Here is a 267,853-nt window from a genome sequence, read left to right on the forward strand (position 1 = left end):
GCAGGTGGCTTCTTAACCACTGTGCCACCAGGAAAGTCCAAGATAATTAATTTTCTTCTTTAAACATATGTCTTTCCTGGGGACTTCCTTGGTGGTCCAGTGGTTAAGACTGTGTGCTTCCAATGCAGGGGGTGCAGTTTCAATCCCCAGTCAGGGAACTAAGGTACCACATGCCGTATGGCAAAAAAAAAAGTATATATATATATATATATATATATATATATATATATATGTCTGTTCTATTTTAGAAATCCTTTCCAAACAATTGCATTTACTCCACAACCACGTTCAAACCATCATTTAGATAATTAATCTGTTTTGCTCATTTTGCATCACTGTCTCTCTTTTTTAAAAAAATAAATTTATTTATTTATTTGGCTGCGATATGCGGGATCTTTCATTGCAGCGTGCAGGTGCGTGGGCTTCTGTAGTTGCAGCACACAGGCTCTGGAGTGTGTGGGCTCAGTAGTTGTGGTGCGTGGGCTTAGTTGCCCCACAGCATGTGGGATCTTAGCTCCCTGACCAGGGATCAAACCTGTGTCCCTTGCATGGGAAGGCAGATTCTTAACCACTGGACCACCAGGGAAGCCCCTACATCACTGCCTCTTATGGGTTTATCTTCCCTCATCTTGAGTCCTTGAATCTTATCAGTTTGTCATTGACTGGAACTAAAAGCTTGGGTTTGGAAAGTAATCTCTGTCCTTTCACTTACTTGCTGTGTGACCAGGCAAATTTCTTAACCTCTCTGTGCCTTAGTTACCTCATTTAATAGAGGGAATAATAATAGAATCCACCTCCCAGAGTTGTGAAGAGACAATGGAATAAGGCGATGAATGAATGGGTGAAGAATTGAAGGATGTGGGTTTCCTCCCTCCAATCTCTCAAGAAGTTCTCACCACTAATCCTTTCACTTCCTGTGCACACACTCTTTTTCTTTCTCTGTGGTCTGCTTCTCCCTCTCTGTTGACACTCTTCCCTTAGCCTGGAAAGTGGTTCAAGTCTCTCTCATGTTAAAAAACTTTTGGGACTTCCCTGGTGGTCCAGTGGCTAAGACTCCACGCTCCCAATGCAGGGGGCTCTGGGTTCGATCCCTGGTCAGGGAACTAAGATCCCACATGCTGCAACTAAGAGTTCGCATGCCACAACTAAGACCCGGCACAGCCAAATAAATACATAAATAAAAATATTTTTAAAAATATATTTAAAAAAATAAAAAACTTTTGCCATTGCTCTGTGTCCCTCTCTTATCCCTTGACTCTTTTCTTTCATGTCTAATCTTCTAGAAACAGTGAAACAAGCCATGTCTACACCCCCTCACTTACTACCAACCCGCTGGCATATGTCTTCCTACCAGCCCCTCCACTCAACGTGCCCTCAGTAAAGGTCACTGGTGAACACCATGCCTTCAGTTTCGTGCAGCAACATGGCAGGGTGGAGGCACAGTTTGACCCTGAGGAGTGCTGTCCAGTAGGGGTATTGACAAACTGGGGGACAAATGTTTGGCTTGCAGTAGATAGCTCATAAATGTGTCCCCTGAATGGCTGTGTGATGTGAATGAGCATGAGATGGGGGCTGGGGAGGCTTCCTGGAGGAGGAGGCACCTCAGCTGAGTCTGCATGGGGTGGAATGGAAAAGCATTCCAAGCAAAGGGAAGAACATGGGGAAAGTCCAGGAGATGTGAGGCTGTAGAGAGTTCTGGAAGCCCCAAGTGGAGGTACATGTGGGCCTGTGCAGTATGTGGGGGGATCAGGGAGGGACTCTCAGCTGCACCTGCCCAGCCCTGCTCTGTTCCTGTAGGCCAAGCCCCTGTTGACTTCTCCCCTGTAGCTGTTCCCTCAACTTCCACACACTGTGCCTCAGTTTCCTTCTACTTCTCTGGCTGTCTCACTTAGACTCCCCTTAAGGTCTCCCTCCTCCCCAACTCTAGGTTGGGGTTCCCTGCCTCTGGATTTTTCCTCCTGTCCTAGGTGCGCTCACCAACCCCCTTCCAGCTTCACACCCCACCTCCAGCTATGCTCTGGGTACCTTCTCAAGTGGCCCCAGAACCATCTGTCCAGAATCCCCTCCTCACCTTTCCTTCCACATCTCTCCTTCCCTGGGACATCCTCCCATCCCTCATTTTCCCCCAGCAAACAGTTTCTCCACCCATTTCTCCTGGCCCAACCGCCAGGCAGGGCATCATCTGAGCCTCCTCCTTCTCCCACTTCCCCCACAACCAGTCCTGAGGCTGTTTCCCACTTGGGCCTCCTGCTCCTTCCCCCTCCCCTTGTCTCATCCCATCAACCCCACCTTGACTTAGCCCCCATGCCAGTGTTTCCAAACTGGGTTCCCAAGCACTCCCTCTGTGATTCTGTGTAAAAAGGTTCATGAGTCCCAAAAGGTTTGCAGGTTTCACAATCCCTCCCTGTTAGGATGGAAGTTCTTCCTCATGTCTAACTTAAGTCACTCCCCCAAACTGCTCCAAGATACTGATTTGGAGACAAAGGGGGTTGTGAGAACTGAGTCTTGAGAATGGACCACAGCTGCTGGAGCAGGACAATCCCCTTCCCCTACCCCAGGCCACAGGCTGGAGATCCTCTGTCTGCTCCTGGGTTGTTTGACCTGTGAGACATGGCAGGCTGTTCCCTGTTCATCCCTGGCCTGTGCCTGTGCTCGGACCTTTTCTTCTTTGGGTCTTCCTGGGAGCTGGCTCTGAGCTGTTGTGATTTTCCCCCAGCCCTAAAACGTAGGTTTACTATTCTCATTACCCAGATGAGAAAGGGAGGCATCTGGGTGCTGCTTCATGCCCAGGTGAATAGCAGAGCTTCAGTGTGCCCCACAGTGGTCCTGCTTGGACTCCCCCAGCAAGTGGCAGCAGGACATGGGCCCAGCACCTGTGGGTTTAGTTGAGGTTTCCAGCTAGCTTAAGCAGAGACAGAGCACAGAGAGGAAGCTGGGAAGTCTCAGGATGAGGCCTGACACCAAGTCTCCAGACAGTGGTACAGAGGCCTTGCTCACATGGGGGTCTGGGGACCTCCTCCCTGTGACCACTCTGTCCAGGCTCTGGAGGAGGGACTCATCTGACCAGCGTAGGTCAGGTATCCACTCATGGCCCAATGGTCGAACAATTTTATTATTTCTTCATTATTTTAAAAGTTGAGATATAATTCACATACCATAAAATTCACCCTTTTAGGAGCACAATTCAGTGATTTTAGTATATTTACAAGGCTGTGCAATCATCACCACTATCTAATTCCAGAAGGTTCTCATCATCCCCAAAAGGAACCCCACACCCATTAGCAGTCACTACCCATTCCCCCTCCCTCCAGCCCCAGGAGCCACTAATCTACTTCTTGTCTTTATGGATTTGCCTGTTTTGGACTTTTTTTTTTTTTTGGTACGCGGGGCCTCTCACTGTTGTGGCCTCTCCCGTTGCGGAGCACAGTCTCCGGACGCGCAGGCTCAGCGGCCATGGCTCACGGGCCCAGCAGCTCCGCGGCATGTGGGATCTTCCCGGACCGGGGCACGAACCCGTGTCACCTGCATCGGCAGGCGGACTCTCAACCACTGCGCCACCAGTGAAGCCCCTGTTTTGGACATTTTTAAATAAAGGGAATCATATAATATGTGGTCCTTTTTGTCTAGCTTCTAGCATGTTTTCAGGGTTCATCCATGTTGTTCGGCTTGGATTCTTCCCACCACCTGCGTTAGTTTCGTAGTTAAATCCTGCGCACACAGAGAAACAAAATCTCCCTTGGCAGAGTCACAGCACAGAGTACATTGCGCCGTGAACAGAAAGAGCGGGCAAACTGCGGCCGGAGCGGGAGGACGTGGGCTTCCTGGCTCGCAGAGCGCAGCCTATGCCCAGCGGCCGGCGGGAGGCCGGGAGGCTGAGCTTCACCGCCCAGGTGAGGCCCAACTTGGGCGTCACCACCGTGACAGCGAGAGCTAGCCGCCACTCCTCGCCGGCGCCCTGGTAACTCCACGAGAGGAGGCGATGCGCATTTATTGAGTGCCTACTGTGTGCCAGGCGTTCTGGAAACCGCGGTGGCGGAGAGGGACAGAGGCGCTTGGAGTGGATGAGCGCGCGTAACGGGCGCTCGGAGGTCCCGGCTGGTGTTTTCAGCGTTGTGACTGCTCTGGCGCTGAGTGAGGTCTGGGAGGGGCGCACGCAGCGGGGAGGGGGAAGAGCGCAGACCTAGGCCGGCGCTCCCTGGGGAGCAGAGCCCGAGGCCCGGCCCACTGCTTGTGCGAAGGGAGGAGCTCCAGGCGCCCCGCCCATCTAGCCCCGCCCCACCGGCCCCCAAGCTGCAGAGCGAAGGGCGGAGCCTTGGGGCGACCCGCCCCGGCGCTCGCCCCTCGCCGCGCCCAACAGGGCCGAGCAGGAGGCGGGGCCTAAGGGAGCCCCGCCCCGCGCCGCACCGGGAGGAGGAGGAGCCGGCGGCCGGCCCCCACTGCAGCGCCAGCGTGCGAGCGGACGGCTGGGGACTCAGAACCGGGCCGGAGTGCCGAGCGAGCGTCGCGCAGGCAGACAGGCCGCGGCCGCGCCGCCGCCAGCTCCCCCTCCCGCGCCCAGCCATGCCGTGCGCGGGCCCAGCCTGAGCCGAGGCCTCCGAGGCCGGGCGGGCTCGGGGCCTCGACACCGGGCCGGGGCCATGCTTGCACTGCCCTGACGATGCCGCCCCCCGCGCCCGCCCGCCTGGCGCTCGCCTTGGCCCTGGGCCTGTGGCTCGGGGCGCTGGCGGGGGTCCCCGGGCGCGGCTGCGGACCGTGCGCGCCCCCCTGCCTCTGCGGCCCGGCGCCCGGCGCCGCCTGCCGCGTCAACTGCTCCGGCCGCGGACTGCGGACGCTCGGGCCCGCGCTGCGCATCCCCGCGGACGCCACAGCGCTGTGAGTAACCCGCCGCCCGCAACGCGGGCCGGGCGGTTGCCATGGCGCCCGGCGGGCGCAAGGACTGGCGGCTGCCGGGGCCCGGCGGGGCGCGGGGCGCCTGCACCCTTCGGGGAGAGGCCGGCCGGGCAGGCCGCCGGCCTGGCGGGCCTCACAGGGCGTGGGCGCGTCCCCGGCCTCTAGAAGGGGAAACGGAGTTAGGGCCAGGCCTCTCCCAGGGCGAGGATCCAGCGCAGTGAGGTCGGCCCGACTAAATAAGGAAAACCTGGGACCGGGGCCGGCTCTCAGCCCGCCTGGCCTCAGCCAGAGGGAAATAGGAAAATACCGCATTCTGTGCAGGCAGAGACATCGCACAACCCGGTGGGGCTCCGCTAACGCCAGCTGACTGGGGGCCTGTAGCATCGTGCGGAGGCGGGGCGGGAAGGTCTCTGAAAAACACTTAAACTCTAATTAGAGCCTAATAGGATGCGGCTTGGCCTGGGGGCATACCCAGCACTTGGGAGCCCAGGAGTAGGAAGCTAGGAGGTGGAGAGCTCTATCTGGGATGACAGGGAAGGCTCTCCGGAGGGGGTGGACAAGAATTTGATGGATGTGTAAGAATTGGCCTGTTACTTGAGGGGCAGGAAGGTGGGTTTGGGGGAAGGGAGGAGAGAACCATGTGTGCAAAGGACTGGAGGCTGGACTTGGTCGAACGTGGGTGTAGGGGTACACCTCCAGTGTGGCAGCTGTGGGGGGAAGGGGTAGTGTGAGGGAGTGGGAGCAGGATGGGTGGTGGGCTGGTGTCATGAAGGGCCTCATTTGTGCAGTTTAGCGTTCTGATGTTATCCTGGGAACAGTAGTGGGGTAGCATGGCCATGAAGGGGTTTAAAACGCTGAAAAGCAATTGTCAGGTTTGCATTTTGGCAGAAATAATAACAGGTAGTCTTTATGGAGAGCTTGCCTCCAGCCTGGGCCTGTGCCAAGCTCTGGTTGTGAATTGTCCCACATAACCCTCATCCTAACCCTCTGAGGTGAGGTACAGTGAAGATGCCCATTTTACAGATGAGAAAACAGCCCAGAGGTGATGGTGATGTGATTTGTCCAAGCACAAGTAGCAAGTAACAGCCAGTACATGGCAAGGCAGGGTTTGACTGTGAGGAGCTGAGGGTTGGATTGAAAGGGATTCAGGGGACTGAGATTTTCAGATGGTTGTCCCCAGAGATGGGGACAGGCTCAGGGCCTGCTTATCCACATCCCTCCGGCCCCGTTTGGGTACTTGCAGACACCTAAGCCAGGACTCCATCACTCCCTGGCTGCATGCTGGAATCCCTTGGTGGGGGTTTAACATCCCCAGGCTTATTAAACCTGGGATTTGGTTTTGTAATGTTCCCTGGGTGACTCCAGTGTGTGGCCACCTTTTATGAGGAGGACCCTCATGGTCAGTGTTCAGACGAGTTTGGATGTTGGCGGGTGGGGCAGGGGTGGGTGCTTCTCCTGGATGGGTCCTCCTTGGGGCTTTGCTGGGGGTTGGGGCTGGGGGCTGGGGGCAACCGGGTTCTCCAGGGGCAGCGGCTGGGAGCCATGGGGCCACGCTGTCATCTTGCTCCCTGCCAGCTTAAGTGTTTGCCATCACGGTTGTCTCTGTGGAGGTGGGCTTCTGGCCTGCAGCCAGTGCCCACACAGTCGTTTTGGATCCACGCCACTCCTTGTTTCTCAACGCTGTGAGTAAGGTTACATACGTCTCTCGTGGGCTGAGAGCTGCTGGGGGGTCAGGCCCCAGCTCCTGCTGGTTATTCCCGCTTCCTCATCACCTGGCGGCGTTTTGGTCTCCAGGAGCTGTCCAGGAAATAAACCGTACTGGTAGCTTGGCCAGGGGCCCGCAGCAGGGTGCAGGCTCCCAGGCATAGCAACGGAGCCTGAGCCTATTGCCTTGCATGTGTCCCCTTAGGCTCTGGTCTTGGGTTTTGGAGGTCCAGGGAGCTGGTGGCCTGGCCTGAGCCAGCAGGATTCCCAGGGTTGCTGACCCTGCAGCATGTGATGATGGGACTCTGGGAGGAGGGGGATGGGGAATAGAGGAGACTTCATGTTCTTGTTGACACTCTGAAGCTGCCTCTGGGAGATTTCCAGAGGACTGGGTGCAAAATGGTAAACTGGGCCCTTGGGTGCAAATGTTAAGGCCCCCTCACCCCGGTCCCTCAGGCCACCATCTGTGCTCTGTGGGCTGCCCCAGCCATTCTGCCTGTCCACCCTGCAAACCCCCTCCTCAGGGAGCAGGAGATGGGTGAGGCTTCTCTTCTCCAAGGGAGCAGGGCTGAGCTCAGAGATGCCAGGGAGCTTCCCGAGTGAGGGCGTGCGTGTCCAGGGGCCCCAGTACCCCTGCCTCCTGGGTGTCACCAGAAGCCTCCTCTAGCGGGCTCAGGCCTGGCGTCTCTGTCATCAGTGTCTCGCAGCCACCCCTCCATTTGAGACTCCTTGGCCAGCCTGAGGTGCGGCAGGACAGCTGTGTCCAGACTTGGGTGGGAGGACAGGGGCTGGCTGGTGGGGGATTCGGGGCCCCTGGGCCTCAGCATGCAGGATAGCCCAGGATTCTGAGACCACAGCCTTTCTTGGGTTAAGTGATGCTGCTGGGAGATGACAGCCTGAAAAAGATGACGTTACTCAGTAAAATGTTATTGCTCTCCTATTTTTAAAGCTTTTATCCTGGAGAGTTTGAACATACACAAAAGTGGGAGGAATAGTGTGATGAACCTCATGGACCCACTGCCCTGTGGCCTGGCCTACCCCTCCACACCTCCACCCCACCCCAACCCATTTTGGAAGCAAATTCCAGCCATCCTACTTTTGATCTGTAAGCATTTTGGAATGTATGGTGACACCTCGATCACACCTAAAACAGTGCATAATACCCTGATGACTTTGCATGTCCAGTGTGTTCAAATTTGTGGTTGTCTCAGTTTTTTTAGTAGATTGAATTAGGACCCAAATAAGGTCCATGGAGTGGCAGTGCAGTTAGTTGATGTCCTTTAAATCTCTGTGGATGTGTAGGCTTTCCTTCCATCTGTTTCCTCTTGTGCGATTTATTGAAGAAACCGGCTCCGACGGCACCTGGCTTTTGGATTGTGTCTCTGGGTGTCCCTGTGCCCTTGGTGTTCTTCCTGTACATTGATGGTCGGGTCCAGAGCTGTGTTGTATGGTGAGCCACATTTCAAGTGCTCGAGCCAGAGCCAGCGGGCTACCATGTTGGACGGGACGGCATAGAGAGTTCTAGATGTGACAGCACTGCTCCAGGTGCTGTCAGTCATTTTCAGGTGTGGTTGCTTTTGGCTGACAGCTTTTCAGGTGATGTGAGCTGCTAATTTTGGCCAGGGGCCCAAAGTGGGCCTCGTACTGTCTTGTGAATGTTTGGGTCTAGGACTAGGCTCAGAGCAGGGACTCAATAGGCACTTGGTTCGCTGATTAAAATATTGGGGCCTTAGGGTCTTCCATTGGCTGGGGGCACTCAGGGCCTCGCCTTTCCTCACCTGTGCCCCTAAATAATAGGGGAGTCTCTGGGAGACTCAGCCCCCGGGGCCTGCACAGGACATGGGTGTGAGGGAAGATGGACATCGGGGAGTAGACCCCTGGGCTTGGCGTGGGCCTGGTGTGTGTGTAACGTGTTAGATTGCAGGTGTCATGCATGTGGCTGCCTTGAGGGCTGGCGGGGCAGCGGAGGGGCCTGTCTCTGGGCCCTCACCAGAGGGAGGGCCTGGCTGCTGTGTGCCTGGCCCTGTGCCAGGGGTCTTCAAGGCCCACGTCTCTGAGGCTTTTATGACAGCAGAGCTAGTGTTAAACCAAAAGACAGATGATAAGGAGGAGGCCGTTTTGGAGGGGCTCCCTGGAAGGATCCCCAGTGTAGGTGACAGTGAAGCCAAGACTCAGTGCTCACGCAGGAGTCATGCAGGGGCTGGGAGAGAGCGTCCCAGATAGAGGGGACAGCCTGGTAGAGTCTCAGAGGTGCCAGGTGATGGAGGGGCGGGAGGTGGGGCCTCTATCGAGAGAGCAGGGGGGCAGCATTGAGGGACCCAGGAGAGAAGCGTCATGATTGGCATCTTCTAGAAAGGACACTAGCTGGGGCGTGGAGACAGTGGGTTTCAGGAGGCCCTGGGTGTCCTGCGTACCCAGCTGGTCTCACCCTCACATTACCTGAGCTGCATATGATAGCTGGCACTTGGAAATGCAGACTAAGTGCACATGTAACATTAGTTTTGTGGTAAGACACAGACTGCAGATTTGTCTGAACTGTGGACAAGAGGGCACACACTGCCTTCTGTATAAGATCCCCTGGAAGGTCAGGCAGGTGAATGGGAAGGCTTCAGCTTCATCTGTGACACCTGGGGACATGAAGGGACCAACACCAGAGCATTCCCAGTGCCAGTAACCCTCAGGAGCCAGGCAGTAGCTGGGAGCAGTGAGGACAGCCACCATCCAGGAGGGTGAACACACCTGCAAAACGACTGCAGGGTGGGGAAAACATATGCAAACCATCTATCTGATGAAGGACTTGTAGCTAGAATACATAAAAATCTTTATGACTCAATGCTAAAAAATGGGCAAAGGATCTGAACAGATCAATCTCCAAAGGAGATACACAAATGACCAATAAGCACATGAAGAGATGCTCAGTGTCTAGCTTTCAGGGAAACACAAATCAAAATTACAGTGAGATACCACTTCATACCCACTGGGATGGCTGTCACCAAAAGACAGACAATAAGGAGTGTTGGTGAGAACGTGGGGAAATTGGAATCCTCGTGCACGGCTGGTGGGGATGTAGGACGGGGCAGCATTTTGGAAAACAGTATGGCAGCTCCTCAGAAGATTAAGCTAAGCATAGAGTTAGCATAGGGCCCAGCCATTCTCCTCTCAGGTGTATGTACACCCAAGAGACACGAAACCTACGTCCACACAAAAACTTGTACACAAGTGCCTGTAGCAGCATTATTCATAGTACCTGTAAGGTGGAAACAACTCAAGTGTCTATCAAGAGATGAATAGATACACAGAATGTGGTCTGTTCATGAAATATTATTCAGCCATGAAAAAGAATGAAGTACTGATACATGCTACAGGGTGGATGAGCCTTGAAAACATGTTCAGTGAAGGAAGCCAGACACAAAAAGCCACATGTTGCATGATTGCACTGATAAGAAATGTCCAGAACAGGCCAATCCATGTAGGCACAAGCAGACTAGTGTCTACAGCTGGGATGGGGGATGGGGGTGGGGGATGGGGGTGGTCAAGCATTGTGGGGTTTCTGTTTTGGGGGATGAAAATGTTCTGGAATTAGATGGTGGTGGTGGTTGCACAACCTTGAGAATATACTAAAAACCACTGAATTGTAAACTTTAGAAGGGTGAGCTTTATAGTATGTGAATTATAAAACAAATCTCTGAAGAAAATATCCCAGGGGTGCACCCCACTTCCGCAACCGCCTTGTCTTCTCCACGGTTGCCATGAGTAGGGACTCTCTGCTGAGCCCTTTTCTTGTGATGTGTTGCCCCAATGCAGTTGGGTTAGAACCACACTTGGTTCCATTTTACAGACCAGGAAACTGAGGCTCCCAGAGGTTGAGTCACTTCCTAGGGTCACGTGGCTGGTAGGTTGTGGCAGAGAGGTGATTTCATCAGCACGCTCTGGGACATATCCCTGGAACTGCATTCGGGGGCCTGGGGTACAGCACCAGTGACCTGCTTCGTCAGCAGACAGAGGTGGCGGTGGGGGCATCCCTGAGTGGGGCTGGGTTATGTTTGAATGGGACCAGGTGGGCTCTGGACTCAGGCCCCAGCTGCTTGCCTGGCCCTGCCCTCCCCAGCCCTTCCCACCAGCTCCCTCCTTGAAATTCCCTTGGCTGTCCCTGCTCTGGTCCTCCCCACTGACTTTCTATTTGGTTCCAGGAGGGAGGCAAGGAACACAGGAGTAGGGGACTTAGGCTCTGGGTCAGACCTGGTTCACATCCCAGCTCCTCCGCTTCCTGTATGACCTTAGCTGAGTCACTCGGCCTCTCTGAGTTTCAGTTGCCTCACCTGAAAAATGGGTACCATGAGTGGATTAACCTTATGTGGTTGTGGGGCGTCAGAGGTGAGGGTGTATGGTGCACCCACGGGACTCAGTTAATGGTGGCCACGATAATCATAACTGTTGCCAGAGTGGCCCCCCAGTCCCTTCTCTGTGTTCTCAGAGCCCATTACCTTATACCCAAGCATTGGCAGGAGTTGGGCCCCTAGGACCTGCCCTGCCACAGAGCAGACAAAAAGCCTGAGGAGAGGTGCCCCTGAGCTGGTGCACATGTGCCCGTGACTGTGTTGCTCAGACCAAATGCTGCAGCAGATGGGAAACGCACAGATTAGCCTTGGGCAGGCAGGCTCCTACACACCCCTTGGCACCCAGTCCAGGAGGCCCCATGTTCAGAAGCCTTCCTGCCTCCTCTGGTCTGGCCTCAGAGGTGACTTCAATGCAAAGCCAGGTGGCTGTTGGGATGTGTCATGCCTCGCATGTTTCTCTTGTGTTTTTATCTGTTTTATGCATTTGTGTGTTCGATGCCTTCATGTGTGGATGTGTAACATGGTGAAGTTATGAGGCATAAACCGCACTGTGAGCTCTCGTGTACACCTTGTTCTGTGCCCTGAGCTGATGAGGCACCGTTGGAATCTGCGCACACTCGAGCTGCTCAGTGCTCCCCGTGGCTGCCCCGCTCACTGCAGCCCTCGTGTTTTCCCTTGAGGAGCTGACTGGTGCGGGCGCTTTCGGGTCAGGTGTGCCCAGCGTGCGCAGACTCGGTCTCCCTTTCCCAGATCTCTGCAGGCCTGTCCTGTGGCTTCCGCCTCGGAGGTTAGGTTCGGGCTCCTCTCTGGCTGCTCTGCTGTCTTGTGACAGCTGGCCGGGTGGCGGTGCCGCCACCTTTGCCCCCCACCCGGGGGGCCTGTGCCGTGTAGGTGGGTTTGTGGGGACCCTGGCTCCCGAGGGGGACCCCGGCTGGGGTTTGGTTTCAAGTGAGGAAGCCATTTTGGATGAGACACACATTTTCCTTTCCGGAACACTCTGCGGTGGCCAGCGCCACAACGGGAACCCAGCCGGGCCCGCCGAGTGCTGGAATGAAAACACCCTGCTCCGGCCGCGCTGTCTGGGGTGGCGGCCGCCGCCTGGGATGGGTGCGCTGGGGCTCACCCTCCGTGCTGGCCGGCCAGGCCGCGTGCCTGCAGTCTCGCTGTCGGGCAATCGCAGCTGGAAAATGCGGCTCACGTCCTTTCTTCCCGGAACACCTCGTTCTTTATGGCTTGGCAGCTGTCTCTGCTGAAGGGCCCAGTGGTACCCAGCCGCCCATGCCAGGGAGGGGGCTACGTTTGGGGACCACAGTGGGCAGGGCTCTTTCTCCCTCTGAGGTGCCCATGGGCCCAGGCCTGGCAAAGTGTGTCCCCAGTTCTAGCAGGCCTGGAGTCCACTCTTGGATCCTATGGGGCTGCCCTGGAAAGGGCTCTGTCCTGAGGCAGGGCAGAAGCCAGCCTTGCCTTTTGGCTGAGGCGAGGAATGAGGGCCAGTGCTCTGGGCAAGGCTGAAAGCACCCGGGGCCTCCAGATCCTGCACCTCTAAACTGAGCCCTGTAGCCCAGTGGCCGTGCCCAGCGGCCGACTGGGTGACGGGATTGCTGGCCACGCTGGATGATGCTTCTGCCCCTGGAATTCTGGAGGCCATGTGCTGGCTCCCAGGCCAGGATGGGGAGAGCCCCGGCTACCTTTGTCCCTCACTGTTCGGACTCTTGGGAGCGACCACAGGGTGAGGAGGGCAGCCTCCTGGAGCCTCAGCGTTTCCATCTGTAGAAGGGGTCGGCACAGCCCCTGCCCTGGCTGGCTGTGACGGGCCAGAGTGCAGAGGGACATCCCAGCTGAAGGCAGCACCTGGGCGCCAGTGTCCATGGGTACTGGTCCTTTTCCTCCCCTTGCCCTGAAGAGTGGCCCCAAATCCCCAGCTGCAGGTGGAGGGGCAAGCTGGGCCCTCTCCTGGGAGGGTCCCCTCTTAGCCCTTCGCCACCCCCTGCCCCCAGTCTTATTAATGCCCTGATGGTGGCTGCCTCTTTGTAGGCTGATCTGGGAAGGCCCCTCTTCGGGACTCCCTTCCTTGTCCTGGCCTGTAGTTCCAGGGGTTTCCTGGGCAGGGGATGTCACCACACCAGACGCCTGTGTCTCATCCTGGTGATGGTTCAGTCGTGGGATGGCCACGCCCGGTGAGGGAGCCCATAACATGCTCAGGGAAACACAGGCTACCTCCTATTCCGACGCCCTGGGACAAGGCGCCAGGGGGCTCTCGCAGGCCTTTCCCTGTCTTTGAGGTCCAGACCCCCCTTCTGGGCCCTAGTTTGGCGCCAGATGGGGGTGGGTGGCTCGGGCTGGCCCCTCCATGCCCCTTGCGCCAAGAGCCTGCCCCCTGCCCACCCCTGCAGCTCACCCTCTCCGCATGTTTTTCTTCAGATCGGCTCTCTCTCCAAAACTTGAATTCATTAATTTAAACATCATCATTTCCGCCCCTGGAAGCCAGCCTCTCTCACCATAAATAGAAGGGAATGAAGACAGAGTGAGGTTACTAGACTCAAACTGACCCACCCCGTCCCACTGCCAAAAGGAGCCGTTACCGCGGCATCGAGTGGGGGCACTGGGAGCCGAGCATGTGGGTGGGGTCTGGACCAGCCTGTGGGGTCCCAGCGCACCGGGACCAGCCTGTGGCCTCTCATCCCTTCTGCCTCAACCTGGCTCCTGAGGGGATATGTTGGGGGTCCCCCGTGGCTGGGCTGAGGGAAGCCTGTTTCCCTGGAGCCCTGGGGCCTCCATGGAGAGGACAGGGCAGCTGAAGCTGCATTTCTGGAAGCCCAGCGAGAGCGGGAAGCAGGAGCCCTAGGCCTCGGATGGGGAGTGGGGGGCCTTCTCCTGCCACAGCTCTGTCCTGTCCTGCCAGAGGGAGGAGGCAGCTGCTGGCTCGGGCAGAGTGGTTACGTAACATCTGCAGGCGGCCTCTCCGGAGCCCATTCCCCCCCAAGCCCTGTTTCCAGCGTGGCGGCCAGCGCCGGGTGGGGTGCTGGGCTGGGGCCTGGTGCTCGCCTCCACTGCTGACCACATGCGTCTGGAATGTGCAGATGTTTCCTTGGGGGCTCCGGCTGGCCCCCAGACCCCGCCTGGCATCTGGACTGGGGAGCAGGCACCCTGGCCACTCCCCCGCCTTGACAGAGAAGGAGACTGAGGCTGCTTGGGGCTGCAGGGCAGGGTCCTGGCTTATCTGCAGCCTCCGTTTCCTCAGCTCTAGGAGGCACTGCACTTGGAGCCACCCAGGGCTCAAAAGCGACCTCTCCTTGGCCTCCACCTCACACACCTCTTCCCACTCGGCTTTATCTAACACCCCCCTCCCCATCTCTCCCTGTTGGGCCCTGAGACACCCTTCCCTGCCCCTCTGCGAGAACTAGGATGTGAGCAGGGGCTGAGCCCTGTGTGGGGAGGTCAGGGGGAGCCACCATTGTCCACAGGATGGGGGCCCCTCAGCACCTTCCGCTGGACACCTCCAGCTTGGTGGTGGAAGCAGGGGTTCTCCCCCACCCCCAGCTCCTGCTCGGAATAGGAAAGATCGGAGCCAGAAGGACACACTCCCCCGGGAGGCTGGATGTCTGATTTGGAAGGCAGGGGGAGTTGGGGCAGCCCAGTGCTGGGGGCAAACTGGGCTCTCCAGTGACAGCTGGGCACTGTGGGAAGAGGAGAAGGAAGGCCCAGGTGTGGGGGTAGAACAGGGGTCTTCACTCCTCCCCCAACACACTTACCTGTTTCGGGTCAGGAGGGGGAACAGGAGGGGACGAGCCAGGTATGAGAAAGCCCCCATCTCCATCCAGTGCTGTGGGCTAGCCTCGTCCCTGGTGCCCAGGGAGGTGACACGTGTCTTGTGCTGTTGTGGGTGTGTGCCTGTCCCCAGGTGGTGTGTGTGGTCCCCAGGTCACCCCTCCCCCTGAGCTGGCCTGACCCCTCCAGACTTGGGGTCCCTGGAAGTTGCTGGCTTGGGCCTTGGAGGGGTCTGGGAGGGTCCACATGGCCAGAGGGTGGACCCTGCTTGGCCTAGGACCTCTTGGGTGCTGGCTCTCTTCCCAGTGGGGGCTGGCTGCTGTGGTGCTTAGCCAGCCTCTGCTGCTTCTGCCAGCTCTGCTCGGCTCCTTGCGCTCCTTTAGGTGGCTCCCTGGGCTTGCTGTGTTCCCCACCGCCCCGCTTTGTAAGAGAGAACCTGAGTGGGGGGCAGGGCGTCAGTGACTATGATGATGTCACGGGGGGGTGCAGTGGAAACCTGAGGGGCTGGGGGTGGGATGGGGCTGGCCCACAGCAGCCTTGGCATTCCCCCAGAACAGTGACGGCAAAAGCAGATGGAGGGACTTCCCTGGTGGCGCAGAGGTTAAGAATCTGCCTGCCAATGCAGGGGATTGGTCCGGGAAGCCCTGGTCCGGGAAGATCCCACATGCTGCAGAGCAACTAAGCCCGTGTGCCACAACTATTGAGCCTGCGCTCTAGAGCCCGTGAGCCACAACTACTGAAGGCCGCGTGCCTAGAGCCCGTGCTCCGCAACAGGAGAAGCCACCGCAGTGAGATGCCCGTGCACCGAAACAAGGAGTAACCCCCGCTCGCTGCAACTAGAGAAAGCCTGTGCACAGCAATGAAGACCCAACGCAGACAAAAATAAATAAATTAAAAAAAAATAAATTTATAAAAAAAAAAGAATCCACCTGCTCATGCAGGGGACACGGGTTTGATCCCTGGTCCGGGAAGATCCCACATGCTGTGGAGCAACTAAGCCCGTGCGCCACAACTACTGAGCCTGCACTCTAGAGCCCGCGAGCCACCACTACTGAGCTCATCTGCCACAACTACTGAAGCCTGCGCGCCTAGAGCCTGTGCTCTGCAATAAGAGAAGCCACCACGATGGGAAGCCTGCGCGCTGCAACAAAGAGTAGCCCCGCTCACCGCAACTAGAGAAAGCCCATGCGCAGCAACGAAGACCCAACGCAGCCAAAGATAAATTTATTTTTATAAAAAAGCAGATGGAGATGTGGAAAAGTGGCTGTTCAGGGCCTTGAGGCCGGGTGAGGACTCCACCAGTGTCTGCCTCCAGAGGCCCTCCTCCAGTGTCCTCTCTGCACCCCCACCACACTGTTACCCGTGGCACGCCCCTTACGGATGCTCCGAGGCAGCCCTGGCCTGTGGTGATGCACCTGGCTTTTGTCCTGGTTCTGCCTTCAGGCCGCAGGAGCTTTGCCGGGCAGGGTCTTTCTCTGCACTGTGGGCCCTGACCAGGCCCAGGTGAGTCCTGGGGAGAAGGGGCTCCCTGGAGCTGGGAGCATGGGGAGCACGTGGCCAGCACTCATGACGGGGTGAGGCTGTCTTCGTCAGTCAGGGGGAAAGCCTCCCGGGGGCAGTTGGGCCAGGCCAAGCTGGATAGAAGACTTAGCTGGGCCCAGGATGGCCAAGAGCCATGGGCCAGTAAGGCCAGGGATGATGGTGTCCTGCCAGGGTGGGCGTTGGCTGGGACACTGAGGTAGACCCAGCTCCCTTCTCCTGCCCTGGTTTTTCTGGCACCGCAGATGGCTCCCCGCAGCTGCCGCTAATGATGGATTTTCCAGAAAATGGGATGTGGAAAAACATTGTAGGGATTTTCCTTCTTTCCTCTTCTGCTTGAGGCCCTGGCTGGGGAGCTGTCCCTGGTGCCCCTGGTGGGTGTCTCATGCTTGCACTCACCCTTGTGTCCCACTGTCCCCCAGTCCCCGTCTCTGGATCATCTGACTGCCTAGGGCTTTTGCTTCTGGGCCCCTGCAGCTCTACTCAGAGGCACGGATTCCACAGCTGTCCTCCCTTTAGCCTCAGAGGAGCCCCTGCTTGAGTCTCACTGAAGTTTCTCATGGCACAGCCGTCCCCACTTGGTGCGTTGTACTTGACATTGGGTGGAGCCTGTCTGCCTTTCCCTGGTCTCCTGGCCTGCCTCACCCCACCGCGGGGATGGTGTGGATGCCCCAGCAGCCCACCTCTGGGCACACATGCTCATGTGCAGTGGTAGAGGGCCTTGCCCTGTACTGGGAGACACCATGTGTGTGTCTCTTTTTTTTTTTTTTAAAGCAGATGAGACTGTCCCAAATTGTTTATTAGGTAGGAGTTTTACAAGCATTGCTTCCGTTAGCAGTAACAGCAGTGCTGGAGAGCGTTATGCCTTCTCCAGGCTGCACGGCGAGAGCCTCACCATGCTTTGGTGATCCGCTGGGTGTCAGGATTTCTTCTTGTAGCTTTATGGAACGGATCAGTGAGGATAAACTCAAAGAATTTGTATGTGGAATCTTCGCCAACCATTAAGAATCCAGGGCTCTGTGGCCGTGCATTGGCATCGTGCTCACTCCTCAGCAACAGACTAAAGGCTTTGAGCGAACTTCACTGGCTTAACACAGTGATGCGCAGGCGCCATGGGCTCCCTTAGGCCTGGGCGGCTGCAGCTGCCATGCCACACGCAAATCCTGTGTCTCCTATATCCTGCTGGGCCTGGTCTCCCAGTCTGTGCGCTGGATCGGCCGGCCGGGGTTGGGCGGGGCTGCTGTGGAGGGCACGGAGCACCCCGGAGGAAGGCCGACTGCTGCCTCCCCCACTGCTCTTGGCTTGCTTGTGAGCGCCCAGCTTGGCTTACCCAGTGGCACCGCCAGATGGAAGGGGGAAGCTAGGCTCCGTTGTGAGGGGCAGAGGTGACCCTGCCAGAGGGTCCTGTCACTATGTCCCCTGGCCCCCAAGGGCCTCTCTGCTTCTGGAGTTCCTGGGACCCATGCTCTGGGCATGGGCTCCCTGTCACGCAGCCTTTGGGGGAAGGGACCTGCGTGCGCGCGCACACACCCGCCAGTATCCAGATGGGAAACCCAGCTGCTCAGTGAGGTTGTCTGGGACCCCTGGCTCGGGTGAGTCGGGTGGGGCTCCAGCCTTGAGCCCACTGTCAGTGGACCGTGCCGCTTCTTGGAGTGGAGGAGGCCTTGCCTTGACCTCCCCGGTTGGTGTGGCTGCTGGCCCCCCTTGCCCAGCCCCTCGCCGTCTGCTCCCCTCTGAAGCCCCCGCTCTAGGTCCTGCTGGGCATCCTGTCTGTCGCCTCCTGCACCGACTTTCTCCTGCTTGAAGAGCAGAATGAAAGTGTGGGAAATGGAGGGGCCTGCCTGCTCTCAGGAGTGGGGTTATTACCGTGCATCCCTCCAGTGCTTTCTTTAGAGTCTGAACAGTCACGGGGAGCGGGGGGACTGCATCTTGCAGCTGCATTTCTCCTGCCTCTGTGGCTAAGCGGGTGTGTGAGCCACACCTGCTGACCAGCTCCTGTCACATCTCATGGGTGAGGGGAAAGACGTCTGTGCCTCGGGGCGTGCATGTGGCTGTGCTGGTGCCCAAAGCAGTTGAACTCTCAGGGCATGCGGCGTTACTGGGTGGCACCCACACGGCCGTTTTGCGCTTGTTGCCGGGATAGAGCCTTTGCCAAATCAGGTGTCCCCCCAGCCTGCACAGTCACGCCACTGGTCAGAGCAGCGATGGGGCTGCAGGTCCTCTGGGCTGAAGCCTCTGTCCCCATGTGGTCCCAGCAGGAGCTGCAGCCCCAGCTCTGACCCTGTGGGACCCCTGTCCAGTCTCAGAGGTCCCGCTGCTGGGAGGACCCTGCCCCTTGCAGCTATGTAGCTCTTTTGACTGTGCCCGAGGTTCTACTCACAACCCTTCTTGAGGAAGCCCCCGATTCAGGGGAGAACTTTGGTCTTGCCCACCTTTGCCCACCTACTGCCTGTACCCTCCTGCCTGAGGCCTTATGATTTGGAGGCTGCCTGTGGCCTGCTGCCTCCCCAGGCAGGCTGCAGCCAGCATCAGCTGAGCATGTCATGTCCACATGCCGTCCACTCAGTGCCAAGTCTCCCGATGGCTGCCCCCTATGCAGAGGGAGAGACCAGGCTCCCAGGGGTTAGCTGAGTGCGTCCACAGTCCCCCTTTCCTCACTCCCTTGGTGGGGGCCAGAGGGGGACAGGAGCCCCTTTGGGCCTGGCTTCCCTCATATCACCTGCAGGCAGGTGGTACCTCTCCAGAAGTCCCCCAGGTGGCCACCTGGCTGTGTTGGAAGCCAGGATCACGTGAGCAGCCCGACTGAGAACTGGGCCCCAGCCCTTGGCCCCCAGCCAGTATTTGGGTATAGGTGGCCATGAGGCCCCATGTGGATAGCAGGTCCCCAGGAAGGAGCAGTGGTCAGGGGCTGGGGTGGGGGCCGTTTCCTGAGCCTCATTCCAGAAGTGGTCCTGGACATTGTGAGCCAGGCAGAGGTATCATACCAGGCCTCCCAGCACCACCCCTGGGCATGGTCTTGGGGTCTGGGCTGGCACTCAGGCCCCTGGCTTCCAGGAGGGCCTTGTCTTCACACCAGCCAGTTCTTATTCAGTTCTTGTTGTATGTGGGGCAGCTGGAGAGAGCAAAACCCGTTCCAGAGGGTGGCTGATGGAGCTGGGCTTCAGGACACCCCTCAGGCTGCCACGGGAGCTCGGATTAGAGGGACTGAAGTCTGGGCGGGTGCCCAGGGATGGGGGTCTGGACCAAGCTGTGGCTCGGGTAGGGTGGGGGAGTCTGAATGTTTTAGGAGCTGGGTTGACAGGACCTGGAGACAGATAGGCCTGAAGGAGGCATTGACAGGCCAGGGAAGGGCAGGCCTGGTGAGAGGCATTCTGGGGACATCAGAGGGCCAGAGTGACACCTGGAAGGGCAGAGGCTCCAAGGGTGGGAGGCCCAGGCCTCGTCAGTTTGGAGACTATGGCGGGAGGTATAGACCTGTGGGAGCACAGGGAGGCCTGGGGGGAGTGGCGACTGGAGGTGTCCACTGAGTCAGGCTGGTCCAGGGTCCCTGCCCAGGAGGTAGACGGGCCGGGTGACTGGCCTCCACCTCTATGCCGGGCGGGGAGGTGGAATTGTTGGCTAGAGAGTGTATCCTCGGAAAGACTCGAGAGGGGCTGGGGTCATGTAGTCATTGGAGTGTAGTCACTGGTGTGTCACTACCACGTCACCTGAACTGGGGGTGATGGTAGACAAAAAGTGCTGTTGTTCTGTTTTCATGGTGTTTCTCCAGTTATGAGACCGGGTGTTTTTCTGTGTATCTGTGACATTTGTATATCTTTCGTTAATCTTGCCTGTTTTCATATTTGGCCTTTTTCTCCCCCCTGGAGTAGCTTGCTTTCTTTATGGTTTGTTAACAGCATATGTGGAAAGGGGATTATGGGCCTTTAATCCATCATCTAAATTGCTAGTGCTTTTCCCAGCTTGTAGTTTGTTTTCTGATTTTATGATATTTTGTGTGTAAGTTGCATGTTTTTGTGCAGTTGGATCTTTCGGCTTTTGATGTTTTATTTCTGCTCATAGTTTCATGCTTTGAGAACCCGTGACTCTTCTCCCGTGTCTTGCACCACGTTCGGTTCTCTGATATGGTTCTGTTGACCTTGAGGGCCTGGGATTATGGAGATCCAGCTCTAACTCTGGTGCCCAGACCCCAGAGACTTAGCACGGGCTGTCAGTACTGCTCTGCTATGGGGTCGTCCACCAGAGCCCCCTTCCCGTTTGTGTGGTCTGTGCCACATTCCCCCCACCCTCCAGCTGGTAGCAGCTGGGCCCCTGGCCCTGGAAACCCCTGGGCTTCCTTGTGTGTTCTGAACCCTGTGTGGAGGGGTGAAGCCTGCCCTACATGGTGCAGTCCTGCTGGGCGAGGGGGCAGGGGGTGGGAGGGGAAGGGGCAGGGCATGGATGGAGTGCTGAGGGGCCAGCTCTCTCCTGCCTCGGGCTCTCCAGATGAGAGTTCATTCAGGTCTTCCACCTCTGGCCCTGGGAAGAGGGAACTCAGAAGGTGGGAGGCTGCAGCTGGAGAGCATCTGAGGTGGGCCCGGGTGGACTCTGTGCCATGCCTTGGGCCCCAGCACTGACCTGCAGCTGCTTTGCTCTCTAGAGATGTCTCCCACAACCTGCTCCGAGCACTGGACGTCAGGCTCCTGGCGAACCTCTCGGCGCTGACGGAGCTGTGAGTGTCCCCTCCAGGGCCGCTGCGGGATTCCACGCAGTGGGCAGGTGGCGGCTGCCTGTCATTGTTGCGGTTGAGGGGGCTCGCGTCAGACCATGTCGAATCTCTCCTTTCTTCTAGGGACATAAGCAACAACAAGATTTCTACATTAGAAGAAGGAATATTTGCTAATTTATTTAATTTAAGTGAAATGTAAGTTTTGTTGGTTTTGGTGGCTGTTGGCAGCTGGGCCCGTGGCCCCCACACCTGCCCTCTGAGCCTGCCCCGCCCCCTGCAGAAACCTGAGCGGGAACCCGCTGGAGTGTGACTGTGGTCTGGCCTGGCTGCCGCGCTGGGCAGAGGAGCAGCAGGTCCGTGTGGTGCGGCCTGAGGCGGCCACGTGCGCTGGGCCCGGCCCTCTGGCCGGCCGGCCCCTCCTCAGCGGCCCCCTGTTGGACAGCAGCTGTGGTGAGTGCAGGTGGGCGGGACACACTTGGTCCCTCCCTGCCGGGCAGCTTGGCCAAGCAGCTGGCGGGAACCCTGCCGGTTTTCAGGGGTCTCCAGCCTATGGTGGCAGATGGGGATTGGGGAACAGCTGCACGAGAGAAATAATTACAGGGGCTAGGACAGACTGACTGGGGGAGGGGTCGCAGAGGCCCTCTGGACCAGGGGACCACGTGGGTGTGAGGCGGGGAGACCAGTCTGGGGGTGGGGGTGAGCGCCACGCAGCTGTTGGAGGGTCAGAGATGATGTGATCTGGGGTGTAGAATGGGGTGGGGTGCACCCTCAGGACCAGCCTGCCTGCCCCTTCCAGGTGAGGAGTACGTCGCCTGTGTCCCTGACGACAGCTCGGGCGCCGTGGCGCTGGTGGCTTTCTCAGCTGCCCATGAGGGCCCGCTGGCCCCCGAGGCCTGCAGTGCCTTCTGCTTCGCGGCTGGCCGGGGCCTCGCGGCCCTCTCAGAGCAGGGCAGGTGCCTGTGCGGGTTGGCCCGGCCTCCCAATGCCTCTTCGGCCTGCCTACCCTCCTGCTCCAGCCCCCCACTGCCCCCCGCCCCCACCTGCCGGGGGCCCACCCTCCTCCAGAACATCTTCCCTGCCTCCCCAGGGGCTGCCCTGGTGGGGCCCCAAGGACCTCTGGCCTCTGGCCAGCCCGCAGCCTTCCACGTCACTGCCTCACTGCCAGTCAGCTCCACGCGCTGGGACTTCGGCGACGGCTCCCCTGAGGTGGACATTGCTGGCCCGGATGCCACTCACCACTATGTGCTGCCTGGGCGCTATCCCGTGACGGCCGTGCTGGCCCTGGGGGTCGGCTCTGCTCGGCTCTGGGCAGAGGTGTGGGTGGAGGCGGCTCCTGTAGCCCTGGAGCTCATGTGTCTGGCCTCTGTGCATAGCGACGAGACCCTGAAGCTTGGCGTCCGAAACCGTGGCGGCTCTGGCCTCGAGGCCACCTACAGCATTGTGGCCCTGGGCGAGGAGCCAGCCCGAGGTGGGGCCGCCCCGCCCCGCCCCTGGGCCTGAGTCGGGGTGGGTGGGGCAGCCCTGGTTGGGCACACATCGATGCCCCGTCTCTCTGTTCTCTGACCCCCCAGTGGTGCATCCGCTCTGCCCCTCGGACACTGAGATCTTCCCTGGTAATGGGCGCTGCTACCGCCTGGTGGTGGAGAAGGCGGCCTGGCTGCAGGCACAGGAGCAGTGCCGGGCCTGGGCCGGGGCCGCCCTGGCTATGGTGGACAGTCCTGCCGTCCAGCACTTCCTGGTCTCCCGCGTCACCAGGTGCCTGCCCAAATGCCGCTGGTCCTCGGAGAGGCTGGGAGTTCGGGGGAGGTCCCCAGAATGCTGGGGTGGGGATGGATCATGAGCACATTGGGGTGTCTGGAGGTGCTGTGTCCAGCCAGCCAGCCTGGCTCTGGGGATAAGGAGCCATGTTGTGCCCACGTGTGGCCATTCCTATCAGCTCTCTCGGCTCAGATGTGGACACGGGGGTGCCCACTGTGGGAGGTGCACCCCTGGCCCTGTATCCTGCCCCCACTGTCCCATTCTGGGCCCCTCCTGGCAGGGACCGGGGAGGTTCTGGTGTGACCACGGAGGCTGCACTTCCTCCTGCTGCTCCCCCCTGGGTGGTCACTGCTGCCAAGCGCTGCCCATGCACGAGGAGCCTCTTGGACGCTCTGGCTGCCCAGGCCTGTGGGGGCATATGCTCTGTAGTGGTCACCATAGGTGGCCCCGCCTGGTCTCTACTCAGCCCTTAGCACCTGCAATGGCTAGGGGGCGGGATGGGGTGGAGGCTGGCCCCCGTCCTCTCCCAGGGTCCCTGTGTGGGAAGGGACTGATTGGACTGTGGGTCACCCTGGACTTCCCGAGGGGAAATCGAGGCCTATAGCAGTCAAAGCCCTTGCCCAAGGTCACGTGGTTCCCAGGTAGTAATGCAGCCCCAGCACCCAGCTCTGATCACAGCACCTCAGCCACCCCTGCTGCCTGTCCCTCTGTCTGACCCTGTCCCAATATTTGTCCCTGTCCTTGTATCTACAAGCCCTGCCTCCAGGAGGGTCTCTCTGCCCTGGCAGAGCTGTGGGAAGTAGCCTGTTTGGGGGCTGATATGTGGGTGTCTTTGTCCCCAAATGCCACACCTGGATCCTCACCTCTGGGCACACACAGGTCTACATGGCCCTGGGCCAGAGTGAGGTGGAGCTCCATGAGGGTCTCAGCTGGGCCCCTGGCCCCATGGGATGGGTGATTGGGTGGGCACTGGTGTGGGCCTTGCTTGCCAAGTCATGTATGAGCCTCAGTTTCCCCATTTGGAAAGTGAGGACAGGCAGAGCCTGCCTGACAGGCTGCTCTGAGGAGGGTGCCCCCAGAGAGAGGGCAGAGGGAGGGGTGCTTGTCTCTGGGGAGCCCCTGAGCACCTGCTCTTCCCTCTGTCTGCCTGCAGGAGCCTGGACGTGTGGATCGGCTTCTCGGCTGTGGAGGGGGTAGAGGTGGGCCCAGCGCCGCAGGGTGAGGCCTTCAGCCTGGAGAGCTGCCAGAACTGGCTGCCTGGGGAGCCGCACCCTGCCACAGCTGAGCGCTGCGTGCGGCTCGGGCCTGCTGGGCAGTGCAACACAGACCTGTGCTCGGCACCGCACAGTTACGTCTGTGAGCTGCGGCCCGGAGGTGCGCTGGGGCCCCTGGGAGGCTGGGGAGCACCTGCTGCCCTGGCCCAGGACACCCCTCCTCCAAAGCATACAGGGTCCCTTGGCCACCCTGGGAGCTCCTCCCATCCTGGCCAGGACAGCTGCCCCTAGCACCCCAGTTCATTCCTTAGCTGTTCAGTGTTTGTTAGGTGTTTGCTGAGTGTCTACTGTCCCGGACTGAGCCCACACTGGACAAAACAGGTGGAGGGAGCCAGGGGCTACTGCCAGGTGGCTCAGTCCCAGGTCTGATCCCACCCTGGGCCCCCAACACACTCCTCCTCGGCCTGGGAACAGCACCTCATTGCACACTTGCACCACAGGCCCTGTGTGGGACGCAGAGAACTTCCTCGTGGGAGCACCCAGTGGGGACCTGCAGGGGCCCCTGAGCCCCCTGGTGCAGCAGGAGGCCCTCACAGCCCCCCGGGAGCCCGTTGAGGTAGGCTGGCCTTCCAGGTTTCTTGCCCTGGCTATTGCAGTTCCCTTTAAAAAACAAGAAGCCTTTTTCTGGGCCTTATTAACATTCTGTGTCTAGTAGAGTCAGTGCAGAGGGGAGTAGCACCCAGGCCTGGCATCGGGAGAGCTCTGAACGCTCCTGAGCCTTTTCTCTTGGTGCTTGGGGATTTTTTAGAAATGAAGGTACAATTCCTGTTGCTCACAGATGGTTTTGACCTAATTTTTTTCTCCTGAGTGACATTGTCTCCCACTGTGTGAAATGAGGCCAGTGGGGGCCTCTTGAAGGCCCATCTGATGGCTCCTCCCCTCTGACCTGGTGGGTGTTTGGGCATTGGGGTGGGGCTGGCTGAGGGCCGGGGTCGGTGGAGCTGAGTGGCCCCCCTGCCCGGGCAGGTGATGGTGTTTCCTGGCTTGAGCCCGAGCCGTGAAGCCTTCCTCACTGCTGCCGAGTTCGGGACCCCGGAGCTCGGCGGGCCTGCCCAGCTGCGGCTGCAGGTGTATCGAGCCATGCGAGGAACAGGTGGGACTCCATCCTGGCAGTGGGACCTGGGAGGCTCGAGCAGCCTCTCTGCACTGTGGTGTCTGCTGGTCCCTTGCCCACTGGACTGGTCTCCAGCCTCAAGGTGGACAGTGGGGTCCACAGAGATGCCAACTCATGCTGGGGATCCCAAGGATGGGTTTGGTGGGGAACTTGCTGGGGCTGGGGACTCACCGGGGTCAGTCAGCTGGCCTGGTGTGGGGAGGGTTAGAGGAGTGATGGCGGGGGCTGGGTACACTGCCTGGTGAGACCTCATGTCATAGTAGGGCGTCCTTATGATCTTTTAGCAAATTGGGGTACCTGACACCCCTCCTTTCCTTGCAGGGGCCCCAGGAAACAGCAGCGAGCCCCAGAGTAGGTCCCTGGAAAACAGGACTGAGCCCATCCCTACATGCACACCAGAAGGACACCCGTGCCCCAGATCCAACATCTGCCTGCCTCTGGACACCCCCTGCCACCTTCGGGCCTGTGCCAACGGATCCACATCAGGGCTGGGGCTCCCTGGGGTCTCCTATGCATTGTGGAAAGAGTTCCTCTTCTCTGTGCCTGCGGGCGCCCCCGCCCAGTACTCGGTGTGTATCACTGGCCTAGGTGCCTTCTGCCTCCCCATCAAACACAAACAAAATGCAGATTGTTCTGCACAGCCCTCCAGGTCCCCTAACCCACCCGCCTCCCGCCTCGGCAATGCTCTCCTCCTCTGCCAACCGTGAGAAGCTCCTGCCCCAGGGCCTTTGCACTTGCCTTTTAAGGAGGACTCTTCTCTTCTCTGGGCAAGGCTGGCCAGTGTCCAGAAGTCCCTCCCCTGTCTGGGGAAGCCCCACCCCTGCCTGCATCCTCTCTGCCCTGTGTGTTTCGTCTGTCCCCATCTTGAGTGCCTTGGAGGTCCCTGTGAAGCCTGGTGGTGTGTGAGTGAATGAGGAGTGTTGAGACCCCTGTAGGGGGTGACTCTGGGTTACCCCAGGGGGGTTCTGCAGCCCGCTGGAGCCCCTGGCCCAATGCTGCCTACAGGCCCCTGACCCACTGTGAGGACCTGACACAGGCCCAACCCCCTCTCCTGTATTCCTACCCCCTCTCCTGTAGGTCACCTTCCACGACCAGGACAGCCCCCTGCTCCCTGGTGACCTCATCAGCTTGCAGCACGATGCCGGACCGGGTGCCCTCCTGCGTTGCCCCCCAGCACTCGGCATCCCTGGCTCCGAGGCCCCGTACTTCTCCACCAACGTCTCAGCCTGGCTGGCCCACCTGCCTGCCAAGCTGGAGGCGGCCCCGGCTGGCCCTGCCTGTGCCCTGCGGCTGCTTGTTGCCACAGAGCGGCTCACCCCTCTGCTGGGCCTGAGCCCCAACCCAGGGCTGCGGCGGCCGGGGCGCTATGAGGTCAGGGCCACAGTGGGCAACAGCGTGTCCAGGCACAACCTGTCCTGCAGCTTCAACGTGTTCTCCCCGGTGGCAGGGCTTCGGGCCATCTACCCGGCCCCCTACGACGGCCGCCTCTACATGCCCACCAACGGCTCGGCCTTGGTGCTCCAGGTGGACTCCGGCACCAACGCCACGGCCACTGCACGCTGGCCTGGGGGCAACGTCAGTGCGCCCTTCGAGGCTGCCTGCCCTGCCACTGTGGCTGCCCTGGTGCCTGGCTGTGCCCACGAGGCCAATAGCACCCTGTTCTCAGTGCTGGCACTGCCCGGGCTCAGCGAGGGCGAGCACGATGTGGAGGTTGTGGTGGAGAACGGTGCTGGCCGGGCCAACCTCAGCCTGCGGGTGAAGGCTGAGGAGCCCATCCGAGGTCTCCGCGCCACGCCCAGCCCTGAGGCCCGAGTGCTGCAGGGTGTCCTGGTGGTGAGTGTGGGCCCCGCCCCCCGCCCCTCCCTGAGACAAGGTGCCTATGCAGAGGGTGGCCTCTCCCCAGCGAGGAGAGCGCTTGGCTGCCAGGGACAGTGGGTTCAGTGTCGGTTTCTGGGCAGGTCCTGTTCAGTGGCTCCTCAGATGGTTCGTTAATTCCTAAGTTACTGGGGAAGTCACCTGTGAAACAGTTGCTCTGAAAATGCTTCTTTTTGCTCTCACATTTCCTGCACGAATTGTCGAACTCTCCACCCACCTCTGACCTTGCTGATCCTGGGTGTGTTTTTGGGGCCCTGCTGTGTTCCCACCTGGCTAAAGTGAGCGCTTTTTGAGGTTGGGATCTGATGCCACCCGGCCACTGTTGGTGCCACTCCGGGAGTGGCTGTCCTGTCCCTGTCCTGGGAGTACCCACCTCACATAAGGCAGCCACCAGTTCTGCAGCCTTAGCACAGGAGCTGTTGGGTGGTTGTGTCCCCTTCCCCGGCTTCCCTGTTCACACCTGTTCTATCAGGTGACTCAGGTAAACATTCAGAACCATGAGGCCCATTGAGACTCACGTGCCTTCCCAAACGGCACTGTGCTGTCCAGCTATGGGGGCCTGAGCAGGAGCCCTGGGATGGGGGTGCACAGACTGAGGTGGGTTGGCCCAACCCAACGGGTGTTGGGTTTATTTTACAGATAAAGAAACTGAGGTACAGAGAGGTCAGGATGTAACCAAGCCCAGGCTCAGCCCCGCACTATGTGGCCTCCTTAGCCTAGAGGGAAGCCCCATAGGGAGCTATGTCCAGGCGGATAGACGTGGGTTGAGGGCACAGTTGGTCCCCCAAAGACCCTGGGCTGGGGCAGGACCATGGCCAGCTGACGCTGTGCCCTTCCGCAGAGGTACAGCCCCGTGGTGGAGGCTGGCTCGGATGTGGTCTTCCGCTGGACCATTGATGACAAGCAGTCCCTGACCTTCCACAATGTGGTCTTCAACGTCATCTACCAGAGCGCCGCCGTCTTCAAGCTCTCGGTGGGCGGGGGGCGTGGGCACAGGGTGGAGAGTAGGGTGGGGGTGGGTGGGGCGGGGGCTGGGCTGTCTGCTGCTCACCTGTGCCTTCTGCTCTGCTTTGCTCCCGAGGACCCCGTGGCAGCTGTGGGTGAGTGCGGGGAGGGGCTCTGTCCACGCTGCCCTGTGGCCGGCTGGTGGCCTGCTCACTGCCGCCTGTCCCCACAGCTGACGGCCTCCAACCACGTGAGCAACGTCACCGTGAACTACAACGTCACCGTCGAGCGGATGCACAGGATGCGGGGCCTGCGGGTGTCTGCGGTGCCGCCCGTGCTGCCCCCCAATGCCACGCTGGCGCTGGCGGCTGATGTGCTGGTGGACTCGGCCATGGAGGTGGCCTTTCTGTGAGTGTGCTGGGCCCTGGGTGGGGCCCCAGCCTCCACCTCCTCATCTGTCAGGACGTGCTGGGTACATAGGACATTGGGAGCGGCTGGGGGGCTGCAGCAGGGCGGGTGGTACCCTGAAAGGAGGTGCAAGGAAAGGGGCTACAGCCGGGCCCTCCCTCCCCCTCCCTCCCCCTCCCTCCCCCTCCCTCCCCCTCCCTCCCTCCCTCCCTCCTACCCCTCCCTCCTAGCCTGCTCACTTGCCTGCTCGCTGCCCTGGCAGGTGGACCTTCGGGGATGGGGAGCAGGTGATCGGCCAGTTCAAGCCTCCATACAACGAGTCCTTCCAGGTCCCAGACCCCACAGTGGCCCAGGTGCTGGTGGAGCACAACATCACACATACCTACACTGTCCCAGGTAAGGGGCAGGCCTGCTGCCCTGCCAGCCTCCAGCTTGGGTGAGCCCTGCCCCGGGGACAGCCCCTCCCTGGGGGACAGCCCCCCTTGGTCCTGCCTCCCGGGATCCAGCCTGGGCTGTTGGCGCAGGGCCCTCACTGGGGTGAAGAAGGGATGTCCAGGGTTGAGGGGTGGACTAGGCCTCTGAGACCCATGATTCAAGTCTGCCGGCCAGAAACCGGACCCTTCTATCCCCTCCTGACTCCTTCCCTGAGCCTTTTTTGGGGGAGAAGGGAAGGTTCCTTTTAGTCAGTTTTGAAATTCCAGAAGCCTCACACACAGAAATGCAGAGTAAACAGTGGTGCCCCTATGATCCCAGCCCTGTTCCTGTGATCTCAGCCCTGCACCTATGCCTGCCCTGTCACCCCAAGGGCAGTTGTACCTGGAGATGGTTGCTCTTCATCTTTCTGCCTCAGCCCTGCGACTTGCCCTGTGCTGAGAGCACCCGGGCCTGGGTCCAAGGGCGTTCTCTGTTCATGTTATAACTGGGGCCCTGCTTTGCGCCTCACCCCCACCCTAGGCCCCTGCCCACAGCACGGGGTTAGGAGGGGTTCTGCTGAGTAGGTGGTGGCGGCGGCCCCGGCCCCGTCCCCGTCCCCGTCCCCATTCTGGGCCTGTCTGCCAGGTGAATACAACCTGACCCTGCTCGTGTCCAGTACCTTCGAGAACCTGACGCAGCAGGTGCCTGTGAGTGTGCGCGCCACCCTGCCTGCCGTGGCCGTGGCTGCGGGCAGCCGGGTCCTGGTGGCTGGCTGGCCTGTCACCTTCTTCCCGCACCCGCTTCCCTCGCCTGGGGGTGTCCTGTACACGTGGGATTTCGGGGATGGCTCCCCAGATGTAATACAGCCCCAGCCAGAGGTCAACCACACGTTCGCCTCGAGGGGCGCATACCACATCCGACTGGAGGTCAACAACACGGTGAGTAGTACAGTGGCGAGCATCAGCGTCCGTGTCTTCGAGGAGCTCCGTGGCCTGACCGTGAGCCTGAGCCCGGCCGTGGAGCAGGGTGCACCCGTGGTGGTCAGCGCCACCCTGGATTCGGGCGACAACGTCACATGGACTTTCGACATGGGGGACGGCACAGTGCTCATGGGCCCTGAGGCCACAGTAGAGCACGTGTACCTGCGGGCGCAGAACTGCACAGTGACCGTGGGCGCGTCCAGCCCCACTGGAAACCTGGCCCGGAGCCTGCCCATACAGGTCTTCGTCCTGGAGGTGCTGTGGATCGACCCTACAGCCTGCATCCCCACCCAGCCCCACGCCCAGCTCACAGCCCACGTCACTGGGAACCCTACCAACTACATCTTCGACTGGACCTTCGGGGATGGCTCGTCCAACACAACCGTCCGGGGGGACCCGACAGTGATGCACAATTTCACACGTAGCGGTACATTCCCCCTGGCGCTGGTCCTGTCGAGCCACGTGAATAAGGCGCATTACTTCAGCAGCATCTGCGTGGAGCCCGAGGTGGGCAACATCACCATGTGGCCCGAGAGGCAGTTCGTGCGGGTCGGGGACGCAGCCCGGCTAGTTGCCTGTGCCTGGCCCCCATTCCCCTACCGCTACACCTGGGACTTTGGCACTGAGGATGCCGCTGCCCGCGTCGGGGGCCCCGAGGGCACATTCACCTACTGGGACTCAGGTTCCTACCTGGTGACCGTCACCGTGTCCAACAACATCTCAGCTGCCAATGACTCGGCACTCGTGGAGGTGCAGGAGCCCGTGGATCTCACAGGCATCAGGGTCAATGGCTCCCATGTGCTGGAGCTGCAGCAGCCCTACCTGTTCTCTGCTGTGGGACGTGGGCACCCCGCCACCTACCTGTGGGAGCTGGGGGATGGCGGGCGGCTCCAGGGCCCTGCGGTCACCCACGCCTACAGCAGCACGGGCTGCTTCCCCGTCAGGGTGTCTGGCTGGAACGAGGTGAGCCGTGGGGAGGCCCAGCTGAATGTCACCGTGCAGCGGCGTGTGCGGGGGCTCAGTGTCAACGCCAGCCGCACGGTGGTACCCCTGAACGGCAGCGTGAGCTTCAGCACCTCCCTGGAGGCGGGCAGTGACGTGCATTACTCCTGGGTCCTCTGTGACCGCTGCACGCCCATCCCTGGGGGCCCCACCATCTCCTACACCTTCCGGTCTGTTGGCACCTTCAACATCATTGTCACGGCTGAGAATGAGGTGGGCGCCGCCCAGGACAACATCTTCATCTATGTCCTGCAGCACATCGAGGGGCTGCAGGTGGCGGGCGGTGGCAGTAGCTGCTGCTTCCCCACCAACCGCACGCTGCAGCTGCAGGCCGCAGTCAGGGATGGTACCAACATCTCCTACAGCTGGACCGCTCAGCGGGACAGTGGCCTGGCCCTGGCTGGCAGCGGCAAAACCTTCTCACTCACCGTGCTCGAGGCTGGCACCTACCACGTCCAGCTGCGGGCCACCAACATGCTGGGCAGCGCCTCGGCCAATCGCACCGTGAACTTCGTGGAGCCTGTGGGGTGGCTGGCCGCCACTGCCTCCCCAAACCCGGTGGCTGTCAATGCAAGTGTCGCCCTCCGCGCTGAGCTGGCTGGTGGCAGTGGCGTCACTTACACCTGGTCCCTGGAGGAAGGGCTGGGCTGGGAGACCCCAGAGCCATCCACCACCCACACCTTTCCCAGCCCCGGCCTGTACCTAGTCACAGTCATGGCCAAGAACCAACTGGGCTCAGCCAACGCCAGCATTGAGGTGGCTGTGCAGGTGCCTGTCAGTGGCCTCAGCATCAGGGCTGGTGAACTGGACTGCAGCTTTGTGGTGGCCAGTTCCACCGTGCCTTTCTGGGGGCAGCTGGCCTCGGGCACCAACGTGAGCTGGTGCTGGGCCGTGCCAGGTGGCAGCAGGCATGGCCAACACATCGCCGTGGTCCTCCCCGACGCCGGCACCTTTTCCATTCAGCTCAATGCCTCCAACGCAGTCAGCTGGGTCGTGGCCACACACAACCTCACGGTGGAGGAGCCCATCGTGGGCCTGGTGCTATGGGCCAGCAGGAAGGTGGTGGAGCCCGGGCAGCTGGTTCACTTTCAGATCCTGCTGGCTGCAGGCTCGGCCGTCAGCTTCCACCTACAGGTCAGTGGGGCTGGCCTCGAGGTGCTCCCCGGGCCCCACTTTTCCCGCAGCTTCCCCCGGCTCGGGGACTACACGGTGAGCATCCAGGCCGAGAACCACGTAAGCCGGGTGCAGGCGCAGGTGCGTGTCTCAGTGCTGGAGGCCGTGGGTGGGCTCCAGGTGCCCGACTGCTGCGAGCCGGCCATCGCCACGGGCGCCGAGAGGAACTTCACGGCCCGGGTGCAGCGGGGTTCCCGTGTTGCCTACGCGTGGTACTTCTCGCTGCAGAAGGTTCAGGGAGACTCACTGGTCATCCTGTCGGGTCGCGACGTCACCTATACTCCCGTGGCCGCAGGGCTGCTGGAGATCCACGTGCGAGCCTTCAATGAGCTGGGCGGCGTAAACCACACGCTCATGATTGATGTCCAGGACGTCATTCAGCACGTGGCGCTGCGCAGCGGCCGCTGCTTCACCAACCGCTCGGCCCGCTTCGAGGCTGCCACGAGCCCCAGCCCCCGGCGTGTGGCCTATCACTGGGACTTTGGGGACGGGGCCCTGGCAGAGGACACGGAGGTTCCCTGGGTGGCTCACTCCTACCTGCAGCCTGGGGACTACCGTGTGGAGGTGAACGCCTCCAACCTGGTGAGCTTCTTTGTGGCGCAGACCACGGTCACCGTCCACGTGCTGGCCTGCAGGGAGCCCGAGGTGGATGTGGCCCTGCCCCCACAGGTACTTATGCGGCGCTCCCAGCGCAACTACCTGGAGGCCCACATCGACCTGCGTGACTGCGTCACGTACCAGACTGAGTACCGCTGGGAGGTGTACCGTGCCACCAGCTGCCAGCGGCCTGGGCGCATGGCCCAGGTGACCCTGCCCAGTGTGGATGTGAGCCGGCCCCAGCTGGTGGTGCCACGGATGGTGCTGCCTGTGGGCCACTACTGCTTTGTGTTCGTGGTGTCGTTTGGGGACACACCGCTGGCACGGAGCATCCAGGCCAATGTGACAGTGGCCCCTGAGCGCCTGGTGCCCATTGTCGAGGGTGGCTCCTACCGTGTGTGGTCGGACTCTCAGGACCTGGTGCTGGATGGGAGCAAGTCCTATGACCCCAACCTGGAGGACGGTGACCAGACGCCACTCAGCTTCCACTGGGCCTGCGTGGCCTCGACGCAGGTCAGTCACATGGCGGGGCAATTGTTCTCCTAATCCCCCTTAGGTCGTTTGTGTGGATGAGGCTGGCAGGCTCTTGGGTCTGCTTGATATGTCTGAGTGCCTGGTGGGCTCGATCCCAGCAGGGGGAGGGGTCTTCCCAGCCGTCCCCGGGCCAGGATCTAATTGGAGGCAGGCCTAGGATCTCAACCCGTGCGCACCCCCTCCCTGGCCCCGTTACGGTCTGCAGAGTGAGACTGGCGGGTGTGCGCTGAACTTCGGGCCCCGTGGGAGCAGCGTGGTCACCATCCCCCGGGAGCGTCTGCAAGCCGGTGTGGAGTATACCTTCAACCTGACCGTATGGAAGGCAGGCCGCAAGGAGGAGGTCACCAACCAGACGGTGGGTGCTGCCCTGGCCCAGCCCTGGGTGGAGCTACTGGCCTCCAGGGTGGGGGGGACTGCCAGAGAGGCTGAGTGCACAGGGCCCCTGCCTGCACATAGTACCGAGTACCCTTTTTTTTTTTTTAATTATCTTTGGCTGCGTTGGGTCTTTGTTGCCGCGTGTGGGCTTTCTCTAGTTGCGGTGAGTGGGAGCTACTCTTTGTTGGGGTGCGCAGGCTTCTCATTGTGGTGGCTTCTCTTGTTGTGGAGCACGGGCTCTAGACATGTGGACTTCAGTAGTTGTGGCACACGGGCTCAGTAGTTGTGGCTCACGGGCTCTAGAGCACAGGCTCAATAGTTGTGGCACATGGGCTTAGCTGCTCCGCGGCATGTGGGATCTTCCCGGGCCAGGGCCCGAACCCGTGACCCCTGCATTGGCAGGCAGATTCTTAACCACTGTGCCACCAGGGAAGTCCCCGAGCATCCATTTTTCAGGTTTTTTTGGTTTTTTGGTTTTTTGTTTTAGTACTTCTAGAAGCTATTGGTTTTAAGTCATTATTACCCTTGATGTTAATTCTACTTAACAAGATGCTCCTCTGGCATTGCTTTCTTCCAAAAAGGCCATAGCTGTGCACAAAGCTTAGAGGCACAGCACAGGCCCTAGTGGGTTGTGAGAAATTCACTGTCCGCGCAGCACTGAAGGCCATCAGCGAGGAGACACGTCCCTTCCCCAGAGCATGGTGTCCCCTCCCTGAATGAGGAGGGCCTGTTCTTGCCTGTGTGTGGAGCACGCTCTCTCTCCCTCCCTAAGCTGCCAGGCGGTCAGGACCACGTATGCTTGGCCCCATGGCACCACTCCTGCTGCTGTAACAGGAGTGGGTGCATCAGGCCCTGCTGGTGCCTGGGATGGGGTGTCCATCCCCCGTGCCAGGTTTCTGCCTGGAGTGGCTGTTTGGGGCTGTCTGATGTGGGCCCTGCCCCCAGTGCAGAGAGCAGTGGGAGGCTCAGACGGGGCTGCGCTGAGCTGAGCTATGCTTGTCCCCACGCGGACACTAGTCCATCTGTACCTTCACGCCTCTGTTTATCCGTTTGTAGCTGAGCACCTGTTGAGTGCCTGCTGTGTGCCAGGCCCAAGACCGGCCCGGGGTGCTGCAGAAAATAAGCCCATCATGGTCTGCACTTCATTAAATTTCCTCCTCCCCCTATCCTCCTCCCCTGTCCCTCGCCAATCCTAGGAGTCACAAAACGATACAAACATCCTGGGTGAGGGCTGAGCTCATGGCCCCACAGAACCTGGGCTTCGGGCTGACTTAGGAGTTGGCTGGGTCTGAGAGGAGCTTCTGCAGGTGGGAGAATGGCAGGGGCAGGGGCCCTGCTCTTCCATGGGTTTCGCTACCACCCACCACACAGGGCAGACTCAAGGGTCTGGGCCTCAGGAGCAGAGCCGCAATCCGGAGGCTCCTGGCCAGGGTGGGCATGCCTCTCTCTAATCCTGCCCGGCCTCCAGGTGCTGATCCGGAGTGGCCGGGTACCCATCGTGTCCTTGGAGTGTGTGTCCTGCAAGGCGCAGGCGGTGTACGCGGTGAGCCGCAGCTCCTACGTGTACCTGGAGGGCCGCTGTGACAACTGTGGCGGGGGCTCCGAGCACGGGGTGAGCAGGGGGCCCCGGGTGGGGACCAAAGTTGGTGGGCCTGGGGGAGACCCGCCCCTGAGCACCTGTGATCTGGGTGCCCTCTCAGCGCTGGGCCGCGCGCAGCTTTAGCAATGAGACACTGGTGCTGGATGAGACAACCACGTCCACGGGCAGTGCGGGCATGCGGCTGGTGGTGCGGCGCGGTGTGCTACGGGACGGCGAGGGCTACACATTCACGCTCACGGTGCTGGGCCGCTTGGGCCAGGAGCAGGGCTGCGCCTCCATCCATCTTGCCCCGAACCGCCCTCCACTGGGGGGCTCCTGCCGCCTCTTCCCGCTCGAGGCCGTGCGCGCCCTCACCACCAAGGTGCACTTCGAGTGTGTGGGTGAGTACGGCCCACAGGCCCTGGTGATGGGGGGCACATTGGGACCCCGCTGATGCCCTGGGGTCCCACAGGCTGGCAGGACGAGGAGGACGCGGGTGCTCCACTGGTGTATGCCCTGCTGCTACGGCGCTGTCACCAGGGCCACTGCGAGGAGTTCTGTGTCTACAAGGGCAGCCTCTCCACCTATGGGGCTGTGCTGCCACCTGGCTTTGCGCCCCACTTTGTGGTGGGCCTGGCTGTGGTTGTGCAGGACCAGCTGGGTGCCGCCGTGGTCGCCCTCAACAGGTGAGCCTGTGCCCGTGGAACAGGGCCTGGCTGGGGGTGGGAGGGGGACCCGCCACCTGTTCATCCACAGCCTCTGCCCACAGGTCTCTGGCCATCACCCTGCCAGAGCCCCCCGGAGAGTCCCCCGACGGCCCCCCAGATCTCACGCCCTGGCTGTACAGCCTCACAGAGAGCACGCTGCCTGGGCTGCTGCGCCAGGCCGACCCCCAGCACGTCATCGAGTACTCGCTGGCCCTCGTCGCTGTGCTCAATGAGGTCAGTGCAGCTGAGGAGCCCCTCCTGCACTGGCCTCTGTGCTGGGGGTGGCCCAGACCCCCTCTCCTTACCAGGGCCTCGGCACCACTCCTGCTCCCAGCAGCACCCACTTGCGGGGCCCTCCCCAGTGCCAGGCTGCCTCCTCCTCTCCTCGTGCCCATAGCCCCCACGTGGGGTCCTGGGGAATACCCCTTTTGCCCTTGACACAGGGCTCGAGTCGCCGCTGGTGTTAGGCAGCAGCCGAGATGCCTGCCCTTGGTCAGCCTGCACTGTAGGTGGGACTGCCTATCTCCTGCTGACGGCTCCCCTGTGCCTGCAGTACGAGCAGGCCCTGGCCATGGTGGCAGAGCCAGACCCCAGGCGGCAGCTGCGCGCCCAGATACGCAAGAACGTCACTGAGACCCTGGTCTCCCTGCGGGTCAACACCGTGGACGACATCCAGCAGGTTGCAGCCGCCCTAGCCCAGTGCACGGTAGGACGAGACACAGGTCCTGCGGCAGCCCTGGGCCCCCAACCCTGACGACCTGAGAGCTCCTTTCCTAGCCAAGTCTGTGTGGCCACGTGCCCGTTCTCAGCTGTCCCAGCATGAGCCACGGGTGCCCCCCAGGGTGACCCTGCAGGGGTCCAGGGCACAAGGCCCAGGTGTGGGGAGGGGCGAGGCTGTTTTGTACTCTCGCCTGTGAGCCTGTGGTTACACCTGACTCCGCCACCCTCGCCTAGGACTCAGCAGCCAGGCTGGGCTGGGCTCTGTCTTGACGGCGGGGCGGGGGGACTGTGCTCAGGGTGGCAGGGGATTGCTGCCGAGGCCTTGTGGAGGAGAAGGGAGGGGAAGGTTTTCTGGGTGGGGGTTGTCCTGTCTGCGACATGGCTTACTTGGCTGTGTGTGTGGCCGGGGTGGCCATTGGGGCCACATTACCTTGAACTCTGCCTGTGTGTGGGGAAGAGCCACTGAAGGGCTCCTGGCAGAGATGCCCATGGGTGTAGCCGTGTTTGGCATGGATTTTCCAGCTACAACATGAAAGGTGGTTTGGAACAGCTCCACGGAGGTGGGGAGGCCGCTGTCACAGAGGCTGCTCCAGGATCACAGCGAGCATGGCGGAGCCAAGCTGGGCTGAGGGGCAGAAATGGGGGGAGCTGCTGCTGAGTGGCCCCTACCTGGCCTGGGTCAGCCGGGCTGGAGTGGGGCTGGACATGGTGATGGGCTCCTTGCAGGTGTCCAGCTGGGAATTCGTGTGCCGCTCGTGCCTGAAGAAGACACTGCACAAGCTAGAGAGCATGATGCGCATCCTGCAGGCTGAGACCGCTGCGGGCACTGGGACGCCCACTGCCATTGCCGACAGCATCCTCAACATCACAGGTGTGGGTTCCTGCTGCTCCCCGGACCTTCCCCCACCTTTCCCCCACCTCTACCCCCCTTCCAATCTCTGCCCCCCACCGGACCTCTCCCCCCAACCTCTCCCCCAACCTCTCTGTCACCTCTCCCCCCACCAGACCTCTCCCCAAACCGGACCTCTCCCCCCAACCTTTCCCCATGATCCCTCTCCCCACTTCTCTGCCTAATCTCTCCTATCCGTAGGTGACCTCATCCACCTGGCCAGCTCGGACGTGCAGGGCCCACAGCCCTCGGAGCTGGGGGCAGAGCCGCCGTCACTACTGGTGGCGTCCAGGGCCTACCAGCTCTCATCGGCCCTCATGGGTATCCTCATGCGCTCCCGTGTGCTCAACGAGGAGCCCCTGACCCTGGCGGGTGAAGAGATCGTGGCACAGGGCAAGCGCTCGGATCCACTGAGTCTGCTGTGCCAGGGCGACGCCTCGGGCCCCGGCTGCCACTTCTCCATCCCCACAGCCTTCAGCGGGGCCCTGTCCAACCTCAGTGATGTGGTGCAACTCATCCTCCTCGTCGACTCCAACCCCTTCCCCTTTGGCTACATCAGCAACTACACTGTCTCCACCAAGGTGGCGTCCATGGCTTTCCAGACACAGGCCGGCACCCAGATCCCCATTGGGCAGCTGGCCTCAGAGCGCGCCATCACCGTGAAGGTGCCCAACAACTCAGACCAGGCTGCCCTGGGTCACCGCATCCCTGCTGGCTCCGCCATCGTCCAGCCCCAGGCCTCAGTCAGTGTCGTGGTCACCCCCGAGAACAGCAACCCTGAGGCCGGGCTTCACCTGCAGCTTACTTTCATGGTGCTGAACGGTGCGTGGCATAGCGGGGCCCTCGGTGGGCGGCCTCCTCTTCCTTCCTGTGGCCCAGCCTGTGTGGGGCAGTGGGGTGGCCAGGTGAACAGGTGTTTCTCGCGGGCACCCCCACCTCATGGCCTTCGGTAAAGTCTGTCTCCTGCTTCATGGAGCCCTGGGGGCCTGGCTGGAGGACAGCGGGGTGGCTGGGGAGGGCTTCTGGGGTTGTCCCCTGGGGTGTGTGAGCTGCCCGAGCAGGGGTCTGAGCCTGCACATGCCACCCACAGAGCACTACCTGCCGGAGGAGCCTGAGCCCTACCTGGCTGCCTACCTGCACGCTATGCCCTGGCCCAACGAGCACAACTGCTCCGCCAGCAGGAGGATCAGCCTGGAGGTCCTGGCAGGCGACGACCACAGGCCTTACACCTTTTTCATCGCCCCGGGGTGAGCACGTCCTGCCCTGGACCTGGGAGCAGTGGGACTTGTTGGCGGGGTGGGGCTGGTCTCTGAGGGTAGGTGGACATGGTCGGATCCGTACGTGCCAGGGCCCAGGGGCTCCCCGTGGGGTTTGGGGAGCGGGCCAGGCCAGGTCTGGCCATGACACCCCCAATTCTCCCAGGACCAGAGATCTGGGCGCGAGCTACTACCTGAACCTGACCAGCCACTTCCGATGGTCAGCACTGGAGGTGTCCGTGGGTCTGTACACGTCCCTCTGCCAGTACTTCAGCGAGAAGGAGATGGCATGGCGGACGGAGGGCCTCATGCCCCTAGAGGAGACCTCGCCCAGCCAGGCTGTCTGCCTCACCCGCCACCTCACCGCCTTCGGTGCCAGTCTCTTTGTGCCTCCCAGCCACGTCCACTTCATCTTCCCCGTGAGTGGTGCTGCATCCTTGGACTTCTGGGGAGCCCCAGCTCCACCCTGAGCAGGCGAGGGCTGGGCTGCGCCCCTGGGGCCTGATGTCTCTGTCTCCCTAGGAGCCAGCCTCAAGCGTGAACTACATCGTCCTGCTGACGTGCACTGTGTGCCTGGTGACCTACGCGGTCACGGCTGTGATCCTGCGTAAGCTGGACCAGCTGGACGTCAGCCGGGTCCGCGTCATCCCGTTCTGCGGGAAGGGGGGTCGCTTCAAGTATGAGATCCTGGTCAAGACCGGCTGGGGCCGGGGCTCAGGTGAGGGGGGCTGCCTTCCTGATGGGGACTCTTGTAATAGAGGGGTGGCTTCCAGCAGGGGTTTGGGTCACCATGGCTGTGCCAAGCAGCAGCTCGTTCATCTGCACCTGTGGGCATGCAGTGGGCTCGTAGTCCCTGTGGGCAGCCGCTGACGTGTGCAGCCGGGTGGAACAGCCTGACGATTGGTGTGGGAAATGATTATTAAATGGTAATAAATCGTCCTGGTGAAAAGATTGTTTTCAAGACATCAAAAGCTCTTGAATTTTGGTTAAAAATGTGGGAAGAAACTTGATGATGTGGAGTTAGTACAGTGTAACCTAAAGCGTTAGACGCTGAGAACTAAAGTGCCTTATTTCTTTGTGGGAAACTTACCAAGAGTAGTTTGAGCAGCACTTGCCTTCTCATCTGTAATTGCCACCCGAGGGGGCATCTTTGTGCCTCGGCCAGCGGACACTTTGCTGCCGACCTCTTGTCGTGCTCTCCTCACTGTGAAGTACCTCTGAGAGTTCTTTCCACGTGAAGTTTTTGCCGGCATCCATTGCTATGTGACGTCTTCATCCTTTTTGTCTCAACTATTGCTCTCACTCATGTTGGTGAGTTTGCTGTCAGCGACGGCCTCTCCAGAGCCCCTGGGGCAGCGGCAGCGACAGTGGCCCCGTGGTCGGCTGTTTCTTCAGTTGTGTGTTTGCCTTTGATGCAAATTTCGCTTCCTTGGTACCATTTTTCATTTCTATGCTGTGCTTTCATCTTTGTCACCTGGTTCTCTCTTTTGTCTTTTTAATTTTTTTTGGCTGCGTTGGGTCTTCGTTGCTGCTTGCGCAGGCTTTCTCTAGCTGAGGTGAGTGGGGGTCTACTCTTCATTGCGGTGCGTGGGCTTCTTTCTCACTGTGGTGGCTTCTCTTGTGGAGCATGGGCTCTAGGTGTGCAGGCTTCAGTAGTTGCAGCACGCGGGCTCAGTAGTTGTGGCTTGCAGGCTCTAGAGCGCAGGCTCAGTAGTTGTGGCACACGGGCTTAGTTGCTCCATGGTATGTGGGATCTTCCCGGTCCAGGGCTCAGACCCGTGTCCTCTGCATTGGCAGGCGGATTCTTAACCACTGCGCCACCAAGGAAGTCCCTCTCTTTTATTTATTTATTTTATTTATTTTTATTTATTTATTTTGTTTGCTTGTTTGTTTCATGGTACGCGGGCCTCTCACTGTTGTGGCCTCTCCCGTTGCGGAGCACAGGCTCTGGACGCGCAGGCTTAGCGGCTATGGCTCACGGGCCCAGCCGCTCCGCGGCATGTGGGATCTTCCCGGACCGGGGCACAAACCCGTGTCCCCTGCATCGGCAGGCGGACTCTCAACCACTGCGCCACCAGGGAAGCCCCTTATTTTTAAATTTTTTTTTGGTCCTCTGTGTTGATGAACCACTTTTATAAAACGTCGTGTAGGTTTATCACTGGGGACATGGGGCAACACTGCTGTGCACTTGGTGGTCCGTGTGGGGACTGAGAGGTGTATGGTGACTGGTCACCAGCAGCCTCTGGGAGAGGTGATGTCACCCATCAGGACATGCATCTCTTGTGTAGCGGACTGAAGGCTGGCAGCCACCTTCACGTTCCATGCTGTTACTCGCAGTTAAGGCACCACCACAACTGGCATTTGAATTGTGTCACTGGGGGCCATTCATTTAATGGTTTGAGGTGACTGAGATCCATTTGTATCAGAGCCGCAGGGTGGGGGCTGCCTGTGCCTGTCGAAGGAAGGTTGTCAGGGCAGACTCGCCCGGGGTCAATGTCTGGTGGGCGGCAAGCCCAGAGTCCTGCCCCCTGTTCTTCCATCCTTCAGGGACCACAGCTCATGTGGGCATCATGCTGTACGGGGCGGACAGCCGCAGCGGCCACCGGCACCTGGATGGGGACGGAGCCTTCCACCGCAACAGCCTGGACATCTTCCAGATCGCCACCCCACACAGCCTGGGCAGCGTGTGGAAGATCCGCGTGTGGCATGACAACAAAGGTCTGGGGGCCCCGCTGCTGCCGCCCCCACCCCCCTGCTGCCCCACCCAGCCCTGACCACCCTGCCCCTCCCCTCCGCAGGGCTGAGCCCTGCCTGGTTCCTGCAGCACATCATCGTCAGGGACCTGCAGAATGCCCGCAGCACCTTCTTCCTGGTCAACGATTGGCTGTCAGTGGAGACGGAGGCCAACGGGGGCCTGGTGGAGAAGGAGGTGCTGGCGGCAAGTAAGGCCCTGCCCCGGTGGCGGCGGGGCCATGGGGTGGGGGTGGGGGGCTGGGGCGCCTGGCCCTGGGATCTCCTGAAGCCCTCCTGTCCGCGCCCAGGTGATGTGGCCCTGCAGCGGTTCCAGCGCCTCCTGGTGGCCGAACTGCAGCGCGGCTTCTTTGACAAACATGTCTGGCTCTCCATGTGGGACCGGCCACCTCGGAGCCGCTTTACACGTGTCCAGCGAGCCACGTGCTGCGTCCTCCTCATCTGCCTCTTCCTGGGTGCCAATGCCGTGTGGTACGGTGCTGTGGGAGATGCTACCTACAGGTGGGTGCTGTGGGGGTCGGCACGCCCTCTCTCTGCCCAACCCCCAACCCCTCCTGCCCCACCCCCCAAGCCGGCCCGTCTCTCCTCTCCTGCCACAGTGTGAGGCCCGCGTCCAGTCTGATCCCACTGAGCATCGACACCATCGCCGTCGGCCTGGTGTCCAGCCTGGTTGTCTACCCCGTCTACCTGGCCATCCTGTTCCTCTTCCGGATGTCCCGGAGCAAGGTGGGCGGGGCTCCTGGAGCATGGGCACGGCTGCCCCTGCCAAGGGCTGTGCTGTTCAGTGTGGCAGCCAGAGAGGGGTCAGGAGCCAGGGGAGAGATGCAGGGTGTCAGAATCAGGAGTGAACAGGGGTCACTGCTGACACCACTGAAGCAAACAGGACTGGCTGGGGAACTGGCTGATGCCCATGTCTCATAAGAAAGGGTCATACGCCATGACAAGTGGCATTTCCCCCAGGAACCCAGAATGGACATCATTAGCTGTATGTGGCTGTGTTTTTTTGGGGGGGCAGGGTTTTTTTTTTTGTTTTTTTTAAATTTTTGGCCATGCCATGGGGCATGCAGGATCTTAGTTCCCCGAATAGGGATCGAACCCACGCCCTCTGCAGTGGAAGCAAGGAGTCCTAACCAGTAGACTGCCAGGGAATTTCCCGTATGTGGCTGTTTTTATATATATGTGTGTGTGTGTGTATATATTTTTTTTATATATATATATATATTTTTTATTTTATTATTATTATTTTTTTTGGCTGCGTTGGGTCTTCATTGCTGCGTGCAGGCTTTCTCTAGTTGCGGCGAGTGGGGGCTACTCTTCGTTTTGGTCCACGGGCTTCTCATTGCAGTGGCTTCTCTTGTTGCGGAGCATGGGCTCTAGGCACACAAGCTTCAGTAGTTGTGGCACGCGGGCTTAGTAGTTGTGGCTCACGGGCTCTAGAGCACAGGCTCAGTAGTTGTGGCACACGGGCTTAGTTGCTCTGCGGCATGTGGGATCTTCCCGGACCAGGGATCGAACCTGTGTCCCCTGCATTGGCAGGCAGATTCTTAACCACTGTGCCACCAGGGAAGTCCCTGGCTGTTTATATTTAAGTTGATTAAAATTAGATAAAATTAAAACTTCAGCTTCTCCATTACACCAGCCACACTTCAGGTGTTCTGTATTGGCATGTGGCAAGTAGTTCCTGTGATGGACAGTGTAGGTGTAGAATGTGTGCATCTAGAACATTCTCCAGGAGAGCACTGCTCTAGACTCTGCCTGCCAGGAGCGAGCATGCCTCCCCACAGCAGGGGCCCAAGCTGCCTCCCACTGACCGCCTGCCTCTCCTGCAGGTGGCCGGGGGCCCGAGCCCCACACCAGCAGGGCCGCAGGCGCTGGACATGGACAGCTGCCTGGACTCATCTGTGCTGGACAGCTCCGTACTTGCCTTCCCAGGACTCGGCGCTGAGGTGCGGGCTCCCCAGGGCCTGCCCGGATGGGGTCGTGTTCTGGGCAGCCTGGAATCAGGTTTCCTCTGTGCTTCTCAACAGGCCTTTGCTGGACAAATGAAACATGACTTATTTGTGGAGGATTCTAAAAGGTGGGGGTCTCTAGAGGAAACGTGAGCCATTTCTCCTATAGGTCAGCTGCGCCTCGCATGTGCCGCGTCACGTGTCCTCGTCCGTGTGTTGTGGGGCTGTCCCGGGAATGTTTGCTCAGCAGCACCTCATGTCCATGTGTGACGGGACTTGGGTTGGGTATGTGTGCAGACGCGTCCTCCGGGCTCCCCTTGCTGACCTGTCGCCTGCAGCCTGGTGTGCTGGCCATCCAGCGAAGGCACCCTCAGTTGGCCAGACTTGCTGAGTGACCCGTCCGTCATGGGCAGCACCCTGCAGCGGCTGGCCCGGGGCCGGACGGGCCGCACGCCGGGCCCAGAGGATGACAGTCTCTCCCTGGTCAGCCCCTCCTCACCTGCCAAATACTTCTCAGCTTCAGGTGGGTGAGCAGGGGTGGGGAGGGTGGTGTCCCCCAGCTCCCCCCAGGAGGAGGGAAGGCTCCAGGGCTGACACATTTTGCTCCCTCCAGATGAAGACCTGATCCAGCAGATCCTGGCTGAAGGGGCTGGCAGCCTGGCCCCCACCCAGGACACTCAAGGAGAAACAGACCTGCTCGCTGGCCTGTGAGTGCCCAGCTCCTGGGGGTGGGGGGCAGCAGGGAGCCCAGCCAAGTAACCCTGCTCCCTGTCTGGGCCTGCACTCGTGCTGTCCAGCCAGTGTGGAGCTGGGGCGAAGTTGTTAGGCCTCAGAGTCCCTCATCTGTTGAAAGACCTCGTGGGGTCACCAGGGCCCAGCCAGTGTTCCCTTTAGGGTGGCAGGAGGGAGGGATGTTTGAGTAACAAAAGGCCACCAGTGTGAGGATGGCAGAACCTGCCATGATGCGGGGTCGTTGCAGCCTTTTAAATAGCTAATTTTTTTCCTTTCGACACTATTTCAATTTCATGGTTTTTCTTTTCTTTTTTTTTGGCCGCACGGTAGGGTTTAGTTCTCTGACCAGGGATTGAACCTGGGCCCTGGCAGTGAAAGTGCCGAGTCCTAACCACTGGACCGCCAGGGGAATTCCCTTCAGTTTTATGTTTTTAAGAATGTCTCAACTTCTTGGCTGGTTTCCAATTTAATAACAAAGATTCACATAGAATTACCTCATACCTCTTTTCTCATCTGTACCTATTTTAATATCCGTATTTCCATTCCTTCTAACTATTCTAATTTTCAAGCAACCAAAAATTACTGAGATATACGAACTTTCCCAGAACACAGAGTAAAAGGTAAAGCGTCTCAATTTGTTTAACGAAGACAGATAACAATGCCATGATAGAATTTTAATGAAGGAATTGCCAATCAATTTGGAAACCTATGCTATGAGGAAGCCCTGGTAGTAATTAGCAGCTGACCACCCCACCATCTCCAGCCCAGAGCCCTCCCTGACACCCAGGTCCAGACATCCACCTGCCAGTAAGCAACTTCTCCACATGAGTGTCCAGGGCAGCACAGACTCGCACAGCAACACGAGATGTCTCAGGAAAGGGCAGGTGCACTCTTGGACTGACCAAGACAAAACTCTTGGATTCATTCTTGACTCCTCTCTTTTCAAGTACTTCCTCACACGAGCCTTTAACAGATTCTGTCTGCTACTTTCCAGATTCGGAATCTGACCTTCTCTCCACCTGCCCTTGCACCTGCCATCCAAACATCATCCTCTGCCTGGACCATTCCAGGGCTGACTCAGCAGAGTCCTGTTCCTTCCTTACAGCTCACCTTCCTTCTCCCTGCAGCAGACCCTGCCACTGCCCTCCTGGGGTGGGGAGGGGGGCACATTGGTATGGGCTGTTGGTGGGAGGCCTCAGCTCTTCGCCATCTGGACCTCAGCACTAGGCTGCTTGAGCATCCTCACAACATGGCGACCAAAGTGAGTGGTCCAGGAGAACAAGGTGGAAGCCATAGTGTCCTTTGTGGCCCAGCCCCTTATTCACACACAGTCATTTCCACAGTATCCTTTTGGTTAGGAGGAAAGCATCACTGGGGCCATCCCGCAGGTGACCTGCTGCAACTGGGCACAGTCCTCACAATGCTCCCCCAACCACACCTGATCTGGCCCCACCCCCTCCCTGTCCCTCTCTTGCCACCTCCGTCACCCACTTCCTTTGGCTGTGGCTTCCGTTGCTCTTCTGTCCTCATCTTTTATATTTGCTGCTCCCTCTGCCTGGAGGGTTCTTCCCAAGACAGGAGCCTCACCTTCTACTTCCTTCAGGTCTCCTCTCAGATACATCCTGATCAGAGCCTTCCTTCCTGCCCCGTGTAAATAATGTAAAAGGCACGGGAATGTGGGCACGTGCTCGTGCAGGGCAGAAACAGGCCTCTGTCTCCGTGTCCTCCCCTGCTTCGCTTATGCTTTCTGTCTGCTTCCCCCACCAGCACGTGCACATGACATGCACATGGACTGTGCTCGTCTCTCAGTGCGTAGAGCAGGGCCTGGCATCTAGTTAGGGGACGTCATGCTGGTTGTGACCGAAGGAATCAGTGAACCCAATCAGACATAGCCTTTGCTCTCCTGCAGCTTAGAGTCAAATGTCAAACTCTATGTATTCTAGCTGAACCACTGATCCCGATACGACTTGTTTCTATCTGCATGTAAAATGTAAACACATAGAGAAAAAGGACTAGAAATAACTATTAACACTACTGTTCCTTGCATGATGGAAATCTATTTTCTACAAATAGTTTATGCTACTTTTATAATCAGAAAAATCCATTTCAAGAGAAAAGTGTGTCCTGTATATTCATGTCTGTTCTCTCTGTACTGTCCCACCTCCAGAAGCCATAATGCCTTTTATTCCCTGGGAGACGCACAAAACCAGAAAGGTTTGCCGCCACTCAGCGGCAGGCGTGTCTGGAGGCCCATTCTCTTCAGGGCACAGCGGTGCAGACCCGCTGCTAAGTGTGTGCACTTTGTCCCCAGTTCATGGCTGTCACCATCTTGCTTCCCTCTTTCTTTCTCCCCCTTCTCTCCTCTCTGCTCTGGCTCCTGTAGCTGCCCTCTCTCTGTAGCAGCTCTGGAGCCCGGAAGGTCAGGTCTGGTGGCACCGGGAGAGACAGGCAGCTCGGCATGTGAAAGACACATGTACGTTTCCTTGTCCAGAAGCCGGTCTTGGGTTTCGCGTGCAGGGAGGCCTGGTTTGCTGGCACAGAGATCAGGCTGGCGGACCAGGCTGGAGGCCGGATGGTGGCACTGTGGGGGGCGATGGCTGCTGGAGCGGTGGCAGGACGGAGGGGCAACAGGTCACAGTGATGTGAGGCGAGGACCGTGTCCCGGAGGAGGTGACCCGGCCCCTCCCCAGAGTGACCAGTGGTGTTCTGGCCTTCAGCACCATTTCCACCTGGCTTGGGGCAGTGTCCTCTCTCTCCATGGACCAGGGGAAGGGAATGCACGGGCCCAGAGAGGTGGGCTGGCCGCGCCTTGGGTGGCGTGTGGGCCGACAGGTGAGTGCTGGCTGCTCCCCTCTGCCTGTGCCTCAGGTGCAGTGCCCCTGGTGAGAGGAATCAGACGCTGATGCTGCCAGGGGAGAGGGGGCTGCCCAGCCCAAGCCTGACGTGGGAGCAGCCCCAGCCGGCAGAGCTGTCCAGGACAGGTGCGCTCCCGAATCCCCAGGTTGGCCCTCCCCACCCCTTCCTCTGCGCTGCTGGTGACCTGTCTGTGTCTGCCTCCCCAGGGCTGGTGGAGGGTCTGCGGAAACGACTGCTGCCGGCCTGGTGTGCGCCCCTGGCCCACGGGCTCAGCCTGCTCCTGGTGGCCGTGGCCGTGGGGGTGTCAGGGTGGGTCGGCGCTGGCTTCCCCCCCAGCGTGTCTGTCATGTGGCTCCTCTCAAGCAGCTCCAGCTTCCTGGCTTCGTTCCTCTGCTGGGAGCCACTCAAGGTAAGTGGGATGCAGGGGGACCAGGCTGCCAGCCTCTGGCACCCATGGGCCCCTCTGATGCTAGCCCTGGTCCAGGTCCTGCTGGAAGCTCTGTATTTCTCACTGGTGGCCAAGCGGCTGCACCCTGATGAGGATGATACGCTGGTGGAAAGCCCGGCCGTGACGCCCGTGAGCGAGCGTGTGCCCCGCGTGCGGCCGCCCCATGGCTTTGCGCTCTTCCTGGCAAAGGAGGAAGCCCGAAAGGTCAAGCGGCTGCACAGGATGCTGAGGGTGAGCTCAGGCCACGCAGCCAGCGCCTGCCCTCCCTCTCTGGCCTCCTGGCCAGGGCAGCATCTTCCAGGAGGTCCTGCCTTTCTCAAAAGTCTCACCTGCACCCTCTTTCTGACCACCAAAGGCCCTATAGCAGGTGGTGTAGGGCTCTGCAGCCCCCGCCCCAACTCCCTCCCATCACCTCCTGGCCCATCCTCCTGCCCAACTCAAATGCCTGCTCCTTCCTGGCCTCACTGGGCCCTGGTGCGGCTCCTTGGCCTTCACGGACCACGTCTGCCCCCAGGCCTGGCTCTTAGCACAAGGCCCCCTGGCTGTGGGCACTTTGCTGCCCAGCGTCCGGAAGCCCTGCTCTGTCATGGGTGGGGTGGGGGCAGGCAGGATTCGGCTGACTCCGGGTCATCCCTGCCCCCCAGGGCCTTCTGGTATACATGTTCTTCCTGCTGGTGACGCTGCTGGCCAACTATGGGGACACCTCGTGCCACGACCATGCCTACCGCCTGCAGAGCGCCATCAAGCAGGAGCTGGACAGCCAGGCCTTCCTGGCCATCACCCGGTATGGACACCCCGATATGCAGGCACAGGTCTATCTTTTTGGCCAGGGTGGTGCTGATGCTGACCAGGGTCCACCTTGATCCCGCCCTTGGTCCAACCCAGCCCCTAGGGGATATTGGGTACAAGTACCTCAATACATTTTTGGTTGTCAGAACTGGAGTGGGTGTTGCTGACAATGGGTAGAGACCACAGATACTGCTCAACACCCTGGCTGAGGAACCAGGTTGTGCCTCGTCCCCTGGGGTAGCACTGGCCGCCTCCCCCTGGCTGGGCCGGGGCTGCAGTAGCAATGCTGTCTGGGCCTCTGACCTCTGGTGGGCACCGGAAGCTGAAGGATGGAGCATGTGACTCTGTCTGGTGTGGTCAGGTCTGATGAGTTCTGGCCGTGGATGTCCCACGTGCTGCTCCCCTACATCCACGGGAACCCGTCCAGACCAGAGCTGGGGCCCCCACGACTGCGGCAGGTGCGGCTACAGGAAGGTGAGCTGGGGTGGGGCACCCTGCCACTTACCCATCCTTTTTTCCAAAGAGAAGCCTTTGGCCAGGGTCTGGTTCCAACTCCCTTAGCTGGGTGACCTCCCTGCCTCAGTTTCTCGATGTGCAGGTGAGACAGTGACATCTATCTTCTGGGTTGCTGGGAGGGTTCGGTGAGATCCCATAGAGCTCAGCCTAGGAGGCTGGTGAACAGTCAATGCTCCTGGTTTGGCCGGGCTCATTCCCCAGCCCTCTGCTTTCAGCGCTCTGCCCGGACCCGCCTGGCTCAGGGGCCCCTACGTGCTTAGCAGCCTCAGGGGGCTTCAGCACCAGCGACTACGGCATTGGCTGGGGGAGTGCTGCCCACAACGGCTCTGAGATGTGGGCCTACTCGGCGCCAGACCTGCTGGGGTGAGCACGGAGGGCAGGTCAGGGTGCCCAGGGGGCAGGGGGAGTTCCCCAGAGGAGCCCCTCGTTCCAGCCCACTCCCACATTCTGCATGGCGCCGGCTCAGACACTGTCCTCCTCCCTGGCAGCGTCTGGTACTGGGGCTCCTGCGCCGTGTATGACAGCGGGGGCTACGTGCAGGAGCTGGGGCCCAGCCTGGAAGAGAGCCGCGCGCAGCTGGGCTTCCTGCAGCTGCACAACTGGATCGACAACAGGTGGGCGCCCTGCCCTCAGCCCCTCCCGAACCCCGCCCACTGTGCACGTCGGTCACATCTGCGGGCTGGCTCACTCCTGCGCCCAGCTTCGCTGCTTCTTATCATCCCCTGAAGGAGCCCAGCGAGCCCTCCTGCAGCCCCGCGGCCTCCCCAGTACACGCCTCACCCTCCCAACACCTGCCCCCAAGCCTCTTCTGCGAGCGCATCGTCTTCTCCTGGCGCGTCCCCTTCCTTCCCACCCCGTCTGACTCCGGGCCCTCCGCGCAGGAGCCGTGCAGTGTTCGTGGAGCTCACGCACTACAGCCCGGCGGTGGGGCTGCACGCCGCCGTCACGCTGCGCCTGGAGTTCCCGGCGGCCGGACACGCCGTAGCGGCGCTCAGCGTCCGCCCGTTCGCGCTGCGGCGCCTTAGCGCCGGCCTCTCGCTGCCGCTGCTCACCTCGGTAGGCCCCGCCCCAGCCCCGCCCCGGCCCCGGATGGCCCCGCCCCTGTCCTGACCCCTCCCCTGCCCCGCCCTCACAGGTGAGCCTGCTGCTGTTCGCTGTGTACTTCTCTGCGGCTGAGGTGCGCGCCTGGCGCAGGGAGGGGCGTGCGCGCGCCACGCGGCCTGGGACCTGGGCCCGGTGGCTGCTGGTGGCGCTGACAGCGGCCGCAGCACTGGTGCGCCTGGCCCAGCTGGGCGCCGCTGACCGCCAGTGGACCCGCTTCCTGCGCGGCCGCCCGCGCCGCTTTACCAGCTTCGAGCAGGTGGCACAGCTGAGCGCCGTGGCCCGCGGCCTGACCGCCTCGCTGCTCTTCTTGCTTTTGGTCAAGGTGAGTGTTGGGCCGGTGTGCCGGGGCGAGCCGGCATTGGCGGGGTCGGTCGGCTGATGCCCTCTGTCCACAGGCTGCCCAGCAGCTGCGCTTTGTGCGCCAGTGGTCGGTTTTCGGCAAGACGCTGTGCCGGGCCCTGCCAGAGCTCATGGGGGCGGCCTTAGGTCTGGTGGTGCTCGCCGTGGCCTACGCGCAACTGGCTGTCCTGGTAGGTGCCAGTGGGGCCATCGGAGAGGGTGGCTTAGCCCAGGCCGCGCCTCACTCATGCCACCTTCCCCACAGTTGGTCTCCTCCTGCGTGGACTCACTTCGGAGCGCTGCCCGGGCCCTCCTGGTGCTGTGTCCCGAGGCTGGGGGTCCTGCCCTGTGCCCTGCGGAGTCCTGGCGCCTGTCCCCTGTGCTATGCACGGGGCTCTGGGCCCTGCGGCTGTGGGGTGCCCTGAGGCTGGGGGCAGTCCTCCTGCGGTGGCGGTACCATGCTCTGCGTGGGGAGCTGTACCGCCCAGCTTGGGAGCCGCAGGACTACGAGATGGTGGAACTGTTCTTGCGCCGGCTGCGCCTCTGGATGGGCTTCAGCAAAGTCAAGGAGGTGGGTACGGCCCAGTGGGGGGGAGAGGGACGCACCCTGGGCCCAGCTGAGCCCAGGGCGCAGCCGGACTGACCGAGCCCCTGTGCCGCCCCCAGTTCCGCCACAAAGTCCGCTTTGAAGGGATGGAGCCCCTGCCCTCCCGCTCATCCAGGGGCTCCAAGTCTTCTCCGGATGTGCCCCCACCCAGCGGAGGCTCCGACGCCTCCCGCCCCTCCACCTCCTCCAGCCAGCTGGATGGGCTGAGCGTGGGCTTGGGCCGGCCAGGGCCCCGAGGGGAGCCCGAACCTGAGCCCTCCCGTCTCCAAGCTGTGTTTGAGGCCCTACTCACCCAGTTTGACCGACTCAACCAGGCCACGGAGGATGTCTACCAGCTGGAGCAGCGGCTGCAGAGCCTGCATGGCCGCAGGAGCAGCGGGCCCACAGCCTCACCTCCCCCTAGCCCCTCCCCAGGCCTGAGGCCAGTCCTGCCCAGCCGCCTTGTCCGGGTCAGTGGAGGCGTTGGCTTGGCTATAGGCCCCAGCAGGGCATCCCTGCGGGCCAAGAACAAGATCCACCCCAGCAGCACTTAGTCCCAGGGGATCTGGGCTCATGCCTCTTCTCTGGGGTGGGCCTGTGGCTTCACTCTGGCCCCTCAGAGCCAGAGCAGACACCGCTCAGTATTATTACCTTCTGCCACCCTCGAGGTTTCAGGCCAGGCAGAACAGCTGCACGCAGGTCCCCCAGAGAGCAGGCAGCACTTGTGTCTCTCTGTGGGCTTCAGCACTTTAAAGAGGCCGCGTGGCCAGCTAGGACCCAGGGTCCCCTCCCCAGTTCCCTGTGGGAGGACACAACAGTATTGGACTGAGTGCCCGGCCTCTGAGATGCTAATTTATTTCCCAAGTCCTCAGGTACAGCGGGCTGTGCCCGGCCCCACCTCCTGGGCAGACATCATCTCCCCCTTGCTAAGGATCCAGGCTATGGGGGATGGAACCTGCACTTCCTGTCATCCTCCCCCCCTAAATTATTACCTCCTCTGTCCCCCTGCTGAGTGCATTCACCTCCAGCTGCCGCTTCCCCGGCTGCCGCTGTGTGTCTATTGTCTGTCAGTAATTTATGTGGGGTTAAAATGTATATATTTTTGTACGTCGCTTTTATTTTTCAATAGGGCCAAGGGGCCTGGTGGCTGAAACAGCCTGTGCCCACTGTCACCCACCTTAAGGGGGAGCTGGGACTGCAGAGCTGGCCTCCCTCCCCAGACACCTGCCCACACGGCTAGGGAAGCAACAGCCATTTCTTGGCTCCAAGTCTGGCCTTGGGCAGGTGCTGGGCAGAGAGAACGGTTGGAGGGGTGCAACCACCCCGGGCCCTTCTTGTCACCACCATGGCCTTATTCTCCTCCCCTGCCCAGGCCTGCTGGTGGGTCTGGGTGAGGGGCAGCACCAGTGCATGGCACGGGGCCCTAGGGTGGGTAGGGGGAAAGATCTCTCCCCGGGGGCTGGCTCCCGGGCCAGGGGAGGTGAGCATGACAGTGCACATGTGAGGCTTTCCTGAGGGCAAGGCCCCAACAGCAGCCTGACAGGCCCCCTCCCCACTCCAGTGGGCATGGCCAAAGCTACAGCCTTGATCCCACCCCACCCAACAGACGAAGTCAAATAAATAAGTTGACTGACCGTTCCAGTGTCTGTGTCCACTCCGGTGTCTGTGTCCAAGCACACAGGCCTGGGCCACACCAGCACTTTATTTGCACAAATAAATACCACCCAGTGTGCCTCATGGGGGCAGGGAGAGTCTGGCAGCACGGCTGCTCAGGTGACAGCTGGGGGAGCCCAGGCACGTGCTCAGCATCTCAGAGAAACCCCAACAGGACCAGGCACCAGCCCCCGTGCAGCCTCACACAAACTCAGTGAAGTCATCCACAGAGGAGACGAGGCGCTTCCGCTGGCCTGTCTCGTAGGTGGGCGTGGACTCAGCTGGGGCCTGCGTGGGGGCCTTGGCGTGGCCAGGAGGGTGAGTCTGCATCAGGGGCAGGCTGGCGTTTGAGTAGTGGGCTTCCTCACGGATCTGAGGGAGAGGGAGCTTCGGCAGCAAGTCCAGAAGGGGCGACCCATGCTCCCCAGGCTGGATACCAGCACCCCCAGTCAGCCATCACGTCTCTGAGGGAGCGCCCCCACCCCCAATGCCCAGCATGCCCACGGCCCAACCTCCCTACCCGGTGGCGGAGCCGCTTGATGTGGCGGAGCCTGGCAATCCACTTGGAGGGATAGGTGTCGGTGGGGTTGGAGCGGCTGTGGTGCACCTGCGAGGCCATCTGGGGCGGGGAGGGCAGAACAGTGAGCCCTGCACAGGTGGCACCTGTGGGCCTGTCCCACCCACCTCCCGGGGGCCACCTCTGCTCACATTTGCGTGCAGGGCCATCTGACGGGCCACGAAGGGCAGGTTTCGGTCGGACACGATCTTGGCCACGCTGGTGTCCACGAGGCCCTCCATGTCTGGGGAGACACAGCACTCATGTGGGGCTCAGAGCCCCGGGTGCCTCCCCACCTGGCCCTGCGCCTCACCTTTCCTGCACTGCAGCGACACCAGGTTGCACTCATAATCCAGGGGGGTGATGATCACGTGGACAAAGTTGAACTGGCCCTGCCCGGACAAGAGCAGGGGTCACCCCAGCACCAAGGGCCACTTTCTGCCACCCCACACTTAGCCCAGGAGGGCAGCTGGCTTGTTGGTTAGATGCTCGCTAACTCAGCACATGTAGCCACCACCTGCACACCCACACTTACTCCTCACCTGGCCTGGGGGCCACCACCCTGTCACCCCTCTACTGCCTCACGTACAGCCTGCATAAGCCAGACGGTCACACAGCTCCCAATCCCTCCACACTGCCCAGGGCTTCTGTGCTGCCCAGCAGACACCTGCCTCACTGTTGGCTGAGAGCAGCATGTGGAGCTCTGCAAGTTCCTGGGCCGCCCAGGATGGCACACGGAGCATCCACACCTCAGGCCCCTCCGAGGTTTCCGTGTGTGTGCGTGTGTGTGTGTGCGTGTGTGTCGTCATCCTCCCCCCCCCCCCCACCGCCAACAGCTCTACAATGCAGGAGGCCCACTTCGGCCTCCCCAGACACTCCTGCCTCTACCAGAGTCTCTGCCCCAAACCCCAGGGGGTCTGTGTTCAGTGACTTCCTCCAAGGCTGCTCAATGTACTCAGAATAAATCCCAACGCCCCTGAGCACTGGCACCTCAGACCCTGGGCTGTGCCAGGCACCTGCCCACTCGGCCTTGCAGCTCATCCACACATGGCCACCCCGTGACAAGCCACCTGCACTGAGCCCGCCTCCTCCCCACGGGACCTCGAGCCCCAGCGACTTCCTCTAGGAAAGCGGGTGATACCAGGCCCAGCCCAACCGCTGAGCGACGACATGAGGGACGGACTGGGGGACAGGGCTCAGGGTTGTTACAAGCAAACGCTGTGTACCCACCACCTGCCATGCACCCGCCAAGCACAGTCGCACAAAACCCACAGCAGTGCACGGCTCCAAGAGGAAACGGGTGTCCTCATCACAGAAGAGGACACGGCCCAGGTGGGGGCCCGCCACCTCAGGGGGTTACACAAGCGGGTCGTGATGTCACCAACGCTGACCTAGCGAAGCTCGCTATCTCTGCTCAACACAGAACAGGGGGCACTTCCCCAAAGAGATCCGGCTTCCAGCCTGGGGGCCTGGGGCCCAGATCCACGCCCACCTGCCCTTTGGGCCCCTTGCTCACTTTGATGGTGCCGAGCTTGAAGTCCTCGCCAGAGTCGTTGTAGACAATGGACACAAAGTCGTTGCCCAGGTGGCGCTTCTTGTCACAGCGGTGCTTGTCCACGTCCTTGGTGGGCATCAGGGTGGCGATGTGGAAGACGGCTGCAGGGCGGAGCGGAGCTGAGCGGGGTGGCGCCAACCCAGGCAGGGTGCCAGTGAGGGCTCCTCAGGCTGAGGCTGGGGGCCAGGACAGGTGGCAGTGGGTGCAGCCCTCAGTGCCCCTGAGAGGAGGGCTAGGTTTCTCCGGAGGCTCCTGAAGGCCCGCAGGAGCCGGGAGGAGCGGGCGGGGGAGGGCACACACCTTGCATGATGTCGTCATGCCAGCAGTAGGTGAACTGGCCGTCCTCGCCGCACACGTCCAGGCCGCCCAGGTACACCTTGTCCGGCTGGCAGTCCTTGAGCTCGATGAGCTTGCCCAGCCCCGTCAGGAACTCTGTGTACCTGTAGGAGCCATGCTCATTGGACAGGATGGCGAGCTCACTGTTGCTCTGCAGGGAGACAAGCGGGGCACGGTGGCACCTGCTCCTAGGCCACCTCCCAGCCACATGCTGCCCCTCCCTGGCTCTCAGGACCCCAAGGGCTTGTTGCTGCTGGGAACCCAGAGGAGGGGTGACTGGTGTGGCTGGGCAGACAGCCCCACTTCTGCCATCAACCCGACGTGGCGAGGAAGCTTCATTCAGGGTGAGGCAGCTTCATTCCCGTCGTTGCCCAGGTGTGTCACCCCGCTCCCCCACTCTCTCGTAACTAGCCTGTCACTAAACTGGGCCAGCTCAGCTTCAGAACACACTCAGAGCCCTCGGCACCCCTCTGTCCCTGCTCCCCCAACCTGCCTCTCACTCCACCCACTGCCGCACCTCTGCCAGTTCTCAGCCTCAGCCGGAGGGTGCTTTTGAGACTCAGGTCGAGTCAACTTGAACCCTTCGCTTGGAACCACCTGAGGCCCTCCCATCTCACTGGGTGCCGAGTTCCCACCACAGCCCCACTACTTCCCGCCCCAACCGCCCCCACCCCGCCCGGCACCCCTCCCCTCTGCGCTGGCCCAGGAGCGCACTATGCCGCCCCCACCTGCATGTGCGCTCGCCTCCCTCACTTCTTCCACGTCTGCACTCCATGTCACCTCCCTCGGATCAGCGACATGAAAAGCGTGCCGCTCACACCTGCGCAGGCTCCCTGGACGCGCCACCTCCTCCTCCTCCTCAGTCCTCGCCACTCCGTGCACCACGTGCTCACACACTACCTGTCACTCTCACTCCTGGATCCCTGGCACGGAGCTCAATGGGCACCCGACACTCCAGCGGCCCTGCAGTGACCAAGCTCTGCGGAGGACAAGGGCCCAGACCCCCCCACCCCGGTGGGGTGGACGCCCAGCTCTGCCCAGCATGCAGGCTGGCCCCTGCCAGCCTGGCAGCCTCACCTGGCCTTCTCCCACGTACAGGACGGCGATCTTGTGTGTGTCATACGATGGGATCTGGTCAAGGAGCTGCACTGACCGCTCAAAAGACTGTAGCCACAGAGCCCTGCCTGAGCCCAGGGCAGAGGCTGTCCCCTACCACCAGCCCTGCCCAGCAAGCCCCAGCCCAATGCCTGTCCAGGAGAGGCCTCTCCTCACGCAGGCAGGTTACTGCAGGCTGCCATGGGGACCTGAGGCCATAGCCCTCCACAAGCCTGGGCTATAGCCCCCACTGCCCAGCCCTGGGGCACCATCCCACTGTGCACCCCCAGCCAGGCTCCAAGGGGACCCTGAGGGGAGAGAGGGCCCGCCTACCTCATTGGGTAAAAGGATTGGCTTGTTGGACTCATCACCGAAGAAAGGTGAGTGGTAGAGCTGCAGGAACACAAAGCTGCAGGGGAAGAGAGATGATAGGGGCTGGGCTTGGAGCTACAAGCCCAGGTCCAGGGTCTCAGCCAATACGGTCATAGCCCATGTGGAGAGCAGCAGGGCCCGAGCCTCATCACCCAAGGAGCTACCCTCTCCTGTGGCTCCGACCACCCACGGGGCAGAGGATGTGCAGACCTGTACCCCAGCCTGCTCTGTCCTGGGCCCCTCAGGCACCACGTCCCCACAGGGAACATCTGGGCACTCCCACCAGGAGGGCGAGGCTCACCTAGGGTTGATACCTGGCACCTTCTCGGTATTGGAGGTCCCAGCTCTGCTCTTGAAGGCGTCCCTCTCCACCCTCTTGCCCCTGCGTGACGGGGCTGAATCAGAGATAGTGTAGCCTCGAGGCCGCAGCCCACTGGGGGAGCGGGGACAGCTGGAAGGCAAGGGACCCTCAGGCTGGGTGGGACCCTGGCCCTGGCTCTCTTCGCCTGGGGCTGACCAGGCAGCACCTTCCCTGTCCAGGATCCCTGACTGTGACCGGGCCTTGGCCTCAGGGCTCAGCCGGCTGACATCAGCCTTGTCCCCAGGGTCCCCAAGGATGTCCTGCAGGGTCTGTAGTTCAGGTGATGAGCTTGACTTGCTCAGGGGCTGCGAGGGCTGGAAGGCGAGCTCCACAGAGGGCCGGGAGCCCTCAGAGGAGATGGCCCGCTCGATGGGGATCCCCCCAGCAGCCAACTCCTCGGTGTGGAATGACTTCTCCTCCTGGCTGGAGGTCGAAGATGACTGTAAAGAGTATATCCAAAGAAAATCTTCATCAAGAGGCACCACTGAGGGGACTTCCCTAGTGGCACAGTGGCTAAGAATCCTCCTGCTAATGCAGGGGACACAGGTTCGAGCCCTGGTCTGGGAAGATCCCACATGCCGCGAAGCAACTAAGCCCGTGCGCCACAGCTACTGAGCCTGTGCTCTAGAGCCCGCGAGCCACAACTACTGAAGCCCACGCGCCTAGAGCCTGTGCTCCACAGCAAGAGAAGCTACCACATCGAGAAGCCCGCACACCTCAACTAAGAGTAGCCCCCACTCACTGCAACTAGAGAAAAACCCATGCACAGCAACGAAGACCCAACACAGCCAAAAATAAATTAAAAAAAAAAAAAAGACAACAATGAAAATTCAATATACTAAAAAAAAGAGGCACCACTGACCCCACCTGGAGGCAACAAGGCCCCACCCATCCTCCAGCCCAGGGCCATGGAGCTGCCCAGCACCGAACTGATGGTCCCCCCATCCCTTGAAAGCACCTCCCTGTGCCCCACGCTCAGCAGAGGAGACAAGAACCTCACAGACGAAAGGATACCAGCAATGAGAAGCTATATCCCTGGGTAGACCACTGGAAAACCCCACACTGTCTTACAGCAGGGACTTGGTAGAAGATCTAGCCGTTTTTTTAGATAAGAAAAGGCAAGGGGATGGGGTGGGCGGAACAGTGGAAAAACTTTCTAGAGTTCAGAGCAAATCAGTGATGTGCCACAAAGCTTAAGGTGGAGGTCCCGCACCTGCCCCCACCCCCGACTCAGCCCCTGCCTCAGCCCCCGCCTCCCACCCGACCCCGCCCCCCCTCAGTAGCTGGGCTTGAGGTCTAGAAGCCTGCCTGGCCATGGAGGTCCAGATGGCAGCACCAACAGGGACCCTCGGGCCGGCTCTGGTCCCCAGCTGCACTCACCCTGCTGAAAGCTTCAGCGTGCCGATAGCGCCCGTCTGTGCCTAGGGTTGCCTCAAAGTCTTCCAGTTCGGGGGGCTCCACTGGCAAACTAGCCTCGCCTGGACTTCCCTCCTCCAGAACTACCGCAGAGTCTGGAAAGACACACACGGTGCTGCTGGGTGCCAGCCCGGCCGCCAGGAGCTCACGTGGCCTCAGGGGTACCAGCTTTTCCCCCACGAGAGGGCACAGTGGCCTCCCAGCAGGGCCACCCCCTCCCATCGAGCCAGCTGGAGGAGGGTACTCTTGAGCACCCTGGGTATGAGCCCTGACACAGGGTGTCTCCTACATGGGCTCCCAGGGGTCAGGATGAAAGGACATCTGGCTCCTCTAGTCCCCACCCATCCACCCCAGTATCCACAGAAGCCAACTCTGCTCCTTCAGCAAGGCAGGTGGGCAAGGGCAGGCCGGACTCCCACGAGGAAGCCCGCCCCCCGCCCCCTGCCTGAGACGGGGCCTCGGCTCAGGAGGAGGGCATGCCTACACCAGCCCTCAGGAACTGGGGAGAAGCCAGAGCTCCTCCCTGCTTGGCCCCGGTCGAAAGACTGCAGCGGGAAAGTCCCTGTGTGGGAACACAGGCTCGGGAGCCATTCTGGAGAGTGGAGGCTCGCCTTCCGAGTCCAGGCCGACTCCGAGCCGGGTGCACTTAGGAGAGAGCATGACGCCCCCAAGCCGTGTTTCCTGTGCCAGCGCCAGGGCAAGGGGGGTGAGAAGAAGCAACCGAGTTAGCGCCGCCCGCACGCAGCCCCGCACACGCGCAGTCCATTAGCTGCCCATAAGAGCCCCTCTGCCACTGCACGCTCCTACCTGGCTCCTGCCCATGCAGTAGGGCCCGGGTGGCTGGAGCCCCGAGCAGGCCACACCCTCCCCGCCGGGGCCTGGGAGTCACGGGCCAGAAGCCGGTCTGCAAGGCCCTCGGCCAGCCTACTGTGAAAGGTAGACACGTCCCAATTTGTGGGTTCACAAAGCCAGTCAGAGCACCAGAGGCCAGGGCAGGGGCAGCTCGGCCGAGGCCAGGAGCCAGGCTCGCACCCCAAGAGCTATCCTCCGTCGGCCTCTGGGGTTCAGTTGCCCAAGGTCACCTCCTCAGGCCTGAAGGGGCTAGGAGGGCCTGTCTGGCTCAGGAACAGAGCTCAGCCATGAAAGCGCGAGACAGTGGGGGTTCCCGCTGGCAAAGCAAATGCATTCGGCACCAATGTCCTCATGCGAGTCAGGGCCCTGCACCCAGAGGGCGACGAGAGGCTGAGGTGCCATCATGGAGGGGTGAGCGGATGAGGGACGATGAGTCAGCATCTAGGGGGCAGAGTGGTGCTCTGCAGCAAACACCGCTTTCCTTAAAGAGACGCATGAATACCTGCCCAGGAAATGCTCCTATGCAGCTTTCCTTGGCAACTGGACTGGTACAGGGAGGAGAAAGAGGCCACTGCAAGGGAAACCGTGAGCGGCCAGTCAGCAGAAGGAGAGACTACGCACAGGTCGAGCAGAGAACACAGGCACCACTAGTCCTGCACAGACCCAGAGCCTGGAGAGAGAGAGGGGAGGGCCAGCGATCGGCTGGAGGGGCGGGTGTGGCACACACGGGTCCCAGCTCTCCAAGCTGCTTGAGCGGACATCTGGCGGGAGTGCATCCCCTCCTTCTCATGAGTAGAGGTCCTCAGCCTCTAAGTGTCATCTGGCCACAGGGAAGGCCGGGGGTTGAAGGACAGCATGGGCCCAGCTGGGCAGGGCCATGAGAGCGCAGGCAGGCGCAGGCAGGCTCAGGTGTGCTCGGCGCATCCAAACCCAAACCCAAACCCAAACCCAAGCAGAAGTGTGGCAGCCTCCTGGAACCCTTGGCACCAGGCACCCCGAGGAGGGTGCAGAACCAAGGCCTCGCTTGGCCCTGCCCGTGTCCACCCCATGAGTAGGGCCAGCTGAGCAGGGCCTTGAGCCCACCGATTCATGGTACCGCGCCTCCAAAGAAGGTCGCCCCTGCAGGAGCAGTCCCCGCTCTCTGGAGATGGGCATCCCCCCACGGCCAGCCTTCTCCCAATGCCTGAGGCTGGCAGCACCAAGGCTCAGGACCCCACCCCAGGCGCATCTGCCATCAGACAGGGCACACCACGTGGGCGAGAGGCCGGCACTCACCTGTGTTAGAGCGTGGGGGTGGGGGGGGCTTGGCTGAGCCGGCCGCCGGCACCGACAGCGACTTGTACAGGGCCGTGTCGCGACGCTCCTTGAAGCGCTCAGCGGCCATTAGGGCATTGGACAGCTCCTGCAGGGGCGTGTTGTTGATGTCCGAGGAGAAGGGACTGAGTGGGTTCTCCAGGCTCATCAGCCAGCTGGTGTTTCCTGCAGAGGGGCAGCCAGCACCCCACAGGGCTCAGGGCTCGGGCCCAGCGCATCCGAACAGCCATCCCCTCCCGGACCTCCCCAGGCAGCCCCAGCCACGCTGGCCTTTAGGGAACATGCCTCGTGCTCCACCAGGGAGTAATGGTGGGGGGACCAGGCAAGGCACGCCCCTGGCCTTGCCCTGACGCTCCCACCCCCAGTCCCCCTGCCCCAGCCCTGAGGTCAGGGCAGCCACCAGTGGTCACTAGCCTCAGTGACAAGCACGAGGGGCCCTTAGCTCACAGCACCTGCTGCCCCAGGGCAGTTCCCACACTCAGGACAGGCTCAGCCAGGCTCAGGGCCAGAGGGGGAACAGCCAAGGCAACTCAGCGCAGCAGACTCCTCCCCAAAGGGGGGTTCTGGGTGGGGCTCAGAGAGGCTTCTAGGCTCTGTCCACTCTCCCCTCCAGGCCCAGAGGACCACGCTTGGACTTGACCTTCCTCACTGAGCAGCCTCACATCCCAGCATCTCATCTGACCTCAGTCCACCTCCTCCCAGCCCACCTGGTTTCCTGCCTCCCCCACAGCCATTCCCTCACAGGAACCGGGAGGACTGGGCTAACACACACGAGGAGCCTCTCCCTGCCCCGACCCCCATGGCCCCACGGCCCAGCACGCAAGGCCTCCATGGGGCCAGCACCCCATCCCTCTCCTCACCACTCGGTCACCACTGGCCCCACACTGCACCTGAGATTCCTCCCAGGCTCTGAGCCTTGGCTGAAATGGCCCTGTCGTGGACTGAGTTGTGTCCCCCCAAATTCACGTGTTGGAGCCCTAACCTCTGGGACCTCAGAAAACGACTGCGTTTGGAAACAGGCTCTTTAAAGCGGTGATTAAAGTAAAATAAGACCGCACAGATGGACCCTAATCCATTCTGACTGGTGTCCTTAAAACAAGATTAAGACACAGAGGGACAACCGCATGAGGATGCAGTGAGGAGACGGCCGTCTAAAAGCCAAGGAGAGAGGCCATAGGAGAAACAAGCCTTGCCGACAACCTAACCTTGCACTTCCAGGTTCCAGGGCTGGGAGGAAATAAATTCTGTTATTTAAGCTGTCCAGTCTGTGGTGCTTTGTTATGGCAGCCTGAGCAGACCAGGACAGACCCTCTCCTCACTTAGCCATGGGACCTCCCCTCACTGTTCCTCTCTGGGGACTCGGCTCAAAAGTCACCTCCAAATTGCTCCCGTGGCCCAGTCTGCCTGCCACTGGCTCCTGTGTGTCCAGAGTCTTTATGTAACTGTCCCACACTATGGGCTGACAGCGGCCCAGGACAGCTGAGCGCAGGTCCACCCCTGGGGTACCTGTGGGTCTCCGGACCAAGATCTCCGCCCAGCCCTGGGTCAGCAGGGGGACGTAAGCCGCTAGGTTTGTCTTCTCCTTCTGTGCCGGTAGCTGGGTGCTAGCTGAGGCTTTCTCGGGCTTGCTGGCTGGAGCAGTCTGTGAGCCCGGGGAAGCGGGGCTGCCAGGAAAGTGGGAGGCTGGAGCATCCAAGGCACCGACTCGAAGGCCATGGCCCCCTGAGGAGGAGAGCAGGAGGGCTGGTGACCACCACTACCCAGTGGAAAAGCCACTGGCAAGACCTGGCTGCTCCACCTGGGGCCTGGGCTGGCCAAACCCTGAGCTAGTGCCCAGAGGCAGCTCGGCCATCCCCAGGCATGGCCCTCTTCCAGTGTCAGTGTCGGCCCTGGCGGACCCAGGGCAGCAGGAAGGGCCCCCATCACCTGTCCCATAGTCAGACCATGGCTCATTTCAGCTACAGCAGAGTAAAAAGCTCAAGGGGTGAGCTGGGCTGAGGGCCAGGACTGCTGAGGGCTCATAAGAAACACTGACCACGAGAACAGGCCCCCAGCGGCAAGTAGGCCTCGTGCCACAGCTGCACAGAAGGTCATGTCCCCCCACGCCCCAACCCCGTGACAAGGGCTCACAGACAGCACTCTAGTTATTCAGAAATTGGAGCAGGCCTAAATAAAGCCAGCCACCTTGATCCTCAGTTCCCAGGACCTTCCTGAGCACAGGGACTCGCAGAGGCACCCAGGAGGGAGGCAGGGTGGGCAGAGGCTCACCAGACATGGAGCGGACCCGGTCCCGGGCTCCACGGCACACCTGTTGCCCAGCCTGGGACTCCAACTTGGCTGGTGCCTCCTTTGTCTGTCTCACGTGCACACTGGGGTCAGAGCTGAGGACAGAAGGGTCACCACAGAGCGTAACCAAGGTATTCCAGGGGCTCCAGGCCAGCATGACACTGTCTCATGCAGGCCTGGGCTCAGGACAGCCACCATCAAGGCCAGGCAGGCAGGGGCAGAAAGGTGGTCACCTCAACTCTGGGCCCCCCTGCAGCTCTCCTGAGTCCAGGCCCAGCAGAGACCGGGTCCCAGTCCCCACGCTCGTTGTCACGGTGACAAGCTTGTTCCCAACCAGCCAGGTTTTGGTCCTGCCACCTGCCAGGAGGAACTCTCCCACGGGGGACCTGAAAGCATAGGAGTGTTGGTCAATACCTCACCCGCAGGAAGGAGTCCCATGTGCCTCTCCTGCTGCCCCTTTGACCAAGTGCAGTCATAGAAGAAAAGCTAGGCCCTGCCCTCCGGCCCTGCCCCAGTCCTGGAGCCCGACTTGCACCTCTTGGGGACCGCCGTGAAGTTGGAGAACACGTATCTGGCCATCATGTCCAGACACGTCTCTGTGAGCTCCAGGTGGAGAGTTTTCAAGTTGTCGTCAGCCTGGGCCATTGAGTTCTCATCTGCAGACCCCAAGCTGGCACTCGTGAGAGATGTCTGGATCCTGCTGGAGGGAGGAGTCACGGCGAGGTCAGGGTGCCAGGTGGGGGCCGAGCCATCTACCACCGGGGCCAAAGCTCAAGGCATGCAGGTGCTGAGAGGGCTGCACTCAGAAAGACCCGCCAGGGCGTGTGGCCAGTCGAGCCACAGCTTGGCAAACCGAGTGGACACATCATCCCAGGGGGTGGGCAGACAGGGGCTCATGGGAGAGACCCAGGCCCGCTCATCGGAGCAGAGGCTTAGGAGATGGGGAGAGACAGGCTGTCCCCTCACCGAAGCGCAGAAGAGTCAGGTGATGGCTTTGTGGCAGAACAGTGTAGTCATGCAGAGACACAGAGACCACAGGACACACAGACAAAGATTGCATTCTGCCCACAGGGCCACCTCCCATGGAGGACAGGAAGGGTCTGGGCTTTGTGTGAGGCTCTTCACCCACACACTTGGGCCGCCCCGGCCCTGCCCCAGTGACCAGGAGGAGGGGCTTGTGCAGGTTTCACTCTGATACAAATTTCATACTCCCTTTGCCGAGTTTTGCTCATGATAAAGAATTTGTTGGAAAAGAGCTGAAAGGAGAGCCTCACTGACCACTCCCCAACCCCAGCTCCCCACCAAGTCAAACCCCACTTGGTGGAAGCCAGCCTGAGGCTGGAGCCCCAGTCAGGCGTCAGCAAGCGGGTAGGTCTCCGAGCTGTGGGACACTGAGGCCTGAAGGAGCTTCCAGGTGAGGAGACAGTGCAGCCTGGCCTGTCGGCACGAAGCAATAACCCTCCCCCCGCCAGAGCCCACACCTGCACCCGGACACAGCAGGGAGAAGTGATGAGACTGCACCCCTGGAGAGGCCAGGCCTCCCCTGCCCGGCCTCTCGCAGGCTGGCCCCCAGCCCACTGACCTACACAAAAGCCCCCATTCCCTCTCAGCTACAACAGAAAACAGACCTTTTCTAGAAAAAAAGCTCAAGAAGAAAGTCCACTAAAGAGAATATGAAAGAAAAGCCGAACCCTGGAGAGTGTGTCCCCACCTGACCTGCATGGGCACTGCTTTCATTTGCAAAGGCCCCTGACCACCAGGGACAGGCCTGTGGGCGCTGCCACTGGACACCCTCTATCTCACGGTGGTCACCCTGCTTTAGGCTCCCAGGCCGGCCTCTGAGTATGCTGTGCAGCCAGCCCGCACCCATACGAGCCTTGGTGACAGAATGCAACCTTTCCACCCCTCTCCACCAGGCTCCCCGGGCCCAAGGGCAGGGCTTGGCAGGACGGGCCCCTGCGGCCTGAGGGCTGCCACTTGGGCTCTCCTCCAGCTCTGGCCAGGGAGGGCGTGGGCAGGAGATGAGGTCATGCAAGCAGCCCCATGCACCGCCACCCGGGTGCTCCCGCCTGGCAGTGCCACTTCACGGGCCAAGCTCCAGGGTCTGAGCCCCCCACCCAACAAAGCCCACTACCTGCGGACCACATGTTCAGACACACTGATGCTGCGGCACCGGAAGGCATCGGCTGCAGAGCTCTCCTTGAATTCTTTCACGGGTGGAGAGTTATTCAAGCCTTGTTTTGGGGGTCTGGCTATCCTCAAACTACCGGGTGAGGAAGGAAGGCCCAAGCCCCAGAGAGCCCAGCTCCCGGGAGGGGAAAACAAGCCATTGGAGGGATGAGGAGGAAAGGTCACAGGCCACAGGGTCAGGATGGAGAGCCCACGGGTGAGATGAACAAAAAACCATGCCAGAGGTCAGTTAGCAGGGGGAAGAAACAGAAAACAAAAATGCATGAAAATACATCTTGTAAACATGACAGAAAAAGTAAGGTTTCACGCATGATACCAAAACAAAGAACATTAGTGCAAACTAAATGTGTGTGGACCGCATCGCACGGCAGATTCCAGGCTGTGCTGACCAGGCGTCCCGCCCACCCGCTCGGGACCAGGTGCTGAGGCCCCGAAGGTCATAGCTCAAAAAGAGGTCAGTTCTTAGCTCAAGGCCCCGGCCCCAGCCACCAGGACCTTGAGAGAACAGCTTCTGACTTAGGTCACACTGACGTGGTCATTCTGGAAAATGCCGTATTCCCACCTAGGGAGAGCCAAAAAAGCTTGGACAGGAAGGTGGGGGACAGGAAGGGGGGCAGCCGTTCAAATGAAATGCAAACGAAACCACAAGGCCTAGCACGGCTCTTCTCAGATTTGGCGAAAGCGGCTGTGATGAAGAAGAGCATGTCCCCCATTAGCAATGGGCTGGGCAAGAGCTCGGGGGACAAGCCACCCTGGCCCGAGGCTGGGCAACTGTGGACCCTGGATCCTCCCATCCAGGCCAGGTGTTTGGCTTCTCAGGAGTCAGCTGCCCTGATGCAACCCTGGGCTTGTTCAGCGGAGTCAGTCCCAAAACCTGACACCCTAGAACTAGCACCTCAATCTCCAACTCAGCAAATCTGTACTCGCCTGTCACCCAGGCAGGATTGGCCACGACCCAGCACGCAGGCTCCACAACACCGCAGGCCACAGCAACCGGCTTGCTGAGGAGCAGCGCTGGCCTCTCCAGCCACGTGTGGGGCGTTCGCAGCCTTCTCAGGCCCCGCCCTGCTTCACAACCCCAGGGCACCTTGGAGCCCAGCACGGTCTGCGCAGGGCATGCCCTCAGTCCCAGCCCGTACGCACCATGCTGGCCACAGGCCACAGCTTGCGGGCCTGCCCTGCCCCACTGACACCAGGTCCGCCCACACAGGCCCCGCACCTCTTGGGCCTCTCGTTGAGACTGGTGCTCCGTGCTCTAAAGCTGTCCTTTTCGGGGGTGTCATCAAAAGACAGGAGAACGTTGGAGCGCAGACCCTGGCAGAGTGGAGCAGACCTGAGCCGCAGGCCAGAAGGTACTGGCCCTCCAGGCACCCACAGGCTTCTTCCCTCCACACCTGCCAGCCCAGGTACACTGTGAGCCTGGGAAGAGCTACAGGCCCAGGACAAGGGTGGCAGAATTGTGTCCCAGTGGCGCCCCACCTCTCTCTCCCCTGCCCATCACCCTGATCCAGCCATGGTGAGCCAGCGGCAAAGCAGGTCCCGAACCTAACAAGGGACGCGGCCTCCGCTGGCTTACCTTAGTGATATAAGGAACAAAATCTTTCCGGAAGGGCAGGCGGCACCTAATGAACCACATGGCTATGACGTGATGGGCCAGGCACACAATGTACTGATTGAACCTGCGACAAGAAGAAAAGAGAAGTGCTGGAGGTCCAGCGTGGCACCCGAGGGAAATGAGCCAGGAGCTGGGGGTGCAGATCAGAGGTGCTATGGCCACAGGGAGCCTGTGTGGCTTTCTACTCCGAGAGGCCTGGCCTCCAGCAAGCAGAGGCCTCCAGCTGGCCTGGGCCACAACCAGGAGGGGTAGGGTCTCACAGGGATACACGGCAGCACTTACTTGGAGGGGTTGGTATACGGCAGGGAGATGGCAAACACACTGGCGTACTGCTCTGCTGCAAAGTTCCTGTAGAGCTGAGGTAGCCTGGCCAGAGCTGCAACACCAAGAGACAGCCAGTGAGGGAGCCCAGACGGGCCTGGCAAAGACGGGCCCACGGCCACAGCAGGGCAGGGGTTGCTAGAGTCTTGTGCTCTGTGTCTAAAAAGCCAGTGCAGCTACTCCGACCCAAGAAGGCGGCAAAGCAGTGAAGGTCACAACCCACCCAAACAGGACCTTCCCCTGCCCCTGGGCCTCGGCTCTCTACTCCAAGGGCTGGCAAACTATGGTCCCCAGGCTCAATCCAGCCAGTGGCCTCACTTTATGACCTGTGAGCTAAGAATGATTTCTACCTTTTCAAAAAGTTGTAAGCAAAAAGAACAGGCAGCCAAGGCATATCACACGTGGCCCTTTACAGAAACAAAGCCCTGCCCTGCTCCTGTTGTCCACATGACTGAGGGCCTGCTGAGGGCCAGACATGCATGAGGTACTGGGAAGGGGCGAGTGGGGCACCCCGAGCTCCTGGACGTCACAACCTGAGGGGTGAGTAGAGCCCCTCCAAGTTGTAGTGTGTGCTGAGGGGGGACAGAGAGGAGGCTCTAAGAGCCAGGCCGAGTAGGGACCAAGGTCAGGCAACAGAAGGCTCTGTGCCATTTAAACTGACACTGAAGGGAGGAAAGAAGCCAGCCACTCGAAGGCCAAGAAGGAAAGCGTTCAAAGCACAGGGGCAGAAGGTACAAAGGCCCTGAGGCAGCAAAGGGTGGCCCACGGAGCACAGCGTGCAGGCAGCCAAGGTGAGGTCTGAGAAGGCAGCACAAGTTACTTCAGGCAAGGCACAGCCCCAAACTCAAGGTCCACCTCACTCACACACACCCAGATACACATGTGCGAAGCCACAGATGCTTACTCGACAGGAACTCGAGGAGTGGAATGGCCATGCTGGCCGTGGCTGAGATGTGCGTGAGCTTCACGACCAGGACAGGCAGCGCCTTGATGATGATGTCAGGCATCTCCACGCTGCAGATGGCCAGGGCCACCACGCACTGGCTGGCGCAGCGGTAGATGAGGCCTTGCTCCAGGCAGTACACCATCTCCCGCTGTGGGACAACACGGATGCCTCAGACCAGGCCCACCACAGGCTGGCCCTCTGTGCCCCGTCCCTGCCCATAGAGAGCCGTTCTGGTGAGCCAGGGCCTGGTCTCCCCTCTCCCACTCCAGAATGTTCTATAGAGGAGAAAACGAAGACTCAGAAAGGCCAAGTGCCTTATCCCAGGTCTCAGGTGCCTAAGCGGCAGAGCCACCAGCAGCTGACCCCACCTGAGCCAAGGGGACAGCAAAGCTGGTCTGGTCAAGGTCTTCCTGACACCTCCCCACACCCCCACAATGGTGGGGTCCCACGTCCCCAGCCCACCCTGGAGCCAGGACATGCTAGGCTCATCACCCCCTTGGTTCTGGAATCCCCAACTGATTGGCCTTTCAGCAAGGGGAGGATCTGCCTAACACAGCATGGCCGCCGGGCCCACACCAACCCTGGACAGAGTCCCCCATGAAGATGGCTCAGCTGTGCCCAGCAGGAGACAAGTGCCATCTCAGGCCACAGCCTCGGGCAAACCACCTGGTAGCTTAAGGCCCTGTGGATGATTGTGATTTCCTGCAGCCAGCCCCACCCCTCAGAAACACTTTGGGCCTTGAGGGCGCTCGGGGAACCCCAGTGAGAGCCAGGCCAGGCCACACAGGAGGAGCTGGAGCTCACACTCACCCCAGGAGTTGGGGTGGGCAGTGAGGTGGGGGATGGCAAGTCGAGTGTGAGTTTCCAAGCACTTTGATCAAGAGCATGGGCTCACCACCCAAACAGGACTGAGTCTGAGTTTAGGCCTCTCGCCTTGCTGTGGCCTTGAGTGGGCTACCTGAGCTCCCTAAGACTTCTGTTCCCTGATTGATGAGGGCAGAGTGACAAAAGTATCAGGAATTTAAAGAGAAAGTAAAGGTGATGGCTCATTGCAGGCCTCCCACCCAGCAGTGCAGAATTAAGAAAACAGGCATTACTGCGTGTGCTTGTTGCACCTGATGACAGAGTTGGAGGTAGGCGGAGGGGGGGCCCTCTGCCCGGCTGCTATGCCTCTCAAAACAGGCTCGGCGCCACCAAGCGTCTCAGCACCTATCCTAACACTGTAGCAAGGACAAGCCAGGCAAAGCTCCTTAGAAAGAAAATGGCACTGCATATGTGTGGAGGGGGGATATTCAAGCATTTCATTAAGCCCACTCCTCCCTGAGACAACTCAGGAGCACCAGTGAGTTCAAACGTCCGCGGTTCCAGGCTGGGCCAGCTGGCAGGGGTGCACTGGCCACATAGGGAAGCAGAGCCAGATGCCCTCGCCCTGGCCCAATAGCCACCCGTTAGGAGGAAAACGCTGGGCCCCTTTGGCTGAAGCAAGCATCCTGGGGACCAGGCTTTCAAAGCTCAACCAACCCGCTCCCATCTGGTACCTGTCTGGTTTTGTCCAAGTAGTTATGATAAGAAATTAACGCTGTCAGCACGGGAACCACAGCGAGATGCAGGTCGGTTCTGGAGAACCCTTCTGGGGTGCTTCGGAGCCGCTCGAGGGTCTTGGGACCTGAAAGCTAACAGCCAAGGGCCAGATGTGAAGCCCTGCCCGGCAGCTGGGTCAAGCTGGGTGGCCAGGGGGCACGGGGTGGCCCCTGAGAATGTAGGCCCAGTAGGAGAAGGGGTCAAAGCCCGAGGACCTTCCTACTTCCTGTTCTAGCCAGCAGTCTGCCTTCTCAGAGAAGTGCGAGGCTGCCCACTGATCCGCCAGGGAGACAGACCCCGGGGAGGAGGAGAGGGGAAGGATTTAAGACCCTGCTCAGTCCTGCACACTCGAGCCCTTCACTGAGGCCCCCAATCCTCTGCCCGAGAGTTGGGATGGGAGGACAGGCTCCCAGAGGCACCATCTGCACTCCAGCCGGGGTCCGAGCCTCTGAGGGAAACAAGTTTGCCTCCCAGGCCTCAGTCTTTCAGAGCTGAGGAACTATGCTGTGGCCCCACCCACCACATAGGCCGCGGACCCGCTGTGCACGACGCAGGAAAGGCCCGAAGCGGAAGGCGCACCATGGAGCAGAGGGCGGCAGATAGCTGGTCAACACTACACGGGGAGGTGAAGATGAGGACCTTGTAGCGCAGAGACTCGGGCAGCTTGCTGAGCACCAGCTTCAGCACCTTCCAGTCAGTCTCCTGCAGGAACAGGGAAGACGGGGTCTCAGGGTTGGAAGCTTGATCTGGACAGCAGCGAGGCCTCAGACCTGCTCTCCTGTTCTCCACACAAGCCTGGGCCCTCAGTCCCTGCAGCTCGGGGAGCAGACGCTACTCAGAAAAAAGTCAGCCCTGGACAGCGGCCACTGCCTCCAAACGCCAGGCAGGGCAGGAGGCCCAGTGCAGTACCACCCCTCTCCTCTCAGCAGGACCTGGAACTTCTGCACGCCGGCTCCATCTTCCCCACCTTCCCAATGGTGATCTGAGGACGGCCTACCAAGGGCACTGGACCCAAGGGGCTCTGACGATGCCCGCCCAGAGCACAATGAAAATGGATCTGGAAAGAAGCTACTGTACTAGCTTAAAGAGAAGCAAGTATTCCTCAACGATCCATGAGCCCACATACCTGCCACAGGACCAAAGATGACCCAGAACCACAGCATCGAGGACAGGGTTGTGGCCTGCACGGACCTTCCCTGGTGAGCCCTCCCAATCTCCACTGGGGTGACCACTGCCCATAAACTACACCAATGGCCAGGAGTCCTAAAAGCCTTTCCCCAGATCCCAACTGTGACACGGAGACCTTGAGACTCTCACAGGAAATCTCCGACAAACCCCTTTAATGGCAAACCCCGGTACCCCCGGGGAACCTGCTACCGCCTCTCCATCCAGCTCTGCTTCCCCACCCGTGGCCCCCAGGAGCGCCCCCCAGCCTATTCCGGGCTGCCCAGCCCCACCTGCGGCAGACTGCTGACCAACCCTCCTCCCTCGTTGCCCCATTGGGGAACAGGCCCAAGCTCCTCCACCTCCCGCCACAGGGAATTTATCTCCCCTACTTCCAGGCTTTGCTTACTCCTGCCGCCGGAATCTTTCCCCTCTTTCAAGACTGCACTCACCTGCCCCTCCCCATGCCCCCAACCAGATGTGACGGCACCCCCCGCTTCAGTCCCGCACAGCCTGTTGGTGCCTCCTCCCAAGGCACACCCCATCCTACAATCCAGTTATTTGTCAATACACCTCACTCTTGTACCAAAACCACCTCCTGGAGGAAGGAACGTCTCCTCGGCTCCGCACCCAGTTTCTGGTGATGCACCACACACAGCAGGCACTCAACACATGGCTACGGAACAGCTGTGAGGCCTCGAGGCAGACAACCAAGAAACAGGCAGCGAACCTCCCAAGGTTGCCAATGCGGGAGAAGAACGGTGGCCCCCGGGCAGCACCAGTCACTGCTTGGTCTGACCTAATGCAGCCAGAGGGTCTGACCAACTCACCTGCTTCAAACACTGCAGCAGGACACGGAAGAGCAGGGAGTAGGGCAGCGAGCCGAGTCGCACGGCGGGGCCTGCAGGTGCCGGGCCAGGGGGCCCAGTGGGAGGTGACAGGGGCCCACCAGCCTTCTTCTCAGAGCCCCTCTCCGGCTCCCTGTGGAAGCAAGTGGGAGAAGCACTGAAGCCAGAGCTCCCGCTCCACAAGGCTAAGGACGGATGCAGGCCCCAAGCCCCAACCCAGGGCTGTGCTCAGGATGCCTCTGGGACCTTCCCTCAGACACAGGACCACCCCAGGGCGGAGGGCAGCGAGCTCCCCACCCCCCACCCGCCCCAGGACCCAGGACCATACATGTAGTCACAGACGCAGTAGGGGCTGAACCTCACAAGCCCGTCCTTGCTGGGCAGGCCCAGGCGGTGCAGCGAGTCAGCCCGCAGCTGCAGGAGGAAGTCGAAAGCCTGCGGAGAGCAGGAGGCATGGTCCAACAGAGAGAAAGCCGCCACCTGGCCACGCAGACCAGCGCAGCTCTCGGGAAAGGCTGCCGCGCTAACAGCAACCACGCCCTGACTTCATCGCAGACGGTGGTGCTGGCGGAGAGGCGTGGGCACTCACGGCCTCCTCCCTCAGAGCCCATGGAGGCTGTGACATTCCCACAAAAGCTGGGCGACATGGCAGCCTCTCACACCCGGGGCAACAGCGGGAGTGGACATATTGCACCTGCCCAGGCATCATCGCACGGCCCCGGTATACACAGCAGAGCTCTGCTCAGGACACTGTCGCTTCCCCCAGCTATTGGTGGGTCATTTAACTGGGGTCCCCAAATGACAGGGGGCTGCCCCATTGGGCAGACGCTCTGAAAGGGACCGGGGCTTCCATCCCAGCGCCCTCTGCTCATCCTGGTGCCAGCTCCCATGGGGGAGCTCATACCAGTATGCCCTGCCCTGCACCCCCGCTGCCAGTCACTAACAGACTCCGCGGCACCAGGGGTCTGGGGCTCCAGAGCAATTCCCTTTCTCTGCCCCCATCTCAGGCTGCCATGTGACTGAGAGGCATGCAGACCACAGGCAAAGGAAAAAGCAGCAGGTCCTGGGGAGGACGCAGCCACAGCTGGTGCTAAGGAGGGAACAGTCTGCTGAAGACCCCTCCCAGGCCCCCCGCCACCTCTCCAGTCTGCAGCCACTGCATTCACCAGGCCGGATGCAGCTGCTGGGTGCCCCAGGGAACATACCTGCAGCCGGATGCTGCTAGCAATGGGCAGGGTGTAGGTGTGCTTGTAGTGGAGCTGGATATGGCTGACAAGCGTTTCATACACACGTGTGGCGTGGCTGGCAGGCAGGGCGTACAGCTTGGTCTGCAGAGAGAGCGTGCTGGTCACTGCAAGGGCAGGAGGCCAAACTGCAGCCAGGGAGTCAGCACCTTGATGCCCAGGGGGAGAAGCCAGGCAAGCACTTTGGAGGTAACTGGCCACACCCACCATTCTTTAAAATGTACAAACACTTCAAGCCACCAACTCCGCTTCAGGGCTTCATCCCACGGGTATGCCCACATGCGCCCACCCTTGGTGAGGGCAAAAAACCAGAAACAGCCACGTATCTGTGTTATCAACAGGGAATTGGTTAATGAATCAGAGAAACCTGCCCAATGGCACACAACACAGCAACGCATGACAAGATCCACGTGCACCAACAGAGCACCTTCTCAACGCCACGAGGCAAAGCGGGAGAAACCAGGGGCAGAGCAAGGCGGGAGGTGTGCTTCGTGAGGGGTTATAAAGGGGATAATTCCCCTAGCTGCTGGGGCTGTTATTAACCCCACGGTGAGCCCGTCTCCCCCACCTCTGCAAGGTCAAGTGCACCTCCCTGACAAGCCAGGCTACGGGAGGCCAGGTGTGAGAGTTCGCAGTGCTGCCAGCAACCTGGTTCTGGGGGCAGGGGTTATGGGGTGGTGCTGGGGCAGGAGGGACCCAAGGGACCCAGCTACAGCCAAGGGTCCCCTTTGTGGTACTCTGAGCCTTGGAGGAGAGCAGTGCTTCAAAAACGTATCACTGATGTTCTTTTATTTACTTATTTATTTTGAATTTTATTTTACTTATTTTTTTATTGATATTCTTTTTAAAGAAAAAAATGATTAACAGAGTGGTGTCTCTTTGGTTCAAAAACAATATAGGGACTTCCCTGGTGGTCCAGTGGTAAATGCAGGGCACGTGGGTTCAATCCCTGCTCGGGAAACTAAGATCCCACATGCTGTGGGGCAGCTAAGCCCATGGGCCACAACAACTGAGCTTGTGCGCCTCAACCAGAGAGCCTGTGTGCCGCAAACTACAGAGCCCACGCACTCTGGAACCCACGCGCCGCAACTAGAGAGAAGCATGCGCGCTGCAACGAAGAGCTGACGCAGCCCCCCAAAATAAAATAATTTTAAAAAAACAACATAAAAGCATTATCCCTGCCTTCCACAAAAAAACAAAACACACACACAAGGGAGAGGGGAGGGAGTTGGACACCACGCTTGACAAAGCACAAGCATCTCAGGAAGGACACCCATGGACTTGGGCAGCCACTGCTCTGCTTGCCCATTTTGGTGGGAAGAAAGGAGGGAACCGAACTTTTTGCTATGTTTATGCTGTTCGCGTGTTTTAACTAGACATATATATTACTTTTTAATTACAAAAAATGAAAACAGGCTGGCCCAGGACTTTGCTCAAGTAGGAAACAGCTCAATTCTGCGGCCCCGGGTCACCAGGGCTCGATTTCCAAGTGAGGGCAACAGACCATCTCTTTTTCATTCTCCGTATAGGCTTCTGGGTTCATCCAGGCCACAGGGCTCCCCACAACCCCTCAAGTCAGGGCACAGGGAGCACGAGGCTGCTATGGACAAGACACCAAGGAGGTGCCGTCCACTTTTTATCAAATTTTAAACTTCCACACCAGATAATAAAAGTCCATCACGTATAAACATGACGGAAACTGATCTACCATCAACATTTTATGAAGTAGTTTATGAACCAGTTGATTCAAATATTACATTTTACACAATACTGATACTGGCAGGTGACCTTAAGTATAGATAACACCACAATGCTTTGCAAGTCAGTGATCGAGGGCGGTAGCCAGCGGAAGAGCCTGATCGCTGCCCTGCTGGGGACGTAAAGGGACAAGTCCACAGCTCCATCAAGCCTCAAGAGCCAGGCGGTGCCCGCGAGCGTGTGAGGACAGCCACCACGCAGGAGAGCGAGCACGACGTGGCGAGAATGATTGGGAACAGAGAATGTGTGCAAATTGTCTGACTGATGAAGGACTTGTATCCAGGGTATGGAAAGAACCCTTACAACTCGAGAAAGACAAATAACCCAGTTTAAAAATGGGTAAAGAGGGCTTCCCTGGTGGCGCAGTGGTTGAGAGTCTGCCTGCCGATGCAGGGGACACGGGTTCGTGCCCGATCTGGGAAGATACCACATGCCGCGGAGCGGCTGGGCCCGTGAGCCATGGCCGCTGAGCCTGCGCATCCGGAGCCTGTGCTCCGCAACGGGAGAGGCCACAACAGTGAGAGGCCCGCGTACCGCAAAAAAAAAAAAAAAAAAAAAAAAAAAATGGGCAAAGGATCTGAACAGACATTTCTCCAAAGAGGATACACAACCCGTCAGCACGTGGAAAGATGCTCAACGTCATTAGGAAAACGCGAATCAAAACCACAGTAAGATTTCATTTCATACCCATTAGGATGGTGATAATCCAAAAAACAGAAAATAAGAAGGAGTGTGAGTGAGGATGTGGAGAGAATGGAAGCCTCATCCACTGATGCTGGGAATGTAAAATGGAGCAGGCCCTGTGGAAAACAGCCTGGCTGTTCCTCAAACCATTAAGCAGAGTTACCGGCTGACTCAGCAATTCCACTCCTAGGTGGATCCCCTAGAGAAATGAAACACATGTCCACATAGAAACTTGTGAGTGTTCACTGTAGCACGATTCACAACAGCCAAAAAGTGGAAGTGACCCAAGTGTCCATCAACTGATGGATAAGCAAAACATAGTCTATCCGTACAATAAACTATTACTCATCCATATAAAGAAATGAAGTACCGACACACACTACAACATGGCTGAACCTTGAAGACATTATGTTCAATGAAAGATGCCAGACACAGGAGGTCACATATTGTGTGATTCCATGTCTATGAAATGCCCAAAATAAGCAAATTCACAGAGACAGAAAATGAATTAGTGATTGCCAAGGGCTGGAGGTGCTGAGGGGAGAATAAGGAGTGACCGCTAATGGGTATGGAGCTGCTTTGGGGTAAATGTCTCTAATGATGGCTGCACAACTCCATGAATACAACAAAAACCACTGAATCATACACTCTAAACGGATGAATTGTATGATATGTAAGTTACATCTCAAAAAAGCTATTAAAAAAAGACCAAACCACCATGGGGACAGAACGGACACCAGCCCTTCCAACCTCATTGGCTGTGGGGAGACCTGAGGGGGTGGTTCTGGCACTGGCTTGGGAGTGTTTCCCACAGACTGGCTCTGGCTGGGCCTTGTCCACGCTTCCCTGACCTGGTCAGGGCTCTGACCTGGTCCCCCCACTGTAACGAGGAGTTGGGATCACACTCGAACTGCCCTCTGAGACCCCAGGGAGTGCCCAGGTCTCCTCGGGGATGGGTCCCTAAAGAGCAGCACTCCAATGAAATGCAGAGGCCCACCTGAAGGATGACCAGGAGTCCCAGGACTGCAGTCTTCACATCCTCCAAGGAGGCCGAGTACACCACCACATCCCTTTCCTCCAGCTCAGGGGGTGGAGACAGGGAGCGGGCAATCACCTACAGAGAGAAGATCTCTATTTAAATTCCCAACTCTGGGCTCCCTGAGGCAGCAACCATCAGATCTGATATTTTCTACCAAAAAATACTTTCTCCTTTATTTCTCAAGAGGAAAGATGCACTCCCCTCATCCAAGGCATGGTTCAGAAACTGCAATGCATTTTGAAATTAAAAGGATGCTGGCTGTGCAGAAGGACAATGTGCCCAAACCCCACCCCCAGCCAGTCTCCCCCGAAGCCACAGAGCCATGTCCCAGGACCCCTGGGCAGCACGGCAGCAGGACAGCGCCAAGCAGCAGCAGGCCCGGCCAGACCTCCCAACACCGCCCCATCTCTGTTAGGAGGGAACCCCATCTCGGAGAGACCCAGGCAGTCTCCCTGCAGAGAACGGAGACAGCAGGTCCAAAGAACATTGCTGTCCGCTGGGCTTTGCCACAGAGAGGGGTCCCAATGGCAGCCCAGGCGCCCCAAGCCCCAGGCTCAAGCGGCTCTCACTTTCTCAATGATGTCCAGCAGGCTATTAAAGTGGTGGGTGTGGCAGCCTTCAGCCAGATCTACCAGCAACTGGGTGGCCAGCTTTCGGACTTGGTGGTCTTTATCCTCCGGGACGTGGGAGAGCTGTGAGATGACCACTGAGTTGATCAGCTCCTCCTGCACCAAGCACAAGAGAAGCCAGGTGAGCCACTGGCCACGGCCAAAACTCACCTAACACGTCGTTAAAGACTTGGGACAACAGCAGCGGGGTGTGCGAGCGCCTGAGAGGCCCAGGCCTCTTCCAGGGCACTCTGTGCGTCCCCTCGGCTCAGGAGAATGACGACGACTACACGTTGGCCCAGCCGGGGCATGGCCCACAGGCTCAGACTCAGACGTGATGCAGCAGTGAATGTCCCCGCTCCCTCTCTGTCATTCAACATCACAATTAAGAAGGATCCCATGTGGAGGGCTCTCTGCGTGTGTGCCCTGGGGATAGAGAGACCTCGTCCCCGACATCACAGAGCCCACTGTAACGGGGCAGCAGGACGAGCGCTTTCACAGAAGCAGGTACAAAGCGCTACAGGAGCAGAGAGCAGGACGAGAGCGACCCCAACACGAGGGACTCAAGAACCCAGAGGGCTTCCTAAAAGAGGCAGCACTGAGCTGGACTCTGAAAAAGAATGAATTCCAAGGGACAGAGATGCAGGGAAAGGGAAGGCTGAGAGGGTAGGAGGGGTGGGCAGGTCCTAGGGATACCAGGCATTCCAGTGAGGCCTCGGTGAGGAAGGTGCTGGGAAACGAGGGGAGATGTAGAGCCTGAGCACACCTCCCGGAGAAGAGAGCCCAGTGGGCAGGGGCCGCTGCTGATTCTGAAAGAAGGACAGGCCCTGGCTGCAAACCTAGTGAAGGATGGACTGGAGGGGAAGAAATGCAGTAGAGAGGTTGGTAGGGGCTGCCACCACCCTGGCATCTGGTGATCAGCTCAGAGCCCGGAGAATGAGTGTGATTATAAAAATAAAAAGAAAATGTCCCCACGCAAGACTGTTTTCCTGAGGGCAGGGACTATGCCATCCTGGCCGCTCAGCCACAGGCCTGGCAGAAGGCACCAAGGAAGGGAGGGAGGGAGGGAGGGATGAACGAGGAAACAAAGCCTGCCACAGAGAGGCGCTGGCAGACCCCAGGTCCCAGGCCAACCCCAGGAGGCGTGTAGTGCCCTGAAAGGGCCACGCGCTGCCTCTTGGGTGAGCATCACCCCGCATGGCTTGTGGAGGCCACCCTCGCACCTGCTGCCCCAGGGCTCCCACGCCAGCACAGATACACACCTCATAGAACTGCCTGTTGATGAGCAGCACGAAGGACAGGACGTCCAGCACCTTGATACGCACAGCGCTGCGCAATTCGTTCCTGGGGGTAGGAGCACACCTGCTGGGGCCGGGCGGGTGCACCAGCCACCGGCCTCACCCTCCCCCAGCCCGAGTAGCCCAACCTCCAATGGCTTCCCTGGGGACCCAGCCCCCAGACCCACCCGCCTCTGTGTCAGGCAAGACTGACTCCAGATCCTCCCCGCGTGGGGCCCAGCTCGGCAACATCCAGACCAAGAATGGGGTAAAGGGGCAGAGAACCTGGCCCTCAGAGATAGCCTCTTTCTAGATGACCACTCCACAGGAGGGAGTAAGCACAGAGGCCTCAGAGGACTCTGTCCTCTGGAAGACAAACCCTTTCCTGCTCAGTGAGAACTGTCACTTTCAAGAATCGGAGAGGAAAGTGCTAACTCTCAGTGTCCTGCCTGCAGTGCAGACACAGGGTCAGGTGGGCCTCCAGAGGCTGCCTACCTGAAAAATCTCTCCATCAGTAACTGCAGGTTGTGAATCCAGCCATCCTTTGCTGGATGGATTGACTGAGCCCTGTAGGTTATTAAGTTTAAGAGGGAGGACTCCTGTCAAAGGAAGAAAGACCTGGAGTGAATGAGCCGCTCTGCCCTTCCAGAGGTTTTTTGATAAATACGGCCCCATGCTGCTGGCCCAAGAGACCAGCCACTCCGAGGCCCAGGTAGGGAGCCCACACGATAAAGGCCGTGCTGGCAGCAGTGAAGATTCATTTAAAACCCACATAACGGACTTCCCTGGTGGCAGTGGTTAAGAATCCGCTTGCCAATGCAGGGGACATGGGTTCAAGCCCTGGTCCAGGAAGATCCCACATGCCGTGGAGCAACTAAACCCGTGTGCCACAACTACTGACCCTGTGCTCTAGAGCCTGCACACCACAACTACTGAGCCCACTTGCTGCAACTACTGAAGCCCACCTAGAGCCCATGCTCTGCAACAAGAGAAGCCACCGCAGTGAGAAGCCTGCGCGCCACGACGAAGAGCAGCCCCCGCTTGCCAAAACTAGAGTAAGCCTGCGTGCAGCAACGAAGACCCAACACAGCCAAAATAAAGAAATAAAAAATAAAACCCACATAAAAGCCTTGTATTAGGCTGAGCCCTTCTGGCACCAGGACTGCCTGCCTTTCGGAGAGCAGACATGCTGAGCATGAAGCCAACTGGTCCCTCCCTCCGCACAGGTGGGAGGAAACGGATGCTTAGGCTGTGATGTGCTCTCACAGACCCACACGCATTCAGCCTCCTGACGGCACGGCAGACTTCTCTGCTGGAGCACAAATCCCAGGGGAGCAGAAGCCTGCCAAGGTTTTTACTTCAAACTCACAGAAAACTTGCCTCCAGACCCACACAGCCAGACCTCTGGGAGCTGAGCAGCCCCTCCTCTCCCCCAGCAGCCTGACCTAAACCACCCTCTTGCCCAAGCACCAAAGGCCCACTGTGCTGGAGAGAGAGGTGGTCTTACAGGCCTCTGGTCTGCACATCTCTCAACGAGCTCAAAGTATCTCTCCTGCGAGCCGTGGAACTCATTTTGATCACACAGCTCTTCCACCGTGGTCAGCAGGTCGTGGACGATAGCTTTGAGTTCTGGGCTATCCAGGCTCTGCAACACGAAGGCATGGTTACACAAGAGGGATCTCAGCTCCCTTCAAGGACTCGGCATTGGAGTCCTCAGCTCAAATGAGCTGAATCCAGACACCCTCTCAGGTCCTCCCACTGGACAGGGGGCACGAGTGCTATTCCTGCCCATTGGGGAACGGTGGGGCCCAAGGGGTTCTGGCTGTGCCCACATGGCGGGCCTCCACTACCAGTGTGTTCACGCCTCCCTCAGGCTCTCGCATCTTCTGGAGGCCCCAGGGGTGTGGCCTCCCAGACCATCACTCCAAGATGAAGCACTGCCTGACCAGCTGGTCGTGACAATGATCTGGCCCAGCAGCCACCCCTGAGGGACAAGAACCCAGGCCCTGCTGAGTTCCGGTCCTTCCTCCCACGGGCCTGGCCGTCCGCCTAAAGCCTGCCCCAGTGCCCCAGCCCCGAGCCCATGCTATATGGGGCCTCATCTCATCTGCAGCCCCTGCACCATCACGTTCTCCTTCCTGCCACAGTCAAAGCCCTCCTCCAAAGTTCCACCAACTGCGGGCAGCATTCGAGACACTTTGGGAACTGTCTTCAGGGTCCACTTGCAGGCCATGGAGGCCACCTGGCGTGTTACTCTGTTGATCTTGATCAACACTACCCTCCACCCCCCTTGCTCACCTATTACATAGTCCTGCTCCAACTGATAGAGGGGATTTGGGAAAAACAGCCGTCTTCAGTGGACGGTGAGTTGCCACCCAAGAGCCATCAGAGAACACGGCCCAGCAAGCTCTGAGGGAGGGCCCTGGAGGGGCGGGAAGCGGCCCCCATGGGTCCACGCCCCCCAGGAAGGGGCCCTCTGGCCAACAGGTTGGCCGTCTCGGTTCTCCCTGTGCCCACCTCACCTGGAGCTGCTGAAGCAGGCGTTCAACAATGTTCAGCAGGATGTCCCATGTCACGGCCTGGAGCTCCCTCCGGTACTTCTTGATGAGTCTGGTTATGGAGAGCACGATCTCATAGGACACCACCTCGTTCGGACAGGTCATGGCCTGGAACACGGCCCGGGGGGCATGCAGTGTCAGCCCCTTTGCGCTCACGCGCAGGAAGCCCCAGCACGTCGCCCTTGGAACCTAGCATGAGATGCCTCGCTCCCACGCACATCTCGTGGGCCACAAAAGTAGTATCTCAGGAACCCAGAAGTGTGTTTTCTATACTGGCTCCAAAGGGCCTGACGTAGCCAGACCATTCATTTCAAATTCTGGGCCCCTGGCTTCCTGGCCTAGAAGAACCTGAAAGCTACCCTGATGCAAGCAACGCGCAAAGAACATGCCCTCCACTGCCCAGGAGACAGGCTGTGGCCAGAAGGACCCCATTAGGGGCAGCTGGGACATGACACAGCTCATCTGCTTGTCAGGTAAGATGAGGATGGTATGATTGCCCCAGCTCACCAGGGTGCCATGACAGCTACATGAAAACATGCAAAGTGCTCCGAACTCCACCAGGCACGGTGGAAACACAAGCTATTATCTCTGGCCTCATTCTAGACCAAGAGCAAGTTTGCCACTTGACCAAGGAAACTGTCGAAAGCAAGTATGTCACTATCCCCAGGGGGAATCCTGAGCAGTCCTGATGCTAATTTGTAGAAAATGAAATTCACAAAATACAATATTTGCTTGAGGATAAAACCTTCAAAGGCCCTACATTGCAACCCTACTTGCAAAGCAAGTGACTGCACACGTTCCCCCCGTGCCCACCCCCCACCTCCTGCCCCTGCAGCAGACTCCCCGTCTGACAGGCCTGTCCCCACTGGGTGGGGCTGAGGTGAGCTTTCCTGCCCTCGCCAGCTCACTGCGGTACAGAAGCCAAGTTACCTCATAAAATGACGGCAACACAGATGTTGGGGAGTTCTTGAGAGAGTAGAGCCGGTGGGCTCCCCAGAGAGCCATGCCAACAAAGAACACAGCTCCCCTCAGCAGTGGGGCATCTTCCATGTAGGCTCTGAAAGCGTTCCCCGGGAAGACAGGATATAAGCAGGGCCCAGCCCAGCTTCTACCCAGGCTCCTGGCAGCCTCCCCGGAGGTCCCTACACTTATGAGGCAGAAGCAAAGCTGGGGAAGTAGGCTGGGCAGGGGACTCGGGGGCCAGCAGCAACCGTGTGATTCATTCACGCATTCGCTCAACAGCCCTCAGCATCATGGTGCTGACAGCCTAGGAGACACAGGTGTGAACCAAAGGATCACGTAAATAAACACCAAGGTTCCAACTCAGATTACAGCTAAGAAGGAAAGCCATGGGATACGAGAGCAGACCTGCTCAGGGTGATCAGGGAATCTAACCGCAACACTACAATGTCAAGGACACTCAGGGAAACTCAACCCAGGTGGAAGGACATTTCAGCAAGATGAAAGTTATGTGCAAAGGTCCTGGGTGGGTGGCAGAAGGGCAACAAGGCGGGAACGAGAAGCTCACAGGCTGAGCAGGGCTGGACCATCCAGGCCTTGCCATTTGGTTTTTATCCTGAGAGCACTAGGAGCCATTGTGGCTTCAAGCAAAAAGTGACACAGTCAGATCTGTGCTGGAAAAACTACGTGTGGCTGCTGTGTGGAGGAATGGACTTCAGGAGGCCAAGAGTGAGTGCAGGAGAGCAGTGAGGAGGTGAGAGCTGAGGGGGGGGGGGTCCCGGGAGTGGACAGACGACCATCTCAGGGGCAGAAGCAACACCACCTGAGACGGTCTGGCTGTGGGAGGTGAGGCAGGGCCTCGTGACAAGTGGGTGGTGAGGCAGCCCCACTGGAGGAGGTCCGCCTGTGGGAGGGAGGTCGAGAGCTCGGTTTTGCATGTTCTGACTTTACTGGCAGGAGGAGGGGAGGACAGGTGACCTGTAGCATAAGACGTGAGCCCTAGATCAGGACTCGCTTCTGGAGCAGCCACCCCACCAGAACAGGAAGCTCTGCATCAGCCTGTGCCGAGGCATAGAGCCCACACAGGGAGCCTCCTTGAGGAGGCCCTGCGGCCGCCAAGCCTCCCTCACCCATGCCGGCTGGGCCACCCGCACTCGCCTGTCCTCCATGATGCGGCACATATGGTAGATGGCACTGTGGCCCAGGTGGGTGCCCAGGAGATTGCGCATCAGCTGGGAAGCAAGACGCACCGTCGTTAGACTGGCAAACACAAACACAAGCCCAGGGCCTTGCACAGCCACCACTCTGAAGCCCTCCACGTCCAGCTGTTCTCCACCATCTCCTCCCGAACAGGGGCAGCTGAGTTCTCAAAATGTCACCAAAACCCTGACCTCAGCTCAGCCACTGGGAAAATGCCACTGGCTTCCCCTCAACAGGCCATTGTCTGGCTGCTCTGAGAATAAGATGGCCATTCATTGAGGACAAGATGGCCCTTGTCCTGTCCATAAGCCTGGCTTATCACTTCATCCGGGCAAGAACTCTGCAAGATGAGAGTTTAGACCCCTACCTTCCAGCAAGGCTCACAGAGCTCCTTGACATTGATGGTGCGGCAGAGGGTGACGATGAACAGGGGGAGGCTCTCAGCCGGCAGGCAGTTGTAGCAGACCACGGCATCCAGCACCTGCAGAGAGACCTGGTGGGGCGGAGAAAGAGTCAGGCCAGCCCTGCCTCCTGCTCACAGGGAAGTGACACCCCCAGCTTCCTCCACTGACCATCCTTTGGTCAGCAATGACTGCCCCTCCCCTCTGTCAAAGCAGCCTTCCTGGGAACCACAGAGTGAGCAAGCATCTGGGAGGCACTTTTATATCCCAGTCACGGTGGGTTATCCCATCATGAACTATGACCCCACAACGGATGTCATCCAACGCCCTTACTTACAGGAGAGAGTCCTGAGGCTCAGAGAGGTCAAGCAGCTTTCCCGAGGCCACACAGCCAGTGAGGGGCAGCACAGGGCTTGACCCCAGGGCCTGGGGTCTCAGTTGCTACACCACCCGGCCTGCCCAGAAGGACGGTGAAAGGGACTGTCCCTGGACAGGGGCAGCTACTGACCTCTATGTCCACGGAGGACACGGTCTGGACGCACAGCAGGCAGATCATGCTGTGGGAGGAAACACAAAGTCAGCTGAGAGGACACTTCCCAGAGGCTGGGTGGCTCCATTTTACTTCCCGGTTCCTCTACCAAGTCAGTTAAAAAAGTGGCTCATCCTCCCTCAGGGCTCCCCTCACCCAACCACTGCTCAGCGCTGAGTGTACAGCACCAAGACCAAGCCTCTGCCCGCAGGGTTTCACAGAGTGTTTTGAACAAATGACAAGTAACAATAAACAAAACGTCAGGTAATATCACACATCTGCTACAAACATTATGTGGAAGGTGGCTTTGGCCACTTCCAACATCTCCATTTATTTGATGGTTTTAACAGCTTTATTCACCCTACAGAGCTGAACTGCAGAAACAAGACAGCAGCACTGTGATCAGTGCATGTTACTGATCACATGTTTTTCTTACTGGACCATGGATGCAATGTATTCATCGAGGTAACAGCTGTTGAATTTGACCAAATTCACAAGCACCAGAAGGAATTCTGAGGACAGGCCGATGTCCATCCACTGCAGGACAAACTCAGCTAGGGGAGAAAAAGAGGAGAGCAATGTCCTTCCTACTCACCTCCTCCCCAGGAAAATGAGTCCCCATCCCATTCACTGCTGGAAACAGCATCACTGGTCCCCATGGAATGAAAGGCAGGCCAGCACAGGACCGATGGAGGCTCAGCTGGAGCCCGAGCAGGTCAGCATGTCATGGACTCTGGAATTCACCAGCTCCCAGGACGCATGAAGGGGTCTGAGCTGAGGCAGGGGTAGCGTTTGTGCATTTGATGCTCAGAGCCCTGACCCTGATGCTGGGGGTGCAAACACGGGGCGAGTGTCTAGGAGGCCCCCATCTCCACAGAGAATCTCTCAAAGGAGACACAAGCAACGCTTGGTTGCTAGACACATAAACTTGGACAGAAAAGCTAACCACATCCTCACTGTCAGCACCTGTCCTGCAGGTGGACCAACAGCTGAGGCCCGTTTCTGACAGAACAGCAAGGCCCAAGTCAGATTTACTTCTTCCTTTACCTTCCTCTTCTCCCCACAGCAGTGACATGAAACCTCAAGACTCATGGAAACCTCACACCATAAGGATAACAGGGAGGATGGCCACCAAAGGGAAGCGCTAGGAGGCCAGACCCGGCATGAAAAGGACAAGGAGAAAGACGCGGCGAGGTGGCCCCAGCCCCCCAAAAACCTCAGGGCACTCTGGATAAGACCCAGCCTGAGGCCTGGGTCAGCAGCATGCTCTCCCAACAGCAAAACGCAGACCACCTCCTGCCTGCCTAAAAGGCACATCTAGGCCCCACTCCCCAGGGACTCAGAGCCAGCCTGTCTGGAGTAAAGCCCAGACTCTCCATTTTTAACAAGCTCCTGGGGAGATTCGGGGGGCTGATCCTGGTTGCACACAGATAAGCAGACCAGTGTGTTGCAGCGCCCTCTGCAGGCCACGCCTGTGAACTGCAGCACTCCCTCTGGGCCCGACAGGCCTTCCTGCATCCCAGATTAAATTTGATCACCAAGGCCAGAGAAACCTCACACCCAACGTGGCACACACCCAGCTCTTCCTCCAAGTAGGTGATGTGTCTCCCATTGTCCGTGAGGGCCTTGAAAACTTCCAGTCTCTCGTGGAGGTCTTCGTTAGAGGGGTAATCCTTGATGACCTTAAAGAAGAGGGCCCTGAGAACGCCCAAGCGGTCTCCCTGAAGACAAAACCATCGGGTCAGCAGTCCCGCCAAGATCCCCCTGGGTTTCCCAAGCAGCTATGAGAAGTCCAAGAAGTGCTGTGGGCTCCAAGACTCCCAACCCTGGGGCCCTTTCTCCCTCCCCAAGGAAGCGGCTGTGAGGGACTAACTGGGTAGGGGATCAGGCGCACTGGTCATCGTTCGACCAGTGTGTGTGTGGAGCACCTACTATGCGCCCAGGTCTGGGCACACAGCAGGAGCCAATGCACCCACCCTCGAGGGATGCTCATGGAATGATGATAGCCATCTAATGAAGCTGAGAGTGGGGACTTCTCTGAGCAGCGGGTTGTGAAGGCGTAGAGGAAATAGGCCAAGAGGAGAGGAAGCCTTCCAAGCAGGAATGGTGAGAGGTGGCCTGGGTGTTCCAGCATGGCAGGGGCACGGTGAGCAAGGGGCAGGAGCCCACGGTGAGGGGCAGGAGGTCAGTGACAGCAAGAAAACAACAGCTCACTCGTGTGAGGAGCCATTCTCATCATTTTGGGTGAACTGCCTCATTTACTCCCCAGAACGTCCCAGAAAAAAGGGAATGACAAGCATCCCCACTTTAGAGGAGAGGAAGTGGAGGCTCAGGGGGCTCCAGTGACTTGCCCAGGGTCACGCAGATACTAGAGGTGACACCAGCACGCCCACTCGGGCAGTCCGGCTGCAGGGCCCCTGGGAACCAGCGAACCTGTGCCTGGTGCTCTCGTCAAAGACGAGGGTCCAAGTGTGGCCCGCGGGAGCGGTCAGCACGTGGCCCGCCCCAGCTCCCCCCAGGCACAGAGCGGCCACCTCTTACCTGCCCCTGCACGATGGCCTTCAGCAGAGCCAGCACCGCGTGCCGGGCCTCTGGCGGCCGCTCTGGCTGCAGCAAGTCCGAGACGGCCTTCCAGAGTGCTTCCACTGCATGCTGCCCAGCAAAGAAGGGACAGGGATTGGTGTGCTGGCCCCTCAACTTGAGGGACAGTTCCATGGGCAAAGGACAGAGCAGAACAACGTGGTCTTTTGACTTAGAACTCACTCTTCTAAGGCCCTCATGTACCTGTCACAGCCCACAGCGACCACAAGCCTGACAAGGGGAACAGCTCCAAGCTACTTCGAACCCTCACAGGTCCCTTTAACCCTCACCAGGCCATAGTCTGAGGGGAGGGAGGAAAGCAGTAAGGCCAGGGAGGCCGTCCTGGCTGCCCCCAGAGATCAGCAGGGAGTCTCTGAGAGCTTGCTCAGGCTCCATGGGAAAAGCCACTGGAAGAGTCTCAGAACCAGAAGTACCACAGTGGTCCCCGGGCCTGCAGCTTGACCCAGGAATCCCATGCTCTGGATCTCCCCTGTGTAAACAAACCAGCTTCGGGCCACTCAGTACCCCACCCCAACCCCCACTCTGCTGCCTGGCTTGGCTTGCTAAGAACTCTGTCCAGGCTTCTGGAATCTGCCTCCTAAGTCCACCCAGCCCACGAGGGAGCTGCTGGGTGCTTTCCCCTCAGCTCCCACAATCAGTCTCTCTTGTGTCAGCTTCCCTTTTCCACGTTAACCATCCCTGACTCCCTCCAGCCAGAGTTTCCAGACCACTTACCCTTTCCCAGGCTCACTCCTCTTAAGAGGGGAACTAAAATGTCTTTTCAATGTTGTCTGACCAACATTATTCGGGCATACACTGGAATACACTGGAAGTTTTACTTCCTTTGTCCCATTCACAATACTCCTATTGATGCAACCTAAGCCACAAGAGCACACAGACACTGAGTCCGTGGACTACTCCAGCCTCTTAGGCCTATCTGTCTATTCACTTGACGGCAGCTCTGACACGGCTCCCCTTTCCGTACTTATTGTACACAGACAACTTTAAGAACATAGATGCCTATCCTCACATTTATCCCTGGTCATGTGCAGCCTGCACGTTTCAGATGACCTGCAAAGGACATAGTGATTCCTCCCAAATGAGCAAATCTGAACCCGCCAGGTATGAGACCCATGTCTCCTCCTGTGTCACTCACACAAAAGTGGGTTGAGGCGAGAGCAGAGCCCTTCAGGAACTCTAACGGCAGGAAGCTTCCCACTCTGTCCACAGGACATCAGGAGAGAGCCTGGAAGTATCTGCTCAAAATAAATACTCCTACGTCTGTGAGGCTGCTTAATACCACCCAAACATCTCTCCCAGAAAGACAGAGACTGGTGTGCCTGGGCTTGTTCTCTGTGAAACCACATGCTCTCCTGACGTTCCCCTATTTTTCCTTCCTGCGAATCTGTAATGTGAGAGGACAAGTGAGCATGCGTTTCTGTAAGCACCACAAAACCGCTTCTGGATCCGCTAAAAGAGCCTAATCCCCTTGCTCCCCACCTCCACATGTGACTGGCCTCTCAGGGTTATGCTCAGGACATTTCCAGAAGCTTCCTCATCGCTAAGATGAAGACTAAATTTCCCTCAAATGGTGCATATCAGTTCATTAGTGAAGTCAGCTGTCAACCCCGCTCCTAAAAAGAGCCAAATCAGGCTTTAATGCAGCTCACATGAATCTCTCCAGGCACCCAACCAAGACACACCTACCTCTTCAAATTTCTTCGTTTTGGCAACCTCACAGATCTGCCCTATCACCCGGATGCGATTGTTGAGGCCACATTCAACACTCAGCTCCTGGAGAGATGAAAGAAGGCCAGTGTTCAGACACCAGGTCTCCTTACCTGCCAATCACAGAGCACTCTAGGAACTGCCCTGCCTTTCCCATGCTGGAGACCCACAGCAGAACTTTCTGAAACCAAGAATCACCAGAGCTGACTAGTCCACCTTAGGGGAGTAAGAACAGACAATTTTTTTTTCTTCCATAGCTGCACTTTATTAAAATAAAATTCACATATGATAAAATTCACCACTGTAACGGCTTTAAACTGTATAATCCAGTTTTTACCACATTCACAGTGCTTGCAACCAGGTCCACTAATTCCAGAACGTTTTCATCACCTCAAAAAGAAGCTTCACTCCCCATTCCCTCCTCCCCCCAAGCCCTGGCAAAGGCTAATCTACTTTGTCTCTATGGATTTGCTTCTTCTGGGCATTTCATATATATGGAATCATACATTATGTGGGCTTTTGTGATTGGTTTCTTTCACTTAGTATAATGTTTTCAAGGTTCATCCATGCTGTTGCACGTTATCAGTGCTTCACTCCTCTTTTTGGCAAATACTACTCCATTGTATGAAGGCATCACATTTTGTTTAAACCTTCACCAGTTGATGAGCATTTTGGTTGTTTCTGAACGGGAAACTTTACAAGTGCAAACATTCAACATTATTTATGGGTAAAGCACTGAGTAGGCACGTCTGTGAGATTCCAACACAGACAAAAAAGCGAAGCCTTACTTCTCCCAGAAACTCACACATTACCAGTTACCCCTGGCCATAACCCTAATCACCTGTGGAGACCATGGCCTTTAGGTCGTCTAGTAAAACAAGTTTTCTTGCATCAACATCTGAATACTAACTCAAGTGTGCTGGACCAAGTCACCAAGATCCTGACTTCCTGAATTTCCAGAGAAAAGACACATATGTCACCATGGTACTGGGGACAGCAGCCCCACAGACGGTCACCAGCAGCCCATCTCCCACAGAACCTGGTGACAGACCAAACTCAGCCTTCCCTGCACCTCCCACTAAGCTAGCAGAGAAGACCCAGGCAGCTCACTCACTCTCAGGATTTCCGCCGTGATGATAAACTCCGTCTGTTTGCCCTCTGCAGACCTGGGATTTGGCCTTGGAGTTCCCAGTCCCAATAGAATCTTGAACTTCTCCTTCAAGCCTGAATCTTTGCTTGCTGTCTTGGCCATGCTGGGCAGGGACGCATCAGAGGACTCCTCTGTGCCGACAATCAGGCAGAGATCTCAGGGACGGCTCCACCCACCTGCCCCGCCGCGGACCGCCCGCGAACCCTAGGTCTCCGGTGGGCACGACCTTTCTTCCCTCCCACAGCCCCCGAGAAAACTCCACCACAGGCTGGCGCGGTCCCGGCCAGAAATAAACCTGGAAAACGCCAGGCCGTCCGCCCGCCTCAGTGCATGGAGTGAGGGAGGGGAACTGGGGCCAGCGGGCGGCCGCCGCGGGGTCCAGGGAGCCCTGACGTTTGCCATCTCTCTTCTCCCCGTGTGGAGGAGGACTGTCGGGGGACACAGGGAGCAGGAACCCCTCGCACCCGCCATGACTTAAAACCAAGGAATGCTTGGAGCTCCAGAATCAGGCTGCGGTGGGCGCGCCCGAGAGCCGGGCCTGACACTGCGGGGTCCGCCCCCACGGCCTCAGTGCCGAGCAGGCCTGGAGAGGCAGCCTCCTCCGCTGCCCCGTCGGAGTCGGCGGTCAGGACACCTCGAGCCACTCACCACTCCCCGCGCCCGCAGCGAGCGGGGTAGTCCCAGCGCCGAGAACCGAGCACACCCCCGGCCACAAGCCGCCGCCGGAAGCGCGACCTGCACTTCCGGCAGCGGGAGGGCGCCGAGGGCCGCTCTCTGGAGGAAAGGCTGGGCGAGTGCTCGTCACGTGACGGGGTCCCGGGGGCCGCCGGGACGTGTAGTCCGCAGGAATCCGGCATGAATGCGGTGGGCGTGAGGATGGTGACCCGCAGCCGGAGCCGGGGACCCGGGGCCGGTCAGCCAGGAAGTAGGGAGAAGCCCGCGCCGCTCCGGAGAGAAGAGGAGGCTGCAGGTAGCGCCGCGCCCGCGCGGGGTCACAGGAAGAGAGGCGGGGTGGGGGCCTGCAAGAGACTGGGGGCTGGGGCCCTGAGTTCCCGCCCTAAGCTCTTTCCCAGGAGACATGGGCTGGGTTCAGGCGTTCCCACCTCCCCCACCTTCGTCCTGTTGAAGAAAGTTCTCCCGGTCCCACTAGCATGCCCTAGGGTACTCCACTTGTGCCAGGCTGATTGCGAGGCAAACAGGCCCTGTCCTCATAGTTGCTTCCAGCTCAGAGGCCCGGTGCCAAGGACTGTCCCAGCCAGAAGTTTTCTCCCCCTGCTAGAGGGTGCCTCTGAGAGAAAATTGGAAACGGCGTGGCTTTCCTTACGTTTACGTCGTTATTAAGGACCTAATTTGAGATTCAGCGGTGGGCGAGAACGACAGGGCCCCCTGCCACTTGTCCTGCCTGGACGTCTGCAGGATTGTCCAGAGGAGGATTCCCACAGACACCCAAAGACCCCAGGGATAGTCCAGACAAAATGACACACTGGGCAGAAGCATGGCTGGGGGGAACAGGCACGCGATAATGCCAGCCAGGTAGGCAGGAGCTCTGATGCCAGGACAGAGTTTGGAGTTTTAAACAGAAAGTGACACAACTCAATTCAGATTTTTTTTTTTAGCAGATATTAATTTTTAATTTTTATTTATTTATTTATTTATATTTGGCTGTGTTGTGTCTTCGTTTCTGTGTGAGGGCTTTCTCCAGTTGCGGCAAGTGGGGGCCACTCCATCGCGGTGCGCGGGCCTCTCACTATTGTGGCTACTCTTGTTGCATAGCACAGGCTCCAGACACGCAGGCTCAGTAGTTGTGGCTCACGGGCCCAGTTGCTCCGTGGCATGTGGGATCTTCCCAGACCAGGGCTCGAACCCATGTCCCCTGCATCGGCAGGCAGATTCTCAACCACTGCGCCACCAGGGAAGGCCCTCAATTCAGATTTTAGAAAGTTCTCTCTGACAGTGTCGAGACTAGATTGGGGGCACCATGGTGGAGGCTGTTACTTAGAGTCGTCATGTGCTAAAGTGGATTTGGTCAGAGGGCCAACGGCATGAGGAAGGCTGACCTGGCCCGGAGCACATGCTGCAGAGGCCAGAGCACCCGCAGTTGTAGTAGGTGATGGGTGGTTGTTGAATAAATGATATAGGATGAGATAGCAGGTAGGGCAGCACCCACACCTTTTCCTTACCTGTAGCCCTCACTGAAGGGACCAAGTGGTACTTTTTGCAGAAGGTAGGAAAAGCTACAGCCCTGTGAAGCGTCAGCGGAAGGCTCAAAGACTGAATGTGGCCTACGAGGCCTCAGAAGGTGAGAAAGGAGAGGGGGTTGAGCATCTCCAGTCACCAGCCTGGGAGCCTCAGGACTGGCGGCAGCAGCTGGAGAACATCCGGACCATGAGGAGTGGAAAGGACGCGCCCGTGGACCAGCTGGGGGCTGAACACTGCTATGACCTCAGCGCACCCCCGAAGGTAGGCGGGCACCCATCTGCTGGTGACCCCCTTCTGAACAAGACACTTGCTTCCTCTCAGGCCTTTAGCAGGGGACAGCTGGCACATCATGGGTGTTCAGTAACGTTTGCTGAGAGAGAGAGGGAGTTCCTTACACTTCACCGGCCCAGAGCCTGGTCCTAAGACTAACCTGATTCCAATCCCAGCTCTGCTACCCGGTGACGGGCCTCAGTTTGCTTGTCTGTAAAGTGGGCAGCAGCATCCTTTGCAAAGCAATAACGATAACAAGAGCAACCAAGGGCTGTTGAGCACTGACGTCATGCCGGGTGCAATTCTGAATGCAGTAATAATTCTTTAAGCCTCACAGTGATCTTGCAAAGCAGGTGCTGCTGTTTTCCACATAAGTGGAAAATACATCACACACACACCCTTGGCCTGGGCGGATAGGAGGCAGATACCCCATGCACTGCCTGGGGTGACACGTGCAGATGAGTAAAGGGCTTGGCTGGGCTGAGCACCCAGGACCCACCCCCACCCTGGTGTCTGTCACTGTGCAAGCAGGTGCGGAGGTACCAGGTGTTGCTGTCACTGATGCTCTCCAGCCAGACCAAGGACCAGGTGACAGCAGGCGCCATGCAGCGGCTGCGGGCCCGGGGCCTGACGGTGGACAGCATCCTGCAGATGGATGACAGCACACTGGGCACGCTCATCTATCCTGTGGGCTTCTGGAGGGTGAGCCCAGCCCGTGGCAAGTGGGGCTGCGGGTGCCACTGGCCTGCGAAAGATGTCAGACTGAGTGGGCTGTGGGGTGTGGGAGGCCGGGGCGGGCATCCCTGGCCATGGGGGCCTGGCTATGAGTTCCCACTGGAGCACCGCCCCGCCCCTGCCGCTCTGACCAGCCCACAGGGGGCCTGGCCATGGGGCCTCAAGTCCAGGCACTGGAGCTCCTTGGCCTTTCCTGTTTGCAGCCCACCCCTTCCTTCCTCCACCTCCCTTCCCAGACGCCTGGCCCTTCTCTTCCTCACTAAGGCTGCCCACCCATCTATCCCTTTGTTTACTCCAAGCCTCCCTGGAGTACACAACCCCTCCCCTCTAGAGCCCCAACAGGCCACAGAGTACAGGGTGGTGGGTGGGCGGGTCTGTTGAAGGCAGCCGGGTGAGTGGAGCTACTTCCCCTTGGCACTGGCGTGGGCTGCAGTTCATCAGATGGGTTTTAAATAGCCCTGTCCACTCAGGCACAGGATGGGAACCGCCCGGCTGGCCTGGCGGCTGGTGGGGGAGCCCCAGGCTCCAGCCTTCCTTCCTGAAGGCCCAGGTGCTGTTGAGCCCAGCTTCTGGCTTAGCTGGTCCTGCTTAGCCTGCCTGGTCTCTGGTAGGGAATGATGGGGCAGGGAGACTCAAGCCTGACCCCACGCACGTGTTATTGGCCCCAGGCAAGTGGGAGGCAGGCCTGCATTGGGCCTTCCTTGGGCTCTCCTGCCCTTGGCTTGTTCCCACCTCCTGGGGGGACAGAGGCAGGCAGGTGCCTCTGAGTGTGTCCTGGACAGCTGGCGGGTAGCTCTGGGCACCTGTGGGTTTCCTCTGGGCCTCGTCTTCCCAGGTCGTGCTATACTCCTGACCTCCAGCGCTGACCCCCGCAATCTTTCAGAACAAGGTGAAGTACATCAAGCAGACCAGTGCTATCCTGCAGCAGCGCTATGATGGGGACATCCCAGCCTCCTTGGCAGAGCTGGTGGCACTGCCAGGCGTCGGGCCCAAGATGGCGCATTTGGCCATGGCAGTGGCCTGGGGCACTGTGTCAGGCATTGGTGAGTGGCATGCGCCCACAAGGCAGGAGTGGCCGGCTCCAGGCTTGCTGGCTGCCATTGAGGTTCCCCCATCCTTGTGACCAGTAACCCCAGCTCAGGTCTCCTCATTCACAACTCAGCCCGAAGGGTCAGAAAGGTGTTCCCAGCCCAGAGCTAGGCCCACCCCACCCAGAGATGGGTACTAGCAGGAGGAGTTCCTGTTTGCTGAGGAGCTCCTATAGCATGCTGGCCTCTGGGAGAGGCCCTAGATGGACTCGGGTCTGTGCTGCATGAGGAAGAGAGACACTGGGGTAGAAACACTGATGGGGGCATGCAGGGCACCTTTGGAGTTGGCCTGGTCTGGGGCATTTGGGAGGACTTCCTGAGGAGGTGATAATTCAGCCAAGAGCTGAAGGGTGAGGTGGGCTGGCCAGGCCAAGAGGAGGAAGTGCATTTCGGGCAGAAGGAACAGCATCTGCAAAGCCGTGAGCTGGGGAAGAGGGCCAGAGCACAAGGCTCTGGAATGAGCGTGGGCAGAGGGGGCAGGTGCAGTGCAGACATGGGGACCCGGGGTGAGGAGGAAGCGGCTGGGGGGGCCTTTCCTGGAATCCCTGTCCTGGGTCCTTGTGTTGCATTCTGGCATTGGAGGAGCTCTGAGTGGAGACAGACCCCTGGGTCGGGGTGGGACTGCTTCCTCAGATCTTTGCCCAGCGAGTGGGGGCTTCTGAGGCTGCACAGCACAGGCCCAACCAGCCCGGAAACCAGGGCTTGACCCATGACCTGCTTGTGTGTTCCCACCGTGGTGCTTCTCAGGGACTCATGCAGAGGAGCCAGGAGAGGTGGTGGGGATCCCCCCAGGGCTTCCGAGGCTTGTGAAGCCTGCCCCCTGGGGTAGGGACCCCTTCCCTGCAGTGCCCGCCAGAGGAGGAGGGCTCTGCCTACCTGATGAGGTTGGAGTCCAGAAGCCCTGAAAAGTGGGAGCCAGGCCAGGCGGGGCCCGGGCAGAGCCTCCCTCACTGGGCTCCTGCGGCTGCCGGCCTCTCAGCAGATACTTGAGCTTATCTGGGCGGCTGTCCTCGGCTGCCCGTGTCTAGGAGTGGTCTGGCAGGTCTGTGGGGGAAGGGCCCCCACCTGCAGCTGGTTGCAGCAGTCAGGAGTGTGGGAATGCTGCCCTATCTGGTTGTCTGTGGGCCAGGCCACCTGCAGGGAGATCCTAGGGAGGGTGGGCCCCACTTCCCAGGGGGTTTCCTGAGAGAAGAAGCCCCCTCGAGTAGAGAGCCAGAGCCATGGGATACAGCAGCCGATCCCAGCTCTGCCCTCCCAGCTGGGTGACTCTGGGCAATGCACTTGGCTTCTCTGAGCTGGGCCACAAAGCAGGGGAAGTAGTTGCTCCCATTAGAGGCACAGGTGTGCAGAGCCCTGCTGGACAGGCCCACAAGTGTGGTGTGGCCCTGGGCTGGGCTTCTGGGTAACTTAAGGGCATGGTCACCTATGTGTTACAGAGAAAGAAACTGAGGCTTGGTGGTGACCCAGGGGTGTGGCTTCTCCATCTGCATACTCTCCCTGTGCCCCTGTTATCGCTGTTTGGGGCAGGCCCGAGCCTTTTTCTAGGCAGCCAGCAGCAGGGGAAGTGGGCCAGTGCAGGAACTCGCTTTCTCTTCGGCAGACACATAGGAGGAGGAGGCAGGGGCTGCATCTGGCTAGGGGAGGGGGCCTTGGTGAGCAGGTGCCCAGGCCAAGCCCCAGGGTGGCCGGCCACGGGGAGCCGGGGCTGCGGTCGGGTGCACAACAGCTGCAGCTGGCCTGGCCGCACTCCCCTCTCTGTCCCTGATGGTGCAGTGGCAGGTGCTGGCTCTGCAGGCAGTGAGTTCATGCCAGCCCACTAGGTCAAGCTGCTGCCACCCAGCCTAGCACCCATGGCCGGTGCCTGGGCCAGGAGGCACTGCTGCCTGCACCCCAGGAAAAAGGCCCAAGTCCTCTGGATCTGACTCCAGCCCCTGCCTAGCAGCAGGGATGGCCCATGTGACTCTCTCTCAGGCCTGCGCAGTTCTGGGTCCTCCTCAGAAGCCGGCGGGGGTTGGGGAGGTGTGTAGGGGGATTCAGGCTTCAGACTCAGCCCCCCACCAACCCGCACTGGGAGCCGTGGCAAGGATGGGGCAGTCTGGCCCGGTGAGCCTGCCCCGTGTTCACCCTGCCCCGTCTCCAAGCAGCAGTGGACACACACGTGCACAGAATCGTAAACCGACTCAGATGGACCGGGAAGGCAACCAAGTCCCCGGAGGAGACCCGTAGGGCACTGGAAGAGTGGCTGCCCAGGTGTGCAGGGTTGGGGTGGGGCAGGGCGGGCTCCCCTCCCTCCCACCCTCCCTCCACACTCATGGCTCCCACCCCCACAGGGAGCTGTGGAGCGAGATCAATGGACTGCTGGTGGGCTTTGGCCAGCAGACTTGCCTGCCCCTCCACCCGCGCTGCCAGGCCTGCCTCAACCAGGCCCTGTGCCCAGCTGCACACGGACTCTGAGGGCCTGGGGCCTCTGCCCGGCACCACTCTGGCCTCTTTGTGCCTTTGCTGGAGAGCCATAGCCTGTTTATAATAAAGTTTGGGGGCTGTTTGTAGTTAGGGTCTGGCTGATTTCTACCCCGGGGGGTGGGAGGCGGCATGCTGGAAAGCACATGCATGAGCTGTGTTTGCACCCGTGCTCACGTGTCTGGAACAGGGCTGCCTGGGAGGCCAGGATGGGGACGTGACCATCTGGACTGAGTGCTGGGGGGCAGGGGTGGCGGGGGGGTCGTGGGAGCCAGTTGCAGCCAGCTGTCTGGAAGCCCGCTGGGGACGTTGGAAGCCCAGGCTGCCTCCCGCAGCAGCTGGCTGGGGACCTGGAAACACACGCCCCTTCCTGAACTTGTGCACCCTGAGAGCCCCAGCCTCTGCCACGAGGGCCCCACCCTCAGTGTTTACAGAGCCACCTGGTCTCTGAGGGACACCAGCAGGCCCAGGGAGGGCACCACAGGGCACAGGGCCTGACCTGCGTGTACCTGCTGGGGGGCCAGGGGCCCAGAAGGCTTCACAGGGAGGTGCTGGTGAGAGGGCAGGGTTCCGAAGCACAGGGGTCCCAAGTGCGCTGGAGAGATAAGCAAGAGGGAGCCGGAGCTGAGAGGGGCTAGCGGATGGATTTGGGGAGGGGAGGCTTAGGAATGGGACTGTTTCCAGCAGCTGAGACTTGGGGAGCTGCAGGCTGCCACCTCCCTGCCCAGACCATGACCCCCTCCAACCCCCAAAATGAAGGCTCAGGAAGGACAGAGACAGCCAGGGTCCAAGGAAGGCCTGTTTATTCTGAAGGCGCGCATGTGCTATGGCTTATGGGGCAGACAGCGATGTCGGTCGGTCAGGTTCTGGGCAGGGGAAAGGCAGAGTCGGTGGGGTTTCCTCTGGGGGAGGCTCCTAGCAGGGGCCAAGCCCGGAGCCTGGGGTCCTTCCTGGGGACAGGCTCTCACACAGTCACACCCCAAAGGCCTGGGGGCTGCCGTGCAGGGACAAGGGGCCTGTCCAGAGTCTGCCCTCCTCAGGGGCACAGGGCCTCCATCCTCAGGCCCCTCAAAGAGCCCAGGCCCTGTACCCCAGACCGCCCCCCCCAGGGAGGGCAGGGACAGGGCAGAGGGGCAGCTCTCACAGCCACATCTGGCATCCCCAGCACCCCCCAAAGCCTGAATGAACACAGCCTGCAAGCCCCCCAACTCTGTCCCTGGCACTCCTGCTTGGGATGGCTGCTGCTGAGGGGGTGGGGAGAAAATGGTTTGCAGAGAAAGGTTTGTTTTATTGCAATTATTTAGAGAGCACGTCCTGAGGGGGGTGGGGGCAGGGCTCTGGTATTAAGTGGAAACATGTGTGGAGCTAGAGCTCTTTCTGGAAAAAAAGCAAAAACACAAATTCCTTTAAGTCAGCAGGCCCAAGCAGAGCAGCAAGGGCCGGGCCCCGCGGGTCACCACTGCCTCTCCCCCTCTCCCCCTCTCCCCCATCTTCCTCCTCTCCCTCTCCCCACATCCCATCACTGTCTCTCTGGGTATCTCACATCTCAGGGGCTCTCTCTCCCCATCTTGCTGCCACACTCCCCTAGCACCCAGTGGGTGGGGGGCAGGATGGGGTCTCACTGGGGCACAGGTTGGTTCTTGGGTGGTGGTGGGACCACCACGGCTTGGGGGGTAAGGATGTCCCCTCCAGTCCACTGAGGGGAGCTCTGGGCGGGCCCGAGGGGCAAGGCCCAAGGTCCATGCAGGAGGAGCCCGGCAGGAAACAGGCAGGGAGGGCTCAGAAGTTGCTGAAGATCTCTCGCTTCCGGTTCCAGTCCATCTGCGGTGCCCGCTTGTTGACCCTGGTGGCTCTCACCTTCTCCTTGGCCTCGGCTGCAGTGGGGCTCAGGTGGAGGCCACTCTCCTGAAAAGGGTCGCGCTTCCAGGTGCTGCCATCCTAGGGGCAGACATGGTGGATGGGTGGCCAGAGTGAGCCCTGGACCCAGGCCCCCAGACAGGTGGCCTTTCCCAGGGAGTTCACACCAGAGGCCACCTGGTGGCAGGCCCAGGAGGGCTTCCTAGAGGCGGTGGCCTCACAGCTCAGGCTGACAGCTCCACAGATGCCCGCCCCCAAGGCCTCAGGCCCCCCAGTGTGTGAACAGCAGTACAGGTGGATAGGCACCCGCTACCTCAGTGTCCTTGTCTAAGCCAGGCAGGTCACTTCGGGACGAGCACACGGAGCCACCATTGAGCTGGGAAACCAAGGGTAAGGCTTGGCTTTAGGGACCCCACCCAGGAGCCGCTGTGCACACACAGGCTTACATGCACACATGCAGACACGCGTGCACACGCCAGAGCTGCCTTTATTCCTCTATTTGGCAGTGGCCACTGAGCCTCTACTACACCCTGGAGGTGCCCGAGTGCCCTATGGCGCTGGGGTGTGGCTGACCCAAGACAGATCCAAGGGGCATCATGGCTGGGAGTGACAGGGCCAAGCTCGATCTCACAACCATGCTACACAAGGACAGAAATCTCGGAGGGGCTCTGTCAGGTCTGGGGACCCCCAAAGGTGCCCCTGTGGTCTCCTGGGCTCACCCTGTCCACTCCCACCCTCTCACCTGGGCCGAGCTGGTCCCGTTGGTGACTGGTGATGGCAATGGACCTGTGGGGACAGTGTGTCACTGGCCACTCAGCCCCCAATGCTTTACCCCAGCACTGGGCCCCAGGGCAGCCGCCCACCTTCCACATGCTCCTCGGTGGGTGTGACCCGCAGCCGCTTGAAGTGCTCATCTGTTTCGGGGTCCACCACAAGCAGCCGGGCCTCGTCCTCCCGTGCCTTGATGCTGGCAACCACCTCCGCGTGGCGCAGCCCCTCCACATTCTGCCCGTTCACCTGCCGCCGCCAGCATGGGATCAGTGCTGCCTGAGGGCAGGTCCCCACCAGCCCCCCAAGCCACTTGGCCAGGTGTGGCATCAAATATTCATCAACACTGTCACCAGCCACGGCAGCAAGAGGAGCACCAGCTCAGGTTCCCAGCATCTCCCTCCTCCCAGTGAGGACCCGGGGCCCAGACACAAACACACACACACACACACACACACACACACGTGGAAGGGCACAGGCATAGACAAACATACAGACACACACAGGGGACACGGGCCCAGTCACAAACAGGAAGGACACAGGAGCAGACATATACACGCAGGGCGGGTACCTCTATGAGTCGGTCCTGGGCACGGAGGCCAGAGTGGGCAGCAGGAGAGCCTGGGTCCACAGAGCGGATATACTGTCCAGGGCGGGACTTGTCACTGTGCAGGTTAAACCCGTAGCCCTGGGGGCCTTTTTGCAGGTGGCAGAGCCTCGGGCGCAGCTCCCTTAGGGGCCCATTGACATCCTGCAGGCACAGGGATGCAGGGTGAGGCTCCAGCTCTGACCTCCCACCCTAGAGGCGCTGATCCCACCCCTGAGGCCTCCAGTCCCGTCCCCAGTGAGCAAAGGCAGGAGTGGAGGTGGTGGGAGGGAGCCCCAGCCCCACACTCAGCATCATGCCCCCACCTGACAGCATCCCCAGGTCTCAGAGACCAACACGGGGTTGGCGGGGGGCTGGGGGGGTGATGCTTAGGCTGCCTGTGATGATCCAGCTTCCAGATCCTGAACAAAGCCTTAGGACCTGTGATAGGGTCAGGGGCCTTACAGGGGTGTTGGGAGAATCAATGGGCTCAAGGCTAGGGCTGAGCACAGACCAGGGGCCTAGGAGAGACAAGTGCGATGAGCTGCCACTCGTCACAGTGTCCAGGAAGGCTGTGGGCCCCGCCTGTCCTCTACCCAACCCCCATCCAGAGTGTGGGGCTGGCAGGGTAGGGCCGTAGGACCGGCTGTTTTGTTTATGCTCCCAAAGGTCTCCCTAGGGCTGATGGCAGTGCGGCTGTGTTTGCTTTCACATTCCAGATCAAGCTGGAGCCGCCCCCGCCCCCACAGGGCCCAGAGGCTTGGGAGGCACCGGCTGGAGCCTGGGCAGGAGCCCCAGTGAGGGAGCAGAGTGAGGGGCCGAGGATGGGGCCTGCCTCCCATCTTCCCTGCCCTCCATGGAAGGCTCATGGTGCCCTGAGGGTTCCCCCACCAACACCCCAGGGCTCTGCCTCCGTTTACCTCTGGCATCCTGCAGTAGGTTCTGGGCTGGGGGTGCAGGAGGGCCGTGCAGGCAGAGGCCAGACCCCAGGGTCCCCACCCAGCCGGGGCCTGAGGTAGTGACCACAGCGCTGAGTGGCCAGCGGCCACCGGTGCTCAGTTGAACATGGCGGTGGCCGGAGGGAGCGGGCGGCCAGCAGCTCAGGTTTCCTGGGCGCTTGGGGCTCAAGTGCGCGTGCAGATGAGACTGTGCAGGGTGGGGGTGCTCACTAGGGCCTTTTCCTGTCCCTCTACCTCCCTGTGTGTGGCCAGTGACCCTGGGCCAGGCTGGGGGCTGTACTGAGGGAGGGCCAGCCTCCAGGCCTTCGAGCTCACCCCCAAACCCCAAATCGGACTGTGGCCACCCAGCTGTGGGACCAAGCGTGTCTCTCCTCACAGGGTGGTGCCTTACCTCAGTCTCTAGGCCCTCCCACCCCTGGGGAACACCTTCTTCCGGTCCAGCCTGTGCCCCTTCTCCATGACCCCTTCCCTGACCCCCCAAAGCCTGCCCCCTTGGAACCCCCCCTGCAGGCCACCATCTGCCCCATAACCCCAGGAATTCCAGGGACTGGGCTGCTGCTCCTCAGTCCCCCAGGGGCTCAGCCAGGCATCCTGGGCTGAACTTGGGGCTGTGAGACCCCTGGGTGCTCCAGGAGCTCACTTATAGACTCAGCCCCTCTCCAGACACACCTGGAAGTACAGGTGTGCAGCTCTGACGTGCCTCTCAGGTTCAGGCTGTCAGAGCACAGGTCCCAAGGCTGGCCGGGGCCATGCGTGGCCGTGGAAGTGTGACATGAGCACACCTGGTGGTGGAATTGGGACCGGGTGGCAGCGGGGCATCACATGGTCACAGAGACCAGACATCCAAACGTACGCTCGCAAACAGGCTTCATGGACCCGTGCGGTGACCCATTGTGTGAAAGGACGGCCCTCAACACCAGGCCCTGTGGCCTCTTCCCACACCCTCCACAATGGTTCCAGGAAGTGGTCTCTCAAGGCCCCCAGGTGGGAAGCAGGACTGTCGGGGGGGACAGCTGGGGCCATGAAGCCAGGCTGAATGCAATCACTTCTGGTTCGAGACCGTACTGGCCATCTCCCTGCCTCAACCCAGCACGGCTGCCTCTCACTGCACAGCCAAGAGGTTTCTCCTAACATCTGACCTAAGTCCCTCTCCTTACGATCAGGGTCCAAGGAGCGCCAAACTTGGCACTAGACCCCTCAGGTTGAGGGGCTGCAATGGGGGACGGTGGGGAGACAAGGCTGGCAGCAAGGCGACCCAGGGGGAAGGCCCGCGGGGAGGCCCAGCACCATAGTAGGTCAGGAGCGGGTGCAGGCTGGGCCTGGCCGCATTGCTCACATTCCTCGCTCCTGCCCTGGCTCAGAGCACTTCCTGTTGCCTCCCAGCTAGGCCCTCAGGCTTCCACAGGCTTCCAAGCCCCGATTCCCTACCAGGCAGCCACAGAGCTGGACAAGCCCTAGTCTCCTGGACATGCCTCTAACCAGACAAAGAGGCTGGCATGGGGGTACCCCTGGAGCCAGGCTGTACCACCCCCCAGATGGTGACTCACCAGCCCTGGCAGAAAAAGGCCCCCATTGTTGCTCAGGGTCCAGCCTGCTCACACCAGGGTCACCAGGGTCCCCAGCGTCCCCTCTCCCAATCCTGGGGGACAGAGACTAAGCTGGCTGCCGGTTTCCTCATTGCCCACCCTGCCCCCACCCCACCTGACCTGCACAAGCCTCCGGGATGGGCTCCGTGGAAGGGCTCCTGGGGCCGGGGAGGGTGGTGTGGCACTCCCAGAGCGGGCCATAGGAGGCGGGACAGAAGCGGCAAGCGGCGAGCGTCCAGCTGGAGTGGCCTGAGCTCTCCAGCCAGCCCAGGCTGCCACCCCATTTATCCACCTCCCACTGTGGCCCAGGCTCCCCAGGGACGGGTGGGGACATAGGGCTGAGTCACTTTGAGGAGCAGGGTGGTGGCTGAGCCCCCCTCCCCTTCTCAGGCTCCAGCCGGGTGTCCCCCACCGGCCAGGTTTCCGTCCCAAGAAAGGAAGGAAGGAAACTGCTGGGAGGCCCTGCCCTGCTCCCAGGACCCAGGGCTGGGGAGACAAGGAGGCAAAGGAGGGGACCCTGACCTGAGAACATAAGACAGTCCTGCTGCAGCTCACGGGGGGATGGGGAGCAGGAACCAGGGAGCCCCAAAAGCCCTCTTGTAGGCACCACGTCCTGTACCAGGCGGTCACCCTCTGCAGGACTCTCACCTCACTTACTCTCAGCCCCCAAAGGCCTCCAGAACTGGAGGTGGAGGCATGGGCTGGCTGTGAGGGGGAGGAGGGCCTGGGGTCTATCACACCCCTGCAGCCCTGGCACCGCTGGCTGCCCCGTCGCTGTTCGGGGCGGTCCCCCATCATCACTGTCACGATCAGCTGCACTGCAGCTGCGGCCACCCCAGCCCAGTCTGAACGGGGCTGAGTCACCACTGACAGCCCTGACAGCTCCCGGAAGGGAGGGGCCAGCCACATCAGTGTCCTCCCCTGCCCACCCCCTCCTCCCTGCCCAGGACAGGAGGACACTGAGGCTGAGAGAGCCAGAAGGGCCCTTGGGGCCTGGACTCCCACCTCAGCCCTTCCCCCCACAGGGCATGGAGGGTGGGCCCCTTAATCCCTCACCGTGAAGCAAACAACACACATCTCTCCCCAGTTCTCCTGACCCACTGCTGTTGAGGCCCTATCAGGGCATAGCCCTGTATATAAGCATCGTTCACGCAGGCTCCCTCACAGCCTGTGATGGGCGGAAGCTAAGCCTGGTTTGTGGAGGTCAGCGGAGGTCCAGCTCTTCCTTCCCATGCTCTGAGCTCAGCCGATTAAATACCAGGTCTCTGGCTGGGAGGGAAAAGAGAGACCGTGCCCTCAGGGACTCCCCTGACCTTATGGGGTCCCTGTCCCCCTGCCAGCCCCAACCACGGAGGGACCTGCCAGATGGGCCCCACTCTTTTCCTCTAAAATTACACCAGCAGCAGGCTTCCCTGGTGGCACAGTGGTTAAGAATCCTCCTGCCAATGCAGGGGACACAGGTTCGAGCCCTGGTCTGGGAAGATCCCACATGCCACGGAGCAACTAAGCCCGTGCGCCACAACTACTGAGCCTGCGCTCTAAAGCCAGAGAGCCACAACTACTGAGCCCATGCGCCACAACTACTGAGCCTGCACTCTAGAGCCCGCGAGCCACAACTACTGAAGCCCGCACACCTAGAGCCCGTGCTCCGCAACAAGAGAAGCCACCCCAATGAGAAGTCCGCACACTGAAACAAAGAGCAGCCCCCACCCGCCACAACTAGAGAAAGCCCATGCGCAGCAATGAAGACCCAACACAGCCAAAAATAAAATAAGTTGAATAAAAATAAATTTAAAAAAAATACACCAGCGGAAGACCCCTCCTAGGGCTTCCTGCAGCCCCCAGAGCCTGAAATAGTGGAGGGAGAAGGTCCCACCCAAGGACAAGGTGCCTCCCCACCCTCCAGATAAGGCCTGAGGGCAGAGTTTTCCACAGGAAGGTGAACTCAGCCGTTTGTGTCTAAATCAATGGACAAACGCCTAGGGGGAGGGGTGCTTCCTCCTGGGGGTGAGATGCCCTGGGAAGGAGGGAGACTCCAGCTCTCAGTCTGGGGGGGTGGTCAGCCAGTGCACCATCCCAGGGCTCCCCTGAAATCACAAATCTGACCCTAACACCCCCTACTCTGGCCTTCAGTGGTCCTGGGGCAAAGTCCAGACTCCAGGACTTGGCACTGTGGCCCTAACCATCATCCCCAGCCTGCCCTAGAGCCACAAAGAACAAAAAAGTGGGGCAGGGGTTCATGCTCATGCCTGTGCCCAGGCTGCCTCCCCACCGGGAATGCCATCCCCTCCAGGAGAAACACAAGGCCCCACAGGATCCAGGTCACAGGCATGGCCAGCTCGCCTGGGAGACATCCGGGACAGGGACAGGGCAGGTGTCAGGGTCCCCTGCACACCCAGAAATGTCAGATCTCACACCTCCACCAGCCCCAGGCCAGTGGTTCTCAAAGTGGGCTCTGGGGAGCCCCTCGGCTTGAATCTTCCTTTAAGGGATTTTTCTCTTTAAAAAAAAAATGAAGAAGGTAGTAGGGGCACAAAAGACAGAAGGTAGTAAGGGCATGGGGCTTCCAGGAGGGCAGGACAAGCAGGCTCTTCCTCCTGGCATCCAGGTGCTGCCCCAATAGGGCCACTGCCCAGCCCCTGCTACCTAGAAAGAGACAGAACTAGACTCCCCACCACCACCACCTCCCCCTTCCCCAGCTCTTCCCCAGTTAGCTTTTCCTGTCTGGAGGGGGCAGCAGGGAGAAGGGGGAGGTGCCCCAACCCCTGCAGACCCCAGAGCTGAGGACCCAGCTTAGAGAGTCTCCTCAGCTGCCACCATGGAGGAGGGTCAGTCCCTCTGAGGCCTTCAGAGCACAAGCAGGTTCCTCAGACAGACGGACAGACAGACACCCAACACAGGCACAGAGCTGAGCACGCTCAGTCCCGGAACATCCCAGCAGCCCCTCCCCAGGTTCCTCAGCCCCTAGGCCAGGGAGGGGGTGGCTTGTCAGAATGACCCTTCCTAGGACAAGTGGCTCTGAGGAGCATCCTGGGGAAGAGGGCCAGAGACAGGGGCTGTGGACCAGGGCCAGGTTGCCCTGACACTACCTGATTTAGAGCACAGGCTGAGGGCAGAAAGAGTGGCTCCAGGTAGCCAAGAGGGTTTTCACCAGGGGCAGAGAAGGGGCCCAGAAGGGCAGCAGAGACGGAGACAGATACTTCTGGAGGTGACCAGAGGCAGAGACTGCTGTCAGGAGGACAAGAAAGTGGTTCTGGGAGAGCCCAGGTGGTCCCTGTGGGCAGAGCCCACCATACCTTCTGGGCGACCTCAGAGCTGAGGCTGCCCCCTCGTGCCCAGTCCGGCTTTGGCTCCCAGGGGTCGTGGGCAGGCGGCAGCCCTCGCTGGGCCATCTCCTCGGTGCAGGTCAGTTGCCGCCGGCGGAGCTCTTCGTCCGTCTCCTTGTCCACCACCAGCAGCCGAGTCTGCCCCTCCACGGCCTTGATCCTCTGCACCACCTGGGACAGGTGGGTGGTGGGAGGTCATGGCCAGCACTCCAGGCAGCAGGCAGCACATGGGCAGCGGCACCACCCAGGGCTGGCCCAGGGCTGTGGGCAGGCTGCGAGCCTACCAGGGGCAGGGGTGGGCGGCTGGATCGAGAGGCCCGCTGGCTCCGCCCCCCACCCCCACTCCAGCAGCTCCCTCCCTCTTCTCCTGGGGCTCCGGACACAAGTGCCCAGGCTGCAAAGGGCTGTGGGGGCCTCACAGGGCCTCACCTCGGCCCAGGAAGTGACAAAGACGGTGCTCGGCTGAGCTTCGGGTTTTCAGTATGCGTGTGTGCATGTGTGCGGCCTGCACCCTGCAGCCTTCTGTTTCAGGGTGTCTCTAGGTCTGGGTTTGAAGGAGAGAACTGTCTCCCTGGGTCCCAGTTTCAGTGTGTTTGTGCCTTTTTCTGTCTTTTCCAGTGGTGGAACATAGTGGTCTAAACCCCTGCCTCTAGGCCTTCCATTCTCTTCCAGATCACGACAATGGACCTATTCCTACTGGACCTGCGGAGAGAACACCTGGGTTCCTGTGGCAAGGCACCTCCTCAGGTACCTACCCACAACCCGGAAAGCAGGATTCAGACACAGCAGGGAGAGGTGGGGAGGGGCAGGTCCACCTGTGGGACAGGTGTGGTTACACAGGTGTCTGTGAAGTATCTAGAGCATGTGCATGGTGACGGCGCATACATGCTAGTGTGTGCCCGCAGGAGGGGCAGTGCCCACTGGGCATTGGGGAAGGAAAGGCAATACCCCACCCCTACCCCAAGGCCTGGGAAAGGACAGACAGGGCCCCCACCAGCTGCTCAGTAGATGTTGTCAAAAGATAGGAGGGTCTGAACCAGGCCCATCTTTGCCCCAGCTCTCCTCTGTACCTGTCTTTCCCCATGAGCCACAGAGTCACAAGAGGACTCCAGGACCCTCATGCTTCCTGACTGTGGGACCCAGACGAGTCACCCAGTATCCCCAAGCATCAGTTTCCTCATCTGTAAAATGGGAGCCGTAACTGTACCTTCTCCCTCTCGAGACAGTGGGGAGGTCTCAAGTGGTCCTGTGTGAAGTTCTTAAAGAACAGCACCCCAGGAGGCCTGGGATAAGCATTGCTCTAGGGGCAAGGGTGGCAGCAACTGTTAAACAGAGGCCAGGCGCCAGCTCTACCAGGCCCTCCCTATGGCCTGTCAATCCAAGCTCTCTGGCCTTGACCCCCACCCTCCAGCAAACAGCCTATCCAGCTGACACTCTGGGTAAAAGACAGAAGGACGGCAGACAGATGGACAGACAAAATCTCCAAGGGTAGAAGTGAGAGTTCAGCTCCCAGCCCAGCCAATTTACTAATCTCTAGGCCCAGGCCTGGCCACACAGACAGGTGTTGGGGGGACACAGAGGAGCCTGAGTAGAAGGGGTGGAGGAAGACTGGACCCAAGCCAGGTGACTCCCTGGTCAGTGGGAGACGGACACCCCCCAGGGGTCAGAACCTGCAGAGAACCTCCCTCTGGCCTTTATCTTCAGCTGCAAGGGGCAGGGGGCTGCAATCAGTGACCCCTGCCAGGCCATCCAGCAGCCTCTTTGGAGAAGAATGTGCTGCCACAGCGGTGACTCCCACCAGGACCCAGACACCATCAGCCAGGACACACACTAGTACACTGGCTGCAGACACACTGACGACTACACATAGCCAACAGACACAGAGGCCGGGACACATATATACACAGCCACACACAGGAGGGTACACACACACACACACACACACACACACACATCCCCCAGTTCACAGACGTCCAGGCATGCAGATCTGTATGCACACACATATATCTAGGGGTGCAGACCTGTATACTCATGTGCATACAGTCCAGCACACACACTCACTCAACTGACGCAGGCACACACAGGTGTGCCCTCCCTGTGACATCCCCTGCAGGTACACACACGAGGGACCCCAAGAGGGACCTGTACATTCACAGACATACCCAGTTGTGTACACACGCACATGTGTACACGCTGATAGAAAAGCACCCGGATCCCCAGGCACAGTGAGACCCCCGAGGGGCCAACTCCTCCACACATTGCGCTGAGGCCGGAACAAGACTTAAGAGCGAGGGCTGAGACACGGAGGAGCCGCAATGCGGGCCCCTCCCTGCCAGGATTCCACCCCCCACCGCCTCGCTCCGTGCAGGACCGACCCGGGCTGGAGGAGGCTAGGAAGGAGGCCGGTTGCCTCTGCCTCAGCGGCCACGTCCCCCACCTCTCCACGGGAGCCCACCGCAGGCCCTTGTGCGACCCCCCTCCTGGCCCGGAGAAGGGAACTGAGGCCTGGGCGCAGGCAGCCCCGAGCTCGGTGGTTATTGGCGCCCTCCGCGCGCGCGGGGCACGGACGCGCTCCGGGGATGGGGGCGGTGGGGGGTGGCGGAGCGGTGGGCCGGGGGTGGAGCACAGGCACCCACCTGGTGGTGCGTCTCACCCTCCACGTTGACGCCGTTGACCTCGACCAGCCGATCTCCGGCGCGCAGCGCGGCCGCCTCCGCCGGGGAACCGGGCTCCACGCGCCGAATGAACTGCCCGCGGCGGCCCTTCTCGCCGTGCAGGTGGAAGCCGTAGCCGTGTTCGCCGCGCACCAGGCGGCACAGACGCGGCCGTAAAGGCTCCGGTGCGGCCATGGTGCCGGCAGCCCACCGGCCGGCCAAGGGCTGGCCACGGTGCTCACGCCCGCCGCCAGCAGGCAGGGGCGCGGGCGGCCGGCTCGCGGGGAGGGGGGGCGGCGCGGAGGCGGCGGCGGCGCTGGAGACCCGGTGGTGGCCTCGGCGGCTCCCGCTCGGCTCCCGTCGCCTCCGGCTCCGGCTCGGGCTCAGGCTGCGGCACCGCCCCCGCGCCCGCCCCTTCCCCGCCCCCTCCGCCCTGCCGCCCCCGCCCCGGGTCCAAGCCACCCTGGTCATTTCCTTTGCCTCCGCGCTCCGCCAGCCCAGGGAGGCCCCGGGGGAGGCGTCAGGGGACCCCCGAATCACCAGGACCCCTCTGTCTCGCCCCCATTCTGGGCAGCCTTCTTGGCGCCAGCGCCTTTGCCTCCTATGCCAGTAACATTTATTGAGCACCTACTGTATGAGCAGCAGGGGTATCAAGGCAGGCCCCTGAGGCGGGAAGGGGGTGGAGAAAGGATCCTTAGACTGAGGAACCCCTATACAGGGGCCCGAGGGTAAGAACAATGGCCATGGCTCTGCCCACCCTCCTCGGGAACCCCCCTACCCCTCCCCCCTCTCCCCTCCCATGCACCGTTCCTGTATCAGAATCCCTCCTGCAACCCAGAGCTTCCCTGACCCAGCACAGAGTCCCAGGATGGTCCAGGAGGCAAAAAGAGGGATTTGAAACTGAGAAGGCAGCAGCCCCTTCCTATATCCTGTAGGCCAGTGACTGAGTGACTTCCTGGCCCTGCCCAGGAGTGATTGTGCCTATCTGTGCTACGTTGGACCATTAAGCATTCCCCACCACCATCCCCTCCCTTTGCCAGGACCCCTCACTCCTGTCCCTGCCCATCCCAGGCCTGGTGGGTGACTGCAAAGGGTGAGGGAATGACATGCACTTGTCTGGCTGGAAGGAAGGGGTCTTTGCTACCCTCCTCCTGACCTAGGATGAAATGTGCTGACGGCTTGGGCCTCTGAGCACTAGCCAGTCAGCATTCACGGGAGCTGCTCCCTTGAGCAGGCCCCTCCTGCACCCCAGCTCTTCCTCCCCTCCCCTCCCTCCACCTCCACCAGCATGAATGCCCCCTTCTCCCAACCGATGGACAGTCATTTATTCTTTGTGTACCTCTCTGAGTACATTTTACCTGGAACAAACCTAGGGGTCTCAGGCCATTTTACAGATCAGGAAACAGGTCTGGAGAGGGAAGAGACGCATGCAAGTTTCCCCAGTTCCCCTTGGGCCCAGGGTGGTGAGATCCCAAGTCCACCCTCTTCAGCTTTCTCAGTCACACATACAGGAAGACAGCTGAGCTGCAGGCTCACCCTCAACCTGCCCCTCCCCAGCCCTGCTCAGCACCCTGCACATACCTGGCCCCCAGGGGTCAGGCACAGCCAGCCCAGACAGTTCCCCATGAGGGGAAAAGCAGGCTGTGCTCAGGCCCAGTCCCTGCTGCTCCTTCTTCCCTTGCCAGTGCCTGCAGCCTGGGCTCATAGCCCCGGCCCAAGGACAGGGCCTGCCTCTAGGCAGCCTCCTGGGCCACAGCCTCTTGGGTGTCCACACCCCAGCTGCTGTCCCTAAAAGCCACTTAGGCTGAAGCGACAAGGCTGCTCCCCCATCCCCTGGATGATGCTGCCATAGGCTGCTGCCTGGCTAGCCACCTCCATCTGTCTGTCTGTCTCTCCAGAGGCTGCCTGTCTGGCCTGTGACTGGCCTCCCTGAACCCAACCTGGTACTGCTGTCCCCAGAGGCAGTGAGGGTGGGTATGGACAGTGGGGTCCACCATATGCCACCCCAGGTGGGGTTTAGGGGTCACCCTATAGCAACCAGGACCACCCAGGACCTGCCATGCTATAGCTTTGAGGCCATACCAGAGACGAGGGAGGTGGCTGGAGCGGAGACCCCCCAGACCAAGGGGAAGGGAAAGTAGGGACCCCTGATCCCTTGGGTCAGGAGGCTTGGAGACCTCTTCCCCTTCTGTAGAACAGACACTCCCAGATCAGCCTTCTGCAGCCCAGGACTCAGCCTGTGAGTGAAGATGGATGGGAACAGAACACCACTGGAGGGTGGGGTAACCAAGAGATGTGGTCACAGCCAGGGGCCAGGAACACTGCGCCCCAGAATAACAAAGGAGGCCCCAAAGCAAAAGAGAAGCCAAGGAGGTACCAAGAAAGGTTAGCAGAGTAACAAAGCCAACATCAGAGTAACAAAGGGGACAGGTAGCAAAGGAAGTGGATAAAAGCAACAGAATAAAGGCAGCAGGGAACCACTCCGAAGGGAGAGCAGGAGTGAGTGAGAGGGAACAGGGTGAGTACGGAGCGCCTGGGGTGACAGAGGTGAAGCAAGGTGACCCAGCAGCTCTCTGGCCAAACTCTCCCAGGCCTCTTCCTTCAGCCGCACTGTGCGGAGGTGCGAGAAGAGAGAGGCCAGGCAGCAAAGGGAAGAGAGAAGCCTGGGCAGCGGCCCGGAAGTGTGCACTGAAAGGTGTTTGGGCTGGAAGCTGTTTGGGTCGCTGGGGAGGGGCTGGGGGAGGTGAGCACGAGGCCAGCAGCAGGCGGGAAGGCAGGCAGGTTGCAGGTGAGCAGAGGTCTGGGTGACCCCCACCCCCTCACGCTCCTGTGGTCACCCCACTCCTGCCATCCTGGTCCGCTGGGATGCGACAGAGGGAGAGGAAGTATGTCAGATCTTCCAGTCCTTCTCTCCCCTAGGTCCACCTGGTGTAGGATTGTCCTGTGCTCCTGTTTGGGGGGAGGGGGTTTCCTCTGACCTTTGAACCTACCTCCCTGCGGAGATGGGGCAGAGCCTGGGTCTGGGCAGAGACTCTTTTGGTGTGGCCATGAGCAGAGGCCTTGTCACCCGAAGAAGGGCCGGAGCCCCCTCCCTAATAGGCATTAAGGGCCTCGCGCGATGACCAGGCGTCGCTTACGACCCTTTCCTTTAGACTTCGCCAGGCCTCTCTTCAGAGCCCCATATTGGAGCAGGCGGGACCAGCACAACGGGAAGAGAGATGAGAACAAGAGACCCAGAGATGAGAGGGAGAGAGAATTGGAGAGGCTTCGAGGATCGAAGAGTGCGGAAGTGCATAAGGCCCGTGGTCAAGGACTCCCAGGTGGACTGCCCCGCCCACCCTGGGATGGCCCCGCCTATCTCCTCCCATCGCCAGAGGAGCGGAGTGCGACTGTAGCCGGGAGAGCGGCCGCGCAGCGCCTCCTGCCGGCGATGAGTGGGATTACATCGTCCGGGGAGCTGCCCTAGGTTCCACCTCTCCTGTCTCTGACTGGTCCAGCCCTGCCGAGTGGGGGATTGGAGTGACACCTGCGCCCTAGGGCTGCTTGCACTGCAGGAGCATAGGAGCGCCATGGGGGTGGTAGCAGAGAAGCTGGGCCTCTGCTGAGCTCCTAACAGGCTCTGCTTTCTCGTCTTGAATCTGGCACCAACCTCTCTGGACTGGGGTATCTTCAGGCACCATGAAATCTAGCCCCTCACCGAGTGTTCCAGCACTTGTGACCAAACATTTGCAGGCCACTTGGTGCCAGGCCCTGGCGAGCACTGGGGAAACATCACTGAGACCCAGGGAAACAGATTTGTGTACCTTGGCAAGGGGAAGCCCAGGGCTGGGGCAGCCTCCAGGAGGGGCATTTAACATTTAACCTGGCCTGGGGCCCTGGAGTCCTCAGGCAGGGTGAACCACAGGGCTGTTCTGGAATCTGCCTAGAGTTCCTGCAGGCTGTGTGGGGAAGGGGAGGGAGGAATGAGACTGTGGAACAGGGCCCGGCCTCAGAGCATGGATTTCATTGCATGGGTGGTGGGAGCCCTTGAGGTGTTGTGGACTGGGGGTGACAAGGTCAGGACACCCATGTTTTGAAAGTCCAAGTTCAGTGAGGAGCAGGGGCGAGAGCACTGGTGGAGTTGGGGGAGAGGAGGTTGACCTCAGTGGTCTGTGACTTCCCCCAGCGCAGATCCTAGAAGAAAAAAATACTGAGTGGAATCGGAGTAAATAAATTCTGGAGTCCGTAAGAATTGGAAGGGTGGAGTAAAACAGAGTACCCATATTAGCAGACCATGTGGAAGAAAGATGCACCCAGGAGATGAGAGGAAATTGCCAGTGGGAAGAGGCCTCCAGAGGGTGCTTCCAGAGGCCAAGGAGGTTAGTGTGGAAGCTGGCTCCATGTGGGCACCCCAAAACCAAGAGCTAGACAGACATGAGGCCACCCCTCCCCTGTCCTTGCTGGGTGCCCCAAGGGCAGCCTTGCCACATGGCCAAGGGAGGACTAGAAGGGCAGACAGCATCAGGGCACAGTGACCAGGCACTTCGAGGTCCAGGACAGTTGTGGGAGTCTGAGACCACACTGAAGAGGGTTGAAGGGGGAGCAGAAGGGTGGAGTGAGGGGGGCACTGGAAGGGGACCCAGGTGGAGGGAGGTCCTTGCTATTCAAGATGGCAGAGCACATTTATATGGGGGGACTGGAGACAATAACTGGCAATGCAGAAGAGGATAAGAAGTGGAGGGGTTCCTGAGGAGGAAAGGGGGTCTCAGGTGGAGGGACCCTTCCTCCCTAGGGAGAGATCACGGCCATAGCGATGAAGAAGGGGGCCAGGTGTTTCCCACTTTGTCTCTGGAAGCCCTTGGCTGAGGGGAGGGAGGGGTTCCAAGGAGATCCGGGTTTGAAATGAATTCTGGGAGATGGGGAAAAGACTGGATGGGCTGCCAGGTCTTAAGGTCCCACCCCCTTGGGGAGGACATTCTCCCCATGGTGGCCAGGGGGCATAGTGAGGGGACCTCCTGTGGGCCTCCTAGGAGGCTGGAGTAGGGGCTCCAGCTCAGCGCGGAGGGTGTGAGCTACTGCTCTCCTCCTCCTGCACACCTTGGTAAGTGGCAGCAGGACCCAGGGTCTGACTGCCCTCCCCCACCGTGGGATACCCCTCCCCTCCTGGGGGACCCTGGGACCTGGTCTAATGACCTCACACCCTAACAGGAGGAGCAGCACTGGCAGAGAAGGGAGAAGGGGACCCAGCCCCCAGCAGAGTCTGCCTCCGTCCCCCATTCTGCCCCGCAAGGACACACAGATCTCGGCTGTTGGGGGGAGCTTGCCCGGGCCAGCTGGAGGGCTCCTGACATTTGCCAGGGCGTGGGCGCGGCTGTTTGCGCCCCGAAGCTAGATGCAAAGTACACATCGCGGAGGAAAAGGGTCAAACACCGGGGCGCGGCAACTAGGCAGGTTTTATTGACCAGATGGCCGGCCTGCTGGCTCCGCCTGCGTCAGGCGTGGGGGCGCGGGCAGGGGCTGCGATCAAGACGGCTCTGGGGAGAGGCGGGGGCTGGCGAAGGCGGTTCCCTGCGCAGACCATGACTGAGCAGGAGACACTCCGAAGGCTCTGGAAAGAACAGAGAGGACCGTGGGAAGAGGGTTGTGCGACCTCCACTACCGCTCCCCTGCCTCCCCAGGCTGGAAGAGTAGGGACTGCCCCAGGAAAGCCTTCCTCTACTGGGAGTCGGGGATGGAAAGGTTGTAGGGTGCCCTGTGGGCAGGCAGACGTTTGCTCCGGTCTCAGATCTCCCGAGACACCCTCGTCCACTGCTGTCCCCGTCCCCTTCCTCTCCCCGCGTACCTGGCCTGCTCTTCAGAGGTCCAGGAGTAGGATCCCAGCCGCAGCTCCGGTTGGGGCGCGGACTTTGGGGCGCGCAGGCTGCGAGGCGCACTCACCGGGAGCCCTGCGCGGGAGCTTCTGCGTCGCACCTCCCACAGTTTCTGAACTCCGGAGGGAAGCAACAGAGCATCGCGGGCGGCGGGCCCCCCAGAGACGGTGCTTCTGGCAGATGGCCCCTGGGGGGACACGCCCAGGCCGAAGCCGTCCCAGGCAAGGGGCCCGGCAGCCGGTAGCAGTGCGCGGCGCCACACGTAGGGCGAGCGGCGCAGCCCCATTAGCAGGCCCGCGGCGCGGCCCACCGTGTGGTAACGGGGACTCGACACGTGCTTGTACCAGGCGGCGGCGGGCAGCGGCACCAGCAACAGCAGCAACAGCAATGCGATCAGCCAGCGGCTCGCAGTGGGCCCCCGCCCGGGGCTCCGCACCCCCGTGCCCCGCGCCAGGGTGCTCACGTTGACCGCTGCCCGGAGGGCGGACCAGAAACTGGCTCAGTCGTGTCTGGGCGCGCAGTGTCGGGAAGCTGGAGTGCGGGAGGCTACAGGCTAGGACTTGGTGCGGGTGGGTCCAGCTATAACTGCTCGGTGGCCCCGCCCCTGCTCGCCCCCGCGGTACCTGAGGGGCTCCCCAAGGGTAGGGGGAGGGATGAAGTGAGAGGAGGAGCCCAGGCTGCGAGGCAGGGACGTGTGTTACTGAAGCACCCTCGCTGAGTGGGCCTCTATGTAGAATTCATCTTGACGCTCTGCTTGGGGCTCCCCTGCTCCCCTCTTTTAGCCCCCCTCTGCCTCTTCCCCCTAAAGAGAGGAACTTCCAGGCATAGGGATGGGGGGACAGGATGTTCCCTGAGCCAGAGCTCTTGCAGGTGGGGCACAAGCAGAGCAAAGACAGGGAGGCCGGCAGAGCCCTACTGGGGTAAAGCAGGAGAGCTGATTGATTGGTGGGGGCCCTCTGCACCACTCAAGACCCCTCTGTGTATGTTCCCCCTGGAGGGTTGTTCCCTGTCCTCGCCTAACACAGCTATCAAATCTGTTCCCACACCCATTCCTCTCCTCCCTAACCCCTAGCTTCTCCCCAACAACCCACTTCCCAGCTGCAGCTGGATGGATGCTTGCAACTGCAAGTTTGGCCGCATCAAACCCTCTCTGAAACAGTGGTTAGGTTAGGCTCCCAGAATAAAGAGTCAGCCCCTCATACTGCCTGGGAAGGATAAGCTCTGCAGTCTTCCAGCCTCCTCTTTGGTTATGATCCCCCCCAAAACCACTTTCTCTGGCCAGGGCAGTGTCAATTCACTTGCCATACCCAACAACCCATGAGTTTGCCCACCTCTGTGCTTCTGTGCCTGGGACATCCCATCCTTTTCAATCTGGCAAACTCCTACTCATCCTTCAGGATCCTGCTTAGATAGCCCTTCTCTGAATAGTCTCCCAGAGTATCCCTCTGTGCCTGCCTGGGCTTAATAGCCCCCTTCCAGAGGACAGGGCCTGACCCATTCTTGCCTGAGTCCTAAACCAGGGAGGATGCAGCCCTCAAAATAATCACACCTCACCCCACCCCCCAGCAACCGCACCACTCACGGGGCACCTTCTAGATCCCAGACACCAAGGATCCTGAAATATCTTATTTTGATCTCCAAACAATGCCACAACGTGGGACAATTATTGATTCCATCTACCAATGAAGAAACTAAGGCATGGGGAAAATTGACTTGTTCCAGGTCACCTGTTGGGTAAGCACTAGGGGGAGTGGGGCCCAACCTAGACCCCCAGCTTGAGAGTTCCAGTTTGGGGACCCCAGCTGCAGTGCTCAATGGAAACCTCCCATCCCCCTCCGCCTGTCTCTTCAGCAAAAAGGAGGGGTGATCCCGGGGGCATGGGGGAACACAGTCTGAGTCTGTCCTTCCTCTCAGACCTGCATGTTGGAAGAGGAACAGAGGGGCTGAGGGGTGCCGAGGACGGTGCCTGCTTCTGAGGCATGAGGGGCAGAGAGATTCTGGTAATCCCCTGGGGAGCTCTAGAAGCAGCAGCAGCAGCAGCTCTCCCCACAAAGGCCCTGCAGAGCTGCTGAGAAATGTGTCCTGGAGCCCAGTGACCCAGGCTTGATGGTGGTGGGTGTGGGGGGAGGGGTAAGTGCCTCAACCTCTTCTGCCTCAGTTTCCTCATTTGTAAACTGGGGATAATCCCGGTCAGCTTGCTGTGAGTATTAAAAATACAGGCTGGGACTTCCCTAGTGGTGCAGTGATTAAGAATCTGCCTGACAATGCAGGGGACAAGGGTTCGATCTCTGGTCCGGGAAGATCCCACATGCCTCAGAGCAACTGAGCCCGTGCCCCACAACTACTGAGCCTGTGCTCTACAGCCTGTGAGTCACAACTACTGAGCCCATGAGCCACAACTGAAGCCTGGGCGCCTAGAGCCCATGCTCTGCAATGAGAGAAACCACCGCAATGAGAAGCCCACGCACCACAACCCCCCACTCGCCAACTAGAGAAAGCCTGCACTCAGCAACAAAGATCCAATGCAGCCAAAAATAAAAATATAATAAAATAATTTTTTAAAAAAAAGAAAAGAAATTCAGGCTGGGGGACTTCCCTGGTGGTCCAGTGGGTAAGACTCCACGCTCCCAATGCAGGGAGCCTAGGTTCAGTCCCTGATCAGGGAACTAGATCCCACATGCATGCCACAACTAAGAAGTCCGCATGTGAAACTAAGACCTGGCGCAGCCTAAATAAATAAATAAATATTAAAAAAAAAAAAATCCAGGCTGGGCCTTGACATCTTGACACTGTGCCTGGCACACAGTAGGCGCTCTATAAATGGCGTGGCTACCATCTAATTGCTGTTGCTGTTCTAGCGGCTGCCTAGTCCCCTAAATTGTCAGAGAAATCCCTTTGATGGAGGGGTGACAGCACTGGGACCAGGCAGGGAGGGGGTACAGAGGAAGCCACCTGCACACCTGGAAGGGCCTGGAGGACCGAAGGGACCAGTGGGCCGAGTGGAAAGCTGCCCCCTCCCACCTCTGCCTCACTCTTCTGGGGCCCCTGAGAGCTGCCTGGAGTGCTTGGTGGGCGGGCAGTATGGCACAAGCGGGCTGCCAGGGTCCCCTGGTGCTGCTGTCCCCTCCCTAATAAGGGGATGCAGAGGACTGCAGCCTGGGCAGACAGGGAGCTTCTGCAGGGAGAACGTCATCGATGTGAAATCTGATCAATCATGGCCTATGCTGTAATGGACGTTTCTGCGCAGTTGGAAAATTTAAGAGAACTACAATTAGCAGCATGGTAAATCTGAAAACGCAACGTTGAGCAAAGAAAAAAATGCTCTGCACGATGATACGTTTGGTGTCTGAAGTTTAAATCCCGGCAATCCCTCCCGCTTGTTTATGACTGCGAACCAGAGGGAGTGAAAATGTCAGGGTGCAGGTGAAGGATGAAGGCCACATTAGGACAGAGCAGGGCGGCTGCCTGTCAGCTGGAGGTGTGTGGAAGGCAGGCAGGGAGGGAGCCCAGGGCTGGGTAAGGGAGAAAAGCACAGAACAACTTGATGGTCCCTGGTGGCTCCTAGTTTGGGGTGCTCAGGAAGAGGGGCTCTGTGCTTTACCTAGCCCTGACCCCAGGGGCCCAGGGACAAATGTCTCTGCCAGCCCTCCCCCACCCAGGACTCTGGAGCCAAAGTCTATTGCCAGAGGAGGTAGTGGCCCTAATGGTCCATGAGAGCTGCCTTGTCTTTCTGGGGCTCACCACTCCTTTCACCCACACACAGCCCCTTCCAGAAGCTGACTGACCATGGCTTCTGACTATTTGCACACCACCTCCCCTGACACTGGACCAAGCCCTCCAGAGACTGGGACCATGTCTGCCTCATACTCATGGCCCCCATCCCAGGCACAGAGCCTGGCTGCCAACAGGAACCCCATCCTAATGACACAGTAAATGTGGAAATCTCTCCGTTTTGTCATTTTAAAAATTATTATGTTTTATAATATCAAGGTCATATACGTTATAAGTCAAATGCTAGTATAAGGGACAAAATAAAGCTGTCTCTGTTCCACCATTTCACATCCTCATCCTGCCCTCCAGGGGCAACTACTTCCAACTCTTTCAGCTATTTTTCCTAGTATTTGCCTCCATATTTTGAAATCATAAACTTAACCGCTACTCTAAAAATGGGTGGTCTTTTTAAGGAGGTATAAGATACTTTGAGTAAAGTATGCACATCTTAACAATTGCATTTGTTACATATGCCTACACTTGTGTGCCCACAGCCCAGATCAAGGTAGAAAAGATTTCAGCTCCCTAGGGGTCTCCTTTACGCCACTTCCTAGCCAGAAGCCCCAGAATAACTCATCTATCACCTTGGATCGGAATTTTCTCAACCTCAGCATGGTTGGCATTTGTAAGGCTGTTCTGGCATGGTAGGATGTTGAGCAGCATCCCTGGCCTTTATTCATTTGTGTAGGCAGCAAAATAGCCCCTCCCCAAAGACATCTATGCCCTAATCCCTGGAACCTGTGAATATTTACTTTACATGGTAAAGGGGAATTAAAGTTGCAGATAAAATTGAGGATGCTAATCCACTGAATTTAATATAAGCAAAGCACCCTGAATTATCCAGGTGAGCCCAATGTAATCTCAAGGGTTCTTTAGCGTGGAGGAGGGAGGAAGAGTCAGAGAAGGAATGGTGACAATGGAAACAGAGGGTGAAGTGATGTGCTTTGCAGAAGGAGGAAGGGCCACGAGCCATGGGATGCAGGCTCCCCCTAGAAGCTGGAAAAGCCAAGGAAATGGATTCTCCTCTAGAGCCTCCAGGAGGAATGCAGCCCACCTGCACCTTGATTTTATCCCAGTGAGACCCATTTTGAATTCCTGAATTCCAGAACTGTAATATAATGAATTTGGGTTGTTTTAAGCCAGTGTTTGTGGTAATTTTTTTACAGCAACAATAGGAAACTAATGCATCAGTAGATGTCAGTAACAATCCCACCCCACTGTGACAACCAAAAATGTCTCCAGACATTTCCACGTCTCCTTGAGGCCAAAATCACTTCCAATTGAGAAACATAACTGAGATTATAAACTGCTGCTTTAAATTTACCTTTTTTTTTAGGCATCAAATGGCTTCCTCCTAATTTATTAAATTTATTTATTTATTTTTGGCTACGTTGTGTCTTCATTGCTGTGCGCGGGCTTTTCTGTAGTTGCAGAGAGCAGGGGCTACTCTTCATTGTGGTGTGCAGGCTTCTCATTGCGGTGGCTTCTCTTTGTTGTGGAGCACGGGCTCTAGGCGCATGCGCTCAGTAGTTGTGGCTCACGGGCTGTAGAGCACAGCCTCAGTAGTTGTGGCACAGGGGCTCCACAGCATGTGGTATCTTCCCGGACCAGGGCTCGAACCTGTGTCCCCTGCATTAGCAGGCGGATTCTTAACCACTGCGCCACCAGGGAAGTCCCATGGCTTCCTCCTAATTTAGATGAAGCTTTGGCTCTCTCCCACCCCAGTCACCTCACTTCTCTTCTCTCCATCCTCCCAATATGATTTTATCATAATTTTTGGTTGACACTGGTCAGCATTTATATTATTCTGACCATGTAAATATTACTCTCTGCTGAGCCAAGTAGTGTACTATAATTACATTTTTTTCTTGTTGATAGCTGTCTTATTATTTTTCTTTCCTTGTTTTTCTATATTCTTAGTTTGTTATTTCCCCCCAAATGCTCCAAGGAGCTCCAAGCTCCTTGCAATAAATTTTCCTGATTCTCAAGCACACAAGGAGATCACCCATCATCAGTTCCTTATTTACTCTGGAAATCTCCCTCTGGGAGCCCTTGGCCTCCTGCTCCAATCTGGACATCCACTCTCTAAGCCTCTGCACAGGCATCATTTGAATGGGGACATGGGAGCTAAATACTTTGTCCTTTTTATGTTGATGGCTTTATGCGTTGATGGAAAGTTATTCTAGGTGTATAATTTGTGGATGGAAATCATATTCCTTCAGAAATTAGAGAGAATTTCTAGCTTCCAGTGTCCCAGGATTGTAAGTCTGATTCTCAATCCATCATACAGGTTTTTCTCCCTCCTTACCCCCTCCCTCCTGAAGCTCTCAGGCCCTTTGCTTTATCTGTAGTACTCTGGTATTCCATGATGATGTCCCTCACTGAGGGTCTTTTTTACTTGATTGGGTCCTTTAAACGTGGAGACTCATGTCCTTCAGCTCTGGCATATCTTGCCTTATTGGCTCTTTGATAATTTGCGCCTCTCCATTTTCTCTGTTCTCTCTGAAATTCCTATTAGTTAGATACTACACTGTCTGGATTCAGACTTCTATCTTCTTATTTTCTCTGTTTTCTATCTAGTTGTCTGGGTCGGCTTGCTGAGAGACTTCCTCAACTTTATCTTCCCACTTTGTTCTTGAACTTTTAGTTGTTGTTAGTTTTGTTTTGTTGGACGTGCCATGTGGCATGTGAGGTCTTAGTTCCCCGACGAGGGATCAAACCCATGCCCCCTGCATGGGGAGTGCAGGGTCTTAACCCCTGGACCGCCAGGGAAGTCCCTGTTGTTATGTTTTTAATTTTTAATTTCTAAGGGCTCTTTCTTGTTCTCTGCTTTGTGGTTGTTATGGTTGTTCAAGGCATCCTAGTCTCATTTCATGGAAGGAATATCTTTCTTGTGAATACCATATATATATATAAATAATATATATGTATATAAATAATATATATATATATATATATATATCCTTGGAGGGAGGAACATCTCTTGAATCTTTCTCCTCCTTTTTTTTTTTTTTTTTTTGGCCGTAGGCGGGCCTCTCACTGTTGTGGCCTCTCCCCTTGCAGAGCACAGGCTCCGGACGCGCAGGCTCAGCGGCCATGGCTCACGGGCCCAGCCGCTCCGCGGCATGTGGGATCTTCCTAGACCAGGGCACGAACCCGTGTCACCTGCATCGGCAGGCGGACTCTCAACCACTGCACCACCAGGGAAGCCCTCTTTCTCCTCCTTTTAATCTCCACTGCCACTATCCAAGTTCAGGTCTTTCCCTCCTTTTCTGGGATTGCTTCTGTGGCGCATATATATATATATATATATATGTTTATGATCTGTCTAAAATTTCCTTCTGATCTCTGGGTCTGCTTGTTTTCATCCCTGTATCACACACTGCAGGCTTTCATCATGAGTCTGGAGATCATTTGTTGCCTGTGCACAGTTGTGAGTGAGACCCTGCAACACTGGTTGGCTGCTCCTTTTTTGGGGGGCATGGCTTGCTGAGTGTGGGCTTCACTGTAGGGCAGCTGGACAGCAGCACAGCTTTTCTTTCTTTTTTTTTTGACTTAAAACATTAGGTGTTTATTTTTCTCAAGTAACAAGTCTTGAAGATATTAAAACATTTTCCCTTCAGCGTTATCACATATCTTCTAAGGGATAATGAATGAGTAAACGATTTCTCACAATCATTGTATAACGTAGGTTTCTTCCATATATGCATTACTTAGAGGCTTTCTCACATTCTTCACAACCAGTTCTTTTCACTTAGCATTTAGTTGTATGTCTTAAAGATTGAGAGTTCACTGAAAGCTACTTTACATGGATATCATTAAAAGGGGTTTTACTGAGCATGAGTTCTCTCATGACACCAAAGGGGTAAGGATTTACTGAAACCTTGCCTGCAGACATTGCATTTATAGGGTTTTTCTCCAGTATGTATTCTTTTGTGTGCAATGAGATTACACTTTACACTAAAGGATTTTCCACATTGATTACACTCATAGAGTTTCTCTTCCATGTGAGTTCTCATGTGTATTGTAAGGGACACATGCCTGCTAAAAGCTTTTCCATGCTCACTGCACTTAAAAGGTTTCTTGTCCCTGGTATGGATTTTCATATGCCTCCTATGAGATAAGAGACCACGGAATGTTTTCCCACATTCCTTACATTCATGTTTCATTTTTATGTGAATTTTCTTGTGTAAAACGAGGGAAGATTTCACTCTGAAGGCTTTTCCACATCGATTACATGTAAAGGGTTTTTCTCCAGTGTGAATTCTCACATGTTCTTTAAGGCATGAACTATCCCTGAAGGTTTTCCCACAGTCATTGTACTTACAGGGTTTCTCTCCAGTATGAATTTTCTTGTGCCTGATAAAGTTGGAGCTCAGCCTAAAAGCTTTCCCACATTGATCACACTTGTAAGTTTCTCTCCAGTATGTATCCGCAGGTGTATCTTAAGAGATGACTTACTACTTAGGGCTTTACCACAATGGCTACATTCAATGGATTTCTCTCCAGTGTGGATTGCCTTATGTCTTTTAAAATATGGGAGGATACTGAAGGTTTTCCCACAATCACTGCACGTATAGGGTTTCTCTCCAGTATGTGTTATCTGGTTATGGTAAGCCTACAGCTTCTACTGAAGGTTTTGCTGCATTGATTACATTTGTAGGCTTTTTCTCTTGAATGAGTCCCTGAATGTTGTCTGAGAAGTGAGCTATCTCGGAAGGTTTTTCCACAGTCATGGCATTCATAGTGCTTCTCTCCAGTATGAATTCTCTTGTGATGTGTAAGGCAAGAGCTTGAGCTATAGTCTTTCCCACACTGATCACACTTAAATGGTTTTTCTCCAGTGTAGGTTCTCATGTGCAACTTAATGGATGAATGGCTCTGTAATACTTTACCACACTGATTACACTCAAAAGGTTTCTCTCTAATGTGAGTTTTTTCATCCTTCTTAAGGTGTGAGATTGAATTTAAGACTTTCCCCCAGTCACTGCATTCATAGGATGTCTCTTCTGTATGTTGTCTCTTAAGCCCAGCTAAGTTAGAACTCCTGAGGAAGGCATTTTCATCTTTTTTACATTCATAAGATTTTTCCCGAGGAAGAATTCCCTCAGGTGGCTTAAGATGTGAAGAATCTCTAAGGACTTTTGCAGAGTCAAGGTATCGATGGAGTTTCTTGCTAGGGTAAATTTTACTGTGAGTAATGCTAGATGTCACACTCAAGGCTTCAACAATTTCACTGCATTGAATGGGATTGCCTCCAAGAGTTTGTTCCTTCTTGCCATTGAGTGTATACTTCTCCAAAATACCTTGTTTTTGCTGTGGTTGTTTGGCTTTAAGGAGAATCAGCTCATCTGAACAGGTATCTTGATGAATTCTTCTCTCTACTGTCTCCATTTCATCTTCCTGCTCCATCTGGGTGATGAGAGGAGGTTTGCTGAGTTGATGTCTCAGTGAAGCCAAGTTTCTATAGTTCTCCAGCATCACATCTCTGTCCCCTGCAGTGGAAGGGCATAGTCTTTTTTTTTTTAGTTAATTAATTTAATTTGTTTATTTTTGTCTGCTTTGGGTCTTCGTTGCTGTGCACGGGCTTTCTCTAGCTGTGGTGAGCGGGGGCTACTCTTTGTTGCGGTGTGCGGGCTTCTCATTGAGGTGGCTTCTCTTGTTGCAGAGCACGGGCTCTAGGCGCACGGGCTTCAGTAGTTGTGGCACGCGGGCTCAGTAGTTGTGGCTCACGGGCTCTAGAGCGCAGGCTCAGTAGTTGTGGCGCATGGGCTTAGTTGCTCCATGGCATGTGGGATCTTCCCGGAACAGGGCTCGAACCTGTGTCCCCTGCATTGGCAGGCAAATTCTCAACCACTGAGCCACCAGGGAAGCCCAAGGGCATAGTCTTAACCACTGGTCAGCCAGGGAAGTCCTCCAGCCCATTTCTGATTCTAAAGTCCAAGCTCATCCGCTCACAACACACCGCCTCTTTTCTAGAAGGGTTCAGATCCGGAGTAGCCTCCTGTGATAGCAGAAGGGAGGTCCTGAGTGTGCCTGGCCCCCAAGGGTAGTGAGGAGGCCCCCCAACAGCTGTAGAGACCCAAAGCCCCAGGATTCACAACCGTCCAATCAGCAAACCTGCCCTGATGTTTCTCTGCGTCAAGCCTCCGGGCTCAGCTGGGTGGGCCCAGCCATGAAGAGGACAGGTTCTCTACCCGCCTTTCTATCGGGACTGGGGGAGACCGCTCCTAGTTCAGAGACTGATGTCACCACGTGTTGTCTTTTCTGATAGGGATTGTGTTTGTGTGTGCGCAAGCGCGTGTGTGTGCCCGATGACCACGCCCGTGTGTGTCCCAAATACAAAAGAAAGATCTGGATTGGAAAGAGATTTTGGGCTCCTAATAGGGTTGCAATATTTAGCAAATAAAAATACAGGACTTCTAGTTAAATTTGAATTTCAGATGAACAACGAGTAACACTTTAGTATAAGTATGACCCATCAATATTTGGAGCATTAAACATTTTGCTCTGGGAGGACAGAGCTGGCCCAAGACTAAGGTCAGAGGAGAGGAGGGCCTGATGCCCGCAGCCCGGCGCCGGACCTGCAGCTGACCTACAACCAGCCCACTCCGCCTAGAGCGCCCGGTGCCGGTGGCGCCGCTCTAGCCGGCGCCTCGCTGAGGCGGAAGTCGTGAGCGCACTTCCGCCAGGTGGGGCCGTTGCTGGGCGGAGCGGTGACGTCTCCCCGGAAGGGGCGGGCCCGCTGGGAGCCAGTCCGTCCCGCGCCGCGCCGCGCCGCGCCGGCCGGGAGGGGGCCGGATCCCGGACCATGGCGGCGGCGGCGGCCCCGGAGGTGGCGGTGGCGGCACCTGAGCGGGGCGGCGGGAGCTGCGTGCTGTGCTGCGGGGACCTGGAGGCCACGGCGCTGGGCCGCTGCGACCACCCGGTGTGCTACCGCTGCTCCACCAAGATGCGGGTGCTGTGCGAGCAGCGCTACTGCGCCGTGTGCCGCGAGGAGCTGCGCCAGGTGAGCTGCGCTGGCAGGGCCGCGTGTCGGGGCAACTGGGCGGGAGCGGGGGCGCGGCCGGGCGGGGCGGCTGGTCACCGGAGGCCGGAAGGGGACTTTGCCTTCCTGGTGTCCGGCTGCAGGCCTAGTGGCGCCGGCTTCCAAAAGAGAGGCCTGGCGGGGCCACCCGGGGCGGGGTCCCCATCGTGGGGCCGACTGTGGGGCGTGTGGGGGCGGGAGGCAGGAGGTGGCCGAGCCGATTTGAAGAGGCAGCGGTCCTTGTGGGGACAGAGTCTGGGGGCTTTCCTCCTGAGCCCCGGGAATTCCTGCCGGGCCACAGGAGGGGCATGATCAGAGCAGGAGCTCCTAGACCTGCTCGTCTTGGGAGATTATTCATCAGGGGTCTCCATTCCGGTGGAGGCAACAGGGAAAGTGGGCACCTTCAGTGGCAATCTGTCCTGGAAGCAGAGGGTCAATCTGGGCATTTCCAGCCTAGCTGTGTTTCTGGGCCTTTCTGGGTGACGCTGAGCAAACTCCTTCTGAGAATGGCATTTCTATCTATTAAGTGATGGTTGTACTCACCATCACCACCAGAGGGGAAGGCAGAACCACTGAGATCTCCTCAGGGTGCTTGGTGGATGGGGATAAAAGTGTTGCGAAGTTTTCCTCCTTCTTGCCGGTTCCACCTGGTGGCGGTGGCGTGGTGGTGGTGGTGGGGGGCTCAGCTCCAGAGTGGAGGAGAGGGAGTTTCTGATTGTCCAGACTTGGAAGCCCTAGTGAGGTCAGAGGGCTCCACGGAGCTTTCTCCCACCCTCCCCGCAATGCCAGCTGCTGGCTGGGAGCACCTAGCTGGAGCTCCCTTGGTTTGCTGTGATTTGAGATATGTTTGCTTCCAGAGTTGTGAAGTTCCCCTGGTTTGTTCATGGAAAGTTTGGGCTGGTGACATCTTCCAGGGAATCTGACTTTCTTTTTCCTAGAAGTGATGCGGAAACGACATCCTTTCTTCACTTTCTTTTTTAAAAGTAGACTTTTATGTTAAAGGAGCCAAGAAAATGCTGTAATCCATGAGCACTCTGTGGGCACCTACTTTGTGCCCTATCTGAAAAAGACACTTGGAGATGCTGTCAGTCTGTAGTGGGGTGGACAGAGATGCACCCAGACCTGGGAGGGATCTGGGGTGCAGGAGCAGTTGGGGAAACCTTGGGTCTGTGACTGGGCACCTCCCAACTTCACCAGAGCCTGCCTTGCCTTCCAGTCTTGCATAACGTGATGTAACTCTTGAATGGCCAGGTTTCCCAGCACACCTGTAGCTTCCTTCCAGGCAGGCAGGCAGGCAGGCATGTGCAGCAGAGGCCCCGGCCCTGGGCACTGCAGGTCTCACTGAGGAAGTAAGCAGACACCTATATATGGGTGTTGTAGCTAGCATCTGGCCTCTCTCATACCTTGTGGGTCCCATACCCTTCAAGGACTCTGTGGCAAGGGGGTGTGGACATGAGCTTTCAGCTGGCTCCAGCTGGGGTGTGGTTTGGCATCAGGTGCCCTGGCCAAGTCTGGCCTTCCTCTCAGGCCTGCTCCTAGTTGCTAGGCAGCAGGAGGGTGTTCTGGGAAGTTTGGGAAGATGATGCTCCTCTCCATTCATCCTGTTTCCCTCTCACTCTTGAACTCTGAACGCCCCTGTATCCCTCCTGTTCCCTTGCTGAGTCCTGCACTGTCCTCTGAATACGTCCTGTGTCCCATGCCTGCTCGGAAATCCCACAGCAGCCCCAAACCCCTGAACCCTGCCTCTCCTCTGTCTCTTTTATGGGACTAAGTCTTTGTAAAAAATTGGGAGGAAAGTGTGCCAAAATGCTTTTTGGGACAGGCCAGCTCCGTTTGCTGGTTAATTCCTACATCTTGGCCTGGTGCCTCCTTGTGCCGGCCTGGGTGAGGAGCCAGATCAGTTAGATTGCCCGGCACTTGCTCAGGGTGGAGGCCGAGGCAGGCTCCCAGCTGATGGGTAGCAGCAGCGCTGGTCTTGAGGGCACACTGGCTGAGACTGTTGTTAAGTCCTGGGTTCCTGTCTTCCCTGGTTGTATCTTTCCCACAGGCCACTTTCTTCTAAAAGACAATTCTTGTCTTACTTTTCACCTTGCTCTGATCCCCGGTGATGTTGAAGAGGCTTGATGAGGCTGCTGTACAAAGTGGGATGTGTCTGAGCTAGGAGGGGCCCTGCAGGCCACCTGGTACAACCCCACTGCCCCATTTCATAGGTAGGAATTGGGAGGGGAAGCTGAAGGCAGGTCAGGAGGCAGGACCTGCTGACTCAGGCCATGTACTTCTGTTGTCCCTGCCCCCTCTCCACCAACCTGGTCCTGGCCCGCCTCCTCTGAGAGGACCTGCTTGTCCACGTCTGGCTCCTTGGGTCCCTGTACTCTCCCCGTCCAGCCGCTCTCACACTGGTCATTGCTGACACCCATCCCCGTCCTCTCACGCACTCATTCTCCGTGAGTGCTCACTGTGCGCTGGGAGTGGGGAGCAGCAAGGCCCCAGGCAGAAACCCCTGTGGTGGGGGAGTCTGAGGGGACTTTCGCCCCCATCTGCCTCTCCTCAGGACCTGATCTTCTTGGGGCCCACCCAGAGGCACCCTTGCCCCGTTAGTCATTTACTACCTGGCCCACCCAGGGGCTGCCCAGGACGGTCCCTCCTCAAGTATCTAGGCCTGGCCTGTACCTCTGTCCTTGGACCCATGATCCCCTCCCATCAGGGTGATCACCAGGGTGGGTGGGTCTTGGGCCACATTGGTTGGATCCCTAATGGGTTCCTGCCCATTCCTGGCCAGGCCACCATACCCTCATCCTCCTCCATCCTTGCAGTTTTGTGTCTCGCCTCACCCTCTGCTGAGGGCAGGGACACTGGCCATTCCAGGCTGCACTGCCATCCCATCGTCTGGTGCAGGCCCGGGGGGCCCAGTCCTGGTCCCAGCCTGTCTGTGAGGGGCAGTTAGCATTTCCCCATCCCACCCTCCAGCTCCAAACCTGCTCACCCTCATTCTCAAACGAACACTTTCCTTTCCCAAGCCTCTTCTGTGGTTCCAATCTCTTCCTGAGCCAACCCAGTGTCCCCCTTCTGGCCTGGCTCAGGTGTGCCCAACCTGGGCTGCCCTACCAGACTGCTCTGGAGGGACAGACACGCCACCCAAGCTGACTGTCACTCAGTCCACGGCAAGGGTGCTCACAGCCCAAGGAGAGATACCACCTGTGGTGGATCAGAGCAGACCTCTGAAAGGAGGGTGCCAGGGTGACAGGGTGAGGGTGGGGCGTGGGCCCTCCCGGCACAGGTTTCTCTGGGAGGGAAGTTGTTCCTCTGCTGAGTCTTTTGAGCTTGGATGCTTGTTGGCAGTTTTGGGGCTCCCCTCGAGACTGGGGTTATGGGCACCGAGTCCCAGTGGTTAGTTCCTTGTGCTCTGTGCTCCTCCAGCAGCATCCTGAGTGGTTCATGGCCCTGCACCTGCAGGCGCCTATCCCCAGGCAGGAACTGGGGTCTGTGCTGGAAAGGTACCCTTGGGAGTGGTTGGAAGGCAGGGCTGGATGTGGGCTTGCTCTAGGAGGGCAGATCCCATGAGAAGAGGCCAGTGGAAGGCTCGGGGACCTTCCCCATGTGCCTTTGGGACTACGGAGAAAACCGGGGCAGAGGGTGCGGAGGGTGACCCTTTGGAGGCAGAGCCAAGACCTCCCTGTGAAGATGGGTCACAGGGTGCAGCTGGGATGAGGTGCGCTCAGTGTGTGGCGGGGGCAGGGGTGGGCAGCCACATTCATCCTGCCCAGCTTTGCCAGACATGGTGACAAGGGGAAGAAAGGCCTGTTGGGGCGCTGCCCATCCCCCCCACCCTGCTCTGACCCTCCAGAATGGCTGTGGCTGGACCATGATGCTTCCATTGGGCTCCTGTGGGGGTGGGTGGGGGGCAGGCTTGGTTGTCAGCCTGCTCTCCACACCCCCAAGCATGTCCTCACAAGTAGAGGCTGAGCTCCCCATCTCCTTCTCCAGAGCCCCCAGGGAATCAGTTTTAACCACCCTGCTGTTGGGGATGGTGTAACCACCCACTCTCCCCAGCCAGTCCTACGCTTTCCCAAGTTCATGGCCACCCTGGCCCCAGACATCCTCCCTGACTGGGCCTAAACCTAACAGGGGTGATCTTGATGTGGGCTTTACCAAGGAAAGGCTGTCCCCCCGGGTGTGCTGGTAAGGACTCTGAGCTGAGGCGAGTGGCCAGCTCCAGGCTGGGGGACAGTGGTGGATCGGAAAGGGGCACGGAGAGGAGGAGATGGGCCAGTGTGGTCTTGATGCAAGGGGGAGGGGACAGAGAGAAAGGGGGACTGGAGGATGAGGGACCCCTGGAGGGAGCAGTGCCCTTGTTGACTCAGAGGGTAGGCCTGAGCCTGTGCGGGGGCCCTGGGGGCCAGGCTGGGGGCATTGGGACAGGGGTCGGGTCATCGTCCAGTGCCAGGGTCTGTGGAGAGGCAGAGCAGGCTGCTGGGCCAGGCTCAGCAGGCTTTACCTGAGAGTGCTGGAGACCCCTGAGAAGTGGCCAGGCTGCAGAGGTGTCCACAACCAGCACACTAGCTCCTCTGTTTGGCACCCCCAGACAGCCCAGTTAACAGGCAGGAAGCTGGCCAAGAACGGGCGGGGGCCATGACCGAGTCCTGTGGGGGAGCCCTTCTCCCCCTTTGCCATCATGGAAGGATCATGGGTGCGTGGAGGGTAGCCAGGCCTTGACACATGCAATCTGGCCTGGTAGCATTCACTGTTTCCTTAGCTGCTCCTTGGACTGTGTCTCTCCTTTCTCCTGGTGAAAGTCATCCTGTGCCCAATACCCATGTGATTAAGCCCCGGTTTGCCTGGCTGTCTGATCCCTGTCTCTGCCCCTGGGGCGGCCTCTGTCTCTCTGGCAGGTGCCAGTTTGTCTGTGGATGAGTGTGGAGCCGGCTGCCCCCTGGTGGCGAGGCTAGCCGCTGCGTCTCTGTCCTGGCAACCCTAGGTGGGTGGGCTGCGGGTGGGGAGAGGAGACAAGGCTGGCCCAGGCTGGCAGAGGGTGCTTCCTGCTGGGACCTGCCTCAAGCCTCCCAGGAGGGGCCCTGGGTGCCTCCCTTTCTCCTCAGCCTGACGCGTCCATGGTCCGGCTCACCAGTCCCTTTTGCTTTTGGTTTCAGGTGGTCTTTGGGAAGAAGCTTCCTACCTTTGCCACAATCCCTATCCATCAGCTTCAGCATGAGAAGAAGTATGACATCTACTTTGCTGATGGAAAAGTGTTTGCCTTGTACAGGTGAGAGGGGAATTCTCGGCCTGGGTTTCTGAGGGTCTGTGGGATGCTTTGTGGTGGGGACGGACTGTCACCTCCTCTGCTCCTCACATCCCTCAGCGGGGAGGGGACACTGGTGTGGTGCAGATGTCAGGGCTAGGTGGCTGGTTTCTATCATTGGTTTTCTCTACTGTAACGGGGGATGCTCACAGTCCCCCTCCTGGGGTGGTGGTAAAGAGAGGGCAGTGAGCGACAAGGGGTGAATTCAGGGAAGGCACACAGCCCTGCTTTCTGGGGCTCTTTGAGGTGGTCAGGAGCTCCTGCAAATCAAGCTCTTAGCCTATGGTGGAAAAACCTCATAAAGGGATACAGTTGTTTTGGGGGTGGTCCTCATCTTCCAGGTGAGGGGGCAGGCACCTGTGTGGGCTCAGTCATCATGTCCATCTGATGCACGGGTCAGTCTCCTGGATCGTGGACCCAGCCCCACCCCGTGGCCTTGTTCAGCTCAGGCCCTGGGCCCAGCACCATCTGGCTCAGTGGTCAGAGTGCTGAAATGCACGGTGGGGCAGGAGTGCCCATCCTCCTGGCTCCCGCTTCCAGGGCATCTGCAGGGGCGTTGGGTGAGGGGCCGTGGGGTGGTTCTAGTGCCCCTCTGGACAGTGATGCTGAGTGCCTTCGGGGGGACTGGTGGCTCTCGATGTCTCCCTAGGCAGCTGCTGCAGCACGAGTGCCCACGGTGTCCTGAGCTGCCACCTTTTGGCCTCTTTGGGGACCTGGAGCAGCATATGCGGAAGCAACATGAGCTATTCTGCTGCAAGCTGTGCCTCAAACACCTCAAGGTGAACCCTACCCCATGGCACCTGCCTGGGGATCGGGCATTCAGGGAGCACCTGGTGGAGGTGGGTGGAGGCCAGGCCCAGTAGAGGCTGGCACAGGGTGCTCAGCCTGACAGCTGTGAGCGGCTTGTTGCTGCCTCTGGCCCTGGACAGGCCAGATCCCCAGGGTTTCCCAGCATCCCCAGCTCTCCTGCCTCACAGAGCCTGCCAGGCTGCTGGTGTCTGGGGCTCTGGGGCAGAACTGATGCCACAGGGTCCCCTGCATTGTCAGGCCGTGGGAAGGGGCAGGAGGCCTGGGAGCCCCCACCCCATTCCCAGCCCCCCATTCCCTGCAGATCTTCACATATGAGCGCAAGTGGTACTCGCGCAAGGACCTGGCTCGGCACCGCATGCAGGGGGACCCTGACGACACGTCGCACCGTGGGCACCCGCTCTGCAAGTTCTGTGACGAGCGCTACCTGGACAACGACGAGCTGCTCAAGCACCTGCGTCGCGACCACTACTTCTGCCACTTCTGCGACTCAGACGGGGCCCAGGACTACTACAGGTGGGAGTGGGTGCACGGCAACCTTGGGACGCCCAAGCGGGCTGGGCGAGGGCCCCTGCTGACACCCAGTTTCCGGCAGCGACTACGCGTATCTGCGTGAGCACTTCCGAGAAAAGCACTTTCTGTGCGAGGAGGGTCGCTGCAGCACCGAGCAGTTCACCCACGCATTCCGTACGGAGATCGACCTCAAGGCCCACAAGATGGCCTGCCACAGCCGGAGCCGTGCCGAGGCCCGCCAGAACCGCCAGATCGACCTGCAGTTCAGCTACACGCCGCGGCACTCGCGCCGGAACGAGGGTGAGCGGGGCCCGCCCTGCCGAGCGGGGGCCCCAAGGCAGGGCTCACATTGCGGAGCCCTGCTCTGGAGGCCTCAGACCCAGGTCCTGATCCGACCCCTCACGTGTGAGCGGGGACAAGGGACAAGCCTGTTGAGCCTGTGTCCCCCCAGCCCATTGAGGAGCCCCAAGCACCTGAGCACATTGGGACAGGGAGCTCTTCACTGGCTCCTGAAGGTTCTCAGATCTGCTGTTCTGGGGTCCCTGGGACTCTTCCCCAGGTCAGGAGCATTACTGAGTACCCACTGTGTGTAGGTCCCTCCTGGGACTGTGGGGCCAGCAGGCCCAGGCCCCTCTCCCAGCCCAGTTCTTGCTCTGACCTGGTGCCTAGGCTAGAGGCCCAGGACCACTGTGAACCCTGAGAGGTGTCTGCGCCCATCCCCCAGGTTCAGGTGCTATGGTGGGTGGGGAGGCCTCTGCTGTCTAAGCCAGAGCACTGGCCTCGGTCTGGCCTGGGCCCGTGACGGGCTGTGTGCTGGCCGCAGGGGTCGTTGGTGGCGAGGACTACGAGGAGTTGGACAGGTACAACCGCCAGGGCCGCACGGGCCGGGTCAGCGGTCGTGGAGCCCAGCAGAGCCGCCGAGGAAGCTGGAGGTACAAGAGGTGGGAGGATTTGCGTGTCGCCAGGACTTAACGTTCTCCTGGCACCACCCCTGAGGCGGTGGCAGCAGCCAACAGCTGGGCTGGGGATAGGCACCGCTGTCAGGGGACTTTGGCTTTCTGGCCTCTGGTGTCCTGGGCATGGCAACAGGTCTGCTAGGTGTCCTCAGTGAGCATTCCTTCACTTTCCCCTAGTTTTAGCCAGAGACACCGGCGGGACCCTGCCGATTGGGGTGGTAAGGGGGGTCCTGGGTCATTGGGGGTTCAGTGCAGTTGTGCCATGAAGCCCCAGCGTGGCAGGCACGCACTCAGGCTGGGCTGCCCCCGATGGCCGGGCTGGATCGAGGCATCTGTGGACCCCAAATGCTACCCCAGAGAACAGGGCTGGGTGTTGCCCAGGGAGCCGAAGCTTGAGGCTGGCAGGTGGATGGTCCAGCTCCCTCCACAGCGCCCTCTCCTGGACAGGGAGGCTGGGCTGGCACCGGTCCCGCTGGCTCCTGGCAGGCAGCCTCCTGGTGTCCAGGCTTCCCAGGGGCAAGGCCCCTCCCCAGCCCCTCATCCTGCACGTCACTGTAGTCCTGGGCCTTGCCCAGCCTGAAGTCATCCCCATCCCAGGGAAGAAGAAGACCGAGAAGTGGCAGCTGCCATCCGGGCCTCGGTGGCCACGCAGCAGCAGCAGCAGCAGCAGCAGCAGCAGCAGCAGCAGCAGCAGCAGCAGCAGCAGCAGCAGCAGCAGCAGCAGCAGGAGGACACACGCAGGAGTGAGGACCAGGAGGAGGGCAGCAGGCCCAGGAAGGAGGAGGCAGGTGCGCGGGGTCCTGAGGAGCCCCGGGGCCCCCGGCGCCTGCCCCGGACTCAGGGCGAAGGCCCAGGTGAGTGGGCCTTCCCTGTAGGCAACTCTACTCTGGTGCAGGAGGTGGGAGGTGGGCTCCTGACCAGCGTGGCGGTGCCCGGACTCGCAGGGCCTCCACCCACAAGGCCAGTGAGAACCCATGTGCTCTCCAGTCACCCCACAGGGTCTGATCCTGCCCTTCAGTGTTGGTCAGCCCTGACCTAGGGTTCTTTTGTGTCTTGTAGGCTCCAAGGAAGCCTCAATAAATGGTCCTGTGAGCCAAGAGGCCTTGCCAGCAACTGGCTCGGCTGCAGGAGCCACATTTCCAAGGTACTTGTGTGCACGAACTGGGGCTCCTGTGTAAGGTGGGTGGAGGGTGGCCGCCGGGCAGGCCAGGGCCTGGCAGGCCACTGACCCCTCTTCTCTTCTCGGCACAGTGCTCTCCCGCCCCCCACTTCGAAGCTCAAGGACGAAGACTTCCCCAGTCTCTGTGCCTCCACATCCCCCTGCTCCGCAGCAGCTGCCCTGGGCCCCGTGGGGCTGGCGCTGGCCTACTCTGTCCCCGCCAGGGGCAGGAGCACCTTCCAGGAGGAGGACTTTCCTGCCCTGGTGTCCTCTGCCTCCAAGCCCAGCACTGCCCCCACCAGCCTCATCTCTGCCTGGAACAGCAGTGGTAGCAAGAAGGTGGCGCATCCCGCCCCAGGGGCCCAGTCTGCCAGCGGGGGAAGCCAGCCCCCCAGGAAGGCTGGGAAGGGGGGTAAGGGTGGTAAAAAGAGCGGACTGCCCCGCGCGGAGGAGGAGGAGGAGGAGGATGGCCGCTCCAGCCTCACCACCCAGGAGGTGCGGGGCGTGCCCACGACAGTCGCCGTTTCTTCCCTGCTGGCTGTGGCCTCCACCCAGACCTTCACCAAGGTCGGCAAGAAGAAGAAGGTGGGCTCCGAGAAGTCGGGTGCCTCATCTCCCCCGCCACTGCCCCCTGACAAAGATGGGCCCCCCGGAGCTGAGCAGGCCCCCGCGGCCCCCACTGGCAGAGCTGAGGGGTCAGCTGCTGTCATCGTCAACGGACACACAGAGGGGCTGGTCCCAGCTCGGAGCATCCCCAAGGAACCCCCTGGGCTCCCGAGGCCCCTGGGGCCCCTCCCCTGCCCCACGCCCCAGGAAGACTTCCCAGCGCTCTGCGGCCCCTGCCCACCCAGGATGCCCCCGCCCCCAGGTATGTGTGCCTGGCTCAGGCCTGCTTTTGGGCATCTGGGAAGGGGCCAGATTTTTGAGTCAGGCTGGAGCCCCTGGGCCCAAGAGGAGCATAGCCCGAGGTTGTGCAGGTGCAGGTGGGGAGAGATGAGCCTGTGTGGTGGTTTCCAGCTGCCTTGGAAACCTGACGGCCAAGTCTGGATGCAGGCTCCATGTCTGTGAGCAGCGTGACTTTGGTCTGCCACATAACTTTTCTGCATCCTTTTCCTCCCGGTAAATCGGGGCACTCCTGGCACCCTCTTTTTTTTTTTAAATTAATTTATTTATTTTTGGCTGTGTTGGGTCTTCGTTTCTGTGCGCGGGCTTTCTCTGGTTGCGGCGAGCGGGGGCCACTCCTCATCGCGGTGTGCAGGCCTCTCACTGTCGCGGCCTCTCTTGTTGCGGAGCACAGGCTCCAGACGCGCAGGCTCAGTAGTTGTGGCTCACGGGCCTAGTTGCTCCGCGGCATGTGGGATCTTCCCAGACCAGGGCTCGAACCCGTGACCCCTGCACTGGCAGGCAGATTCTCAGCCACTGCACCACCAGGGAAGCCCCTAGCACTCTCTTGAGATGAAGGCAAAAATGAGTTAACTTAGGCCAGCATTTGCCACGAGGGAGCACAGCATGCATGCCGGCTCTTGGCATCATCAGGCCCTGGGCCTGCTTTGTGGGGGAGGTGCGGTTGTGGACAAAGCCTGACCCTGACCCTGACCCTGGTGAGATGGGCAGCTTATGGGAAGTGGGGGACCAAGGCTTGTCTGCCTGGCCAGCGAGGGTCACGTCCTGAGATCTTCCTGTGTGCCCCCCCATCCTCCACAGGCTTCAACACCGTGGTGCTCTTGAAGGGCGCTCCGCCTCCACCTCCACCGGGTCTGGTGCCCCCTGTCAGCAAGCCACCCCCTGGCTTCTCTGGCCTTCTGCCTAGCCCCCACCCGGCCTGTGTCCCCAGCACTACGACCACCACGAAAGCGTAAGTGTGGGTGGGCCACCTGGCCTCATGCCCCTGTGGAGGGAGTGCCCTCACCTTGGGCCACTCCAAAGGCTGAAGCCTCCACCTCCTCCCTATGTCCCGATTCCAAACCCAGGCCAACACCCGTGCAACGGGCCTACCTGATCCCCGAGAACTTCCGGGAAAGGAACCTGCAGCTCATCCAGTCCATCAAGGACTTCCTGCAGAGCGACGAGGCCTGCTTCAGCAAGTTCAAGAGCCACTCGGGGCAGTTCAGACAGGTCAGGCAGGCGGGGGTGTGGGGGCCAGCCCGGCCACCTGGGGCCCAGGCCTGGGCCAGGTGTGACTGGGTCTGGCTCTGGGTGGCAGGGCGTGATCTCCGCAGCCCAGTATTACAAAAGCTGCCGGGACCTGCTGGGGGAAAACTTCCAGAAGATCTTCAACGAGCTGCTGGTGCTCCTGCCCGACACGGCCAAGCAGCAGGAGCTGCTGTCTGCACACACAGGCTTTCGAGGCCGTGAGAGGCCTCCCGGCACCAAGGCCAAGAAGAGCAAGAAGAGTGCATGGCAGGCCAGCACCCAGCAGGCGGGCCTGGACTGCTGCGTGTGCCCCACCTGCCAGCAGGTGCTCGCGCACGGTGATGTCAACAGCCACCAGGCGCTGCACGCTGCCCGGGACGACGACTTCCCCTCCCTGCAGGCCATCGCCAGGATCCTCACGTAGCTCCGGACGTAGCTCCTGCCAGCGCAGGCAGGAGCCGCCACACCCATGAGCCTCCTTTCTCCCTCCTCCTCCCTCTGGGCTGCCAGGCAGCCAGGTGAGGCCCTGGTGAGGCCACCCGCTCAGGCCCCTCAGCTGGCCGGCCTGCCAGGGATCACCAGGAAGGCCCGCACCACCCTGTCAGTACACCGTCATGCAGGAGTCCATCTGGATTTCTCGTGGGAACTGGAGAAAGACCCCTGCCTCAGCAGCAGGCTGGTCTGGGTTTACATTCTCATGCTTTTGGAAGGTGCTGGGGAGGGAAGGGCTGGGATGCCAGGACCTGTGTGTGCTGTCAGAGCCGGTGGCCACGGTGGCCCAATCTGGGACCGCCTGAGCCTGAGGGCTGCGGCACCGTGGTCCCTGAGCTGTGGGGCCACGGGTGCTGGAGTCAGATGTTGAGTGTGTTGTGTAAACAGTTGGCTGTTTCATTATTCAAGAACGTTCAGGATTAAAAGCAGACACGAAATTGTGCTACTTGAAGTTGAATCTTTTTACGAGACTAGCTGAAACTGGGATCTCAAATTGCCTCTGACCTTTTATAAGACAGTTTATCTTCAAATAAATTTATTTTGCAATAATGCACATAGCTGAGCTTCTCTGCCTTCTGGGGTCACCCCACTCAGAGTTGTCAGACACTACAGCTCAGGTGGTCACCAGTGAGTGCTGGGGCGGGGAAGACCTGTGGGGAGAGCTGGGCTTGCTCACAGGAAGAAGCAGCCAACCCTGGGCTCCAGTCCTGGAGGTCGAGCACCGCCCAAGCCTTCCAGGAGTAGAGACAGCCATGCTTGACCTACACTGTGTACCCAGTAAAACTATTCTTCCAGAACCTGAGAGTAACACAGACTTGAGGTTTCAATCCATAGACCAGTGAAAGAGCTACTAAAGATCAACAAGAACCATTTAGAAACAGTGCAGGGCATATCTGAAATACTGAAAGAAAATAATTTGTACTTAATTATTTGGATCCAGTATTTTGAAAAGGAACCAGACACCCAGTGAACTCTCCCCTTTCTGCCACAAACACATATAAATAGTAGGAAAAAAGGTCTAAACACATAGCTATATCCAAATAAGGCAACATCCTTAGATGAAAAGAAACAGAGATGTCTTTCTAAAAGAAGCAGAAGGGGGTACCCCAGGTGATGAAGGGGACGTGGCCTGCAGTGGGGCCAGGCCAGAGCCACACGGCTGCATGGGTACTGCCTATCTGAAGCCGAGGGCCTGCCTGCCTGTGGCTGAGACTGGAGCAAGTTCCTGGGTGATGGCCATGCTCGGAGCCCACTAGGAGACAGAGACTTCACGCTCTTCACTCTCCATGGGACTGCCTAGAGGCCACCTGCATTCCCCACCACATCGGAGAAGCCCCTCATAGCTGATGCCCTCTTTGCAGACCTGAGCACAAGCAGCACCCCCAAAGAGTAACCTGGAAGATGAGCTCTCTCATTAACAATACTGAAAATACCGATTCTTAAAGACACACACACACACACACACCCCTTCCCGCACCTTTGATGATGGCAACTACTATTTTCCTTTTCCGGAAGGGGAGCCTGAGGCACAGACAAGCTGAGAGATTTGCCCAGAAAGACCAAGCCTGAACACGGCCAAGCCAGCATTCCAGCTCCAGCTCTTACCTGCTTCATTCGACCAGAATGTTATTAACCAATAAGTCAGAAATGAAAAAGTAACTAAGAATCCCAATAGACAAATTCAAAAGTAAACAAGACCAAGCTGGGGAAATCTCCAAAAGGGAGTTGGCCAGGGAATGTGGCTCTGGATGCTGCATGGTACACATGGTGGTCTCCCAGGAGCAGAAGGCGGTAAGAAGCAGACATCTGGAGAAATCACGACTGCTTTCCCCAGCACTCTCCAGAACACGGGCATCAGCCTGGTCTCCACCTCCCTGTGCCCCTTTCTGGATTCTTGGCCCTGGTGCCCCTCAGGTCCCAACCTCTGGCACTGGAGGGGCAGGAGTAGAAAGGATTCCAAGAGTGTCTGGGCCACAGTAAACTCATTTACAGTCTTTATTGTAAAGAAGCTGCAGTTGGAACATGGGACACTGAAAATACACAATCACAGATTGTTCTTTCAGAAGAGGGAGGGACAGACTCATATATACAAAAATTGTAAACATGTTCACTTAAATATCCACAAATAATTGGTCTATGCTACAATGTACAGGGTTGTCACTCAACTGCAACTCCAGAGGGAGGCGACTGTCTGTAAAAATGTAATGTGGCAACCGCATTTGGTATTGACTTAATGTGAAAAGCCAGCTTTGAGCAATGCATGAGTACTCAGCTATGCAAAGGGACCCCCAACCTTGGGCTGGGCCTTAAAATGGGGTGCATTGTGGGGAGCTGAGGGACTAGTCCAGGGAGCCGAGGTAAAGGGGTTTGCGGGGAATGGCTGTCTCCAGGGCACGGTGGGAAGGTGAAGCCTCTAGGCCTCTCTCCTCGTGAGGGGTGTGTCCTGCTGGGCACCCAGATGTCTGGAGCCTCCCTTGGGCAAGGTCTTACTGAAGGGCTGGGAGAGGGCTGATGTCCAGGCCTACAGCCATGTTGTGCTTTCCTGGCCAGAGCTGCCCACACCCCAGCAAGGGCCTGGGCCAAGGCAGGTAAGGGCTGGAGCTGGGGCCACAGAAAAGAGGGGCTGCTTGTGGGGAACTACGAGGTGAAACCTGAAGACTTGACCACAATCACAACATCGACAGGGCTGGGCTACTCTAGTGAGCCTGTAAGAGGAAATGGAGGGAGGCTCCAGGCAGAGCACATGGCCCTACAGGGTGAACCACCAGGACAGAGCAAGGACCACTACTACCCACAGGGACTGGGGATGGGGAACAGTGGCCACGGGGTGAGGGTGGTGTCCCTTCCCCCAGTCACCCCCAGTCCAGGGCAGCCCCTGCACCTGGCTATGGAGGGCAGCTGGACCCCTGACCCCAGAGTGTACAGGTGAGCCCTGCCTGGCTAGCTCATGAGGGGAATGGCCCGCTGCCTAGGCTGGTCCACTGGAGGCTGAAGGACACGTGCCCAGGGCTGTGCTGTTCTCTCCTCAGGACCTCTGGCCCTGGGCTGGGGACTAAAGGGACTGGAGGAACTTGGGGGGAACAGCCCAGGCACCCTGGAGGCTACCCTCTCTTGGCCCCAGATGGCCCACAGCATCCACACGTTGCTGCTGGGCCAGGAGGACCTGAGGGAGGTCCCAGGAAGCCTTGGATCCTGCATTGGTGGGGCAGCCTTTGTGCCTTGGTCTGGGCCTGCTGGCCACTAGTAGGCAGGAACCTGGTACCCTTTGGGGCTGGTGTCCAGCGTCTCGGTGAAGGGCGGGCTCTGGTAGGTCTCGGTGCCCTCCACACCGCTGCCCACTGGGTAGCCTGGGTAGGTCTGGCCCGTCCCAGCACCCAGCTGTTCGGTGGCAAAAAGCGACATGTCGGTGCCCAGACGGAACCGCTGCAGGGCCTTCACGGTAAGCGCCGCCTGAGGGGGAGTCCGGGGTCAGCGAGGGCCGACCCTGCCCCGACCCTTACCTGGCCCCAGTCCCTGCCGGCCGCAGGCCGCCGGCCGCACTCACCCAGCTGAGGATGGAGAAGAAGCTGAAGGCAATGGCGGCCCGCGCCGCGTCTGCCGCCTGCGTCGTGCCCGGCCCGGGCGCCGTGCGCTGCCACTGGTTGGTGAGGAAACAAAAGCCCACGAACCACAGGAAGGACCAGAGCCCTGCGGGCAGGTGGGCGGGCGGGTCAAGGGATGCTGCACCGAGGCGCCCGGCCCAACTCTGCCAGGAAGGAGAATCCGCAGACCGAGAATCCGACCCGTCCCGCCCACTCCCGCCCCGCCCGGGCCTGTCCCCGCCCCAATCGGCTGAGAATCTACGCGCTCCCTCTGGCCCCGCCCCGAAGCCCTCCCTCCCGACTCCGCCCACCCGAGAAGCCCCGCGCGCTCCCCAGGCCCCGCCCCTCAGGCCCCGCCTACCTGAGAAGCCCAGGTCCAGCAGCACCGCGCGGCGACGGTCGCGGACGCTGCTGATCTGCTGGAAGCGCACGTCGAGCAGCAGGAACGCGACGCAGGCGAAGAAGGCCCCAAGGCCGAGCGCGACGCCGAAGCGGCAGGCACCAGCGTTGCCGTTGAAGACGCAGCGCAGCTCCGGGCCGCTGTCGGCGTTCACGTAGCCCTCGTTGACTATGGGCCCGAAGACGGCGATGGAGAACACCTGTGGGCGGTGGGAGCACTCAAGGCCCTGCGATGGCCCCTTCCTGGTCGAGGCCCGAGGTCTCCTAGCCCACCGTGAGTGCCCATGCCCTCGGGAGTGTCCCTGCGTTCCCCTGCAGCACAGGATCTCTGGGTGGGGGTCTTCGGGGACCCCCTCCCTTAATATCTACCTCAAGTTTAGTAAGTATGGACAAAACATACCATTTAGTGAGCATCAACTGTGCCCAGGCACTGTGCGTAAAATGGCTACATGTGTTTGCTCATGGAATCCTCCCAAACAACCACAAGAGTGCCACTGCTCTTATCCTCTTTGTAGATGGGGAAATCGGGGCTCCAACAAGTGAAGTGCCTTGTGGAGGGTTGCATGGTTGATAAGAGCCAGGGCTGACATTCAAGCTGGGTCCTCTGTATCTTGTGGAGCCCGTAGTGTCCCCCATGGCCCACTCCAGAGTGTGGGAACAGGAGCTTTCACCTGGACCAGTGATCCCCAGGCTTGAGTCAGCAGGGCTAGGGGAAGTAGATGTGGAGTCAGGCAAGAAGGGTGGGAGTATGGGGGGGCAGGCAGCAGAAGGTCAGCTGCACAGAGCTGTCAGCCAGGACCTGAGTGGAACCCACCCTCAGCATTTGGGAGCTGTGCAGCCTTGTTTCCTAGCATGCCAAATGTAGCAGGCACAACTCATGGGGTGCTGGGGACAGGAATAATGCCCACCCAGCATCCTGCACTTTGTGGGCACTCCAGGGATGATGGCCCCACATGACTGTGGCTAATTAACCCATCCATACGTGCTTGGGCTTAAAAGGCGACACCGTTGACCTCTGGGGTTCAGTCAAACCTCAGTGCCCTGTGCCCACGAGGGCTGGAAGGCAAAGGAGTGGACCACAGTCCTTTTAAACCAGAAGCTGCTCTTTGAGCTCTGGGCAGCCCTATATTTCTAAAAAAAAGACCTCTAATTTCAACTTCATTTCTCTCCTTTCCAGCCCCAGCTCCTAGAGACTTAGTCAAGAGTGAAACCAAGGTGCAAGATATGGACACGTACCCACAGATTGGTCCACAAGTCAGGTCAAAGCTGGGACCAGAATGTAGGGTCCCTACTTCCTGGTCTGGCCAGAGTCACTCCACCCAAGGGCCCCTGCCCCACTCTGGGCACCGCCCTCCTGGAACACAGGTGAGTACGTGCCACCACCAGCCACCACCAGGTGGACAAAACCCAGAACTCAGCATTCCACCTTCCATCTCTCCTGCCTGGAGGGATGGGAAGGAGGAGCAGGCCACTGGGCCTAAGGTTGCCCCAGTAGGCTAGGCTGCCTCTAAATCTGCCCCTCCCACACCACCTCCAGGAAGCCTTCTCAGTGTAGAGCCCCTTCCAGCTGCCCCACTCAGAGGAATCCCAGAGCACACCCCCCAACTCACAATTGCAACTGGGGGGCCTGGGAATGGCCAGCTCCCTTCGAAGGAGCCGGGAGAATGTGCGTGCAGAAGTAGGGGGTAGGCTCTGCCTGATTCTCTTGGCTCCGGTAGCCCTTACTCGTGCTAAGGCTGAGCGCTCAAGCCCCTCCGCGAATCCCGCCCCCACCCCTGTGCCCGCTTCCAGGGTGTAAGCACATGAAAAACCGAGCGAGGACTGAGGAAGGGGATTGAGTTAGACCTAAGGAAGAATTGGGAGGTGGGTGCGGCGGGCAGTGACCTCTCAAGGTACCCGGCTGTCGCCGCCGGCCCCTCCCCCGCCCGCAGGTGGGCGCGCCCTGCCCAGTGACGTCACCCCAACCTGCGGCCGGCGGGGGAGGGGCCGGCAAGGATGAGGAAGGGGGCTAGAGGTAGGTGATAGGGATGAGGGAGGCGAGGCGAAGTGGGACGGGGTATCGGGGCGGGGCTTGGGCCGGGGCCACTCACCCAGGACGCGATCCGCAGCAGGGTCTGGGGCCGCCGCGCGAAGCTCACAGGGTCCAGGGTGGCCCCTGCGCGTCCCGCGCCGAACGAGGCTCCCTCCATGGCCAGCCCGGGCGGGCCGCGTGTCCCCGGCGCCCTCTGTCCTTCTGTCCGTCGGGCCGACCCCGCCCGAGGCCGCCCGGGGCTGCTGCCGATGCTGCCAGTGCTGCCGCTGCCGTCGCCGCCTTCCGGGAGTGCGCGCCGGCCGCGGCGGGGGCGCGCGGGGCGGGACCGAGCCTACACCCCCCTCCCTCTGGTCCACGCGCGCAGGGCTGGAGCACTCACCTCCCTCCACCTTGCCCACCTTCCACCCCACCCCACCCACTCTCACCGCAAGACCAGGGTCCGAGATGGAGACCATCCGCCAGGTCCCCATCAGGAGGCGGGGTCAAGGGGCTGAGTCCCCCACGTCCACTCACAAGTAGTCAGGAGTCAGCAGGGCAGGTGGACACTGGGCTCAGCCTTTGCCGTAGCCACGTGGGTGGACAGACCGACATGACCCCACTCCTCTGTACAGGGCCCTTTCCTGAGTGCCTAAGGAGGTAACAGGTCCAAGGGCTCCAGCGTCTCCCCCAGCCCTCAGGGAAAGGGAACCCAGCTTCCTGCCTCTGGTCCCCATAGACCAGAGGGAGGTTACTGGGGCCTTTCCCATGACTTCCCACTGCACCCTAGCTTCTCCTTCACATTCTATCCTCCCTAACAGGGAGGGAGGATGGCCTCTGCCCTCAGGGGCACTTGTCCAGGCAGGCAGAGCCCAGAGGCACACATGGGTGGGAGTTGGGGCATCTCTGCTCTTTTCCTGTGGTTGGATGTTGTCATTCCGAGGGTGCTCACTGAGCCCTGCACACTCCTGGGTCTCCCCAACTGACTTTCTGCTGACATATTTAGTTTTGGGCCGAGGAGTGGGGAGAAGCATCAGAGATGGGGAGTTGGAAGAGTGGGTACCTAGCTTTCCAGCACCCCCGCTGGGTCTTCGCCACAGATGGCCCAGCTCCAGGTTAGACAAGGTCCCTTCCTGCATGTTCCTTCCAGGCCAGCCTGGCAGGGGCCCAGATGACTCCTGTTTCTGTCTAGGACATTGAGGAAAGTCTGCATTTGTTGAGCATTTACAGTGCCAGGTGTTTCACCACGACCTGTGGAGGCAGAGACTGTTTTACTGCCATTCTTCAGATGGTAAATAGGCAAGTGGGAATTCCCTGGTGGTCCAGTGGTTAGGACTCACGCTTTCACTGCGGAGGGCCTGGGTTTGATCCGTGGTCGGGTAACTAGGATCTTGCAAGCTGCACAGTTGGCCAAATTGAAAAAAAAAAAAAAAAAAAGGGCTCCCCGGTGGCGCAATGGTTAAGAATCCGCCTGCCAATGCAGGGGTCACGGGTTCGAGCCCTGGTCTGGGAAGATCCCACATGCCGCAGAGCAACTAAGCCCGTGCGCCACAACTACTGAGCCTACGCTCTAGAGCCCGCGAGCCACAACTACTGAAGCCTGTGTGCCTAGAGCCCGTGCTCCACAACAAGAGAAGCCACTGCAATGAGAAGCCCACGCACTGCAATGAAGAATAGCCCCCGCTCACCACAACTAAAAGAAAGCCCGCGCACAGCGAGGACCCAACGCAGCCATAGATAAATAAAAAATAAATAAATAAATAAATTTAAACAAACAAACAAAAGGCAGACTGTTTGAGTTCCTTCATCACACTTAGAAAGTGAAGAGCTGGGATTCAAATCCAGATCCCTACTGTGCCAGGGCAGGTATGGCCAGAAGTGCCACCCACTAGTTGACTCCATGACACTGCATCCAATCCTATCACCTCTCCCCTGTCAGTGACAGTTTCCTCTCTGTCTCATGCATCATTCATTTCCCCCTTTTACTTGATCATTTACATCAGTGCCTAAACCTGCTCCATTCCTGAGCCCACTTCCCCTCCAGCTATCACTGCTCCCTTTAGTCCCAGGGGCAATGCAGCCACTGCCATCCTGTCCCATCCTCCTAGGAATACTTCTGATGTCACCCTCTCCTCGTGTTCCACCGACTTCATGGGCCCTTTCTTGTTGTCTCTTTCTGGTTCCCTCCTCTTGTTCCATCTGTGACCTTTGAGCCTTAGGGGTCCCAGGGCATGGTCCTGGGGCTCTTCTCCCTGCTCTATGCTCACTGTCTTGGTCTCCATGCTAACAGCTTGAGCCAGAATTTTCCCTTGAACTACAGTCCCACTCATCTTAGCCTGGATACCCTGGAAAACAGAATCTGTGGCAAAGTTAAAGAGTTTTATTGGGAGGTGAAACTTTGGGGAAGCCAGAGTTAGGGAAAAAGGAAAGTGAGGCAGGGAAGGAGGGAGAGCAAACATGGACGGCGTGCTCCTGAGCTGACCACAGCTTTGCTGGCTCCCAGCGCACAGGTGACTCGGGAAAGGCCAGAGACAAGCCCTGTGCTGGGGACGTCCATCTGTAGGAGGAAAGAGCAGTGACTTCTCTGCTGGTTGCTCCCTGCCTCCTGTTTCTTTATGTCACCTGGCCCCTTGGGCAGCCCCTGAGGAAGCCAGCACCCCCGTGGGGCCAGTGGGGTAAAGATGCCAAGGAGGCTGTGCCAAAGGTTGACCCCTGCCCAGGGAGGAGCCGAGACACTATGGGGAGAGGTGAGAGCTGTACAACCACAGGGTACGGCGCACTGTTGCTGGGCCATTCCAGCTGGGAGCCAGTACCTGGGAGCAGGTGTGGCTGAGAGGGTATGTGAAGGCCCAAAACCTGGGTCCAGGTCACCCCCAAACCTGCTCCACTCACAGCGTTCCGCATCTCACTGATACACTAGGCAACTCCCTCCTTCCAGCGGCCAGAACCCCACAGCCACCTTGGGCTCCACCTTCAGAGTGTATCTGGTGAGGCCTCCCACTCATCCTGGGGCGAGCTTCCCTCTCGGCTGCCACAGGGGTATCTGCCCCCCCCCTCCTCTCGCCCACACCTGCCTTATTCCAGCTCAACAGCCAGAGGGACCTTTCAAAAGTCACATTTTGCCGTTCCTCTGCTCCAAACCCTCCACTATGTTCCATGGGAGCTGGGTGTTAAAACCACATCCTTGCTGGGGCCTTGAGGACCTCCTGCCATGTGACCTCCCCTCACCTCTCTGATCCTCCCTTGGCTCCAGCAACTCAGCCTCCTTGGTGTTCCTGGAACATCCTGGCCCACCCTTGCCTTGGAACTGCTCCCTCTTCCTAAGGAGCCAGACCCAGATAGGAGGAAGCAGGAGACCACAGAGGGACGAGGGCAGGCCCTGTCCATCGTTGCAAATCCCAGCACAAAACACACTGAGGCCAGGTCTTCAGTCACTTCTCCAGCATTTTATTTTTGGTCTCAAGCTCCACGGAGCCTCCTCTGACAGGCCTGGGACGGCTCTGCGAGGCCATGAGCCAGACGGAAGGCGCACAGCAGAGCTCAGCCCCCAGGCCTCTTTCCTGAAGTGCAAATGGCACACAGCCTCTGCGGCTACCGTCCCTGTTGTAACCCCTAGCTGTCCCTAGCTACAAGATGGGGAGACAGTGGCCTGGCCCGGAGGGGCGAGACAGGGGAGCCCAGCAAGGCCTGTCACCTTCCTGTGCGGGGAAGTAGGCAGCAGGGTGTCAAGTGGGCGGGAGGCCAAATCCTAAGGAAGGGACAGCCTAGGCTGCTCCTGCCTCCTTCACCTGCAGCACCACGGGGCGCGGGTTGAGGAGGAGGCCATCGGGGTGCCTGCAACGGGTACCCCCACTTACACTCAGAACCTGAGAGGGAAAGGGCTCCACGGGTAGCGTCTGGGGACCACCCAACTGAGACAAGGCAGGCTTTGGCTCTGACACGCACTTTAATAAGCCCCACCCTCTCTGGCCAGGCCGCCCACAGGCTCTGGCTGCCCTCTAGTCACAGGAGCCGTCCTTCCAGCCGTCGCGCCAACGCTCGTCCACCAGCGAGCAGTTGAAGTCCGGCTTGCCTAGCTTGTGGTTCACCTCGTTGTGCAGGCGGCATAGCCACTGGGTGAAGCAGGCCCGAGTGCGAGTGTCTGGCTGGTTCCTGCATATCCTGCGTGGGGGGGAGCACAAGGAGAAGGATGGCAGGCAGTGCTCCCACTGTCCCCGCCCCACCAGCTCCTTGCCTGCTCAATTCAGGGAGGAGAGCTGGGGCACTGCTGTGAGCTACACCCAGAAGTGCCCTCATGCTCTGAATTCCCAGAAGGGGGCAGACCCTGCAGCAGCAAGGCCTGGTGGACTCCTAGGCCTGCTCAAACCCTCACCTCCGGAGCTTTGCAAACCCTGGCAAGAGTCCTGGGCAAGACATTGAGGCAGAGGCCTCAACTTTACAACCTGGTAACAATCAGGAATCCTCACCCCAGCATCCCTGGCCCCAGGCAGTGTGTGGAAGGGGTGGGGTTGGCATAAAAGCAAAACTGAAAAACAGATCTGTTTCTTAGCACCTGTGGCCCTGTTGCATCAGCTCAGCAAGAGACCTTGTTCTAAATGCCCAGGCTTCAAACAGCAAGGGCTGCCCTGCCCCCCACATCCATCCCAGAAATGCCATGGGTGCCAAACAACAGTTCTTGGGCTCCCCAGTGAAGAAAAGGTGGCTCCTGGAAGCAACAGCAGTGAGTTCCCAAGGTCTTGAAATTGGCAGTCCTGCTCCAGAAGTTAGGCAAAGTGGAGTCCTCCGAAACCTGCCAGAGCCTCCATCAGTGCTAAGCAAGGGATCTCATGAGGGAAGCCCTCCCTGGGAGCCTTGTGGCTGCAGAAAGAAGCAGTACCCAGCAGCAGCCCCAGACAGCTTGGCCTTTGAGGAGAAAGAAGATGGCTCAGATGATCCAATCCCTTCTCTGTTGGTGGTCCCTGCTCTCAGCAACCCTCTGCCACCTCTGCATCTTATTTCTCTAGGCTCCCCTTTATGACATCAGCCAGGGGTCCCAGGCCCAGGCTCCAGGTGGGATGCTCTGCTGCCTGCAGACTGTGCAGACACAACTTACCTTTTCCTTATGTCTTCAGCACACTCCTCACACGGGTAAAACTTGGAAAATAAATGTATGAACTGAGCCATATCTTGCTGCTGTTCTGGGGTGGGCAGGTCGGGATAGTAGGCCGCCAGGGTATGGAGGACAGACCAGCTGTGGCGGCCCAGTTCCTCGCGATCCGGAGGACAATCTTCCCTAAACTTGCTGTCCCGCTGCGGAAGGAGGCCGACAAGGGTCAGTTCGGTTTTCCCCAACCAGAAACCTACAAAGCTCCCCTTTTTCCCCCACCAGCCGGAGGCCCGCTGACTGGAGACAGAAGTCCTGAGGCCGATCCAGCCCACATGTGGCTAAGAGCCGAAAGGCCAAGGCTACCTTGGGGGCAAGGTTTAGGAACAGCCAAACCCGGGGGGCAAAGTCTCTCAGGCTTAGGGCCTGTGGGAACGCTCGGCCTGGGCCTTGGGAAGTCGGCCTGGGGTGCTTGAGAACAAGGTGTGGGGGCCGGGGCTAGGAGTCAGCAGGGCTCGCGGGCCTCTGAGGGGAGGTGGCGCCCCCCCGCATCTGCACCTTCTGCTGTGTCCGCATCCACGACTTGAAGTCCACGCAGGCCCGGCAGGGCAGCCTCCGGGAGGCGTCCTCGGCGACCTGAGAATCGGAGGCCGGTGCCTGGGATGGCGTCCGGGCCGAAGAGGCGGAATCTCTCCGCCCCGCGCCCCGGCCGCGCGCGTCCGTCACCAGGTCGTCCATCACCTCGGAGCGCGCGCCGCCGGGTAGAAAGGAGAATAGGTTCCCACCGCCGAAACTCCCCCGCTCGCCGGGCGCCGCCATGTTGCCCGCGCAATGCCTGCCGGGCCAGGTCGGCCTCCAGATGGGCTTCCAAGTCGGCCTCCAGGCCAGTGCGCGCGCCGCCGCCAAGGCGCGGCCACAGGAGCCGGGCGCGCGCGCCGCGGGCGCGGGCGCTGGCGCTGGGCCTGAGCCGGGGCTGGGGGCGGGGGCGGGGCCCGGGGCGGTATCCGGCATGGAGGCGGGGCTGGGGGCCTTGGTCTGCGCCCGGGAAGCGGCAGAGCCAGAGACAGGGGTCCGGGCTAAGGACGCGTCGGAGACCCGGGTCGGGGTGTGCGCGGAACCGGAGGCCCGAGTCCTGGCCGCGCCCCTGGGCCTCGTTCCACGGCCCGTGCCCGACCTGCGTCGTCCGTGTCTGCGCTCCAGCCTCCTCCAGTAGAAGAGCAGCGTGTTGTGGAAGACGCGCCCTGGCCGTGCCGCGGCCTCGGGCTGCGGCCTCGGCCATGTCCGTGTTACGGTCTTCGATGCCCCCATTGCTCCGCTCTGACCGTCCCGCGTGCCCGCGGCTCTGTGCCCTCAGTTGGGGGAGCGCCCAGCTGGGCCGTGAGCGCACAGACGACGTGCTGTTGGTGCCGGGGGTCCAGGGGTTCCACTTTGGCGACCGGCGCCATGGCAACGGGCGCCTGGCAACGCGGGGCGGGGCCGTGCCTGCAAAGGAGGAGGTGCGTCTCTGGGCTCCCGCGAGTACCGAGCAACCTCTCTCCCCCGCCCCGAATCCTACAGCCTACTTGAAGAGGTTAAACCCACGTCGGGAGTGGCCTCAGGGATACCTCTGCTTCCATATGTACATTAATTCATTCTGCAAATATTTGTGTAGTGCCTAATCTGTTCTAAGCACTGCTAGGCACTGGTCTGTGCAAGGAGCAAGATTTATCCGTCCGTGACCTCCTCAGCTCATAGTCCAGTGGTCAAGACGGAAAAAACAAAACCAAACAAACAAAAAAGAGTCACACTAATAAATGTTCAGGTACAAACTGTGATGGGGGCCATGAACAGGGCGTGGTAAATCTGGGAGGCCTCCTTGAGGAGGTGACCCTTAGGCAGTGGCCTGAAGGATGAGGAATCAACTGAGGAGGGCAGTCAAGGCCAAGGCAGGAGGGAGGAGGATCTTGGCTACTTGCATGGGCAGAAAGGCCAGTGGGACAGGACCCGGGAAGGGTGGTGGGAGGAGAGATCCAGAGGTGGCCAGGGACCCACCAAGGACATCATCAACTGCCATGGCAGCTGGGAATTTATTCTGAGGACCCTGGGAAGGTGCTGGGAAGTTTTGGGCAGGGTACCCTGGCCTGATCCCATTTCTGTTTTGCAAAGATTCCTCTGAAGAGTGGATTTCATGGGAGCATGTGAGGAGCACAGGCTTTGGGGGAGGATGGGGCTGTTGGTAGTTGTCCAGGTGAGAGATGAAGGTAGGGAGTGTCAAGAAAGAAAGAGTGGAAAGGATCTACGTTGCTGGGGGTGTAGAGCAGGGCCTCTCAGTTGGCATAGGGAGAGGCCTCAGCATCTTTCTAGGTCCCTGGCTGTGAGTAAGCTGGCCCTTCTCCCCCTTCTCTCCTCTGTCTTCCAAGGGAGCAGGATCTGTCCCACCCTGTACCCTACCAGGCCAGTGGCCCCCACTGAGATTGGCAAGGTGACAGCTGGGCTGAAGGCACTTTGCAAAAATTAGGCCTATGTCCACAGGTGTTCATTGCCTGGGCCAAGACTAGGGAAGGTTTGAAGGTTTCAGAGAGAGCCACTGGTTAGACAGATATACAAAGGCCTTTTGTCAAGGCCAGAGTGGTTTCCTGGAGGGATGCCATAGAGGCTGACCCCTCCCTCGAGGGCTTGGGGTAGAGGGAGTCTCAACACAGAGCTGGTGGCTCCAACAGGGGGAAGAACCACTGTGTGCCAGGGTTGGATGGGGCTCCAAAAATCTCCCCTATAAGGAAGCAGTCCAGAGATGTGGGGCACCTGGGCACACCACCTGCCTGGGGATTCTAGGGCCTTCCCTTCACCACCCCAGTTAGTGGGGGGATGGTCACTCTTGATCTCAGAGGCTGTGTTTACAGCAAACTATGATAAATCATGAATTCAGAGATGGCTCTCAAAACAGTCCTAGTCACCACTTCCCCCATCCCCCAAGCGCTGGTGACTAGAGATGGACCCTCTTCATCCTGCCCCAAGTCTCTCCACCACAGGGGAACCTATGGGGTAAAACTGTGACGTCCGCCTCTCCCCAGCACATAAAGAAAAAAACCCTGACAGTTAATATCCATTTAACACAAATTTCCTCCTCTGTGATTTGGGGACATTATGGAGACCTTTCCTCCAATGTGAGGATTAAGCCAAACAAAGCACTTAAAGCCTTTAACACTGGGTCACTGGTTCCTGATGACAACTGCAGTTAGCTCCCCAGGGAGTTCAAAGAGCCAAAGGGCACACCCAGCAGGTGGCTCTGACCGATCTCAGCACTACACAGGGTGTGGGAGAGCCGGGAGGTGTGGCCAGGCCTGGCGGCACTTTGATGGCTCTTCCTTCTCCTCCTCCTCCACCCACGGCCAGACTCCAGCAGGAGGGCCTCAGGCCGCAGTCCCAGCCCCAGCCCCTCCACTCTTTCTTTGCTTCCCACAGAAGCCCTGTGCTCCTGCCCCTCTACAGGCTAGGGGTGCGGTGAGGAAGCTGTGAAGGACCCAGTCACAGGCAGGGAAGTGCAGCAAGGACGTGGCAGGTCTGGGGCATCGCCGGGGAATTCCAAACAGTCTTCTGGGTACCTGAGGCCTCCCCTCCTCCCCACGTAGGCAGGGAGGCAGTGGGACGCTTGACCACACCCGACAGATTCCAGAAATCTGTGACGGAGATCTGGGGAAGCCACAGCCATGGCAGGCCCCCGGCACCCGGTGTCTGTGAGCGGGGCAGCTCTGGTACAGACAGACAGGCTCCAGGTCGGGACTGATGGGACCCCTGCCAGCCCCAAGGGAGAGGGAGGGAGTTCCTGGCCTAGCGCCTCCAAGAAGCCCCCAACCTATTTCATCTAACAGACGTTCGCCTTTTCCGTGTGCTGGTCGGATGACAGCGACACCTTCGCACGAAGAAGCTGGGAGGAGTTCAGGAGACTCCATGTGAGTGAGTTTGGAGCCACCCTGACTTCCCCCAACTGCATGACCCACCCGTGACCACCCCCCATTGCCTGCCCTTGTGCCCACTCGGGCTTCCAGCCCCTAAGATCCTGGAAAGGGACCCCCGCCCTCCCAGGGGAACAGTGGGCCCTCGGAGACTGACATGCCCCTTCTCGCCCTCAGAAAACCCTCAAGGAGACTTTTCCAGTGGAGGCGGGTCTGCTGCGGAGATCTGACCGCATTCTCCCCAAGCTTACAGGTCAGGCCAGCAAGGATCCCAGGAGGGGCGGGGGAGGCAGCAGTCTGATGTGGGGAGCCCTGGGGTGTGTGTCTCACGGTCAGTCCCTATCCTGCCCACAGATGCATCGTTATTGGTGCACTGGGGCCACACTGGCCGAGGCCTGGCACGCCTGCAGCTGCTGGAGACCTACTCAAGGGCGCTGCTGGCGGCAGGGGAGCGTGTGACCCACAGCCCGGTGCTCACTGGCTTCTTTGCACCACAACCCATGGACTTGGAGCCTGTGCTGCCAGCTGGCAGGTGCCTGACCCACCCCCAACTCTCTGCCAGCAGAAACATCTGGAATATGGGGGAGGCGGGGTGGAGGAAGGGCCAATGAGGGGACGCTTAGAGGCTGGACAGATGGACATCCCACCTCTCACCTGCACCCTCACCAGCCTGGTGATCCTGCCTGCCCCGCAAGAGCCCCTGCCAGGCCCCACGGGCAGCCCTGCCATCCGCAGCCAGGAGGCTCAGAGCCTGCACTGTCTGCAGCCCTTCAGCACCCAGGACACATGGGGCCAGCCCTTCCATGCTCGGGCCCAGGAGGCCCTAGATGTGCTGCTGCGACACCCCTCAGGTGGGCCTGGGTGGGAATCTGGGGACACACCCTTCTGCCCCCTGGGATGCCAGTGGGCCTCAGGAACTAAAACACCCCCTGCCCTTATCTTGGGCACAGGCTGGTGGCTGGTGGCGAATGAGGACCAGCAGATGGCATGGTTTCCTGCTCCCTACTTGGAAGAGCTGGCCCTGGGCCAGGGACGAGATGGGGAATGGTCCCTAGGGAGCAGTGGTGAGACTAACCCTCCTCCCCACACCCACCACCACGGGGCTGTGTTCGGCAAAGCTGAGTCACAAGCACGCAAGCCAGGGGAATGAGGCCATGGGACGACCAGGGGGTACCAGTGGCCCTGTACTGTGTGCTTGGTCCCCACAGTGAGGCGGAGCCCCACTGGGTTTTTTTTAAAATTTAATTTACTTATTATTTTTGGCTGCATTGGGTCTTCGTTGCTGTGCACAGGCTTTCTCTAGTTGCAGCGAGCAGGGGCTACTCTTCCTTGCGGTGCAGAGGTTTCTCATTGCAGTGGCTTCTCTTGTCGTGGAGTACGGGCTCTAGGTGCATGGGCCTCAGTAGTTGTGGCTCATGGGCTCTAGAGTGCAGGCTCAGGAGCTGTGGCACATGGGCTTAGTTCCGCGGCATGTGGGATCTTCCTGGACCAGGGCTCGAACCCGTGTCCCCTGCATTGGCAGGCAGATTCTTAACCACTGCGCTACCAGGGAAGCCCGGAGGTGGTGATTCAGCAGGAGATGATGCAGGGACTAAGAGGTGGGGCCCTGGCCTCTGTGGTGACCACCAAGGATCCGTTCCCAGGGTACCAGTTCTGTGCTTCCCATGCCTACGAGAGCAGCCAAGCCGATGAGCTGTCTGTGACCACAGGGGCACGCGTGCGTGTGCTGGAAACATCAGACTGTGGTTGGTGGCTGTGCAGGTGCGTGGGGTGGGGCTCTGGTGGGCCCAGTCTAACAGAGGAAGGGCCCAGTGCTAACCAAACCCCGCCCTCCCCCGCAGGTTCCGAGGCCGTACTGGTCTTCTCCCAGCTGCAATACTGCAGCCTGACGGGCTGGGCACACTCCTCAGCGGACCATGGCTCCACCTCAGGGTAGATGGTGGTGAGGACAGGGAGGGCGAGGCCCAAAGCTCCCCCAAGTCCCCCCAGGCCACGACCCTGCCGCCTACCGTGCCTGCCCGACCATCTCGGAGTGCCATTCAGAGCTGCTGCTGCACCATCACCCGTAAGGCACTGGAGCAGTACCCAGGGTGTCATGGACCCCCTTGAGAGTGTGTGGCATGTTGTGGAGGGCTTCGCTGTGCACCCCACAGCTGGAGCGGCAGGCCAGAGGCTCCAGACCCCAAGGATGGTGGCTGCCAGCCACATCAGCCTCAGGGCTGTGGGATGCGCAGTTGAGGGTGGGACTCCCTGGCTGGTGGGGCAAGGAGACTACACTCTCCCTTGTCTTCTGAGTAAAGTTCTCCTGACTGACCCCCACCCAGTGTCTGTGCTGAGGGGCAGGGACTGGGGGATCTTGGGCCAAAGTGTGGGGGCAGGGCTGGCTGGTGGGCCCAGCCTCGGGCTGGCCCAGGCAGTGGTCCAGGACCTGGGGTGAGACAAAGCCCAGACAGACACAGGGAACTGAGATAGCAAAGTACATGTTTTGGTGGGTTTCAGAGGGCCGCGGGGGCCACGGGGAGGGTGGGCAGCTTCATGTTGTGCCATAGGAAGTCCAGAAAGGTGGCTGCCTGCAGCATCCGGCTGAGCCGTTGAAAGTGCCGCTCTGGGGGAGGACAGCAGGCGATCAGGGTAGGAGTCGTCTGGCTGGACGGCCCCCTGCGCCCACCTGGGGCTGGGTCTACATACCAGTGTAGGGCAGCAGGGCCTCAAGTGAGGCCCGCACACCGTCGTAGGCCAGCAGCTCTTCCGGGGCCTCATGCCGCAGAAGCACGCCCAGCACGGCCTGGGCTTCGTGGCAGTGCCGTGAGTTGGTGTTCCACGTGACACAGAAGCGCAGCAAGGCCTCTGTGGGTGATGGGGACCGTCAGACCTGCCTGCTGGGCCACCCCAGCCTTACTAGGCACCATCCAGCCCCGACCTGCCTGCCCCAGACCTTTCTGGTCTCGCCGCAGTTGGAGCACCGTGGCTTCCAGCTTCTCGCAGGACTCAGGGTCCCTTTGGATAGCTACGGGAGGAGAGAGGAGACTGAGCTCTGGGGAAGGGGCACCACGGACCCGAGAGACTACCCCTGCCGCCTGTCTGGCCCGAGGCAGCACTGACCCTGGATGACAGTCAGCACAGTGTGGGGCCGGTCTAGAGAGATGGCCAGGCCCAGCGCCCGCAGGTATCGCTTCTCGTGGAGCAGGTTGTCCAGTTCTTGTTGCCTGGTGGGGGAAGGAGGGAACAGGACCACTTGGGGACCTGGCTAGGGCTGAAGGCAGAGCCATCAGAGGCTGGCTGAGGAGTCTGCAGCCCGGGCCTGAGCACCCGCTGGGGGTGAGCTGTGTTGCTGCTCCGAGCCTTGGTTTCCCCAAGCTATAGAGAGAAGGGACGCCAATGTGCCCTACTCCAAGGGGCGGGGGTGATGCTAACGCATCGGACTTGCCGTGAGGGGTTGGGTGGAGACCCCCAACTCACTTGACCACCTGCTCCTCTCTCTTGGCCTGCTCCTCTGCCTGCTCCGCCTCGGTCACATCCTGGGGTCAGACTGGGGTCAGACTGGCACACCCACGCTGTCCTGCCCACTGTCCCCCCACCCCACCCCAGGCCACACACCTTCCAGAGGATGACGCAAGAGTCGCTGGCGCCGGTGAGGGCATGGTCATCCAGCCGGCTGCAGTGCAGACCCCAGACCTTGTCCTCGTGGGCGTCCAGCGTCCTCACACACTCATTGTTCTTGATGGTCCAGAGCTTCACAAGCCCATCAGAGCCGCTGTGTTCAGGATTGGGAGGGGGCTCAGCCCTGGGGCCTGCCCCTAGCTCACCCCTAACCCTGCCCCGCCCTCACCCACTCACCTGGACAGCAGCTGTGTGCCGCGGCTCACAAATGCCACCTTCAGCACAGAAGCATCATGTCCCTCAAACGTCTGCAGGGTGGGGAGAGGGGAGGTGTGAGGTGTCACCAGGTAGGGGGCCAGGCCTGGGCTGAGGGAGGCTTACCTTGAGGCAGCTGAAATCCTGCAGTGCCCAGAGCTTGACAGTGCCATCGGCCGAGGCCGTAGCCAACACCTGGTCCATGGGCGAGAATTGGACACACCAGAGGCCACGCCGGTGGCCCGAGAAGACGCCCAGCAACTGGCACCGTGGGAGGGTCCAGAGTTTGGCCGTGCGGTCCTGTGACCCCGTGGCCAGCAGCTTGTCGTTGGGGGCGATGGCCACACTATTGATGTCCTGGTGGTGGGAGCAGGCAGCAGCTCAGATCCCCATCCCAGCAAGGCCCCTGCTACGACCCCACCTGTGTGCTGCGTGCGGTCACCTTGTCGTGGCAGTGCTGCGTGGCCTGGGCCTGTAGGAGGACAGGTCCACCATCGGGGCCTGTGCTCTTGGATGGCAGGGCTTCGGGGAGGGGCCACAGCTTCACAGTGCAGTCCTGGCTGCCCGTCACCAGGAAGGTCTCCTTCAGCCTGAGGCCCGATTTGGGGGAGGGGGAGACACCTGCTGAGCCCTGGCCAGCCCTGTCTGCAGCACACCACAGCTCAAGCCTGTCAGACCTTGGTCCAAACCAGAAAGACTGTCCCGGAATGTGAACTAATGTGCCACCGCCTTAACACCTCTGGCACCACTTGCTTCCACTCGAGTCTGCACTGCCTGCCCTCAGTGCTGTCAAACCTGGGGACTTGGTCCCAACAATGGGAGCCCCAGGCCTAAAGAGCACCCTCTCCCCCTGGATGCTGCTTAGTTTCATTGTCCCTGGTCTAACACCCCTCCCCTTTTATCCACACAACCTTAAGATCACTTCTCAGGAGCCTCCTACAGTGGCATCTGAGGATGCCCCAGCCCCTGTTCTCTAGTCCACATTCCTAGGCTGGAGACTCAGAGAGCAAGGCAAAACCCGCCTCTGCCTCCGTGACACCCCGGACCCCAGCCCTGAACCACTACCTTGAGCAACAAATGGTGCCCACGCTGTGTGTGTGTCCAGAGCCCTGAGCCACACAGGCCACCTCGCCTGCCTTGTTCATCCTCCAGACGCAGATGCTCTGATCCTGGGGATGGGATGGGTGAGGAGAGGCTGGGCTGGGCTTCCTGACCCAGGACCCTGTCCCCCATACCTCTCGTGGTGCTTCACCTTGGCACAGCTAACGAAGAGCCACCCCTTCCGGAACACATCTAGGGCCAGGACAATATCTAGAAAAAGGTGGAGAAGAAATGGCTAGAGAACAGCTATGGCAAAGCGGGGCAATCCAGTCCTGGGTGAAGTCCGGGGGCGCTGGCCTGGCGCCCTCACCTGTGTGGCCGTGGAGAATCTGGCAGGCGGACGTCTGCAGCTCAAACACTTTCAGGCAGGGGCTGTTAGAGGCCACCACAACGTGGGAGTCCTTGGGCCCGAGGAACCGGACGTCCAACACCTCCTCACTGTAGCCGGCAAACTGTGGGGGCAGGAGGGACACAGGCCAGGGCCTGTGTGAGTGGAGGGCTGGCATCCTGGGCTGTGGGCCGAGCAGGGGCAGTGCTTGCTCACCTGTTTCTGCAGCTGCAGGGAGCGGGCCTCATAGAGAAGCAGGTTGTGGTCAGCAGTGACGCTGAGGAGCAGGCCAGCGGCTCGGGCCAGGGTGCAGTGGGTCAGCTCCCGCCCAGGGCCTGGCAGCTGCCGTTGTGCATGGACACACTGCCCAGAGGCCGCCTCCCACACGCGCAGCGTGCCTGTGTGGGGACAAGGGCCGCTGGGACTCACGGATCCACAGGCCTCCATTACCCCTGCTGCCCGCCCTGGCCTGGCCCCACCCACCTTGGTCGCCAGCTGTCAGGAAGTGCAGGCCCGCAGACTTCACACCCAGCTCCGGCGCCGGCTCCTCTGGCAACAGAACTGCAGCCTCCACACTCTGAGGACGAGCAGGTCAGAGGTGGCAGCCCCGCATCCCACCCCGCCCCACTCAATGGCCCTGGCGCCCCACCTCAAACACCGGCACGGTCCTTGTGGCCTGGAGGCTCTGCAGGTCCCAAACAATGCAGATCTTGTCACGGCCTGAGCTGGGGGGAAACAGCCACCTCAGTTCCCAAGTCTCAGCTGTGGCCGTCCCTTTCCTGCCAAGGCCTGGGTAGCTGGCCACTGACCTGAGCATGGTGTGACCATCGGCACTGAAAGTCAGAGAAGTGACAGCGCTGTAGTGGGCAGTCAGCATGGCCAGGCACGACCGGTCCTGCAGCGACCACACGCGGATGCTGGTGTCTGCGGCTGAGGAGAATAGGAGCAGGCGTGCGGGGTCCGGGTGGAAGGCCACCAAACTGCAGGCAGGTGGGGTGGGGCTGGTGAGCTATGCCACCCTGACTGTGACGCCCCACCCACCCGCCCTCCGCCACCCCTACTCACTGTATGACACCCGGTGAGCCCCGAAAGTGGTGTGTCCCATAGTGCTGCACGACATCCCAGACACGCACGGCCCCATCACAGCCGCCTGTGGGAATGTATTCGAGGTGCGGGGGCTGTATGCCCAAAGCCCCCTGCCTGGCTCTAGCCGCTCCCTCTACCCAGCCGGGGTCCTACCTGTGGCTAACAGTGTGGAGGTGGGGTCGAAGGCCATGGTGGCCACAGGGGCTGTGTGTATTGCCTTCCACAGGCGGGTGATGCTGCCCTCTTGCCAGGCCCACTGAGCCAGCAGCAGTGCCCGGCTGGCTGTCACCAGCACCTGGGGGAGCACGCAGTTCAGCTGGGGGCAGAGGCATGGACGCCATCCTCATCAACTCTGGTTGGGAGGTACCAGAGCCCATCTCTTGTCCCGGTCCCATATACCTTGTCATCGGGGCTGAGATCAAAGGCAGTGATGTCCTCCTGGTCCTCCTGGGGCGAGAGTGAATGCACGGGGTGCCATGAGAATAGGCTGCCCCCCACACCAGCCCCTTACCCTGACCCTCCCCCGCCCTCACCTGCTCCAGGCTCTGCAGCATAGTCCCCGAGGCCACATCCAGGATGTTGACTCTGGTGCCACAGACACAGAAGAGGTGCTGCCCAGTCTGATCCAGCTAGTGACAAAGGGGTCTCAGTCAAGGTAACACTTTTCAGCCCCTGCCTGCCCCACCACTCTGCTCCCCTAGGCCAGTACCTGCACCTTCCCGCCCTTGTAGAAAGGCTCGATCTTGCGCTCGACAGCATAGCTGGAGGAGAGACGGGGAGAGAGTGAACCACCCACCCCTTGGTCCTCAGTGCCCAGCCCTGCGCTAGGTGATCCCCTAGAGATCAACCCAATAGGGCCCTGCCCTTGAGGAGTTCCTGGGTAGCAGCAGGGATGCAGGAGGCATGAGGGAGGAAGAGTGACGAGCTCTTCTACTGTTCCTTTCTTTAACTCTCTCAGCTGTACTGTGAGATGGGTGTTGGTACCCCCATGTTACAGAAGATTTGGGACCCTGGGCTGGTCCGTGATCCACACGGGTCCCAGGGCAGTCCAAGTCTTCCCAGACTCCCCGGGTATGGAGGAAGCCAGGCTTTGGGGGCCCCCTGCTGGCCATGAGAGGCCAGGCTTGGGTACCAGCCCAGAGCAACATCCTCTTCAACATCCTCCTCAACACTTTCATCCCTGAGGTCCAGCCTGCTCTTTCCCCAAGCCCGGCTCCTTCCTCCATCTCACTCTCTGAGCAGATTCTCATTTCAGCAAAGGTGTCGCTGTCCTCTCCCCTCCCTCTTGGCTACTTCCATGCTGGTCCAAGCCACTGCACTCTCCTCTCCGGGGAGCTGCTCCAGCCTCTTCATTTGGTCCCTATCACTCTCTCAAACCCTGCTCCCAGAGAGGCCTTCTAGAGCATAACTCTGTTCATGTCATCACCCTGCCTTAAAGTCCTCTACTCTCCTTACACGTTTACGAGACCCTGCCTCGAGGGGTGTCTCCTGACTCTTTGTGTTCACATGGGCTGTTCCCTGTATGTGGCCCGGGTCTCTCTTCCCGAATTTCAAAGGTGCCTGGATGACTCCGCTGGAGGAAGCCTGACAGCCAAGATGAAACGGAGCCCCCCTGAACCCACTCGACCATCCAACAGATGGTCTCGGCATCAGGGCTACCCCTTGCTAATGCGTGTCACAGGCCCTGATAGAAACGATTTGCTTAATATGTTTATCCCACCAGACTGCTGCACAGGGCGAGGCTGAGTGTGTCTGGTCCCGGGCACTGAGCACTTAGATGTTCAGCGTAAGTGTGGGGGTTGAAAAAGCACGGGATTGAGAGCTTCCTGGCCACGGAGGACCAGCCCATCTCCTGACCTCTCTTCCTGCTCCCCGGAGAAGAGGGACAGCAGATGAAACCCCCCAGGCCGCCTGCCCCAGAGGTGGTTCTTCTCCTGCTACCTGAGCGCTGGGGAGTCCCGCTCCCGTCCAGGACCAGCCTCGACCTGTGCTCAGTTCGCCCCTTCCTCCCTCTCTCGGATTTCTTGTCCCCCTCCCCCTCCCCAAACCGGCTCCAAGTTTAAGTAGCGGAAGCCAGCTGCACCCGGTGGGACTCCAGTGCCCGCCCTCCGAGAGCAGTCAGTGCCGGCTCTCCCGCGAGGACGCCGCGGGCCTGTCCGTATCCAGCCCTCACCCCCTCCCCAAATGGGTGCAGGACCCACGCCAGGCGCCTTCGCTACTCCGGCAGCGAAGCCGGCTCCCTCCCCGGCGGAGCCCCGGCTCACTTGGACTTGAAGCGGCCCACTCCGGCTGCCGCCTCCGCCATGTCGCCGCTGCCGCCGCCGCCGCGTGAAGGAGACCTGGGCGCGACACCACACTGTCGGCGCCGGGGGATGGCGTCACCGCCGGCAACTACTGTGACGTCACCAGCGCTACGGCCTCGGCGACATCTTTGCTGAGGGCAGCGGAGCGGCGTCAGGAAGCGGAAGATGGCAGAGGCGTTTCCGGCCTCGAGGGCGGGCTGTAGAACAACGTGGAAGCGGCTGGGGTCGACTGGCAGTGTGCTGGGGTCTCTAGCTGCCTGTCGTTTTACTGGACTTTTTTTTTTTTTTTTTTTTGCGGTACGCGAGCCTCTCACGTTGCGGGAGACAGGCTCCGGACGCGCAGGCTCAGCGGCCATGGCTCACGGGCCCAGCCGTTCCGCGGCACGTGGTATCTTACTCCGGGACACGAACCGTGTCCCCTGCATCGGCAGGCGGACTCTCAACCACTGCGCCACCAGGGAAGCCCTTACTGGACATTTAAAAAGGTATTCGGGAACGTCCCTGGTGGCGCAGTGGTTAAGAATCCGCCTACCACTGCAGGGGATATGCGTTCGAACCCTGGTCCGGGAAGAACCCACATGCTGCAGACCAACTAAAGTTAAACCCCTGCGCCTCAACTACTGAGCCTGCGCTCTAGAGCCCGCAAGCCACAACTACGGAAACCTGTGCGCCTAGAGCCCGTGCTCTCCAACAAGAGAAGCCACTGCAATGAGACGCCCACTTACCGCAAGAAGAGTAGACCCGGCTCGCCGCAGCAAAAGGCTGTGCGCATCTTTATTTATAAATAAATAAATAAATGTATTAAAAAAAAGCAAAAAAGGTATTCGTAGGAAATGTTTACTAAAGTAATCCCAAGACTCCTGCCCCCTTGGCATTCTGGGATTTGGGGCAAGAGTGGTCAGGTGTGGTGAGTTAGCAGATACAGCTTGTGAATCGGGCTCTGCCTTAGGGCTTCCGGTATAGTATGAGAAATAACGCAGGTAAATTAATAAATCGGGTGATTTCAGAGTCGTTCAAATATTGATTGAGCACATTCCACGTGCAAAGCACTGTTCTAGGCACTTGGGAGACACCACAGAAGCCGGTGAGCCAGTGTGAAGAACTAGTGGGAAAGACCTTGGAAAGGTTCAGGGAAACAGGCCAAGATGTCCCTTTCAGATGAGGTGAGTAATGCCTGGAGGGGAAGGCGTGAGGCCAGCAAGCACAGCGGTGGTGAGGCGGCCAGGCCGGGGCTCTGCGTTTATTTACTCCTCTATTTACAAGGTAGCTTGGCCCTGGGCCCCCCACATCTCAGCCCCAATACTGCCTTCTGGGGGGGGTCTCAGCCTCCTCTTGCGGGGCGCCCAAGAGCAGGGCGTCATCTTCCTCCAGTAACTCTCCGAGCTGGGCCAGCTGCCGGCGGATGAGGTTGGCAGACCGGTACACCTTGCGCATGCGCCGTAGCAGACACAGCACCAGGGTCCGGCTGCGCTCCTGGCGCTGGCACCAGGCCTTGCGCAGCTCACGGTAGCAGTTGTGGCTTGCGCGTTCTGCCGGGCCCAGGGTGGCCCCGCAGCCCAGGGGGCAGCGCTGATGGGCACCATGCTGGCAATTCTGCCGGTGCTCGGCCAGGTTCCCACGAGGCACCCGCGATGTGCACCCCTCGTTGGGACAGGCCATCAGCTCGAAAGGGCATGAGTCCTGGTGCCCCTTCCGATGGGCCAGGGGGCACGTCACCAGGCAGCCAGCTTCGGCGTTCTTGCACTGGGGGTGGAGGAGAGCATCGTGTGAGCCAAACCAGGTGAGGCACTGCCAGCCATGAGCCGGCTGCCCCCCATAGAATCCCCCATCCATGGCATTCCACTGAGCAGGAACCACTGAACTGGGAGCCTCCCAAGCTCTTATGTACCACTGGCTTGGTGGAGAGAGGGAAACAGTGGAGCAAATGCTTGGAGGTGGGAAAAATCTAAATCTCTGAGAGGGGGGGCAGGACCTGAGGTTTAGAGAACAGAGAGTTACACGGTTGGGTTGGTCTGGTGGATTGTTTGTATGCCAGTTTTTTTTTTTTTTTTTGGTTCCACTGTGTGGCTTGTGGGATCTTAGTTCCCCGACCAGGGATTGAACCTGAGCCATGGCAGTGAAAGCACTGAATCCTAACCACTAGACCATGAGGGAACTGCCCAGTCAGGTTTTTTAAAAAAAAATCTCAATTTCCCCATCTATAAAACTACGGGGCTGGAGAGTAATAGGCAGCACAACAGACACTCCATTCTCTATAATCCCCATTTTACAGCTGGGGCTACTGAAAGGTTAGGTAACATGCCCAAAGTCACCCAGCAAGTAAGTGGTAGAGAAGTGACTCAAATTCAGCCAAGTCTGATGACCTCAAGGAGGGCAGTCTGTTGGTGTAGAAACTCTCAGTTCTGAGAATGGGATTCTTTTCAACCCCTCTCCTGGCTCTGCTCCCCACCCCTACAGGGGTGAGGAGGGTAGGGTGGTGGGAGTGGGTGTTTTGAGCTACCTTGACTTCCAGGCGGCCAATGATCTTCCGGAGTTTATTCACATGGACCATCTTTTTCTGTTTCACCTCTTTCCTGCAACACGGACAGGTCTTTTGCCTAGGAGACATGAGTGGGGGTGATTATTGGGAGTGGGAGGAGAGCAAGTGGCAGCAACATGCCTCCCCTGGTGGTCCCTCCTTCTCTTTAGCTGGAAGAGACATAAGAGGGCATTATAGGGAGCTCTCAGCTCTGAGGCTGGGGCTAAGGGTTGCAGATACCACAGGGTGACCAGAGTCACATACATTAGTGTCCCAGGAGATTTGGCAGCTGAACTTTATGGCCGTCATGACCCAGTGCTTGGCTGACCTTCCTCTCTGTTCTGGGCCCCAGGAATGGCTCCCAGCCCCACCCCTGCCCTCCCAGCCTTTTGGGTGCCCAGTAGCACCTGGTTAGCCACGGGAGGATGCACCTCTTGCAGAAGATGTGGCTGCATGGCAACCTCATCGGCCTCTTGAGAACTCCATGGCAGACAGAGCACAGGAAGTTGCAGTCGGGAGGGCTGGTGAAGAGGTTGAGATCATACCCGCCACTCTGCAAAGGCCAGGCCAGCATTAGGGCCTGGCTGGGACCAGGATCTGGCTCCCCACTCCACATGCCCAGAGAAGGACCCCAGGAAGCTTTGGGTGGGAGGTGGGCCACATGAGAGCCCCAAGTGGAGGGCTGGGTCAGCGCCCACTATGAGGCGACAGTGGTGAGGGTCAAGACCCCCCCATGACTACCAACCTCCAGCTGTAGAAGCTGGCCTTGGCCTGGAGTTAACACTTGCCCAGAGGGACTTCCCTGATGGCGCAGTGAATAAGAATCTGTGCTCCCAATGTAGGGGGCCCGGGTTTGATCCCTGGTCAGGGAACTAGATCTCACATGCATACTGCAACTAAGAGTTCTCAAGCCTCAACTAAGGAGCCCGTGAGCCGCAACTAAGACCCAGTGCAACCAAATAAATAAATACTATTTAAAAAAAAAAAGACTTGGCCAGAGCCCTCTGAAAGGTTTCCGTGTCCTATTTGGGAGCTTGTACCCCACTGTGCACATCATCTTAGTGAGGAATGGGGTCCAGCTCTGGACAGGTCTAAATGCTCACCATGATCTCTGGATGGCAGCTCCACTGACCGCTGGGGCTCAGGAGCCTCCATTTCATAGCAGGAGCAGGCCGACATCACAGTGGCATTGTCCAGCTCAGGCCAATCACAGCCCTGGTCCAGGGCACCACCTGGCTCTTGCTCCCCTCTCAAGAGTCACAGGGCACCCCAGAGCCGGGATAGGTCTCTGGAGCCCCTGCCTTGCCTCTGCCTTGGGGGTGGCTGACAGCCATCTTCAAATAGCACTAAGGCTGGAACCAAGCTTCCAGGGGCTATTTCCTCAAAGCTGAGGCTCCAGCAGTAGCGCAGGGACTGTTCCCCTCTCCTTCCTCAAATAGGCTGCCCAGGTGGCCAGATCCCCAAGAGCTCAGGGGGCTTTAGACATTGACTCATCATCAGGTCTCTTAGGATCAGAGACCTATGGAGCTAGCTCCAGGGTACAAACCAGGAGTGAGGACCAGATTTCCGTGGTACTGCAGCAGGAACCTAGCATGTGGGAGAGCCTCCCAGAGCAGGTAGGCTGACCACCTGGGTAGGCCTATAAGGAAAGGTGTGGGGAAACCAATTTCCATGTGTGAGGCACAGAACAGTGAACTGCAGTTTCAATACCACTGAGTGTTGAGCTCATCAAATCCTAAAGGCCCTAACCCTTTCCTGAGAGCAATAGGGAGCCACTGCAAGCCTCTGAGCTGCAAGTCTTACACTCTCACTCTTGTTAGTGTTTTGCTGATCCAGCCTGACTCACCTCAAGCTCAAGGTACTTTACATGCTGATGTAGAAGATACGGGGTATGGGTAGAAATAATATGGTTTCAAACCTGGCTCTGCCGCTTTTAGAGGGTGGGATCTTAGAAATCACTTGCCAACCTTCAAGACCGGGTTCTACCCCTGCGTGGCATCCAAAGCAGAGTTGAGCGGGCCAGGAAGGTGTCCCACAAAGGTCTCCCTCCACAGCACACCTCGGTTCCCACGTCAGCAGATGCGTTTTCCAGGATGGTAGTCGGGAGTTCAAGAACACCCACACACGGATGAATCAGATCAACAGCTTTATTGAAAAACGAAAGCAGAGCCCCCCCTTCCCCCCCCCGGTCATGGCGGCGTCGGCCTCAGGCTCTGAGCATCCAGGTATCCTAAGGGTAGAAGACGAGATCAGGGATCAGGTACCAGAATCCGGAACATGAGAGCGGCCGCAACCGGGCCCGGAGCGGCGGCGCGTGTCGGGGCCTGGGTTTCACCTCCCCACACGGAGGAGCGGGCGGTGAGCTGTGGCCCCCGGTGGCTCTGGGCGCCGAGTCTCACCTGCGGCCACGGCCAAAGCCGCAGGTGATTTTCAGCCAACGCCGATCTCCCAACCACCCCACAGCGCCGCAAAGTGCCAGGCAGAAGTACCTAATGAACAGACCTACCTGCAGCCGGAGAAGACGAGGTACAGGCCGAGCTGTCCCTTATAGCAGCGTCCCAGTCGCGCAGATTCCGGGGCCGCGGACACGCAGGCACTCGCCGAGCTCGACGGGGGCGGGGCCCCTCGGAGCCAATCACAGGCCGTTTTATAGGCCCTTGGCGCAAGAGCGATTGGGGTGGGGCAGCCGAGATCTCGCGGCGCTTGGCGCTATATAAAGACTCCTTTGGGGGTGGCGTCCTTCTTTTTTTCCGTAAAAACACGTGAGTGTTCGCGTTAGTAGCTGCGGCTGGTGGGCCTGGGCGGTGGGAATCCGCCGCCATCGGGCGGGGTCCGGGCTGGTGCGCCCGCGCTGTGGGGCTGAAGCCCGGCCTGGGCGTCCGAGGTGTCCGTAGATGCCAGGGCTTCACTGACCGGCTGGTTCTTGTTACTCTTTTTAGCAAATGGCGGATGACGCCGGTGCTGCGGGAGGCCCCGGAGGCCCCGGAGGCCCCGGGGTCCCTGGCATGGGAAGCCGTGGTGGCTTCCGCGGAGGCTTCGGCAGCGGCGTCCGGGGCCGGGGCCGGGGCCGGGGTCGCGGTCGGGGCCGAGGCCGCGGAGCTCGCGGAGGCAAGGCCGAGGACAAGGAGGTAGGTCTGCGCTATGCGCGTGAAGCGGGGCCTTGGACGGCACCGGGAAGGCGGTCCTGGGCACCTGCTGCGCCTTTTCCTCTTCCAGTGGCTCCCCGTCACCAAGCTGGGCCGCTTGGTCAAGGACATGAAGATCAAGTCCCTGGAGGAGATCTATCTATTTTCTTTGCCCATCAAGGTAAACATAGGTTCTCTTTTTCTTGGGTGGGGCCTTGGCCTAGCTGGGGTCGAGGGAGCTTTGTCACTGGTTGGACATTGAGGGGTTCTAGGCTCCACCTTTGGTTTTATTAAAGTTTTGTCACAAATTTTTTTCTTGTAGGAATCTGAGATCATTGACTTTTTCTTGGGGGCATCTCTCAAGGACGAGGTTTTGAAGATCATGCCTGTGCAAAAGCAGACCCGTGCTGGCCAGCGGACCAGGTTCAAGGTACCCCAGCTATCTTATTTTCCTAGGCTGTTTCTATCAAAGACTTTTGTGAGACTCTCTCAGCTCTGCATGGTTGCGCTTGTGTTCATGGGTGTGACTTTCGTAATGGGGAGAGAGAGAAAGGATCTCCTCAGGATCTCAGATAGGTCTCCTGGTGGCCAGTCTTTCCTTGAGGGGCACAACAGACCCTGTGCGGTGGGTGGCTACTGACGTTATGAAGGGCAGTGGACCACCAGCCACGTCAGTCTCTTTGCAGGCGTTTGTCGCCATCGGGGATTACAACGGACATGTTGGTTTGGGCGTGAAGTGCTCTAAGGAGGTAGCCACTGCCATCCGTGGGGCCATCATTCTGGCCAAGCTCTCCATCGTCCCCGTGCGACGAGGCTACTGGGGGAACAAGATCGGCAAGCCTCATACCGTCCCTTGCAAGGTAGGCTGGATGGTGGTGCGTGGCAGGGCCTGCAGTGGTGCAGACTCTCCAGCCCATCTCCTGACTCTACCCCTTCCCAGGTGACTGGTCGCTGTGGCTCTGTGCTGGTGCGCCTCATCCCTGCCCCCAGGGGCACTGGCATCGTCTCAGCCCCTGTGCCCAAGAAGCTACTGATGATGGCTGGAATTGACGACTGCTACACCTCTGCCAGGGGCTGCACTGCCACGCTGGGCAACTTCGGTAGGTGGCCCACATGTAGACTCTGGCTTCTCTCAGCTCTGCTCAGTCACATTCTTTGTGTGGTTGGTGTATTTTGAGAGAGAGAGGAAGGCTCTCCTAATGCACGACAGATTGGCCCACAGTGGTCTCTCTGTTCCTAGGAGTGCGACAGCTTCTTGCTATAACTGGGGGTTCATCTCAGGTCAGTTCACTAATCCTCTCCTATTTTCCCTTTTTCAGCCAAGGCCACTTTTGATGCCATTTCCAAGACCTACAGTTATCTCACTCCTGATCTCTGGAAAGAGACAGTGTTCACCAAGTCTCCGTATCAGGTACTGCCTGCCCCGCTACCCTGTTAGGCAGGCCGGGCAAAGCAAAGGGTAGCAGTCTATTTGGTTACAACTAAAGCCTCTTGTTTTTCTAGGAATTCACTGATCATCTTGTAAAGACCCACACCAGAGTTTCTGTGCAGAGGACCCAGGCTCCAGCTGTAGCCACCACATAGTTTTCTATAAGAAAAATAAAGTGAATGAAGCTAGTTTATAGTTGTCTCTTGTTTTTTTTGGGGGGGGGGCGTACCATGAAGCTTGTGGGATCTTAGTTTCCCGACCAGGGGTTGAACCTGGGCCCCCAGCAGTGAAAGTGCAGAGTCCCTAACCACTGGACCATCAGGGAACTCCCTATTCTCAAGTTCAGTGGTGGCTGAATTTGGAAGGGAAATGGGGCCAATAAGGTGAGAAATCTGAATAAGGCTTATCAATGTGTCAAGGTTGGGAGCTAAAGATGACACCACAGAGATTCCATTACTCTTTATTTTAGCAACAGCGACAGACACATGAGGTGGCTCGAGCTGCCTCAGGCAGCAGCAGCCTCTTTGGTGGCTTTTCTCTCTGCCAGCATCCTCTGCTTCTGTTTTGCCAGGCACTTCCTGGCAGAATAATGGGCCCCCAGGTCATGATCTGGGAAAGAGAGATGGGGAGGGGAGTCATAGGCCATGATGGGAATTTGTGGTCTTTTCTCCATGCAGGGAGGGCTCGGGCAGCTAAAACAAGTTATTGAGCAGATAAGGGATGAGGTGAGGTGGTTTTCTTTTACAACCACCAGAGATTGGGCTAATTAGCAAAACGTCTAGTACCCAGCTCTGTGGAGACTGGAAGGAGGACTGGGAAGTGAGGTGGCAGAAGCAGGAGTAGCTGGGGGCAGGCTGGGGTGGAGCTGACTCACAGCGGTCCTGGTAGGCCTTGGCCACCTGGGTGAACTGCTCCAGCTCCTTGGTACAGTTCTGCCTGTAGCTCTCACCTTCCCTCTGCTGACAGGCCTTTAGCCTTTCCTGGATAATGTTGACGATTTCCTGATCAACTTTGCTGAAAGGAAAATGAGAAAGGTGAACAACAGGGGTCCCCAACCCCCAGGGCCGTGGACCGCTACCGAAGCTTCATCTGCCACTCCCCATCGCTCGCATTACTGCCTGAACCACCCCCCCCCACCGCCACCCCGTGGAAAAACTCTTCCATGAAACTGGTCCCTGGTGCCAAAAAGGTTGGGGACCGCTGGTCTTAAGGTCTATAAGGATTCCCTGTACTCAGGGAAAGTAAAATGAAGGCAGGGCCTGGGAGCCCTGTGGTCTGGCCTCTCCACCCCTAGATCTGGGTTGGCCACCATCTCATGGCATCCGGAGGGAATATGCTCATTGCACAGGGATCACAGTAGTATTCACTGACTAAGAGCAGAAGCCCAAAGGGGAGGACTTACTAGTCTCTTCTCCATTGCATTTCTGCTTCAAACATGCACAATATGTCCTTTTCCTTGCACTCAGTGATGTCCGGCACGCGGCGGAACTCACGGTGGTAGTAGTAATACCTGTTCTTGGCATGCTGCCGCTCTATAAACTCTGCAAAGAGAAAACCCCAGGCCCAAAGGCCTTATTGGTTTGGAGAAGCCACAGTTTGAAAGGGCTCTTAGCTTTGTATTTCTCATAAGCCGTGGAAGAGGCAGGTTTCCCAAATGTTCCCAGCTTTTACAAAGACTGGCAATTGAACTCCCAAAGAAGAGGTGTGGGCTGGCACAAAGTCCTGGAAAGGACTGGGCTACAAATGGCAATGTCTACGGTTTATGGAGAGTTTCTTGTAAGCCAGGAACCACCCTGTGTTGCATAATACATTAACTCACTTTGTCCCCACGATAACCCTATGGGGGGCAGGTCCTTTTCATTTACAGAGAGGAGACCCAGGCTCTGAGAGATGGCAGGATTCAGAGCCTGTTCTCTGCAAGCCCACACCCTGCTACAGTCCCTCCTGCCGGCCCAGCTCCGCCAGAGCACGGGGATTCCACTGTGGAGGCAAACAGGCCCCAACAGGGAGCCACCAGCAGGGATTCCAGTCCCAGTTCTGCTACTGCTGACCTTCCGGCCTCAACTTCCCCATGGGTAAATGAACAAGTTGGACCTAGTGAGATCTCATCCATCCAGACATATAAAACACTTTCTAAAAAACTGCTATACAAAAGAGGAAGCAGATCCACTACTGTTTTTTCCAGACCTTGGGGCGGGGTGGGGTGGGGTGGGGGTGGTTCCTCCCCCCACAAAGAGCCACCAGAGCATACTATGCACCCCAAATGTTCTGTTGTTGAATGAATGGATTGATTAATTAGGTGCATGGATGAATCGCCTGGCACTAGTGACTAAGGGCATTATGCTCTGCCTGCTGCACCACCAAGATGGCTGAACCACAAACTGGACAACGATGGTTTAAAACGTTCACCTAGTTTGGACCAGAGATGGCAGAATTTGGGCAGCTCTCAAGCGTGGACACACACGGAGGGCAAGTTACAGCACACGTGGGTGGAAGGGGCCTCGGCCATCAATGACCACCCGGGCCATTTTGCAGGCATGCAAAGGGTTGGGAGAACCCCTGTACCTCAACAGCCCTCTGTGACCGCCTACTGTGCAAAACGCAGGATGCAAAGCGTGCAGGGAGAGTGGGATCTAACAAGCCTCAGGACGCAGATGACTTCGATCAGCAAACAGCCCCCTAACATTTGAGCGAGGCCGGAGACCAGGGGTCCGTGGACGGCGGCAGGGGCCATACAGCAGTGAGGGCTCTTGGTGTGTGTGTGGCGGGGTCGTCCCAAGAGGTGAGGCCTGGGATGCAGTGGGGATCCAGGCTGAGTGACGGGTGCGGGGGGCCCGGGAGCGGTGGGGGGCCCCGGGGCGCAAGGCCCGGCTGGGGCTCGTACCTCTCGCGAGGGTCACTGGCCGATCCACGAGGAGGTCGAAAGCCTTCGTAAAATAGGTGATAGGGTTGGTCAGAGTGGTCTGCGGCGAGGGCGCCGGCGTGCGGCGCGGGGGCTCGGGGTACACGTTGTTGTCCCAGCTGTCCGGCATGGCAGCGACGCGCGGCAGCCTCGACTCTCGGACGCGCTCCCGCGGCCTCCGCCTCGGTCCCGCGGCCTAGTTCGCCCGCACAGAGGACAACTGGAGAGCGGCCGCGCCTGCGCAGGACGACGACTGCGCCCGCGAGGCACCATGGGACTTGTAGTTCACCCCGCCTGCCCAAGTGTGGCCTCGGGAGATGCTTCGCAGTGCGAGCGCCCCCGCATGGGACCGCCGCGCCATTGCACTCGCGACGAGCGCCTACTGTGTGCTGGGCGCTGGTATCAGGGGTGAAGGAAACAGATTCCTATTTACATTCTAAGGGGAGACAGACACAGGAGTAAGGAAACCATTCAGTTCGGAGGGCGTGTAGGCACGTGCCAAGTGCAGCAGGGAGCAGAATGATGAACACAGCTGGGCTCTTCTGGAGAACTCAGGCCGGTAGAGCAAATAACAAAGTCAACAGATAACACAAACTGCCAAAGGCTGTACCCTTCCAGGAAGCCTTCCTGGATTGTCCATTCCCTACATCCCTCTCTGAGCTCCATTGTGTCTGCCAGGGCCCCTCATGGACTGGCTGATGCCACTGAGCTTGGAGAGGGGGCTGCCTGGGGCAGCACAGGAGGTAGGGTTTCCCCTCTCCACCCCCACCCCTCCCCACCCCACGACTAGGGAGAAGTGGCTCCTACCCTGGGCACAGCGCACTCTGTTTTGGTTCTGAGGGTTCCATCCTGGCCCTGAGCACTGTTGTGCCCTTGAGGCAGCTCCACTGACCAGGGCCCTACTGGCCACCCTCTGTGATCTCCATACCTGGCACACCCTTTGGCTAGCACCAGGGAGGATGGGTGCTGGTCACTTCCTGCCCAGAGGCTGGGGTCAGTCATTAACTCTATGGACGCACAGAATCCAGAATCATAGTAACCTTAAATCTTCAAATCATGAACTCTTAGAAACTGTCACACTCAACTAATCATAACATTGGCCTGCAATGTCAGGCTGAACAAGGGGACCCAATGGAGGTGGGCCGGAGTCATCTCATGACCCGCAGTAACCAGCACGAGCTCACCCACCAGAGGAATATGAGAAAGCAGAGTATAGTACTCAGTTAAGGGAAAGCACCCAGATGATGGCTTTCTGCTGCCACCCAGCAGCAGACGGACTCAGAGATCACGCAGCAGAAGCAGAAAAAGGCAAATGAGAGGGAGGAACCCAAGCAACTTTGTGGCTCCATGTCCGACCCTCGGGCCCTTGGCCTGTGTGGCTGGAGCCCCCACTGTGTGCTCCCAGGCCCAGCACCGAGGGTGTTCCCTTTGGCCCTGAGTCTGCAACATGTCACTTCTGTGCTTCCTTCCTTCAGGGAGCCCCTCTCCCCCGGGGCCATTTCTGGGCTGAGGGGTTTACCCCTTCCCAGTGATTTTTTTCCTGCCGGACTCAGCCGAAAGTATTAAAAATAGTTTTGTCATTCAAAAATAACGACAAAAACAAAGAATTGTAGATTTTAGTAGCATAGAATTTTAGCAACCAGGGATGCAAAATCCACAGACCTGCAGAGATATCTTAGGCCTGTAAAACTCTGATTCTACAATTACAGAACTTTATAACCATAAAATCTTTGAATTAAAAAATAAGAGATTTCAGGGACTTCCCTCGTGGCGTAGTGGTTAAGAATCTGCCTGCCAATGCAGGGGACACGGGTTCGAGCCCTGGTCTGGGAAGATCCCACATGCCGTGGAGCAACTAAGCCCGTGTGCCACAACTACTGATCCTGCACTCTAGAGCCCACAAGCCACAACTACTGAAGCCCGTGCACCTAGAGCCCGTGCTCCGCAACAAGAGAAGCCACTGTAATGAGAAGCCTGCACACTGCAATGAAGAGTAGCTCCTGGGCTTCCTTGGTGGCACAGTGGTTGAGAATCTGCCTGCCAATGCAGGGGACACAGGTTTGAGCCCTGGTCTGGGAAGATCCCACATGCCGCGGAGCAGCTAGGCCCGTGAGCCACAACTACTGAGCCTGCGCGTCTGGAGCTTGTGCTCCACAACAAGAGAGGCCACGATAGTGAGAGGCCCGCGAACCGCGATGAAGAGTGGCCCCTGCTCGCCACAACTAGAGAAAGCCCTCGCACAGAAACGAAGACCCAACACAGCCAAAAATAAATAAATTAATAAATTAAAAAAAAAAAAAAAAAGAGTAGCTCCTGCTGGCCACAACTAGAGGAAGCCTGCAAGCATCAACGAGGACCCAACGCAGCCAAAAATAAAATATAAATAAATAAATTTATTTTTAAAAAGTATAAAAAAAAATTTAAGTTCATAAAAATTATCTTAAGGGACTTCCCTGGTGGTGCAGTGGTTAAGACTCTGTGCTCCCAATGCAGGGGGCCTGAGTTCAATACCTGGTCAGGGAACTAGATCCCACATGCATGCCGAAACTAAGGAGCCCGTCTGCTGTAACTAAGACCTGGTGCAACCAAATAAATAAATATTAAATAAAAAAAAAGTATCCTAAGTGTTCTTGGCTCACAGCTACTAGAGTCAAGGGACCTTGATTGAATCACAGCTCTAATGATCCTCTGGGCACAGAGCCAAACTTCCCCATCTTCCCGCCGTTTTTCCAGCTCAGGTTCACAGCCTCAGGACAGCACAGGAATCTGCTCTGCTTCAAGGCCAGCAAACTGGACTCAGACGCTCCTAATGGCAGCTGCCCAAGGGAAGCTCCCAAACCTGAGTTCCTAAACCCCCTACCAGGCCAAGTTGTTCCCATTTTGGAGGGTCACACAAAGCAGAAAACAAAGTGTGTGACCCAGTCCCAGGACATTTGAGGAAACGAGTGCCAGCCCTAGCTCCAGGTGCACCCCCCAGGCTGCCCAGGCTGCCCCCCTTCGCCCTGCCCTGGGCCAGGCCCGCTTCTGACACCAGAGCCCACATCCGCCACAGGAGATGACAGAGCTCCCCTGCCAGGGGCTAAATCTGGGATCTGGCTGCTGTGCGTCCTGGCCCTGCCACTTGACCTCCGACGCCTGGTGAGGTGGCCCCTTCCCTTCCTAACCTGCAGGGACAGGCCTCCATGGTCAGTGGGCTGGCGGGAGGGGGGTTGGGGGGAAGCACGCCAGCTTCCTGGCGAGGGGCAGGTGGGCTTCTGGGATCTATCCCAGCAGAGAAGGTCCTTGGGCCTGTGACAGAGTAGGTGATTACAGGGGACAGCAGGGGGCCCAAGCTCTGGCTTCCAGGCCTAGGACAGGCAAACATAGGGACAGATGGCAGCGGCCCCCTGCCTCTGTGGCCTTGGCTGCAGTGTGGACCTGCCTCTTCTGGGCCCAGCCAGGCAGGGCCAGGCCACTGAGACAGGAAGCCCACGGGTGAGGGGGGCTGCCGCTGGCTCTGTCCCTAAGACACTGCCCTTGGAGAAGTTTCCCTCCTTTCTTGTGGACAGATGCAGGCCCTGAGGGCCACCAGGTCTCAGCCTGGGGTCTCTAGCTCACTTCTGGTCTGGTCTCTGGGACTGCCCAGCTGCACCCAGCAGGGAGACCCCAGCTCTGATCTCCCTTCCCTTCTGTCCGCAGTCCCACCGGAAGTTCTCTGCCCCTCGGCATGGACAACGGGGCTTCCTGCCACACAAGAGGAGCCGCCGGCACCGGGGCAAGGTGAAGACGTGGCCTCGGGACGACCCCAGCCGGCCCGTGCACCTCACGGCCTTCCTGGGCTACAAGGCTGGCATGACACACACTCTGCGGGAGGTGCACCGGCCAGGGCTCAGTGAGTGGCCTCTAGGGGCTCCTGGGGGGCGGGCCGAGCACCCCCGACCGCCAGAAGATCTGGAGGTCCTTCCAGAGGCTAGGAGCCACAACTGGGCTTCCGGAGGGGAAACAGCCCCAGAAGGGGCCAGGCCCCGCCCATGGGCACCTCAGTCAGAACGTTGACTGCTGGCCGTGCCTCAAGAACCGATTTGTCATTGCCCCAGTTTACAGATGAGGAAATAGAGCAGTTATGAAACTTGTAGGAGCTAAGATTCAAGGGCAGGTGCCCCTACACACTTCCGGTTTTGAGATCATCGTAGTGTGGTTATAAGAAATAATACAGAGGGATTCCACGCACCCTTTACCCAGTTTCCCCAATGGAAACATCTCTTAAAACCATTGTAATATGTCACAGCTGGATAATGACATGGATACACCCTACTCATCTTATGCTGGATTCTCCTGAATAAGATGTGTGTTATTTAGTTCTATGGTTCTGTCACGTGTAAATGACAGGTTCTGTCATGTGTAAATGCGTGTACCCACCACCTTGGAACGTTCCTTTCCCACAACAGCCCGTCCTGTTGCCCTATTATAGCCACAGCCGCCACCCCCCAACCTTCTGGCAACCACTCATCTGTTCTCCATCTCTCCTAAAGTATATATTTTTTGGCTGCACCACGAGGCTTGCAGGATCTTAGTTCCCTGGCCAGGGATCGAACCCGGGCCCTCGGCAGTGAAAGTGCCAAGTCCTAACCTCTGGACCGCCAGGGAATTCCCCTAATATATATTTTAGCATATACTTCTTTGACTTCGGATCAGCCTCATTAATAACATCTATAAAATCATGGGTTTAGGACAAGTCTTAGGTTTTGTTCTAGAACTCATCCATATACATTCATAGTGCCCATTTGTACTCCCCTAGAGGATGACCAACCCTATCCTTTGGGGGATGCTGCTCTGGCTGTGGCTCTCCTGGCCCACTCCTGGGAGGTCTGGTGGGGAAACCAAGGCAGGAGCAGGTCAGGCCTTACCTGAGCTGAGTCAGAACTACTATGGACACCTGTGGGGTCTTGCCCAACAGTGGCTCCACACACAGGGCAGAGCAGGGAGAGAAGGGCCGGGAGTGGGGAGGCTCAGGGCTGGAGGTCAGGGGCCTGCTCACAGGGGCCTCTGTCCGCAACAGCCCTGGGGCTCTGGCGCTGGGTCCTCCCGCGGGCAGATGGGGCTGTGGTCGGCACTTCCACCCCTGTCCCCTCTCCATGGAACTCCCCATGGGACTCGGAGGCCCCCCTCCACGCCTCTGTCTCTGGGTTTCGTTCAGAAATTTCCAAGCGGGAGGAGGTGGAGGCGGTGACAATTGTGGAGACACCACCTGTGGTGGTGGTGGGCGTGGTGGGCTACGTGGCCACCCCGCGAGGCCTGCGGAGCTTCAAGACCATCTTTGCGGAACATCTCAGCGACGAGTGCCGCCGCCGCTTCTACAAGGACTGGTGAGGGATGCTGGGTGGTTGGGCAGGAGGAGGAGTGTCAGCAGCGTGTGGAAGGCAGAAAAGTGTGTGTGTGTGTGTGTGTGTGTGTGTGTGTATGCGTGTGAGTGTGTGATGCCTTCCCTCCAATAAAAGACAAGGACTAGAGGGCTGGAGAGGAAATTAGTTAGAGGAAAAAGGAAAGCAAACATTCTCATCCTCAGGGTGAACTAAGGAACTGATTTGATGGAATGTCAGAGTTGGTTCCAAGCTTCCTAGCAGCCAGGGTGAAAAGGGAAATAGCCAACTGACGAGCTCTTTTCATCAGAAAGAAGGGCATCCTTAGGCCTCAAATCTCCCCTGGCATTAAGTCCAGAAAGGGAAGGCGCCCCTGCCTGAGGAACCTCACAGACATCCCCTTCCATATGGAGGCAGAGGCACGTGTACCCTCCATGGGAGGCGAGGACCTTGGGCCCCAGTGTCAGAGCAGGTTGTGTGACCACAGGCAAGCTGACTGACCTTTTAGAACCTCACCTCACCACCCCCCGACACACACACACTCCCCACAGACACCATCAAATGGGAACAGGAGAGGTCTCCGCATCTTGGGGCAGCCCTGAGGATGAGCTGAGCAGAGTGTGTCAAGTGCTCAGCACAGGGAAAGAGCTCAGCGAACGCCAGCTGGCCTTGTTTTTGCTGCTGCAACTGTGATCAACTTGCCCCTCATCTGACCTCTGTGAACCTTGGTTTCTTCATCTGTAGGATGGGGATAATGATGTCCACCTTCCAGCATCCTGGCAAGGGTTAGGAACGATGGGGTGTGGGGCCTGGCCAGTCCTGACTGTTCGCTTTAGAAGTGGGTTCAGCAGCCATGGCAAAGTGGGCACGTGGCCATGGCTGGCTGGCACGCCCCTTCCCTGGGCTCCTGCACATCTGCTCACTCTCAGCCCCAGGAGGCAGGGAGGGTACCCACTTCACGGAGGAGGAAACTGAGGCCTAGAGAGGGAAAGACAGTCTGTGCTTAAGGAGGGCGCCTGGAACCAGCCCAGGGACCCCAGGTGCCCAGCAATGCCTCCCCTGGGAAGGGGAGGAGGGAGGAGGGGGACATCTAAGCCCATGCTTGGTAGGATGCAGGCTGGGCACCCTCTGTGCACGACTCAGGCACAAGAGCAAGAAAAAAGCCTTCACCAAGGCCTGCAAGAGGTGGCGCGATGCCGACGGCAAGAAGCAGCTGCAGAGGGACTTCGCTGCCATGAAAAAGTACTGCAAGGTCATCCGGGTCATCGTCCACACCCAGGTCAGCCCCTACCCCCTGGTCCACACTGGTCAACCAGTCCACCACCTGGGCCCAACCTCCCTCAGCCTGGCTTCCCGGAGCCCTGGCAAATGTCAGCCTAAAAATACTGTGAGCTTCGGGCATAGGCCCAAAGTGTCGGCTGACCAGCCAGCCGCCTGCAGCCCCGGGGATGGGGTGTTGGGCATCAGTGCACTCTGAGGGCTACGGGGTACTGGCCACACCCAGCAGTCAACCAAGGCCCTGAAATGCCCCAAAGGTCCAGGATCACCTGCCCAGTGTTGGGTGTGGGGGTCCGGCAGCCTCTGTTTGGGGTCTGGCACATGTGGGTGTGAATCAACATTCGTAAGTGGGGTCTGGCTTCGTGTGGGTTGACAGGTTACCTATACCCTCTGGCTTTTTCTGGAACGTTCAGGGAAGCCTTCCCAGGCCCGGAGCAATGACCCTCCCCACCTGCCTGAGTTACTCTCCCACTTGTAGTTCCTGGTTATGTGTGTCATTGGTTAACATCCATCTCCCTCCATAGACTTGAGCTCCATGGGGGCAGGGGTCACAGCTTCCTGCTCACTGCTGTACCACACCCCCCAGGAGGCTTATATGCAACAGGTCCTCCATCAGTACTGGTTGAGCCCTATGCTGTGACCTAACCGTGTCCCTGCTTCCACCTCACACAGCAGCAGCCAGAGATGTTTAAAAATGTGCAACAGATCATGTCACACCCTGCACTTGGAATAAAGCCCAAGCTACTCCCTATGAGACCTGCCTGGCCAGGCCCCTGCTCACCTATCACCGTCCTGAACCCTCCTCCCTGTTCACCACAGTCCAGACACACTGGTCTCGTTTCTGTCCCACCAACCACTGCCCCCCCATCTTCCCTGCCACAAGGCCTTTGCATATGCGGTTCCCTCTGCCCCAAAAGCTCTCAGATCTTCACCTAGTGGTTCCTTCTTGCCATTGATGTCACCTCCTCAGAGAGGCCCTCCTTCACCACCCTCATGTGCAATAACTGTCCCCTCCACCCTCAATATTTCATCACAACACTTAGGCCTATCCAAGAGTTTACTTGGTTTCTGCCGCCAACTAGATGGGCCAGGATGCTGTCTGCCTCATTCCATGCTGCATCCCCAGTGCCTCGCACAGAACGTGGCATATAGGCACACCAGAGCATGGGATCATCTGTTGAATGAATGCGTGCGTGAAAGTCTGCCAGGGATCACCAGCTGGCCATGTCGTATCGGCAAATGGGGGTGTGTGTGACTTTCTGGGAACCGACTGGCCGTGCCATGTCTTACAGATGAAGCTGCTGCCCTTCCGGCAGAAGAAGGCCCACATCATGGAGATCCAGCTGAATGGCGGCACGGTGGCTGAGAAGGTGGCCTGGGCCCAGGCCCGGCTGGAGAAGCAGGTGCCAGTGCACAGTGTGTTCAGCCAGAGTGAGGTCATTGATGTCATTGCCGTCACCAAGGGCAGGGGCGTCAAAGGTAGGGCCGGGTGGGGATGGCGGCTCCAGGAAGGCTGCCTGGAGGAGGTGGGGGCCAAACTGGCCTCTAAGCCACCCGCCCCACCCCTCCCACCTGCAGGGGTCACGAGCCGCTGGCATACCAAGAAGCTGCCGAGGAAGACCCATAAGGGGCTGCGCAAGGTGGCCTGCATTGGTGCCTGGCACCCTGCCCGCGTGGGCTGCTCCATCGCCCGGGCTGGGCAGAAGGGCTACCATCACCGCACAGAGCTCAACAAGAAGGTGTGTCCGCAGGCCTGGTTTGAGGGGGGATGCCCGTGACCACACCCCAGTGAGTGGGGTGCATGACCCAGATGCTGCCTGGCCCCCTAAGGCTCTGAAATGCCCCCACCAGCGCCTGGGTCTAAGCCCACATTCTGATGGGTGTGGGCATCTTGCCAGCCCCAGAGGCTACCTGCTGTCCCCAATGTGCCCTGTGCTCCTGGCAGATCTACCGCATTGGTCGGGGGCTGCACACGGAGGACGGGAAGGTGGTTAAGAACAACGCATCCACCAGCTACGATGTGACCGACAAATCCATCACACCACTGGTGAGGGTGGGCCGCCAGTTTGGCTGAGGGGCCTGGTGTGCATGTGTGGGGCAGGCCTGTGGGGTGCCGCCCTCTCCCAAGAGCTCAGGCAACAGGGTGGACCACCTGGGTGGACCAAACCCCTGCTGTTTCTGCATCCTCAGAGCCACCACTGCAGACAGCTCATCCTCCAGCTGCTGTCACAGGGTGCAGAGTGCAGCAGCTCCGACTGTGGCCTTGGAGTCAGGCTGCCTGGGCTCAAACCCCAGCTGCAGTGGGTAGCAGCTGCGGGGCCTGGAGCAAGTGACTTCACCCCTCTAAGCCTCAGTTTCCTCCTCTGTAAAATGCAGATTTTTAAATAAGATAATCACGGGAAGGACTGGGGGTGTGGCTCAGATGCTGCCCTGATTAGTGATTGAGAATGTCACCCTAGGCCAGGGGAATTCTCCTAGGGCCCCCAGCTGCCTCCTAACCCAGCAGCCCCTTTCCTGGACCCACCTTCCCACAGGGTGGCTTCCCCCACTACGGGGAAGTCAACAATGACTTCATCATGCTGAAAGGTTGCATTGCGGGCACCAAGAAGAGGGTCATCACGCTGAGGAAGGTCAGTGCCAGGTGGTGAGCTGGGGAGTGGGAGCCCCATGGGCCTTGGGGGAGTTGGGGGGCTGGCCTACCCTGTCCTCCAGCCTGCTTCAGGAGGGGTGGGGATGGGGAAAGCAAAGAGGGAGAGGTTCTAACAGAATCTGGGTGAGCAAGACCTTCCTGACTGGGGGTAATGGGAGGGGCTGAGTGGGGACCTCCCACGGTGACAGCTCCCCTCTCCCACCGGCCGCAGTCCCTCCTGGTGCACCACAGCCGCAGGGCCCTGGAGAACATCGAGCTCAAGTTCATTGACACCACCTCCAAGTTTGGCCATGGCCGCTTCCAGACAGCCCAAGAGAAGAGGGTCTTCATGGTGAGCCCACCAGCCTTGCTCTCTGGGGCTCCGACACCACATCCTACCTGCCCCAGAGCGGGGAAGCTGAGCAGATGGGGGTGGCACGCATGTCCCTGCACTCATCCACAGGAGGGAGCTTTTAGGGGTCCAGTCCTGGGCACTGATTCTTGCCAGAAAGGAAGTAGGGGAGGAACAAGTGGGAGAGGGCACAGGGCCGACTCCGCGTAACCCAGGCGGCTGGTTAGACCCCTGTGACTAACGCTCCTCCTGTCCCTCGCCCACCAGGGTCCCCAGAAGAAGCATCTTGAGAAGGAAAAGCCGGAAACCTCGGGAGACTTGTAGGCAGGATGGGATGGAGGGAGCCTGAAAAAAGTGCGGCGCAACCCCCGCCTGTCCCCTTGTCTAATAAAAGCCAGAGACAACTCTTCCCGCGGTGTCTCAGAGTTGGGGGGCACGGAAAGGCTGGTCAACGGCCGGCAGCCCGGGGCTTAAGCGCCGGGAAACGACGAGAGCGTACGCGGCTCAGTGTGGTGCACCGCGACAGCCACCCCAAACCCAGCGCAGCTCAGCGGCCCGCCCTGCAGCTAGGGGCAGGGGGGCAGTGGCGGGGCCGCGGGGACCGCTCAGGAGGGGTCCTTAGTGGTGGGCGGGGCCTGCTGGAAGACGGAGGGGGCAGGTCCTCGGTAGGGGGCGGGGCCTCCTGGAGGCGGAAGCCGGAACCCTAGTCCCGGGGTGGGATTGGTCCGTGGAAAGGGCGGGTCAACGGGAGGCGGGCCCTGCGAGGGTGTCTCGCATCTCTGGACGTGATTGGTCCCCTTGGGGGGCGTGGCCTAGGGCGCCGGGGCAGGTCCGGGATCCGAGTGGGATCGGTTCTCGGGAGGCGGGGCAGGAGGCGGGCACAAGCACCAGGTCATAGGTCTGTGGCCTCGGGTCTGTTGGAGGCGGCGATCGTGCAGCGGTCCCGCCGGCGCCATGTCGTTCTGCAGCTTCTTCGGGGGCGAGGTTTTCCAGAACCACTTTGAGCCGGGTACGACCTGTGACCTCCTGGAGGACAGCGGGGGCGGGGACGCGTATTAGAGGGGGCGTCGCAGCCCTCCGGGTGGCGATGGAGCCCCGGAGTCCCGGGAACGGGGGCCGAGTGTGACCGCGCGGGGAGGAACGCATGTGGGTAAAGGGGATACAGAGGAGGGAGGAGTTGGGGGTTCCGGAGAGTAGGGGTACTTGAGGGGAGAGGGACATTGGAGAGAGGGTGTCGCTGTCCTCGAGGAGGACAGAACTTGAGTGTGAGCGTGGCCTTTTCCGAGGAAATCTGCGGGGTCAAGGTATGGGGGTGGTGACGCCGTTGCGGGTATCCGGGTCAGGATCAGAACTTTAGGGGGAGGCGGTGGAAGGTCTTGTCCAGGGGCAGCTCCTGTGACTGGCCTGCCTCTCCTTGGGGCATCCTCCTGATATTACTACAGCCCTTTCTTCTCCCCGGTGCCCCAGACCTGCGGGGTAAGCTGGAAAGCACGTCTTGTTGGGATCCAAATGTGACTGCCTGGGTGCCTACCCCACCTGCCCAGGGCCCCAGGTTTGGGTAACCAGGAGTGTTGCCAGGCTGCCAATGGCCAGTGAAGCTTGACTGGACAGCCTGGGTCAGGTAGGAGGGGTAGAAGGTAGGGGGTGAGTGGTTGGTTTGGGGGCATGGCCGGCAGTCAGCCCTGGGCCCAGGCTTTGAGAGGCCCAGATGAATCCCCTTCTGGGCTGTGCTGCCTGGTCATGGACTAATTTGGTAAAAATATGTCCACAGGCAAGACTAGGGCAGTGACCTACCCCTGGGTGGGATTTGTTGGGTGTCAGCCCTCGAGGGAGCTGGGATGTGACACCCTGGTCTCTGTGAGCCAGCTGTGACATAGGACCCTCTGGGCAAAGTCCTCCTTTCAGACTCTCTGGCTGTGGGACTCTGGGTTGTCCTCAGGCTACTCTGCCAAGCTGGAAACTCCACTCCCACAGCAACTCCTGTTTCCTCTTTTCTTTCTCAAGTTACTGGTAAAGGCTGAGTAGGTCACAGACTCCAGGGCAGGCTGTCTCCAGGCCATGCAGGGAGCGAAGGGTGACTCAGTACCCCTCGAGTGACCCCCAAGCAGTTTCCTGTTCTGTGAGTCAGTTTTGCAACCTTTCTTTTCCCCCCTCAGGGTGATCTTTTGGAGGTAGGTTAAAACTCATCCTTCTCCCTGGTGCTCTGTCTTCCTGGCCCTCTGTCTGACTGGAGGTCTTTTGCTGGGATCAGTCTTTTCCTGCTTGGAGAGCAGGCTGGTGTCTGGGCATCCACCTTACGGCTTCTTTGGGCAGAGGGAGGTCCATGTGGGAAGGGCCGGGGGCTAGTGGTGGTGCTGGCCATGCCACAGCCCCCACTGTGTGGGGCCTGCTTGTGTGTGAGGGGCAGAGCTGTGTCTTCATCAGACTGCCTGGGTTCCTTCCTGGCTGCACACCCTGTAGCTGAGCATTTTGCATCCCTGAGCCTCAGCTTCCTCATCTGTAAAATGGGAACATCTGCATTACAGGGCTGTTAAGAAGAGTGAAAGAAATAATTGTGAAAAGTGGCTCTCCTGGCCTCTGGCACAGGCTCAGAACTGCTAAATGTGAGCTCCATGCTGTGTCTCCCCCACAGAGCCAGGCTTATGGGTGGTGGGTGGGTGAGTGGGGAGAGTGTGCAGCCCACCCTGTAACCGGAGTGCTGCTGTCCTCTCCTGGGTTCAAGGATTTAGGTGCTCACCCCCGAGGCGCTGGAGCCAGCATCTCTGCTCTTACCTCCCCTTCCGCCCCAGGCATCTACGTGTGTGCCCAATGTGGCTATGAGCTGTTTTCCAGCCGCTCAAAGTACGCACACTCATCCCCATGGCCGGCCTTCACCGAGACCATCCATGCTGACAGTGTGGCCAAGCATCCAGAGCACAATCAGCCTGGAGCCTTAAAGGTGGGTGGTAGCAACTGGGGGGTGGTGAGGAGGTGTCAGCCAGGGGGGTCCTGAGAGCCCCCCACCCCTTCCTGCTGTTCCCCCTACAGCTGTAGGGGCCTAGGGTCTGTCTATTACAGGCCTCTGGCTTCAGCCAGGGGAGCTGACACCCCAAACTATTGGGAGAGCCTGGGGTCCTGGTGGGAACAGGAAACAAGATGGTTTTCTGGGGCAGGTTCTGGGCCAAGGCCAAACTCTCATGCCAGCAGTTACCTTGGGAAATAGGCATGGGGAGGACCCCATGTGCTGGTGGCAGCAGGGGCCATGGCTGCAGCTGTTTTCATGGCTGTTTTGTGGTCTTCCCAGGTGTCCTGTGGCAGGTGTGGCAATGGGCTGGGCCATGAGTTCCTGAACGATGGCCCCAAGCGTGGACAGTCCCGCTTCTGAATATTCAGCAGCTCACTGAAGTTCATCCCTAAAGGTGAGCTTGCCTGTCGGCAGCTGGGCACAGACCTATGTACAGGCCTTTAGAGGCCCAGGGGCACACTGTTCTCATGCACTTACAGTGACAAAGCATGGGGGCACCAAAGCGCGCTGCCCAGGGCCACTGGAAGGTGGCTGCGGGACAGGGACAAAGGGCAGATGTCCTGCCTCCTGCATCTGGTTGATTGTGTGCAGGGCGGTGCGGAGGTTGAGTTCTGGGGCTGTGCAGCTGCAGGCTTGCTCGTCAACCTCTCTGAGCCTCCTCATCTTCTGTGTAGTGGGCGTGATGGCAGAGCCTCCTTTACAGGCCCGTTAAGACTGGCTGCATGAAAGTGCACTGGGGTCTGGAATGTAGTACGGGCTCAGTAAATATGTGCTCCTGTTGGCAATATTCTTATCACTGGTAGACTGTTTGGGAGCCGTTTTTCATTTGTGTGTGTTTTATCTGAGCTCAGCCTCCTCTCTGACCCATTGCTCTCTGTCTGCATCCCCAGCCGCCCTCTGGACTCCTTCGCACTCTTTGTAGCTCAAATCCCTCTCCTCATTTGCTGCCCGCAAGACTGCGGCCAGTCCCTAGTCTCAGTTTTATCCTCTGTAAAATGGGGTTGCTAATAGCACCTGCTCGCTGCCCTCACTGTGGGGTTAAGTGAGGCTGTCTGTGAGGGCCGGTGCGTGATAAAGGTTTGATAATACTTTTGTCCTTTTGTAGCTATTTGTCCTCCGGTACGTGTGGAGGAAAGACAGACTCTGGGTTCTCCTGCAGATCTCAGGGAAAGAACTGGGCACAGAGACACCCCCAGGCTGCGGGTCTGGGTCCTCCCAGCTCTCTTGGTCTGCAGGCTGCAGTGGGAGTGGGCTGGGCCAGGGAACGGTGTCTGAAACCTAAGTTAGCAGCGACTTGTTTTTCTCTCCCCTCCCTCATTTCTTCCAGGCAAAGAAACTTCTGCCTCCCAGGGACAGTAGGTGGGCAGCCCACACCCAACCCAGATGGACACTGCTTTGTGGCCACACTCTGGACATCCCACGTTAGAAGTGGAACCTCAGACATTTGGACAGGGGAGCGGGGGGAGAGGGGTAGCTGAAACATCAGGAAGGTTCCCGAGGCCTTGCCTCCGAACAGGCTAGGAGAAGGGAAGAGGCTGGGAAAAGGAGAAGGCTACACTAGGCTGCCAGGGGGTGCCTGGAGGCCCCACTGTCGGCTCTCACAGGAGTCTCAGGGAGGGGGCTCTAGGCCTGGCTCGTCTTAGAGTGATGGTGCAGCCTCTACCTTCTCTCCTCAGCCCGCTGCCCCCTCCCTGCCTGTTTGGACTCACCCCGGTGAGACCCAGTTCTGAGATGGGCTCTGGCCCTTGCCGAAGCTCTTGCCTGTCTCCAGCAGGCTGTGCTAGGAGAGAGAACGCAAACAGGGGCGGCTCCAGTTGGCTTCTCCAGCCCTGGTCACTCTATGATTCTCTCTGACTAAACCCTTCCAGGCAGCCAGAGTGGTGATGATCTGTGACCTGCTGGGGGAGCAGGCTGAGGGGACAGATCTCTGGCCTCTTGGTTATGAAAGGAGAAATCCCGAACCCTGTTGCACCATCTGTGTGGATGCTGCTTGCCCCACTCAGGCTTAGGAAAGCAGCTATTGCTCCATCACCTTGACTGTGCAAGGCTGGGGACACCGGAGCTCACAGCCTACAGTTCACCGCTTCCGGGGACACAGTGACTGTGCCTCACTGCACATGCTCTGAGGGTCCTGCCATCAGGGAGGGTGGGCGAAGCCCCTTCCATCTTGAATCCTCTTTGGAGTAATCAGGAAGAGATCAATAAACAAACAGAACCCAGGCTTGCTGTCTTTATTAACAACATCAGGGACTCCAGGACCCAGGGTCAGGCTTTGCACAGCTGTTTCACTTGTTCCGCAAATAGTTATTGAGCTCAGTGTCAGGCTCTAGCTTCAGTGCTGGGGATGCAGCCATGCCCTTAAGGTCTTTTTTTTTTTTTTTAATTTTTAAATTAAATTAAATTTTTTTTTTATACAGCAGGTTCTTATTAGTCATCAATTTTATACACATCAGTGTATACATGTCAATCCCAATCACCCAATTCATCACGCCACCACCACCACCCCCTGCCGCTTTCCTCCCTTGGTGTCCATACGTTTGTTCCCTGTACCTGTGTCTCTGTTTCTGTTCTGCAAACTGGTTCATCTGTACCATTTTTCTAGGTTCCACATATATGCGTTAATATACGATATTTGTTTTTCTCTTTCTGACTTACTTCACTCTGTATGACAGTCTCTAGATCCATCTACGTCTCAACAAATGACCCAATTTCGTTCCTTTTTATGGCTGAGTAATATTCCATTGTATATATGTACCACATCTTCTTTATCCATTCATCTGTCGATGGGCATTTAGGTTGCTTCCATGACCTGGCTATTGTAAATAGTGCTACAATGAACATTGGGGTGCATGTGTCTTTTTGAATTACGGTTTTCTCTGGGTATATGCCCAATAGTGGGATTGCTGGATGATATGGTAATTCTATTTTTAGTTTTTTAAGGAACCTCTGTACTGTTCTCCATAGTGGCTGTATCAATTTACATTCCCACCAACAGTGCAAGAGGGTTCCCTTTTCTCCACACCCTCACCAGCATTTGTTGTTTGTAGATTTTCTGATGATGCCCATTCTAACTGGTGTGAGGTGATACCTCATTGTAGTTTTGATTTGTATTTCTCTGATAATTAGTGATGTTGAGCAGCTTTTCATGTGCTTCTTGGCCATCTGTATGTCTTCTTTGGAGAAATGTCTATTTAGGTCTTCTGCCCATTTTTGGATTGGGTTGTTTGTTTTTTTAATATTGAGCTTCATGAGCTGTTTATATATTTTGGAGATTAATCCTTTGTCCGTTGATTCATTTGCAAATATTTTCTGCAATTCTGAGGGTTGTCTTTTCGTCTTCTTTATGGTTTCCTTTGCTGTGCAAAAGCTTTGACGGTTCATTAGGTCCCATTTGTTTATTTTTGTTTTTATTTCCATTACTCTAGGAGGTGGATCAAAAGTGTGATTTATGTCAAAGAGTGTCCTTCCTATGTTTTCCTCTAAGAGTTTTATAGTGTCCGGTCTTACATTTAGGTCTCGAATCCATTTTGAATTTATTTTTATGTATGGTGTTAGGGAGTGTTCTAATTTCATTCTTTTACATGTAGCTGTCCGGTTTTCCCAGCACCACTTACTGAAGAGACTGTCTTTTCTCCATTGTATATCTTTGCCTCCTTTGTCATAGATTAGTTGGCCATAGGTACGTGGGTTTATCTCTGGGCTTTCTATCCTGTTCCATTGATCTATATTTCTGTTTTTGTGCCAGTAGCATATTGTCTTGATTACTGTAGCCTTTGTAGTATAGTCTGAAGTCAGGGAGTCTGATTCCTCCAGGTCTGTTTTTTTCCCTCAAGACTGCTTTGGCTATTCGGGGTCTTTTGTGTCTCCATACAAATTTTAAGATTTTTTGTTCTAGTTCTGTAAAAAATGCCATTGGTAATTTGATAGGGATTGCATTGAATCTGTAGATTGCTTTGGGTAGTATAGTCATTTTAACAATATTGATTCTTCCAATCCAAGAACATGGTATATCTCTCCATCTGTTTGTATCATCTTTAATTTCTTTCATCAGTGTCTTATAGTTTTCTGCATACAGATCTTTTGTCTCCCCTAGGTAGGTTTATTCCCAGGTATTTTATTCTTTTTGTTGCATTGGTAAATGGGAGTGTTTCCTTAATTTCTCTTTCAGATTTTTCATCATTAGTGTATAGGAATGCAAGAGATTTCTGTGCATTAATTTTGTATCCTGCAACTTTACTAACTTCATTGATTAGCTCTAGTAGTTTTCTGGTGGCATCTTTAGGATTCTCTATGTATAGTATCATGTCATCTGCAAACAATGACAGTTTTACTTTTTCTTTTCCAATTTGTATTCCTTTTATTTCTTTTTCTTCTCTGATTGCCGTGGCTAGGACTTCCAAAACTGTGTTGAATAATAGTGGTGAGAGTGGACATCCTTGTCTTGTTCCTGATCTTAGAGGAAATGCTTTCAGTTTTTCACCATTGAGAATGATGTTTGCTGTGGGTTTGTCGTATATGGCCTTTATTTTGTTGAGGTAGGTTCCCTCTATGCCCACTTTCTGGAGAGTTTTTATCATAAATGGGTGTTGAATTTTGCCAAAAGCTTTTTTTGCATCTATTGAGATGATCATATGGTTTTTATTCTTCAATTTGTTAATGTGGTGTATCACATTGATTGATTTGCGTATATTGTAGAATCCTTGCATCCCTGGGATAAATCCCACTCGATCATGGTGTATGATCCTTTTAATGTGTTGTTGGATTCTGTTTGCTAGTATTTTGTTGAGGATTTTTTTTTTTTTTTCCGGTACGCAGGCCTCTCACTGTTGTGGCCTCTCCTGTTGTGGAGCACAGGCTCCGGACGCGCAGGCTCAGCGGCCATGGCTCACGGGCCCAGCCGCTCCGCGGCATGTGGGATCTTCCCGGACCGGGGCACGAACCCGTGTCCCCTGCATCGGCAGGTGGACTCTCAACCACTGCGCCACCAGGGAAGCCCCTGTTGAGGATTTTTGCATCTATATTCATCAATGATATTGGTCTGTAATTTTCTTTTTTTGTACTATCTTTGTCTGGTTTTAGTATCAGGGTGATGGTGGCCTCATAGAATGCGTTTGGGAGTGTTCCTTACTCTGCAATTTTTTGGAAGAGTTTGAGAAGGATGGGTGTTAGCTCTTCTCTAAATGTTTGATAGAATTCACCTGTGAAGCCATCTGGTCCTGGACTTTTGTTTGTTGGAAGATTTTTAATCACAGTTTCAATTTCATTACTTGTGATTGGTCTGTTCATATTTTCTATTTCTTCCTGGTTCAGTCTTGGAAGGTTATACTTTTCTAAGAATTTGTCCATTTCTTCCAGGTTGTCCGTTTTTTTGGCATAGAGCTGCTTGTAGTAGTCTCTTAGGATGCTTTGTATTTCTGCGGTGTCTGTTGTAACTTCTCCTTTTTCATTTCTAATTTTATTGATTTGAGTCCTCTCCCTCTTTTTCTTGATGAGTCTGGCTAATGGTTTATCAATTTTGTTTATCTTCTCAAAGAACCAGCTTTTAGTTTTATTGATCTTTGCTATTATTTTCTTTGTTTCTATTTCATTTATTTCTGCTCTGATCTTTATGATTTCTTTCCTTCTGCTAACTTTCGGTTTTGTTTGTTCTTCTTTCTCTAGTTCCTTTAGGAGTAAGGTTAGATTGTTTATTAGAGATTTTTCTTGTTTCTTGAGGTAGGCTTGTATAGCTATAAACTTCCGTCTTAGAACTGCTTTTGCTGCAGCCCATAGGTTTTGGATCATCGTGTTTTCATTGTCATTTGTCTCTAGGTATTTTCTGATTTCCTCTTTGATTTCTTCAGTGATCTCTTGGTTATTTAGTAATGTATTGTTTAGCCTCCATGTGTTTGTGTTTTTTATGTTTTTTTCCCTGTAATTCATTTCTAATCTCATAGTGTTGTGGTCAGAAAAGATGCTTGATATGATTTCAATTTTCTTAAATTTACTGAGGCTTGATTTGTGACCCAAGATGTGATCTATCCTGGAGAATGTTCCATACGCACTTGAGAAGAAAGTGTAATCTGCTGTTTTTGGATGGAATGTCCTATAAATATCAATTAAATCTATCTGGTCTGTTGTGTCATTTAAAGCTTCTGTTTCCTTATTTATTTTCATTTTGGATGATCTGTCCATTGGTGTAAGTGAGGTGTTAAAGTCCCCCACTATTATTGTGTTACTGTCGATTTCCTCTTTTATAGCGGTTAGCAGTTGCCTTATGTATTGAGGTGCTCCTGTGTTGGGTGCATATATATTTATAATTGTTATATCTTCTTATTGGATTGATCCCTTGATCATTATGTAGTGTCCTTCCTTGTCTCTTGTAACATTCTTTATTTTAAAGTCTATTTTATCTGGTATGAGTATTGCTACTCCAGCTTTCTTTTGATTTCCATTTGCATGGAATATCTTTTTCCATCCCCTCACTTTCAGTCTGTATGTGTCCCTAGGTCTGAAGTGGATCTCTTGTAGACAGCATGTAGATGGGTCTTGTTTTTTGTTTTTTTTTTTTGCGGTATGTGGGCCTCTCACTGTTGTGGCCTCTCCCATTGTGGAGTACAGGCTCCGGATGCGCAGGCTCAGCGGCCATGGCTCATGGGCCCAGCCGCTCCGCGGCATGTGGGATCTTCCCAGACCGGGTCACGAACCCATGTCCCCTGCATTGGCAGGCGGACTCTCAACCACTGCACCACCAGGGAAGCCCTGGGTCTTGTTTTTGTATTCATTCAGCAAGCCTGTGTCTTGTGGTTGGAGCATTTAATCCATTCATGTTTAAGGTAATTATCGATATGTATGTTCCTATGACCACTTTCTTAATTGTTTTGGGTTTGTTTTTTTTTTTTGCGGTACGCGGGCCTCTTACTGTTGTGGCCTCTCCCGTTGTGGAGCACAGGCTCCAGACGCGCAGGCTCAGCGGCCATGGCTCACGGGTCCAGCCGCTCCGCGGCATGTGGGATCTTCCCAGACCGGGGCACAAACCTGTGTCCCCTGCATCGGCAGGCGGACTCTCAACCACTGCGCCACCAGGGAAGCCCCTGCCTCCATTCTTTTTCCGAGGTCCTGGATCATCTTCACTATCATTATTCTGAATTCTTTTTCTGGAAGGTTGCCTATCTCCACTTCATTTAGTTGTTGTTCTGGGGTTTTATCTTGTTCCTTCATCTGGTACATAGCCCTCTGCCTTTTCATCTTGTCTGTCTTTCTGTGAATGTGGTTTTTGTTCCACAGGCTGCAGGGTTGTAGTTCTTGCTTCTGCTGTCTGCCCTCTGGTGGATGAGGCTATCTAAGAGTCTTGTGCAAGTTTCCTGATGGGAGGGACTGGTGGTGGGTAGAGCTGACTGTTGCTCTGGTGGGCAGAGCTTAGTAAAACTTTAATCCGCTTGACTGTTGATGGGTGGGGCTAGGTTCCCTCCCTGTTGGTTGTTTGGCCTGAGGCAACCCAACACTGGAGACTACCTGGGCTCTTTGGTGGGGCTAATGGCAGACTCTGGGAGGGCTCACGCCAAGGAGTACTTCCCAGAACTTCTGCTCCCAGTGTCCTTGTCCCTACAGTGAGCCACAGCCACCCCCGCCTCTGCAGGAGACCTGCCAACACTAGCAGGTAGGTCTGGTTCAGTCTCCCCTGGGGTCACTGCTCCTTCCACTGGGTCTCGATGCACAAACTACTTTGTGTGTGCCCTCCAAGAGTGGAGTCTCTGTTTCCCCCAGTCCTGTCGAAGTCCTGCAATGAAATCTCGCTTGCCTTCAAAGTCTGATTCTCTAGGCATTCCTCCTCCCGTTGCCAGACCCCCAGGTTGGGAAGCCTGATGTGGGGCTCAGGACCTTCACTCCAGTGGGTGGACTTCTGTGGTATAAGTGTTCTCCAGTCTGTGAGTCGCCCACCCAGCAGTTATGGGATTTGATTTTACTGTGATTGCGCCCCTCCTGCCGTCTCGCTGTGGCTTCTCCTTGGTCTTTGGATGTGGGGTGTCTTTACTGGTGAGTGCCAGTGTCTTCCTGTCGATGATTGTCCAGCAGCTAGTTGTGATTCTGGGGTTCTCACAAGAGGGAGTGAGAGCACGTCCTTCTACTCCGCCATCTTGGTTCAGGGCCTGCCCTCAAGGTCTTAAGGCATAGTTGAGACAGTAAGTTCACGCCAGATGAAGAGAAGGGCTGTGTATAATTACAGCAGAGAGAGACGCTAGAATATGGGGGCGGGGGAGCAATTAGGGGGCTGGTGCTTTGGGCCCAGTGGTCAGGGAGGGGTATGCCAAGGAGGGGTCATGCCAGGTCAGCAGCGAAGGTGACAGAAGCAAGGAGAAGAGCTTCCCACAGTATATGCAGAGGCCCTGAGAAGGCCACGGACTTGGCCTGCCCCAGGCCCTGCAGGAGGATGTGCACAATGGGCCCCGTGAGGAGGTGTGGTGTACTCCAAGAGAACTACACTATTTTCCCAATTTATCTTTTTTGAAAAAATTATTTAATTAATTTATTTTTGGCTGCATTGAGTCTTCATTGCTGCGTGTGGGCTTTCTCTAGTTGTGGCGAGAGGGAGCTACTCTTCGTTGCGGTGTGCAGGCTTCTCATTGTGGTGGCTTCCCCCCAATTTATCTTGACAGAAATCCAGGGAACGTGTTGGAATGGATACTAAGGGTGGGATAAGGTTGGAAGGAACATAACGTTGGGTCAGGTCAAATTTATTGATAGGGGCTCACTAAGCAGAGATTCTGGGTTTAATGATATAGCTTGTGGGATCAGAAAGGGCTCTAACGGTTTGGTTGGTTGGTTGGCTGAAACATGGACTAAAAAGTGGCCAACACTGAATGAGCTGTAATGCCAGACCTGCCTTGGTTCAATGGAGGGAGGGATCCAAAGGCTTAGGGAGACAGGAAAGTTAGAGTGGGTCTGTCATTTAGGACCTGCTCTCCCACCTTGGAGGATACAGACAGCACACCTCTCACCACAATTGTGAGGAAAGTTTGTGCGCGGAGCTCCAGCATCGTAGAAGCGCTCTGTGATCACTCTTCTCTGTAGGCCAGGAATTACAGAAGACCTGCTGCCACTGAATCAGAAGACTGAAATTCACGGGGGTCACTGGATCCCGGGGTGACAGGACCACGTGGTGGCGCTCAGTGACGAAAGGCAAGGGAGCGGTGCTCACTGTGATGGCCAGCAGAGGCAAAGCGGCCGTCAGAATAGTCTGATTCCCACAGAATTACAGCGTCGGCCAGTGGGACGGGGTGCTCCTGGAAGTGAAATAGATCGGAAGCCTGCTGAATTCTCACTTGATCTTAATGAGCAGAAGAGTTCTAGGTCAAGTGAGCAAGAGTCTAACTTGAGTCATAAAGACAGTCATGACCCCTCATTCAATTCCCAGGCTTGAGCCAGTTTACATGCCCAGAACACCTTGAATGAACCAGAGGTGGGACCCCTCGAGGAAGGACCCTGCTATATCACCAAAAATTTAGATTGTTAATCTTTCTCCCAGCCTTCTCCAAAGTGACCTATACCAGGGTCACTGTGCATTGGGGAAACGGAAGTAATCAGACATTTTGGGGACTGCTGGACACTGGCTCTGGACTGATAGCAATTCCAGGACACACAAACTGTGTCAAGTAGGGGCTTATGGAGGCCCGGCGGTGAATGGAGTTTTAGCTCAGGTCCATCTCACAGTGGGTCTAGTGGGTCTCCAAACCCATTTTGCGGTTATTCCTCCAGTTCTGAGTGCATGATTGGAACAGACCTACTCAGCAGCTGGGAGCATCCCACATGGGGCAGAGTGGAGCCTGCAGGTGTGAAGGCAGAGGTGGTCAGATGAGGTTGGTGTGGCTGGGGAGGGAGGAGGGAGAGGCCAGTGCTGCCCTTTCCCTGACCCCCAGCCACAGGTCAGGGGTCTCTGCTCTGGCACAGGGTCACTGTGCAGGGGCTGCTGGCTCACCTGCTGGGCCTTGGTGGGCCTCCGGCTTACTTCTCGACCTTGGGCGGTGCACATAACCTTCCCCTGTCTGGGGAACCCAGCCTGTCTCCCTGTTGGGTGAGGGCACGGGAAAGCCATGGGGGGTGGGGCAGGAAGGTGGCGTTGATGCATGGATTCTGAGTGCATGTTGCTCTGTGAGTTAGACCTGAGCCGCTGAGCAGGGGAAGGTATGTGGCGGGTGGGAGGGGTCAGCACTGACAAAGCACCAAGGAGGCCAATGTGGAGGACCCCCATTCAGGAGGGGCTTCCTGCAGCTCATCCCCTCCCCACAGTGCGGCAGCCTCCTTGTCTAGAAAGCCTCTCCATCTCTGCCCTGCTGGGGGCCAGCACTGATTGCAGCTGCCAGAAAATCCAGCTGGGGTTGCACAGAACCCTGTGTTTCCAGCTCGTATCTCTGACCAAACTCCCCTCTGTGTCCCAAACTGGTCACCGGATGAAGTGGAGCCTAGTCACTTGGGGTCATTACCGGCCCTGGGGCACTGTCCCAGCCCAGCCTGTGGCCTGCTCACGCCAAGTCTAGCAGCCAGCTTTGGCCCAGGGCAAGCCCACTGTAGGTGAGCAGTTATTGAGTGCTTAGTGTGTCTTCATGGGCATCACCGTGCTGAAGCTCTACCCTAACCCTGGTGGGGCAGGTACTCATTCTCCAGGGGAGGAACAGGAGGCTCAGAGAGGGGGCGGGACTTGCCTGAGACCACTCAGCCTCAGGTCCTCTCTGTCCACACCTGTCCGTTTCCTCTCTTCTTCACCCCCAATGACAAACGGTGGCTCTGGGAACGTCGCGACCACCTGTTGACTGTAGTCTGATGTCAGCAAGCATGTTGAAGGTGGCTAGGGGTGGGGAGGAAGCCAGCTGAATGGTCAGCAGGAATCTCTGGGCCCCAGGGCCAGGATGGACCTTGGACTTTGCTCACCTCTCCCAGCACTCCTGGCTCTGCATTACTGGCCCAGGGGGCTCCCTGAGCGTGAACTCGGCCCAAGAGCAGGCTGGCCTCCTCCTGCAAACTGGGCCAATGTGTCCAGGCCATGCCCCTGGGGGTGCCTCTCTGGGCTCAGACCTGTAGCAGGGTTGTATGGAAGATCTGCTGGTGCCCAGGTGGGCTGCGGCAGGGGCTGGTGAGACTGGTAGGGGAGCTGTGAGCAGCAGTGCCTGGCTGCCTGCACCCCAGGGGCCCCACGCTCGTTTGTACATGGTGGTTAACTGGGGGGGTGGGAGCTGGCCACCAGTGTCCTTGGAGAAGGGGAGTGAGGAGGGTGAGCCCCAGGACCCCGAGGCCCCCTCACATCGTGAGCCTGGAAATGGATGGCCCCGGGCAGTGTCTGCCAAGGGCTGGGTGGAATCATGTCACCCACCCCTCCCCCCACTGCTGGGTTACATCATAACCTCTGGCTTGCAGCCCCAGTTGCTTCTTGAGAAACAAAAGGCTCTTTGAGAGCCCATCCCCCTCTGCTCCCTACCCGTGCCCCCTTCCTTGCCAGGTGGAGCCCCTAGGACACGACCTTTGGAGCCAAGTGTTGCATTTGGGAGCAGACAGCTCCTAGTGCTCTGCCGACACCAGCCAACAGCAGCCAGCAGGCCCAGGCACAGCACGGCAGGGCAGGGCACCTTGGGCAGCGGACCAGTGGGAGAAAGAAGAAATCTGTCTGGGACTCTGCTGATCCCCAGCCTGGAGGCAGGGACCGGCTCAGAGGGGAGCTCAATAAACGTGGGACAGACAAGTGAATTGACAATGACTGGGACTTTCGCTCATCCAAGGCTTTCCTTTCTTCTGAGTGACAATTGCCAGGGAAAGCCGTGACCCTGGGGGAGTGCTGCTCAGGGCAGGTCCTGTGGGTAGGTCCCAGGACCCCCTAACCTCATGCGGGCACGTGGGCAGGGCCGGCAAGTGGAAGTGGCAGCCCGGAGAAGTCAGCGGTCACCGCCAAGTCATCCACCGTGCCCCCACCCCCGTACAAGGCCCTGGTAGGGGGCCTAGCGCTGTGACCCCCTTCTGAGTCAACCGGTCCTCAAGGCCCCCTCCTCTGGGAGTGGGCCTAGGGACCGTGTGCAGGACGGACCAGCAGGGGCCGCTCAGGCCCCAGGAGCGCTGGGGCCTGAGCGGTGCTGCAGTTCCCCGTGGTGCCGCCGGGGGCGCTGCGGCGACAGCTCTGACGGTCTGGGCGGGTTCCTGCGCCCAGCTCCCTCCACGCCGCGCCCCTTCCTGTGACCCCCACTCGGGCCGGGTCCTCGCGCCCTAACCGCACCTCGCGCCCCAGTGGCCTCGCACCCCAGCCCGGCTCCGCGTCCCCTACTCCGCCGTCCTGCGCCCTGGCCCCAGCCCGACCCGGTGCCCCTCGCGACGCCCGCGACCCGCACTGTCCCAGCCCAGCCCCGCGCCCCGGCAGCGCTTCCCCGCGGCACCCAGTGGTCGGCGCTGGCATCACCTGGCCCCCCAGGTCGCGCCCGCCCAACATGCCAGTGCCCGGCACACAGGCCGAGGCCTCTTGGCGTACGAGGGTGCGGCGGCCGGTGATGGTGGGGCCGCATCTGGTGGGCTTCAAGACGGTGACTAGTGCGGGGCGAGCAGTCGAGGCCCAGGGTGCCCCCTCCGGAGTCAGCAGGAGCGGGACAGAGCTGGGGGCTGGGGGAAGGTGGAGACAGGACGCTCCCAGCCCCAGCCAAGCCTCAGCCCCTTCTCCAGGGCAGCTGGGTGGGACCCGCCTGCTCTGATGCCCCCAACCTCCTCTGGCTGTGGCCCTTCCACGCCTTCATTGTACCTGCTGCCACCCTGGCCTACCCCGGGGGCAGCACGTCCTGGAGTTCCACTTCCCATGCATCTTTGCCCATTTCTCTCCCCCACAATAGTGACAGCTCTCAGCTGTCCCAACCGGTGTGGTCTTTGCAAAATAATCATCAGACCAGGTAACTTCCCTCAGGGGTTCCCCCTGGCTCTGCTTGCTGAGGCTCCACAGAACCCCCCCCCCACTGTCTTGATTTCCCACTCCACAAATGATAGCAGTGTTTTGTTTTGTTTTAATCATAACTGTGTTGTTTTTATTACCCACAGCCCCCGCACCCAAACCCCTGCACCTGGGCCTCTAGGCCAGCCAGAGTCCATTCTAGAATGGGGTAATCTTGTTCCCTACCCCAAACACGAAGCCCTGAAGGGGTGCTGCCCGAGGTAGAATCAGGTGAATGTGAATCAAACTGCACTGCCTTCTGCTGGCTCCCTCTGCAGGGGCTGCACAGTCTCAGGATGAGCAAACCACACATCTGCATGAGTGAATCTGTGCCCTGGTGGATGCAGGAACCCCAGGACCACCTGTCACTCTCCCCTGGCCCTGGGCACTAGGGCTCTGCTTAAGGAGCTTAGGGGCAAGAAGCCCAGGGAAGACAGTTGGTGGGCCTCCCAAGCAGACAGGAGGGGAGGCTGCTGGGGAGGGGACTGAGGGTTACCTGTCTATAAGCTCCTTCCACCCCAGGCCCTCAGCACCCCCTGCACCTGTCTCTAGGCGTGATTTGTTCCTTGTAAAACCGTGGAGATTATCCATGGTTCAGCCCCTGGTTTCATGTCTTATCATGTTTCATCTCCAACTAGGACGTTTACAAGCTCCTCTTGGCTGCAGAGGGCTTGGTGGCTGCACTGCCGGAGGCTGGAGCAGAGACGAGGCGGGCCCTGTGGGCTCTGCCCCACCTCACCCCGAGATGCAGTCTGCCTGTGGCCCTGGGCTCCCCTCCCATCTCCGACTGCAGTGGCTTTTTGGTCCCGTAGTCTCAAGAGTGTGAGGTTTTTTGTACCCCATCTCTGAGACCGGAGCCCCTGGGGTGTGTCTGGAAGTTGGGGGAGGACAGGGAAGCTAGAGTCAGAGGAAGGACAGCGCTGACCGGTATAGGGGACAAGGATGGAGTCATTGTTCTCTGAGAAGGGGGTGGGAGTCAATTTTGAAGGTCCTGTTGTCAGAGCAGGAAGCCTGCCGCTTAGGGAGGGGTCTGGCGGGGAGCAGGGCAGAGTGCCAGGCACCTGCCCCAAGATGCTCGGCCCTGGGCTCTGGGTTCTGGGTCTTCCTGAGCCCCAGCTGAACAAGACTGGCTGCATACCTGTCTGTATGTCTGTCTTGCCAACTGTGGGCATGGGGTGTTTCTCCTGGAATTGCGGGGGGATGGAGTGTGGCCCTCCGTGGGGTTACTGTTCACTGGCTGTGCTGGCTGTGCACCTGTGAGTAGGTCACTTGTGTCAGGGAGGTTCAAATTTGGGGCTCTCCACACTGGGTGGGGGACAGTGGCTGGGGCCAGGCAGCAGGTCTCTGAACCCCACTCCTGCCTGTGTGTGTGTGTGTGTGTGTGTGTATACGCCTATGGTCGTGTGCCCTCTGCAGAGCGTGGGGTTCTTGAGCCTGCGCCGGGTCCCTTGCTTCTGACAGAATGTGCTCACAGTCAGCTTCCAGTCCATGGGGACCCTCACCAGGGCACAGGCGGACAGACCTGGCCACAGAGCCCCAGTGTCTTAATGTGGGGCCTCTTAGATTATTCCCAGCCTTCCCCATGATGCCAAGAGGCTCACACGCCCAGAGGCCTGGCGTGGGGCTGTGAAGCTGGAGGAGGTGGGGATGGGGTGGGGACAGAGGGAGTCCTGTTTCTGTCTGACCCTCCTTTCTTCCCCCTTTAGACTCACCTTGGGTATAAAGGCTGTTACCAGCCCTCCTCTTTGCAGGGCTGGGACTGCCAGCCAAGAAGGATTGTTGTAAATTGAGCTGGGCCAGGCTGGTGGGTGGGAAGCAATTTGCAGGCCCAGTTATGCATCCTGAGAACCCGGAGCCCTGCCCTCTCCTGGAGAAGCAGGGGCCTGTGGCAAACGGCCCTCTGTCTGTGCTGAGCCCTCCAGGAAGACCCAAGGGAAAGGAGTGAGGGTGGCTGGAAGCAAGCTGGGGGCCATCCCTGTGCAGGAGAGGGGTCTGGCTCCTTCTGGCAAACCCTGGAGCCCTAGGCAGGCTCCATGCATGTGTGTGACCACTCAGGATGGCTGGGGAAGCCCTCGCTCCTCCCCACTCCTTGCCAAGGGGCCCTTCATATGTCCTTCCTGATGCTGGAAATATTGTCTGCCCTGGCAAACCCTTGTGTCCCATGGTGTCCCCACATCTAGCTGGTCACCAGGAACAAGACCCTGGGTTCCAGCAAGCCAGGCTGGCTGGACACCTTGAGACTAGGGAGGCCTTTCCTCTCCAGCCTGGACCCCCAGGAGGATGAATTATGAAGTACTTAGGTCTTTCAGGGTGGGAGCAGCTTCAGGGCACCCCTTCTTGTGCCAGGGTCACTGTCACATGTCCACTACCTCCTAATCATAAAGAGCTTAGAAGCCAGGCACCCAAAGAGGTGGGGGCTGGTGTCATCTTTGTTTTATAAAGTAGGAAAATGAAGCTCAGAGAGGCTGGATACCTGCCGAGGTCACCTGCTAGGAGGGGTAGAGCTGGGATTGAATCAGCCTTCATCGCCTAAAAAGTTCTTGCTGTCAGCTCTGTACTGTGCTGCACGACCCCCGCCCCCACCCCACTCCCCATGGCCTCCTGGCCCCCTTGTTCCCTACCAGGCTGAACTGGGCTCCGGGGGTAGGTGGGTAGACGTCTCTTAGGGGTCCCTCCCCAGGAGGAAATTGCATCCTCAATGTGCTCGGGCAAATCTGGCATCTCAAGTGGATAAATCCCACACAAATCAAGGACAGCTGGGCCCGCCCTCGGTCGCAGCCCCCTCCCCTCGGCTCCCCTTGCAGGCTGAGGAATCCCAGCAGGCTGTGGGGGTGGGTCTGGGGGGTAAGGGTGTGGTTCTAGGGGAGGAAGTTTCTGGAAGGCCCGAATGTGTGAAATCTCCCCCAGCTGTCCCCCACAGAGGGAGGGACTGCACGGTGTTATTAATCATTTTCCAGAGTGGGGCAGCTGCTTGCACACCCTGCGATGCTGTGGGGGCCTAGGCTGGGGGTGCCCACTCTGCGGAGGGGACAGGCTAGGAAGGAGGCGGAGAGGGGCGTGGGAGAGGGGTCCACACCTAGACTCTCTCAGACATACACACAGAGTCAGTTACTCGGTCACTCAACAAACATTCATAAGCACTCACCATGCTTAGGCATGGAGCCACAGCAGGGCTCAAGACTGACCCCATCCCTGCCCTTGCAGAGCTCATGGGTAGGTGGAGGAGATAGACGGGGATCAAAATCACCCACAGGGAAATAATTAGAGTCTGTGAAGGAGACACAAACATAGCTGGGTAGCTGGGTCATGGATTTGTGAGGCCAGGCTGGGCCTTCCTCCCACCATGACCCTGCTCCTCAGGACTCCCTTCCTAGACCTGCCTTTTCTGATCCCCTCTGCTCTGGCCCCCCTTGTCATCTCCCCCAGGGATGATGTGTATGTGAACCAGCAGCCTGTGCAGCTCAGCCCATCTCCTCTCCCACATTCTCCCTGTTCCTGCCTGGCTGCCACATCAAACCCGACTTATTTGCTCGTCTGATGGCTGGCCTAAGGAGGGACCTCTGCCTGGCCATCCTGCCTGGGGGTCCAGACAAGGTGAAAGGGGAATTGAAATTGGGCCATGTGGAGCCCTCAAAGCCGAGGGGCCCCAGGGGAGATCAGGCTGGGCAGAAGCGCCTGGCTGCCACCTGTTTTCTCTTGACAGGAGGCGCGACCAGACAGGGCAGGAGTTGAGCCACCCTCTCAGGGCACAGGGACAGCCACCCACCCTGTGCCCCCATGGCCTGGTCTCTTTTGGGGCCCCAAAGTGACTTTTCACCTTGTGGCTCAGAGAGGGGGATTCACTGTCCCTAGATCACACAGCGGGGAGCTCGGGCTGGACTCTGATGGCAAAGCAGGGCAGAGGCAGAGTGGAGGAGCCACTCAGACATCCTGGGGAGGAGGGAAGGCAGCAGCTCTGGGGGTGAGGAGCATGGAGATGTAGACTGTGAAATTCCCAGATTTAACCTTCAAAAGGACTCTTCATAAAAGGCTAAATGTAGTTACTGTCTACCCAGCAATTCCACTCCTAGGTATATACCCAAGGGAAATGAAACATATGTCCACAAAAGAACTTGTAAATCAACATTCACAGCAGCATGATTCTCAATAACCAAAAGGTGGATAAAACTGAAGTGTCCACTGACTGATGAATAGATAAACAGAATGTGATCCATCCATACAGTGGAATACTATTCAGCCCTAAAAAGGAACGAAGCATTGACACACACACACTACAACATAAATGATCCTTGAATACACTACGCTGAGTGAAAGAAGCCAGTTGCTAAAGGCCACATAATGTATGATTCCACTTATATGAAATGTGGAGAAGAGACAAATTCACAGAGACAGAAAGTAGATTAGTGGTTGCCAGGGGCTGGGTGGGGAAGAACAGGGAGTGACTTCTAACGGGTATGGGATTTCTCTTTGGGGTGATGAATATGTTCTGAAATTTATTGTGATGGTTGTACAACACTGTGGATATACTGAAAACCATTGAATTTGAGAAACGAAATGGCCGAATTGCATGTTATGGGAATTGCATTTCAATGACGCTCTTCCTTCAGAGTCAGGTTTCTATTTTAGGGACCAGAGGTTTAGGCTGGTAGGAGCCTGAGGCTATGTGCTAGAGAAAGATGAGGCTGGGACCCACTCCCCAGGGATGAGCCTTGGCTCTACCCCATTCCTCCTCCTCGCCACCCCCATCCCATCACTATGCTCTCTGCTGCTGGGCCTTTCCCCAGCCGACTGGGATGCTGTCCTGCTCCTTGCCTGACAATCACCTACTCTAGAAAGCCTTCTTCAGCCTCTCTCCACTCCCATCCTTCCACTGGCTCGTCTCTATTCAGTGCCTATCAGGTACCAGGCTCTGTGAGGTACACTGGTGAACAAACTTCCCAAGGCTGCCATCCTGGATGTCCTCAGATTTGCACCCACCCCTCACCTGAGAACCAGATGGTGGGTGGAGAGAGGGGATCAGATGCCAAACACCAAGCTGACGCTTGTCCCTGGACCTCACCCCCCCACCCCCAGCATGTTTGGTGTCCTGCTGTTCTTGGTAAGTTCTTCCTGGAAAGTCCTCAAGGTGTATGTGTGTGTGTGAGTGTGTGTGTGTGTGTGTGTGTGTGTGTGTGTGGTAGGGGGCGGGACTAAGGAAAAGGCATTCCCAGCAGGGAGAACAGCATGAGCAAAGGCTAGGGGGTGCCTAGCCTGTGCCTGTGCTGGGCAGGGAGATAGAGGGGCCATCAGGTTTTAAAGCTGGAATTTGGAGCCCTGAGTGGTGGCTGCTGAGGCTCTGGGTGGGTGCTGCAGGTGGAGTGGGTGGCTCTAAGGAGAACCAGACTGTCTGGAACAAATCCCGTTTTAAGCTAGACCAGAAGAAGAACTTCCTGTGACCTTGCATGTGCCGGCATGTACCCCAGACAGCGCTGTGCCAACACCCCACAGACAGGGCTCCTGGCTGAGTCATGCCCTGACAAGCAGATGCAGGCATGGCATCTGGGAACTGGGCTGAGGGCCTGGTCAGTGGTCTTCACCCCACTGGCTCTGCAGAGCCCTCTTCTGGCCAAGGCTACCTCTGGGTGGGTCATGGAGGCCCCTGCCCTGGGGAAGTGCTCCAGGTTGCCCTTAGATCCAGATACCATTAGGCTCAGGAACAGCCCATTAACCAGCAGAAGCCAGGGCAGTAGTCTCTGGGCATTGGCTGGAGGAAGGCTGGCCTCTTCGGGGAGCCCATGCCCACCTGCACCAACCCTGAGGCCAGGAAGTCTGGGGTAGAGGCAAAGGCAGGACATGGGTTCCATTCTGTCTCTACCTGGGGCTGTGCTCACCTTCTCCCAGCCAGCTCTCCTCTGCCTTCTTTGTGCTGGGCTGGGGGTTCAGTGAGCCTGGGGGTGCGTAAAACTCCCGCAGAGTGTCCAGCGCCCAGCAGGTCTCATTACTGGGAGTGGCCCCTGAGTCTCCCTGCCCCTCAGAGGAAGCTCCTAGGACAGGACCCCGGCTCCTCCTTCTAGTTTCCCCAGCACAGGTCTCCCGAATCCTTCACATCTCCAATAGGAGCCGCTTTGCCAGTGCCAGAGATGGGTCACTGACATCCCAGGACAACACCAGGTGGACTAGGCTGCACAGACAGACCGTGTGACATGGTAAAAAGGGTCAGAAGACTGAGGTCTGAATTTCACTGGGCCCTTGGGAAAGACGCCTGTCCTCCCTGAGCCTGTCTCCCAGACTTTAAAATGGTAATCAACTTGGCTAGTCCTCTCCAACCGCCCTGCCCGTGACCCTGACGCATGGCAATGGCAAGCCAACGATCAGCAAGATGCGCCCCATTCCCGCCGCAGACTTTCCTCCACCTTCCCGGAACCCCTCTGCTCACTAGGGCCAGGTGCACGCGACTTCTTGGCCCGCTTGTTCCTCCCGCGCACCTGCCGCGTTGCCCTCGTCCGGGAGGGGCAGCGATCGGCCCTCTAAGAGCGGGTCCTTTGGCCAGCAGCTCAGCCCTGTCACCGTCCTGCGTCCCAATCTGCCGCCGCCGCATCCCGAGCGGGCTGGGGCCTGGGGTCTCCGAGCGGGCGCGTCCGGCTAGTCACTGAGGCTCGGAGTCGCGCCGCGGCGCCCGTAGGTGCCGGCGAGTCCCGGGTGGAGCAGTGGTTCAAGCGGGGCGGGGCCTCTGGGCTGGGCGGGGCATCCCGCCCTAGCACTGGTCCCTCCCGGCTCCCAGAAGACTGGGCAGTGGGGCGCAGAGCAGAAGCCGGGCGCAAGCGGACTGAGCGCGGCGCGGGCGGGGATGTGCGCCCTCCTGCAGCCCCCGCTCCCAGGCCTGGGAGCGGTGTGGCCCCATGGCAGGTAGCGGCGGCCTGGGCGGCGGGGCAGGAGGCAGCCAGGGAGCCGGGGGCGGGCCTGGGGCCACGCTTCGGGCGCCCCGTGCGCCTCTGCTGTTCGCCGCTCTGGTGCTCGGAGCCTACTGCCTTTGCGCCCTCCCCGGACGCTGCCCGCCGGCCGGCCGCATCCCCGCGCCAGCCCCCGCGCCCGCCGAGCCGCCCCGCGCAGCCCGCAGCCCCGGAACGTCCGGCCTGCCGGTGGCCAGTGGCTCGGGCCGCCGGCGCTTTCCGCAGGCGCTTATCGTGGGCGTGAAGAAGGGCGGCACGCGCGCCCTGCTGGAGTTTCTGCGGCTGCACCCCGACGTCCGCGCGCTCGGCTCGGAGCCCCACTTCTTCGACAGGTGCTACGAGCGCGGCCTCGCCTGGTACCGGTGAGCGCTCATCCCGTCCGCCCCATCGGCTTCCTGGCGGGTGCCTTCCGGGAAACCGCGTGGTGTGCCCCAGGGGTCTCACTGGGGACCCCGCGGGGCGAGGACTCCAGGCGTCTTCAGGGGCTGAGACCAGCCTGCGTGGGGGCTGAGGCTTGACGGGGAGGACGCGGCCCTCCTGCAGCAGGTTTTATGGAAAAGAGGGTCGGTCACTGGCCATGGACTCCCAGAAACTTTGAAAACTCCAGGGAAAGCCCTGGTTCGGGGCTAGAGTGCGATTCCAGCGAGAAGTAGTTTGGAGCCTGTGGGGTTTGAGGTGCTTTAGAAATGCTTCATACTCAGTTGGCCCTCTCCCCTGCATCACTGAGGGGAACATGTCTGAACTCTGGTCAGTTACCTTAAGAAAGGGTCTCCGGGTTCCCTGCAGCCTCCTAGAAAGTATCTGTCAACCCATTCCCCACCCCTAAGACCCCTGATCCTGGAGAGAGGAATCCTTCTCCATAGTCCTGGGTGTCTGGAGAAAGTCTGGTCTTTAGAAAGGAGGAGGGTGCCTTTGAGTCAATGCCCAGGGATGGGAATTGGGATCCCAGCCTCATGTCATGAGGCTCTGTAGCTGCCCTGACTCTCACCCAGTATGGCCTTGGGGGGTGTGGTGGAATGTGGGGGAGCACCCAGCCGCAGCTGAAGTAACCTGTCCTGGTGGCTGATCAAACACCAGCCCCTCCCTGCCGAGGTTAGCACCGAAGGTTGAGTGTGAGGCCCAGCCCTCTGCCTCTGTCAGTTGGGCACAAGCCTGCCTCAGCGCTCTATCCCTTCCTTCGGGGAAATGAGGGCTTACAGATGGAGGGTGAGTCACCCCACTCCCCACAGCACCAGCCTCATCCCCAAGCTTGGGCCAAGCCCCTAAGGGCCAGAGAAGACCCTGCCTAAGGTCACCTGGTAAATTAGTGGTGAGTGGGGTGTGGCAGGACTGAGACTTTTTACCTACAGGTTTACCAGTTTTTCTGTACCCAGATTCCACCCTGCCCCCACCCTTGTTATCTTTGCTTTTTTGCATCAGAATTACTTATGGGCTTGGAGGGTTCCCAATGAGAACAGGGGGTTCTGGCTCATGAACTCTGAAGGGTTGCTGCTGTCAGAGGTCTAGGGAAGTTGTGTGGTGAGGGGGGAGGTGAGTCCATCCCTGGACCCAGCTGTCTGAATCCCTGCATTCTCAACACTCAGGGAGAAACCACTACCGCACTCTGACAGTGCTTCAGCATCTGAAAGCATCCCTAATTCCTCACTTCTGTGCAGAGGAAGAAGAGGAGGGGGAAAGGAGGAGGATGGAGAAGGGGAAGGACACACTGTTAACCATAGTGCAAATTTCAGAGCTCACTACTGACCCCATAAGCTGGGCTAATGAGGGGCTGCAGGAGAGTCTAGAATTGGGTTTAGACCTAAAAAGGCTCCCAAAGAGCCAGGGATCCTGAGAGCCTATCCAGGCCCTCTCTGGGCACATGCTTCAGCTCTGGGGGACTGGTCTGGGGAGCCTGAGGGGCCTGAGAGGAAGCCAGCTGGACCCAGATTCGGGGTCAGATCCTCAGCACAGGGGAGGGGCTCTTGGGACATTGGTGTCCCTGAGGCCGGAGATGGGAGTGGGATGATTCAGCAGCCTGTTTAAGTCTGGTAGAGGAGACTTTCTCCTTCCTCAGCCCAGCCACCACACTGCGGGGAGGGGTGCTGCAGAGGAGGCAGAGGGTCAGGTCCGTGGCTTCTGCCCCTTTAATCTGGAGCTGTCCCTCGGGACTGGCTAGTGCTGACCCTTCACTGGCTGGTGCAGGGCTGAGCTTCTGGAGTGCGTGTGTCCACGTGCCTTCCAAGGGACGAGGCTGTGTGCTGATGTATGTGCACGTGGGCATGGTGTTGCTCACAGGCACCTGTGCCTCTGAACCTGACTGTTCTTCCAACCAGCTGTGAGTGTGCAGTGAACCTCTGAAAATGCCCACCCCTGCCTGTTTCCCCAGCTGCAAAGAGGATGCCCAGCCCCCGGGCAGGGAGGGTCTGGTGGCCTTGTCTGCTCTCAGGACCCTGGGCCCAGCCTCCAGAGCCTGTTCTTGGTGGTGGGGGTGTGGGGCGGTGAGTAGAGGAGCAGTGGCCAGTGCCCCCAGTTGACTTTCTGGGACACCTGTTCCCACTGGGCTGTGACCAGGCAGTGACTCTGGCCCTTCCCTTGGCCGTGGCAGGGGTGCTGGGCTGCTCAAAGTTGACCTTGGCCAAACCAGTCCCCCTCCCTGGGCCTCAGCTCATCCCTCAGGCTCTTGAGGATCCTCCTTCTTGGGGACCGTGACCCCCAAGTGTCCCCAAGCTCACACAGCATTTGTTCATCTAGTCACTGACTCATTGAGCACCTTCTGTTTGGCAGGTGCTGGGGTCACACAGACAAACACCCCCAAGTCTCAGTTCAGAAGGGGGCGCCCTGTCTGGGGGCAGGTGGGGGCTGTACTTTGACCTTAGTATTTTGGAAAAGCACAGAGACCAGGAGGGATACAGGTAGGGCCACCCCCTTGGCTCCTGGTACCGTGTTGTTCCAGACAGGAACCATAGCTGGTTTCTGCTGAGTCCCAGGCCCTGCTGGATGAGGCCCAGGCGAGGTGCAGGATAGAGGGGTGGGGGTGGGGCTGAGACAGAGGAGGGAGAGTTGCCTGGGGCTGGATGGAAGCCGCAGGGAAATGCAGACCAGATGAGCAGGGAGGGAGTGTCCACAGAGCAACTTGTCAGATGTTTGCCGTGTGGGGGTCAGAGTCAAGTTCCTCTCATCGTCTCCCCAGTCTCTCCCACCCCCAAGAAGCCCCCATCCCCCGCTCCTCTGTGCCTGGCTGGCTGGGGACAGGCTTCTGAGGCCTGGGGAGGTTGAGTAATTGATCCCAAAGATCTCAGATCTCAAAGCTGGTTTGTGGCAAGAGTGGGCCTGGAAAGTCAGCCTCCCCTATCCCCCTTCCCATCCCCCTTCCACGGTGGGGCTGGGGGCACCTCCCTGACTTCCTCTCCTCTGACTTCCTTGGAGAGAAAACAGCAGTGGGTGCTAAGGTCCCTCTAATTTTTGTCCGCTTCCTTGCAGCCCCTCCCCCCAGGCAGGCCGGAAGGGGTGGGGATACTCAGAACCAGGTGAGCCCAGCCTGGAGAAGGAAAGAGGGTGCTCCTGGGGTCACTGGGCACCTGGGGGAGGAAAGGGATGGGAAGGGGGTGTCAGAGGTCGGTGAGGAGGGTCCCAGAGCAGTCAGGGCTGGTTCCCTCCCTCAGGAGGGTGATAAACGGAGGGCGGTGATTTCTGATGACCTCTGTCGGCACTGGCTTATGTCTGTGGGTCTCAGCATCGAGGTCCAGTGAGGGGAGATCCGCCTTCTTTTGTCCTCCCTCTTGTGGGAAGGGGGGTTCCCTGAGCTGGCTACCCCAGGCTGCAGTCCTGAACCTCAGCCCTTGGCCTTGTTCCCACCCAAGTTCTCTTTGAACTTATTCACAGGGAGGGCTGGGTGCAATTCCCACCTGGATTCCTGGGAGCAGAAGCCAAGCCAACACCGCCTCCCAGCAGCTGCAGCCGGCATCCATCCCAACACTTCCTGCTCCATCTCTGAGCCTCAAGTGGGGCAGTGAGTGGGGTGGAAGGAGTCCCAGATCACTCCTGGGACATGGGGGGAGCAGAATTGTCTCCCATGACTTCTGTAGACCAGCTCTGCCCAGGGCCTTAGTTTGAGGGGGGGGCAGCTCCCACAGCCGGCAGACCCTGCAACCCACCCCACTCCCCCGAGCCAAGAGGGTGGTGTCAGGGGAGCTCGTGGCATGCCTGGGACTCATGTGTGCACGTTCTCCAGTCCCGACATCAGCACCCTCCAAGCTGAGCACGCCAACTCGTGTGCCTGTACGCCTGGGTGTCCACCTGGCCTGAGCAGGAAGAGGAGACTGTCTCTCAGAAGCTCGTGTCTGGGGGTCACTAGGCTGGATGAGACCTGAATTTTGTCCTGTGTGTCACCCTCCTGGCTGGGGCCAGTCCTGAGGGCTGCCAGTGGGATTGGGGGCAGCTCCTTCAGAGATGGGGGACAGAGACACCCCCCACCCCGTCCCTAGCACAGAGCCTGATAGCCTCTGCCTCTGTTGACCTAGTTCCCAGTCCTCCCTCGGAGCTGTTTGCTCAGCTGGCCCTGCTGCTGCACCCTGCCCCTCCCCACCCTGTTCTACCTGGCTGGCAGGGTGGCCTCAGGATGCTACCCAGGGTCCCTGGACTGCCTGGGTGGGGTGCTAGGATGGGCTTCCCCAGGTTTGGGGTTGTCAGGGGTCTGTCACCAGCTGACTCCCCCGGAACCTTGGGATGGTTCCAAGGTTCCTCCACCCCCCAACCCCCACCCCTGGTCAGAATGAGAGGATTGCTCGGAAATGCTGCAGCTGCAGCCTTGCACCATGGGTTCCAAGCCGGGTCTGGGCAACCCAGGCGGCTGGGGTCTTGAGACAGATCCTCAGGCTGCTTCAATGACCTCTCCAGTGTCCTGGGCTGCGCTGTGGCTTTCAGCATTCTGGGGGGCCCAGGTCGGGGAGAATTAGCAGGGCTGCCACCAAAGGCGGGAGACGCCATGCAGGGGAGGGAGTGATAGGAGGGGCAGCTGCCCATTTTTGGGGACACTTGTCAGTAACTAATGGCCTAATTCAAGGGACACCATCAGCCACTTAATGAAAGTGTGACTGGGGTAATTACAGTGCAGGGGCCTGTGGGGGTGGGGATGGTGGGTGGAGCCTTGTGGGTGGCAAGTCTGGGGAGTGCTGGGTCTGGGGTGAGAGGCACAGCAGTGTCAAGGTTGGGGTGCAGTCAAGCTCTGGGAGGGGTGTGGATAGCCTTGGAGGATGGGCCCCTACTGTGAGCCTGTGCTGAGGCTGGGCGCCCTCACGGCCCACACCCCAGGCTGCCCACCCAGACACTTAGGATGGGTGGGCCTGGTGGGGAAGGGGAGATGGGGAGGCTCGCCTGTCTTGTAGGTATGGGGCTTCCCTGGAGGAAGGGGAGGTTAGTCTCGGGCCTCTGGGGGCCGGTCTAGCATGGGAGGACTGGAGGAGGGCCAGCACCTGCTCATGCCCCCCTCTCCACCCACCTTCCCACAGGAGCCTGATGCCCCGCACCCTGGATGGGCAGATCACCATGGAGAAGACCCCCAGCTATTTCGTGACCCGGGAGGCCCCACGCCGCATCCACGGCATGTCCCCGGCCACGAAGCTGATCGTGGTCGTGCGGAACCCCGTGACCCGGGCCATCTCTGACTATGCGCAGATGCTCTCCAAGACACCGGGCCTGCCCAGCTTTGGCACCCTGGCCTTCCGCCGAGGCCTGGGCCCTGTGGACACGGCCTGGAGTGCCGTGCGCATCGGCCTGTACGCCCAGCACCTGGACAACTGGCTGCGTTACTTCCCGCTGTCCCGCTTCCTCTTTGTTAGCGGCGAGCGCCTGGTCAGCGACCCAGCTAGGGAGCTGGGCCACGTGCAGGACTTCTTGGGTCTCAAGCGGGTGGTCACAGACAAGCACTTCTACTTCAACGCCACCAAGGGCTTCCCCTGCCTCAAGAAGGCCCAGGGCAGCGGCCGTCCCCGCTGCCTGGGCAAGTCCAAGGGCCGGCCCCACCCACGTGTGCCTGAGGCCATGGTCCAGCGCCTGCGGGCCTTCTACCGGCCCTTTAACCGCAAGTTCTACCAAATGACCGGCCAGGACTTCGGCTGGGACTAATGGGGCTGGGGAACCCACGCCCTGCCTGGGGACTCTCAGTGACCTTAATTTATGCCTGTCACCCAGCCGGAGTGGGCCCTGTACACAGGGCTGGGCAGAGAGAAATATTTACAAAATAAAGTTTGGATCTGTGTTCTTCTATGTGCCCTTGAGGGTTGCAGGGTGGGGTTGGAGGTGCCACCTCCTGCGGGGATGATAATCCTGCCAGCTAACGTTACTGGGCACTGTTCATGCTGGGAATGGTTAAAAATCCGATCCTTGTCTATCCCTCGAGGTGGGCAGTGAACTTGGCCACCTGTCACAAGTGAGTAACTTAGGCTCAGAGAGGTTTGGGGCCTGCTCGGTGACATACAGCTCAGCCCTGGTGACTCTGGGGACCACCCTCAGGCTCTCTTCTCAGCCCTGGGATGCCAAGCTGGGTTGTCCCATATTCCGAATGGGGAAACTGAGGACCCAGGTTGCTTGAGTGGTGGGGCAGGATTAAAGCTGGGTCTGTCTGGTTCTTTAGGCTGCACCCATGACCTCAGCTAATTCTGTGTCCCTGTGCCCACTGAACACTCCCTCCTGGAAACCTGGTGGAATCTCTGGACAGCGGGTATGAGGTGACTCCCGTGTGCTGGGTGTTTCCTTTTTTTAAAAAAATTAATTAGTTAATTATTTGGCTGAGTTGGGTCTTCGTTGTTGCGTGCGGGCTTTCTCAAATTGCGTCAAGCGGGGGCTACTCTTCGTTGCGGTGCGTGGCCTTCTCATTGTGGTGGCTTCTCTTGTTGTGGAGCACAGGCTCTAGGCACGCGGGGTCAGTAGTTGTGGCTCATGGGCTCTAGAGCACAGGCTCAGTAGTTGTGGCGCACGGGCTTAGTTGCTCCGCAGCATGTGGGATCTTCCTGGCCCAGGGATCGAACCCGTGTCCCCTGCATTGGCAGGTGGATTCTTAACCACTGCCCCACTAGGGAAGTCCCAGCATGTTTCTTCTAACAGCCTCCAAGGAGCTCCCTGCACAACCATGCGTCACCTACCCAGGCACTGCCCACCACAGGCCCCACCCACCAGACTGCAGGGCACGCCCACTCCCCCAGGCCCTCCATGCCCCACTTTTGTGGTGTTTATTCAGCTTCCTCCCCTGGGAATGGGCAAGAATGAACACCCAGCTGCAGCCCAGCTGCCAGCTCAGCTCTTAACCAAGTTAGGCCAGACTCAGGCAGGCTGGGGCGCCCTGTCCGTCCATCTCCCCCCAGAAATGCAGGGCCTCTCAGTAATGACTGTCACCTGCTCCTGGCCACAGTGCTGTCTGCCAGATGCCCACCAGATGCCCTGACAATGACCTCCAGGGCCCCTTAGGCCCAGGCCTGGCATGCCCTGGGCCCTTGCAGGACCTGGCCGTGACCCTTGCTCCCCAGGCCTTAGGTCTGTATCAGATGGGCCAGGCCAGGGGCAGGGCTGCTGGGAATGTGGTGGCAGATGTGGGCAGATGTCGAGGAGACGTACCCACAGCCTCCTCCCTGCTGCGGACCTCTGATGTGGGTGTGGGGGAAGGCTGGCACAGTCTGCAGTAACGATGGTGAGGAGGGGTCGTGCTCCGCTTCGGCATCCCGCTGGGTGGCGAGCACTGGCCTTGGCAGCTCTGTCCCCACTCCCTGGACCGGGGACACACTTAGGGATGGAATGGCAGCCTGTCCTGGATGGCAGGGACAGGAGGGGAGGCAGGACAGCCCCTGATCTCTGGCCTTGTTCTCAGCTTGGTCCCTGCGTGTTTCTTCTTCTTCCCGGACATAACCGTGTCCAAACTTTCACCATCTCATGAGCGGATGGCTTCAGGTCACCTCTTTTGTTCTCTGGCGATGAGCTCTCTGCACACACGGCAGCCACAGGATTGTCTTCAGAGTAAACCAGTCCCCATTATTTTAAAACACTCCAATGGGGCTTCCCTGGTGGCACAGTGGTTAGGAATCCGCCTGCCAGTGCAGGGGACACGGGTTAGAGCCCTGGGCTGGGAAGATTCCACATGCCGCGGAGCAACTAAGCCCGTGCGCCACAACTACTGAGCCTGTGCCGTAGAGCCCGCAAACCACAACTACTGAAGCCCGCACGCCTAGAGCCCGTGCTCTGCAACAAAGAGAAGCCACTGCAACGAGAAGCTCTCGCACAGCAGCAAAGAGTAGCCCCTGCTTGCCGCAACTAGAGAAAGCCCACACGCAGCAACGAAGACCCAATGCAGCCAAAAATAAATAAATAAATTTATTTTTTTAAAAAATGAAGAAGGCAATTTATTCATTCTTTGAAAACAAAACAAAACAAAACACTCCAACCTTCTCCCCCACCCCCTTTGCTTCCAGAATGAAGACCAGATATCTGACTGCAGCTGTTCAGGCCCTCTGAGGCATGCCCCCCCACCCCGCCCCCTAGCCTGTGTGCTCCTCTCGCTTCTAAGCTTCTGCCCCATCAGCTCCTTCCACCTGCCATGGTCTATTTTACTTCATAGCCTTTGCATATGCAGTTCCCTCTGCCGGGAATGCCTTTCCCTGCAGAAGGTGAAGATTGAGAGGGAGGCAGCCTTAGAACCGGAAGCTATACTCTCCCTCTGGCTCATTTCCTCCCTAGAGGGACTTAGAGCTCCTTTCCCGAGCCTGCCACCATGACCCACTTCTCCCTTCCTGAAGTTTCTTGGATGTAGAGCTGTGGGGTCGGGGGGCACTAGTTTGTCTGGTTTGAGGGCCATGCTCAACTCAGAAGGCAGACTCTGGAACCAGCGAGGAGAAAGAGTGGACTGGCTTGTTCTGTTCACCCCCGCTCCCAGGGGAAACTGGGCCTAAGAGCCAATGCCCAGCGCCAGGTGCCCAGCTGGGTCTCAGAACACACTGAGGGCAGATGTGGGGGTCCTCTTGGCTGTGCCTGGAGGTGGGGCTCCATGGGAGAGTCACTGCCTTTAATTAAAATCCCTAAATTGCTTCCCCAGCTGTTCAGTCGGTTTTCCATTTTGGAATGTTCCAGATGGAGTGAGCAATGCTGATCCAATTACCCTCTTCCTATTCCTCCCAGTGGAGAAGGGGCAGACAGACTGGGATGGGGTGGGTGGGGCTGGGGACTCTTCACAGCCCTGGGTGTCTGGGAAGGGGCTTGCAGACATCTGGGGAGGTGGCTGCTTCTAACTTGGGGGTCCTTTCCCAGCTCCAGACCTTCTAGCCATGGTTGGTATGGGTTGGGGTCCAGCAGGGTGAGGACAGTGTCCTCTACTCCGAGCGTTGCACACATAGGCACTGGAGACCTTGAGCAGACCCTGAGGGCCTGAGTGGCCCCTGTATCAGGCTGGAGACAGGGGAGGCATCGGACCCAGATCCACCCTTCCCACTGGCTCCAAGATACTTTGCTATTGTGCATCTTCATTCTAGATTGGGGAGGAGCCCCAGAAAGTCCCGGTAGCTTGATCGTCCTCCTCCTGCCATCCGCGGAGCCTGGCTCCTTCCCTCCCCTGGGGGAGGCCCCACCAGCCTGGGGATTCTCAGAACACAGCTGTGGCCACCGACCTGCTGAATCCTGTCCTCAGCGGCGGCCCCTCTTCCCAGGGCTGGGCCAGCCTTCCTGTGGTCGGAGCAGGCAGGGCTGGAAGGGCCTGGCAGACTGACCCTGCTCACTCCCCTTTCAGGCTCCTAAGAGTGGCTGCAGGGCAGGGCCAGGTGTGGGAAGGGAGATGGGCTCTGGAATGAAGTCTGGATCTTGGGGGAACCCTCGGGCAGCACCAGTGAACCCCCTTTGTCCCAGGATAAGGGGTGCTTTGGGGAAAGACCTGATCCTCCTGGTCCCCATGGCTGGTCCCTGTGAGGCCCAGGATGGACACATCTGGGACCTGTCCCTCCAGCCAGATCCAGAGACCCTTCACAGATTTAGACTGTCCTGTTCCCGGGAGGGTGCCAGGCCACAGTGAGAGGGCTTGAGTGATGTGTGGAGGGAAAGCCAGCTTCGCCTTCCAATGAGCTGAATCTCTTGGGAGCTCCCCACCTCTTTCCTGGCTTCCTAGGCCTGAGCCGCGCCCCCCCCACCAACTCACCAGCCCACCGGGGTCCCTTGTTCCCATCAAGCAGCTGCTGGAGTGTGGTGACTGAACAGGTTCCTCTGCACCGCCTCCAGGACAGCCAGGGACAAGGTGCAGACCTCCATGCTTTCCTCTGGGTGGCCACGGAAGCCATTGGGACTCTGGATTCCTCTGTGCCCCGGGAGCTGTGTAGTGGGGCCCTGGGGATTTGCTCACACCATGAGTCCTGTGGCTAATTTTTGTGGGACTGTCTCTTTCTAGAAGTTTCCTCTTAAATTGGCAAGTGCTCCCTTGCCTGGAATCAAAGGCCTGAGTTGCACACATAGGCACTGGAGACCTTGAGCAGACCCTGAGGGCCTGAGTGGCCCCTGTATCAGGCTGGAGACAGCCTGATGGACTCCCTCCTTGGAATCAAAGGCCAGGTGGGGGATGGGGGGTCCATAGGGGTAGGGAGTGGGGAGTAGGTTGAAGGTGGGAAGGTTGGGGGTAGGAGGTGGGGAATGAGGTGGAAAGATGGGGAGGGAGGGGGGATGGGTAGTGAGTCAGGGGTGGCCTTGGGACCCAAAGAATCCTTTTCATCCACTTTTCCCCTGGGGACACCCTTTGGGCCACTGGGAACCATTGGTCCCAGGCATGGCCATAGCCAGGGCCTCCCTCTCCTGCAGGAAGCCCCCACTCCGGTGGCCTGGAGCTCTTTGTGCTCCTTCCTGGGGCTCTCCAGTTCTGAACTTGCTTTTTCTCTCTTTCCTGCATGTCCACCTTATGCTCCCTGAGGAGAGGGATCACCTTCCAAAGTAACAGGAAAAGCACAGGGGGAGGGTGCAGCAGGTGCCTTGAGTTGGGAGGCAGACAGGCAGAGGTCAGGTGATGGAGGGCTGGTTAAGAAAACTGTGACTATAAAACAAGCCCTCCGTGTATACACCTAGAAGTATTAAAAACAAGTGTGCAAATAAAAATTTGTACACCACTGCTAATGGCAGCAGTATTCTCAAGAGGCAAACGGTGGAATCAACTTGTGTTCGTCAATGAGTGAAGGAAAAAGCAAACTCTGGTCCATCCATACAATGGAATACTATTCAGCCATAAAAAGCGACGAAGTAGTGATACGTTATAACATTAGCACCTTGAAAAAAACGCTGATTGAAAGAAGACAGACACAAAAGGTCACATGTTGTATGATTCCATGTATGCAAACTTTCCAGAATAGCAAATCCATAGAGACAGATCAGTGGTTTCCAAGGGCTCGGGGTCAGGGGGGCTGGGGGTGAGCACTTAATGAGCACAGGGTTCTCTTTTGGGGGATGGAAATGTTGTGGAACCAGGTAGAGGTGGTGGCTGCACAACCCTGTGAATGTACTAAAAGCCGCTGAATCGTCCACTGTAAAACCGTTCATTTTGTTATGTGAATTTCACCTCCATTTTTTTAAAAAAGGACTTGATAGAAAACTCAGCAGTATAGGGATGGGCCAGAGAGAGAAGGTTGTGGGAGATCTTTCTTAGTTTTCCAAGGAAATGAAGGAATCATTAGGGAATGCAGACCACAGACGGAACAGGGTGGAAGTTAAGTGAGACACGGTTCAGGGGTGGAAAGTGAGCCTTCTTCCCACAAGAGGGCTGAAGGGAAACTTTCGCACAGAGCTGGCTCTGCTGTTGGGAGCATGCCCTGTTCCCAGCCACGTGTCCCATACCTGTGCCCCTCAGCCCTCAGCCGATGTTGGCGGGGTGGCCCTCCACAGGTCTCTGGGCTCGCTCTGTTTGTGGCTTTCTCTTCTCCCGCAGATTCTAGCCTCCTGGTCTCCTGCAGGCTCAGTCCGGCTCTTCTTCCTGGGGAGTTGCCTGGCTGCCTCAGTTACCCTCCCTGCCCCAGGGGGTGACTGTGAGACTCACCTCCTTGTTTCCTGTCTCTCAGCAACACTGTCCTGTGCTGCCCGCTGTCCAATGTCTGAAAACCACAGTTTTGTAGGTTTTGTCCTGTTTTTCACTTGTTTCAGGCAGAAGGGTAAATCCAGCCCCTGTTACTCTATCTCGGCCAGAAGTGGAGACTTTTACATCAGAGAGAAAGAAATGACTATGTTATCTTAAAGAAAGACATAGAACAGGGCAACGCTTTGTGCCCTGGCTGGGCTCTGGCCTTGCTAGCAACAAGGAATGGGACACGTACCCACCAAGGATCCCCCAAGATTGACAGGGTTGGGTCCTAAAGGACTTCCTTGGGCAAATCTGACCACTCAGGCCCAGGCTGGGACTGGCCAGAGGGGAGTGCTGGCCAGATTGCCCACTGTCACCCACCCGTCCTTCCTGTCTGCTCTGTCCCCATCCAAGATGTAGGGAGGGTCCTGACATCTCAGAGGTGAATGAGGCCACTTGGGTCACACAGCCCCTGTGGGGAGAGGGAGAAGTGGGACTTAGGCTCCTTGGGCCTGAACCTGGGGAACAGTGCCACTGAGGGGCCACCATGTGCAGGCCTCACTGGTGGAGAATCCAGCTCAGGGGATGGACTCACACCAACCCAGTATCACAGGAGGTGGATTGAAAACCACACACCAGGTTGTTTGATTGCTCTGTGGGCTCAGGGGACCACCAAAGGCCTTGTGGGGCCAGGGCCACCTGGAAGAGTGGGCTCTGAGCAAGGCTGTCAGGTGGAGGGTTTCCAGGTTTTGGGAAGAGGGTCTTGGGGCTTCTTGTATGAGAACTGGGGATGAGAGGGCTGGTGTTGGGTGGAGAAGCAGCCCCCACCACCCCTGGCCTAACACACTGGAGGTGGTGCGTCTGGGCCTCATGGGCACACGCGGTTCCCTAGAGTCTCAGGAACCACTGGAACTCCGGGGCCCTTGGTGTTTCTGAAGGTAAGAGGTTTCTTCCCAACTTTGACTGCTCCAGAAACTGCCTACAGATTATTCTTTCTTATGACTTTGGCCTGGTTGTGAACATCCAGGACCTGCAATTATGTCCAGAGATCCAGACTGTGATCGAACTGTCTCAGAATATGCCCTTGGGATTTTAATTTATGGAGGTGACTGAGTGATGACACAGAGAGGCCAATGCCATTAAAAGAACTTTTATTTTTATTTTTTTTGGCTGTGCCACACTGGCATAGAGTATCTTTAGCTTCCTGACCAGGGATCAAACTTGTGACCACTGCAGTGGAAACGCAGAGTCTTAACCACTGGACCGCCAGAGAAGTCCCATAAAAGAATATTTTTATTACTTACATTTCCGAAGAGAAGGGGCATGCCACGTCATGCAGGGCCACATGGGGAAGCACCAGTTTTGGCCAGGAGGCAGGAAGAAGCCAGAGAAGCTGAGACCAGAGCCTTTGCTGGGGCTTCCAAGGGCTTTCGAGGGAAAGGCAGGGCAGGGTGGACAGCCTAAGATGGGTTAGTTTGAATAGTTCCAGCATAGGGGCTGTCTGTCTTTGTCTGGTCCCTGGCTTGGGTGACTTAGGTGGGGCAATATTGGCGTGGTGGTGGGGGGGGCTGGATGAGGTGGGGGGTTTGGGCTCTGGATCCAAGGCAGATGTAAACAGCTGTGGCTGGTAGGTTGGCCCTGAGATTAATGATGTGAAATAGACAAGCACAGAATCTAAGAAAACACAGTCAGAACACCAGCCCTGTGTCCTTTGTGCCAGAGCTGTTCCTTTGCAGCCCTGGCCCCTTGCTAAACCCTGGACCACAGCCCTCATACTGTTTTGTTTTGGTTTTTTTGGCCATGCGGCATGTGGGGTCTTAGTTCCCCAGCCAGGGATCAAACCCACGCCCCCTGCAGTGGAAGCTGGAAGAGCGGAGTCTTATCCACTGGACCGCCAGGGAAGTCACATCATACTGGGGTTTTGTCTTTGACGTAAACTGTGCTCTGGGACATTCTGGGTCCTGGGCTGCTGGGGCCTTGGGCTGGGCATGTGTCTGAGACAGAGTGTCCACTGGCCGGGTACAGCAGCCTCTCACGGCCCATCCCACCCCACCCCACCCTGCTCCCCTTGGAGGCTTTTGGTCTGCTGCCAGGGCAAGGGTAGTGCGTCTGGGAACACAGTCTGTGCCAGGCAAGCTGGCCTGGGGAGAAGAGATTTGCTCGAAACCCTGGGTGGGGTTGAAGGTGGGCATGCTGGCCTAGGCCTCTCCCTGGAGGCCGGCCAGTGTGCTGGGGTCTGGAGGCAGGGACCCACCCTCTGGACAAGGGCGCCAGGGCTGTATCTCCTGACAGCTGAGGGTAGGGCCTGGCCGGGAATGCCCTGAAGGCCTGGCTCACTGAGGCCTCTGTCCATGGTGGTTCCCAGGCAGACGTGATGGACGGTGGGCCATGAAAGCCAAGGATACCCTCCAGGCGAGTAAGTACTGCAGACCACCGACCTTGGGCGATGTCGCTGCCCGAGAGCCTGCTGCCCTGAGACGTTCGGCCCCACCTTTCAGAAACGATGAGACTTCTCTAACTTGACCACCAGCATGGGAACTGCCCAAGTTGCCAGGGACATCAGACAAGAGGCTGGGGACCCTCCTCCTGCTCAGAGCCAAGCTCCGGGCTTTGAGGCTGAGGAATTCCCTTTATACTGCTTAATCTGAGCCACATTGCCTGTGCTTTTTTCTGGAAGAGCTGTACCAAAACAGCCAATCAACCAAGACAGTTAATGCAAAACTGTTGCCAGGAGGATTTCATACACGAGGGTTCTGACTGAGGTGAGAGCGGGGCCCGCAGTCAGGCAGTGGAGAACAATCAGAGATCTTGTTCTCCTGAGTCTCACTCTCAGGCCTCCTGAGCTGCCCAGAGCGTGGGGGGAAGAGCTGACCGACCCGCAGCCACCCGCAGGTCAGATCCTATCACTCCCTTCCATCTGCCATGAGGGAGGATGGAATACCTGATGGAGAGCCAATCTGGAGATGAAGAACGCTCTGACCGCCGCAGGGAAGCTTGTCTCCCACGTGAGGAGAAGGAAGAGGGAGCGGCTGTGGAGCAGGTCGACCCCTCCGCCAACCACACCGATTTTGGGGGGAGAAGCACCCAGAAACTGTCTGACCCCTGGTCTCACTGTCTGGACTCTGGTGGGGAGTGGGGGGCACAGGGTTGTTTAATGCCTTCATCACTGGCTGGTCCTGTCAGGTGTGAAGTGGGGAGACGCCCGCAGGCTAAGAGAGAGCATCTCTGGGGCGCAGAATCCCAGGCAAGGCCTGGAGGAAGGAGGAGAAACAAATCCGGGATTCCCTTTATCCCTAGGGAGCTCCCAGCCTCGTGGGGGCTCAGAAAGAGCCCAGAAGTTGGGGGATTAGAAAGAATGGGAAAGAAGGAAAGGAGGCAGACGCCAGTGTAATAATGACCGCTAGCATTTCCTGGGCACTCACTCTACCAGGAATTGGCGGTTGTGAGGTTTGCACAGAAGAATGTATTGAAAGTACTTAGTGCAGGGCTGGCATCAGGCAGATGCTCAATCAATGCTGTTTTATTTACCAGGTAGCTGTGTCATTACCCCCATTTTACAGATGAGTAAACCGAGGCTGAGAAGGGATATGAGTTACCAGGAGGTGGCAGAGCACACACACCCAGGTTCGTCTGCCCGAGGCTCAGGCCCTCATTGCTGGTGTTGGGGTGTGAGTGGTTCAAGTGGATGCTAGCTCAGAGCAGGGAGAGGAAGCAGCCCCTCAGGGCTGGTCCTTGGTGGACAGGCATGGTAGGCAGAATTCTGAGATGGCCCTGAAGATCTCCAGTCCTTGGTGTACACACCCTATAAAATCCCCTCCCCCTAAGAGTGAACCTGATGGATGTCATTCTTGTGACTTACTTGCTAATCGGTTGACTTTGAGTTCATCGTAACGAAGAGCATTCTGGGTGGGCCTGACCTAATCAGGTGGGCTCTTACAGGGGTTTATCTGGGTGATAAACACGTCGTGGAACCAGATGAGGTCATGGCTGCACAATATTGTGAATACACGAAACGCCACTGAATTGTTCACTTTAAAATGGTTACTTTTACGTTATGTGAATTTCACCTCAATGAGAAATTTTTAAAAAGGGAGTGTCTTAGCATGGGCTGCTACAATAAATACCCCAGGCTGGGTGACTTAAACAATGAACATTTATTTCTCAACTTTCTGGATGCTGGAAGCCCAAGATCAAGGTGTTGACAGATCTGCTGTCTGGTGGGGCCTGCTTCCTGGCTTGCAGTTGGCTGTTTTCTTAGGTGTCCTCACGTGGTGGAGAGCAGAGGGAGAAAGCAAGCACTAGTGTATCTTCTTATAAGGGCACTAATCCCATTCATGAGGCTGCACCCTCATGACCTAGTCACCCCAAAAGCTCCACCTCCTAATACCATCACCTGGGGAGGTTAGGATTTCAACATGAATTTTGAGGGTCCTGGCCAACAGCCAGTGAGAAAACAGGGACCTCCGTCTTACAAATGCAAGGAAATGAATCCTGCCAACAACCATGGAGCTTGGGAGGGGTCCCCGGACCTCAGAAGAGACCCCCCTCCCATCCTGGCTGACCCTGAGCTAAGCTTTGCCTGATTCCCCACTCACAGAGACTAAGTTGCTAAATTTGTGGTCATTTGTTGGTCAGCATAGAAAACAAACACAACAAGGTGGGCCAGCCAGGAAGAATGTCCTGGAAGAGAGGAGCAGGGCTCAGACAGGGTTCATGCCACACTCACTTTCTGGATGATGAAGTGTGTGTGGAGGAGAGTCTGGAAGCTTCGGGACAGTGGTTTGTTTTCTACCAGTGGTTTCTGCCTGTGGGTCCTCATGGGTGGGCAGCCCCCCCCACCAGGTCACTTACCCCACCACCCCTCCCCCGAAGTACTGGGAAGCCTGGCGCCACTCTGGATGAGACCCCGTGGGGTACAGTCTGGTTTTTATTAAGTATCATAAGCTCAATATTAATTCCTGCCAGAAACAAACATTTAGTCCCTGTCCTGCTGTAAACACAGATGCTTTGAGACACAGGTCCTTGGGTCATGGGGAAGATGTGCGTAGTCCTTCCAAAGTCCCCATCCACCCCACAGAGCCTCTGGTCTGGAGGATAGGTCAAGGAAAGGGAGGAACGCCAGGGCTAAAAAATCCCAAACCTGATGACAACGTCCTGGGCTCCTTCCTACGGCAGCATCGAGCTGGAGCTGGTGGACAGTGGTGGGAACGGTCTGTGTCCTCTCCAGGCAGCAGTTAGGAGGGGTTGTGTTAAGGGTATGTGCTGCCACCAGGAACTTTTCTGGGGACATTTCTAGTCCTGTGACACGCTTGGCGTGATTTGGGCAGAACTCACTCTTCAGGGCCCAAGGTCCTCCGAGGGACCCCTCAGAGCCCTGAACATGAGAGGAGTGGGAAACTGAGACTTTTCTCAGGAGGCTCCTGCCTCAGCAGACAGGAAGTGAGGCCACAGGAGTTTACCTGCCCAAGGGGTCTCTGGTGGGTTGAATAACATCCCCCCAAAAAATTCATGTCCAGCCAGAACCTGTGACTTGAGCTTATTTGGAAATAGGATTTTTGCAGATGCAATTAGTTAAGGATCTTGATATGAGAGCATCCTGGGTCAGGGTGGGCCCTAAACCCAATGAGTGGTGTCCTTTCTGTGTGTGTGTTTGTGTGTGTGTGTGTGTGTGTGTACTTTTATTAGTGATAAAAATGATCAATATAAATTATTTATTTATTTATTTTTTATTGGGATATAGTTGTTTTACAATGTTGTGTTAGTTTCTACTGTACAACGAAGTGGAGTTCCCTGTGCTATACCGCAGGTTCTTATTAGTTATCTATTTTATACATATTAGTGTATATATATATGTCAATCCCAATCTCCCAATTCATTCCCTCCCTCCCCAGCTTTCCCCGCTTGGTGTCCATACGTTTGACTGGTGTCCTTTTAAGTGGTGAGGGCACAGAGAGACACACAGAAAGGATGGCCATGTGATGACAGGGCAGAGATAAGAGTGAGGCCAAGAAACACCAAACATGCCCAGCAACACCAGAAGCTGGAAGAGTCAGGAAGGATCCCCCCACCCCTGACCACAGCCTCCAGAGGGAGCCCAGCCCTGCTGACAACTTGATTTCAGACTTCTGGGCTCCTCACCTGTGAGAGAACAAATCTCTTGTTTGAAGACACCCAGTCTGAGGTCCTTTGTTACTGCAGCCCCAGGAGAGTAGCACAGGGGTGGAGAAAAACAGTTGGCACTTCCCTTCTCCTGCGTGGGTCCTGGAAGTGGGATGGCCTTGGTGCGGGCTGTCTGCCTGGGTTGGGGGGACACAGTGGGGCCTCAGTAAACACGTGTCCTGAATGGAGGAGAGAGACATGGTGTTTGGCCTCCCAACTTGAAGCAGCTTGGTGACATTGCAAGAAGGACCTAGCATTCACTTCCGATTGCTGCCTTAGCGAATCACCACACACTTGTGCTTTTTTAAAAAAATTATATCGACATATAATTGATTTACAAAGTTGTGTAACACTTGTGTCTTAAAGCAACAGAAATGTGGTTTTTAAAAAATTAATTAATTAATTAATTTTTGGCTGCATTGGGTCTTCGCTGCTGTGCGTGGGCTTCTTTTAGTTGTGGCGAGCGGGGGCTATTCTTTGTTGCGGTACGCAGGCTTCTCACTGTAGAGGCTTCACTTGTTGCAGAGCATGGGCTCTAGGTGCGTGGGCTTCAGTAGTTGTAGCACGAAGGCTTAATTGCTCTGCGGGATGTGGGATCTTCCCGGACCAGGGATCAAACCTGTGTCCACTGCATTGGCAGGCGGATTCTCAACCACTGTGCCACCAGGGAAGTCCCAGAAATGTGTTATCTTACGATTCTGGAAGTCAAAAGTCCAGCATGGGTCTCACCAGTAAAATCATGGTGTGGGCAGGGCAGCATTCCTTCTGGAGGATCCAGGGGAGAGTCTGTTTCCTGCTCAGACTATTGGCAGAGTTCAGTTCCTTGTGGTTGTAGGACTGAGGTTCCCATTTCCACGCTGGCTGTCAGCTGAGGGCCATTCCCAGCTTCTGGAGGCACCTGCATTCCTCGCCTCCTGGCCCTTCCTCCATCTTCAAAGGCAGAAACAGTGGGCCGAGTCCTTCTCATGCCTCAGATCTTTCTGAGCTTTCTTGCATGTTTACATCTCTCCAACTGCAGCCAGGAAAAGGTCCTCACTTAAAAAAAAATTTTTTTTTCTCTTTTTAGGCTGTGCCACACGGCATGTGGGATCTTAGTTCCCTGACCAGGGATCAAACCCACGCCCCCTACAGTAGAAGCTTGGAGTCTTAACCACTGGACAGCCAAGGAATTCCCAAGGTCCCCACTTTTTTTTTTTTTTTTGCGGTATGCGGGCCTCTTACTGTTGTGTCCTCTCCCGTGGCAGAGCACAGGCTCTGGACGCGCAGGCTCAGCGGCCATGGCTCACGGGCCCAGCAGCTCCGTGGCATGTGGGATCTTCCCAGACTGGGGCACGAACCTGTGTCCCCTGCATTGGCAGGCAGACTCTCAACCACTGCGCCATCAGGGAAGCCCTAGATCCCCACTTTTAAGGACTCTTGTGATGACATTTGCCCACCAGGCTAATCCAGGATGATCTCTCCCAAATCCTTAACTTAGTCTCATCTGCAGAGTTTGTTTTGCTATATAAGGTACATATTTACAGGTTCTAGGGATTAGGACGTGGACACATTGGGGGGCCATCACTCTGATGGCCACAGACCCCCAAAGCAATGACCCCAGGATTGACCTTTGCTCAGGGACTCTGAGGCACAAGATAAGCTGTCAGAGGCTGGTGTCTGGGGGGAGCAGTGACCTCACTGCCCTGGGCTGGCCCTGAATCCACCTACCGGGCATCCTCCCTTGGGGGGGCCAAGTCCCCTGCTGCTGTCAGGCTAGATCTCCCAGTCTCTCCAAGTCTGGCTACCTCACACACACCTGGGGATCTCAGGCCCCTCCACACTCTGGGATTCAGCAGGTCCACGGGGCCATGGGTTTCTGTGTAACAAGCTGTCAGGTGATTCTAATGCTGGGCTGGGGCTGCTGCCTCACTGCCCCCAGAATCTCCCAACCCCCTGCCCCCGCCCCCTCCTTGTTAAGGCCCGGTCACGTGCCTCAATCATGGCCCCTCACCTACAGCCTCTGAGACCTGGGTGCCTCGTTCTGACAGAAGGTGAGTCCTCAAGGGCAGAGCTGCGTCTCATCCCGTCTCCATGTGGGCCCGGCCCCCTGGACAGTGCTCCGTGGACGCTGGCTCAGTAGATGCCCTGTGGACCTCTAGCCTGTGTTTCCTTCCTGAAATGAGGGAAGAAAAGGCTGGGGGGCAGGAAGCCCTGGAGAATAAGGCCTCAGGGGCACAGCTGCAGGTCAGCAGCGCAGTCACTGTCAGAAGCCCCCTCTCTGTGGCTCTGTGGGCAGGGACCCTCAGAGCAGCCCCCTGGGCTGAACTTCCTCCCAAGTGCTGCTGTTGCAAGGGAGCCCTAAGGAAAGGGAGACCCTCATGGGGCTGTTGGAAGCCCAGCTCTCTGTCTTGGTGTCTGTCCACGTCTTGACGACCACCTTCCCTGTGCCTGCCCTTCTGGCCCCCTCCTCTCTCCTCCAGGGAAAGGCTGACTCCAGCTCCCCTGGCCGGGCTGGTTTGCCTCCTTCCAGCCTGAAACTCAGGGAAGACACCTGGTGAGGCCGACAGTGTGATGGCTGGCACCGTGGTACTGGTGACACAGGTGTAACTGTAGCTGCTGGTTACTGGATTTTTTTTTTTATAAATTTATTTATTTTTGGCTGTGTTGGGTCTTCATTGCTTGGTGTGGGCTTTCTCTAGTTGTGGCAAGTGGGGGCTGCTCTTCATTGTGGTGGCTTCTCTTTGTTGCAGAGCCCAGGCTCTAGGCACGCGGGCTTCAGTAGTTGTGGCACATGGGCTCAGTAGTTGTGGCTCGTGGGCTCTAGAACGCAGGCTCAGTAGTTGTGGCACATGGGCCCAGTTGCTCTGCGGCATGCGGGATCTTCCCAGACCAGGGCTTGAACCAGTGTTCCCTGCACTGGCAGGCGGATTCTTAATCACTGCGCCACCAGGGAAGTCCAGTTACTGGATTTTTACTGCATGCCCATCACTCCCTTGGCATGTGTGGATTGTCTCTCTGCAGCCTTAAATGGCTTCGTGAGGTGGGTGTAACCATTGTTTCCATTTTACTGAGACTCTGAGGGGCCAAGTGACTCACTGAAGCTCACACAGCTGAGAAAAGCCCCAACCAAGACTTCAGCCCAGATCGGTCTGCCCCAGAGCCCAAACCCTTAACCTCTCAGGATGCTGACGGGGTGTGGGGGCCCAAAGGGATGCTGCCGGATCAGGGTGGCAGAGGCCTCCAGGGGAAGTTGGGAGCTGGGCTTTGCAGGAGTAAGACGGGGCGGTGGCTGGTGGGGAGTAGGGGTGGTGGCACGGCTGACAGGCCCTGAATTGGAATTCGCCTGTGCCCCCTCCTGCATTCACATCCTGGTATGATTTGTTGGTGTGTCCCCTGTCCCAGCTGAGGGAAGCCAGGAGAACGAGGGTGGCTCGAGCACCCCTCCCTCTCATACTCTGTCATGGTGCAAACGCAGGAGGGATGGAGTTGTCTGCAGGGAAGGAATTCATGCCTGTCTTCCCCCCTGTGCACTAATCTTGCAGAGACATTGTACCTGCCTCCTGACTCCTTGTTTCAGATGCGTTTCTGCTCTCAGGGCCTCTGGACCCTGGTTTCTCTCTCCTTGCACGACGGACTTCTGCTCTAACCCTGCCAGGGGAGAGCTCTTGGAGAGAGCCGATTGATTTGACAGTGGCAATAGCTACAGGGTAGACCAGGGCGAAGGCCAGCTTTCCCACTTGTGCCTATGCCCCAGAACCCCTGCCCACCCTCTGGTTTGCATCTCTGAGTCTCGGTGCAGAGTGGGTTTCTGTCATCTCCTAGGGCAGATGGACCGTGGCTCCTACACAGCAGAGCATCACTCCCCTTGGTCACCGGTGCGTAGAGAGGAAGAACAGAGGCGGGGACTGGGAAACAAAGGGAAGCTGGTTGTCCTGGGAGGTGTGCTGGCCCATCAGACAGAACGTGTGACCCTGGAACCATCCCTACCCTGGCCTAGCTTCTTCATCTGCCACTCGGATGTGCCTGAGGAGGACTTGTTGGCTGCTGTTTCACAGAGAATCTTAATTTCTATCATTCCCCAAATATGTGCCAGGCATGCACCACATACACCAGGCAATGTGCCAGGCTCTGGAGGTGCCTTTTGAACAGAGCACAAGTGGTCCCTGCCTGGAAGAGCACAGGGTCTGTCTGGGAGGGAGACAGAAAATAAACAAATAGTCACCCCTGGTATCCACAATCTGATAAGTGCCAGGAAGGGGGAGGACATCAGGTGGGGGACTGTGGTTGACTGAATAATGGTCCCCAAAGATGTCCATGTCCTAATCCTTAGAACCTGTGAATATGTTCCTTACAGCAGGGGTCCCCAACCCCCAGGCTGTGGACTGGTAGCGGTCTGCAGCCTGTTAGGAACCGGCCGCACAGCAGGAGCTGAGCGGCGGGCGAGTGAGAGAAGCTTCATCTGCCGCTCCCCATCACTCCCCATCGCTCCCCATCGATCCCCATCACTTGCATTACCTCCTGAACCATCCCTCTGCACACCTGTCCATGGAAAAATTGTCTTCCACAAAACAGGTCCCTGGCGCCAAAAAGGTTGGGGACCGCTGCCTTACAAGGTAAGAGGGGCTTTGCAGATGAGATTTAGTTAAGGAGGTGGGAGATGGCCCTGGATTATCCTGGTGACCCAGTGTCATCACAGGGTCTTTATGAGAAGGAGCCAGAGTCTTCAGCCAGAGTCAGAGGAGATGTGAGGATGGAAGCCAAGATCTGAATGATGCAAGGAAGGGGCCACAAGCCAAGTAATGTGGGTGCCTCGAGAAGCCAGAAAGGTCAAGGAAATGGCTTCTCCTCTAGGGTCTCCAGAAGGAACCAGCCCTGTGGACACCTTGATTTTAGACTTCTTGATGTTATACTTCCAGAATCATAAGAGATTACATTTGTTACAGCAGCGACAGGAAACAAATACAAGGACTCATTGACATTCCCTTGAGAAGTGACTTTTGGGTTGAAACCTAAGAAATAGGAGGAGGAACAGGTAGAAAGCAGACATAGTGTTTTTCTGGCAGAGGGAACAGTGTGTGCAAAGGTCCTGAGCTAGGAGGCTCTTAGTCTCTTAAGACAGCAGTTCTCAAACTTTTTGGTTTCAGGACTCCTTTTACACTCTTAAGAATTATTGAAGACCCCAAAGGGCTTTTGTTTATGTGTGGAGTAAATCCCGGGCCAGCTACATAATTCTTAGGGCCTGGTGCGAAATGAAAATGTGAGATCCCATTTTTAAAAAGCAGGAAGCAAGTGCTGTTAAAGGTACTAAAATAGAAGCTTTCCTTTTTTTCCCACAATCTCTCCTCTCTCTCTCTCTGGCTCGCGTGCATGCACTCAAAGTGTCATGGTGATTTTATTAGCTATTTAATGTCATTCTAAGAAAACAAAAAATTTAAATATTAGGATGACTTTTACCATCTATCTTTATATCCTGCAATGCCTGTTTCAATGCAGCCTGAGAGAATTTAACTGGTATAGAGAATCACTGAAATTACTCTATTTGTATTGTTTAGCTTGTCCCCAGAGGGTCCCTGGAGCAGGGCAGGCACAAACGGGAGGCAGAGTCAGGAAGTGAGGAAGCAGGAAGAGGTGCAGTGCTGGCCCCAGGCATGCTTCCTGGGCCAAGAACCCTCACAGGCTCCCAGGGCCAGGTGACTCACACACCCCAGCCTGACAGCCCCCTCCTGCCAGTCCCAGGAGTGATGCACCATGGCCTGGCTGGGTGCTTGAAGCCAGGCAGCTCTTTCTCGTGGGCCTGTTCCAAGCCATGGCGGACGGTGGATGGGCAACCTCTAAGGATAAACTGCCATGCCTGGCCACACAGGTACCTGGATGGGGGTAGGCAAGAGGCTCACACCTGGCAGGAGGAGGGTGTCTTGGGTGGGGCTGCTTTGCCCCATTGTGAGAAACTTAGCCTGACCCTGACTCTTCCCTCATTTGCATCCAGGCTCCCGCTCTGGGGTGGAGCGATGCAGAACACAGCTTCTCCTTCCCCACCCCACCCCACTGTCTCTGGGCACTGAAGTTGCAGGTTGAGAAGGAAGGTGCTGGGTGGGGAGGATTTTTATTTAGCAAATGAAAATACAGGATGCCCAGTTAAATATGAATTTTGAATAAACAATGAATAATTCTTTAACATAAGTATGTCCCATGCAATTTTGGGGACATATAGTGTCTCTCCTATCTGTGGGGGGTTGGTTCCAGGACCCCCAGCATACCAAAATCTGCAGATGCTCAAGTCCCTTTTATAAAGTGGAGTAGTATTTACATATAACCTCTGCACATCTTCCATATACTTTGAATCATCTCTAGATTACTTATAATACCTAATACAATGTAAATGCTTGTAAACAGCTGCCAGCACAGTAAATTCAAGTTTTGCTTTTTGGAACTTTCTGGATTTTAAAAAAAATATTTTCAGTTCACGGTTGGTTGAATCTGCAGATGTGGAAGCTGTAGATACTGAGGACCAACTGTACTTAAGTTTAAGATGTATTCTTTGTTTATCTGAAATTTGAATTTGTGTGTCTTGTATTTATCTGGCAACCCTGTGGGCAGACCCAAGGCACCAGAAGGCTGAGGAATGGGTGTCTGAGGTAGGCGGTGATTTGCGGCGGGGGGCACACTGTGTGCTGATACCCACGTTCCAGCACATGCTCTATTGCCCCATCGACTTCACTTATAAAACACAAGTTCAAAGATAAAATTACTAAGAAGTTTAAGACAGCAGAGCATGAAGCCAAGTATGGGGTCCTTCTGAGCCTGGGGCCCTGTGTGATCATGCAGGTTACACACTCATCAGCCAATCCTGGGTATATCCGTTGACACTTATTATACTAGAAATTAAACTTGAGAAAAAATTAAAAATTTATTAACTCGGCTAAAAATAACAGTAATAAATCCATTAGATGTTTACATAAATAACATGTTTTATGAAAAATAAATATAGTTTCCAAAATAAACAAGAAAAGTTAGCAAGAAGAGTGGTTTTGTTTTACATTTTGGCAAATCTTTTTACTATTTGGCCTCATAGAAGTCTCTAGAAGACAACCAGGTTCTCATATCTGCTTTTGTGTTCACCCGTTCAAAGTGTGTGTTTCAGTGATTTTAGTATATTCAGAGAGCTGTGCATCCATCATCAGGATCAGTTTTAGAACATTTCATCATCTCCCCCCCACAAAAAAAGTCCTTATCCCCATTAGCAATCACTCGCCATTTTCTGCTTCCCAGGCCCTGGTGGCCACCAATCTACTTTCTATCTCTATGGATTTGCCTATTCTGAATATTTTATATAAATGGATTCATACAATATGTGACCTTTCTTGTCTAGTTTCTTTTACCTACCTATCATCATGTTTTCAAGGTTCATCCATGTTGTAGCAGGTGTTGGTTGGATTAGACTTATGCCTAAGTTTTCTTCCAAGAGTTTTATAGTTTTAATTCTTATATTTAGCTCTTACATTTACATTTAGGTTCCATTTTGAGTTAATTTTTGTATATGGTGTGAGGTAGGGGCCCAATTTCATTCTTTTGCATCTGCACATCTGATTTTCCCAGCACCATTTCTTGAAAGGACTATTCTTTCCCCATACTTCTGTCAAAAAATCAATCGACTGTATATGGATGAATTTATTCTGGACTCTCCATTCTATTCCATTGATCTCTGTGTCTAGCCTACACCAGTACCACACTATTTTGATTACTGTAGTTTTGAAGTAAGTTTTGAAGTCAGAAAGTGTGACTCCTTCAACTTTGTTCTTTTACAAGATTGTTTTGGCTATTCTGGGTCCTTACAATTCCATGTGAATTTTATTTTTTAAATTTTATTTATTTATTTATTTATCTGGTTGCATTGGGTCTTTGTTGCTGCGCGCGGGCTTCTTCTCTGGTTGTGGTGAGCGGGGGCTATTCTTCGTTGCGGTGCGTGGGCTTCTCATTGCGGTGGCTTCTCCTGTTGCGGAGCATGGGCTCTAGGTGCGCAGGCTTCAGTAGTTGTGGTGTGTGGGTTCAGTAGTTGTGGTGCACGGGTTCAGTAGTTGTGGTGCACGGGCTTAGTTGCTCTGCAGCATATGGGACCTTCCCAGACCAGGGCTCAAACCTGTGTCCTCTGCAATGGCAGGTGGATTCTTAACCACTGCACCACCAAGGAAGTGCCCCATGTGAATTTTAGAACCAGCTTGTCAATTTCTGCAAAGAAGCCAGTTGGGATTTTAAAAGGGATTGCATTTCACTCTGTAGATCAATTTGGGGAGTATTGCCATCTTAGCAATATTTAATCTTTCAGTCCATGAACATGTCTTTCTATTTCTTTGATTTATTTCAACAATGTTCTATAGCTTTTATTTTTTTCTATAGCTTTTAGAGTACGAGTTTTGTACTTTTGTTAACTTTTTCTTAAGTAATTTGTTCTTTTTGATGTTAATGTAAATGGAATTGCTTTCTTAATTTCATTTTTGGGTTATTCATTGAAAATGTATAGAAACATGACAGATTTTTGTCTATTGATTTTATATCCTGTAATCTTGATGAATTCATTTATTAGTTCTAACAGTTTTTTTAGTATATTCCTTAGGATTTTCTACATACAAGATCATGCCATCTGCAAATAGGGGTAGTTCTTACTTCTTCCTTTCCAATTTGGATACCTTTTATTTCACTTTCTTGCCTATGTACACTGGCTAGAAACTCCAGTGCAACACTGAATAGTATGCTGAATGGCAAGAGTGGACATTTTTGTCTTGTTCCTGATATTAGGGGGAAAGAATTCAGTTTTTTCACCCTTGAGTATGATATTGGCTGTGGGTTTTTCATAGATGCCCTTTACTATGTTGAGAACATTCCTTTCTAGCTGGTGAGTGTTTTATCAGAAACAGCAGTGTATTAGCCACTTACACTCACAGCCCAGGGAAGGAGGATGCTGTACACCACTCAGGGCCACATGGGGTTGCACTCAGGAACACAGTGAACCAGCAGGGGCTGTGGGAGGAGGCTTTGTAGTAATAAGAGGGCAGGTGCCTCCTGGTTCCCACAGGAGGATGTGATGTGCTTGCTTGAGTAATCCGTGGGCTGGCGGGGAACTGAAGCCCACTGCTCATGGCTCATCAGGGGCTGTGTTCCATTTGATAAGGGGGGCTGTTTGGCTAGGGGACCCTATCTGTGGAAGCTGAGTGGGGTGGGGAACTTGCAGCTAGGACATTCAAAGGCCTCCTGGTTTCAGATGTCAAAGCGGTATATAATGTTGGGTCTTAATTTGGGGCCTTACACCTAAGACCACTGGGGACCTGCATGGGAGGGCCGTCAAAGCCTGTCTACGGTCAGTTCCTGGGGGCAGGCCTGGAGTCACCTGCTGGACTAATGCATGAACGCGGGCTACAGCAGCTTCCCTTCAGATGCCTGGGGTGTGGAGCTCAGTGGGACCACTTCTCTCCTCCCCTCTCATCTGAATGCTTCGATTGACTTCCTTTACTAAACTGTATTCACCTGTGCAAATATCTGTGGTTGGCCCAGCCCGCTGCCCAGTGCTCTCTTGCTGCATGGGGTTGCTGCTGGTATTGAGCTGCACCTCAGAGAGCAACATGTCTCACAAACACTGCTTGTTCAGTTTTTTTCCTTTCCCGGGGACACGCACCATTTATTTTCACCTACATAGCATGCACACACAGGTCCTATTTTAAAAGCATTAAGAACAATACCACTGTGCAATTATGGAACTACCACAGCAATTCACGGTCAGTCATGAGAACGCTTGCGTTTGTCAGCCAAGAACTCCCGGCACCTCAGTCACCTGCTGGTTGACCCCGTGTTCTCTCTGTGACGTTGCTCTCTTGCTTCCAAGGCTCAGACCTCAGAAAAAGAAAAATGGCAGAGTACACCATACTGGGATTTCCCAAGTTCTCCTGGACTGAAGGCGTTTAACACTTTCTGCCCTGGAAGTTAACTGCAATGGAATGTGATTCAGCGGAGATGAAATATTTTATCTGCTGCTTGTAGGTGCCAGTGCTGGGAGGAGAGTTCCGGGTTCTGGGGTTTGCCCCTCTAGCTCTGATCCCAGGCTGCAGGCAGCTCATCTATGTGTGCCTTGGATGGATGGGCAGAAAATCAATGGTTTTGCTCTGCTGACAAAAAGGCTCCTGGCAACTCGAATGCAGGAGACCATTAAAATACCACTGACACAATTATTTACTCTGAAGATGTAGCTATTGATTTAACAGTTATATGAATGAAATGCAGGAAAACGAGTGACAGCTGGGGGTAGCAGTCTTTTCCCCAGAAACGGTCCCCCTAGAGTGTGACAGCTTAGGTATGGGGAGAGCTAAGCTCTTTCTTTTTTTCACATTTGAAAAACTTTTTATCATGAAATAATTTTAGACTTATAGAAGAGTTGCAAAGATCATTCAGGGAGTTCCCCTGTCACCTGTCACACAGCTTTTTCCTCCTAATGTCAACGTCGTACATAACCAAGTACAATGACCAAAACCAAGAAATCATCACTGGCACCACACTGTTAACTGACCACAGACTGCGTTCGAATGTCATCAGCTCTGAATCTAATGTCCTTTCTCTGTCCCAGGGCTCCACATTGCATTTAATTGTCATGTCTCCTTCGTCTCTCATCTGTGACAGTTTTTCAATCTCTCCTATCCCTTTGTGACCTTGATCCTTTCGAAGAACAGTGTTCATGTGTTTTGTAGCAAGTCCCTCAAATTGGTTTTGTCCAATGCATTCTCATGATTGGATCGAGGCGATGGATTTTGGGGACGAATCCCTCAGAAGTGAGGTGCCCTTCAGTGTATCCCATCAGGGGCTCATGCTGTCCATGAGTCTCAGTCCTGGCGCTATGAACCTTCGTCCCCTGGTTAAGGTGGTGTCTGCCACCTAAAGTGACTATTTTTCCCTTGGTAATTAATAAACATTTAGAGGTACTTTGGAATCATGCACGTATTCTGTTTCTCCCTAAACTTTCTCCCACTCATTTTAGCATCCTCGATGCATTGAGCATTTGGTTTGAATTCCAGAAATTCTCTGAGCAGCCCTTTTTCCCTCCATTGCAGAATTAAACTCAAGCTGCCAAAGGTCTGCAGGCAAAGTCTTTCTAAAGTCCGTTGTGAGTTAGAGGACACAGGAAAACTGTCACCAAGTGTGCACGTCAAGGTGACACAATTACATGAATGGTTCCAACAGGCCACTCTGTCCAGATGTTGCCATGAGAGAAATGACCTGTGGGCTCTCCCCATCTTCGGTTCTGGTCACAAATGTGACTTTAGGTTTAGATCAAAAGGCACCCGCGTCTTCAAGCCCACGTCGCTGCCACCAGCATGTCATTTTTGTCAAGGAATGTGTGCAATTAATAAAGGCGGCAGGGCTGGCTGGGAAACCAATTACAACAAACACATCAGGTGTCGATAGGGAGGCACAACCACAGATCCCATTGATTGATGCCAATCACCCTCGGCACCTGGCCTTCCAGCCCGTTTTTTACACCTTTGGGGACCATTGTAAAATGTCAGTTTCCACGTGTTTCCAAGCGTGCTCACACAGTGTGTGCTTTTGCCAAAACCTGGGTTATGTATGCAGGGAACCAAGAGTATATTTCTTGCTGCTAATGTCTGCTTTGTTCTGACTCTTCCCTGGTATGTCATGTAAGCCTTAAAAAAAAAAAAAAAAAGCTTATAAAGAAAGAAAACCCAAAAGGCAGAGCCTGTTGAAGTGATGGCCTTCACATATCTCCTGGGTGGAAATGCTCTTCTTGCCTCTTGAGCCTGGCGGGCGAAGGTCTGCTGGCTGCTAGCCCACCAAAAGAGATGGGCTCCTCACTCCAGAGCTTTCCAAGGTGGCCCATTCTGCTGCTGGACGGACTGAGCCCGGTTCCTGAAATTCTTCCCTCCCCACAGCTGGGTTCTGCCCCCTGAGTCCTCACAGGACAATGGCAGTGACTTGAGGGCAGGGACCACGTGTCCATCTTTCATCCTAGAGCCCAGCCCAGAGCCTGACCCAGAGTCTGTGCTCAGGAAACCTTTGTGGAGCTGAGTCACTGGAGAGATTTGGCAGAGAAACTCACCCAAGCCCAAAGCCTCTGGAACCTCTGGGATATTCTCCAGCAGATCGTCCTGCTTGCTCTGCGGCTGATGTGTGGGGGAGTCGGCAATTGTGCTTAATCACATTCTGTGTCAATTAAGTGTTTGGCTCAGTGTTGCCCCTGGGAGGGACAGGAGGGCAGTGATCCCACGGGGCTCAGGGAAGCCTGGGCGCAAGCCCTGGGGATGGAAACTGTGGCCAGGAGGACGGGCTGAGTGTGTGTGGATTCTCCTCTGCAGACTTCAACAGCAAGTCTGTTATTTCAGGGATGAGGGTACTTGCGTCTCATTAGAGCAAATCCCAAACCCTCTTCCTGGGGCTTTCAGGTGAGGGGCCGGAACGGTTTTTTTTTTTTAATTAGTTGTGTTTTCTGGGGTGGGGATGGGCCACAGCTGTGTCCCTGGCCCCCATGACTGACAGGGTCCAAGGAAGAGCGGGCTTCCTAATCTACCCAGGCAAGTTGGGTGAGCGGGAAACGGGCGGCCAAGTGGGCTCCAAGAAGAGTCTCCTCAAGCATCCAGAGGCTCACCCCAAACCTTGGTGCTTGTGGAAGCTCACGGGCCAAGTCTGGGGTCTTGCAAGTAAGGGGGCTGCTTCCACTGTGACATCTTCTCAGACCCAGACACTTCTACTTATACGGACCCCTGCAGTGACACTGGGCCCACCTGCATAATTTAGGATCATCTTATTTTAAGGTCACTGATTAGCAACCTTTTTGCCCCCTTGCCAGGAAACCCAACATATTCACAGGTTTGGGGGTTAGGATGTAGATATTTTGGGGGGCCATCTGGCTCCTCTCTGTGTCCCAGAGACTGGTACTCAGAGGAGGCTCTCGGTGTATTTGTTACCGGCTGGGTGGACAGTGGTTGACAGGTGTGGGAGGACAGAGCTGCACCCAGTACCTGGGATGTCCCCTCCTCCGGGCATTAGCAAGACCTTGAGACACAGACCTACTACAGCATGGACTTGAGGATATGGGGAGGGGGAAGGGTAAGTTGTGACAAAGTGAGAGAGTGGCATGGACATATATACACTACCAAACGTAAAATAGATAGCTAGTGGGAAGCAGCTGCATAGCACAGGGAGATCATCTAGGTGTTTTGTGACCACTTAGAGGGGTGGGATAGGGAGGGTGGGAGGGAGATGCAAGAGGGAAGAGATATGGGAATATATGTATATGTATAACTGAGTCACTTTTTTATAAAGGAGAAACTAACACACCATTGTAAAGCAATTATACTCCAATAAAGATGTTTAAAAAAACAAAAAAACAAACAAACAAAAAAAATAAGCCTCGCTCTGGTCTCTGGAGCAGCCCTGCCCACTCATGCCTCTTAGAATGACCTATAGGCACACACACACAAAAAAAAGAAACGGGAGAGAAAGGTTAAAAATAGATTTTATTTAACCCAATATATGCAAAATATTACCATTAAAGTGATTAGTATATATTACTAATGAGATATTTTACATTCTTGTTTTTCATTCGAAGACTTTGAAATCTGATATGCATTTTGCACTTAAAGCACATCTCAGATCAGACTGGCCACATTTCAAGGGCTTCAAGAACCACATGTGGCTGGTGGCCACTGCATTGAGCAGTGAACATCTAAATCACTAGGCATTCACAGAGAAGGTTTGGTAATTTAGAAGTAACACTACGTACTCCAGGCCAGGACAGACCCACTTAGTAAGTTACAGTCACTGTAATTCTTATTCCCTCTCCCTCCCTCTACTTCTTATTTCCTCCATCAGCCTTCTGGCAACTGGGCTGTGAGTTTAATTTCAGCTCTTCTCCTTACTGACGGGGGACCTTGCCTGAGTCACTCACCCTTTGAAGCTTCCGTTTATTCATCTGTAAAATGGAGATGGTAATCCTTACTCGCTGATAGTCAAAAGGACCAAACAGCACGTTCCTGGCCCTGGCCTCTGTGGACACTCCTGTCCTCTGCACCATCAGGCTCAGACCCTCAGTGGCCCCGTACTGAGGGCAGTTGCCAGGAGCTCCCCTCTAGCTGGAGAGGCAGAAGGGGAAAAGACTGTATTATAACTAGAAAATACTGTAAGGCCAATGGTAAAGCTTCAGTGGGCTAAAGTCAGAAATATATATATATATATATATATATATATATATATTTGACAGCAACATGCGGCTTACGGGATCTTAGTTCCCCGACCAGAGATCAAACCCGGGCCCTTGGCAGCGAAAGCGCGGAGTCGTAACCACTGGGCTGCCAGAGAATTCCCTAAAGTCAGAAATATAACCCAGGGACACGAAGGAGATGAGAACCCTACACAGGGTCTCTGGGACTCTGAGCCTGATAGCAGGACAAAATCTTGTGCTCAGGCACCTGTCCTGCATCAGCGCAGCCAGTTCTCCTCAGCTGTCCCACTGGAGTGAATTACTTTACGGGCACCCCTTGGAGATACGGCAAGTTCAGTTCCAGACCACTGAAATAAAGCAAATATCACAATAAAGCGAGTCACGTGGATTTTTTTTTGTCTCCCAGTGCATATAAAATTATGTTTACACTATGCTGTAGTCTATTAACTGTGCAATTGCCTTATGTCCAAAAGAACAATGTACATACTTTAATTTAAAAATTCTTTATTGCTAAAAAATGCTAACCATCATCTGAGCCTTCAGTGAGTCGGTAGTATATTCAAAGATCACGGATCACCATGACAAATATAATAATAATGAAAAAGTTTGAAATATTGTGAGAATTACCAAAATGTGACACAGAGACTTGGAGTAGCTGCTGTTGGAAAAATGGTGCCAATAGATGCTTGACGCAGGGTGCACAAACCTTCAATTTGTAAAAAACGCAGCATAGTGGAGATCAGTAAAACAAAGTGTGCCTGTAATTCCTCTGTGGTTGGGTTGCTGTGTGTCTCAAGGGCCTGGTTTCATCTCCAGGAGCAAGTGGGGCAGGGAAAAGACCTCCTGAGTGGGTCGGTAGGTTGCAAGGATAAACAGAGGCATCCTGGCACTCAGTCATGAGGTCCCAGCCCTTGTTCTAACGATTTGACACCCACTGCAGGACAGTGACAGGCGCCTTGGAAGAGTCCTGTACCAGCCCCAGGAATTCTGGACTCTGCTGCTTTTATGTTTTTCTGCTGGACGGCAAAGGGGCCTTGTGATGCAGAGTGATTAACCAGTCCTGGAAGGGCTGTGTGCTCTTCTCAAGTTCATCAGAGGTGGGAGTGTCCCTGCTCTTTGTGGCTTTTCTTCACTGCTCTGCATCACCTACTTTCTCCTTAAGGGATGGGAGGGGACACATTTTGGAAAATAAAACTGCGGGGCAGTGTAATGATCAGATGCACACTTGCGGTTCTCTGTGAGGTAAGTGGCAGTGAATCAGAAACTCTTCTGGATTTGGGTCGAGTTCTGTAAGCCTGTGTGAGTACGTGGAAAATCAAGGTTTGGTGTTTGGGGAACCCAGGAAAATTCTGGAAGTTTCCACTGTATGGGGAGTCGACAGAGCCTGTGTCCCCAGGACTCCAAGATATCTCCGGCTCTCCACAGAGGGAGGACTTCCCGGCAGAAGGGCCCAAATATCCGGAGCCCTGGGCAAGTGAGGAAGGCTGAAAGGAATTTACAAACAGATGGACAGCTGTGTCTGTCCACTGGGCAGTAATTGCATCCTATCAGCATCGCTAATTTGCATTGTTATCAGTTTCTACAACTTACAGAGTTGTGTTTTGGGGTTTTTTTTTTTTTTGGCCATGACCCGTGGCTTGCGGGATCTCAGTTCCCCTACAGAGTTTTTCTTTTTTTTTTTTTTAATTAATTAATTAATTAATTTATGGCTGTGTTGGGTCTTCGTTGCTGTGCGCGGGCTTTCTCTAGTTGCGGCGAGTGGGGGCTACTCTTCGTTGCAGTACACGGGCTTCTCATTGAGTGGCTTCTCTTGTTGGGGAGCACGGGCTCTAGGCATGTGGGCTTCAGTAGTTGTGGCTCACTGGCTCTAGAGCACAGGCTCAGTAGTTGTGGCACCTGGGCTTATTTGCTCCACAGCACGTGGGATCTTCCTGGACCAGGGATTGAACCCGTGTACCCTGCATTGGTAGGCGGATTCTTAACCACTGTGCCACCAGGGAGGTCCGGGGATGTGATTTTTGGTTGCTCATGTCAAGATGTCTGTGTGAGAAGCTCTGTAGGTTACTGTTTTCCCTGTGCACTCAAATAAGCAATCTGTGGGCAGACACTGTACGAATGTCATGGTCCTCATGAAATGTGCCTCCTGGATTTGACACCCATTAACGATTCTTGTCTTTACCAACCTTTACAATGATGGTTGCAAAATGGAAATTTTCCAATTCAGCATCCCTTCACACATACCAGTCTGCAGTTGGCTTTCTACTATAAGCAAGAGCCCTCCTTTCTCCCCCACTTATTTATTTATGTATTTATTTTTGGTATGCCTTCATGATTTTTTCAAAATAAATTTATTACAACTTCTTAATTATCTCGGTGCTGAAATTGTCCCAAGTGTGATCAGTGGGAGCCCTGTCAAGCTGGCTCCTGGGTCCTTTAGCCATGCACCATCATTATTTTTTTTTTTGAATACTTCCTTACTTTCTGGTATAACAAGGTATTTCAGGCTCATCTTGGCCTTTCCTGCCCCCGTCCTGGAATCAGCCATTTTTCCAAGGAGCCCTGGTTCCTGTTAGTGAGGAATGGTGTTAAGCACAAAGATCTGGGCAGTAGGTGTGCTCATTTTTGCTGTGGTGTCTTTGCTTTGAGCCTTTTTCAAAGGACAGAGCTAGAAAACAAATACACGTATATGCCCACGCACATTCATGTACCTACAGGTATATACACATACACAAATGCTTGTATTCACGCGTGTGCCTGTTTTAGAGACCATGTGTCCACACCAATACCCCCACTTCCAACCCATCCTCCTGTCCATATTTGTATTTTCCTTCTCCCAATACCAGCAACACCTTTATGCATTTGCTCAATCCTATAATATATCCTAAAATAGCATTAGAACTGCTGCACAATGTCCACTACAAACAACAAATCTGGTAAAGAGTTCCAGAGTTTTCCCTGTTCTGCTGACCTCCCCGCTCCCCCCCACAAAGACTGACAGTATATAGTGAAATCCTGGATTCACAAATGCTGGGGGTACTTCTCCTCAGTCTCTTCTGTGGGGTCATGATATCCATCAGCAGTACAGTCGGGTTCATTTGTCTCAGTTTTCTTCAGTTTTAGGGTTTTTATCTTTCCATCATCGTTAATTTACTTTTATTTTTTGAGTATGTAGAATGTGCTTCAAAACTTGAAACTATATAAACAGGTATATTCAGAGGACTGTCACGCATCCCAATCTCCCTCTTACCCTGTTTCCTCCCACCTCTTGTAGACAAACATCTTCATTGTTTTCTGGTTTATCTCTTTGAGTTTCTCTTTGTAAAGATAAGCATGTGGGCGTACACACACACACACACACACACACACACACACACGTTTTCTTATCTTTTTTTCCTTAGGCAAAAGGTAGCATACTATATATGCTCTTTTGAACTTTGCTTTTATCACTTAATAATATAGCTTGGAAATGACTCCATAGCTGTTCACAGAGAGCTTCCTCATTCTTTTTGGCATCTGTAGTGTACTCTGTTGTGGAGATAAACAATAGTTAATTCAACCAATCTCCTATGATTGATCGGTAATCAGTGATAATTTCATTTGCCCCATCTGTGTCTTTTTAAAAAATTGTGATAAAATACACATAACATAAAAATTACCGTTAACCATTTTTAAGTGTAGAATTCAGTGGCATGAAGTACATTCACATTGTTGTGCAACCACCATCACCATCATCTCCAGAACTCTTTTAATCTTACAAAACTAAAACTCTGTCCCCATGAAACCATAACTCCCCATTCTCCCATCCCCAACCCCAGGCAGCCACCACTCTACTTTTTGTCTCTATGAATTTGACAACTCTAGGTACCTTGTGCAAATGGAATCAAACAATATGGGTCCTTTTGTGTCTGGTTTATTTCACTCAGCATAATGCCCTCAAGTCCCATCCAGGTTGTAGCATGTGTCAGAATTTCCTTCCTTTTTAAGGCTGAATAACGTTCCATCTTCTGTTCCTCTTAAGAATGAACTCTTCACCTATTTGAATTGGGTTGAACAGTCAGAAATGCAAAAAGTGAGCAATTGTACTGAGCTGTATAGTCTGCTGTGTCTAGCTGGGGAGTTACTATCTTAATTATGTGCAGAAAACTCGTAGTGTGTTATCCTTTCACCTAAAAAACTACTGACAAAAGAATTGGTAGTGTATGCTCCCATCCCAGGAGATGGGGAGCAATTCCCACCTTCTTCCCTCTTGAGGGTGGGCTAGGCTTAGTGACTTACTTCCAAAGTAAAGAGTCTGGAAGGAGAAAAATAGTAGCTTTACAGTGGAGAAAACTGGCAGACACACCTTGACTGGGTGATCAAGGTGAATGTTATCCATGATGAATCATGAGGAGGTCAGGCACCTCGAAATGATGTGGTAAGAAGAGCACCTCACTTCTGTGGGGTTATTCCCCAAACCTATAGCCCCACTCTAATCACAGACACACAAAAAACATCAGAGAAACCCAGCCTGGGGGACATTCTACATGATTCCTGATCTGTACTTCTTAACACTGTACTCCTTAAGACTGTCAAGGTCGTGAAAAACAAGGAGATTGAAGACCCTTCACAGACCAGAGGAGACCAAGGAGGCATCAAGACTAAATGCCATGTGGTCCCTGGATGGAATCCAGGGACAGAGAGAGGACATTAATGGGAACACTGATGAAATCCAAACCAAACCTGGAGTTCAGTTAGTAGTAATGTCTCACTGTGAGTTTCTTAGTGACAAATACACCACAGTTATGTAAGATGCTATCAGTAGGGGAAACTGGGAGAGGGTATGGGGGCACATGCTGTACTATCTTTGTAACATCTCTTTAATTCAAAAATTATTCCAAAATAGAAAGTTTATTTTGGAAAACTGCTAAATATCAGAGAGCTGGTACATTGGCTCTCGGTATATTGAAAAATACAAACATTTGTTAAATAATGGTGAGGCACATTCTGACCAGAAATTTAAAAATATATATTTATTTATTTGGTTGCTCTGGGTCTTAGTTGTGGCAGGCAGGCTCTTTAGTTGTGGCATGTGAACTCTTAGTTGCAGCATGCATGTGGGATCTAGTTCCCTTACCAGGGATTGAACTCAGGCCCCCTGCATTGGGAGCACAGAGTCTTAACCACGGCACCACCAGGGAAGTCCTTTGACCAGAAATTATTTGAAGTAGAAAATATTATTTTTTTTGGCTGCGAGGCTTTCAGAATCTTTGGACCCCGGCCACCACAGTGAAAGCACCGAGTCCTAACCACTGGACCACCAGGGAATTCCCTGCGGGAAACCAACTCTTGAAGACTAGTCTTCAGGCTCACCCATGTTGAAGCATGTGTCAGAGCTTCATTCCTTTGTAAGGCTGAATAATCTTCAGTGCGGTGAACTTTCATATGGAACTTTCCCCACAGTTTGGACAGCCAGTCAGATGCTGTCAAAACTTTATAAGTTGGGACTTCCCTGGTGGTCCAGTGAGTAAGAGTCTGTGCTCCCGATGAAGGGGGCCTGGGTTCGCTCCCTGGTTGGGGAACTTGATCCCACATGCATGCCGCAACTAAGAGGTTGCATGCCGCAACTAAGAAGTCCACATGCTGAAAGTAAAAGATCCTGCATGCCACAGCAAAGATCCCACGTGCTGCAACTAAGACCCCGCGCTGCCAAAATAAATAAGTAAATACAAATAAATCTTAAAAAAAAACCTATATGTTGGACATAACACACACCTGGGGCCTAGCTCTTAAGACATGGATTGGCCCCACCCATAGACTTTTGGGGCTGATTGGTCTGGGGTGTGGCCTGGAGAGTCGTGGGTTCCAAGCTCCCAGGTGATTCTATTTTGCAGTCAAGGTTGAGAACTGCAGCCCTGGGGCCTGCTCCTGAGAGTCCCTGAGGGCAAGGGAGCAGGAGTCAGGGAAGGCTCCCTGGAGGAGGCAGTATCCAAGCAGAGAGGAAGCCTTAGGGAAGGCATGGGATAAAGAGCCACATGGAGGGCTGACACCCCTGACACCCATGGAGGGAGGAACAGACCTGACACCCCTGGATGCCAGTTGGTATCTTTTGGGTGCAAACAAGAGAAAAATGCAATCCAAACAGTCATGCGTGCAAAGGGAGTTTACTGGTGTCGGCATCGGTCTCAGCTGGAAGCTGGTTGGAAACACAGGACCTCAGCCCCACCCAGGTCTCCCTAGATCAGAATCTTCATGTTAACATCATCACCCAGGTGGTGGTGTCTCTGCACCTCAAGGTTTGAGAAGCATGGCTTTAGAAGATGGAAAACTGAAACTTGGAACAAAATATTCTGGATAACCAGGGGTTTTTCTACAAGCTGACACAGTAATTGTACCTGCAGATTTTGTCTGCAGATTTTCAAGCCTTTGCATACAAATCCCAGGAATGTTACTTGTTTGGCTCCAAGCAAGGAGCAGGCACATGGCGCATCGTCACATGTGGGCCCCTGGGAATCCGAGGGGACCTGGGCTGACACCTGGATTTTCTTAGGTTCATCCTCCTATAGGAACATGACTTAGTTGTCTCGGATCTCAGCATATTGTGCTGCATGAGTGTTTGGCTCCTGGGAGAAGCTGGGCTAATCAGTATAAGAAGAAAATCAATTTTTAATTGATCATTTGGAATTGTTTATTTCCATACCTGGCTCTGATCATTGGCCTCTGTGCTCATTTCCTACAGGATAAGAAGTAATGAATTATCCATTCCATGTGTGTTAAAAGAGTCAGCCGATTCTTGTTGTTCACAGTAGTTAAGTCTCTAAACTCACTGTGAACACTGAGTTAGGGAATCAGTCCTGGGGAAATACAGGGTCAGGTTCCTGCAAGCCTCTGGTCACAAAATTTTGTCAACTCATCAATACATAACCTTGTTTTGTGAGAGTCTCTGTTTAAAGGCACCTTATTTTCCATATACTGTTGGGTCATTATCATTGAACTCAAGCCCCACAGCACTATAACTCCCACCTGAATGAAGCTTATGTAACACGGGTATTTTCTCTGTGGGGCCCATCACAGCCTTCACATGCTTAGGACACTAAGCCATCACTTCCGCATTTTCGTGCCATTTTAAATGGTGCAACTATCAACAAACACTCAAAAATTAGCAAAAGGGTGGCATGAAGGAGACCTGGAAGGCACACCTGCTCACAGTATGAGAGCTGAAAACTCACTGTGATCAGGAGACACATTTTTTGCTGCTCTGCTTGTCTGTGAATGACCTCAAAAATGTCCAATATTAGGGAGTTCCCTGGTGGTCTAGTGGTTAGGATTTGGCACTTTCACTGCCGTGGCCTTGAAACAGGAGGGAAGCGGTCAGGGTACAACCTTTGAAAGAATGATATATCCTGAAGACATGACATAAACTGATTAAAACCAAATGGGTCCAAGATGGCGGACAAGTCAACTTCCACTAGACCTTGAGCCTCAGTATACGCTCACTGTAACACATCAGCAAGCTAAATGACACACCCACAGGCTCTATGACTGTTCTAAGGTGACCATAAGGATCAAAAAGTGAGCGGTGGCCCAATTCCTGGAAATCCCCGCCCCTTTGCAAAATAGCTGGAATACTCCTCCCACTCATTAGCCTACGAAATTACCCACCCTATAAAAACTGACAGCCCCATACCCTGGTCCCTTTCTCACCAACTGAGATGGCCCACACGCTGTGGAGTGTGTTTTTCTCTAAATAAATCCACTTCTTACCTATCACTTTGTCTCTCACTGAATTCTTTCTGCGATGAGACATCAAGAACCTGAGTTTCATTAAGTCCTGAAACCAGATGTGTGATCTCAGTTGGAAGACTGTAGGTTTTGGCTGGGTTCAAGTCCTGGAGGCGTGGGTTCAAGTCCCAATCAGGGTTTTGGCCGAGTATGAGTCCCGGCTGCGTGGGTTCAAGTCCCAACCTTGGTTTAGGATGGGTTCGAGTCCCGCACAGGCACGTGGGTTCAAGTCCCAATCTGAGGTGCATGGTTTCAGTCTAGGTTCAACCCGGATTCAATCTTCTGGTTGGGGAACTGAGATTCCACAAGTCACGTGGTGAGGCCAAAAAAAAAAAAAGCATCCAATATTGCTTTTGTGGTTATAAATAAATTTTAGCAAGTAGGTGAGTTCGTAAATATGGAATCTGCCAATAATGAGAACTGACCGCCCATACTTGGAGGAAAAACTGTTTTTACCATCATGAATTCCAGCTGAGAAGTCTGGAAGTTGAAGTCTGAATAATTTTGGAAGGCTGATTCTTTTTTTTTTTAATGGCTGATTTGGGAAGATAAATGCCAGCCAATGGGGAACAGTGCCAGCACAAGCCCCGTTTTTGCTCTATTGCCACTGCTGCTCCCTAACCAGGGGCAGCTCAGTCTGCCACCCCCACTGGATGGACCTCCCCCCCGACACTGCCCACCACATCGAGAGACGCTCAGAGATCAGGACAATGCCAGGCAGTGGGAAGGCTCCAAAAAGCATGTGACACGTGAATGTACTTATGAATGAGTGCAGATAACCTGTCCACACAGGTGTCGGTTTTCCTACTATTGGAAAAAAACCCAACAAAAGAATTTTTTAAAAGACTAGGACAAAAGGAAGAAAGAAGAAACCTCTTACAGAACCTTGCCTCCTTGACTGCATCCCTCGAGTAGAAAGGAACACACTGAGTCTCACCAGCCCTTTCTCTGAAACCCAGTGTCTGAGGGAGCGGAATCCTAAAATCTGATAAAGAATCTAATATTCAAAACAGTTCAGTTATGTGCACAGCCTTGAAAGGAGACACAAACCAGATGTTCCCAAGATACGCCGGAATTATTTTGTTATCTTAAGGAGACAGTAATGTTTTTGAAGAGTGATGGGGTAAGACAGTCGAAGATTTTCTGTCCTTTGAATGTATATTTATAATCACTCCCAGTCTCAGTCATTCTGTTGCTCCTCTCAAAGGCATCAGCAACAAGACCAGGAATAAATGCAGGCACTCCTTCAGGCACTTGTCAAATCCAAGGGACACAGGTGGGAACTCCGCACATTACGCCCCTCCCCTGCAGCTGGGAGAGCCGAGAGTGGCAACCCACTGGGACCGTAAGAGAGGGTGCAGCTTCCCACGCAGGAATCGATGATTATGAGGAACATCAATGCTTGGGTTGAGCTTTTCCTCCAGAATTCAGCTCCATCTACCTGTCACAAAAAACTGAATTTATGTTTCAGGAAGACTCAGCAAGATTTCTTTCTAGCAAAGACCTGGAAAATCAGGGTAATTAAAAAGCATTTACTGCAGATGTTTTTACCAGCTGTGATAAAGGCAACCAGAGCAAAAGATTCCCAAGTAGCAGCACCTATGAGACAAATATAGTCTTAAAGGACAGACATCAGAACTTCCCAGGGTACCTGTCCCCCAGGTATCACTAAGCAGGTCAGACTCATGCTGATGGTGGAAGTTACTTGATCGAGGGGTGTACAAACACACGTGGCATGTTTTTTTCTTTTTTTTTTTTTTTTTGCGGTATGCGGGCCTCTCACTGCTGCGGCCCCTCCCGTTGCGGAGCAAGGCTCCGGACGCGCAGGCTCAGTGGCCATGGCCCACGGGCCCAGCCGCTCCGCGGCATGTGGGATCCTCCCGGACTGGGGCAGGAACCCGTGGCCCCTGCATCAGCAGGCGGACTCCCAACCACTGCGCCACCAGGGAAGCCCATACGTGGCATTTTTATGGACTGTGTACCATTCCCTGTTTCTCATTCTGAATCTCTTTACCTGAATCTCTTCTATAGATCCCTGGGAAGGGGGTGGGCTCCCTGGATCCCTGAGAGAGGGCACATAAGGAAAAGATGGAGCTATTTAAAGGAAACAATACACACTTTATTTATATAAGTCTGTGAGCAAATTGCAACCTGTGCAGTTGAGGCAAATTATGTTTAGACTGTCTACTGCTACATGTGAGTACCTCTAGTTTATAGATTGCCCTTGGGAATCTTGATTTGAGACCAGGCAGCTCTGATTTCGATAGATAACTCCGGCACTCTTCTTCCCTGTGGCCAGCAGCCTGTCCCATCCACACGTTGCACGTAATGCTTTGACTTTTACAGGATAAAGGGGCATTCTTTCACAATGAAGCCATCTCACATAGAATCTATGTGTTCTACAGTGATTTCAGAGTTAGTAGGGAAATAAATTTTTCTTTTACTTTTTTTTCTTTTTATTTTAAGCTGAGAACACAACTGCCAATGCAACCTTTACAAAATAGGACATTGCCAGAAACAAAAATATTTAGGTGTTTCCCTTACAACGCATTTATATAGGAAGGATCTGGATGTCTAAGGAAATATAATTGGAACATAGTTTTATTTTATTTATGTATTTATTTGTTTTTGGCCACACTGTGCGGCTTGTGGGATTTTAGTTTCCCAACCAGGGATCGAACCTGGGCCCTCGGCAGTGAGAGCGCAGAGCCCTAACCACTGGACCACCAGGGAATTCCCAGCACATAATTTTAAGAATGCAATAGAACTTAGTGAATCTCAGAAATGGCTAGGATAATCCAGTGTCCTGTAAATAAAGCTGAGCCCGCATTTAATGAGGCTAGAAAGGGACTATCTGTTGTGTGGCAGGGATAGTTTCAGAGACGGGAGCTCTGGGAACGGCCCCCAAAGAGGGTGTCCTGGGGCCTTTCCCTTGATCTTGGGCAGAAGCTCCCACAGAGTCCCGGCAATACAGCAATATTGTGATGGTAGGTGTTATGATCATGGGCAAGAGATAGGGCAGCCAGACTGAGCCGGAGTGCAGAGGGACATGCCACCCACACGCCACGTACCTGGGGAGCAGGGGCCTATCTACCCCAAAGAGGCAGGAGAGAGAATAAACCAAGAATGTGACATCAGTTGCCCTGACTTTGCACCTTCCTTCACCATTTGCTTGGGGCCTGGATACAAATGACAACCCTCCTGAACCTCTGCTTCCTCACTCTCAATCAAGCGGGTGATGCTTACAGGGTGTGCCCCAAGGTCATTCTGTGGCTCCAATGAGTAATGTTATGGAAGGCTTCGTTTTAAATATTTGGGGCAGAGGCAGCCATTGGTACATCAGGTTAAAAGTGTCAACAAAATTACCCCAGTGGGTGTTACCTGTACTTGGGTTGAATAGTGTCCCCACACCCACAAAATGCATGTCCAATGGGAACCCCAAAATGTGACCTTGTTTGGAAATGGGGTCTTTGCAGATGTAATCAGTTCAGATGAGGTCATACTGGACTAGGGCGGGCACTAAATCCAATGACTGTTGTCCTTATAAGAAGCCCCGTGGGGACACAGACATACACAGAGGGAGAGGGCCATGTGACAACGGAAACGAAGATGGAAGTGTTGCAGCTACCGACCGAGGATTGTCCAAGACTGCCTGCAGCCCCCAGAAGCCAGAAGAGGCAGGGAAGGATTCTGCCCTAGAGCCTTGGGAGGGAGCATGGTACTGTGACACCTTGGTTTAGGACTTCTGGCCTCCAGGACTATGAGAGAAGACACTGCTGTTGTTTTAAGCCCCCCAGTTTGTGGTGATTTGTTACAGCAGCCTCAGGAAACAAACACAGTAGTCCAAAAGGGTTAAACAGTTCCGCCAACCAGATGACAGATTCCCATGTCCCTGGGGACACACCTTTGCCCTCCTGCCTCTTGCACAAGTGAAAGCTTCAAGGTGACAGCAGATGGGACTGAAGCCCAAGAACAAACCTTCGGATCGGTTTCCAGAATAAGCAGGGATTTCGTTTTATTTACAGCATCTGCGTCAGTGCTTGGCACACAGTAGGAACTGCAGGTTTCTTTTCTTTTTTTTTTTTTTCTAATTTTTATTGGACTATGGTTGCTTTACAATGTTGTGTTAGCCTCCAGTGCACAAGGAAATGAATCATCTATACACATACAGATATCCCCTCCCTTTTGGACTTCCCTCCCATTTAGGTTACCACAGTGCATTAGGTAGAGTTCCCTGTGCTTTACAGTATGTTCCCATCAGTCGTCTATTTTATACATAGTTATCAATAATGTATATGTGTCAATCCCAGTCTCCCAACTCCTCCCTCCCCACACCTTTCCCCCTTGGTAGCCATACATTGTTCTCTACCTCTATGTTTCTATTTCTGCTTTGCAAATAAGATCATCTAGGAACTGCAGGTTTCTTGAATGAATGAAAGCCTGAGTATGGAGAACGAGATAAATAAGTATTGCTGCTATCCAAGTGGAGGGCAACAGGCTAAATAAATAAATAGTCTATAGACAAAATGATTACGAATGTCATGAAATACCATGAAGGAAATGCATAGCATGCTAACATACAAAATGATGGAGAGACCTAGGACAGAGCCGCAGGGTGGCCAGTCGAGCAAACTAAGAAACAGAGAGGTTAAGCAACTTGCCCAAGGGCACACAGCCATCCTATCCTCTAACTCAGCCAGAAATATCAATCTACATGTGAACCTGATCAATAGAGGCTTAGGACTTTTACTGTCTTCCTCACCACCACCACCCATGCAAATAAAATCAAGGCCAAATTCTTAAGATAAAAGTCACTTTGATTTTGACAGGATATTTGGTTCAAATGGAGGGAACTGAACTTCCACTGCCAGAGTCCTGGATTAGTAAATTATTAGTCATTTTCTCTAAATGAAATTAAATATGTGCTTGGATTCCTTAAAAAAGGCTTTCTAGCCCCTCAGTATTTTGCACGCTTGTAAATCCTAAGCCAGAAAGTCAGCAAAGGAGTTAATAACTCACTAAAGTGACAGAGTAAAAATTTAGATTAAGTATCACAGTGTCTTTCACATTTGCTTCCTTGCATTAGAACCTACAATCTTACTATTTTACACGTTTCAACTTTCAACTGCAAGCAAGTGCAGCCATTGGATGAGGGAAATAATTAGTACCTTTACAGCTCTCTACTTGTATTGCCACTAGTCTGACCAAATAAAATTAAATTACAGGTCTTCTCATTTGGCTTTATGTATTTTTCTTGTTTGAAGTATAGAGAAACGTTATTTCACCAGTGGTAACAGCACATGGCATAAACACAACTTTATATTTTTGGTACTTTGCAGTGTGATTCTGATCAATCTTTAAGGTTAAGATTTGACTTGGTAAAATTTCTCAAATAATTGTAATAGATTTTTAAGAGGCAAAATAAATAATTGAATAAAATTCATGTCTACAATACATCTAGAATGGATGAAAACAATATGAGCTCTCATAGGAAAATGGTGTTAATCTTGAACAAATTACTTTGTGAGTTATTAGATGGTATAGGGACCCCCCACACACACACACACCCCATTTGTGTTATCAGCAAATTTTGAATTGTCTCTCTTTGGGAACATTAACCACAGTAAAAATGGTCTGGACAAAGGGTATTAGTAAAATCTCTTTATTAATTAAAAAAGGAAAAAAGGTAATTGTATTCTCTGCAAGGTCGCTTAAATCACTTGCTACCTGCAGATTCTTGCAGCTGCTTGAGATCTGCTCAGATCTTTGGGAGAACTAGTTGCAGACAAACAAGTGTGAGCCAGCAGTAAACAATTCAGAGTGTACCTGCTGGAGGGTTGAAGAGCTGTTACTTTATGGAGAGAATCTGCTGAAACACCCCCAGACCATGCCCCTCACCCCCCACCCTACTCCCACCTGGTGATTGTTTTCCAAAGCTACCTGAGCGTCCACAGCTCCTCACTGAAGCCAGCGGTGAGTCGAGCAGGAGTTTGTGGGAGGGAGGATGGAGGGTGTCTCAATCTCGGCATTATTGACATTTGAGGTTGGATTCTTTATCATGGAGTCTGTCCTGTGCCCTGTAGGATGTTTAGAAGCATCCCTATCCTCTACCCACTAGATGCCAGTAGCACCGGAACCCCCCAACTGTGACAACCAAAAGTCTCCAGACGTCTCCAAATGTCCCCTGGGGGACAGAATTGCCATCCTCTCCTTGAAAGCCACTGTGCTAACTCAATCAGGCCAACTTTGTGGGCGTGTGCCACATGAGCAAATAAAACTACAGGCCACCTGGTTAAAATTGAGTTTCAGATAAACATTGAATAATTTTTTAGTGTATGTCCCAAATATTACATGGGCCAGCCTGGGCATCCTGTATTTTATCTGACAATGCTAGGCGGACTTGGGGAGAAATAGGACACTGAAATGAGCCCCGTTACGGAGCCAAAGTAGTCATCGATTCTGAAACAATCCAAAGATTAGATTAAATCCAAGGTAATTTCCAGAAGATAATTTCCATCTCTTAGCTCCTGTGTTAGGACAGAATGCAATAAAATGTTTATGATGGAACTGAAAGTGTCGTTAAGATGTGTTCCCTTTTTAGGTAGTTTGAAAAGATAATCCAATTTTATGATTTTATAAAACCACTACTGCTAAATATTTATTTACGTGTCTACACGTTTTACTTTTTTGTGCACACAAGTGAATTGGGTTCACTGATTTTTATTTTTTGAGTCCAGACTACTTTTAAAAAGATACAGTTATTGGGGCTTTCCTGGTGGCGCAGTGGTTGAGAGCCCGCCTGCTGATGCAGGGGACACGGATTCGTGCCCCGGTCCGGGAAGATCCCACATGCCGCAGAGCGGCTGGGCCCGTGAGCCATGGCCGCTGAGCCTGCGCATCCGGAGCCTGTGCTCCGCAGCGGGAGAGGCCACAACAGTGAGAGGCCCGCGTACCGAAAAAAAAAATAAAAAAAGATACAGTTATTGGAAAATAGCCTGGGTGACTTTTTTCTTTTTAAAATAAAAATAAAACATAGCAAACTGTTTATGGTTTTAAAAAAAAAAAAACAATATAGAAATGTATAAAGCGAAAAGTGAAAGTCCCCTCTCCCACTATCTCTGATGCCCTAGTCCTATTTCTGGAGGTAACCACTATCAACAATTTCTGATAAATTACTGTGTTCCACCAGAAATTTTCTATACATAATCAAGCAAATAAACACACCTGCCCTTCTGTGGTGGGCAGCCTTTCAGATGGTTCCCAATGACCCCGAGTCCTGGTATTCGTGCCAGGGTCATCCTCACCCCTTGAGTGTGGGCAAGATTCTGCTCTATAGAATGCAGCCAAGTTGAGGGATATGCTTCCATGATTAGACTACAAAAGACTGTGACTTGCGTCTCATTAGCAGACTCCATTCCTCTCAGTGTTTAATATTTGATGAAGCGAGCTGCCCTGTTGGGGAGGTTTCCCTGGCACGGAGCTCAGGCCCTCAATCCAACAGCCCTGGAGGGACCGAATTCTGCCAACCACCACGTGAGTCTGGAAGTGGATTCTTTCCCAGTTGAGACTTCAGATGAGACCTTAGCCCTGGATGACACATTTTTTTTCTTTTAATTTTATGTATTTATTTTTGGCTGCGTTGGGTCTTTGCTGCTGCGAGGGCTTTCTCTAGTCTCTAATTGCGGCGAGCAGGGGCTACTCTTCGTTGCGGTGCACATGCTTCTCATTGCAGTGGCTTCTCTTGTTGCAGAGCATGGGCTCTAGGCAGGCAGGCTTCAGTAGTTGTGGCTCATGGGCTCTAGAGCGCAGGCTCAGTAGTTGTGGTGCATGGGCTTAGTTGCTCCGTGGCATGTGGGGTCTTCCCAGACCAAGGATCGAACCTGTGTCCCCTGCATTGGCAGGCAGATTCTTAACCACTGTGCCACCAGGGAAGTCCTGGATGACACCTTGATTGCAATCTTCTGCAAGACCCCAAGTGGAGAACCCTGCTAAGTAATGCCCAGATTCCTGACCCACAGAAACTGTGATGATAAATGCAGGTTGTCTTAAGCTGCTAAGTTTTGTGGTAGTTAGTCACGTAGCAATAAGTAACTGGTTGCTAGGTAAACTTCCTTTAACACAAATGGGATCTGACCCTCCAAGCTGTTTTGACTGCTCTGAGAAATAAGGAACAAGAGCTGGTCTAAAAGGAGAAGCACCAGAACAAGGAGTAAGGAGTCAAAGTTGATGGTTTCTTGATCACTAAGTATCACAGTCCAGCTGTGGTATCAGGGATGGATCGGGTACACAGCAGTGCCCTTGTTTAACTGCATTTTTTTATGAAACAATAACTTGTTGCCCTGAAGGTGTGGGGAGATATGAAGTGAGTATCAAGTTACAGCCTAACATTTAGGAGTAAGTGCAAAAAGGCAATTAAAACCAGAGAAGGGCCCAAAGCAAGACCTTTCAGCACTGAGTCAGAAACCTGGGAATGATAAAAATTTCTGTGAGCTTCGCTCGTTGTGGGTTACTTAGTACTTCTATGGAACCATTAATGCAGCAGCTAACACTTGGGGTCACGTGTCTGAGTAAAATGAAACATCACAAATATCTAGGTGTCAATAACTTTAAATATGGAATAACTTCCCCTGTTTTATTGACATTTTTACTACAGGTTTTTTTTTTTTTTTTTTTTTTTTTTTGCGGTACGCGGGCCTCTCACTGTTGTGCCTCTCCCATTGCGGAGTACAGGCTCTGGACGCGCAGGCTCAGCGGCCATGGCTCACGGGCCCAGCCGCTCTGCGGCATGTGGGATCTTCCCGGACCGGGGCACGTACCCGTGTCCCCTGCATCGGCAGGCAGACTCTCAACCACTGTGCCACCAGGGAAGCCCGATCTCAAGATTTTTAAAGAGCACTTTTACAGGGGTTCTCAAAGTGCCCACTGTCACAGTTTCCTGGCAAAATGTCAGAACAGCAAGAGCCGAGCCTTTAAACCTGAGTTTCAGCCTATCCTAACCCTGCTTTTGCTAGTAACACAGAGCTTTAATTTATGGAGTGAAACCAAGCCCTTCAAAACATCATAGCTCTGGGAGGATCCCACATGCCGCGGAGCAACTAAGCCCGTGAGCCACAACTGCTGAGCCTGAGCTCTAGAGCCCACAAGCCACGACTACTGAGCCCACGTGCCACAACTACTGACGCTCACGTGCCTAGAGCCTGTGCTCCACAACAAGAGAAGCCACTGCAATGAGAAGCCTGCACACTGCAATGAAGAGTAGCCCCCGCTCGACACATCTGGAGAAAGCCTGCATGCAGCAATGAAGACCCCATGCAGCCAAAAATAAATAAATAAATAAATTTATTTAAAAAAAAACATAGCTCAATTTGTTTCTGTCTTACAAACCAGCAATGTGTTTCTAAAACACACTGGTTGCCACTCAAGCCTTTCAAATGCAATTACTCTCCACTTTGTATAATCGATGCATTTCAGCCATGTTGACCATAAAGCAATTCCTTTATAGAAACCATTGGTTTTTATGAATTTTTTTTATGAATTATGGTTTTCTCAGGGTATATGCCCAGTAGTGGGATTGCTGGTTCATATGATAGTTCTATTTTTAATTTTTTAAGGAACTTCCATATTGGTTGTATCAATTTACATTCCCACCAACAGTGCAGGAGGGTTCCCTTTTCATTACACAGTTTCCAGCATTTATTGTTTCTATATTTTTTAATAATGGCCATACTGACTGGTGTGAAGTGATACCTCATTGTAGTTTTGATTTGCATTTCTCTAATAATTAGTGATGTTGAACATCTTCTCATGTGTCTCTTGGCCATCTGTATGTCTTCTTTGGTGAAATGTCTATTTAGGTCTTCTGCCCAGTTTTTAATTGAATTGTTTGGTTTTTTTTGATATTGAGCTCCATGAGCTGTTTATATATTTTGGAGATTAATCCTTTGTCCGTTGTTTCATTTGCAAATATTTTCTCCTATTCTGAAGGTTGTCTTTTTGTCTTGTTTATGGTTTCCTTTGCTGTGCAAAGGCTTCAAGTTTAATTAGGTCCATTTGTTTATTTTTGTTATGTGGCACATATATACAATGGACTATTACTCAGCCATAAAAAGAAACTAAACTGAGTTATTTGTAGTGAGGTGGATGGACCTAGAGTCTGTCATACAGAGTGAAGTAAGTCAGAAAGAGAAAAACAAATACCATACGCTAACACATATATATGGAATCTAAGAAAAAAAAAATGGTACTGATGAACCTAGTGGCAGGGCAGGAATAAAGATGTGGACATAGAGAATGGACTTGAGTACACGGGGAGGGGGAGGGGGAAGTTGAGGCAAAGTGAGAGTAGCATCGACATATATACACTACCGAATGTAAAATAGTTAGCTAGTGGGAAGCAGCAGCATAACACAGGGAGATCAGCTCAGTGCTTTGCAATGATCTAGAGAGGTGGGATAGGTAGGGTGGGAGGGAGGCTCAAGAGGAAGGGGATATGGGGATATATGTATGCATATGGCTGATTCACTTTGTTGTACAACAGAAACTAACACAGTATTGTGAAGCAATGATACTCCAATAAAGATCTATTAAAAAAAATCTTAGGGCTTCCCTGGTGGCGCAGTGGTTGAGAGTCTGCCTGCCGATGCAGGGGACACGGGTTCGTGCCCCGGTCCAGGAAGATCCCACATGCCGCGGAGCGGCTGGGCCCCTGGGCCATGGCCGCTGAGCCTGCGCGTCCGGAACCTGTGCTCTGCAAAAAAACTTTACGAACACTTAAATTTGAATTTCATATAATTCCCACATGTCATGAAATATTATTCTTCTTTTGATTTTTTTCAACCATTAAAAAATGTAAAAACTATCGTATGGCTCTCTAGTCAAAAAAAAACCAAGACACATGGTGGCCAGATTTAGTCCATGGGATAGAGTTTGTCAACCCCTGAACTAGATGGCATATTTTGTTCTCCCAGCTCCTAAAACTCTTTCTTCTGGGTCTGGTTATTTTCAATGTCTTTTAGAGTTGGATTGCACAGTTACATATTTGCAGAAGGTGCAAACATGTAAAAGATTATTTTTTTCCATTCATTAACCTGGACTTAAAAAAAAAATCCCACCTGTCCTCTGTTTTTTTACTGGTGAATTTAGTCCATTTACATTAATTGTCATTACTGACATACTTGGACTTGTTCCTACTATCATTTCAGTTTATCTTCTCCATTTCCTTTTAGTCCTTCCTTACTTAAAAAATGGATGTCTATATTTCCCCCACAATAATATGACTTTAGCACACCCTCATTCCTTGGTCTTCTCCCATCCCATAATGTTGGTGACTTTTAATTCTGTCTTATTGTGGATATATTTTCTCTTTTTATCTAAACTTAGAGATGTCTAAAGAACAATAATATTTTTCAAGGAATTTTAGCATCTGTACTTCCTATATCTTTGTAGCTTCTCTTGTGGTTTCTTTCCTCTTATTTAACTACTTCATCCCAAACAATTTTGCTTGGGTCTTGCGTCTGAAAGCTTCTGAGGCCTGTATGTCTTTAGAATATTTTTATCACATCCTCATTTTTTGAAAGCAGTTTGACTGGATACAAAGTTCTAAGTTATTTTCCTTTAATATTTTGAAAATACTATTCCATTGTCCTTTCCTTTTTTAGGCTTGCAGTTTCACTGTTGCAACATTTATTACAAGGTCTTGGTAGTGATCTTTTAAAATTATTAATATTGAGATATGATTCATATACCATAAAATTCACCCTTTCAAGCCACAATTCAGTGATTTCTAGCATGTTCACAAAATTATGCAACTATCACCACTCTCTAATTCCAGAACATTTTTATCATGCAAAAAAGAAACCTTGTACTTATTAGCAGCCAATCCCTGCTTCCTCCTACCCCCAGCCTCCAGCAACCACTAATCTAATTTCAAAGCGACTATGTTGGGACTTCCCTGGTGGTCCAGTGGTAAAGAATCCGCCTTACAATGCAGGGGACATGGGTTCCATCCCTGGTCAGGGAACTACGATCCCACACGCCACGGGGCAACTAAGCCCGAGCGTCACAAGTACTGAGCTCACATGCCTTAAACTAGAGAGCCTGCATGCTGCAAACTACAGAGCCCACGTGCTGCGGAACCCGCACGCCACAGGCCACAACTAGAGAGAAGCCGGGGTGCCGCAATAAAAAGTTCCTGCATGGGCTTCCCTGGTGGCGCAGCGGTTGGGAGTCTGCCTGCCGATGCTGGGGACGTGGATTCATGCCGCGAGCCGTGGCCGCTGGGCCTGTGCGACTGGAGCCTGTGCTCCGCGGCGGGAGAGGCCGCGGCAGTGAGAGGCCTGCGTACGGCAAAAAAAAAAAAAGTTCCCGCGTACCTCAACGACGATCCCGCGTGCCACAACTAAGACCCGACGCAGCTAAAAATAAATTAATAAGTAAATAAAATAATTTTAAAATCTTAAAAAAGAAAGACTATGTTTTTGCCTATCTGGGCATTCCATATCCAGAAAACCATGCTCATTCTCCACCCCATTAAACGACCTCTCAGATCAAGTCTTTATCATCTTTTCCTCTTAGGGGTTGTATTGTGTCTCAGTCCTAAGCCCCAGCACCTCAGAATGTGACCTTATTTGGAAATAGGGTCATTGCAGATTGGGCCCTAATCCAATATGACTGGTGTCCTTATAAAAAGGGGGGATTTGGGTACAGTTAGTCACACACAGAGGGAAGACGATGTTAAGATGCAGGGTGAAGATGGCCTTGTGACTGGAATCTACGAGCCGAGAAACACCAAAGATTGCAGCAAACCCAAGAAGCTGGAAGAGGCAAGGAGCCCTGGAGCCCTCAGAGGAAGCACGGCCCTGTGGTACCTTGATCTTGATTTCTGCCTTCCAGAACTGTGAGACAGTACATTTCTGTTGGTTTAGCAACTCAGTTGTTTGGTTATGCAGCCACAGGACAGGGGACCTTTCTCACACTGTCCTCCTCCAGCGGGGTCCTGGCGGGGAGTGGCGGGAGAGCAGCTGCTCTGCTCATGTTTCACAAGCGCTGGGCTTTGGGGCCCTCCTGATTCTACCTGGGGACACCTGGACCAGAAGTGTGGGGCCCCTCAGGCGCAGGGAGCAGGCAGGCACTGCTGGTCCAAAGGTGGTGGTGGGCAGAGGCCAAAGAGGAACTCACCGCTCCCCTGTTCTTACCTCCAAGCCCACAGGCTGCTTCTGTGCCAGAAGATTCAAACAACCCTGTCACCCAGGAGCTCCTGTCACCCAGGTGTGCTCACAGGTTGTCCCTTTTGCCTCTCCAGCTCTTCCAGGGTTGATCAGGGGAGGGAGCCACTGCTGTGCTAATGCTACATCTTGGTCTGAACAATTCCACCCACCCATCATATATATATTTTATTGTTGTTGGGCATTTTCTCTGTACCAGGTCCTATGCCAGTCACTGGATATATACGAGGTAAAAATACAAGATATGCCAGCCTTCAGGTTGCCCACAGCCTGGTGAGGGAGCCAGGAACATGTTTCAAGAATAGAAAGTAGGGCTTCCCTGGTGGCCGATGCAGGGGACACGGGTTCGTGCCCCAGTCCGGGAAGATCCCACATGCCGCGGAGCGGCTGGGCCCATGAGCCATGTCCGCTCAGCCAGCGCGTCCGGAGCCTGTGCTCTGCAACGGGAGAGGTCACAACAGTGAGAGGCCCGCATACCACAAAAAAAAAAAAAAAAAAAAGAATAGAAAGTAAACCAGTCACTCCCAGCTCACACTCTGGATTAAATCTCTTAGCTGCCCCTGCCTTCGGCCCCAGCGGTGTTCCATGCACCCCTCGTTCCTGGCATGCTAGCCCCTTACCTTTCCTCAGTTCCTTGAACATATGCCAAGTGATGGAGGTAAGAGAAAACATTGTTTTAATTTTATAGATTGATTGAAACCCAGAGGGGTTACATAATGCACCTCAAATAACTCACCTGAGGGATACTGAAGAGGGATTGAAACTCAGGCCATCTTATGGGGCGGAAAAGGTTGGTTAACAACACCCCCTGACCCACCCCAATATCATTCCCCTCTTCTTTGATAACAGGAGTTTGAGCTTTATCTGGGCACACTGCCACCTGCTTCCCTGGAAACCTTGTGTGGCTGTGTAGCTCCCTAAGCCCTGGGTATATAAGACACAAATCAAAGTGTGTGTAGTTCTTCCAGGAAATCTCCTGCAAAGGATGGGGGCCTGCCCTCTCCCCATGCCTCTTCTTTCATCTTGCCACTTGGAACACAGCCTGGATAGCCTGGACCATGAGGATGGGACCACACTCTAGAGGTGGTAGAGCAAGAGCTGGAAAAAGCTTGGGTCCCCAACAGCTTTGCCAAGTAGCCCTAGAGTGTCTGCTTTGAACTTCAATGTGAGAAAGAAAGAAACGTCCATCTAGTTTTAGCCTCTGTTATATATATTTTTAACTCTCACTTGCAGTCAGGGTGGGCTTCATGGGTGCACCACTTTGCAGTGGCCCAGGCTCCCCCACTTAGAAGGGGCCCCTCCCCTTTGTTGACTGCTCTGCTGTTGCCATCTTGAAATTCTTAATGATATTTGAACAAGGGGCTCTGTGTTTTCCTTTTGAACAGGGCCCTGAACATTCTGTAGCCGGTTCTGTTTGCAGCTGAACCGAATCCTAAACGATACAGTCTGACTCTGAAGCTCATACTCTTGCTGCTACCTGGACAACAGTCCTCTGGGTTACCCAGGTCTAAGATCAACCTTCTGTGTCTGAAGTGTAGGGAACATGGGTTGTTTTTGCCTCTTAGTGTCCATTGGCCTTTCCATTAGAAGGAACCCCAATTTCTTTTTTATTTGTGGGTTTGGGAGGGGCGACCTCACCCCAACTCCAGGGCTGGGAATCTGAAGTAGGCCCAAGACAATCAATGTTTTCCATCCCCTGGTCATAGGGTTGATTCAGGATGGGGACCTGCAAGTGACCCACTTGCAGCCAATGACAGGCAGACCTAGAACTCTTTCTTAATTGAAGTATAGTTGCTGTACAATGTTATATAATTTATAGCTGTACAATATAGTGATTCACAATTTTTAAAGGTTATACTCCATTTATAATTATTATAAAATATTGGTTATATTCCCTGTGTCATACAATATACCCTTGTAGCTTATTTTATTCCTAATAATTTGTATCTCTTAATCCCCTACCCTTATATCACCCCTCCCCTGTCCTTCTCCCCACTGATAACCACTAGTTTGTTCTCTATATCTGTCTGCTTCTTTTTTGTTATATTCACTAGTTTGTTGTATTTTTTAGATTCCTCATGTAAATGATATCCTATTTGTCTTGTATCGAAAGTATTTGTCTTTCTCTTTCTGACTCATTTCACTTAGCGTAATGCCCTCCAAGTCCATCCATGTTGCTGCAAATGGCAAAATTTCATTCTTTGTTATGGCCGAGTAGTATTCCATTGTATATACATACCACCTCTTCTTTATCCATTCATCTGCTGATGGACACTTAGGTTGCTTCCGTGTCTTGGCTGTTATAAATAATGCTGCTATGAACATTGGGGCACATGGGTAGACCCAGACCTTTCATTTCATCTGTAGAGAAAAGGAGCTCCAACAGGGATGCAGAGAAGCTAAAACCTGAGGACACCGTTTAAGCCCCTGGATGAAGTTTTCTCTCCACCTGGTCCCCGACCCTGACTTTCCAGTTACTAGAACGAATAAACTCCACATCCACCACTACCACCACTATCTTTTTCTTTAAAGCCATTTAAATTGTATTTTCTGTCACTTGCAATGGCAAAAGTCTCAATTAACTCAGAAAATTTTCACAGAGGGAAACCTTCACGCTAATGTCTTAATGAAAATATTAACAGGACTATAAGCTTTGCAGGGTTTTGATGTTTTGTTTTGTTTCTCAGCCACTTTAACACAGCAAATCATGTTTGGGAAAGTGATCAAGATGCCTTTTAGAACCCAGGCAGCTAAGAGTCTGTCTAGACTCTCCTGCCTCCATATCACAGTGGAATAAAGAGTCTGTTTACCTAGAGTGTACTTTTAGATCTTTAAGAAGGATACTCCGAGGTACACCAGATAAAAGATAAGTACAATGAACAGCATAAAAATTGTCTATCAATTTTATTAAACAACCGTTTCTGCCATCCTCAAGAGGATAGAAAACTGGAAAATATCACAATTTTGACTTCTCTAAAATGTTTAGTCTCAAGTTGATATAATTCATAGAGCCAGTAAAATTCACTCTTTTTTGTGTCTGTGATAAAGTATACATAACATAAAATTTACCATTTTAACCATTTTTAAGTGTACAATTCAGTGACAGTAAATACTTTCACAGCATCTATAACCATCACCATTATCTATTTCCAGAACTTTATCATTATCCTAAACAGAACTCAGTCTTTATACTCTAATATTTTAAAATTACAATAAAGAACACTGATACAAGACAAACTTGATCCAACTGGGAAACTTTTCTATTTTAATAGGTTGACTCCTTCCTAAACACCGTAATAGCAAACCTATATTCATGCCAGAACTCTGGGAGCATTCACATAAAGTAGGTAAAGGGTTTTCAGATGTTAATAATCGAAGATGCGTCTTAGAGCTAGAATTTGAATCTGTCATTCCTAATTTCTTTTCTTTTTTAAATTAATTAATTTATTATTTATTTTTGGCTGTGTTGGGTCTTTGTTGCTGCACGCAGGCTTTGTCTAGTTGTGGCGAGCGGGGGCTACTCTTCGTCGCAGTGCGTGGGCATCTCATTGCGGTGGCTTCTCTTGTTGTGGATCACAGGCTCTAGGCGAGCGGGCTCAGTAGTGTGGTTCATGGGCTCTAGAGCACAGGTTCAGTAGTTGTGGCGCAGGGACTTAGTTGCTCTGCGGCATGTGGGATCTTCCCGGATCAGGGCTCCAACCCGTGTCCCCTGCATTGGCAGGCAGATTCTTAACCTCTGCACCACCAGGGAAGTCTCTGTCATTCCTAATTTCTTACTCCTTATAACATTTTACTGTCTTGCCCAGTGGGTTAATAAATTAAAAATTGTATTAAGACTTATAAATCCAAGACGTACCTAGTATTAACATCTCCCCTCATAAAATAATTATTTAAAGGGGAATCTGTATGGAATCATTGTTGTAAACTTTAACATCTTTTCTCTCTAGTTATAGTTCAAAGAACATCATGTTTCAACATGTTTTCAAGTTTTTCCCCTTACAATTGTAAAGAGACTGATACAATAAATATGTTTTGCTTAGTGGAGAGGTTGGCAAAACATAAATAAAAGGATATGACAGTCTTTTTTCCTATTAATCCGTGGCTTGAAGCCTTTGAAATAATTTGATCAGTGGTTGGTATTGTGTGATATGGTGACCCCCAAATGCCTGTCAGTTCGCTGGCATGCCATTTTTCAACAGCACCGTGTAATTATGGCGGGCTTTATTGACATAATAAATGTGAGAGCACAGGTGGTATCCATTTCCATCTGTTTAATTGAAGAAATGAAAGATCTTGTAATATGGAGTTGACATGGAGAATTTGTCAAGCCACAATAAAATTTTGCAATAGCTGTGACCTTGGGGTCAGAAAATGACTGATCAAGAGGAAAAAATTTTTATGATATAGAAGTGACTATAGTGACTTATTTTATTCTTAGCCGTGAGGCTGGTGGAGAGAATGAACTGCTTTCCACCACCATCTGTTCTAAAGCTGAGTAGGAAAACCTATACAAATATTGTCTGATGTCATAAGCTACTATTAAATAATAAAATATGGTCAACCTCTATTTCAAGAATGCTGAAAAAAAGCGAAGAGTCCTGGAATTCTACTATACTAGGTAGCCCTTTTAAGCTGACATCAGTGTGCACAAACACTAAGACATGAAGAAAACACATCGGTGATTTTCTTTGAAACAGTACATGAGGCCACATACAGATAACTTTTTCTCATACAACTCAAAATGTAAATATCAAAAGAACATTTAATTTAAGGGCAAAACATAAAAAGTTGTGCAAATTCCAAGGATTTTTAAAAAATTTTTACTTTATATTGGACTACAGTTGATTTACAATGTTGTGTTAGTTTCAGGTGTAACCAAGGATCTTTTTAAAAAAAAAAAATGCTGACTGCTTTCGATCAATGAATTGGAACAGAACTTTGTGCCTTCTATTCATTGCCTCTCTGTCTTAGCTGTGGTAAGAATTAAATGACAGATGGCAAAGAAAACTTTGGTGTGTCTTTAAAGTGATTCATGCTGGGAAAACTCGAATTTAAACAACAGATAATAATATGTGTTATAAGGGGTACCTTTTTTCTCCTCCTCTTCCATAAACCAGAACTTCTAGGATGGTATAGAAATTTCTGGAAGTTCTCTGCAGACTTGAAGTGTTGGGTTTTCCAATGCCGAGAAGTTCACAGTTGCCTGGATCATAGTTTCGACAAGAACAATGAGGAAATTTGAAGTTCAGTTAAAAAAAATAATGACTTTATGAGATATAATTCACATATCACACAGTTCACCCTCTTAAAGTATACAATTGAACCGCTTTTCGTATAGTTAGAGTTGTGCAACTATCTGGTTCCAGAACATTTTCCTCACCCCTTAAAGAAACCCGATACCCACGAAACAGTAATTTGCCCCTTTCTCTCCCTCCCCCAACCCTAGGCAAACATTAATATACTTTCCGTCTCTACGGATTTGCCTATTATGGTCATTTCACATAAGCGCAATCATATAATGTGTGTCAGTTTGTGACTGGCTTCTTTCACTTAGTATAATGGTTTCAAGTCCCTCCTTGCTGTAACAGGTATCAGTGCTTCATTCCTTTTTATGGCCAAATAATATTCCATTGTATGGATAGACCATTTTCACTATTTCTAAGTACATCCATCCATCTGTCAGTTTAGGGACATTTGGATTGTTTCCATTTTGGGTTATTATGAATTATGAACACTCATGTACAACTTCATGTGTGGACATATGTTTCCAGTTATTTTTTAAAAAATTAATTAATTTATTTATTTTGGTTGTATTGGGTCTTCGTTGCTGTGTGTGGGCTTTCTCTAGTTGTGACGAGGGGGGGGCTACTCTTCGTTACGGTGCTCAGCCTTCTCATTGCAGTGACTTCTCTTGTTGTGGAGCACAGGCTTTAGACGTGCAGGCTTCAGTAGTTGTGGCATGAGGGCTTAATTGCTCTGCAGGTTGTGGGATCTTCCCAGACAAGGGATCAAACCTGTGTCCCCTGCATTGGCAGGCGGATTCTTAACCACTGCACCATCAGGGAAGTCCCAGACAGTAACTCTATGATAAATCGTTTGAGGAACTGCCAGACTCTTTTTCCCAGTAGCTGGGCCTTTTTCATCCCCAAAAGCCACATAGAAAGGTTCTGTTTTCTCTGCATCCCTGCCAACACTTGTTATTGTCTGTCTTTTTAATAATAGCCATCCTTGTGGATGTGAAGTTGCATCTCATTGTTGAGGCTCATTTTTCAGTTTGCATGATTCCATTGCCTGTGGACTAGATGTTTCTCCTCCATTCCCCATCCTACTGCCCAGCCCTTCCCATAACTCCCATTGTTAATTTTAGGATTATGCCTATTTTAATACCTCATAAAGCCCTATTTCCCTCATCACACCCTGTTTCCTAAGCCACTTCGAAGGCCGTCACAATTCCTTCACAACTTTCACTCTGATTGTGGCACCAGGTTGGAACATTCATTACTTGGTGGCATTTCCATGCCTCCTACCACATTTAACAATTCAATTGAGACCCACTCCCCCCACAAAAAAAGTGATCTTAAAAGTGTAGAAAACCAATTCGAGGGAAAGAATTTCTCAGTTGATGACCTGTGGGTGTCCCCTGAGTGGAACTTGGTGACACCAGTAGAATGATGTTGAGGCTGCAGGACCTTGCGTGGCCGTTTCCATCTGAGCTCTACCAAGGAAGGACAGATGCATTGACATTCCCAGGAAACTTGTGAGGGTTCTCTGCTTCTTTTGTGTACTAGAATCTAGTTAATTTAGGGAAAGTTGAATTGAAAAGGAGAATGGTAGAGCCATTTCAACTTGTTTTCATAGGCTGCCTGGCCCCAAAATACTATCAGCCAGGAATACCTGTTATGGTATTTTGCAACCCATTTTAGTGATGGTTATCAATGGAATGTAACCTTCTATGATTTCCCATCCATTATTTCATAGGGATGAGTACACTAACCATGACCCTTATGAGTTTAAAATAAAAGGGGGTGGGGGAGGAGTCATGTTTATTTACATTTTACATCGAGTAGAATAACTCTTCTAAGATTGTTACAGCAAACTAAGTTAGAACTAGAAAGAACTTGAAGAAGCCCTAAAATACAAATCTAATTGATCTCCCCTCATCACATGCAGCAACCTCTATACACCCCAAGTGAGCAAGATGCCCCTCCCCCTTTTCAGCATTGCCACATTTTAGAGGTTGATATTATTCATGATTATCGAATGATTCTGTGCAAGTTGCCACATTAGCAATGAGAGGATTCTGACATGAACAAGCTTTCAAAAGCTTCAGTCTAGGAGAGACCAACATATACACAAATAAATAGACTGCATTTTTCCCACAGGGTTTGGACTTTTGTATTCATCTCTGTCCCACTGGATCTGTCCAAACCTTTTATTTGACACATAAGGAAAATGAAGCTCAGAGAGTCTTGACCGACACAGCTAATTAGTGGCAAAACTGAAATTTTGACCGCACAGCCTGACTTTTAGTTTCTAGGATTCATTTATTTTCTCATTTTAGACAACTGTGCGATAAAACAGCTAAGATGAGAGAACTCTGACTAACATGCACTGAAATTAAGCATGTTGAGAAATATCCATGGTACTTGTTCCAGGGTGATCATTAAAAACAAAAATGTCTTTCGTAATTGAGGTTTCCTCTTGCTTCCTTTAACATTTGCCCAATGTGTGGACAACACAGACAGGCTCTCGAGCTCTGAGCAGATTCCTAAACATGCAAAATAAACCGAACACAGAACAAAATCTGGGATTTGGACCCAGAGGAAGGAAAGCTTAGGGCTGCATGTGGAAATCGGCTTTTCCCAAGCACCCATACTCTTAGCTTGGAGTAATTTGGACTATAAAGTCACCTAATTGGGCAGTCGTCATTCACGATGGTGTGGTGGCTTCATGCGGGGTAGCTCTTAAAAATGTCTTCTAGAAGTAACAATGAAGTGCTGAGTGTCAGCCTCACTGACAATGAAAAACATGGGAATAAAGACTGTTGTCTCAGGACCAGTAGCTGTTCTGTATCTGTAAAAGTATTTGTATATTTGCAGTGTGGGAAATTCATTACCTCTCTAAAAGTCTTGGGGGGAAAAGGCATATTTTAGAGAAATGGTGGGAAAGAGGGCTAGAGTTTTAATTTGAGTCCAAATTCTAGAAAGTGATGAATTCCAAACTAAGGAATTGTTATTTTAATCCTGGGATCTGTAAACAGTGGCTCACAGGCCAAATCTGGCCCACTGCCTCTTTTGTAAATAAAATTTTATTGGACACAGACATGCTCGTTTGTTCAGGTATTGTCTATGGGTACCTTTTACACTGTGCAGGTAGAGTTGAGTCATTTTGACAAGACCATCTGGCCCACAGTGCCCTTTATATGATGACTCCTTACAGAAAAAGCTGGGCCCCGTAAGATAGGCAGGATTGAAGATTTCACAGCAGGGGAATGCTGGGATGGGAGCTGGGAGCTTAATGCAGCAGTAGGGTGTAGGGGGGCTGGACCAGGCAGAGGTAAGCTTCCAAGGTGACGCCATTGGGGCAAAATGAAGCAACAGAAATGGGAAGACCAGGGCAGGTTCAAGAGGTTTTCTAAATATGTGGGAATAGGATCTAAAAAAGAGTGGATATATGTATATGTGTAACTGATTCATTTTGCTGTTCAGCAGAAACTAGCACAACATTGTAAACCAACTATACTCCAATAAAAATTAATTTAAAAAATTAATTGCTTATATCTGGAATCTAAAGAAACAAGGGTACAAATGAACTTATTTACAAAACAGAAGTAGAGTCAGGGATGTAGAAAACAAAATTATGGTTACCAGGCGATGGGGGGGGGAGGTGGGATGAATTGGGAGATTGGGACTGACGTATACACATTACTATATATAAAATAGATAACTAATAAGAACCTGCTGTATAGAACAGGGAACTCTACTCAATACTCTGTAATGGCCTATATGGGAAAAGAATCTAAAATAAAAAAGAGTGGATATATGTATATGTATGTTATAACTGACTCACTTTGCTGTACAACTGAAACTAACACAACATTGTAAATCAACTACACTCCAATAAAAATTTAATTAAAAAGTTGAAAGAAAGAAAGAAAGAAAGATTTTCCAAAGAAAAATAGAACGCAACAGCTGATTAGGTGAAGGTAGAGTAGAAGATGCAAGGCTACATTTCAGGCTCTGAGCTTGGGTTACTAGTGCACGTTTATGACAGAACGGGAAGAAGAAGGGCCGGCCTGAGCTTCTGAGTTTAGTTTTAGGTGCCCTGAGCTTAGCTCCACCTGGTCCCTCTAGTGGGCAGAGATGCCTGCAGCCAGGTGGCACTATGGAGCTGGAAGCTGAGAGGTCAGTGATGTGGTTCATTGCAATGTAGCTGGTAAAGTTGTTTGCAATAATTTCAGAAGGTTTAAAAAATTGTATGTCTGACATAAACTGTGGTGAAACTGGCCCAGGACAGCCCTCCAGAGAGGTGGGCCTTCCTAATGTTGTCACAGGAGTAACCCTCCAGTGGGGCGGGCTGGGGGGCAGCCGGGTTCTTTTCCCCAAATGGAAGCCTGTGTTTTGTGTGCTCATGACCTCCTTCTCCTCCAGCTCTCCTTCCCTCAACACGTTCTCTTTGGTACAGTGCACAGCAGGCATGTAGGGCACAGAAAGGACACACTGCAATACATAGCATGGACCACAGACACCAAATGACAGGCACCATGGCTCGATTCCAGACCACCGCAATAAAACTGAGTCGCACAAGTGTTTTGGTTTCCTAGTGCATATAAAAGTTCTATTTATACTATGCTTAGTCTATGAAGTGCGCAATAGCATTATGTCTAAAAAAAACAATGTACATAACTTAATTTAAAAGTACTTTATTGGGGGATTCCCTAGTGGTGCACTGGTTAAGAATCTGCCTGCCAATGCAAAGTACATGGGTTCAAGCCCTGGTCCGGGAAGATCTCACATTCCACGGAGCAACTAAGCCCGTGAGCCACAGCTACTGAGTCCACGTGCCGCATCTACTGAAGCCCCTGTGCCTAGAGCCTGTGCTCCACAACAAGACGAGCAACCGCAATGAAAAGCCCGTGCACTGCAATGAAGAGTAGCCCCCCTCGCCACAACTAGTGAAAGCCCTCGCGCAGCAAACGAAGACCCAACCCAGCCAAAATAAATAAAATAAATTTATAAAAAAAAAAGAGAGAGAGAGAATCATAATAAAACGAGGTGTGACTGTGTTCCAGACCCTGCTCCTGACTCAGTTTAGTTTATTTACTGTAGATCAGCTCGTATTTCAGGCTCTTAGTAGGTTTTTCCGTTTCACTTTGTAGTTAAACCCTGATCCTTACTAATTCCATTCATTCGCCAACGTTTACAGTTTCCCTTCTCAGTTACTGTGCTCGGGGAACAAATCAAGTTTTTGTTGCTGTTGTTTGAGTCCCTCGGACTTGAGAAGTAATCTGTTCTTCCCACAGCTCCTGAATCCTGACTCAGCAGTTTGCAGGGAACATTCCTGGGCTCGTGGTCTTCAGGTTACTCCGGAGTTGCTACTGCTTTGTGTTTTTATGAATGCTCTCTTTTCCGATGCAACTTCAAATTTTCCTGAATCCGGCTCCCCCCAAATGCCTCTCACGTGCTCCAATAGCTCTTCAATTGCTCCGTTTTGCCTCTAAACCCTATTTCCACATTTAGTTTTTCCAACCCCATTCACGGGTTACTTCGCTTCTCTTCAGAAAAATTTTGCAAAAATTTACACAAGTATCTGTAAATGCTAGTGCATCTACATCTGTTTTTTTTTTATGGTTAATTGATTTTCTCTTTTTTTCTTTAGTTGAAGTATAGTTAATTTACAATGTTGTGTTAGTTTCAGGTGTACAGCAAAGTGATTCAGTTATATATATACATATATATTTTTTTCAGGTTCTTTTCCCTTATAGGTTATTACAAAATACTGAGTACATTTCCCCATGCTATACAGTAGGTCCTTGTTGTACAATCTGTTTAAATGTTGGCTGGTCCCATTATAGACGGAAGAGTGGAGAGTGAGACTAATAATTAAGTTGCCTGTATTTCAGCTCCTGGGAGGGATATTGTAATCACTGGACCAACTTTAGAAAAGTTATTTTGTTGTTGAATAAATAAAAGGTGGTCTTGTAATTCATTAAAAGAATTGTCCATTTTTTCCCCACCAATTAGTACGTGTGAAGTTGATTACTACATGTTTTCCCTGTCACGCCTTTGTGACATGCTCCTCGATGGTCTGACAGCTGGCATGCTCCGGGGAGGTGATGAGTGTAGCCTCACGCCATTTCTTTAGCCAGACACACAAGCTATTTCAGTGCTGACCTTTGTTCACTCACCCTCGACTTCTACATCAAGTGGCAAGGCTAGGCATTCCCTGTCCTTGCTTCTGTTCACATCCATCCAAAATGTATTAAGTTAATTCTATTGTGAAGAAAAAAGCAAGTTCACAGAATTGCTATAAAAAATGGAAGAAATGAATGCTTTACTCAACGAGGGAGGGGGGTCCCAATTTTATTATTAACATCAAACAATCCCACTCTTTCAGGCTTGTGTTTCGAAGCAGCATGTCTTATGAAAAGCCTGTTGTATCCTGGTGAAGCTGACTATGCTTGTTTAATCTTAGATAGCTTTCAGCAAAAATTAATTTGCTAAAATATGAAAAAATACAAACAAAAATTTAAAATATTATTCCCCCACTGAGGCTCAAATGAAAAGTGTATGCAAACTATTTCTATACCTTTTTTTTTTTCTTTAGAATTGACTTAAAATCTTTAGGGAAGATCAACAAAGTTCTTGTGAAGACAAAGACTAGAAAGGAATATGGAAAAAATTTTAAAGCTTTCTCTATTAATTTTTTTTTTTTTTTTTCGGTACGCGGGCCTCTCACTGTTGTGGCCTCTCCCGCTGCGGAGCACAGGCTCCGGACACGCAGGCTCAGCGGCCATGGCTCACGGGCCCAGCCGCTCCGCGGCATGTGGGATCTTCCCAGACCGGGGCACAAACCCGTGTCCCCTGCATCGGCAGGCGGACTCTCAACCACTGCGCCACCAGGGAAGCCCTCTATTAAATCTTAAGTGGTGGGAATGCAGGTACTTCATTTCCTTTCCACTATTATTTAGGAAATTAAAAACTAACAAAGGAAGGAATTCCCTGGCTGTCCAGTGCTTAGGACTCGGTGCTCTCACTGCTGGGGCTTGAGTTCAATCCCTGGTCAGGAAACTAAGATCCTGGAAACCGTACAGCACTGCCAAAAAAAACCCCACAAACCCCCCCCACACACACAAACAAAAAAAACACTATGTTTTGATAACTACATAAGACTTGCCCCTGATGTTGTATTTTTCTTTTGTCGTATATGGTTGTTTAATAAGTATCAAAGTTGTTTTTCCTTTTAAAGAAAGAAGCTCAATAATTTAAGTAATGCTACATGTGGACAGTAGTTGGTGACAAATTTAAAGGATTTTGTTATTGGATCTTATTTGCCCCTGATTAGTACTCTATTAACAAAAATTAGTTTATAAGTCAGACTAAAAAGATTTCCAAATGGTACTAACTAAAAAGCTAGCGATGTTTTATCAGGTTCACCTAAGCTCAATATTTAGCACATCAAATTATACGTATAGTGTATATATGTATATATCTGAAATGATATAAATAGCGTCATCAGTATTTATCGTTATTGTTCTAGCAGCCTGGCCTTCCCTCACACTCCCCCATCAGGTGACAGGGTCTGCATCCAGCACCCACTCCCCTTCCAAAAGCCTTATGAGCAATCATGCACCCTTTTCTTCCATGCACTCTTCTTTTGAGATAGAGTCACACGCAGTATAAGAAATAATAGACATCCCTGCTACACTTGATCCACTTCTCCCCAATCAGAACATCTTGCAAGCTCACAACTAGGTTACTGAAGTAGACACGCCCAGTCTTTTCCAGATTTCCCTGGTTTCACTAGCACTTGTTTGTAGGTGTGCATTCAGCTGCTGCACTTTCTATAGCAACGCCTCCTGCATTT

The 267,853-nt window shown here is 55.9% G+C and overlaps 17 protein-coding genes, 2 long non-coding RNA genes and 3 other non-coding genes across 42 annotated transcripts; 11 read left to right on the top strand and 11 right to left on the bottom strand.

Annotated features, from left to right (window-relative positions):
- Window positions 1-4,401: 4,401 nt before the first annotated feature.
- Window positions 4,402-53,894, top strand: PKD1 (polycystin 1, transient receptor potential channel interacting). The gene is made up of 46 exons (XM_022594510.2): window positions 4,402-4,872; window positions 20,875-20,946; window positions 21,067-21,138; window positions 21,224-21,393; window positions 21,740-22,411; window positions 22,515-22,698; window positions 23,855-24,075; window positions 24,416-24,531; window positions 24,942-25,068; window positions 25,411-25,658; window positions 26,167-26,922; window positions 27,806-27,937; window positions 28,142-28,317; window positions 28,580-28,713; window positions 29,377-32,996; window positions 33,223-33,372; window positions 34,861-35,004; window positions 35,093-35,372; window positions 35,444-35,657; window positions 35,741-35,912; window positions 36,232-36,384; window positions 37,125-37,269; window positions 37,489-38,109; window positions 38,378-38,534; window positions 38,710-38,962; window positions 39,066-39,261; window positions 41,091-41,261; window positions 41,342-41,485; window positions 41,585-41,795; window positions 41,894-42,020; window positions 43,124-43,240; window positions 43,322-43,371; window positions 43,582-43,766; window positions 43,857-43,950; window positions 46,844-46,956; window positions 47,038-47,240; window positions 47,316-47,510; window positions 47,924-48,063; window positions 48,430-48,542; window positions 48,800-48,947; window positions 49,073-49,198; window positions 49,466-49,640; window positions 49,720-50,010; window positions 50,084-50,218; window positions 50,293-50,598; window positions 50,694-53,894. Exons 1-46 carry the CDS (start codon window positions 4,658-4,660, stop codon window positions 51,165-51,167), a joined length of 12,918 nt encoding a protein of 4,305 aa, XP_022450218.2. The 5' UTR covers window positions 4,402-4,657; the 3' UTR covers window positions 51,168-53,894.
- Window positions 52,236-89,531, bottom strand: TSC2 (TSC complex subunit 2). Of its 11 annotated transcripts, XM_089896380.1 has the most exons (42): window positions 89,439-89,513; window positions 88,755-88,921; window positions 87,620-87,706; window positions 85,874-85,984; window positions 84,909-85,053; window positions 83,769-83,886; window positions 83,312-83,360; window positions 82,770-82,895; window positions 82,361-82,434; window positions 81,173-81,299; window positions 80,207-80,350; window positions 79,192-79,329; window positions 78,180-78,283; window positions 77,670-77,751; window positions 76,369-76,524; window positions 75,758-75,874; window positions 72,280-72,402; window positions 71,403-71,509; window positions 71,057-71,207; window positions 69,642-69,764; window positions 69,020-69,154; window positions 67,440-67,629; window positions 66,497-66,590; window positions 66,176-66,278; window positions 65,819-65,913; window positions 64,544-64,672; window positions 62,945-63,106; window positions 62,643-62,795; window positions 62,392-62,504; window positions 61,630-61,845; window positions 60,085-60,288; window positions 59,312-59,380; window positions 57,922-58,052; window positions 56,482-56,981; window positions 56,142-56,217; window positions 55,791-55,877; window positions 54,678-54,864; window positions 54,339-54,478; window positions 53,136-53,214; window positions 52,975-53,066; window positions 52,787-52,885; window positions 52,236-52,638 (listed from the first exon to the last, which is right to left on the bottom strand). In XM_089896380.1, exons 2-42 carry the CDS (start codon window positions 88,890-88,892, stop codon window positions 52,468-52,470), a joined length of 5,445 nt encoding a protein of 1,814 aa, XP_089752506.1. In that variant the 5' UTR covers window positions 88,893-88,921; window positions 89,439-89,513; the 3' UTR covers window positions 52,236-52,467. The 11 variants fall into 11 exon arrangements, with proteins under 11 accessions (XP_089752506.1, XP_089752504.1, XP_089752500.1 ...); XM_089896378.1 differs by lacking the exon at window positions 59,312-59,380 and having other exon boundaries at window positions 52,236-52,695; window positions 62,945-63,109; window positions 89,439-89,531; XM_089896374.1 differs by lacking the exon at window positions 59,312-59,380.
- Window positions 89,532-89,566: 35 nt separating this feature from the next.
- On the top strand, window positions 89,567-95,625 carry NTHL1 (nth like DNA glycosylase 1). The gene is made up of 6 exons (XM_022594506.2): window positions 89,567-89,760; window positions 91,012-91,250; window positions 91,791-91,961; window positions 92,878-93,037; window positions 95,227-95,332; window positions 95,413-95,625. Exons 1-6 carry the CDS (start codon window positions 89,646-89,648, stop codon window positions 95,534-95,536), a joined length of 915 nt encoding a protein of 304 aa, XP_022450214.2. The 5' UTR covers window positions 89,567-89,645; the 3' UTR covers window positions 95,537-95,625.
- A 417-nt stretch (window positions 95,626-96,042) lies between these two features.
- NHERF2 (NHERF family PDZ scaffold protein 2) lies at window positions 96,043-107,560 on the bottom strand. 6 transcript variants are annotated; one of them, XM_022594501.2, is made up of 7 exons: window positions 107,261-107,560; window positions 104,595-104,795; window positions 98,739-98,918; window positions 98,263-98,416; window positions 98,142-98,185; window positions 97,713-97,775; window positions 97,235-97,480 (listed from the first exon to the last, which is right to left on the bottom strand). In XM_022594501.2, the coding sequence occupies exons 1-7, from the start codon at window positions 107,471-107,473 to the stop codon at window positions 97,322-97,324; spliced, it is 1,014 nt and encodes a 337-aa protein (XP_022450209.1). In that variant the 5' UTR covers window positions 107,474-107,560; the 3' UTR covers window positions 97,235-97,321. The 6 variants fall into 6 exon arrangements, with proteins under 6 accessions (XP_089752507.1, XP_022450209.1, XP_022450213.2 ...); XM_022594505.2 differs by lacking the exons at window positions 104,595-104,795; window positions 107,261-107,560 and adding an exon at window positions 101,419-104,242; XM_089896382.1 differs by lacking the exons at window positions 97,713-97,775; window positions 104,595-104,795; window positions 107,261-107,560 and adding an exon at window positions 101,419-104,242.
- Window positions 107,561-112,772: 5,212 nt separating this feature from the next.
- Window positions 112,773-114,267, bottom strand: NPW (neuropeptide W). The gene is made up of 2 exons (XM_089895410.1): window positions 114,219-114,267; window positions 112,773-113,598 (listed from the first exon to the last, which is right to left on the bottom strand). Exons 1-2 carry the CDS (start codon window positions 114,265-114,267, stop codon window positions 113,039-113,041), a joined length of 609 nt encoding a protein of 202 aa, XP_089751536.1. The 3' UTR covers window positions 112,773-113,038.
- A 4,048-nt stretch (window positions 114,268-118,315) lies between these two features.
- LOC149747433 (uncharacterized) lies at window positions 118,316-123,372 on the bottom strand. The gene is given in 3 exon segments (XM_089896387.1): window positions 118,316-121,312; window positions 121,315-121,506; window positions 121,509-123,372. Coding segments are annotated over 3 exon segments (1,647 nt in total). The 5' UTR covers window positions 122,380-123,372; the 3' UTR covers window positions 118,316-120,728.
- Window positions 123,373-123,656: 284 nt separating this feature from the next.
- Window positions 123,657-135,834, top strand: ZNF598 (zinc finger protein 598, E3 ubiquitin ligase). Of its 3 annotated transcripts, none has more exons than XM_030763599.2 (12): window positions 123,657-123,907; window positions 129,073-129,185; window positions 129,871-130,000; window positions 130,333-130,544; window positions 130,624-130,841; window positions 131,365-131,482; window positions 132,095-132,351; window positions 132,557-132,641; window positions 132,749-133,524; window positions 134,361-134,511; window positions 134,627-134,771; window positions 134,860-135,834. In XM_030763599.2, the coding sequence occupies exons 1-12, from the start codon at window positions 123,710-123,712 to the stop codon at window positions 135,211-135,213; spliced, it is 2,757 nt and encodes a 918-aa protein (XP_030619459.2). In that variant the 5' UTR covers window positions 123,657-123,709; the 3' UTR covers window positions 135,214-135,834. The 3 variants fall into 3 exon arrangements, with proteins under 3 accessions (XP_030619459.2, XP_089752512.1, XP_030619460.2); XM_089896386.1 differs by having other exon boundaries at window positions 132,095-132,285; XM_030763600.2 differs by having other exon boundaries at window positions 131,365-131,473.
- A 1,419-nt stretch (window positions 135,835-137,253) lies between these two features.
- Window positions 137,254-141,584, bottom strand: SYNGR3 (synaptogyrin 3). Its single transcript, XM_030763601.2, has 4 exons — window positions 141,352-141,584; window positions 139,224-139,461; window positions 138,826-138,968; window positions 137,254-138,731 (listed from the first exon to the last, which is right to left on the bottom strand). The coding sequence occupies exons 1-4, from the start codon at window positions 141,448-141,450 to the stop codon at window positions 138,522-138,524; spliced, it is 690 nt and encodes a 229-aa protein (XP_030619461.1). The 5' UTR covers window positions 141,451-141,584; the 3' UTR covers window positions 137,254-138,521.
- Window positions 138,816-144,315, top strand: LOC115803754 (uncharacterized). 3 transcript variants are annotated; one of them, XR_016387851.1, is made up of 4 exons: window positions 138,816-139,535; window positions 140,439-140,626; window positions 142,462-142,568; window positions 142,753-144,315. It is a non-coding gene; the product is annotated as an uncharacterized LOC115803754 (long non-coding RNA). The 3 variants fall into 3 exon arrangements; XR_004024526.2 differs by having other exon boundaries at window positions 138,818-139,535; window positions 142,462-142,560; XR_016387850.1 differs by having other exon boundaries at window positions 138,824-139,535; window positions 142,462-144,315.
- A 380-nt stretch (window positions 144,316-144,695) lies between these two features.
- GFER (growth factor, augmenter of liver regeneration) lies at window positions 144,696-147,776 on the bottom strand. Its single transcript, XM_022594496.3, has 3 exons — window positions 146,911-147,776; window positions 146,362-146,558; window positions 144,696-145,430 (listed from the first exon to the last, which is right to left on the bottom strand). The coding sequence occupies exons 1-3, from the start codon at window positions 147,658-147,660 to the stop codon at window positions 145,268-145,270; spliced, it is 1,110 nt and encodes a 369-aa protein (XP_022450204.2). The 5' UTR covers window positions 147,661-147,776; the 3' UTR covers window positions 144,696-145,267.
- A 1,664-nt stretch (window positions 147,777-149,440) lies between these two features.
- Window positions 149,441-152,595, top strand: NOXO1 (NADPH oxidase organizer 1). Its single transcript, XM_022594495.3, has 8 exons — window positions 149,441-150,104; window positions 150,201-150,281; window positions 150,462-150,537; window positions 150,639-150,816; window positions 150,954-151,135; window positions 151,235-151,348; window positions 151,928-152,045; window positions 152,126-152,595. Exons 1-8 carry the CDS (start codon window positions 150,039-150,041, stop codon window positions 152,391-152,393), a joined length of 1,083 nt encoding a protein of 360 aa, XP_022450203.1. The 5' UTR covers window positions 149,441-150,038; the 3' UTR covers window positions 152,394-152,595.
- A 153-nt stretch (window positions 152,596-152,748) lies between these two features.
- On the bottom strand, window positions 152,749-159,105 carry TBL3 (transducin beta like 3). 2 transcript variants are annotated; one of them, XM_089896385.1, is made up of 22 exons: window positions 158,919-159,105; window positions 157,364-157,415; window positions 157,188-157,283; window positions 157,054-157,101; window positions 156,808-156,949; window positions 156,634-156,718; window positions 156,378-156,548; window positions 156,218-156,293; window positions 156,052-156,145; window positions 155,785-155,966; window positions 155,551-155,692; window positions 155,392-155,450; window positions 155,205-155,308; window positions 154,582-154,816; window positions 154,266-154,496; window positions 154,122-154,192; window positions 153,882-154,038; window positions 153,744-153,802; window positions 153,387-153,490; window positions 153,220-153,291; window positions 152,973-153,131; window positions 152,749-152,889 (listed from the first exon to the last, which is right to left on the bottom strand). In XM_089896385.1, the coding sequence occupies exons 1-22, from the start codon at window positions 158,957-158,959 to the stop codon at window positions 152,780-152,782; spliced, it is 2,490 nt and encodes an 829-aa protein (XP_089752511.1). In that variant the 5' UTR covers window positions 158,960-159,105; the 3' UTR covers window positions 152,749-152,779. The 2 variants fall into 2 exon arrangements, with proteins under 2 accessions (XP_089752511.1, XP_022450201.2); XM_022594493.3 differs by having other exon boundaries at window positions 154,582-154,729; window positions 158,919-159,029.
- Window positions 159,106-159,327: 222 nt separating this feature from the next.
- Window positions 159,328-163,975, bottom strand: RNF151 (ring finger protein 151). The gene is given in 5 exon segments (XM_089896390.1): window positions 159,328-160,243; window positions 160,245-160,273; window positions 160,275-160,700; window positions 161,458-161,554; window positions 161,883-163,975. Coding segments are annotated over 5 exon segments (795 nt in total). The 5' UTR covers window positions 162,092-163,975; the 3' UTR covers window positions 159,328-160,209.
- Window positions 163,788-163,914, bottom strand: LOC115803815 (small nucleolar RNA ACA64). Its single transcript, XR_004024605.1, has one exon. It is a non-coding gene; the product is annotated as a small nucleolar RNA ACA64 (small nucleolar RNA).
- Window positions 163,976-164,402: 427 nt separating the features above from the next.
- Window positions 164,403-166,217, top strand: RPS2 (ribosomal protein S2). The gene is made up of 7 exons (XM_022594491.3): window positions 164,403-164,603; window positions 164,692-164,781; window positions 164,923-165,030; window positions 165,287-165,460; window positions 165,541-165,700; window positions 165,920-166,011; window positions 166,104-166,217. Exons 1-7 carry the CDS (start codon window positions 164,418-164,420, stop codon window positions 166,182-166,184), a joined length of 891 nt encoding a protein of 296 aa, XP_022450199.1. The 5' UTR covers window positions 164,403-164,417; the 3' UTR covers window positions 166,185-166,217.
- LOC115803803 (small nucleolar RNA SNORA64/SNORA10 family) lies at window positions 165,084-165,217 on the top strand. The gene has a single exon (XR_004024594.1). It is a non-coding gene; the product is annotated as a small nucleolar RNA SNORA64/SNORA10 family (small nucleolar RNA).
- On the top strand, window positions 165,727-165,853 carry LOC115803804 (small nucleolar RNA SNORA64/SNORA10 family). The gene has a single exon (XR_004024595.1). It is a non-coding gene; the product is annotated as a small nucleolar RNA SNORA64/SNORA10 family (small nucleolar RNA).
- Window positions 166,218-166,473: 256 nt separating the features above from the next.
- Window positions 166,474-169,157, bottom strand: NDUFB10 (NADH:ubiquinone oxidoreductase subunit B10). Its single transcript, XM_022594490.2, has 4 exons — window positions 168,914-169,157; window positions 167,432-167,570; window positions 166,904-167,043; window positions 166,474-166,638 (listed from the first exon to the last, which is right to left on the bottom strand). The coding sequence occupies exons 1-4, from the start codon at window positions 169,059-169,061 to the stop codon at window positions 166,535-166,537; spliced, it is 531 nt and encodes a 176-aa protein (XP_022450198.1). The 5' UTR covers window positions 169,062-169,157; the 3' UTR covers window positions 166,474-166,534.
- A 2,583-nt stretch (window positions 169,158-171,740) lies between these two features.
- RPL3L (ribosomal protein L3 like) lies at window positions 171,741-178,938 on the top strand. The gene is made up of 11 exons (XM_022594489.2): window positions 171,741-171,774; window positions 171,909-172,069; window positions 172,610-172,802; window positions 174,108-174,276; window positions 175,414-175,549; window positions 176,841-177,027; window positions 177,127-177,287; window positions 177,494-177,595; window positions 178,083-178,178; window positions 178,410-178,529; window positions 178,797-178,938. The coding sequence occupies exons 1-11, from the start codon at window positions 171,741-171,743 to the stop codon at window positions 178,851-178,853; spliced, it is 1,416 nt and encodes a 471-aa protein (XP_022450197.2). The 3' UTR covers window positions 178,854-178,938.
- Window positions 178,939-179,409: 471 nt separating this feature from the next.
- MSRB1 (methionine sulfoxide reductase B1) lies at window positions 179,410-183,954 on the top strand. Its single transcript, XM_022594485.2, has 4 exons — window positions 179,410-179,538; window positions 181,319-181,467; window positions 181,813-181,927; window positions 182,861-183,954. Exons 1-4 carry the CDS (start codon window positions 179,484-179,486, stop codon window positions 182,890-182,892), a joined length of 351 nt encoding a protein of 116 aa, XP_022450193.1. The 5' UTR covers window positions 179,410-179,483; the 3' UTR covers window positions 182,893-183,954.
- On the bottom strand, window positions 183,660-201,130 carry LOC149747434 (uncharacterized). Its single transcript, XR_016387852.1, has 2 exons — window positions 200,929-201,130; window positions 183,660-190,796 (listed from the first exon to the last, which is right to left on the bottom strand). It is a non-coding gene; the product is annotated as an uncharacterized LOC149747434 (long non-coding RNA).
- Window positions 196,135-207,630, top strand: HS3ST6 (heparan sulfate-glucosamine 3-sulfotransferase 6). The gene is made up of 2 exons (XM_022594487.3): window positions 196,135-201,755; window positions 206,880-207,630. Exons 1-2 carry the CDS (start codon window positions 201,343-201,345, stop codon window positions 207,493-207,495), a joined length of 1,029 nt encoding a protein of 342 aa, XP_022450195.1. The 5' UTR covers window positions 196,135-201,342; the 3' UTR covers window positions 207,496-207,630.
- Window positions 207,631-267,853: the final 60,223 nt, after the last annotated feature.

Source organism: Delphinapterus leucas, chromosome 15 (assembly GCF_059928025.1).
Source record: "Delphinapterus leucas isolate spDelLeu-1000000601 "Yukka" chromosome 15, BTC_Dleu_Yukka2, whole genome shotgun sequence".
In the NCBI taxonomy this organism is placed as follows: Eukaryota; Metazoa; Chordata; class Mammalia; order Artiodactyla; family Monodontidae; genus Delphinapterus; species Delphinapterus leucas.

What these genes read in the sequence shown, in the direction of transcription:
- TSC2 (XM_089896380.1), bottom strand. Translation starts at nt 88,892, where the DNA reads ATGGCCAAGACAGCAAGCAAAGATTCAGGCTTGAAGGAGAAGTTCAAG. An exon ending in GATGTGCAGACCAGAGGCCT is followed by an intron (nt 78,284 to 79,191) that starts GTAAGACCACCT and finishes TTCCTTTGACAG; the next exon opens with GAGTCCTCCCTCTTAAACTT. An exon ending in CAATCCTTTTACCCAATGAG is followed by an intron (nt 55,878 to 56,141) that starts GTAGGCGGGCCC and finishes CTGTGGCTACAG; the next exon opens with TCTTTTGAGCGGTCAGTGCA.
- TBL3 (XM_089896385.1), bottom strand. Translation starts at nt 158,959, where the DNA reads ATGGCGGAGGCGGCAGCCGGAGTGGGCCGCTTCAAGTCCAA. An exon ending in CCCTGCAGCTGCAGAAACAG is followed by an intron (nt 155,693 to 155,784) that starts GTGAGCAAGCAC and finishes CTGCCCCCACAG; the next exon opens with TTTGCCGGCTACAGTGAGGA. An exon ending in CTTGCGTCATCCTCTGGAAG is followed by an intron (nt 153,803 to 153,881) that starts GTGTGTGGCCTG and finishes GTCTGACCCCAG; the next exon opens with GATGTGACCGAGGCGGAGCA.
- SYNGR3 (XM_030763601.2), bottom strand. Translation starts at nt 141,450, where the DNA reads ATGGAGGGAGCCTCGTTCGGCGCGGGACGCGCAGGGGCCACCCTGGAC. An exon ending in TGCTGCGGATCGCGTCCTGG is followed by an intron (nt 139,462 to 141,351) that starts GTGAGTGGCCCC and finishes CACCGCCCACAG; the next exon opens with GTGTTCTCCATCGCCGTCTT. An exon ending in GCTGGACCTGGGCTTCTCAG is followed by an intron (nt 138,969 to 139,223) that starts GTAGGCGGGGCC and finishes ACCTGCCCGCAG; the next exon opens with GGCTCTGGTCCTTCCTGTGG.
- NDUFB10 (XM_022594490.2), bottom strand. Translation starts at nt 169,061, where the DNA reads ATGCCGGACAGCTGGGACAACAACGTGTACCCCGAGCCCCCGCGCCGC. An exon ending in GCCAGTGACCCTCGCGAGAG is followed by an intron (nt 167,571 to 168,913) that starts GTACGAGCCCCA and finishes TTCTCTTTGCAG; the next exon opens with AGTTTATAGAGCGGCAGCAT. An exon ending in ATGCAATGGAGAAGAGACTA is followed by an intron (nt 167,044 to 167,431) that starts GTAAGTCCTCCC and finishes TTTTCCTTTCAG; the next exon opens with CAAAGTTGATCAGGAAATCG.
- ZNF598 (XM_030763599.2), top strand. Translation starts at nt 123,710, where the DNA reads ATGGCGGCGGCGGCGGCCCCGGAGGTGGCGGTGGCGGCACCTGAGCGG. An exon ending in GCCGCGAGGAGCTGCGCCAG is followed by an intron (nt 123,908 to 129,072) that starts GTGAGCTGCGCT and finishes TTTTGGTTTCAG; the next exon opens with GTGGTCTTTGGGAAGAAGCT. An exon ending in GCACTCGCGCCGGAACGAGG is followed by an intron (nt 130,842 to 131,364) that starts GTGAGCGGGGCC and finishes TGCTGGCCGCAG; the next exon opens with GGGTCGTTGGTGGCGAGGAC.
- NHERF2 (XM_089896381.1), bottom strand. Translation starts at nt 102,207, where the DNA reads ATGTGGCTGGCCCCTCCCTTCCGGGAGCTGTCAGGGCTGTCAGTGGTG. An exon ending in CATCCCGGAGGCTTGTGCAG is followed by an intron (nt 98,919 to 101,418) that starts GTCAGGTGGGGT and finishes CTGTGCCTGCAG; the next exon opens with GATGTCAATGGGCCCCTAAG. An exon ending in CCCAGGACCGACTCATAGAG is followed by an intron (nt 98,417 to 98,738) that starts GTACCCGCCCTG and finishes TGGCGGCGGCAG; the next exon opens with GTGAACGGGCAGAATGTGGA.
- PKD1 (XM_022594510.2), top strand. Translation starts at nt 4,658, where the DNA reads ATGCCGCCCCCCGCGCCCGCCCGCCTGGCGCTCGCCTTGGCCCTGGGC. An exon ending in TTATTTAATTTAAGTGAAAT is followed by an intron (nt 21,139 to 21,223) that starts GTAAGTTTTGTT and finishes CGCCCCCTGCAG; the next exon opens with AAACCTGAGCGGGAACCCGC. An exon ending in CTGTGAGCTGCGGCCCGGAG is followed by an intron (nt 24,076 to 24,415) that starts GTGCGCTGGGGC and finishes CTTGCACCACAG; the next exon opens with GCCCTGTGTGGGACGCAGAG.
- RPS2 (XM_022594491.3), top strand. Translation starts at nt 164,418, where the DNA reads ATGGCGGATGACGCCGGTGCTGCGGGAGGCCCCGGAGGCCCCGGAGGC. An exon ending in TATTTTCTTTGCCCATCAAG is followed by an intron (nt 164,782 to 164,922) that starts GTAAACATAGGT and finishes TTTTTCTTGTAG; the next exon opens with GAATCTGAGATCATTGACTT. An exon ending in CTCATACCGTCCCTTGCAAG is followed by an intron (nt 165,461 to 165,540) that starts GTAGGCTGGATG and finishes ACCCCTTCCCAG; the next exon opens with GTGACTGGTCGCTGTGGCTC.
- GFER (XM_022594496.3), bottom strand. Translation starts at nt 147,660, where the DNA reads ATGGGGGCATCGAAGACCGTAACACGGACATGGCCGAGGCCGCAGCCC. An exon ending in GGATGCGGACACAGCAGAAG is followed by an intron (nt 146,559 to 146,910) that starts GTGCAGATGCGG and finishes CTCCTTCCGCAG; the next exon opens with CGGGACAGCAAGTTTAGGGA. An exon ending in GCTGAAGACATAAGGAAAAG is followed by an intron (nt 145,431 to 146,361) that starts GTAAGTTGTGTC and finishes CCCCCCACGCAG; the next exon opens with GATATGCAGGAACCAGCCAG.
- RPL3L (XM_022594489.2), top strand. Translation starts at nt 171,741, where the DNA reads ATGGCAGCTGCCCAAGGGAAGCTCCCAAACCTGA. An exon ending in CACTTGACCTCCGACGCCTG is followed by an intron (nt 172,070 to 172,609) that starts GTGAGGTGGCCC and finishes TTCTGTCCGCAG; the next exon opens with TCCCACCGGAAGTTCTCTGC. An exon ending in GGTGCACCGGCCAGGGCTCA is followed by an intron (nt 172,803 to 174,107) that starts GTGAGTGGCCTC and finishes GGTTTCGTTCAG; the next exon opens with AAATTTCCAAGCGGGAGGAG.
- NTHL1 (XM_022594506.2), top strand. Translation starts at nt 89,646, where the DNA reads ATGAATGCGGTGGGCGTGAGGATGGTGACCCGCAGCCGGAGCCGGGGA. An exon ending in ATCCTGTGGGCTTCTGGAGG is followed by an intron (nt 91,962 to 92,877) that starts GTGAGCCCAGCC and finishes GCAATCTTTCAG; the next exon opens with AACAAGGTGAAGTACATCAA. An exon ending in GGGCACTGTGTCAGGCATTG is followed by an intron (nt 93,038 to 95,226) that starts GTGAGTGGCATG and finishes GTCTCCAAGCAG; the next exon opens with CAGTGGACACACACGTGCAC.
- HS3ST6 (XM_022594487.3), top strand. Translation starts at nt 201,343, where the DNA reads ATGGCAGGTAGCGGCGGCCTGGGCGGCGGGGCAGGAGGCAGCCAGGGA. An exon ending in CGCGGCCTCGCCTGGTACCG is followed by an intron (nt 201,756 to 206,879) that starts GTGAGCGCTCAT and finishes ACCTTCCCACAG; the next exon opens with GAGCCTGATGCCCCGCACCC.
- NPW (XM_089895410.1), bottom strand. Translation starts at nt 114,267, where the DNA reads ATGCGGCCAAACTTGCAGTTGCAAGCATCCATCCAGCTGCAGCTGGGA. An exon ending in CATCCAGCTGCAGCTGGGAA is followed by an intron (nt 113,599 to 114,218) that starts GTGGGTTGTTGG and finishes CCCTCCGGGCAG; the next exon opens with CGGTCAACGTGAGCACCCTG.
- NOXO1 (XM_022594495.3), top strand. Translation starts at nt 150,039, where the DNA reads ATGGCAGGCCCCCGGCACCCGGTGTCTGTGAGCGGGGCAGCTCTGGTA. An exon ending in TACAGACAGACAGGCTCCAG is followed by an intron (nt 150,105 to 150,200) that starts GTCGGGACTGAT and finishes TTCATCTAACAG; the next exon opens with ACGTTCGCCTTTTCCGTGTG. An exon ending in GCTGCTGCGACACCCCTCAG is followed by an intron (nt 151,136 to 151,234) that starts GTGGGCCTGGGT and finishes TCTTGGGCACAG; the next exon opens with GCTGGTGGCTGGTGGCGAAT.